The following is a 288358-nucleotide window of genomic DNA, read 5'->3' as shown; positions in this document are numbered from 1 at the left end:
GGTGCCCCTTCCTCCCAACTTCTAAACACTACCTAATTAATAGTATCCTTTTTTTTAAGACTTTATTTATTTATTTATTTATTTATTTATTTATTTATTTATTTATTCATGAATGAGAGACACAGAGAGAGAGAGAGGCAGAGACACAGGCAGAGGGAGAAACAGGCTCCATGCAGGGAGCCTGGCATGGGACTCGATCCTGGGTCCCCAGGATCACGCCTGGGACTGAAGATGGCGCTAAACCACTGAGCCACCCAGGCTGCCCTAATAGTATCCTTCTGAGAGTCTTACTGCCAGGCGCCCCCACCAGATTAGAAGTCCCCAGAAGTGGGCAAAGACAAACACCCCCCTTCGGGCTGACCACTCTCCAACAGTTCTGTGTTCAGCTAGGTAAGTTTCCTGACTCCATTATTTCTTCATTCCATCATTTTCCTTCATAGCAATTATCTCCAACTAGTGAATTTTTAGTTAGTCATGTACTTGTATGGGTTTTGTGGTTGTTTTGTATTATTTTTATTTTGTCCTTGCCCTTAGTCTATCAACCAGAATGAAAGCTCTGTGAGGTCAGGGACTATCCGCCTTGGTTGCTCCTGTAGCCCCAGTGCTAACAGAGCACCTGACAACAGCAAATCCAGCAGATATAAGTGGAGTGTCTGGACCAGCCTGCCAGGGTTTGAATTCCAGTACCGGTACTCTCTAGCTGCATAGCTTTGGACAACAGAGTATCTCAGTCTTTCCCTCTGTAAAGTGGGGTCAGGAATAGTACCTATCTCATTTGGAAGATTAAATGATAGTATACATCAAGCACTCAAGAACAGTGCTGGAACATAGGAAGTACAATACCATACAATACAATACTGCTTGAGATACAGACCTAGGTAGGTGTAGACATAGAGCGATATAGGTATAATAGTAGATGCTCAATAAATATGTGATGCGTTAACAATGTGCTGAGCTTAAGAAAGGGACGAAGTCTTAATTGGGGCAGAGCCTGAGACAGCATTGAAGACTCTCACAAGGGCAAGTTCCTTGAGCTGAACAAAGAAATCTTGAACTGGGAGTCCTTAGAAGTTGTTGGCAGTGGGGGAAGGGCAGCTGCAAGCACAGGCCTGGCAGGATGGGGCAGGGGCCAGAATAGACCCTCTACAGGCCCCCCACCTGGGATTGCCAGCCAGAATACAGCTAAATCATACATTATTGATTTGTCAAACGTATTTGCATATAAATAAGCATGATCATTCATGGAGGCCTGAACGGTGCCGCCTCCCCTCAGTGCTATGATTACAGATGGATGGCCCTAGTTAGACACGAGCCAGGGACGCGCTACCCCTGCCGCAAAGTCAGCGGCTGATTTAAAACTACATTTATTGGAGCATGTAAGTGTGACAGCCTAGTGGTGAGTTTGGGATAATTAGTCTAAAAGACAAGATAAACGAGCCCTAAAACTGGTATTGTGACGAAGACACCACCCCCCAGCCACCCCCCCACAACCAGCTCAGCCCTGATGCCAAAAATACAGCCGATGATAATTAACTGGGAAATGTTAACAGGCAGGATTATGTTCCAATTGCATTTTTCAAAGGACTTTAGAATTTTACACCCAAGTTGATTGTGTTCCCCTCCCCCTGGTGATTAGGCTAAAGAGGGGGATTCTCAGCTAAAAGCAGAAGTTGGGGGTGGGGTCAGACAGGCCCAGACAAGGCCTCCAAGGCCAGGCGAGCAGGTGGCTTGCATGCAGACAGATCTGCAGGGTGAAGCACGTTGACCCAAGGAAATTATATCTGCCATGTTAATTCATTCCGCGTGGGAGATCGGCCGTGAGGTTGGCGGCTGGCATCGGCGGCCGCTGATGGATCAAGGGACCCAGCTGCTCAGCTCCACACCATGCTAGAGACTCATCATTGCAGGGAAACACAGTGCTTGCTAACACTTCATTCTAATGGTCCCAAATTATACTAGAAGACGTAGAGGCCAGCCAGCAAATATCAGACACACCCTTGAAGATCAGCTGGGCCTAGTGAGGAGCCTGTGGCCCCAGGGCCAGGCCTCAGCACTATGCTGATGCAGAGGAGGGGCTCACTGCCTTCTGGTTCCTGTCACTGACTCTGGGCTCCCAAGGAAGGGGTATAGGCTGCCCTGTGACTTCTGACCCACCTTGTCAGCTTGTTCGAGGACTTTGGTTCTAAGATTTAAGCCCTAGGGACCCAGACACAGAGAGGGAGGGCCCTTCGGGGTTTGTGTGAGGCCCTGAAAGAAGACTCCAAAAGGGAGGCAACATAGCAGTCTGTGGTCAGCAGACTCACAGGTTCCCAAAGATGTCCACATCCTAATCCCCAAAACTTTATACAACAGGAGGGACTTTGCAGATATAATTAAGGATCTTGAGGTGGAGAGATGGTCGTGGATTTTACACATTGGCCCACAGGGATCACAATGTCCTTATGAGAAGGAGGCAAGAGTGTCAGAGAGAGAAAGGGATTGGAAGATGTTATACCCCTGGCTTTGAAGATGGAAGAAGGGTCACAAGTCAGGAAGACAGATGGCCTCTAAGAGCTGGACAAAGGTGACTCAATCGGTTGAGTATCTGCCTTGAGTTCAGGCTGTGATCCCGGGGTCCTGGGATTGAGCCCCGTGTTGGGCTTCCTTGCTCAGCGGGGAGTCTGCTTCTCCCTCTTCTTCTGCCCCTCCCCCCTGCTTGTGCACTGTTTCAATCTCTCTCTCTCTCTCTCTCATGAATAAATAAAATCTTAATTAATTACTTAATTTAATTCAAATAAAATAAAAGCTGGAAAAGGGAATGGATTCTCCCCTAGAACCTTCAAAAGGTAATAACTATGTTGATGCCTAATACTGGCTCAGTAAGACCCATTTCAGATTTTGACCTCCAGAGCTGTAAAATAATAAATCTGTGCTGCTTTAAGCCACTAAGTAATTCGTTGCAGCTGTAGTAGGAAACTAATACAGAGTCCCCTAGTGTTCTCAGCCAGGCCTCACCACATCCCACTGCATGACTTTGGATAAGTCACTGAACTTATCAATTCAATTTCTTCACCTGTGAAATAGGCATAACAGAACTTACTTTCTGGGGCCATTGTGAATATTAATTAAGCAAATGCCTGGAAGGGGCTTAGCTCAGTGCTCAATGCTTTGTAAGAGCTCAATAAACAGCACTAGTGTTCTGGCTGTGGTTGTCATTACTGTCCCCCGATGCTCATCCTGAGACCTTGCCAGTGAGAATAAAATTGATAAGAAGGTACATATAGCCAGACTACAGATTGGTCTAATCATCAAGTATTTATTAATCACTTTCTGTATACAAACTACCATAACAGGTACAGAGAATAAAATAGCAAGCAAAAAAGGAACCTAACACCTACCTTCACGGAGTTTATAATATGGCAGGGGAGATGGAACAGATTATATAGTTATATTCTATTATAAATTATAATATTATAATTATATTTAATTATATTCTGTGTAATTTTAACATTAAAATTACATTTTATATTGGTATTAAATAATCTCCCAAACAAGTGCTACGATTGAGAGGTATGAGAAGTGCAAAATAGAGAGATGTATCCCACCAGGGATGTCAAGGAAGGCTTCCTGGAAGAAGCTGACCTCAAAAATTTGAGCATATTTGGTCCTCTCGGACCATAAGAGCATGGAATCTTCTAGGTTTGGGAGGGAAAACTCTGCCTATACCTCTGGGGTTATAGTCAGGTCTCTGAGGCATCTAAGAGGAGCTCAGTCCAGGTAGAAGACCTACTGACAAGGGTACCTGGGTGATACAGTCAGTTAAGCATCCGACTCTTGGTTTTGTCTCAGGTCCTGACCTCAGGATCATGAGATTGAGCCCTGTATCGGGCTCCACAATCAGCATAGAGTCTTCTTGAGATTCTCTCTCTCCCTCTGCCCCTCCCACTCATGCACACTCTTTCTAAAATAAATAAATCTAAAGAAGAAGAAGGAGGAGAAGGAGAAAGAAATGGAGAAGGAGGAGAAGGAGAAGAAGACAGCCTACAAATGCCCACCATGGTGGATCCTGGGAAGGTAGAAAGTCCCTGGCCACAGGTAGCCCAAATAGGAAGTGATATGATCAAGTGTGGCCTTGATTTGTTTAAGGATGAATCTATCTCTTGGATGTTGGATCCCTATTTGACTCCAAATATCAGGCCAGACTTTGTCCTTGGGTCCCAACCCTGAATGCACAGGTTCTGGCTGGGGGAGTAGAGCCCACACACTGAACCACAAACATCTGGGCCTATTGTGGTCATCTTGGGTAGAGGTGACCTCCAGCCCATCTGTGGGCTCAGCTTGCCTTCATGGAGGTCATGTCAGGGAACTTGCCTAGTTTTGGAAGTATCCTCAGTCTTCTAACATGATTGGAACTCTCAGAAACTTAAAATCCTACCTATTCCTTTCATAATACAAACTATAGGAAGTAAAGCTTAATTAAAACATCCTGGCCAGTGAAGTTGACCAGAAGACAGTAATGACCATAGGGAGGAAGAGAACACAGTTCCTTGAGGATGTGTTATCACCTCTGACTTTGGGTTGGAGGTGTAAGAGATTTGAGTATTTGTCAAAGAGGCCTGGATTTAAAACTGATGTGTGGCCTTTGAGTATAGTCTTCAAGGAACCTTGTATGTCTTCAAGGATTCTTACATCAGCCAGCTACTGCTGTGTAACAAGCAACTTCAAAATCTCAGTATATACAATAATAATCACTTATTTTTCAATTGTGGGTCTGCAGATCATCTAAGATTTAACTACTCTAGGTTGCAATTGCTGGGCTAGGCTCCAGGCCAGAGATTGGTTTCTGCTGACATTCCATTGACCAAAGCAAGCCACACAACCAAGCCCAAAGTCAGGAGATAAAGAAGTGTGTTCCACCCCTCATGAATCTGAAACAAGGCATATGGCAAAATCCAATTCAATAGAGCAGGTAAGTATACTCCTTCCATGGACATGGGAAGGAGAGTAGGAGGGAGGGAGGGAAGGAGGAAATACTTGTATGACCACCAGGTGATTCATTACATTCCTTAAAACCCTATCTGGGTATAGTAGAGTGTTCCTCTCTTCTTGAGATAGAGAAGATGATCTAGGGACCTCCCCCCATTCTATGAACAACTCTAGGCCTCAGACCTCCATTCTGTATACACACTAAACTTTCTGCACACCACCTGACTCCCATGATGACTCAGGTTGGCTATGTCCCAAAGTCTCTTATCAGTTCTTGTTTCCAGGCTTAGATAGTAACTATATAAAATCCTGGGCCTGATCTGGGCTTCTAGGCACATAGTAGATATACAAGAATCATTTATTGAGTGAATGAAAGCATGAATCCTCTGCCTGTCCCTTAGACACCATCCACTGGCCTATTGGATGCCCTCTACCAAAGCTCCATCCCACCTCTATTCCTGCTGTATGCGCAGCTTGGCCAGGGATATCACAGCAGACTCCAGAACCCCTCACCCAAACAATGACTATGACAAACTGCAGACCTTCTCTCTCTCTCGGCTTTCACAACACTGCCCATGCCATTGGCAGAAATTCCAAAACAGCCTACAAAATGTGGATGTGGGAGACCACGTCCCTGGAATGTTTTGGCAAAAAGCAAATATTGTGACAAACAATTGGAAACATGGTGCATTTATCTGCACTTTCAGTAGCTGCTCATATGTTCACATTAAAACAGTTGAAGATGTATAATTAAAAATCTGTTTCAAAATGCAGAGAACATGTAAAAATAATTTATCCATTCACAGATGAAAAACAAAAACAAATAAGTGTGAGCCGTGGGGAAAAGAAAAGAAAAGAAAAGAAAGCAAACTCTATCAGGATGGAGGCCCTAGGTAGATGAGGACTAGGGCATGTGTCAGCACAGAATGGCCTGCATCCCCCAATGTGGGATCCGAAGGGTCTGGGCAAAGCCTGCAGCATTTTCAATCTGCCCAATCTGATGCTTCAGATGCAATGTGTGGGAGGCATGCTGGGACAAACACTGAGTATTTGCTGGAAAGCCCTCTGCATGGGGCTCAAGACCCAAATGACTGTAGTGCAGATGCAGACTCGAAGTCTAGCAGGAAAGACAGACAAGCACCAGGGTGAAAAGACATATTAAAATACAAGTGTTTGCAACCTCCCCACCTCCTAGACTGCTAAAAAGATGTCTATCTTTGGCCATTCTGACCCTCTTCCTCTCTGGCTCTCTCAGGGGAGGATTCATAGTCTGCCAATAATCTCCCTGGGATTTTTGTTAAACTTCTATTTGGAAAACTGTGAAGTAAAACCACCTAGTAGAAAAGGAGGACTTGAAAGAGAAAGAGGAGTAACCAGGAAATCAAGAGCAATGAGTGGCTTGGCTTAGAATTTGAGTTGGGAGTTGATTATAAAGGCATCTGTGGAAGAAGGGAGCCATAAAAAGTCAGAGGAAGGAGGAAAGAGAATTTTAAGTGCTGCTGTGATTTATGATTTGGATCCTCTGTGACACACTGAAAGATACCAATAAAACACTTAAGTGGCTTTAAAGTCTTTTGTTATACATGATTCTTTGAATGCAACTCCATGCTGAGACTGGACCACATGGGCCCTTGGTTTTATTTGGGTTACATGAGTCCATATGATTTAGTATACCCTGGGAAGCATACTCCAATAGAGGTGTGAACACAGTACCTTAAGAATATAAAGAACAGGGCATTCCAGAAGAGGAAAGAAGGCTTCCCAGAGGAGGTAATGTTTGAGTTGGATCCAAAAGGATATGATCACCTTACAAGCATGAGCATTTCTGGTAGAAGAAATAATATCTACAAAGATGTAGGGTATTCAGGGAAATGTGAAAGTTCTGGTGAGGGAAAGGAGCAGCCAAAAAGGTCAAAGGATAGATAGGAGCCACCTGCAGAAAAGCCTCATGTGCCATTAGGAGATGCTCAGCCTTTATCCTGTGGTCAACAGAGAGCCTTAAGAGCATAAGAGTGATACCTGTGGTGTCTCATTCACTCAACCCTCTGGCCAGGGAGCCTCCCCTAATGCAATCTGCCCTCTTCTGGGTTCCATTCCCAGGAAAGTGATCAGGTATCACTCCTTGAGCAGACTCAATCAGGTATCAATCCTCGAGCAGACTCAGAGGTCACAAAGGCACTTGCAAGAAGTTTTCAGTGACCAGTGGAGAAAAAGATGCACTCCAGAAAATTTTAAAAGCCATTTTTCATCACCTGAATTCATATGCAGGGAACACATTTGTCTCCAGTGAACCTGTTTCACAAACGTGCTTGAATGGACTTGATTTGAACAGCAATGCAGTCCCAGTGGCAATCTGATGTTTCATTTTATTGTTTGCAATTAGTGACAAGTAAGGAAAATACTTAGATCATGCCATATCACAGAGTGAGTATTATCCAAGTACTTAGCGCTGATGGGAGGTTGGGGGCTGGGGACACAGCCGTGAAGCACCTGGATCCCCCGAAATCAGACCGAGAGACATGGCATCTTCAAGCTCCTAACAAAAGTAGAGGCATTGTTTAAAGTCAAAAAGTGTAGCTGACTACTGGGATGGAGAGGACATCACTGAGGAAATTCTCTCCAAGGATAGGACAAGCTGGGTGTCCAGGGAGTGCAAGCCAGTCGCTGAGCAGAACCTTCTGTGGCTGGCAAAAGAGAAGTCTCCGACTTCCCTACTCACCACCTGTGAGTGGTACAAGAGCCAGTGGTCACTGTCCAGTATCACCCAAGGTAGAGTTTCTCAACCTCGACACTACTGACATTTTGAGTTGGACAATCCTTGGGTCGGATAATGCACAGTTCAGCACTGAAGGATGTTTAGCAACATCCTTGATCTCTACCCGCTAGATGCCTGTGGCACCCTTTCCAGTTATGACAATCGAAAAATAGCTCCAGACATTACCAAATGTTCCCATGGGGACAAATTGGACCCATCTGGCCTAGACTTCGATCATCAGTTCCAAATCTTGGTTAAGATGGAGGAGTCCAGGATTTGTCGGCTGAGCAATGTTCCATTTTGAAGAATCTAAAGATCCTCAGTTTACCTCAACAAAGCCACCACTGCCTTCCCGTGAACATGGAGGGCAACGGGCACAGAGTCCCTTACCTTTGATCTGTCTGGGGCTTCAAAAGAGACTGAAGAACTGACCAGATCGCATGGAGTAACAGCATGAACATGGATTTAGAGCTCTATGGACCTGGGTTTGAGCCCAGGCTCCTCACTTTGTCAGGTGTGTTCTGTTCTTCACCAACCTAGATGCTCCTTTTCTTACTGTGTCGAGCCACACTGGTCTGCTGGCAGCTTTTCATACGTCCTACATTTAACCTCAGGGCCCTTGCACATGATGTTACTGCTGCCTAGAACACTCTCATCACCCATATACATATATATATATATACCCATAAACACAGACCCACATACACACAGGGCTAGCTCATTTGCCCTGCTCACTCCCCAGGTCTTAGATTAAATGTTGCCTCCTCACAAATGTTCTCCGTGATGCCTGGACCTTCAGCATCCCATGATGTTCATTTTATGGAATCCTGTGCTATTCATAATTAAATAAGTATTATTAAATAAGAAAAGAACTGAGGGAAAGGTGGAGAAAGAAAAAATTAAATAAGTCTGAGAGGGATCCCTGGGTGGCGCAGCGGTTTGGCGCCTGCCTTTGGCCCAGGGCGCGATCCTGGAGACCCGGGATCGAATCCCACGTCAGGCTCCCGGTGCATGGAGCCTGCTTCTCCCTCTGCTTGTGTCTCTGCCTCTCTTTCTCTCTCTCTGTGACTATCATAAATAAATAAAAAATAAAAATAAAATAAAAATAAAAATTAAATAAGTCTGAGAGAGCATGCCCAAGAAAGAGAGAGGGACAAGGAGACAGAGAAGGAGGGAGAGAAAGAATACCATGGTGAAATTTTTTTCAATGTAGAGATTAAAAGATAATGCCATGATAAGTCAGGTTTTTCTCATCTCCTGATATCTGTGTATGTTCCTGACTGCTTTCCTTCTAGTATGAAACTAAACTTGCAGAACCTTCTACATATAACGAAGGGGTAGCATCTACATAATCATATTCTTCGTTAGTATCAACCCCAACTGACAGGAGCCATCATATTCCTGTATTATGGGTGGGGAAACTGAGGCTGAGAAAATGTGGGTAACTTGTCCTGAGCTATAGCACTAGTGGGTGGTGGCATCAAAATTTGGATCCAGGAACATGAGCTTCCAGAGCCCGATCTCCTGGCCACATATGATGTGAGCTGAATGAGCTCCGCAACCAGGAGGGAACTGGTCCAATCCTGGGCTGGGACACAAAGTGGACGTTCAGTAAATATTTACTGAATGAGTGGGACCAGCAGTGGGATGTGGGATGCACTTCAGGGAAATTTCAATCCAGTCCTGCTCCGTCCCGTCCCCGCCCCTGCTCACTTATCACCATGTAATTGAAATAATGCCTATCGACAGAGACTCACAAACAACTGCTCAATTTTCCTCAAAATTCAATTAAACTTCGTTTATTCTGGGGATCGATCCAATTAAAAGAAGGAAAATTTCAGATGGTCTGAGCAACACCATCCATCTTCAAACATAGTGTCTACCCCAGTGATGTAATAATTCGCCCAATCAATGCTTTAAAAGCATTTAGCAGTCTTGATAATGAACTTTTGTCAAAACAGCCTTGCAGAGCAATAAGTGCCTGCAGATTAATATGAAGTCATAAAGGGCTAATGCTTGGAGGGGGTGGGGGGGGCAGCAACATGAATCAGTGGGAGCCATGGCCTGGAGCTTCCACACCTTCTCAGAACTAGTCATGGGCAGCGTTTCTCAAGACCCAGAAAATGCTGAACGCACTTCCCCATTTTTGTTATCTATAGGTGCCTCTCCCTTCCACCATCTCAGTTTGCCCACCTGCACCAGCCAGGGACTTGGGATGCCCCAGATCCAGATGATCCCATTCAGGGATGATCCCAACTCACCATATTGGAGAAAATGTCCAAAGGAAGAAGGCTTTGCTAAGAAAGGCTTCCACCTAACCATCTCTGAAAGGTCTTGTTTTCAAATGGTCTTTGAGCTACAAGAAACCCCTTTTCTACTATGGACCTCCTCTTTTTCCTGGGGGTATATTATTAGCTTATTATATCTATTATATAGCTCCCCCAGGGTTATCAACTCATTGGCTGTATGACATTAAGCAAGTTACTTAAAGTCTCTGAGCTTTGGCTCCGCCATGTGTAAAATGGAGATGATAGCATTTACTGGTACTCGGGGGAAGGAGGTTGGTTTGGATCTCGAGGTGATAAGGATGCAAAGAGTAATAAGACTCAGCCTCTGTCTTGAGAGAACTCAGAGGTATGGGGAAAAGCAGGTGAAACAGCTACGATGCAAGATGCTGGCGCTGTTAGAGATGGCTGAACCCAGCGCTGGCAGCAGTGCCCAGGGATGAGAGGGGGGCTTCACCAAGGCAGCCCCCCTTGAGCTGGGTCTTGACCAGACAGCAAGTATTTGCCAGGTGAGGAAGAGAGGAGAGGATGTCCGGGCTGAGGGGACTGCAAAGGCAGAGCCACGGAGGACAACAAGGAAGGGCACACGCAGGGTGCACAGCATGCCTGAAACGGAGTGGGGAAATGGAACCAGGCAACTGGGCTCAGCCACATCTTCAAAGGTCTCATTTGCCAGGCAAGGAGACTGTCCTTTTTCTAAGAGAAATGGGGAGATTTGGAAGGTCTTAGGCAGGGGATTGATATGAGGAAAATTGCACCCGGGAAATATGGGTTAGTGGGGATGGGACAGTTTGAAATGACTTAGGTGAGATATGATGGTGGCCAAGGTGTTCTCACCACAGAGTCCTGCTTCCCCTGGAGCCCCAACTCCCCTCTACCCATGCTGAACACATCCCCCAACCTCCTTATTCTCACCAACAGAGTCTGCCTGCCCCCAGGGGTCCTTCCTCACACTTTCCTTTACCATTCGTCAGGATCCCTAGGATTCCATCATTAACCTTCCACCTGGACCCCGCGTGGAAGGACATCATGTCCCATCCCCAAAAAGTTAAGCTTGTGTTAGTCCAACAAGACCCCCTTACCACTCTGAGCCGGCGGCCAGAATGCAAAGCATCCCCTGCAACCAGACCTGGACACGCCTAGAGCTGGTCCTGGTCCTGGCTGCTTTGGTCCAGAGAAGAGGGAGGGAAAGATACTCCCCAAGGTCAAGGGTTCCCCTCCAGAATCAGGGCGTGACAAGTCACTTCCTGTGGGCTGGGCTGACCTAGGTGGGGAGCCCCTGAGCCTTGGGGTTGGTCCAGGACCCACAGAGGGCTGGGCCTTCATCACCCACCATGGGCCACCTCAGGAAGTTGGCGTTCTCACCACGGGGAACCAGTCTGTGGCTCCAGCTTCCAGCACTAACCTTTCATCAGCTCCTCTCCAGGCCTAAACTATCCCTTTAAAAGCCAGCAGAAAGTCTCGGGGGTTGGCTAGTCCCTTAAAAACTGGAGGATCTGGGTAGCGAAAGGAATGAAACTCTTGCTCCATTTACCTAAAGTCCCTGTACCCCTAGGGAATGCCGGGCCCTGACCTACCATCACAGAGGCCCAGGATTTGGAAAGAAGTGGATTAAGAATTAAAGAGGAGGAGAAAAGAAAGAGGAAGGGGGTGGGGGAAGGCTTGTGCTGCTAGATCAGGGGCAGTATTAAATGGTCCCAAGTCTAGAAATGTCTTTTCAAAGACTTCTGCCATTAGGACTTAATATTAAATTTACTCCTTCTGTGCCTTAAAAAATAGCTAATTTTTTTTTTCAAAAGGTGCTTTTGATGCCAAAGGTATGGCTTAAGCTGAAAGGCGCCGGCACATCAAACATCATTTGGGGGATTTCAAAGGGCCGTTTCAGCAGGATCCTGTTCTCCTGATCCCCCTTCTCGGCTGATGAAGTTTCTGAGCTCCCTGAAGTCAGATCTTGTGTTCTTGGCTATCAAAGGCCCCAGCAACACGGAGTCTGTCTGTCCGTCCCAGTAAAACTTTCTCGCTTAGAAAGCCTCCCTTTTGCGCAGAGATCTGAGGGGGGAATAAAAAGGATGCTGATTTGCCAGGAAACAGGAGGGAAGCCCTGCTGAGCTGATAGGAATCTTCTGACCAGATTTGAATACATTTGGCCCAGACAAGGGGGTGGGGGGAAAAATCCATTACTTTGGAGAAAAGCTTCACAGGGTTTCAAAAGGAAATATGTTAATGCTGGGAGCAATCATTTGTGCGGGTTTGTGTGTGAGTGTTTCAGCCGCCCCCAAGTTTAACATCGTGGTCCAGGAGTAAGAAAAGCAAAAGCAGTGGAATTAAGCTGCCTGTTCAGGGGAGGCCGAGGGGGAGCTGGGGGCTGGAGGGAGGCCGTAACCACCCCGGCCTTGCCCCGTGGTCTCAGACAGCAACGGAACCACCCACCCACCCGGCCAGAGGCCACAGACAGTATTCGAAGGACCTTCCTTTCCTCCCTTAAGGCACCCCCCACCCCCGGAGCCTGCAGCTTGATGCTCACAGAGGTCCCCCAAATAGTTCCCAGTGTCCAGATGGGAGGACTGAGGCCTGCAAGGGGAAGGGGGCACTGTCAAAGGGACAATGCTGGTCAGGCCTCTTGATGCACTTGCACCCCCTGTTCTCCTCCAGATCCTGGATGGGTCCTGCCCGCTGGCCTTCTCCCCACTGCCCCTGCCCACCTAGACACCTGCTCTGCCCTCTGAAGACTGCACCCATAGCTCCTGGAGACACCGTGAAAGTGAGGTGCCTGTCGTACCCAGCTTGAGGACAGGCATCTGTATGACCCGGCACTGTCCCAGGTCCCCCGGGAACTGAACAGTTGTGTCCAGGGAATTATAGGACATCTTCCCCCATGGCTTCCAGAGGCAGTCGGCCTGGACTCAGGAGTCCCCAAGGCCTGGGCTCGGCTTGGTCTTTCTCTGGGGCCTCACTTCCTTCCTCCATAAAATGAGGGCCATTCCATCATCCCTGTCTCTGCCTCCCAGGCCTGCTGTAAAATTTCAGTCAGGTCAGGAAGAAAAGCCAGGGCAGAAAGTCTGAGGAACAGGGGAACGGGAGGCCTCCTCGCCCTGCCAGCAATTTCAGGCACAAGCAGGAAGATGAGGGGAGGTTGTTTGAAGGCTGTACCGTGTGGTTGTTGCAAACGTACCCGAGAACCTCAGAGGCCCTGCTTCCCCCTGCCATGCACACTCGTTAGCCCTGGACTCTTCACAACAGTCTGGGGGCTCTTTTCTTCATTAGGAAAATAGTTGGTCGAATTTAGAGAAGAAAAGGACCTAAGGATTGTTTTTTTGGGGTTAAGATGGGGGACCAGGTGGGAGTCAGCACTGGAGCCCCCCGATTTGTACTCCTAGCCTCAGCTTACTTAACACAAGGAACTGAGGGCCAGCAAAGCTCGGCACTTGAATCCGGGCACTGTCATTCCACTAGGAGAGGAGAGGAGAGAGAAAAGAGAGACAATAGCTCATCATTAATGGTCTTGAATTAATATAAATTAGTTGAGCACGTCTCGGCCGCTCCCAGTCAGGCAGAGCAGGGGGCTGCTGGGGACCAGCATGGAGGCTTCTTTCACCTCACATTCACACAGCCATCCATAAAGCTGCTGCTGACCATGCACTCTTCCCTCCCTCCTCCTCTCCCCTCCCCTCTCCCTGCCTGCCCCCACCACCAGCTCCAGGCTCCGGAGGCTTAAAATGGGCTGGGGATGGTACCCCTGGGACCAGGGGCAGCCCCCCAGAGCCTGTGACCTTTGGAATGACCTTTGGAACATTGCAGCCCAGAGAATCGCTGCCATTTAGGAGCAGGGGGTGTCCTGAGCTCAGCCACAGGCCAGACCACCACCTCCCCCATCTCACGCACTTGCCCTCCTAGGTCACAGAGGCAGCAGCCTTGCAGGCCTGTGCCTAGAGCCAAGGCCACAAACAGAACAATGCCTGGCAACACGGTGCCCAGAACCACCAGAATGTTGTTTGGGACCACAGGTTGTCCAGAATGCTGGCATGTTGGTTTGAACACATGAGGTTATGAATTCTCTCGCTACAAGGCGTCTGAGTCAGGCTGACCCTTCCTCCACCACAGCAGTTTGCTTATAATTCAAGGAATGCCACCTGCCCATCAGGCAGCACAGAGTGGTTTGGTACCAACAAATGGCCTGGGATGAGACTGTGGGTGACCAGAGGTCTCCTAACTCAAGATGACTCGCTTAGGCGCACTGGGACCACTTGACCCAGCCTGACCCACTGGGACATGCTAGGACCACCTGACCCAGGCCTGGTCCAAAGGCATGCTGGGACATTCCCAGGACCAAGCCAAACATTTGCAGCTTAGGCCAAGGTTTAGAGGCCAGAGGGCACTCCCAGTATCCCTGATAGAATTTTTAATTCCACTTACAGAGAGGGAAACTGACACTCAGAGAGGTCAAGTCACTTGCCAAGGTCACACAGCCAATGAATAACAAAGCTGGGTTTCTAGCAGAGACAAGAGCCAACTTTATCAATGTGGCGACTAAAGCTTTATAAAGGATTCCTCCTACAATTCTCACAACTTCCGTGAGACAGAACTAATAGCATCCCCACTGTATACACACAGCAACTGAAGCTCAGAGAGGCTGAGCCATGGTGCCATGGTCACACAGCCGGTCAGTGATGGAGCTGGGATCCCAACCCACAGCTGTCTGGCTCCAGAGCCCCCGCAGCACGGCACGGACTGGGGAGCCAGCCTGCCTGGCTTCAAATCCTGCCTTTTCCATTTACCAGTGCTGGGACTTTGGACGAGTTGTTCAGCCTCAGTTTGCCTGCCTATAAACTGGGAATGATAATCATAATGTAGCAGCACCGAGGACTGGATACTTGGTACCCATGGAACATGCACAACATGGCCTGGCCCGTACCGAGGGTTGTGTGTTAGAAGAATCTTTGTTCATATGACCACCATCCCACAGATTCTCTAACCACTAGAGTTAAAACTGGCAGCCCGCAGGCCCCTCTCCCCCAGCCTGTCCCCGTGGTCCGAGGCTCGAGGGAAGCACATGCCCGAATGTGACACGGACCCAGCGTCCGTAATGCTCCTGTCAGAGCAAACGAGGCCATTAACTGACGAGCTCTGTGATGGAATTGTCCCGCGCAGTATTTATTATAGGGTCCTTTCCCTGACACCTCCCAGGGAGAGAATATTAAATATTTAATGCTCGCAAGGCTGCTCGTTTTTCATCCCCACTTCAGCACTCACGCTGGCTCTGGGCTGGGGGAGAGCCCAAGTCTGCCAGCCTGACACCCTAATGCCCTCCCTCCACATCCCCACTCCCAGGGCACAGGGTGGGACAAGGCAGGGGTTGGGAAACTGAGAAGGAGCCGCATCAGCCGTGTCGTCAGAGGCCTGGGGACAGTCAGGTGGTATCAGTGCCCCTCACCCAAGCTCTTGTGAGTCACTGGCCACCTGAGCCAGGGAACCCCAGGGAGCCTTCATAGCACCCAGCCCATCCCTCCTGCACACATGCCTCTGCTCCCCTACCCACCTGCCCCTGCTTCCCACACCACCTGCCTCTCCGTAGAGGCTCCTGCTCCACCCATGCATGGTGAGCTGGAAGTGCCAGGGGGCAAGTGCCCTGGAAGCAAACCTCTCTCAACAAAGGACTGAGGGTAGCCCCAGCTTCCATGCCCCTGGTGTTGGGTGACACAGGAGTGCATGTCCTCCAGGGGCTCCCAGAGGTCCCCAGTGGGACTGGGCTCCTGCTGCCCACAGCCTGTAGGGCCTTCCTTTCCCTCTTTGTTCTCATGCCCCCTCTCCCCTGCTAGCCCACCCTGGGGTCATCTTCCAATCCTGCAGAAGCAGCCTTGAGACCATGACCTGAATGCAGGGAGAGAAACTAAGGCAATGCCATGGCCAAGTTGGGGATTAACAGAGAAGACAAGACAAAAATCTTGTCTTCCATTGAACACCGACCTGTTCAGCATCAAGCCCTGTGCTAGGGCCCAGAGACTCAGCAGAGATCCCGCCCCCCAAGATCTAACTCCTGGACCCCTAAGAGCTCCCAGGCTACATGGGGCATGGTCATGAGACAATAACCACAATGCATTGTGACCAGCTCCCACTTCCATCACCCCCAGCCACAAACTGGCCCGAGTGGTGCCCTCCTGAAGTCAGAGTCTCCCTCTGGCCTCAGCTCCCTCCTTGGTGGAAGCAAACATCAGGCCCCGCAGCAAACGTGGGCCAAACACTAAAAGACATCTGGTCAGTCACATCCATGCTGATTTTACAGCTTTCCTTCCTCTCTTTCTTTCCCTGGTGACTTCTAGCCATCTGGGTAGCCCTTGAGTGTTGGCAGGTGGAACAGTGTAAGCCCAGGGGAGAGGAGAGGCTGCGAGAGAAGCAAGAGGCATTTGACAAACATCGGGTTATAAGTGGGGGGGGCTGGCGCCCTGACTCTCCATCCCCAGAGCACCAACCAAAGATGCACTTCCAGGTGTCAGGCCTTCTGCTTTGGGCTGCCATGCCCATACAGAGCAGAGTGGCTTTTGGGTCCCAGAATCTAGACGGGGAGAGGAGACCTGTTGATCAGGAGAAGGATAGGAAGTCAACCTGATTGAGGGCTTGCTGAATGCCAGGCTTGGGCCTCCACCTCCATGACCTCCTTTACTCCTCACGACAATCATGAGCAGGCACTTTGGTGTGGATCCAGGGGCCAAGGCCTAGAGCACTTGGATCACAGCCCTGATCCCCTCTTCACATGGCAGGGATGGGCTCCTGCAGGGCCTCCAGCCTGAGTTCTTCTCTGCCTCCACACTTGGCCTCCTTTTTCTGCAGCCAGCCCATTCTCCAGGCTCAGCATCAGCTTGCCTCCCCCAGAAAGTGCTTTCCTGACCCCCTATTCTGGGTTGAATTGTATCCCCGCCCACAAAAGACAGGTTCAAGTCCTAACCCTCCACACCTATGAATGTGGCCTTCATTATAAATGGGGACTTTGCAGATGCAACCATGTTAAGAGAGATCATGATGGATTAGGGTGGGTCCCCACCCAATGACTTCTCCTTCATAGAGACAAGAGGGATATTTGGACTCAGAGAGGAGAATCCCATGTGAAAAAGGAGTCAGAGACTGGAGTTTGGGGCCACATGCCAAGGAATGCCTAGGGCCAGCAAAATCTGTAAGAAACAAGGAAGTTTCTTCCCTAGAGCCTTTGCAGAGAGCGCGCAATACCTTGACTTCAGATCGCTAGCTTCTAGAACTGTTGCTTTAAGTCATGTAGTCTCCGGTACAGTTAGAGCAGCTCTCAGAGGTTAATAAACTCTTTACCAAGGTGAAAGTCCTTTGCATTCTCTATCAAACGTCCCCCTTTCTTCCTCCTTCATACCAGTAATAACAAAAGTATAGTTATCCTTACGTGTCCCGTTCATTTACCCTCTCAATCGCTAGTCTAGGAGCACTGTGAAGGCAGAGGCTTTGCCTGCCTCCACGTCCCCACCCTCAGGGCACAGGGCCTGACAAGGCAGGGGTTGGGAAAGTGAGAAGGAGCCGCATCAGCCATGTCGTCAGAGACCTGGGGACAGTCAGGTGGAATCAGTGCCCCTCACCCAAGCTCTTTTTGTTCTCTGCTGTTTTTCTAGTATCTAGCCCAGTGCCTATGGTGCCTGGTACATATAGTAGGTGCTAAATAAATGTTTATTTACTGACGAAGATTTAATGACCACCTGCGATAGGTGCTGATGCTACTCTAAGTGAACAAAATAAAGGGTCTTCTCTTTATGGAGCTCATATTCTACATAACAAGGACCCTAACAAATAAGTAAACAGATAAGATGTTAGAAGATGACAAAGTGTGGGTGTACAGGGGCAGGATAGGATAAGGGAGATTGAGCCCTTGTGCAGAATAGCACCACCTGAAAACTTAAATGAGGTGGTCAGGAAGGCCTTGTTGACAGGTGCCATTTAAGTAAGGTTTCAAGAAAGTGGTCAGAAGGAGTCAACCATATGAGATTCTGGGGGGAGAAGATTCCAGGCAGAGGGCCTAGCCAATGCAAAGCCCCTAAGGCAGGAAGATGCTTGGTAGTTCAAGGAACAGAAAAGAGATCAGTAGAGACAGACTGGAGTGAGGAGAGGGGAGAGTTGCAGGAAAGGATAACAAATATTTGTTGGATGGATGGGTAGATGGATAAACTGTTGGGTGGGTGGATGGCTATGGATGGATGGATAGATATGGATGGATGGATGGATATGGATGGATAGATAGGGGAAAGGAGAGAGAGAGAAAAGAAGGGAGAAATGGTCCATGTCTAGGAATCAAAGGCACACACTAATTGTCCTCTAACCATATGTTAGGTCAATAATTGAGAATAAAAAGGGGCCTGCCACTCAAGAAATGTGGCCAATCTCAGACCAAATGAAGTCAGCCCTCCACACCCTTCTCTGCCATAACACAGTATCCTGGAAAAGGGATGAGGTTGCCTAAGAAAGTAGGTTCAACCGTCTTAGGGACCCAGGATCCCAAAGTGAGGGCTCATCCAGGGCCTGGGATCCTGCCCATGCAGCTGGCCAGAGTCCCCACAAACCATGAGACTGAGCTACAAACCATGACACTGAGCTGCTCCAGGCTCCTGATAGGTAACAGAGGAATTGCTAGTGAAGAATCTCCGGATTCTGAGTCTCTGAATGACATCCATAAAACTCCTTTAAAATAACAGAGAGGGATCCCTGGGTGGCGCAGTGGTTTAGCGCCTGACTTTGGCCCAGGGCGCGATCCTGGAGACCTGGGATCGAATCCCACGTCGGCTCTTGGTGCACGGAGCTTGCTTCTCCCTCTCTGCCTGTGTCTCTGCCTCTCTCTCTCTCTCTGTGACTATCATAAATAAATAAAATTTAAAAAATAAATAAATAAATAAAATAAAATAAAATAACAGAGATTTGGGATCCTTGGGTGGCTCAGCAGTTAAAGCGTCTGCCTTCAGCCCAGGGCGTGATCCTGGAGTCCCAGGATCGAGTCCCATGTCGGGCTCCGTGCATGGAGTCTGTTTCTCCCTCTGCCTGTGTATCCGCCTCTCTCTCTCTTTCTCTCTCTCTTTCTGTCTCTCAAGAATAAATGAATGAATGAATAAATAAATAAATGAAATAACTGAGATTTGAAATGAAGTCATGTTGGTTCATTAACATTAGGAATTTCCTCTTCCTTCCTCATCCCTAGTTTCAGCATCCCCAAGGGGCCAGCAGAAGAGGATCCCCATCCCTGGGGAACTCCTGGGTGAGGGTGTGACCCAACGCCAGAGTCAGGGGGAGCCCTTGTCCCCAGAACCTGCTCCTGATCTTCCCTCATCTCTCCCATCTCTCCTGCCCTGGGAAACATTTCCAGCCTTCCAGACCAGACACATTGCACATGTACAGACTTGACCACTGGTGGTGGCTGTTTCCCCACATGCCTCATCTGTCCCCACCATGGGACACACTCAGCTCTTGTGTGCCCTCTGCCACATTTTGCCCAGCTGGCCAGTTCACCTTGCAGAGTCTTCTTTTCTCAATTTCCATGACATCACCTTCCCCTCATTCTCCTCCTGACTCTCTGGCTGCTCTTTCTCTGCCTCTGCAGGACCCCTGTCACACCACAACTTTGAAGTATCAGAGCACCCCAGGGCTGCATATTGGGCTCACTCTTGGCTCCCCTCTCCGCCCCCCTCCTCCTGTAGTTCTCTCCTTACATCACCTCATCCATTCCCAGGGTTCAAATATCATCTATCTACTGGCAACTTCTAATATTTTCATGCCCAATCCTGGCCTCCCCAGTGACTCCGGACTCCATCCTTACGTGGACTTCCACAAGGCATCTTAAACTCACCATGGACAATAGAGCCAATCTTCTCCATGCTTCCTCTCTCAGGAAGTAGCACCCCCCCCCCCCAGCTGCTGGAACCAAACACCAAGGAGTCCTCCCTGACCCCTCCCTCTGTGACCCTGCCCCCTCACATCTGCAGGTCCCCTCTGTGCTTGCTCCAGGACCTGCCTCGAATCCAGCTTCTCTCTCTCTCTCTTTCTCTCTCTCTCTCCCTGCCTCCCTCCCTCCCTCTTCGGCCAGGCCTCCATCCTCATTCATCATCCTCCTTCTTCTCCAGCCAGAGCAGTCATCCAAAACTGTGGGCTCTGCTTCAGGGAGAAGAACCAGCAACAGCTGTGCAGCACGTAGCGGCCGGTGCCCTGCAGATGGAGGCGAGCTGCAGACCTCCTAGGAGAGAGCCATGCAGCACTGCTGGGGGGACAGCCCTGGTCTCTATGCCTCCTGCACTCCCCGTGAGAGCTGCGAGCACAGCAAAAGAAGCCAGTGCCCCCACAATCCCTGTGTGTGAAGCCCAGCACATCCGAGCCACAAGTTATTTTCATTTCAATCATAACAAAGACAGTATCACTTTCTGCCTTTGTGGCTCCCTTTACAGAGAGCTTCCAGGAGCATTACTGTCACGATTCCTTCACCAACCCTGTGGGATTGGGGTGATAACCCTCAGCCACAGGTGGGGACCCCATAGTAGCAGGACAAGGACTCCATTCCAGGCCACCAAACACAAACCTACAGGTCCTGATTCCTCCCACCTCCATCCACGGTTCCCTACTTGAAATAAGCATTTCCATGCTCTCCATAAATAAATCAGAAATCTCCCCATCCCAGTTAACTCTGGGAACATAGGCAGAAATCCTTTTTTTGGCCACTGATCCCCAGTGTGGGTTTGGAGCAGTCCTTAGCACCTGTCAGGTGCCCAGCAGCCCTGCACCTGGTCACCGTGTTCTGGAAAAGCCACATCTAGACCAAATCTTAAGTTCAATGGGGCACCTCCTTCACTTGCTCATTCTCATCATGCTCAACCCTGGCTACACCTGAGGACCTCCTGGAGCACCAGCACCCAGGAACTGTGATTCCCTGGGCTTCTACTAGGGCTGTGCTTTGATAGTTGTGCATTTTTTTTAAACAGGTGATTCTTTTTTTTTTTTTACTTAAAATTAATTATCCAACATCATTAGTTTCAGATGTAGTCACAACAGGTGATTCTAAAAAAACAAAAAAAACAGGTGATTCTAAAAGGCAGCCATTGTTGAGAACCACTGATATTTGATTCACAAACACATGTGGAATATTGGTTGAGGACCAGGGATGTGCCTTCTGGAAACTCCTACCTAATATGGGAAATAGGAAGATAGGAAGGTAAACAGATTATTAAAAGGGACTACTTAAAAAATAATAATAAATAAATAAATAAATAAATAAATAAATAAATAAATAAATAAATAAAACCACTTTCCAAGTGTTGGTTTTTATAATTTTTTTTAATTTAACAAACATTTCTATAATTTACCAGTTGCTAGGCAACATTCTAAATACTATACAAATTTAATTTATTTAGAACTTGGAACAGTGAGAAAAGAAACTTTACTAGCCCCATTTTCCAGATGAAGCTACAGAGAGCTTAAGTAACTTGTGTAAAGTTACATCTAACAAGCGGCTAAGCTCGAATTCAGAGCCAGAGAATGGGATTCATCTTTCTAACCCCTGTTCTCCATAGGCAATGCCTCCCAAATCTTAGGGGGATTTGCACAGGAACACAGATTCTCGGCCTCATTCACCTCACTCCAGTCCCTACCGGCCTCACGTTCCAGTTCAATCAACTAAGGTGGGACCAGGGAAGCTACATTTTTTTTCTTGTCCCAGACATTTCAAATGCAGGTGTCCTGAAGATGACTCTGATAAAACAAATTTTGGTGACTTTAAAATGTGTCCATATCAGTTGCATATAAACCCAGTGCTCGTTACATCATGTGCTCTCCTAATGCCTATCACCCAGTCACCCCAGCACTTCCCTCTCCTCCAGCAACCCTCAGTTTGTTTCCTATGCTTAAGACTCTTTCTTCTTAAAAAATAAAAATAAAAAAAAAATAAAAATAAAAAAAAAGACTCTTTCTTCTTATGGTTTGTCTCCCTGAACTCTGCCTCTGAAATTAATAATACACTATAAGTTAATTAATTGAATTAAAATGAAATTTTAAAAGAAAAAGAAAAAAATGTGTCTACAAATTCCACAATATGCCTTCCTTTAAAAAGTGGAAGGTGGGGATGCCTGGGTGGCTGGGTCGGTTAAGCATCTGCCATTGGCTCAGGTCATGATCCCAGGGTGCTGGGATCAAGCCCTACATCAGGCTCCCTGCTCAGCAGAGTCTGCTACTCTCTCCCTCTGCCTCCCCTCATTCTCTCTCTCTCTCTTTCTCAAATAAATAAATAAAATCTTTAAAAATAAAATGTAGAGGCTAACCCCGCTCTCCTTGAGAAGGGGCTGCATTCAGTGATGTGCTTCTAACAAACAGAATGAAGCAGAAGTGGTGGGATGTGATATGTGGCTTCTGTGAGGGCTAGACAGTTAGCCAGGTGGGATACAAGGAGCCAAGAAGCACCATGCAGGCCCTGAGAGCACTACAGCTTCCTCCATTGTGCTATCTTAGGTCACTCATTGCGGGAGAAGCCAGCGGCTGTGCCATGAGGCCTCAGGCAACCCTGTAGAAGGAACTGGGGCCTCCTGACAACAGCCAGCACCTCCACGCAGGTCAGACATCTTGAAACTGGACACTCTATCCTCCACCAACATCTTGACACAACCCCCTAAGAGATCCTGAGCAACAATCACCCAGTTAAGTTGCTCCCTAATACTACAAAACTGTTAGATAATAAGTGTTTGTGGCTTTAAGCCACTATGTTTTGGGGTATTCATTATGCAGCGGCAATAGATCACTAATGTGAAGAAACAGCTTTCACCATTGATGAGAGTCAGGAAAAAGCTGCAGACATGACATGGGAGCCAGGGCTGGAAGAACACAAGCCACGAAGGGGAAAGAGAGTGTTCATCCCAGGTAGAGGGAACAGCATGTGCTAAGGCATGGGTGAGTACATTGAGCTAGTATTTTCCAGCTTTGCTGGAAACACAAGAGGCACCATATTGAGTGGCTAGAGATGTGTCAGGGCCAAGTCAGGATGGACAGAGTGACTATGCATCCCAGTTTGTCCAGGACAGTCCTTTGTAAAAAATACTTTATTTGTTTATTTGTTTGTTTGTTTAGAGATAATGCAAGCAGGGGGAGGGGCAGAGAAAGAGGGAAAGAGAGTCTCAAGCAGACTCCACACTGACCATGGAGCCAGATGTGGGGCTCGATCTCATGACCCTTGAGATCATGACCTAAGCCAAAACCAAGAGTCAGATGCCTAACTGACTGAGCTTCCCAGGCACCCCTGCCCAAGATAGTCTTGATTTATACCTCTTATCCACACATCCCATGCAATTTACTATTTGTCCTAGATTAAACTGTCTCTGATGATTTTTTTAAGATTTTTTTATTTATTTATTCATGAGAGACATAGAGAGCAAGAGAGAGGCAGAGACACAGAGAGAGAAGCAGGCTCCATGCAGGGAGCCCGATGTAGGACTTGATCCCAGGACTAGGATCATGCCCTGGGCCGAAGGCAGGGTCTAAACCACTGAGCCACCCGGGCGTTCCTCAGATGATTGAGTTAGACATGATCACCCTGCTGATGTGTGTAGGCCAAGGCATGTGGGCTTCATCTTGAAGGCAATGGAAGCCATGGAAGCGTTTTAAGCTTGGGAATGACCCCATCCCAACTATGTTTCAGAAAGATCCATTTGCAGAGAACGCACGGGTGTGCAGGGTGAACTGCTCTGGAAGGTGGACTAGTTTAGAGGGAATGTAGAGGTTAGACTGGGATGGAACAAGATGAGAGGCCAGGGAGAACCTGGGGACAGTCCCCTGATCAGGCGATCAGTGACCATGACAGCCTTGTGTGGACACCACAACAGCGAGAATTGGGTCCAGGGAAGTTTAGGAAAATTTGGGAGATATTGAACAGACTCCGTTGCAGTAAGAGATGAAGGAGAAGAAGCTGGAGGGTGAGCCGAGATGCTGAGGCTGTCAGGGAGCGTGGCCCCCACATTTCAGGGACCAGAGCTCCATCAAAAAATAGCTCTCAGTTGAGTCACCACCATCAGAGCCAACACGGATTTGGCTGGTTTGTTTCTGAACTGCGGGGGGTTTGGCCAAAGAAACTGAAGCCGCATGTAGCCTTGGCTCGAGTGGGTCTCGGTGGACCCAGTCTCCTGCAAAGGGCAGTGCCACCGCCCTGATGCCGATGAGCTCCTCTCCCATGCACGAGACCACAACGACGCAAGAATTATTTTGTTTCGTGTTGCAGTTAAGGCCTCTGGCCTGGGAGAAGCGGCCAGAGGTTGCCAGGGTATAGGCTGCAGGCAGCGCAGCAGGGACGCAGACCCAGACCTCCCCAGATGCTCAGCATCAGCCAGAGAGAGGTTTTTGGGTGAAATCCCTAGAAACACACTCTTGCTCCTCCCAGCTGGGATACCTTGGCTGAACTTGAGTCATCCTCCTAATAAAAATTCCGTGTTCCATCAGCAGAATGCTTCCAGCCCAATTAGATCAATTTTCTCTAAGTAGCAATAAATGTGTTTTCCTTTCAGAGGCCAGCCTGACACATTAAGCAGGCTCGGGGCAGCCAGTCCCCCCGGCCGCCGGCTCCAGAGTGCGCAGGGGCAGGGGTCACCGTGCCGCCGCCTCCAGCTCATTAGTGGGGCCCATTCATCTTTGCTGGGGACACCAGCACTCAACATGGTGGCAGGGCTCAGGGGGGGGGTGTGGGCAATTCATCAGGGACTCAGGTTCGCCGGAGACAAGAGCAGAAAAGCAGACCTGCTCACAGGCCGGCAGGAGCCCCAGGCCCAGCAGCTGAGGCCCCGGAGCTGCTGGGTTAAAGGTTAACCTGGTCCAGGACGTCTGTCTGTGGGGGCTGCAGCCACCATGCAGGGAACAACGAAGGGCCCCCAGGGTCCCTGGGCAAGCCCCTTTGAAATGCACCTGGCTCCTGTCTGCTAGCGAGGTTCCCTTCCGGCCACCTTCCTGACCCCCAGAATCCATCCAAGCAAGGCCTACAAGGGCCTGGAGAGTGACACTGTCTCTGGGGCCCCTGTGGCTCTGGGACTTGCCCGGAACAGACCCTTTGATTTGCACATCCAGATGCTACGAATGAGAGGGTACCACCGGCCTGGGGGAAACTTGGTGGAAGTCATGAGATCTTTCCACCTCCCCAGGGCTGGGGCTCAGCCTCCCTCAGGCATACAGCCCCTGCCACCTGAGCTAGCAGAGGCCACAGCCCAGACACAGGATTGCCAGAGGGCCAGGGTGTTGTAGGAGTTTGCCAGGGCTGCCCTAAAGAAGAACCACAGACTAGTGGCTTAAACAACAAATATTCATTGTCTCACAGTTCTGGAGGCTAGAAGTCCATGGTCAAGGGGTCAGCAAGGCCAAGGTCCCTCTGAAGATCTCGAGAAGGGTCTGTCCCAGGCCTCTATCCCAGCATCCGGGGGCTCCCTGGCTTGTAGCAGCAAAATCCCAGCCTTTACATGGCATTGTGTTTGTGTGTGTGTGTGTGTGTGTGTGTGTGTGTGTGTGTTCAAATCTCCCCTTTTTATAAGGACACAAGCCATATTGGATTAGGTCTCACCGTCATGACCTCATTTTTACCGATTCACCTGTTCGAAGACATGATCCAGGCCCAGTCTGAGTTACTAGAGGGTTAGGACTTCAACATATGAATAAGGGGGTACCCAATTCAGCCCACGGTAGCCTCCCATTGGGCCACAGGAGAGGTGAGCCCCAGTGATCCCGGCTCACTTGGGGATGCGGGTGTGTACAGAGTGCCCACCAGGCCTGGCACAAGTGAAGATCCGGAGTCGGCCCACAGTTGGCAGGGAGGCAGGCACTCATCAATCATGCAAGTACATGTACAGTTACAATCACCACAGGTCTCGAAGCACAGGGGTGGGCAGCTAGAAACTCAGGTCACCAGGTCACACGGCAGGTAGAGAGTAGAGCTGGGGCTGGCACGACATAGCAAGATCCTGCCTGGCTTCCCTGGGCTCTGCCTCCGACCCCCACCCTCCCACACCCCACCCCCACCCCCAACCCCCTCCCAGCCCTGATGCCTTTCCTGGAAGCCGGATTAATAGCGTCTGAGCAAGCCTGGCCAGGAAGCACAGCTCGGGGTAACCTTTCCACAGGGCTCAGGGGGGCTGGCAGAGGTCTTCCTGATTTATACCGACCCGGCCAGGCTGCCCTCCTCAGCAGAGAGCCCCTCCTTCAGCCCTCTGGGGCTCGCAGCTCAACCTGCTTCCGTCCAGACAACGACCAGCCCAAACGTCATCTCCTAGGGGAAACTCTGCTGACCAGGCTCCCACAGCACCCCCACCCACAAACCTCTCCTTGGCACCCTAAGTATAATTGAAACTAAATAATGGATTGCAAAACTAGCTCTCCCTGGTGTCTGTCTCCCCTGGAGGCTGCAAGCTTTCTAACAACTGTGACCATGTCTTCCTGCCCTTCCACGCGCCCCAAATCCCACCCCAAGCCTGTGACACAGCAGTGCTCCGTAAACACTGGCTGAATCGATAAACAAAATAATTGATTATTTAATCAACCTCCTACTTCTCCCAAAACCACAAGCTGACCCATAGGCCCGATGCCAAATCTGTGCCACTCCCGAAGGCACCACGGGGATAAGGATGAGGAACAAACAAGAGGGATGGTATTCCAGGTTGGGGTGGGGAGAGAGGGCTTGGGAAAAGGCAAGAGAGCAAGGACCATATGCACAGTGGGTCTGGAGAAAAGCGAGCATCCCAGTTTGGCCAGAGCAGGGCCTGAAAGCTTGGCTTAGGTGGCAGCAGGTGCCACTGAAGGTTTTTGAGTGGTGTCCATCCCGACACGCAGAGCAGGTAAGTCCACAGGTCAGGGCAAAATGCGAGACCAGAGGTGGGAAAAGAGGAGTTTGCTGTAGCAAAGGCTCGAGCGCTACCACACAGGGAAGGCAGTCAAGGTCACTGCGTGAAAGCAGAAAAGGAGGAAATGACACCAAATCTGGGAAGAAGGGTTCAGTGGAGTGGCATGGTCAGGAAAGCAGAGAAGAAGCACCTGGAGGAGGAGGAGGAGGGCAGCCAGGTGGCCCAGCTGGGAGGGAGGCACTCAGGTAGGTCATTCTTCCACCTGCCACCCCCGGGATGGGTCAGGGGAGCTGGCTTCAGAGTCCGACCCCATTGAGGACTGGCTGTGAAAGCTGGGCAAGCGGCTGCACCTCCACCGCTGTTTTCTTATCTGCAAATTAGAGCTGAGTGAGCCCAATGAACACAGCATGTGGCGCACTGAGATCCCTAGCACAGGTCTCAGCCCACAGATCCTTCCAGGGCTTTCCAGCCTCACAGTCCTGGGTGCAGATCAGGATTTCCAATCTCAGCCCTCTAGATTTTGGGAGCTGGCAAGTCCTTAAGGCCCACATGCCCTGTAGGATGTTTAGTACCATCCCTGGGAACCAGAACTGTCTCCAGACATTGGCAGGTGTCCTCTGCAGGGTGCAACTGCCACGTAAGCCATGCGGGTCTGTAACAAACCCTCTCAGGAAAGCTGTGTGCCCATAGGAGGACTGCCTCTTGTCGCCCGGAGGAGACCCTGTGTGTCCCGTGCATCTGATCCACAAACATCCTCTGAACATGTAACTCTGAGCAGAACAGTGATTCTGCTCTCAGGAATTGTACAGTTAGTGGGAGAAACCATTTTGACATATGGGATCATATGGCAGGCTGAGCAGGGTAATGGCCCCCAAAGATGTCCACAGGCTAATCCCTGGAACCTGTGGAGATGGTACATTACAAGGCAAAGGGGACTTTGTAAATGTGATTCAACTAAGGATCCTGAGATTATCTGAGTGAACCCAACGTAATCACAAGGCTCCTTGTAAGTGAAAGAGGAAAGCAGGTGAGTCAGAGTCTGAAAAGGAGGTGTGGTGACAGAGTCAGGGAGAGACGAAGACCTACACCGCTGGTGGAGGAAGGGGCTCAAAGCCAAGGAATATAGGTGGCCTCTAGAAGCAGGAAGAGGTGAGGAAACAGAATTTCCCCCTAGACACTCCAGAGGGAACACATCCCTGCAAAAACCTTACTTTTAGCCCAGTAAGACCCATTTCAAACTTCTGACCTCCAGAATGTAAGAGAACAAACTTGTGTTATTTTAAGCCCCTCCGTTTGTGGTAGGTTTGTTACAGCAGCGACAGGAAACTAATACACCCAGCCACACAATTATGCAGAGGGGCATGTAGAATCTCAGAGGACGGAGCAAGGCTGCCACGTGTGGTTGTCCAGGTGATGCACTACTCAAAAATAGTCAGCTAAGAAGGTTACTGGGGCTGAAATTGAGCCCACAGTTCTCTTATCTAACCATGAGCCCTGTGGCAACCATGGCCAAGGAGGAAGAGAAGACACGAGCACTTTCCATTTTGCCAAGAGATGTGGGGAAGTGGAGTGGGGGTCCTTAATGTGCAGCTAACTGTGGCCCTGGAAGGAGACCTCGACTCTTCCTGAGGTAGTCAGGAAGGCCTTCACAGAGGTGGTGACCCCTGAGCTAGCTCTTAAACAACAAACAGGGAAGGAAAGGGGAGCCGTTCCTAGGAAAAGAGGATGGCACAGAAGTCTGAAAGAGCCTGATGCCCTTGAAGGAAGGGCCAGAAGCTCCACCTGGCTGGAGCATCAGGTACATGTATGAGGGGAGGTGACCCAGGGATGCAGGATTCAGTTTGGGACCTGCAGAGTCTGAGGCCTGTTGATATTCATGGGAAAGTGACTCAGGAGTTCTGGCAAGAGGTCTGGGCTGTTCCATACCGGCCTCCACATGCCACTCCAACGACCCAGCGTGGACCGGACTCTGGCTCCCCTCCCACTTGCCCAGCCCCGGAGACTTTCGCCCCATGGCTCTGAAGCGGGCCTGGCTGCTGGACAACTTGCTTTTAGGGTCTAGTAGTCAGTCCCTGCAGTGCCCTCCCCTTCCCAGCACTTAACTCCAAGACAAGTATTGATGGTGCCTTGACCTTCCCTAATATATTGCCACAAGGTGACGTGGGCCAGTCCTGCCATCCCGACAGGCCACGGCCCCTCCCTGGCCCTGAGCAACAAACAAGGAAAAACCATCAAGCTGGGCACAAGGTTTGCGATACAAATGGCAGTAAGTAAGTTGTTTTCAGGAGGCAAATGGGCCCCCACAGACTAATGGCCGTCCCTGGCTTCCCCCCCATTCCCCTCCCCATTCCCCAAGCTTCCCCCCTCCAGAACTGGCCCAGCTGGAAAGCTGCAGTGGCTCCAGCTCCCCCCAGCTCCCCACCCCCAAGCCCTTTTGCTGACAGTATAACCTTCAGGAACCTGAAATTCCTGAGTGGTCCCCAGAGCTCAATGCATCTTGAAAGAAAATTTGTGTAATGTCATTTCAGGCTGTCCCTAATCCAGAATTATTGGGGGGGGGCTGGGACCTGGGAATTGCCTCTGACACTTGACAAATACTTGGCTTTGTGTAAATGGACAGGCTCCTGAAATAACTGCCTTTGGATGTCACATGAAGAGAAATTAATTCTTTATTAACTTCCGCAATGATAATCTAATAAACCCATCGGGCCTCCGGGCCCCAGCATTTAAAGAGCTTGGTGGTTTGGATGCAAATGTCTCCCGACCCCATTTTGTCGGGAATGTGCTCGTGGAGCAGAGAAATAATCAGCTCTGGAGGTCAGATGTCAGATGAGGGTCAAAATGGGTGACTTTCACGGCTCCACACAGATCTGAGATTCAGGAGACTCGGCCCACTCTGTGACAGCCAGCTGTTCTGGATTTTCTGGGATGGACCTCAATTTCAGAGATGCTGTCCCTTTGTCCCCAAAAGAGCATTTGTTCTGGTCAGATGACAGTCTCTCATTTTTGCTTAGATTACGAAGTCACCATAGCCATCACCCTCCAGTTCCAAAGGACAGTCATCTATTTTTTCAACTCCTAGGTACCCGCCATGCGTCGGACATGGGAACACAAGACCTCTGTCTTTGGGGGCTTACAGTCCAGTGGAGAAGCAAACAACAAAATCAGCTGTGATTGTAAATTGGGGGAAATGCTATGAGGACAAAAATATCTGGGCAAACAGACAAAGACCACTTCTCCTCAGAGATGAGTCCAGACCATGCAGGTTGGCAGTGTGAGCAGTAGGCAACCAGCTGAGAGAGGCCATCACATCCAGCCTACCTGGCAAGATCCTGGCTGCACATACCCTGCCATGAGCCCTGACAGAAACAGAAGTCTGAAGGTCCGTCCTGGAAGCAGGAAGAACAGGAGGAGGAGGAGGAGAAGGAAGGAGGATTATCATTGCCTCCCAGACCTGCTGGGGGCACACAGGCCTTCCAAGACAGGGAAATCAGAAACCTCCAGACCACCAAAGACAGAAGATCCCAACCTAATGTGGTGCTTTACTTACTTGCACACCTCCCGTCACAGGCCACTCACCACCACTCAAGGCCCCAGAGAACTCATGATTGCACAAGTCCTCCACAGACTAATGTGTTTGTGTGTAAATGAATTTAGAGCATGATAAAGGCATATTACAAGCTCATGAAGAAATGAAGAGTGAAGGATTATTCAATCCATGGTACTAGATCAATAATCTAACTATATGAGATCTCAAATGGACTTAAAAACACAGTAAAAATCAAACAAGAAAAAAAATGTAGGCAAATGGAATTTGGAGTACAATAAGGATTTTCTAAGCATGAAAGTAATAGAAGAACCACAAAGGAAAAGATAATGAATGTGGCTGCATAAAAATTTTAAACTTCTCTATATTATAGACTCAAGCATGATAATCAATACCACTTTTTAAAGGGGGCAAAGGTCAAAGGAGATAATTCACCAAGGAAGAAATACAAACAGCTAATATGCATATGGGGAAAAAAATGTTCGATCATGTTCATAATCACAGAAATGCAAGTTAAAGCAGCCATAAGATGTCAGCTCTCACCTATCAAATTGATTTTTAAAAAGTGTAATGACTTTCAATGCTACAGATGAGATGCGTGCTCCCTCACACTGTTGGCAGAGGTGCAAATTGTTATAACCCTCCTGGAAATCAGTTTTCTAATATGTATTGAGAACTGTAAAATTTTGTCTTATACCAGATTCTTCAATGCATAAAGGGCATGGTTTCAAAAGGAGGGAGAGGTAGTATGAAGAGATATTTATAAGACTTATCAACGAATGCAAAACGTGGACTTTTGTTTGGATCCTGTTTCAAACAAGTTGTCTGTGGGAAGATATTTTTTAATTAATTAGAGAAAATTTGACCTAGCCAGATATTAGATAATATTTAGGAATTGTTGTTAGTTTTTTTAAGTGTGCAAATGGTATCCTGCTTATGCTATAAGAAGTCATTGTATCTGTTTGAGAAGAAAAACTTAACTTTTACAGGGGAAATAATACAACATCAGGACTTGCTTTAAAACATTCCAATAAAAAAAAAATAGGGGATCCCTGGGTGGCTCAGCAGTTTAGCGCCTGCCTTTGGCCTAGGGCACGATCCTGGAGTCCTGGGATCAAGTCCCACATCGGGCTCCCGGCATGGAGCCTGCTTGTACCTCTGCTTGTGTCTGCCTCTCTCTCTCTCTCTACGTCTATCATTAAAAAAAAAAAAAAAATCTTAAAAAAAAATGAGGATGGGATAGATAAAACTGTCAGAATTTCAGTAATCGTCAAAGCTGAATGATAACACAGGGTGTCCAGCTCACAACTCTCTCCGACGTATATTTGAAATTTTTCCATAATAAAAGGTGTTTTTAATATATCACTTGAACCAGTCATCCTGCTTTGAGGTTCTAGTCTAAGGAAATTTTCAAAGATATGCACAAAGATTTATGTAAAAAAGATATCAACAAGAAAACTAGTCATGAAAGAAAAAAAAATCCATTAAAGCAAAATATCACATAATAGGTTGTGACATAGCTAAAGAACTCTATACTGGGCCACTGTTGGAAAAAGATATTTTTAAAAACACATATTGGCCTTTGGAAAATGTTCGTGTATTAAGCGATGGGGGAAGGGGAAGCAAGATACAAAATTATAATATTCACTATGATCCAAATTATCTTAAAAATGAATACATTTGCAGAGGGAAAAAAGGCCAAAAGGTTAAGAGTGGTCATCTTTGGAAGGTATAATTACAAATGATTTCTATTTGCTTCTTTAAACTTTTCTATATGCAACAAGGTGGAAAAAATGTAATTATCTTAAGAACTGGTGCCAAAACTCCTCTCGGAAAGAATCTGGCTTTGGGCAAACAGCTTGATTTGTACATGGGCTAGAAGCTGAATCCTTGAGGGCCTGGCCCAAAGGGAAGCCAATATCAGGCCCAGCTCCATCTCAGGGCAATATAGCGGGGGTCAAAAGAGCAGGGGAGGCTTGGAGAATGTAAACCAGAGGGGAATGCAAAGAACTCCCGGTGAGGAAAAAAAAAAAAAAAAAAAAAAAAACTCCTGGTGAGGGCTTTGAGTGTCCTCTGCTTTGGGGATAGAGGGGCCAGATCATTTCACCTGGAACTCTGAGAAATCATGTCTCCCCTGCGCCCCAGCCGACATCTCAGCAACTTGTATGTTCCAAGGATTCTGCAAAAACAGATATTGCTTCTAAAATCAGAAAGAAAATTAAGGAAAATAAAGTCTCCTTTTTTAATTAATTAATTTATTTATTTATTTATTGACACACACAGAGAGAGAGAAAGTACACAAACAGGGGGAGCAGCAGAGGGAGAAGCAGGCTCTCTGGGGAGCAGGAAGTCCGATGTAGGACTCGATCCCAGCACTCTGGGATCATGATGTGAGCTGAAGGCAGCTGCTTGACTGATTGGGCCACCCAGATGCCCCTAAGTCTTCTTTATCTCAACCTGGAAACTGCCTTTCTGGAGCCATCCCCGATCACTCCCCATCTGAATCCATCCAGAACGAGTTGGCTCTGTCCCTCCCCTGCAGCCTGAAGGGAGTAAAGATGGTGCTCACTTCCCTGGTCGACCTTAATTCCTATCTGGTAGCATCTGGGTTTTCAGCTAATTTCAGCCCACTTAGAAAAACCCTATCCAGTTTGTGGGGTTTTCCCACACTTACAGAACCAGTCTCCTCGTGTCACCCTCACAGCCCTCACCAGCTGGCGTTTTCTCCTGAAAGATCTGAGCCCCAGCTCCTTGGGGCTCCTCCTCCCAGCTTCTAACTTCTGGAGCACACCCCCCCCCCATGATGCCTCGGTGTTCAGTTTTGATCTTTCCAGTTTTCTGATGACCACCTGTCCTTTATATGAAACACTTGCTATTAAAGTAGCTGCTGTGGTTTCTGCCTCCTGATTGGCCCTGACGGAGAGACTGCTGCGGAGTATCATCTTCCCCCAGTGAGTTCCTAATGGATGATTTTACAGATGCACCTAGCTCCCACCTGTCTAGAGGTTGCTGGGTCCTGTCTTCCACCCCATTGACTATCCCCCCCAATCTCACTCCATCTACCTGTGTGCTTAACTAACCTAGGGTCCTCATCTAAGTCCCTAATTAAAACACAACCCAGGACAGAGACCTCGGTATGCCACTGAGGACCTCCCTCCCTTTCCCCCAAAGCACCTGCCAAGAGGCCTTGCTCTCACCTGGGTACTTGAGAATCACACCGGAGCTGAGACACGTGGAAAGCCATCTATGAGTCATCCCGAAACTGCAATCCAGCACAAGTGGGGCATGGCTGGCGTCAGCTGGCATTGCCGGGGCTGCCTGTGGAGGGAATGGGCCTCCACAGTGAGAACCTGGCATCTCCATCACCCCAGAGTGCCATGCCTCACATCAGGAGCCCCTGGGCCTCTTTCCCTTGGAGCACATTCACCCAGGTCCAGTGTTTACGCGGTTTACTAACTCCACAGCAAAGTAGCAGCACAAATAATATCAAAGGCCTATTTTGTAAATTGCATGTAAATTATATAATTTTCCCAGGAATGATTTTTACATCTAATTAGCACAAATTGTCCTACCCAAAAAAAAAAAAAAAGTTGCATCCAAAAATAGCACGTGAGTTTTGGTACCTTTATTAGAAATGCTTCCTTAAAAATGGAAATAAGCAATCTCGCAAATCAAAGGGATTCCAAGGTCAGGCTTAGGGACCCCAGCTTCTCTTGGGGAATCCAGGAGGTGCTTGGAGGAGAGATCTCATTGAGAAGAGATTTCTTAGTCGAGAAAGAGAGGCCCACCAAAGGTGGTCTCATCTCTGGGGTTGGGGAGTTGAACCCCAGAAGAGAAAGAGACATAAATACTAATCAGGTATATCCTTTATGTCAGGGATCAGGCCCTGGGCTAAACACCCCCCCAATAGGTAACGTCCTCTTTGAGGCTTCAACCAGAGCAGTTGTCCCCACACAAGGACTTCTGGGCCCAGACTCCTTTTTTTTTTTTTTTTTTTTAGATTTTATTTTATTTTATTTTATTTTTTTATGAGAGACACAGAGTGAGAGAGAGAGGGGGGCAGAGACACAGGCAGAGGGAGAAGCAGGCTCCACGCAGGGAGCCCAATGTGGGACTTGATCCTGGGCCTCCAGGACCACAACCTGGGCTGAAGGTAGCGCTAAACCGCTGAGCCACCCAGGCTGCCCCCTAGATTCCTTTTTATGTCAAGGCTCCCTCCTGAGTCCCCTCATGCCAGCAGCAGACAGGAAAGGGAAGGAGAAGATGTGTGCAGAATGCCCACTCTCTCTTAACCACCTCAACTCAGAGGTGTTATCACTTCTATATTCCACTGGTAACAAACTAGTCAGAACCAATGGGCAGAGGGAACAGAGCTAGAACAGTGAGCCTTGGAAATTCCTGACAAGCACAAGACATGGGCACTGCTGACTCTGCCCCAACACTCAGCACAGGACCAGGTCCTATAGCCTTCTCCCCATAGACAGGGGTTGGCTCCATCTGTTGGTTGGATTCCTGGTCCAGACTCTGCTGAGAACTCCTCAGCTGACCATCCGCCTAGAAAGGCATGTCATTTCTGTTTAGGGACTCTGGCTGCACAGGATCACATTCACCCATCTACAAAGATGGCTGTCAGATGGGCTCAGGCCAGGCCTGCCTCATCCCTGGGACACCTGTCAGGGTGAGGCTCCTGGTTGCCACCCACGGCTCTTCATTCCTCCACCTTGCTTGCACCCCACCACTGAGTCCTGTTTTCATTACTTAGGACTGTTACAAATGGAGGGGCTTAAAGAAACTTATTGTTTCACTGTTCTAGAGTCCATGATCAAGACAAAGCTGGTGCCTCTTGAGGGCTGTGAGGGGGAATGCAGCCCAGGCACCTCTCTGCCTCAGCTTCTGGCCCTCTACTAGCAATCTTTGGTGTTCCTTGGCTTGATGCCAAGCCTTCAGCTTCCCTTGGCATCCTTCCTCATACCATCCTCCCTCTGTGCCTGTCTCCATGCCCAAATTCCCTTTTTATAGGGACAGTCATACTGGATTGACCTTGTTTTAACTTGATTATCTGCAAAGACCCTATGTCGGAATAAGGTCACTGTCATGGGTATTAGAGAGGGACTTCAACACTGGCAGGGAGGATAGTGGGGAGAGGGCACAATTCAACCCACAACAAGGTCCCAGCATGCTTTGAATTCTTAGCTGAAAATACCTTGACACCCCTGGGCAACCCCACCTTCCCAATAGTTAGAAGGGAGAGGGCTCTTCTGATGAGAACACCCCCACCTCCCATCCTCAGGCCCAGAATGAGTGGCTACAGGAGGCAGGTGTAAGAGAGGAGGAATTCAAGCAGCCAAACTCAGAGTCCTGCAAAATCAGTAGCCTCATGATGACTAATAATTATTAAGTTATTAATAAGGATTAATCTGGATCCCTCCAAAGATTACAGAGGAGGCTAGCTCCTAGCATGAAACAGATGGATAAAAACAACTCAGAAGAAAGCTGCTCACTAGCCTGGGGACCAAGTGGCCCAGTGTCAACTTCTGGGGCATATGGCCTCAGAAACAGACCTGGGTGTGAATCCCAACCTGCCACTTTTGGGCTAAGACACCTCGAGCAAGCCCATCCCTTCCTCCCAGGATTGAGCGAGCGTTGCATAAGAGGCATTTGCCAAGTGCCCACGCAGAGGGTTGCTCTCTAAGTGTTTGCTGAGGCTCACAGGGAAAGCTGGAGGCTGGAGCCTTGCTGAAGCCTGAGCACAGAGTCAGGGCCACACGAGCTACAGAATGGTAGAGTCATTGTACATAATCTGCATAGGACTTCTTGCTGCTCATTGATGGCTGCCAACCCTGAGCCAGTAACACCTAAAATAGACACGGCGTGGTGGTAGAGTTGACAACTCTACCAGATACACACACAGACACACAGACACAGACAGACAGACAGACCAACACACACACACACACACACACACACACACACATTGCTGCCTGGGTTTCAGAGCCCTGAGCCCATTCCAGGCCTAGGGCCATCGTTTCCCTTCTACCCTATTTCACTTTTCTTCTGAGGCTCTCAGAACCTCCCCTTTGGAGGTCCTCAGCAAGTTTATATTTGGGAATAATTGTAACGTAATTTGATACATAATTAGGGCAGGATAGAAGACTGCGCTTTTAACTACCCATACATCCCCATCTCATTTAAATAATTCCTAATATATCCAAGCAGGCTGCCTTGCACGGCACTGATGTGTATTGAGCTGAGGATAATGAAATAAGGGATGGGCGAGGGGAAATGCTATTTCAGAGTCTGAAGATCACCAATTAATGACATGAAAAACCGAGAGGGACTCTGTTCGCTTAATGTCCCCCCGGGCAAGGCACAAATGCAGACCCCTCCCAGCCTCCCCATTCAGCATCCCCAAGGCAATTAAGAGAAGCCAGAGGGACAAGGTGGGCGGGGAGAACGAGTACAGAGGGGACAGGGCTGGTGCAAGGATGGCCCCTACCACCACCGCCAAGATAACCATTTCCACTTCCCAAAGAGCCTCCACCCTGACCCGGCTCCCCCTGCTGCCTCCCCTCATTATCCACCTCATATTGATCGGGCACCTACTGTTTTATGCCAGCACTGAGGTCTAGCCATAGATTCGTGGGCCCTGTTCTAACGGAACAATCCACCCACTCAGCCACTGGCTCATCACAGCCCTTGATCCTGAAGGACCCTCAGTCCCTCTGCACTTCCATCCCAGGCCACCGGCCACTCACTGTGCTCTAACCTCATAAGATCAGGGGCTTTGCACATGCTGTCCCTCTGCCTGCAGACCACCCTCACTCCTCCCTGGCTGGTTTCTGTCCATCCTCAGGCTTCTCTTACATGCTCCTTCTTGGAGAGGCCTTCCCAGACCCCCTGTCATTCACCCCAGCATCCCATGTATCTACCTCATGGCACAAACCACAATATATAACTTACATATTATATTCCAAAGCTCCAAGCAGCAGGGACCATGTCATATTTTCTCCTATGTAGCCTAAGCCTAACACAGAACAAGCGCAGAGTAGGTATCAGTGCAAACGGTTCATGGGTGTTGAATGGATGATTCTATGAAAGAGAGAGAGGTAGTAAGCAGCACTGGCCTCGCGCTCCTGCTTAATGCACCCCCTCCAACCTCCTCCATCACATGTTTCTCTGAATACCCCACCACCTGGCTCCTCGGGGAGGCTCATACCTCCTACTGGTGGCTTTTCTCTCAGTTACCCAAGACCTCTGCATTCCCGTCACCTGTACCCCATCAGCCAACTCTGGGACATTACAGTGTGGCTTCTCCAAGTGTGATTACTAAACAGCAAGGCGCCACCATCATGTGGAGAGACAAGGGGTCTGAGTTGGGGCTGGAATGGGTCAATGAGCATACTTCTGGCAGGAGCTGAGATATGGTCACACGAGACAGAAGTCACATCTTGGGGTGGAAGCCCAGGCCGGCTAGGCCTCAGCAGCTGGGCTTTGGGGATGGGCCAAGAGAGAGCAGCTAATGGTCCTACACTCTGAGCTGTGCTAGTCTCTTAACAGAAACAAGAGATCCTCCAGCATCCTTATGCCTCTCCACCCCTACCACACACACACACACACACACACACACACACACGTTTTCCCAGGAATAAGGCCTCAGCCCACAGCGCTAGGTGTGAACTTGACATCCAGAAAATACTTGCTCCATCAACACAGCCCACAGGACTCCCAAGGGGAGAATTGGGGGATTTCATTTTTCTTCCAAAAGGCCTCTTAGCAGATTTGTTTGACTCATGGGATCTGGATTCACATCCTCTCTCTGCAAGGAGCCTGGCACGGGGGTGACTGAGCTATCCCACAACCCAAGATGGAATATAGGCCAAAGTGGTTCCTGCCCGGGAACACAGCCTTATCCCCCTGTCCTCACTCATCTGCCATCACCCCGGTGCCTGCTCGTGGCCGGGGCATGGGACCGCTTGGCAAAGCATCCTGGGATGCAAGATCCAACATGTCTATCCTCCCTGACCTCTTGCTCTGTCCTCACTAGCCTGGGAATCTTGGCAAGCACCTCCAAGGTCATTAGCTACATTCCTAGATAAACACCAGGGCCCCACACACTGGAAGCACTGCGTACCTTTAGGACAGACTTGTTCCCCATTGCCAGCCTCTCTGTGGACCAGACAGACCACAAAGTCCAGGACAGGCCCCATCTTAAACACAGGACCCTAAAGACCACCACAATGAACAGTCAACACATCAGACCTCCTCCTCCTGGCTTTTCAGTTCAGAAAAGGTGCTCAGCACACAAGGGTTCCCTCCAGGCCTGGGCAGCACGGTGGAGGGCTGGGAGCTCCAACTTGGAAACCAGACTGCTTCACTCCAGACCCAAGCTCTCTTGCTCCCTGGCTTTGTAGCCTTGGCTCATCACTTCCCTCTCACCGCCTGGCTCTTCACTCATAAGTGGAGGTAAATGCGATGCCTGTTTCCAAGAACTGCTGTGAGATCAAATGAACACAAGTTTGAATTAGTCCTCAGGTTAATACCTCAAGTTAATGTCCTGTTTTGCCTAAAACCATCCCAGATTTAGCTCTGAAAGTCCTGCACCCCAAGAACACCTCACTCTGCCAACAACAAACAGGGGTTATCCCCCTAACAAAATATATGTGTATATTTATATATGAGATGCCTGATGTGTAGCAAGTACTAAATAATATTTTTTTAAAAAAGGAGGGAGGACATCTGGGTGGCTCACGTTGAGCGTCTCTGCCTTTGGCTCAGGTGGTGATCCCCGGATCCTGGGATGAGTTCCACATCGGGCTCCCCGCAGGGAGCCTGCTTCTCCCTCTGCCTATGTCTCTGCCTCCTTCTGTGTGTCTCTCATGAATAAATAAATAAATAATTTTTTAAAAAATTAAATAAATAAAAACCCCTGAGCTGGGCATCAGTGACATCACCTGCCAAAATGTGCTCCTGCCCCTTGCCCAGCCCACCACCCCCCCACTTCCATGGCAGGCTCACAGATTGATGTGGGGCCAGGCTCCCCATTCAATGCCTGGAGCAGGACTTTCCAGACCCCCGTGTGAGGCAGACCCCTTCCCCTGCTGGCCTGGGACGCCTGGAGGGGTCCCCGCACCCGGAAACATCCTGTCCGGTGGCCCCTCCTCTGGCGTCAGAGTCTTTCTGCTCCAAACAGATGGGCCCCCGGGGGCCACCCCCGCAGCCTAGGGAAGCCCCAGCCCCTTTCACACTCAGGTAAAACTTTAACCAGAGGCCTTTGGCGGCGCACTGGGCCCTGCACTCCCATTCAGGGTATGATAAATGGCTGCTGTCACAGCGACATGAATGCCAATATTGAAGAGCCCCGCTCTCTGTCTCCCTCCCTTTCAGGCTGCCAACTTCTTCTCTCTTAAGCCACCGGGCGTCATTCACGTGTCACCTTCTACTGAATGCCCCCCCCGTCAGAGACCCTTGCTCCCGCTGCCCCCGCCTCCCACCTGCCCACCCCACCCCCTTCTCCTGCTCCCCAAATCCTCTCCTTTCCCATCCCTCCTCCAGCCCCAACTGGCCCCCATCCCAGGCCAGGAAGCTCACACTCATGCCCCTATCATCCAGGCTGTCGCCACCAGGACAACTGAGCCCAGGCACAGGAACTCACAGTTCTGTCCCCACAGCTCTGGCACCATGTCACCATTCCTAAAGGGAAGGAAGGCAAAAATCAAACAGGAGCCCCAAAACGTAAATGAGAAGAGGACAGAGTCATAGTGCCCTAATACAATGGTTTTTACCCCAAATGCCAGACTATTATAATGGGCTGAGTCCAGGTTGTGTTTCTCTGGGGAGAGGAACCAAAGATTCCATCAGATTCTCCAAAATGGATCAAGGATTGCTGCTCAGAGGCTCTGCTCATCCCAAGAGGGGGCCTGGCAGCACTGGAAATCGCATAGCTACTCCACGTTACGGTATCAAAGCCACACTGTTGAAGTAGACAACCCCACTCCTGAGGCCTCCTCCATCCAAGTGGCTCTCAACCCTCCCCGATGGTGTAAGAGGGAGCCACACACTGGACAGCCAAGGACAAAGGGGCCCAGAACCCACCACAGAAAGGAACACGGTGGTGGGTTCTGGGCATTTCTGTAGCGGGGAGAAATGCTATTTTCTTTGAGGACAGGAAATAGCTGCGTGCTGGCCTATCTTTGTCAGAACCCTTGTCAGCCCTGAGACTCGTCGGTCCAGTAGCCGAGGAAGCCAAAGATATGTTCCATACATCAGGGGCTGCTAAGTAAGCTACCTCGTCGGCATGTTAAACAGAAAGGTGTCATTCATTCAGAAAAGTGCTGCTCATTTCATCACTGAGACGACTTTCAAGAGGCTTTCATTTTGGTGACAAATGGAGCTGCATGGCAAGGGATATGGGAAGAGTATGGTGACCTCACAAGAGCCAGGGCCCATCAAGACTACCTTCCAGTGTGTCTGCACCCACCCTGGGGACCAGAATGCCAGGGGCTGTCTTGAGACTATTTTTGCATGTTATAAACCTCTGTACATTGTGAGAAATACCTGAGGGCACACACGTGAGACATTGCTAAGTCCACTGCTCCCCAGAATTCACACAATGCAGAAGGAAAGGAGGGCCTTCCCTCACTTTCCACTGGGTCTTCCCTCCACCTCAAATGGGGGAGCCGCCCCTGAGGTAAAAGAAATACCACATAAAGGGATTCCTGGGTGGCCTCGTTAACCTTCCAACCCTTGATTCCAGCTCAAGTCATGATATCAGGGTCATGAGATTGAGCTCTGTGTCTGGCTTCACGGTCAGCACGAAGTCTGCTTGAAATTCTCTCCCTCCCTCTGTCCCTTCCGCAGCTCACACTGTAAATAAATAAATAAATAAATAAATAAATAAATAAATAAATAAAATCTTTATTTAAAAAAGTGCCATACATGGGCCTACCATAGGATATGGCTGGCCCCTGGTGGTTTCCCAAATACAGGGCTGAGGCAATGGACATGGCCCATGTAATGCCCTCCAGAATAGAATTCTATGGTCAAATACATTAAGAAAACACAGCTTGTTAAAACATCTTTCTTAGAGAGCCATGATGAAGATTAGCTGATTCAGGGCTCTACAGAATCCTACAGTAAATAGACTTGATTAACTCAGGGCTTCCCAAACTCACTTGACAAATGCTGAGCCCTTTCTTATGCAGAATGACCATCAACATTCCAACAAATACACAAGGCACATCACCTACAGGAGCTCACCCTGTATCAATAATAACTCCAGCTAAGTGTAATTATTATACCATTAGACAGATCAAGGTCATGAGGCTCTAGAAAGTTGAGTGGGTCGTCTTAAGTCTCCACAGATAGCACCCAGCAGAGCTGGGATTTGTCTGACTGCTAAACCAGTTACATGACCCTCTGACTTCTGAGCCATTGTGAGAATGAATTTATGAAACAGAGACACCATCCCCATCAGAAGCAAGGAAAGACAGTAGCATTTTAGACAGACATAGAGCCTGCTCTGTGTCAGGAAAGGAAAAAGGATGGAAGAAGGTAAGATGCAAGAGTGGATTCTGAATGCTACCATAATCTTCCCCAAGGGGTCTTGCTTGTGAACAGTCTCATCAACAGTAGCTTCTTCCAAGCATCTTTCCAGTTGCCGCAATCTGGAGGTTTGCCCGAATTGTGATATATTTCCTGCAATGGTTTATTTCACCTCCTGATCAGGCCTGAGGGCTGCCAAACATAGACCAGCCTCTCCAACCCACTTCAAAAGAAGCAGACAGGGATCCCTGGGTGGCGCAGCGGTTTGGCGCCTGCCTTTGGCCCAGGGCGCGATCCTGGAGACCCGGGATCGAATCCCACGTCGGGCTCCCGGTGCATGGAGCCTGCTTCTCCCTCTGCCTGTGTCTCTGCCTCTCTCTCTCTCTGTGACTATCATAAATAAAGAAAAAAAAATTATAAAAAAAAAAAAAAAGAAGCAGACAGGTTGTGAGGAGGTCACACTCAGAAATCAGAAAGAGGGGACAAAGAGAAACGAGGCCGGAGCTGTGGGAGCTTTTTCTGCCCGCGGTGTCTCAGATTCATTCTTAAGGAACTGAGAACTTAATCTTCCAAAATGTCAAAAAGACCATCTTAATGCCGCACTTCCCACCCCAGCTCCTGCAACACAAATGCCCAGCACACCAGGGTTTGTGGGATACAATCCATACAGTCGTCTCGCCTACAACAACTACAGGCTGGGAGGGAACCCGGGCACCAACAGCCGGGTCATGGCATCCTCTGGTATTACGATTCCAAAACCCCCAAAGCCACCAGATAAGCCACTGATGCCCTACATGAGGTACAGCAGAAAGGTCTGGGACCAAGTAAAAGCTTCCAACCCTGACCTAAAGTTGCGGGAGATTGGCAAGATTATTGGTGGCATGTGGCGAGATCTCACTGATGAAGAAAAACAAGAATATTTAAACGAATACGAAGCAGAAAAGATAGAGTACAATGAATCTATGAAGGCCTATCATAATTCCCTCGCATACCTTGCTTACATAAATGTGAAAAGTCGTGCAGAAGTTGCTTTAGAGGAAGAAAGTCGACAGAGAGAGTCTCGCATGGAGAAAGGAGAACCTTACATGAGCATTCAGCCTGCTGAAGATCCAGATGATTACGATGATGGCTTTCCAATGAAGCATACAGCCACTGCCCATTTCCAGAGAAACCACCACCTCATCAGTGAAATCCTTAGTGAGAGTGTGGTGCCAGACGTTCGGTCAGTTGTCACAACAGCTAGAATGCAGGTCCTCAAATGACAGGTCCAGTCCTTAATGGTTCATCAGCGAAAACTAGAAGCTGAACTTCTTCAGATAGAGGAGCGACACCAGGAAAAGAAGAGGAAGTTCCTAGAAAGCACGGATTCATTTAACAATGAACTTAAAAGTTTGTGCGGTTTGAAAGTAGAAGTGGATATGGAAAAGGTTGCCGCTGAAATTGCACAGGCAGAAGAACAGGCTCGCAAAAGGCAAGAGGAGAGGGAGAAAGAAGCAGCAGAGCAAGCTGAACGTAGTCAGAGCAGCATGGTTCCCGAGGAAGAGCCAGCTGCTAGTAAGACGCAGGAGAAGAAGGATGACGAAAGCATCCCTATGGAGACAGAGGAGACACACCTTGAAGAAGCAACGGAAAGCTAACAGAACGGTGAAGAAGGCACATCTACTCCTGAGGACAAGGAGAGCGGGCAGGAGGGGGTGGACAGTATGGCCGAGGAAGGGACCAGTGATAGTAACACTGGCTCAGAGAGCAACAGTGCAACAGTGGAGGAGCCACCAACAGACCCCACACCAGAAGATGAGAAGAAAGAATAAATGTTGCCTCGTTTTATGTGTTCTAAATATTTTTTAAATGAAAAAAAAATGTATTTTGAGTAAAAAAAAGGAAAGAAGAAAGAAAGAAAGAAAGAAAGAAAGAAAGAAAGAAAGAAAGAAAGAAAGAAAGAAAGAAAGAAAGAAAGAAAGAAAGAGCTAGAGGTGAAATATCAAGGGGCAGGAGGCCTGGCCTGAGCCTAGTCTCTGAGGTCCTGCAGCAAACAACTTTCAAGGTTTCCACCCATTGTAGGCTCCAGAAAGAGATGTTGAGTAGCCTAACCCAGTCAACATGTGGCATTCTCTTGCCAATGATTATGGGTCCAGTGATGATGGGCACATGACCAAGGTTGGGCCAATCCCTTTTTTCCCTCTGTATTAGCTATCTAATGCTGTATAACAAATTATCCCAAAACTTAGTGGTTTAAAGGAGCAATAACCATATATCATATCTCAAGATTTCTCCAGGTCAGAAATTCACAAGTGGCCTGATTAGAACATTCCAGCTCAGGGTGTCTCTTGAGGTTGAAGCCTAATTTCAGCTGAGGCTGTCATCTGAAGGCTTGACTGAAGCTGGAGGATCTGCTTCCAAGGAGGCTCACTCATGTGACAGGGCAGTACAGGCTGTTGGTGGGAGGCTTCAATTCCTTTCCTTGTGGGCCCTTCCACAGAGCTGAGAGTCCTCACAACATGGCTGCTGGCTTCCCAATTAAGCAATCCAAGAAACTGTGGACAGTTGTAATGACCTTTACGACCCAGCTGCAGAAGTCCCACTACCACTTCCACTGTGTTCCAGTTGTTACGAACAAGTCACTAAGCCCAACATTCATTCAAGGATAGGAGGATTAGACCCCACTGGTTTTTTGTTGTTGTTGTTGTTATTATTATTATTATTATTATTATTATTATTATTATTCAAGAGAGAGAACACGAGCAGGGGCAGAGGGGTAAGTGGACTCCCCTGCTGAGTAGGGAGCCAGATGCGGGGCTCTATCCCAGGACCCTGGGATCATGACCCAAGCTGAAGGCACATGCTGCACTGACTGAGCCACCCAGGTGCTCCAAGATCTCACCTTTTAAAGAGAGGAAAGCTAATATCTTTCCACTCACAGTTCTTCTCTTTCCCTTGATGCATCACTCATCCTCAGCGGGAGTCCAGCACCTGTAGTCTTTTTGACATAATTAATTCCTCCATTGACTAAGCCAGTTTGAATTTGATTATGTGTTACTTGCAGCCAAAGGCACTCTGACAGACACAGGTTTTGAAGCAATTATGATGCAATGTGGTGAGCCCATAATCAAAGTATTCACAGTTCTTCACTGAGACAGCAAAAAAAAAAAAAAAAAATCTACTAACTCAGCTTGGTGAGGACCAGGAGAGGTGATCCCTGAACTGCAGTCATGATTGGAGCGCTAGTATTGCTGATTTGGGGTTTTTGGTATTTTGTGTGTGTGTGTGTGTTTTTTTTTAATTTTGGTTTTATTTTACAACAAGAATTGACTTCTATTTCTAGGCTACAGCCTTAAGATGAAGCATTCAGGTGTCTCTCTTGATGAGTAATTCTAGATTTCTGTTACAAAAAGAAATCTTCCATTATTTTAAAAAAAAATGTCTTGACAATTCTGTGATGTCAATATGTGATTTTAATATCACATTTCTATACACTAGAGACCTCAACCCTTATGAAAATCAAATGCAAAAAGAGGAAAATTTAGCAAATTGAACCTAAATCAAGACTTGCCTCATTATTATTAAAGAATAATCACCCTCACATTAGTGAGTTAACTTTAAAATATCAAGCTTAAGTACTAATTAACCTTCAGTTGACGCTTTACATAAATTTTATTATGGTTACTTTACAAAGTAAAAATATCATTAATAATGTAACATGTTCAATGCTATAATCTTTCAGATACTGTGATTAATAGAAACCATTTCTTTAATTTTCCAAAATTGCCATTTTTAAATGATATTAAGCCTGGGGAGGGTGAGGGAGAGCAGAAGTCAGTTCATGGACATCCAACCAGGTCACACTGACACTGGGCAAATATCCTGAGGGCTGGGTCTAGTGACCACACAGTAGCTACATTGTCCATCAGAAAAGCATTTGGTTAGGGCATGTTAGGTTTGGGGCTCAAATAAGCATCCCTGAGTTTTTCTTGATACCTTCCCTAGCTGGTGACATGGAAAGAACCCCAAATCCAGATCAAATGGAACCAGGCACTCAGCACATGTCCTAGTTACCAAGAGACATGAGCAACCCAGTTCACTCTTCTCAAGAGAGGGGACAGGGGTCCTTCCCACAAAATCCTGTATCCCAGCTACTTAGTATATTCCTGAGAACTGAGGAGCTATGGTTGTCATCATGGAAGAGTTCCCATGTGCCAGAATTTCTAAGAAATATTCCCTAGGCATTATTTTATTATATCTTCATAATGACCCTGAGAGGTAGATATGGTGGGGACTGTCACCGAGTGTCAATGCCCATGTGTTCCTCTAGACTTTTTCCACCATGGCTGCTAGTTTGGTGTCATTAGGCAGAGCTGTAGCTAGTGGACCATAGGTAGACGTGATGGATAACACTCCCAGACCTAAGCCCCAAAACCAAGGTCTGCAAACACTTTCTGTGAAGGGCCAGGTAGTAAATAAGCGAGGCTTTGCAGGCCCTGTGGTCTGTCAAAAATACTCAGCTCTGCCACCGTAGAGCAAAAGCAGTCATTGACAACAAGTAACCTAATGAGGGTGTCTGTTCCAATAAAACTTTATTTACAAAACCAACCAGAGCCTACATTTGACTTATGGATATAGTTTGCCAATCTCTGTCCTAAAACTAAATTCTCATTCTTGAATGGCTTAATACAAAGGATCCAGCAGAGAGCCTTGAGGAGGCCTTAGGGGATGACAGAGCCACACAATGGAAGAGCCTACGCCCCTGAGTCACTGCTGTAAGGGGGCCACCTAACCTTAATTGTACTATAACCAAAGCAAGAAATAACTTGCACTGTGTTTGAGCCACAGAGATTTGGGGATTGTTTGCCATGCCCTCTTGCATTAATTAACCTGATTAACAAAGTAGATTTAATTGTCTACCTTCTTCTAGCCCAGATAACTGTCTCTGTCAAGTTTTGGAAGAAGCCGATTCAGTGACAGCCTACTAAGTATAGACCTAACTATGTATTATCCCTGAACTGGACAACAGCCTTGCATACACACAATACTACATCTTCTTTCATACCACTGGCCTTGGATAATAATTGTTCCTTTGTGGCAGCTAAGAAAGATGAGACTCCAAGAGGGAAGTGGTCCTCCCAAGTTTATAGAGCAAAGAAATACTAGAGTCGGGTCTAGGATGACCAACTCATCATGTTGGGACTTTCCTGCGTTTAGCACCCAAAGTCCCGCACCCATCCTGGGCAACAAGGCTGGTTGCTCAACACCCAGAACTCCAGCACAGGTCTGACTCCAAAGCCCATCCTCATGGCCTCTCAGAAAGGGGGATGAGGAAGGCCCAACTCATCTTGGCCTGATCTTCACAGGAGGCCTCACATACCAGCACCCATACCAGGTGCGCTAGACCTGGGAGGTCAGCAGGGAGCCATGTCATCTCCTCCTCCCTCCAGGCCTCAGGTCTCTTCCCTGAAGCAGTGAATCGGGCATGCATTTTAAATATACACTAGCTTGAGTGTGGAAGTCAGCCCTGACATCTATAAAATGGCACTAAATTCTGCTTTTATGAGCTCTTGCTACATTCTGCGGAGTGTTTTATCACACTCACTGGAAGTTTACTGAGGAGAGTTAATAACCCAAAAATACTGTGGCCTGCCCAGCTCTGGATTGAGGAGCAGTGGATCCCCCAGCCCATCATATCAGGGGAGCTATTCAAACTGATGCCATAGGCACCTCCGCATCCACCTGTGCTGTCTTACCCAGGCCCCGCCCACTGCTTCCTTCTTCCATCCATCCGTCCATCCATCTGTCCATCCATCCATCCTGCCAGCTGCTCAGGGCCCAATCCCAGGATGGGTGCTCAGGTGGTCAGGGAAGGACTCTCTGCAAGGGTGGAATCTGAAGGTTGAGAAGAAGCTGCTCATGCCAGAAACAAAGGGAAGAGTATCCCAGGGAGAGGGAAGAGCATAGGCCAAGGCCCTGAATCCTGTGACACTTAACCCAGGCAGAGAAAGGCTTCCCGGAGAGGAGAGGAGAGGAGAGGAGAGGAGAGGAGAGGAGAGGAGAGGAGAGGAGAGGGCCAGGACAAATCTGTGAACAGTCTGGAAGAGACAGGCAGAGAAGGGAACATCCAGAAAGGAAACAATAGAACAGAGAGCTGGGAGAGAGAACCAGGCTGGAGGGAACCAGGCCTGGGCAGGGAGGGGGCATCTCAAGAAGAGAGAGCCCAGTGGTGTTGCATAGTACAGAAAAGCTGAGTAAGAAAACAAACAAAGGGGTCCCTTGGCTTTGACAATGTCAAAGTCACAGATATGTGCTGAGTGCCTACTGTGTGCAAGGTTCTGTGCCAAGTTCCAGAGAAGCAGATAAAATAAAACACAGTGGGGGTGCTTGGGTGGCTCAGTTGGCTAAGCAGCTGCCTTCAGCTCATGATCTCAGGGTCCTAGGGTCGAGTCCCACATCAGCAGGGGGCGGGGAAGGGTCCCTGCCCAGCGGGGAGTCTGCTTCTCCCTTTCCCTCTGCCCCTCCCCACCCCTGCTAATGCACACTCTCTCTCTCTCCCTCTTTCCCAATCTAATAAAGAAATAAAATCTTTTTTAAATTAAAAAAAAAACACAGAGGTTTAAGGAAGGAGAGGGGGGAACAGAGAAATATTCAAATAATTAGTGACCTGTGTTTGATGCTGTGGGATCCCAGAAGAAGGGGGCAGAAGTAACACTAGCTGGGGAGTTGGTGGTTCTTGTGAGAAGACAGCACAGCTGATTTGGGCTGTGAGGAGTGAACAGGAATTTACTAGATCAGTAGAGAGAGGAAACACCATGGGCCAAGCAGCAGAGGCCTATGTTCAGGAAGGCAGAAGTTTCCTTACCCTGGGAGATCAGGGGAGGTGAGGCTGGGGTGGAGGGAGGTGGGGAAGGACCTCCCCAGCCCTGCCAAGGAGTCCACATTTATTCTCCAGCAACAGGGCAGCATGGAGAGAGACAGCATCCAATTTGCACTTTAGAAAATAATCTCAGGGGCAGCCCGGGTGCCTCAGCGGTTTAGCGCTGCCTTCAGCCCTAGGCCTGATCCTGGAGACCCCAGATTGAGTCCCACATTGGGTTTCCTGCATGGAGCCTGCTTCTCCCTCTGCCTGTCTCTGCCTCTCTCTGTTTCTCTCATGAATAAATAAATAAAATCTTTAAAAAAAAAAAAAAAAAGAAAAGAAAAGAATCTCGGGGCACCTGGGTGGCTCTGTCAGTTAAGCATTGACTCTTGATTTTGGCTCAGGTCACAATCTCAGGGTCGTGGCATCGAGCCCCATGTGGGACTCCGTACAGAGTCTGCTTGAGATCCTCTCTCTCCCTCTCCCTCTGCCCATAGCCATATCCCTATTTACACTCTTGCTCTCTCTCTAAAATAAATAAAATATTTTTTTAAAAAAAGAAAAGACAGAAGAAAATTATCTCTGGCTGTGGGTCCCAGCCCAAGCCCTGACACTAACCTGAGTGACCTTCAGCAACTCCCTTCTATGATCTGGGCCTCAGTTTCACCCCTCGGACAGGGGAAATGAGACTATCCTCTCCCACTCTTACAATCTGAGGGCTCTGTGATTATTACAAGAGTCAGCTGTTCTGAGAGTACCTTTTGTTTATATACAGCCAGTACAAATAAATTCATCACATAGATTCAGATTTTCATAATCATCACTTGCCCTGAGTTTTTGAGAAGTTTCAGGGATCCCTGGGTGGCACAGCGGTTTAGCGCCTGCCTTCAGCCCTGGGCCTGATCCTGGAGACCCCGGATCGGGGTCCCACATCGGGTTTCCTGCATGGAGCCTGCTTCTCCCTCTGCCTATGTCTCTGCCTCTCTCTCTCTCTCTCTCTCTCTCTCTCTCTATCATAAATAAATAATAAAAAATAAAAATAAAAAAAGAAGTTTCAGCCCAAAAGACTGTTGGGTTCAAGCACAGCACCAGCACATCTAAGAGACTTTTTCCCAGGTCCCTCGTGAGGATGAGAAGCGAAAATTCCGTTGTAGCCCAGGGGAAGGGCTGACATTTGGTGAGATGTCTGTGTTTAAATCCCACCACTTGACATCTGTTTCCAATTAATCTGCCCGTGTTAAGAGGGATGCTGCCCGGAGCACACGACTCACGCTCCATTCCAGACAGGCAGAGGGAGGCAGCCATAAAGGGTTAGTGCAAACCCAGTCCACCCACTCCCTCCTGCTCACACCCCAGGGGCTCCCACCTACCCCCAGGACCACCGAGGCCTGCACGGTGCCTGAGGATGCGCCCTATGCCCCTCTCTGCAACTTACACTACAGCAATACCAGGCAGGATGAGTTTGAAGAACTAAAAAAAAAAAAAGCCAAGATCACCAGATAAACTGAGTGGAGAGCAGCATGAGGTGGGTGGGCAAGTAGGCAGGGGCCAGACCTCACAAGGCCCAGCAGGCTGGAGGAAGGAGTCTTGTTTTTCTTCTAGGTCTGGTGGGAAATGACATGGTCCAGTTTGATCTCTCCAGCCACTCCATGGAGAATAAGTTGTACAGAGGTGAGAGTAGGAGGAGACATCATTTCAAGCTGCACTGGAAAAGGTGAAACTATGGAGACAGTAAAGAAACCAGTGGTTAGGGATCCCTGGGTGGCGCAGCGGTTTGGCGCCTGCCTTTGGCCCAGGGCGCGATCCTGGAGACCCGGGATCGAATCCCACGTCGGGCTCCCGGTGCATGGAGCCTGCTTCTCCCTCTGCCTGTGTCTCTGCCTCTCTCTCTCTCTCTCTCTGTATGACTATCATAAATAAATAATAAAAAAAAAATTTTTATTAAAAAGAAACCAGTGGTTGCCAGAGGCCAGGGCAGAGGAAGAAAAGAATAGGCGGTCATGGAGGGTGTTTGGGGCCATCTAACTACTCTGTATGATACTATAAGGATGGACGTGTGTCATCATGTTTGTCCAAACCCACAGAACGTACATCATCAAGAGTGAGCCCTAATGTAAACTACAGACTTTGGATAATGATGTGTCAGTACAGGTCCATCAAGTGTAACAAATGTCACGTTGGTGAGGGATGGCACTGATGTGGGAGGTCCTGCATGCTTAGGGTGGGGATATGTGGGGAAATCTCTTCACTTTGCATTCACTATTTTTTTAAAAGATTTTATTTATCTATTTGACGGAGAAAGAGAGAGCACAAGCAGGGGGAGCAGCAGGCCGAGGGAGAGGGAGAAGCAAGCTCCCCGCCAGGACCCGGGGATCATGACCAGAGCCGGAGGCAGATGCTTCACCGACTGAGCCACCCAGGCACCCCTGCATTCACTACTTTTTGTGAACTTAAAACTGTTCTAAAAAATAAAATTCATTAGTCTAAAAAAAAGTTGTTTTTTAATCAAATTACCTGTTTCTGTTCACTTGTTTTAACGTGGCAAACAAGAAAACGTGAACTCTCACGTGTGGCTCTCACTATGTCTCTACAGGCTGGCAGTGAGTTAGAAGGGGTGGTGGTTATTGGGACAGACGAGGGTGGTGGTGGTGAACGCAGAAGGAGGAGCCGCACCTGACGTGTGTGTCGGAAGTAGCATTGGTAGATCTTGCTGATAAAATTGGATGTCGGGAAGGAGCGAGGGAAAGGGGAATATCGGGGATGACGGCTGTGGTTCTGCCTGATCACGTGGGTGGATGGCGGGGTCACTTCCTTGAATGGGAAGACTTAGCAGAGGGAAGACAACAGGAGGAGAACAGTGAGTTCCTTCGGGACAAAGTGAGTTTGCGATGCCTCTAAGATGCCCAGTGAAGCTGTCAAGCAGGCAGTTGGACACTTCGGCCAAGTCTTCAGAAGCAAAGTCTGGGGAGAAGACCTAAATTTGGAAGCAACCACTTGGAAAAACTAGGTCCCGCCTCTAGATGTGAATCTCACAGCAGACAGACAGACAGATGGACACATGGACAGAGATGTTAAGGCACTCCCCCGCTCTCTCCATTAGAGCAAAGCCTTCTGAATATGCAAATGTTCGCTCTGGCTTTGAATCTTCTCTGTATGTCACCAGCTTTCTCCTCTTCACCACCCCCACCTCTCCATAAACCCCCTTTCTTGGCTCGCCCACCCCTCAAACTTGCCGGGCAAAAACTCCAGCGGAGGCACCCATGGCAGACAGTCCTCGTCAGAGTGCTGTGGGTCAGGATGTTTGCACAAATGCCTCACAGCATCATTTATCTTGAGGGATGTCAACTCGAAAAATGTTAGTTCATGTCACTGTCGGTGTAAATGCCAAAAATTAGCTTTCTTTCATCAGAAAAAGGAATAATTAACTTTGCAACTGTTTCCAAAACTGCTAATTAATGGGTTTTACCCACTTGATTTGTCAGGCTACGTTGCGAGCCGAGCAGCGCCTGAGCCCCTGGAGGATTCCCATCCTCCCCTTGTCTCTGGCCCCCACAGCCAGAGTGGGAAGAAGTTTCAGGTAAACAAGCGAAGAAAAGCAAGACCAGAGGAAAATGCTGCTATTTTGGAGCTGAGCATTTTTCTTTTCCTTTCCAAATCGGCCTCCCCTGACTTTGCTCTCCCACATGACCGTCCCCAGTTGATCTCATGGTGCCTTAGTTGATGGGGTCTCCACCCACCTGTCACCCAAACCTGGAGATCAAATCGCATGCCTCGCTCCCTCAACCAAGGTGGCAGGCATGGTGGTTACAGACTCGCGCCCTGGAGGCAGGCAGATGTGGGTTTGAAGGCCAGGTTGAGTTCCTGCCAGCCATGCATCCTTAAGCAGGACACTTCCCCTCCTGCTACCTCCGTTTCCCCATCTGTAAAATGGGATTCATAGCAGACCTACGTCTGGGCTTGTCAAAAGCTAAAGCGAGATGACAAATGCACAGTCTTGGCCACATTTGTTTGTTGATATAGGAAGTCATCAATAGGGCTCTTAGCACATCTACCCCATTTACATCTACAGGGCTCCCCACTCCGGCACCCCCCTCCCTGCCCTCACCTGGACTGTTGTCTCTTGGCTGAGGGCCAGCCTATCCTCCACTGGGATTGCCAGAGAAGTGCCCATCATGCAAATCTAGCATGTAGTGAAGTAGATCATTGGTCCCTATTCTTACTCCACTACATGAGGATTATACAGCCATACCCTTTACCCTGTAACTTTGCAGAGCCTCCCACTGTAGATGGAGTGTACTTCCCCACCCCACTGATTTTTTTTTTTTAGTTTTTTCTTTTAATTGTAGTTAGAGACACATAAAACTAACCATCTTCTGCTTTAGCAGGCTGCTAGCAATACTGGCTGCAGGTAACTTTAACCTGTACCCTTCTCTGGAGAATTGCCACGGGCTAAACTGGATCTGTCAGCTTCTAGCCAGTGATTAATTGACAAGGGAGGGGTGTGTCAAAGGGGCTTAAAGTGGAATCAAGGTGGAGATGCACTTTTTTGCTCCAAAACTCTCCACTGGACCAGACTGAAGCCTATCTCTAGCTAACATCACATCCTGACTAACCTTTCTTCCTCTGTTTTATCATGTTTCCTTAGCTTCCCTTCTCCTGAAAGTGGTCTCCCAATAAAACATGTTCACAATAATCCTCAAGAGTGTAACAAATGGTAGTTGTCTTAAGGCACTGAGTTTTGAGGTGTTTTGTTACATGGCAAAATGTAAACTGATACAATTCGAGCACACAACAGATGGAATACCATCCAGCCATTAAAAATGATGATGGGACCCTGCATCGACTCCAGAACAATGACTTGTTCAAAGCAATGTTGCTTGAGAAGAATCCATCACAATAGGGTATGTACAGCAGCCTTCTTTTTGTTAAAAAAAAAAAATTAGTGCATGTTTCCACGGGATAGTCAGGTACAGAGAAATGTCCAGCAGGGACTTCAGCGGTCAACGGTGTCTATCCTTGTGTGGTGGGATTATGGACAATATACTACTTTTGTCTTTGCACTTATTTTATACCATCTGGTATTTAAATTGAATTTTCTTTTTTATTGGAATTGAAGTTCTTTAAATAACAACAGCAAAATTACCAACTTAACCATTTCTAACTGTACAGTTCATTAGTGTTAAGTACATTCACACTGTCATGCAACAAATCTCCAGAATTCTTTCCTCTTGTAAAACTGAAACTCTACATCAATCAAGCAATCATTCCCCTTTCCCCCGGCCCCCAGCCCCTAGCAACCACCATTCTACTCTCTGTCTCTATAAATTTGTCTATTCTAGGTACTTCATATAATTGGAATAATATCTATTTATCCTTTTGTGACTGGCTCATTTCATTCAGCATCATGTCCTCAAGGTTCATCCACATTGGAGCCTGGGTCAGAATTTCCTTCCTCTGTAAGGTTGAATAATATTCCTGTTGGTGTTGGACTTAGCCATGTGACTTGATCTGGCCAATTAAATGTTGGCAGAAGGGTAGGATGCATGGAGGATCTTTAAATGTGCTTGCATAGCTTGACTTGGCTTCCTACCCTCCAGACCCACACTGCTGAGGTAGGGCCTCTGCCGATTACTCGCCTACAATCCCATCCCTGCCCAGGGCCCTCTCTGGATGCATTAAATGTGTACTTCCCAAATAGAGATGGGGGCTCTTAGCTTAAGAGACCTCTTGATAACGCATCCTCTCCCAGCCAAAGATATGCCTTCTCCCATCACAAAAATACCACCACACAACTAACTCTAAGGCCACAGAACAAGAAGGCTCACAGGCAAAATGGAGATGTTCAAATCATGCCATTCACTGAACCAAATAAGACACACACATATGCAAATCAATAATAAAACACATGAGGTTGGTTGACACATTTGAGATGGGGTTTAAGTGAGTAGAATGGCCAAATGACCCTAGAATCCTGGGATATGTATGATTAATATGTCCTGGCTCTTTCCCCCATCACGTCAGCCTACCCTGCTGATGTGTGTGGTTCAGAGGTCCAGAGGAGGTTTGAGCAAGTGCATCCAACAGATGGACAATGCTTGGGTTAATAACACATATACTCTGTTGAAGAGACAAGGCAAGTATGTGTGCCTGACTACCGTTACTGCTTCACCACTCACCTCTGAACAGTACTGGCTTTTATCTGCATTCCTTGAACAGAGCACATGTGGGGGGAGAACAAGACCAGGATTGGTAACACCCGTGGGTAGCCAATTTAAGGATGACCTGTTGGAAGTGGTACAATTGTGACTTGATCTTTCCACCCATTTCTATTTATAGTACTCTCGTTTGTTTTACCATATAAGCCATTCAATCTAGCTATGATTAGCAGGTTGCTAACATTCTTACCATCTACATTTAACACATCTTATGAATTCTGCGTGAGTCTCAGAAGCTTACTCATTGTGTGTACTTAACACATCCTCTAAGTTTTGCCTCTGTTGCATAAGCGACTAGCTTATATACTATCTATGCCAAACATTTTGTAGAAGATCCATCCCATCCTATTTGTTTTTCTTGTCCTTTATAGCAGAATTACGTATTCTCAAGCAATACAGTAAACACACGTTACACTTTCCAAACCACCCACGTTCCTGCAACTCCACCACTCCAACCCAGTCCAAGCTACCACTATCTTTCACCCAGTCAGCTTCTAACTGGTCTCCCTGCTGCCAGCCTGACCACCCACACAACAGCCAGAGGATGCCCTCTAAAAGGGAAACTCTCTTCTGGCTCCATCTGGCCACTAAGTCTGAACTCCTAAGTGGCATTAAGGCCTATCGTGATATGGACACAATACCTCTCCTTTCTTCATTTCCCACTGTTACCATCCCCATACCCTGCACTCAACACCAGCCCCACCTAGAAGGAGCTCCTTCCCAGGTGCCTGCTCACCCCTGTTCATCTCCTACACTCCAAGTCAGAGCCAGCTCAGTGGTGATGTGATGGCTAGTTTTATGTGTCAACTTGACTGGGCTAAGGGAATTCTCAGAGAGCTAGTAAACAATATTTCTAGGTGTATCTATCAGGGTGTTTCTGAAAGACATTGGTATTTGATTCAGTAGACTAAAGAGATCTGTCCCCACCAATGTGGGCAGGCCTCAACTAATCCACTAGGGACACAAATGAAACAAAAGGCGAAGGGTGAACTCTCTCTTTCTTCTTGATCTGGGTTGTCCATCTTTTCCTACCTCAGACATCAGAGCTTCCGGTTCTCAGGCTTCAGGACTCTAACACTTACGCCAACAGCCCCTCGCTCTTCAGGCCTTCAGCCCTAAGCCTGAATTATACTCCTAGATCCCCTGGTTCTTCAGCTTGCAGATGCACATAGAGGCACTTTTCAGCCTCCGTAACCACATGAGGCAATTCCTTTAATAAATCTCTCATATCTATCTATAGATCGATCCTATTAGTTCTGTTTCTCGGAAAACTCTAACTAACAACATCTCCCCTGGAAATCATTTTTGGATTCTCTCCCCGGTAAATATTTAAGGAGAAAAGGAAGGAAGGAGAACAGAAAAGGGAAGGGAAGATGGAGAAAGAGGAGGATGAAGGGAGAAGAACTAGAACTATTGTACCATAGAAGGAACTAACTCAAGAGGTAATAATTATCCTGCTCCTCTAGGTATTTAAGCAAAAAACTGAAAGATGTCTGCAAAGGGAAAAAAAAAAACACAGAAATTATTTACACACAGAATGTGCATGATCTTTCCTTGGACTCTGGATCTTCCAATTAACTCTTGATGCTAAACAAACTACCCCTATACTTAGTGGCTTAAAACAACATGCATTTTGTTATGTCCCATGATTTTGTGGCAAGGTTCACCTGGACCGTTTTCTGCTTCATGTGGCTCTGACTATGGTCACTTGGTGGGACTCAGCCATCTGAGCTAGGCCGGCAGGTCCAAGATGGTGTCACTCACAGGTCTGGACGTTGGCAAGGACTAGAAGGTTGGACTCAGCTGGGCACCTCCCCTTCTCTGTGTAGACTCAAAGTCTGACCACCAAGCATGTCCAGAAGTGGGGCCAGACTTCTTAGATGGCAGCTCAGGCTCCAGAAGACCAAGGTGGAAAGTTCCCAGGCTTTTTAAAAACTAGACCCCTGGGCAGCCTGGGTGGCTCAGTGGTTTGGAGCTGTCTTCAGCCCAGAGTGTGATCCTGGGGACCCGGGATCGAGTCCCATGCCGAGCTCCCTGCGTGGAGTCTGTCTCTCCCTCTGCCTGTGTCTCTGTCTCTCTCATGAATAAATAAATAAAATCTTAAAAAAAAAAAAAAAACTAGACCCACAACTGGCATAGCAGCACTTCTTCCATGCTCATTTTTGGCCAAATCAGTTACAAGCCAGCCCAGATTCAAGGGGAGAAGAGATAGACCCCATCTCTTGATGAGGGGAATGTCAAAAATTTTGCAGCCATCCATAAATTCCCAGTGCAGAACTGATGACCACACCTCCAGAAAGCCTTGCCAGGACTGGGAACAGGGCAGGGAAATCAGCTCCTGAATCCCTGACCCACGGCAACTGTGAGAGATAAGATGTTTATTGTTGTTTAAAGCCACTTCATTTGGGGGTAATTTGTTACATAGCAACAGATTCTAAATCTGTACGCCTTCTCCAAACTGCCCTGTCCAAAACTGGGTCCTGAGTGGAAGGACACCAGAGACTGAACGTGTTATGTACTTTAGGATAAGAAACTAAAGAATTTAAGGAAATTATCAGACCAGGTCTTCAAAATCTGCTTTCTCAGGGACAATTCACATTCATGTATTCATTTAACAAATATTTATGAGTACTCACCATGTGCCATGCACAAAGCAAAGTAGTAGAGACAGAAGGATGAGTAAAAACAGACATGCTCGGGAAACTACAGGCTTCTATAAGACTCTCCCACTGTGGGTCCTGTCCTGCTCCGTAACCTGGAAGGTTCACCTGCAAGGCAGGTCCTGCCGGATGAAGATGGGCACCAGGCACCTTTGAGCATTCACAGCCCCTCTAAGCCCACTTGCTCTCTGCTCTGGCCAATGCATGTTAAGGGCCTTCCGTCCCATTGCTGGGACCTAGTGCTCTGGCTTCTGGCTTCCCTGGGAAGCTCCAGCCCCAAACCAGAGCCACGAATGGCAAGGACAGCCTGGGCATCAGCCTTGTGAGCTGGCCCCGCTAAGTCCAGCCCACCAGTCCCGAAGTCACCCGGCCCGTGCCTCCTTGTGCCTGCACGGGCTGCGGGCTGCCCCAGCTGAGCTGAGACACTCATCCCTGGGCTGGGCTGGCTCTTCGCTTCCCTTCGGGCCCATGAGCCATTGTCCCCGGCCAGCGAGGCGCATCTCGGAAGCACCATCTCCTCGGGCTCTTTTTCTTGCTCTGCCTGGATTGGGCTCATTTACTAAAAATTAGTTGGGAATGAAAAAAGCCCCTAGTTTATTAGCGTGCTATTATTCCCCTCCCGCCGTCCCCCTGCCGCATGATGGATTGCCTGGTGAGGGGACGCAGCCCCAGCCGGGGAGCGAGCAAGCTCCGCGCGGTCCCCGGCGCAGACAGATGGGGAGGCCGAGTCCTGACCATGATTGATTAGCTCCGCAAAGCCTGTTGAGCGGAGTTCCATCAAGATTGATGCTTTCTCCTCATAACAGCATTTCCAAAAAGTTTCTATTACATTTTGATTATGTTTATAGAATCTCGCTGGTCCGGGGGAAGATGCAATCTCTTCCCAGTGTGTGTGCCTCTGCGTGGGCCGTGATAGGGCCCCGCTCGCCCTGGCTGCCCAGGGCCCCTCACTTTCTGGGCAGTGGGAAGGCCCTTCCTTGCCTCCCAACATCGAGTTGGAGGAAGCCAATGTCCACTCCCCCAGCACCTGAAGTCCAGTCTCAGGGCAACTCTGGTTTTGGAGGGCAAGTGCCGCAGGTGTTCTAAGGCCCTGGCCTGAGACCTGCAGGATTCTGGAAGGAACTGGACAGCCCCCATCTGTCTACCTGGTCCCCATGGGCACAGTATGGGGCCTTGTCAAATGTCTGGTAAGCTCCATGTTTAAATGTTTATATGAATGTGTCTATTTGTGCGCGTGTGCGTGTGTGTCACACTTTACCCCACAAGGGATTTGAGTGATTTACAGGAAACAGTGAAAAATAAATTAGAGAACAAAAAATAGGACCAGGGAAATGCAAATCAGCCCAGAATAGCAAGTCCAAAATGTGGAAGTAAAATATGTATGCAGTCAAGTAAGATCCTACATGGTCTTTCTGTGTGGGCCTTAAATCTGGTCTGAGTTTCCTGAGAGCCCAAGAGAAAAGGGAAATAAAATTAGTTACTCAGGTCTTACCGTCATTAGTAAAAGAATGAAAAAAGCCAGCTCCTCAGGAGACTCAATTCTTCAATTGAGGGTTTCTTCCACTTTAATTCTAAAGAAAACTTCATGCTAGAGAGTTCTGCATGAAAAACTGTGAGAAATGTGTAAGACCAGTTAATACGTTTCTCAGCCTTGACATCTTGGGCTGGGTAATTTTTGTTTGAGCGGGGGAGGTTCTATCCCATATACTGTAGGATATTTAACAGCATCCCTGGCCTCTACCCACTAGGGGTCCATAGCAACCCCTCCTCATTTGAGACACCAAACATATTTCCAGATATTGTCAAATGTCCCCTGGGGTAGGGTTGCTAGATTTAGTAAATAGAAATAAATTCAGGATGCCTAGTAAAATTTGAGAAATGAATAATATCACAATGAATAAATACTGAATAATATTTAAGTGTAAGTATACCCCCATGCAACATTTGGGACATACTTATACTAAAAAGTATTCTCTTTTTAAAGATTTTATTTATTTATTCATAAGAGATATAAAGAGGCAGAGACACAGGCAGAGGGAGAAGCAAACTCCATGCAGGGAGCCCGATACGGAACTCAATCCCAGGACCCCAGGATCACAAACTGAGCCAAAGGCAGATGCTCAACCACTGAGCCACCGAGGTGCCCTTCTTTTTTTTCTTTTTTCTTTTTTTTTTATTTCTTTTTTTTTTAATCTGAAATTCAAATAAACTGAGAATCCCATATTTTATAAAGTAACCCCTCCCAATGAACAACATCGTCTGGTGGGAACAAGAACCTCAGGAATTCTTCAAACCTGATACACTGCAAGGTGCCCACTCCCTACACCAGATGTTTTAAAGTGTTGTAATGGTGAAAATGTGTTTTTCATCAGTGCTTCTATTTATTTATATGTCGCCAACAGTTTGTTTTCTGTTTCCTATCTTTTTTAGAATAAGAAATACCCTAAATATTGTGAAATAACTTGTGAATAATTTAGGCCAATTTTTTCACCAAAACAAACAAACCTTCTGATTGAGAACCACTGTGTTAATGGCCTCAACATAGCCCTTCAGGTAATGCAGCCGACTGTTCCAGAAGGCTCTTGCAGCATCCACAAAAAGAGCCAAGAACATAACTCTACAATATGACTTTTAAAAAGCAAATCTTCAGAATTCTAAACAATATCATCTTTCCACACTGTTTTCTGCTTGAAATAATACACTTCGCAGCAACCTGCCCATAGCCTACAAGCCCAGAATCCCTCTGCAAAAAGGCAACAGGTGAGTTTCACCGTCTGGCCCTGAATGACCTTATGTCGGCTTCCTGTGGCCACTGGGATTACGAAATAGACTCAGGCCATCTTTAGAAATAATCCATTCTTGGATTACTCAATTGTAAAAACTGGCTAGCGTTCTGGAAAAATAACAAGCTGGATGCCTTCCTCACTCTTCATTGCAAAATAAATTCCATGTGTATAAAAACTCTAAACCCTAAAAATGAAATTGGAATAATGCTAGAAAAAATACAGGATCATTTTTGGAATTTCAGAATGGGAAAAGGCTTTTTGTGTCACCTTCTGGACACAAAATCTAGGACCCATTAAATAAAAGATTGAGAGGTACAACTACATTTTGAAAAACTTAACTCTCCACATGGCAGAAAGAAAAAAGAAGAATGATGAGCTCAGAGGAAAACATAAGCAGCATAAAATAAGAACTAATTTCTCTATTACAGAAAGAGGTTCTCACAAATCAATTAAGGGAGAAAAAAAAAACACAGAAAACTGGTTTTAAAAAGAATAGGAACACAGAGTTCCTAGAAAAAAAAAACACAAATGGCTTTTAAATACATGCAAGAGTGGTGAACCTCACTCTGATAGAAATTAAAACCGCAATTTTAAACCTCCATCAGATGGGCAAATATCAAAATGTTTAATGACATACTGTTGATAAGAACTGGAGGAAACAGACACAGTGTTGCTGGAAACAGGTGCACTGGGCTCACCCTTGGAAGATATTTTGGCAGTAGGCATTCAGATTTTAAATATATAAATCCACTTTGGGTATTTATTCCACAGATATTCTCAGATATATGAGCACAAAGATACATGAACAAGGTTATTCATGAAAACATTCTGTTTATGGTAAAAGTTTGTGAATAAGCTAACTGTCCACCACTACAAACTTCTTAAATGGATTATGCTACATCCATGAAAAAACATACTAGACAGCAGTTAAGAAATATGGGATAGCTGTAGAATATGCAACAAGAAGGAGTGATCTCTAAGATATATGTTAAGTAAAAAAAAAAAACAAAGATATATAGAGGATAGTAAGGAAATGGAGATGTACAAATACACCTTCTGTGTCCATATCCTATTCTTACAGCTATGCACAAGAACCTGCTCATGTGGATTTTCTCTATGAAGGGAATAGAGAAACCAGGAACGAAAGATGAAAACTTACTTTTTTAGTGAATACTCTTTTGAACTGTTTGGGTATTTTTTTTATCATGTGTGTGTAACTTTTCAAAATGAAATATTTAAAAATGTTTAATAAAAAACGCCAGGGTGCCTAGGTGGCTCAGTCAGTTAAGCCTCCAACTTCAGCTCAGGTCAGAATCCCAGGATCCTGGGATGGAGCCCTGCATCAGGTTCTCTGCTCTGTGGGGAGCCTGCTTCTCCCTCTCCCTCTGCCTGCTGTTCTCCCTGTTTGTGTTCTCGCTTGCTCTCTCTCTGTCAAATAAATAAAATCTTAAAATAAATAAAATAAATAAAATAAAAATAAATTTTAAAAAATGCCCAATTGCACTTAAGGAAATTTATTCTATGGAATGAACCAGAAATGGGTGCTAAAATTCATGCTCTGAAATATTTGTTATAAAGCTATTTATAATAGTGAAAAATTGGAAACATCTAACAATAGAAGTTTGGTTTAAATAAATTATGGTATATCCATACACTAGACTACTTTCAACCATTAAAAATCACATTCATAAAGAATGACTTAGGACATGAGAAAATTATCATGAGAGGTTATCAAGTGAAAAAAAAAACAGGTACAAAATAGTATGTGCAGTAGGATCCTGACTTCTCTCTCTCTCTGTCTCGCACACACACACACACACACACACACACACACACACACAGAAATGTTTATAAGCTAGATAGGGTATTTCTCACATGTTAGCCACCATGCAGATACACGAGTTACTTATATCCTTTTCTTCATACTTTCTATATATTCTACATTTCCTATTAAGAAATAATAATTTTATAATAAAATGGCATTAAATGTTCCATGGAAAAAAAAATAAATTTCCACTAGCCCACTAACATTGTATGAAAAAGAAATCATTTTCCACTCAAATGGATATCAAGTTCCCTAGACCCTCTATGGGGCTTAGAGTCTATCTTTATTAAGTGAAAAGGCCGAGGGATGCCTGGGTGGCTCAGTGGTTAAGCGTCTGTCTTTGGCTCTGGTCCTGATCCTGAGGTCCTGGGATCAAGTCCTGCATCGGGCTCCCCGCAAGGAACCTGCTTCTCCCTCTGCCTATGTTTCTGCGTGTCTCTCATAAATAAATAAATAAATAAATAAATAAATAAATAAATAAATAAAGTCTTTATTTTTTTAATAGTTATATGACGTTAATTTTTATTTATTTATGATAGTCACACAGAGAGAGAGAGGCAGAGACACAGGCAGAGGGAGAAGGGAGAAGCAGGCTCCATGCACCGGGAGCCTGATGTGGGATTCGATCCCGGGTCTCCAGGATCGGGCCCTGGGCCAAAGGCAGGCGCCAAACCACTGCGCCACCCAGGGATCCCCTAAAGTCTTTAAAAAAAAAAAAAAACGAAAAGACTGAGTTCTAGTGGAGAATTGTTTGTGGGCTAGCCTAATTTTGGGTGACTCAGTTAACCCAATTAGAGGTCACAGCTCAGTCCCATGGAATTCATGTGAGGCTGGGGAAGAGGAGGACAAAGGTACTGCTCCTTGATATCATCCAGAACTCCTCCCCGCATGTTTTTGGCTAAAACCACTACCTTTATTTCCAGAAGAAAGCTATAGCAGCTTCTCCATGTCCATTAAACTTTCAAAGCCCACCACATCCAGGCAGCTCTCTCTGATACCACCTCCTCTGCTTTCTTAGGACATGGTGCAGGCACCTCGCCCTAGTACCCAGTGAGCTACTGTACTGTAGAAGCATTTTAAATTTATTAATAATAACATCTGCCATTTATTTGGCTCTTCAACTTTTCCCACACTCTCTGCTAAGCCCAATACATCCATTCATTCATTCAACCTTCACAACAACCCTATGACAAAGCCTCTATAAATCATACATTTCAGCAAATTGAGGCACAGAGGGAATCCAGTTACTCACTCAAGATCTTGCAAACAATAATGGTAGCACCAGGACTCAGATTTAGTTCAGTGATTTCAAAGGCCATAATCTAAGCTACCATGAAATGCTGAACTCTTTCAAGATGTGTGCCCCACATCGAAGAGTCTTTCTACTGGGCAGATCCAGCCAAGTATTCATTTCTTCCCCTTGACAGCAGCAACCAAATGTTGATTTGGGAAACACACAGCCCTCATTGCATGCAGCATTTCTGGGATGGTCATTCAAGGTGTCCTACCTTTCCTGGCCATGTGACCTTAGCCATGTCATGCTCATTTCCAGAATTCAGAGTCTCAAATGGGTGATGCAAGGACAGAAAGGATAGAGGCCCCTTGATCCAACTGGTCTTTGATTCCTGATAACTAGACTCTATCCTCAGGGCTGAACCTACTGATTTCACCTGCACCATAAAATTCCTAGTTTTTGCTTGGGTTAGCAAGAACTCCCAAAATTCAAGAGTAAGACACCAAAATTCTCCAAAAAAATAAATAAATAAAACTTTAGCAAGCCAAATCCAGCAACATGTGACCAAGTGGTATTTATCCCAGAGTGCAAGGTTGGCTGAACATACAAAACTCAGTCAGTGCAATACCACATTTATAGAATAAAAGACAACAAAAACCATATGATCATCTCAAAAGAGGCATAAAAAGCTTTTGAAAAATCCAGTACCCTTTTATTAACAAACTAAAAATATACTTAACAAACAAGAAATAAAACTGAACTTTCTCGACCTGATAATGGCCACCTGCAAGAGAAAAAAAAAAACTCACATCATAATCAATGGTGACAAATTGGGTGTTTTCCTCCTGAGATCAGGAACAAGACAAGTATGTCTGCTCTTGCCATTTCTCTTCAGCATTGTACTGTAAGTTCTAGCCAGGATCACTAAACAAGAAAAAGACACAAAAGGTGGACAGAATAAAAGACATATTTTCCAGACTGGAAAACAAGAAGTAAAATTATCTCTGTTTACAGATAACATGATCTTATATGTAGAAAATCCTAAGTAATCTACTAAAAATTTGGTAGAAAAAGTTCAGTAATCTTATAGGATACAAGATCAATATACAAAAAGATTGCATTTCTTTACACTTTCAATGAACAATCCAAAAATGAAATTAAGAAAAGAATCCTATTTACAATAGCATCAAAAAGAATAAAATACTTAGGAATAAATCTAGCAGAAGTGCAATATTCATACAATGAAAACTGTTAAGAATATCATTGAGGGTGCTTGGGTGGCTCAGCAGTTGAGCGTCTGCCTTTAGCTCAGGGTGTAACCCCAGGGTCCTGGGATGGAGTCCCACATCAGGCCCCTTGCAGGGGGGGACCTTCTCCTTCTGCCTATATCTCTGCCTCTCTCTCTGTCTCTCTCATGAACAAATAAATAAAATATTTAAAAGAAAAGAATATCTTTGAAAAACATTAAAGACCTAAATAAATAGAAAGATAGCTGATGTTCATGTATTGTAAGGCTTAATATTAAGATGGTAGTACTCTTCAAATTGCTCGAAAGGAACCCTACCAAAACTTTCAGTTACCTTTTTTGTAGAAATTGATAAGCTGATCCTAAAAATACTATGGAAATGCAAGAAGAGATAAAAACAATAGAATAAACAAAATCATCTTAGAAGAGAATAAGAGTGAAGGACTCACACTTCCCAATTTCAAAACTTAATGTATAGCTACAGGAATCAGGACATTGTGGTACTGGCATAAGGATAGAAGTATAGATCAATGAACTAGAATCCAAAATCCAAAAATAAATCCTTACTTTAAAAAAAATCTTTACATTTATGGTCAATTTATTTTCAAGAATGGTGCTGAGACATTTCAGTAGAGAAAGAATGGCCTTTTCAGAAAGTGGTGCTGGGACAACTGAGTATCCACATGCAAAAGAATGAAGTTGGGCCCCTACCACACATTATATGAAAATTAACTCAAAATTTGATCAGTAATCTAAATATAAAAACTAAATCCACAACAGTCTTGGAAGAAGACATAGTAGTAAATCTGCATGTCCTTGGGTTAGGCAATGGTTTCTTAGATATGACAACCAAAAGTACAACCAAAGAAAAAATAGATAAATTGTATTTCATCAAAATTTAAAACTTTTGTACACCAGAAGGCATTATCAAAAAAGTTCCATGGAATGGGAGAAAATATTTGCAAATCATATATCCAACAAGAGATTTGTGTTCAGAATACATAAAGAACTCTTACAACCCAACAACAACAAAAAAGACAACCGAGATTGAAAATGGGCAAGATTTGGAATAAACATTTCTCCAAATAATATATACAGATTGCCAGTTAGCAGATAAAAGATGCTCAACATAATTTGTTATTGGAGAAATGGAAATCAAAACTACAAGGAGATACCATTTCATGCCCACAAGGATGCCTATAGTCAACAAGGTGGAATAACAAATATTTGCAAGGATGTGGAGGTATTGAGCCCTCAGACTTTGCTAGTGGGAATATAAAATGATGCATCAATTCTGGGAAACAGTTTGGCATTTCCTCAAAACATAGAGTTTCCAGGGGTGTCTGGGTGTCTCAGATGGTTAAGCATCTGTCTTCAGGTCATGCTCTCCCAGCCCTGGGATCAGGCTCCCAGCTCAGTGGGGAATCTGCTTCTTCTCACTCTTCCTCTCCCCCTGCCCATGTTTTCTCTCTCTCTCTCTCTCTCTCTCTCTGTTCCCCCACCCTGTCTCAAATGAATACATAAAACCTTAAAAAAAAAACAGAGTTTCCATAAGACCTAGCAATTCCATTCCTACATATATACACAAGAGAATTGAAAACATGTTGATACAAAAATTTGCACACAGTGTTCATACCAGCATTAGTCACCACAGTCCAAAAATGCAAACAACACAAATGTCTATCCATGGATAGACGTGGATAAACAAAATGTGGAATGGATAAACAAAATGTGATAGATCCACGTAGTAGAATATTATCCACCCAAAGAAAAGGATGAAATTCTACAATAGGGATGAAACTTGAAAACATTATGATAAATGAAAGAAGTCAGACACCAAAAGTTATAAATTGTATAATTCCATTCATATGACTATCCAAAACAGGCACATGTACAGAGACAGAAAATAAAAAAAAGAAAAAAGAAAATAGATTCCTGTTTGCCAGGGGCTGGGGGAAGGGAACTAGGAAGTGACTGTGAATAGGCACAGGGTTTCATTCTGAGTTCTTGAAATGTTCTGAAATTAGAGAGTGATTATCAATGTATGCTTTGTTAATATACTAAAAACCACTCCAGTGTACTCTTCAAGAAAGTCAATTTTATGATATGTGATTTATATTTCAATAAAGCAGTGATTTTTAAAAAGAGAGCTCCCAAAAAAAACCCAGTAAAAAAGCAAACAATCCAATTGGAAAATGGGCAAAAGATACAAAGAGACATTTCACAGAAGGCGATATATAGGCGGCAAATGAGCACATTAAAAAGTGTTCAACATCATTAGCCATTAGGAAAATGCAAATTGAAACCACAATGGAACATATAAGAATCACAAAAAGAAAAAATAGTAACACCACCAAATGCTGGCAAGGATGCAGAGAAACTGGAACACTTACACATTGCTGGTGGGACTGTAGAATGATACAGCCATCCTGGAAAACAATTTGGCAGTTTGTTATAAAAATTAAGCATACAATTATCATGTGACCCAGCAATTGTACTCTTGGGTAATTACCCCAGAGAAAGGAAAAGTTATGTTCACACATAGGTGAAACTGTATGAAAACCTACACCTGAATTCTCATGACAGCTTTATTAGTGATAGTGCAAACCTGGAAACAACCCAGATGTCCTTCAATGAATGAATAAACTCTGGTATATCCATAGCATGGAATACTACATAGCAATAAAAAGGAATTAATTTTAGGGGCACCTGACTGGCTCGGTTGAAGGCATTTGACTCTTGATCTTGGGGTCATGAGTTCAAGCACCACATGGGGTGTAGAGATTACTTAAACAAATAAAACTTTTTTTAAAAGGAATGAATTATTGATAGACAACCTGGATGAATCTTCAGGGAATTATGCTGAATTTTTAAAAAACCAATCCCAAAAGATTACACATTGTATGATTCCATTTAGGTAAGATTTGGGGGAAGGGGTTTGAAATCAAGGATGGATCCGTGATTGCTAGGAGTTGTAAACTGAGGCCTCGGGGGTGGGAGAGAGGTGGGTGTGGTTATTTAGGGGCAACATAAGAGATCCTTGTGGTAATTGATCTATCTTGACTGCGGTGGTGAAGACCTTAATCTACGCATGTGTTAACACCGAACAGAACTAAATACATACACACTCATAAGTATAAATAAAAGTGGGAAAATATTAGTAAGATCCATAAACTGTATCAGTGTCAATATCCTGGTTGTGACATTGCACTGCAGTTTTAGGAGGTGTTACCACTGCAGGAATATGGGGAAAGGATACAGGAAATTTCTGTGTTGTTTCTTACAGCTGCATATGAATCAACAATTATCTCAGTACAAAAAGCTTAGTTTTCAAACCCCCTACCTGCTTAAAAAAAAAAAAAAAAACCCTACCTGATATGATGGAAGGAAAGGAAAGAGGGAGGGAGAGAAGGAGAGAGAGGTGGGAAGGGAAGAAAAGTCACATCTGCTGTGGATTTGCCTTATTAACAGAATCCAGGCTCTTTAATACCTGGTTGGAGATACACATTATTCTTATCCCCATTTTATAGATGAAGAAACTGAGTCTCAAAGAATAACTATCCCGTACTCAGAGACACACTTTGAAAAGTCAGGATTCAAGCCCTGCTCTCTGACTCTCATGCCTGCCTTCACCCTTCAGGCAAACACAGCCATCAATCAAATGTAGGCAATGACTGCATTACTCAAGAGGAAATTGAAGCCAGATTGTAAGACGCAGTCCACAAAATTCATGATTTCTTCCCCCACCCCCGCTCCTTCTACTTGGTCCCTTTTTCATATGGATTGGGTTTTTATTTCTGCATTTATTGCACACGCAAATTACAGATGAGAGCATCGACTACACAAGTCATTACTCAGAGTAGCATCTCCCCAACTGCCACCGGACGAGGACCGAACAGCTTGTGGTTAATTTGCTATATAATCACTGCCTGTGACAGGGGGGCAGGGCTGTGCCTGTGCTAATATTTGGAAAGGGGAAGCTGAGCAGAGAGGACTCCTGGGGCATGGGGAGGGAGAATGGGATTGGTTGGACCAAGGAGAAAAGAAGAGAGCTGGTGGGGAGCAGAGGGAGGGGTCTCTGCCCCAGTCACAGGCTTCTGGGAGGGTCTGCTCCTCTGCCAAGAAGTACAATTGCTCCATCCCATTAGTCACATCTCCATGGAGGAACTAACCAGAATCCCGACTCTCCCAGCCTCCGCCATTCCTGGCCACCACCACTACTGCCTCAGCTCAGAGGAGGGATATTTGTACGCACAGGCATAACGGCAGGGATGGCTGATGGGCTGGAGGAAACTTACCAACAGGCAAGAGTTACACCACTCTACCAGTGTGCTAACAATCCAACAAGAAAAAAGGCCAACAATCCGATAAAAAAATGGGCAAAGGATGTGAACAAGCAGTTCTCAGATTAGGAAGCTTAAATCGCCTCTAAACGTACAAAAAGATGCTTAACCTTAGGCTTTGGAAAAAAGAAATAAACAAACAAAAATCACAATGCAATACCATTTTTTATTTATTGAATTAACAAAGATTAAAATGTTTGATCACACACTGAACTGGCCCGAGTGCAGAGAAACCACCAGCCTTTGAGAGCAATGGATGGCAATTCAGCATTCTCTGTCAAAATGTTTGATGCACGTACCCATTGACCCATAAATTCTACAGCTCTAGAATGTATTCCAAAGTCATACTTGCATATATGTATGCAGAGTTGGATGTACAAGGCTATTCACTGCAGCACGGTTTATAATAACAGAAGATTGGAGACAGCCCGAATGTCCATCAACAGGGGACTGCTTAAATAAATTGCCATACATCCATACAATGGAAATCTTTACGGCTGTTAAAAAAGAATGAGGCAGCTCTTTATGTACGGATATGAAACAATCTCCAAGATATATTGTTAAGTGAGAAAAGCAAAGTGCTGAACACTGTGATTAGAATGTTGCTCTTTGTGAGGGTTTTTTAAGGATATAGACATATACGTCTACAGTTATATATGCAGAGCATCCTTCTGGAAGGATGACAGTCTTTGCAATGTTTGGTTCTGTAGAGGGGAAAAAAACGTTCTGCAGGCTGGGAACAAAGGAGGGGGAGGTGCATTGTTCACTTTACCATATGCAAGTGTAACACATTCTAGTGGATTAGTAATAATTTTTAAAGCTTCTGTTGGTTCCTCTTGCCCAAGAATCAAATCTCTTGCCCTAACACCCAGAGCCCTTTTGGTTTTGATGTGAGTCTATTCTCCTTGGTCTCCTGACACACCACCCCTAGAACACTCCTCTCTGAGGACATTGAATTTCTCATTTCTCCTAAATGCACTGTGCTTTTTCATACCTCATTTACTGTTTTCTGCGTCTGGTATGCCCCCTTCACTTTCATTTGCCCTATGCAGGGTTACACATCATTCAAGACCCAGAAGTGGATATCTCAATGCACATTAACACATTAAAAGTTCTGAGGAGTCCTGCAAAGAAAAAAAATATGAAGTCTATTTAGCCAGTGCATCCCTCACTTTGTAACCCCAGAATTTCCTTCCCTCAAACACCGAGAGAGATGTAGTGGCAGTGGAAGTGGAGTGTGTGTGGTTAGGGTGAATTGTCAGACAGAGGCTGCGTCAGAGGTGAAAACATAGTGAGTGATACCTGCAAAGCACCAAAGGTCCATGTTCTCTGCACAATGGGGAAACCTTTTCCCTTGGTGACAGCTCAGCAGGCAGACACATGAAACAGATAAGAGGGAAGGAGGGAGAGAACCCTCATTGTTGAAGTAACTGGAGGCAGGTTCTATTCACCATCGATGGAAGAAAAGTTTCCTCTTGATTCTTTTACTATTGAGAGTCAAAATAACTGGAGCCACAGAGATAGTGTTGGAGATTCTCTAAGAGCGGGAATAATAAGCAATTGCATCAGAGCCTGAGAATTTTCTGCATGTGGAGTTAAAATCCCTGATATGATGTAGAGAAGTAAGAGACATAGGGACTGTTCCATGCAACAGCTGGGCTGGGACGCCCACCAAAGAATACAAGATCCCATCATGGCACCCATGATAGATAGCAGACAAGAGCTATCCTGGTCATGGTCTCATCACACTCCTTAGAGCTAATGCTCAGCCTTCCTTTCCAACTCCCTCAACCGAACTGCATTTTTAAGATCTCTAGGGAATGCCCCACCTGGCCCAGCCATTCAGAAACCCTGCTCCTCAGTGCAGACTCCCCAGGCCATTTGCCCCAGCCCCGCAAGCGTGACTCAGACATGTGGAGCATCAAAATCTTCTCCGCTTCTTCACAGCCACAGCCTAGTCTAAGACCTCGTGCTGCACCTGGCAACATTCTCCTAATTTCCTTCCCGATTCCATCCTGTCCCTAGTCCACACAGCTGTCAGAGCGCTTAAAAAAAAAATCAGATCATGTCATTCCTCCATTTAAAGCCATTAAGTGGGGTTTTCCTTTACTGTTTTAGTTTGCTTTGTTTTTAACAGCTTTATAGAGATACAATTCAAATACCATACTATTCAACCATTTCATGGTTTTTAGAATATTCGCAATTGTGCAACCATGACCACAATCAATGTTAGAATATTTTAATCACGCCCAAAAGAAACCCCTCACCCCTTAGCTGTCACTCCCCAAGCACCTCACACACACAGCCTGAAAACCACTGATCTATTTTCCACCTCTATGGATTTGCCCATTATTGACATTTCATATAAATGGAAACATATAGTAACTGGTCTTCTGTCACTGGTTCTTTCAGTTACCATAATGTTTTCAAAGCCCATCCATGTTGTAGTATGTATCATCTTTTTTATGGCTAAATAATATTCCACTGTAAGGATATGCCACATTTTGTCTGTTCATCAGTTGATGGACTTTTGAATAATTTCCAATTTTGACCATTCTAAATAATGCTGATGCAAATATGTATATACAAGTTTATGTAAAAATACAATTTCTCTTGGGTAGATACCTAGGAGTAGGATTGCCAAATTATATAGAAACTCTGTTGGGATCCCTGGGTGGCGCAGTGGTTTGGCGCCTGCCTTTGGCCCAGGGCGTGATCCTGAAGACCCGGGATCGAATCCCATGTCGAGCTCCCGGTGCATGGAGCCTGCTTCTCTCTCTGCCTGTGTCTCTGCCTCTCTCTCTCTCTCTCTCTCTCTCTCTCTGTGACTATCATAAATAAATTTAAAAAGTTAAAAAAAAAAAAAGAAGAAACTCTGTTTCACCACTTGAGGAACTGCCAACTATTTTCCAAAGTGGGTTACCATTTTACATTCCCACTAGCAGTATGTGAGACCCTCTACTGTATGATAAAGACAAACCTCCTTACCCTGGCCTTCAAGGCCCTCTCTAGTCTGGCTCATACAGCCTCAACCATCTGACCTTCCCTCACTCTGCTCCTTGTCCTTCATTCTCCAGCCACACTGGCCTCTTGCTTCCACCATCTCATGTTCTCTCCACCTTCCAAGCCATTACTAAGACTGTTCCCTCTCTGATCACTTAACCAGAATAACCCCTGACCCACCTGAGTTTCTGCTTTGTAGCACACACCACAATTTCAATTCAACATGTAATTATACTAAAAATTGAAGAATTGACAATACTAAGTGTTGACAAGGATGTGAACAACTGGAACCATACACATGGCTGTGGAGAGTGTCAAGTGGACCATATAGTCTAGCAAATCTAATCCTCGTCACTTATCCGTGAGCAGTTAGTGCATATATCCATAAAGATAGGAACCAAAATGTTCATAATGGCTTCATTCATAATAGCCAAACACTGGAGATAATCCAAACATTCATCAGTAAGAGAATGGAAGAACAAATTGTGGTATATCCATACAAAGAAATATTACACAGCAATAAAAGAAAGAAAAACTATTAATTTTCTTAGGTGGATCTTAAGACCACTACACTGAAGAAAAGAAGTCAGACATATTATATGATCGAATCACATGCAATTCAAGAACAGGCAAACTAATCTGTGGTGGTAGAAATCTGAATGAATGGTCTGGGAGTGAGTATTGTCTAGAAAAGGACATAAGAGAACTTCCTGAGGTGATGGAAGTATTCTGTATGTTGATCAGAGACACACATATGTAAAAAAAATCCATCAGTCCACAAATATATTATAAAGCAAATAGACAAAATGTTAATTGTAGAGTCTACATTGTGTGTATATGATGTCCACTGTACCCTTCTTCCCTCCATGTTTTAGTAATTTAACACAATAATCCCACTCATGCAATAGTCCAGTGCAGGTCTCACTGGTCAATGGGCAGCTTTCCTTCTTATGATGAGCCGCAGACCCTAATTCCTTCCTCCTTACGGCCCCACCATCCTCTAGTACAGCAGTTTTCAATTTGAAGTGATTTTGTCCCCTTAGCTCCACGTCCAGACACATTTTCAATGCCTAGGAAGACATTCAGTTGTCCTGACTGGGGAAGAGGGTGCTACCAGTATCTAGTAGGCAGAGGCCAGAGATGTTGCTAAATACCCTACAGCGCACAGGACAGCCCCACAGCAAAAACATGTCCAGTGCAAAGTGTCAGTATTGATACCACAGAGAAACCCTGCTTTAGCAAACGTAACCTGGGTCCACTAACCCCAAGGATTACTTGGAGAGAACTCTATTTCAATATAATTGGTTTCCTCTACAATCCTATGATTTTACTTTGTGCAATGAAAATCATTATGCTGAGTGAGGGTCCATAAGCATCACTAGTCTACCAGGTGGTCCACGGCACACAGAAAAGTCCTCTGCTTCTAGCAGGAGCTGGAGAAAGAGATTGGAGAAAGCACTTCTTAACCCCAGGAGGCCTAAAACTGACATAAAGTATTTCTGCTTGCAACCCACTGATGAGAACTAGTCAAATAGTCACACCTAGATGCAAAGGAGTCTGGGAAATGTAGCCCCTCTGTGGACAGCTGCTCCTAAGCACCAACTCTATTCTGTGAAAGAGGAAGCACACATTGTTGGTGGCCAGCTAGCCATCTCTACTTCGCCTTGCCACCCTAATAATGATGAAGATAGTAACAACAAGAATACTAACCAGTGCTAAAGATAATAAAATGTAAATAGCTAGCATTCATCAAGCAACTCCTCTGACCCAGTCATGGTGCCAAGAGCTTCCCCAAGCATCATTCTATTTCTTCAGCGCTCCGTCTCCCTATGAGGTTAGGAGACTTCTACCCTGTGGTCAGATCCCATTCCACTCCTCCGCACTGTAGACATCCTCACTGCCACGGTCAACTCTCACATATATGCGGCACAGGCTGCCATGGTACCTGCCAGTGAGACCCTGGGGAAGGAACAAGAGGCCAGCTAAAGGGGGCTTGAGCTCTCTGTAACCATATGTCCTGGAGCCTTAGACTCCACCATGCTGACACGCTGACCCTGGATTCTGGATCTTCCCAAAGCCCCCATTTCAAAAAGAGTACTCACTCTTAAGCTCACCCACTAGGTGCACATCTGCAACTGAGCCCTCCTTCAAGACCCCTGATCCAGACAGAGGAGATCCAGCCAAGAAAAGTGATCACAATTTTCACTGTCTGTGAAAGCATAGTGGTGACAGTATATCTCCTCCCTCTGTCGCTTGCATTAGGGGAATGAATGATGGACTCATGTTGTTCAGAGACCTGAAGGCAGGTGGAGGCTTTCCTTTATAATCAAAAGCAATATCTGGTCCCTGCATGTGAGTTCTCTCTGCCCATGGTACGTACAAATATTATACCATTTTACAGATGGAAGAACAATGACTTGACTACATCAAGTCAAGAGCATGCAATTATGGAGCTGCAAGGTGAGCTGGGCTCAGGGTGGGGGGTTCTTGAAGCACTTTGCATGGGTGCCTCAGGCTTCCTGCTCAGAAGTGTTGGGTCCAGTCCAACACACCAGTCTTGGGCCTGGAGTCCTCCCCAAGCTAATCAGGGGAAGGGGGAGGGGGAGTCTGCAATTGAAAAGCAGCTGCACATGCAGCAGATGGTAGCGGCTGCCTCTCAGATGTTTTTTTTTTTTTTTATCACGTAGCTTTTTTCTTTCACATTAGGATTTTTTTTAATCCTCTAAAAACATGAGTTTTACAGCAACAGAGGTGGCTGAGTGCTTCTGAGAGATCCAGAGCCCAGACTCAGTGTGTTGGCCCACTGGGGTCTTGACCTCAGTGACATATGAATAAAGTAAGTTCGAGCTCACTGCCTAGACACAGTCCCTGGAGGTGGGTTTCCTCCTCTTCTCCTGAAGCTAGTGGAGCCCTGGGATTCTGGAAAACCATGCCATGGGGCCATCCTATCCCAAGCCTTGCAGTTAGTGGCAGCAAGCCTAGAGCAGCAAGGATGCAGTGGAAACAGGCCCTGGTGTGCTGAGAGTTCCAGTCCCTAAAGACGTAAGTCTCCAAGGCAAGGAACAGAGAACAGCATCACCTCAAATAAGCCACTTCGACCTCAGTCTCCTCATCTGTAAAGTGCAGATAATGCTGTCGATCTCCTGAGGTTGTTGGGAGGATTGAATGAGGCTTGTCAAAGGCCCAGCCCAGGGCCAGGATCCAAAAACAATGCCAATGAAAGTTAGTTTCAAGGATGATTTTCAAACCACAGGAAAGAGAAAAGGTCATCAGTGATGTAAAGGCCAGAGATAAGACTCTGCCCCCCAGGTGGAAGGGTGATGGGTAGGCTGGCTAGTTCAGAGAGGCCCTTGTTTTACCCAGCAGGAAGGTGCCTTAGCCAGCCACTTCCAGAGGTGGGGAAGGGCTTGAGCAAGTAAGCCCCCAGCCCAGCATGGCTCCCACCGCAGCTCTCATCCTTGCTATAGAGAAGTCTTCTTGTGCAGCCCACTAGGATATACTGGGGAAAATATTGGAAGACATCCTTACAGGTGTGATATGTCCTTTAAAGATGCCCTCTGCTCGGACAAATGCAGATGATACTTAGAAGAAGCACCTTTGCACCCCCACCCAGCAGATCTGAAGAGGGAGCAGGGTGGGGTCCACTGAGATGTAGTTATTGGCCACAAGAGTAGATGCTCCTTATGGGGGTCAAGGCATCAGTTTTGCAGGGGGCACTGGGAGCACTTAGACTGGGGGTGCTGACTTCCAGGATGCAGTTCGCTGGCCTACAGAAGGAGCACAAGGTGTGCTTCCTGGTGAAGGGGATAGAGGATGTGCTGGGCCCTTAGACAGTAAAGTTCCATGCATCAGGATAGGACCTGCAGCTTGGGCTGGAAATCCTAAGGGCCTTTCAAATAACAAAGCTTCACTTAAATGGAATCCTCTCAGCAACTCAGTGAACTAAAGATTATAATCCCCATTTTACAGATAAGGAAAAAAGTCTAAGAGAAATGAAGTTACTTCATTCATTCATTCATTCATTCATGCACTCAACCAATCACATCCATATTGATTGTCTAATGTGTGCCAGGTATAGCACTAAACACTAAGAAATACAATTGTAAATGGGCCAGGCATACCCTGCCCACATGAAGCATACTGTTCAGGGGGAGACAAACAACTAACAAATAATCAAGTAAAGAGATAAATCACTAAAAAAAAGGAAAGAAAGAAAGAAAGAAAGAAAGAAAGAAAGAAAGAAAGAAAGAAAGAAGAAAGAAAGAAAGAAAGAAAGAAAGAAAGAAAGAAAGAAAGAAAGAAAGAAAGAAAGAAAGAAGAAAGAAAGAAAAAAGAAATCATCAAGCATTCAATGTGGTCAAGTGAAGGATGTGGGGTAGGTTGAATGATTGGCTCCAAGTCCCCACCCTTCTTTAATTTTTTTTAAAGATTTTATTTATTTATTCACAAGAGACACAGAGAGAGGGAAGCAGAGACATAGAGGGAGAAGTGGGCTCCATGCAGGAAGCCCAATGTGGGACTCAATCCTGGGACTCCAGGATCACGCCCTGAGCCAAAGGCAGACGCTCAACCGCTGAGCCACCCAGGTGTCCCCCCACCCTTCTTTATGTCAAGATTTTACCAGAGTCCCTACCATTCATGGATTTGGGGCAAAATTTTGACCAGTGGAGTGTAAGCAATCATGACTTAAGTAGGAATGTACTTGCACAATGATGTTTGTCCTCTTACACTGCAGTCATAGCCATGAGAACATACCCTAGCTAGCCTGCTGGTCCCAGGAGATGAATGAAGGCAGAGCCACCAGCTCATGAATGAGATAAATATTTACTATTAAATACCACTGAGATTCTATGCTCTTTTCCTGTTGTTACACAGCTATAGCTGACCAATATAGAATGTGATAATAGGTAATAAGATAGAAAGTAGGCTATAAAAAAGACTGAATACATATAAGAGAGGGTAAAAGAATAGAACTCTCAGAAAAGAAACATAAACAGAAAAATTACTAACTTCGAGACACACAAGAGTGCAAAAGTGGGGAGGAGAGCCTTAAAGCCAGAAGGAAAGACACGCAAAGTCCCTGTGGCGAAAAGGAGCAGAACACACTCCAGGAAATCCAAAAAGGCCAGAAAGCAAGGGCAGGATAAGATCAGAAAGGAAGTTGAGAAAAAGAACAGATAAAGAGCATGCAGACCTGTGGGCCATGGTAAAAAGTTTTATACTTTTAGGCTTCATATTTAGTTCTGTGATTTTTACGGAAATAAAATTCACACACAATACAACTTGCCCATTTTAATTGTTCAGCAATTTAGTGGTTTTTAATAAATTCAGGGTTGTGTAATCACTACCATTCTCTAATTCCAGAACATTCCATTACCCCAAAAGAAACCTCATACACATTGCAGTCCCCTCCCATTCCCCTCTTCCTAGTCCCTGGAAACCACTGATCCATTTTTCTGTCTCTATGGATTTGCCTCTTCCAGACACTTCATATAAATGGAGGCATAGAATATGTGGTCTGTTCTGTCTGGCTTCTTTCAATTAGCATCATGCTTTCAAGTTCCATTCATGTTGTAGCATGCATTAGTACTTCATTCTTTTTTGTGGCTGAATAATATTCCATTATATGGAAATAGTACATTTTGTTTATCTACTCCTCAGTTGATAGACATTTGGGTTGATTCTATGTTTTGGCTATTATGAACAGTGCTGCTGTGAGCATTTGCATCCAAGTTTTATGGCAGGTACTGTGTCGTTTCCATTCATTCATTTTATTTAAGGACAGTGACAAGCTATCAAAGACTGTTGAACATGGCAGTGACCTGATAAAAATTCCTCCTGGATGTTAAATGGGTAATGGATTACAAGGCTGACAACAAACTCTCATACAATACTGGTAAGACTGTAAACTGGTACCACCATTTTGGAAAAAGTTCAGCAGTTTTCTTAAAAAGTTAAACATATACCAATAAGCAATCCAGACATTTCACTCCTACGTATTTACCCAAAAGAAGTGAAAGCATATGCCCATGCAAACACTTGTACAGGAATGTACATGGCAGCATTAGTTGTACAAGCCAAAAACTGGAAATAATCCAAATGTCCATCAACAGGTGAATGGATAAACAGATTGCAACATATTTATACAACAGAATACTATTCAAAAATAAGAAGGAATGAACTATGGATACACACAACCACATGGACGAGTCTCAAAATAATTGTGCTGAGAGAAAGAAGAAAAAAAGAATGCATACTGTACATTTCCATTTATATAAAATTCTAGAAAAAGCAAACTAATATACAGTGACAGAAAGCAGATCAGTGGTTGACAAGGGATGGGTATGTTCATGATCTTGAATGTGGTGATGGTTTCCAGGTGTATAAATATGTGAAAACTTTTCAAATTGTACACTTTAAATACATTCAGTTTATTGTATGTCAATCATACCTCAGTAAAGCTATAAAAAATTAACAGGACCTATTGATGGATTGGATGTGGCAGGTGAGGGGAAGAGAAATGTCGTGTGACCCCCAAGTCACTGGCTTTAGCCACTGGTGGGTGGAGTTGCCATGTCCTGACATGGGAATACTCAAGAAAGAAAAGGATTGGGGGAGGGGGAGGGAGTCACAATGGGCAGGTGGGAGAGAGAGAGGTCAAGAACTAGGGTTTTGCCATGTTAAAGTTGACGTCCCAGTGGAAATGTAAAAAAGTTGGCTGTGTATATAAGTCCATAATTGAAAAGAGAGGTCACAGTTCAAGAGCAGGGACAAGCTACTCCCCTCTCACGCAGAGAAACAGCGACCCAAGGTGTGGAAAATGGGAGTAGGGAGGAGAGAAGAGCCTGAGACAGGAATCCATGGTGGGAGAGGATGGGCGTGGGCAGGGTGGAAATGGGTAGACGGGATGGAGTGGAGAAGTTAGGCAGATATCACCTTAGGGAGGAACTTAATACAGGTCTACTGGGTGAGTGAGCTGAGTGGCCTCTGTGGGACCTGCTAAAATTCACAGCCAAGCAGAGAAGATGATAGAAATCAGAAGCCCTAGAAAGGAAACCTATTTGTGGTATTAAGACAAAAGGAGGAGTCAGCTTTGGGGTTATGGCATTGGGTAGAGACATTCCACAGGCAGCTGGATCCTTGGATCTAGAAGAGTGAGGAAGGGTCTGGGCTGAAGAGAGGCAATCAAGGCTTTCCTGGGAGTGAAGGGATTGGAGGGAGAAGCAGAAGGCCTCAGAGATGCCCTAGAGTGCAAGAGAAGATGGAGATGCGGTCAGAATGGGAGGAAGCAGGGGCAAGAACCAGACCCAGTCCCCAGAGGCCTTACAGGAGCACCTTGGGCCAGAGCAGCAGCTCCCAGGGCTGGTCACCAGGCCTGAAAAAAGGAGTCACCCTTGAAAGACACTGGAAGGAAGGAAATATCCTAATCCCCAAGGACCCGGGACATTTACCTCCAGCCCCTTCATGAGATCAGTGCAATTATCCCCATTGGACAGACGACAAAACTGAGGTTCAGAGAAGTCAGAAGACATCTTCCAAGGTCACAGAGCTTGTACTTTACCCATGTCTAGGGGATCAAACACTCCTTTTGAGCATCAAGATGCCCAGAATAAGGTGCACCAGGGCCAGGTTTGAACCAAGTCCCCACTAACGCCCCCCCGAGGGCACAAGCACATCTGAAGCAGTTAGCATGAAGGAGGGAGCACAGCTAATTGCCTGTACAAATTAACTCTAATGCGATCAGCATCGATGTACTGATCTTTCTTTAATTACATTAATCAATTAATGAAGAAGATGGTTTCCTCTTATTATGATTTCCAAGGCCCATATGTTCCCAAGAGTCCAGCTGGAGCTTGGGTTTCTCTTCTGCCCCTGGCTTCGGTGGACAAGGGAGCAGGCACCAATAGGAGAGACTGCCCCCAAACTTTCTCTACCCTGAAGCTAAGCTCCAAGAGGGAAGAGGTGAGAAAATAGGAATAACGACCCCAGAAAAGGTAACCAGAGGAAGAACCCAAACTCCCTAACCTGGCATTAAAGGCCCTGTCTCCAGCATTGTTCGTTGCTCCATGCACCTGTGTTTATCAGCCTGGACTGATGGATTTTCTATGAACATGCTTCAGCCTCCCCTGCCCCCCATAAGTGCCTTTTCCACCACCAGGGAGGCCAGCTCCTCAGTCAGGGGTCCAGGGCAGGCCAGCAGGTTCCAGTCACCTCCCTGCACCACCCTCCCTCCAACACCCTCTATAAGGCCTAGCTTCTAGTCAATCATTTCGGATATAACAAATATTTACAGGCCCTGCCTGGAAGTGTAGCTTCTAGTCCTTTGGGACAGACAGAGGTTAAACAGATCCATGATTCATAAACCGGTGATTCTCGGTCCAATAGAATCACCAGCTGATACTAATGTGCAGATGGAGCTGAAACCATGTCTGCAAAGCTGCCACCAGGGGTTCCTTTCCCCAGAGGGGTTCCTTTCCCCAGTAGTATGATCAACCCATGATACTCGGTTTAAATGAGATGAGCCGACATCAGAGACTCTGTCTTCTGTGTATAAAGAAGTGACACACCATTGAGAGTCTCTCAGTGTTTCTCAAACTGGGTGCGCACCAGCATCAGAAACCAGAGGGCTCATGAAGACATGAGCTGGGCCCCATAAATTTTAGTTTCTCATGAGGTGATGCTGCTGCTGCTGGCCTAGGAGCCCCATTATGAGAACCGCTGAATTGGAGCAAGGTTTAAGAAAAAATTCAAGTGGTTGCATACTTCCCTCCCTCATTAAACCCCTGCTGTTCAGGGACACCTGGGTGGCTAAGTGGATGAGTGTCTGCCTTGGGCTCAGGTCATGATCCCAGGGTCCAGGGATCAAATCTCACATTGGGCTCCCCACAGGGAGCCTGCTTCTCCCTCTGCCTAGGTCTCTGCCTCTCTCTGTGTATGTCTTTCATGAATAAATAAGTAAAATTAAGAAAAAAAGAAGAAAACCTCTGTCATTCACAAATTGTGTTTTAATCAAAGTCATCTTCTTCCAGGTCAAAGAAGAAAGCAGCCTCCGGTTGCCCCTTCTTATTTTTTTATGATAGTCACAGAGAGAGGCAGGCTCCATGCACTGGGAGCCCGACGTGGGATTTGATCCCGGGTCTCCAGGATTGCGCCCTGGGTCAAAGGCAGGCGCCAAACCGCTGTGCCACCCAGGGATCCCCCAGTTGCCCCTTTTTAGAGGCAGAAGTGTTTGAAAGCTCATACCTCCCCATCCCACAAGTTCCTGTTTTACTTGGCAGGTGTTTGGTGACCACCGTGCTTCAGGCAACTCCTCTCCCTTCTTTAACTACCAATTTTGTAACAGAGCAGTGGCTCTCAGCATGCACCTCACCTGGGAACTTGGTAGAGGTGCAGATTTCTCAGGCCTCCCAAATCAGCATACTCTGGGGTTGGAACTCAGGCATCTGTGTACAAACAGGCTGCTTGGGTGATGCTAGCCAACTCTGAGATTTCCAAACTGGCTCAGAGAAAATGTGTCAGTTGACACATTTGAACTATTCAGGACCCTACTTTGATCATTTGTATTGTTTTTTTTTTTTTATTTTCATTAACAGAATGCAATTCGATCTCAGGGTCATGAGTTCAAGCCCCAGGTTGAGCATAGAGTTTACTTTAAAAATAAAGAAATAGGGGGATCCCTGGGTAGTTCAGCAGTTGAGCGTCTGCCTTTGGCCCAGGGTGTGATCCTGGAGTCCCAGGATCGAGTCCCACAGTGGGCTGCCTGCATGGAGCGTGCTTCTCTCTCTGCCTATGTCTCTGCCTCTCTACCCCTCCATGTCTCTCATGAATAAATCAAATATTAAAAAAAAAAGAAAAATAAAGAAATAAATAAAATTAGCTTCCATTGGTCAAGCCTTCCTAGGTCCTGGGAACTGTCCATTACTGATCTTGTTAGATCCTCAGAACAACCCAATACTTGTTAAATCTATTTTATAGATGATGAAGCCAAGACGCAAACAGGCTAAGGATTTTGTCCACCTGTTAAGTGGCAGACTCAGGTGGGTAGAGCTCTCTGCCCCACCTAACCCAACCATTTCCAAACAATAACACTGCAGGTGCCTCTCACACTTGTGAGATACCTGCATTATATTGTTCTCCTTTGATCATAGCATTTTAACATCTCAGGGGACACTTGAGTAGCTCAGTCAGTTAAGTACCTGCCTTTTTTAAATATTTTATTTATTTATTCATGAGAGACACACAGAGAGAGAGAGAGAGAGAGAGAGAGAGAGAGAGAGAGGCAGAGACACAGGCAGAGGGAGAAGCAGGCTCCATGCAGGGAGCCCGACATGGGACTTGATCCCGGGTCTCCGGGATCACGCCCTGGACTGAAGGCAGCGCTAAACCGCTGAGCCACCTGGGCTGCCCAAGTATCTGCCTTTGGTTGAGGTCATGATCTCAGGGTCCTGGGATGGGGCCCCATGTCATGCTTCTCCCTCTGCCTTTGCCCCTCCCACCTGCTCGCATAGACACACACACTCTCTCTCATAATATATAAAATATTTTTAATGTTAATACTTTCATCCCTTTTCCCTAACGAGATATTTGCTGTCTAAAGCTAGCATTCATTAAAAAAATATATATTTTTTAAATTTTCAGTTTTTGAACTGCTTAACATCACATAACTGAAGATGTCTACCCTAATATGTCATGTGTTTTTCTTTTGTGAAAATTGTGGAACTCAGTTCATTTGGAAGCCTGTGACTCATATCTAAAGGTGTTTTAATCAGCCAATCAATGCATCCATCCCAAGTGTCTGAACCAGTCAATTCGGCTCCCCGGAAATGTGCTACAGAATGATTATTCAAAGACAAGGCAATAACCAGCTGGTGTCTTTAGCAGGAAAAATTTTTTTATTTTTTTTTTTTTTTAATTTTTTTTTTTTTTTTTTTTTTTTTTTTTATGATAGTCACAGAGAGAGAGAGAGAGAGGCAGAGACACAGGCGGAGGGAGAAGCAGGCTCCATGCACCGGGAGCCCGATGTGGGATTCGATCCCGGGTCTCCAGGATCGCGCCCTGGGCCAAAGGCAGGCGCCAAACCGCTGCGCCACCCAGGGATCCCTTTAGCAGGAAAAATTATCAATGTGGCTGTGTTCCAATCCCAGGGTGACAAGCCACCCCAGTTTGCCCAGGACTGTCCTGAAGTCCTATGTCCGAGGAAGTGGCTGCCTTCATGACAACATGCTTGGCTTGTCTCACTGTGCTGCTTCTCTTCAGCCAGCTATGGAGCTGACTCTGAGGCTCTGAGAGATGGCCCATGGCTCCCCATGAGGCAGGATATCCTGGCCAGGACCAGTGTTGAACAGCTGCCTCAAGAAAGGGGTATGTATTAGCTCAGCCTGCTACAACATAATACCACAAATGGGATGGCTGAAAATTCTCATGGTGATGGAGGTTGAAGTCTGAGATCATGATGCCAGCATGGTCTGGTTCTTAGTGAGGGCTCTCGTCCCAGTTCACAGATGGCCATCTTCTCGTCATTGCCCCATGGACAACAGCAAGAGAGCTCTGGTCTCTTCATTACTTTATCATGGCAGTGATCCCATTTAAAGGGCTCAACTCTTAGGACCAAATTTCCTCCCAGAAGCCTCACCTCCAAATACCATCACACTGGGGATTTAGGTGTCAACAAATGACGGGGTAGGGGGTAAGCCTTCAGCCTGTTGCAGGATACTTGAGACAGAAAGATAACTGTTCTGAACAGTGACCGTGGCTCCAGCTGACCACCCTCCTCTCCCCCAGATAGACTCCAGAGAGATTTTGCTGGGATGATTCTAGAGCAGGAACTCCACATCAGGCACCTACTTCTTCCTCAGATAGAAATAAAACCCAGGCTGGTCCCAGAGGAGTGGGGGACAGCAAGACAGGACCCAGACAGCCGGACACTGAGATTCCAATCCCTGGCTTACTCTGTTGCTCCTGGGCCGAGGAGGCTGGGAGGTATTAGGGGAGGGTCCTGGGCCTCCTGTGCTGGCAGGGCCACCCCACAACACCTAAGGCTACCCACCTGACCTAGGCCTGACCTCACCATAAGAGCAGGGACACAGAAGCCCAAACAATGAGCTGATGAGATCATCCTGGAAATGCTTAGGGAGGTCTCTAGCCATTTTCAGAGAGCTCCTGCCTGCCATGACCCAGGCCTGCTCAGAACTGGTTCATCTTCCCTCCTCCCCACCTCTTCTGTCCCCATTGCAGCCCTCTTCACCCTCATTGTTGTATGGCCTTGGTTTTCTCATCTGCCAAACGGGAAGAACATTCATCTCAACCTCAAGGACCTATAGTGAGCAGTAAAGGGAATAAAGCACATAAAATGCTTAGGACATAGTAGGTGCTCAACAGGGATGCTGGGTGGCTCAGCGGTTGAGCATCTGCCTTTGGCTCAGGGCGTGATCCTGGAGTCTAAGGATCAAGTCCCACATAGAGCTCTCTATAGGGAGCCTACTTCTCCCTCTACCTATGTCTCTGCTTGTCTGTCTCTGTCTCTCATGAATAAATAAATAAAATCTTAAAAAAAATAATAAGTGCTCAACAAGTGGTCATCATTGTCATTAGTATATCCTCCAGGGCACCAGGTAGTGGGGAGGGGCTGAAGGAAGAAGGAGAGAAGCAGGTTTTTACACTCTCCCTTCCCCAGGAAGCACAAGATCTGTTCTTCCTCAAAACCAACACCAACTTCTCCATTAGGCTCAGGAGCATCAATATTTTAGGGACCAAAAAATATTTTAATTTCTTTTCATCTTATTTTTCTGTAGTAATAACACTAACATGAGATCTACCTTCCACAAATTTTTAAGCTTACAATCCATTATTGGCAACAGGTACAATGTTACACAGTGGATCTCTAGAGCCTATTCCTCTCAACTGAAACTTTTTATTGAAAAAAAAATAATTTTACACAATGTAACATTGTGTAAATTTAAGGTGTGCTTAATGGAAACTTTATGCCCATTGAATAGTAATTCCTTGTTTCTCCTTCCCCCAGCCCCTGGCAACCAGCATTCCATTCTTTGATTCTATGAATTTGACTATTTTAGAGATCTCTTATGAGTAAAAGCATGCAATATTTGTCTTCCTGTGACTGGCCTATGTCACTTAGCATAATGCCCCCAAGTGTCATCATGTCGTCATATGACAGGATTTCCTTCTAAGGCTGAGTAGTATTCCTTTTGTTTGTTTGTTTTACAGATTTTATTCATTCATGAGAGACACAGAGAGAGAGGCAGATACATAGGCAGTGAGAGAAGCAGGCTCCCCACAGGGAGCCCAATGTGGGACTCGATCCCGGGACCCTGGGATAACGCCCTGAGCCAAAAGCAGACGCTCCACCCCTGAGCCACCCAGGGGTCCCTTTAAAAAAAGAAAAAAAAGATTTTAAAAATTAACTTTAAGAGGAGATAAAAATGTTTCATTTTTTTCTCTCATCAGAAATAAGATTTTTAGGACCCATGAAAATCTATTATTGGGGGAGGGGGCCACAGAGACAGAAGCGTCTAGGGTCCACAGAAGTCATGAGGCAGCCCTGCTCCCTGCTCGAAGCTACACCCATGCCTGCCTTTCTGCATGCCTCTGGCCCTGTCCTCACGCATGCCATGCTTGCCTCTCTCCTGAATCGTGGGGAGAGCCTCCCAGCATGTCTCCCAGCCTGTTCTCTCAAATCCTCAGATATATCCACCACAGAGCAGCCTCACCAACACCACCCCCTCCAGGAGAAGCCATAGGCCAACAAGGATTTTCTTGCCACCCCCAAGAAAATCCCAGGGGCCATATTCAGATACCTGGCCAGGGAGCAAGAGACCTGGTTCAGCCTTGGTCTGCATGTGACTGTGTACCCCTCTGTGACTCAGTCTCCCCATCTGTTAAGAGTGGGTTAGGCTAAAGCCTCTCAAGAAAGGGTTCTTGTGACTCCAGCTGCGAAAGCTCTTCCAGGGCCTTCCAGCCCTGCCAAGTTGCCAACGCAGAGGGAAGAGTGCCACCTACTGACTCGCAGGCTCCCTCCGGGAACACTGAACAACCAAAGGAATCCTCAAAACGGGTACCCTTCAACATGAGCACTTGTCTGTGTTGTCCCTCTGTATAGCCACGGCCCCCTCCCCGTACATGGGGCCAGGGGGCACCCTCCCCCAGCCTGCCCAAGGGGCTTTAGCTGCACTGACCCCACACCGTCCCCGGCCCCCAAACCTCAGGAAAGCCAGGAGCCCTTGTGCCCTCCTGCCCCCCACGTCAGGCCCAGCGTCAGGGCAGCCCCCCAGCTGCCAGCCCCCCTCACACTGGGCCGGCGGCTGGAGGTGGAGAACAATGATCTCTATTGTGACTAAATTTCCCCCTGAAGATCTCATTCAAGATGTTAGAGTGAGCGATCATAAAAGGAATTAATAGTTGATTCGCTGTATAATTTCCTAGTTCAATATACTTTAGTGCGGCGACTAAATGAGCCGTCCCGGCCGTTCGGTGGGGCCAGATAGCGACTTTATCACTGGGATCTCAGGCTGAGGAATAAAAGCAATTCTTCTGAAGTAATTGCGTCTAATTAAAAGAAACATTTAAAAAGTGTAACCAAAAGGAATTCATTTCAAATGGAAAATTAATGCTGAAAAATAGCCCTGAGCTCTCTTGTCGCAGCTAATAGCCAGGCAGCCGCAGAATAATTAAACTGTTTTGAAATGTCGATACCATCCTCCCCGGGAGAGGATGGGCACGGCTGAGCACAGCTCGGGCACCAGCAAAGGGGGCAGCTTCCAGCGCGGTGGCCAGCGCGGGGCCTCGGGCTCAGCCACCCGCTTCCCTGCAGGGTAAGAGCTGGGCCGCCTCCGCCAAGGCTGGAAGAGGTGGGTGCTATGACACTGAATGAGAAGAGCATGGGCCCTCAGGCATCTTGAGTGCCTCAGTATCCCAGCGGGTCCTTGGGACAACCCTGCAAGTCAAGTCTTATCATTAATTATTATTGTCATGAATTTTACCATCACTGGTTCAAAAAGAGGTTCCCAGTGACAAGACACCTTGTCTGCCAATATCACCACTAATATGTACAGTGCCAAGATTCCACCCCAGGTCCACCTGGCCGGGCCTCCGTGTCGGTTTCCCCTATATGGATGTCAGGACCCAGCATTGGAAAATAGGCCCTGAATTCTCTGATGGCTGTGGCTTTGAAAACTCTGACCCAGGGGGCTCCTGGGTGGCTCAGTGGTTGAGCATCTGTCTTTGGCTCAGGGTGAGATCCTGGGGTCCTGGGATCAAGTCACACATCTGCTCACCACAGGGAGCCTGCTTCTCCCTCTGCCTATGTCTCTGCCTCTCTCTGTGTCTCTAATAAATAAATAAATAAATAATCTAGAAAGAAAGAAAGAAAGAAAGAAAGAAAGAAAGAAAGAAAGAAAGAAAGAAAGAGAGAGAAAGAAAGAAAGAAAGAAAAAGAAAGAAAGAAAGAAAGAAAGAGAGAGAGAGAGAGAGAGAAAGAAAGAAAGAAAGAAAGAAAGAAAGAAAGAAAGAAAGAAAGAAAGAAAAAGAAAGAAAGAAAGAGAGAAAGAAAGTCCTGACCTAGGCTCCACTTCCAAACATGCTGACTTCATTGGTCTGGGGAGAGCATAGGCATCAGTTTTGTGTGTGTGTGTGTGTGTGTGTGTGTGTGTGTGTGTGTGTGTGTGTTTTAAAGACATCCAGGTGTCTCTACTGTACATCCAGAGTTGAGGACCAGTGGGCTGACACCAAACATCTAGCACACATACCCCGTGGTCATGCCCTGAAACCTTCGCATCCATATCCCGGGGGCAGGGGGAGCTCATTGCAAAATAGCAGCGCAAATACCACCCTTGCAAGGTTGCAGCCAGGATGAAATGCGCTAGGAGAGACAAATTGAGAACTGGGCACTTAATAGATGCTAAATAAGTGCTCTATTTTCAAATAGAGGAGAGCAGAAAGTAAAAGTCCAAGATGAAATGTCTAGAGAGTCTTAACTATAGCTTCTGACTCCATTAAAACTTGGGAAGAAAACGAAATCTGAACAATTTAACAGGCAAGAAGATCTGGTCAAAAGGGCTGTGCTCCAACTTGAATTCAGAATGCAGAGGTCATGCTGGCTTTAGAACCAAATCTGCATTATTGAATATACACAAAAACTCACATTTTTTTCAACTGCTTGCAGTTACTCAAACGAAGCTAAGGGTTGCTGATCAGTGATTAGGGGGCATGCTTTAGTGAAATAGAAGACTAATTTGTAATCCACGAGTTGTTTATATGCTGACAAGCATTTCTAAAGACCTTGGGAATGCTCACAAAGTAGGTTTAAAGATGCACCTAAACCTTATTTACACCATTAAGATTCTTAAAAAACACCTCCCTTATACATATGCAAAGATCCCTAGCCCCCCTCTTTCTGAATTGCAAATAGATTCCAATTTCCAAAGATCACCAGCAAAGCACCCATCTGCTTTGTTAATGGCTAAACTCCTTAAAAGGCAAGTCTGTTTCCTAAAGGTAATAGAGACCTTGGATCCAGGAGAAGCACCACCTAACCTGATGAACTGGGGCTGCTGAGACACAGGGACCCCAGGATCTTTGCAAGTGTAATGGACTTCCATGATATTCTGTGTTCACTGCCAACTGCCTGAGGACTTTCTCTGCCCATTGGTTCCACTTTGTCCACCTGCGCGGCAAGACAGAGGTGCCACCCACACAACCCCAGGGCAACCAAGGAGCAGTGAGACTAGGTTGATAAATACCCCAGCTCCCTCCTCCTTTGAGGAGACAAGCTTGTGATATGCTCTGCAGCTTCCTACAGTTTCAGCCGCTGGGAACTAGCATGATCCTGCACCCTTTATTGACTGCCTTCCCTTGTCTATCCCACTTCCTCACTCCCTGTACTTTCTTCACCTCCTGAGTTCATCTATTTGCATTTAAACCCCCATCTACTGGGCAGCCCAGGTGGCTCGGCGGTTTAGCGCGGCCTACAGCGCAGGGCGTGATCCTGAAGACCCGGGATCGAGTCCCACATCAGGCTCCCTGCATGGAGCCTGCTTCTGTCTCTACCTCTATCTCTGTCTCTCTCTCTCTCTCTCTCTCTCTCTCTCTCGATTAAATAAATAAAACGTTTTTTAATGTTTTTAAAAATAAACCCCCATCTACTAAGACAAAGGGTGAGAACAGCATCTCTGGGGGCATCAGGTGAGCAGTAATAATGGAGATCCACTCCAAACCGGCCTCTGAACATGCTGCACAGGAAAAAGTATGGACTTTTGGAACAGAGATACCTGGGCTTCAAAGCTGGCCTAGACACTTACCAGCTGTGTGACTTAGGAGACATCAGTTAGCCTTATAGAGCCTGTCTTTTCTTTACCATACAAGGGGACTAATGGTGGACCCACCACACAGGGTTATTGAGAAGACTCATGAAATCGCCTGGGTTAAGCCCTTGACACAAGCAGATGTTTGTCCCACAACTTTTGGTGGAAGATGTATTTGCTGACAAGCTCAGAGCATGACAATGGGAAGCAGAGTTGCTCTTGGGGAGATAAGATGTAAGAAGTCAACCCAGTCATGCTGTTGCCATTCACCAGGCTGGTAGACCAGTGGGCTGGGAGCAGCTGAGGGGCCGCAGCAAGGTCTCAAAGGGTCTGGAGCTGTGCTGTCCAGGAGCATAGCCGGTAATCGCCTGTGCCTATTTAAATGTTAATTAATTAAAACTAAATCCAATTAAAATTCAGCCCCTTAGGGGATCCCTGGGTGGCGCAGCGGTTTGGCGCCTGCCTTTGGCTCAGGGCGCGATCCTGGAGACCCGGGATCGAATCCCACGTCGGGCTCCCAGTGCATAGAGCCTGCTTCTCCCTCTGCCTGTGTCTCTGCCTCTCTCTCTCTCTCTCTCTGTGACTATCGTAAATTAAAAAAAAAAAATCAGTCCCTTGGTCACACTAGCCACAGTTCAAGTGCTTGGTAGCCACACGGGGCTAGTGACTAGACTGCGTCCCCCAAAAACAATTCAGAGGTGGAAACCTATTCCCAATGTGGTGGTATTTGGAGTGGGGAGTTTTGGAGGTGACTGGGTCATAAAGATGGAGCCTCGAATAGAATTAGCAGTTTTATTAAATAGCCCTCAGTGAGGTGCCTGGCTGGCTCAGTTGGTTAAGCATCTGCCTTTGGCTCAGGTCATGATCCCAGGGTCCTGGGATTGAGCCCCTCATCAGGCTCCCGGCTCAGTGGGGACTCTGCTTCTGCCTCTCCCTCTGCTTGTGCACTCTCTCTCTCAAATAAATAAATAAAAATTTTAAAATAAGTGAATAAATACAGAGCCCTCACTAAGCCCTCTATCCATTCTGGCACTTGAGGACACAGGGAAAGGACAGCCATCTATGAACCAAGAAGCAGACCCACATCACACAAAGACAGCACCTCGATCTTAGGCCTTCCAGGCTCCAGGACTGTGAGAAAGATAGATAGCAGCACAGATAGAGAACATCCCCATCATCACAGCAAGTTCTGCACTGGCCTAGGTTCAGACAAAGCCGGGCTCAGACCTGTTGGGGCACCCGACCTCTTGGAGCTTCATTTTCTTCTTCTTCTGTAAAATGGGCTGCATTACTCATCTCACCCTGGGCAGAAGGGGTATCCCAAAGGCCAACCTACAAGTGATCTACAAAATCACCTAGACCAGCCCCTTGTCTGCCAGACTACCTCAGCATTCAGATTTGCATTTCTCCCCCTTGCATCTTTGGGTCCTAGCTACACCTTCTCCCCAGTCCATCCCTGCCCTGCCCCCCTCACGACCTCTGTCTCTTTCTCTCACCAAAGACTCAGACACATGGCAGGTGGCGTGTCAGGGACAATGGTCTCCTGGGCTCTGGGATAAGCCTGGAAAAGGAGTGCCTTAAATGCATAATCACTAAATGAAAGAAACACATCTCAAAGGACTACATACTGTACGATTCCAACTACATGACATTCTGGAAAAGGCAAAACATGGAGACAGTAAAAAGATCAGTGGTTGTCACAGGATGCTCAGGGGAGGGGGGAGGCATAGCAGGAGCACAAGAGATTTTTCAGGCAGTGAAACTATTCTGTATGATACTACATGATGACACAATGATGGACACATGCATGACACATTTGTCCAAACCCTTAGAATGTACAACATGAGAGTGATGCCCAACATCAACCATGGTAGGCAGGTTCACCAGTTTTAACAAACATACCACTCTGGGGAAGGATGTTGATATTGAGAGAGCCTTCCTTTGAACAGGGAATGTGGGAAGTCTGTACGTCCCGCTCAGTTTTTCTGTGAGCCTAAAACTATTCTAAAAATTTATTTTAAAAGAAAAAAAGGGGGGATCCCTGGGTGGCTCAGCGGTTTTGCGCCTCCCTTTGGCCCAGGGCGCGATCCTGGAGTCCCGGAATCAAGTCCCGCGTCGGGCTCCTGGCATGGAGCCTGCTTCTCTCTCTCCTCTGCCTGTGTCTCTGCCTCTCTCTCTCTCTATGTCTATCATAAATAAATAAAAATAAGTTTTTAAAAAAAAAAGAAAAAAAAAGTTTTTCAGTACCTTGGTACAGAGCACATGCCAGCAAGAGTAAGCGGGTTAGAAGGAAGAGCAGGACAGGGAAGGGGGGGACAACCTCAAATGAAAAAGATACATTCTGACTCATAATTGCAAAAATAAGAATGCAGAGTAAAAGGTCCAACCAGAAGGTGAAGGGAATGGCACTTGGCACAGATCCGCAGGCCCCAGCCAGCCCGGGGCACCTTTTATCTTTAGCCCCAGCCAGCCAGCCCTGCTTCAACGAAACCAAACCCTTCAGGATGGAACATTCCCAATCTTCTTGCTCTCAGCCCCTGCTGGACACCTTCACCTCTCTTTATCCGCTCCTTTTCCTTCCACCACAATATGCTCAAATCATCCAAAACTTTCCCTTTATCACTGAGCCTCCCTAATTAAGCTAACATTATTAGAAGGTTGAGAGGGAAGAAAAAAAAACCTCCCAAATTCTCTTTGCGTTTCAGTAGCTCTTTAATATGCGAGGCAACGAGAGATGAGCTGCTCCTAATTGCCAGTCCCTGGAGTAGCCAGTCAGAAAATGAATTGATGCGTTTTTTCCTTATGAACAATGCATGTAGCACAAATTGCGGTGGCCGTCACCAGAGATTTAATTACAAAATATCATTACTTTCACACATCATTTCAGATTTGGCCTGATCAAATCAAAGTTAGGGCAAAAGGGAGAGAAAAGTGCACTCTTAGCAGGGTCGTCCATCCAGGGATGGCTGGAAAGCCAGTGGGAATTGGCACAGTGGAAATGTCCTCAGGGCCACCGCAGAAAAGGCAGCTGCCAGAGACACACGTGGAAAAGGAGATTCCTGGGGTCCAGGGGTTCTGCAAAGTGGAGGCTGCGGGTTGTGGGAGGGTCCCCGGGGCATGGAAAAGGATCCCTCAAGGGGCAGATCGGTTGCAGAAAGTATCACAACCCTGCCACTCAGGGGTGCACACAAGCTCCGCTCATCCATGGCTTTAAGCAGCTAAGGTCTCCGGTTCTTTCTGTCCACAGACATTTCTTGAGCATCTTATGTGTGCCAGACACTGTGTTAGCCCCTGATGGTGCACAATAGTGAGCAGACAAATGTGGTCTCTGCCTTCATGGGATTCACGCTGTGTTTAGAGAAGCAGATTCACCTCCAGACAGTCACAGAATAGTGAGGGAGGCAGGTAGGGTAGTGGAGCCAGACTTCCTGAGTCCATCCCTGCTTCATCACATCATAGCTGTGTGACCACAACCAAGTCACTCAACCTCTCGGTGCCAGAGCTTCCTCATCTGTAAAATGGAGTTAATAAACCAGTACTTACCTTATAGTGGCATTCAGGGTGTGATGATTTAATATTTATAACACACCCGGAGCAGTGCCTGCTAAGCTCCATTTAAGTGTCTGTTAAATAAATACAAACTAAAAATTGCAACACTCAGATGCAGAACAGAGTATCCTGAAAGCCTAGGAATAGGACAATTCGACCTTGTCAGGAAAGACAAGAGGAGGTTGAGTTGAAATGTGAAGAAGGGAAAGACATTAGTTAACAGGAACACTAAAGAAGAGTGGTCTTAGCATAGGAAAGCAGCACATGAAAAAAACATGTTTTTAAATTAAAAATTAAAATAAAATTTAAAAAGGAAAGCAGCATGTGCAAAGGCCCTGTGGCTGGAAGAAGCATTTTAAAGGCAAGGTACTGTACAAAAGGCCGGTGTGGTTGAAACATGTTGCAAACTAAAGATAAAGAAGCTGTTAAGAACCATCCATGTAGAGCCTTGCAGGCCTTGGTCAAGAGTGTGGACTATAAAAATGACCCATGTGCGCTAGAATCTTAAATGCATTATTTCTCATTTGTTGCAAATGCAGCCCTAGTGTTGTTGTTGTTGTTGTTCATGTTTATATAAAAGATAAATACTCCAATTATTACAGTGCAGACGCGAGTGTATAATAATGATACACACTGTGAATTTCATACAGTGATGCTGCTTCTCTGTATCATGTAGGGATCGTTTTAGTGCTGGGGACAAACACTGTATGGATAACCAAAGTTGTGATAGATTTATTGCAAATGTGGTCCCAATTTCCCCCTCCTTATCTCCACATCCCTCACAATGTGACTTTATACCTACTCTAGCTACTTCCAACAAGGGTTGAAGTCGATGTCTCCATTCTTTGAATCCAGGCTGGCCTTGTGACATACTTGCCCAGTAAAGTATGTTAGAAGTGACATTGTACCAGTTCGAAGACAGACCTCAGGTAGCCTTGCATGCTTCTAGCGATTCTCTGAGAACACAGCTCGGCCCACCACTAAAACAAGTTCAGTGCCGTCTGCTGGAGGACGAGAGACTGCAGAGAACAAAAATGAGTCATCTCAGCCAAGGCCATTCTAGAAGAGCCAACAATTAGCTGATCGTTGGGAAAGGGGCCCCAGTGGGAAGGAGTACAACAGGGGTGCCTCGGTGGCTCGGTGGTTGAGCATCTGCCTTCAGCTCAGGTCATGGATGGAGCCCCATATCAGGGTCCCTGCTCAGTGGAGAGCCTGCTTCTCCCTCTGCCTCTGCCACTCCCCCTGCTTGTGCTCAATCTCTCTCTGTGTCACATGAATAAAATATTTAAAAATAAATAAAAAGAAAAAGAAAGGAGTACTAATCAGCCAAACACAGCCAGAATCCACAGACCATCAGTTGATCCACAGAATTATTTGTTAAATAGTTGTTATTTTAAGCCACTACGTTTTAGAATGGTTTGTTACACAGCAGGAGCTAACTGACATATATGCCCTTGGTAGGCAAGGGAGTTGGGCATCATGGGGGGGGGTGCTGTTGTAACATGGTACAGTGCTGACACACCCAAGACATGCACAGAGCGATGGGAGCACTTAGGAGGGCGTAGTTCTGCAGGAAAATGGAAAATAAAAAGAGGTGCTGTCAGAGGAGACTTTCTGGAAGAGAAAAAAATGAGCACGTTTTTCCAGGGATAACGGGGGAGAAGCCCACCAGATGGAAGAAAACATGGGAAAAAGCATGAAGTCATGAAAAGGGATGGAGTTTGGTCAAAAGCAGGGAGCTTCAGGCCCCTCCAGGACATGTAAGGGGGCAGAGCTAAAGGTAGAGCACCGGGATCCCTGGGTGGCGCAGCGGTTTGGCGCCTGCCTTTGGCCCAGGGCGCGATCCTGGAGACCCGGGATTGAGTCCCGCGTCAGGCTCCCGGTGCATGGAGCCAGCTTCTCCCTCTGCCTGTGTCTCTGCCCCTCTCTCTCTGTGTGTGTGGCTATCATAAGTAAATAAAGAAAAAAACATTTTAAAAAAATAAATAAATAAAGGTGGAGCACCCAGCTCAGGAGGACCCAGCTGGAAGGAGGAGCACCTGCTGTGGCTGCAGGAGATGATGTGAGGGCCTTGAACGGGGGCTTCAGGACCAGTTATAGACAGGGCTGTAGCACAGCTCCCCCATCAGACCCACACAACTCCTGGAATCGATATAGGTCACAAGGATATCCTGATCCAACCACAAGACAAGACCACTTGCCCCACTGTGTGGCCTTAGGCAGACCTGTCCTGTCTGAGCCCAGCTCCTCCATAGCCTGGCTTCCCAGAGGTCCTACCAAGGAGCTCATGAAATGACATCTGGGGAGGTGCTTTGTAAACTAGAAAGCCCATGTGCTTGGATGGGGTGGGATTATTCTCTTCCTTTTTCTGTGCATTTTCTTCAGTTTTATCCAGAAAAGGGAGTTTTCTCAGAAAACCGTGCATCGGTTGGTATCCCACAGGAGATAGATGGTAATTGAGGGGAATCTAATTTTTTAAGTGAGCAAGATACAGGAAAACCAACCAGGATGGTCCCATACCCCAAGGATGGCAGCAGCGGAGAGAGCTGAGGGACAAGAGAAGGGGAACAGTTACCAGGATAGGAAGGAAAGAAGGGAAAACTGACCACCGCCATGACTCCTCTCACCACCCCCTGGTAGGGAAGACGTTGGAGAAATAAATGCCCCAGCTTCCTGTTCTTCCCACCCTCCAGTCTCCAGCCAGAACTTCTCATTGGTTGAACCCACCCAGAAAGCAGAGGGCAAGGAAGTCCATGATCCAGTCCCTAATGGGTCACCCACCCAAGGGTGAGAGCAGGGGAGAAAATGGACAGTGACCCTGGGAGGCTCATGGAAGAGGTCCAGCACCACGTCCACAGAGGATCAGTGGGGCTTTGGGAGAGGGAAGCAGACTCTCCAAGATCTGCCATGACATTGGTCAGGGACAGGACTACCACCCCTACGTCCATCCCCTTCTCCACCTGTCTACATCCCAGTGGCTCTCAAAGTGTGATCTGGGGACCCCTAGGGGTTCCTGGGATCCTTTCAGGGGGTCTACAAGGTCAAGTCTATTTTCCCCAAAAACACTGAGATGTTATTTGTCTTTTTACTTTCCCTACTCACAAGTGTTCAGTGGGGGCTTCCAGCGGCTACTTATTGGGAGGAAGCCATAATCCCCTGAAAAGGTTACCAAAATACCCCTCCCTTTTCCAACTGCATATTTGAACCAAAATAACTTACCACAACAGATCGAACGCAGAGGCACATATGAGAATCTAGCGGTCTCCTGGTAAGCCAGAAATTTTTTAAATTTGCAAAAATGTAAAAATAAATGCCACTTTTCTCACATTTTCCTTGTTTGGGAAAATAGAGATATTTTCTGTTGAGAATGTGATTTACACTGACATGTGACAGGTTGATCATTGTCATTATAAATGAACATTTTTTTAAACTCTCCGTTTTAATTTCTAATACAGTGGATACTAACGGACAAAGGCCACATAAACAAAAGCCCTTGGGGGTCCTCAACAATTTTTAAATGCATAAAGAAGTCAGAAGACCATGAAGGAAGACCCACTGCTCTTTCAGATTCCCAGAACAACTGATACCAACCACACTGACTACAGCTATTGCTGCCCACCCCCTGTTAGGAAGGAGGATGCTGGAGCTCAGAGACAGGGCAACAGCCACCTGGGCTCACACAGCTGGTGAGTGGCGCAGCTGGAATTTGAATCCAGGCTGTCTGGCACCAAAGCACAAGCCCCCCACCCACCCCCATCGCCTGTGCAGCAGGAATCCAGGGGAACAGTGAATGATGGCACAGCATCTGGCTTCTGTCACCTTCGAGGAGGAGGGAAGATGACAGGGATTGATTGATCTCAATGATCAGCTATAAATGGTCCCTACATGTGGCCATGTTAATCAGCTTCTACCAGCCAGGATCTGACCAGTTTGAAAGGTTTATAGCAACAATGTGGTGCTGATTTATTTCTCCTTAATAAAAAAGTGATCAAGTGAAACCTGCATCTATCATTCTATTTATCACCCAGGGTGATTTATTAACTAATTACACTTGCAGTGGCCGCTGGCTCTAAGTATGGGTGGTATGGGGAGGTGGGGTCAGTGTGGCCATTGGTGCTGCCCCAGACATGCCCACCGCCCTCTGCTTCCGGCCTTGCCACTCACACACAAGCAAGACGCACCTCACGAACGCGGGTGTCGAGGCTCCGAGAGGAGGAGGGGGAGAAAGGGAGAGGGGAGAAATGAAGGGGCTGCCTGGTCCCAGCCATTTACTCCTTGTCCCTGGAGAAGACAGTGCAGCAAGCAGATCTGCTTCCCCATCTTCCTCCTGGCTCTCTGGCAGGAATGGGAGCCTTCGGGCAAGATTCGGAGGGTACTGATGGTTTGGGGAGAGGAAAGATGAAAAGCCAACAGCTCAAAGAGGAGATCTCAGGCTAGTGGGAAGCTGCCAGAGGGCCCACCCCTGCTCCTCGCTTGCTGCCATGGGTGGGGTTGCAGGTAAATCATAAGTCTGAATGAATGTCCCAAAAAGTGGGGCACCTGGGTGGCTCAGTGGTTGGGCATCTGCCTTTGGCTCAGGTTGTGATCCCGGGGTCCTGGGATCGAGTCCCACATCAGGCTTCCCACAGGGAGCCTGCTTCTCCCTCTGCCTATGTTTCTGCCTCTCTCTGTGTGTCTCTCATGAATAAATAAAATCTTTAAAAAAAAAAAAAAAAAAAAAGAATGTCCCAAAAACTGCATGGATGTTCTGCAAAATCTGGCAGGCCCATCCCCAGGGCTTTGAGGGAGCCAGTAGGCTGTGTAGCTGACTAGACCTGCAAGAAATCCCAGGGTCAAGGGGTACCTTGATGGCTCAATCAGCTGAGTATCAACTCTTGGTTTCAACTCAGGTCATGACAGGGTTTTAGGATCGGGCCCTGTGTCAGGCTCTGCCCTCAGAGGGGAATCTGCTTGTCCCTCTCCCTCTGCTCCTCCCCCAGCTCTCTCTCTCTCTCTCTCTCTCTCTCTCTCTCTTTCTCTCTCTCTCTCTAATAGATAAATAAAGTCTTTAAAAAAAAAAAATCCAAGTGCCCAGAACCATGGCCAGCCTCATTCTGCCTACCTGTTCTCTGCTTGCATGTGTCCCTGGAGCCTGAGGGCCTTCCCCTGGGATCTCCAGAAGGCCATGACTTCCCAGAGCCAGTGGGCAAACCGTTCAAGCTTGCCAAGCCTTCTCTCTAAAATGGGGTCCCCCATCCAGCCCCGTCCTTCCCCAGGGGCTACACAGAGCTGGTGGGGCAGATGAGTCTGAACAGCTATGCTACGAGGGTCCATGACAGTGGTGGGGCTGTCATGGGGCTGTCATGGGTAGGCTCCCACCCACTCTGAAAGGGACAAGTTCCTTTTAGTCCCCTTGGAGAAATAACAGCTATAACTCCAAACTGTTTCATCTTTTTTAAGATTTTTTAAAATTTATTTGAGAGAGAATGAGAGCAGGGGGAGGGGGAGGGACAGAGGGAGAAGCAGACTCTCCACTGAGCAGGGAGCCGGATGCGGGACTCAGTCCCAGGACCCCGGGATCATAACCTGAGCCAAAGGCAGATGCTTCACCAACTGAGCCACTCAGGGGCCCTCAAACTTTTCTTTTTCTTATCTTACCTGAAACTTTGGGTTTGTAGTGGGAAAAGTCAGAAGCTAAGTTGGCACAGCCTTTGTGGAAGAACATGGTGTAGTATTAAAACTGAAAATAAAATTAAAATTGAAGTGTAAGCCATGCGTAAAATACTGCCCAGCACAGAAGTCTCCGGTGACTACTTGGAAGTCTATCAACCAACAACCAGCACTTTGGCTAAGCCATCACCCTCCCAGCTTCCAAAAAAAAGGAATCATTCCACTCACACATGCTCTATGAACAAGGGTGTTCCATTAATCAAAAAAAAAAAAAAGAAAGAAAGAAAGAAAGAAAAAAGAAATTCAGAAGCTCTCTAAAAGCTGTCAAGATAGAATTGGGGAAGTGGACAGTGAGGTCATCAGACTTTGCTGAAGTAAAAAGAGAAAGAAAGACTCTACTAACCTGCCAAGATGCACACAATACATTGTTTTTAGAAGAAAAGTACGTTGAGGAACATTCTAGAGCAAGGATTCTCAACCTCACCACTACTGACATTTGGGGCCAGATAATTCCCTGGTGTGGGGCCAGTCTGCGTGCTGCAGGATGTGAGGTGGCATCCTTGGTCTCCATCACATGGATGCCAGTAGCAGCTGCCCTGTATGTCATGATGACAAAAATGTCTCCAGATGCTGCCAAAGGTCCCCCGGGAGGCAAAGTCACCCCCTAGTGAGAACCACTGGTCTAGACAGCATCAGGAATGTTTCTGTGAACAAAAGCAAACACCTAAACTAGTATCTCTACAGGAATTTAGGTAAGTTTCTGAGAATATACAGGAAGTCTGGATGGCAAGTTTCTGGACAGGGAGCTGGGGTTGCCTCTAGGGACTGGGGAAGGGGAGATCAAGGAGGATGTCACCTGATGTGTTTTATCTGCACATTTGCCCATCACAGGAGAGGAGAGAAGGAGGAAAGGGAAAGTGAAGGGGGGGGAAGAGAAGATGGGAAAGGAAGGGAGGCGAGGGAGGGAGGGAACCCCAGAAGCCAGGTCTGGCCGGGGGGCTGTGCGACACCCTGTACTGCTTGTCCTCTCTGAGGTCCTCCGTGTCCTCAAAGTGAAATGAGGAGCTGCAAAAACCCCCTGGCCCTCTTCAGCCAGCAAGCCCCAAGGTGACCCGGGCCCCTCCCTCCCGCACCCCCAGCAGTTTTCACAAAAGAAGCCTGAGGTCTGGCTCCCTCTCAGCAGCTCTAACTGATTGCACCTCCTGGGGGAGGCGGGGAGGACGGGGTCTGGTCAGCCACCCAGCTCCATGCTGAGGACTTGATCGGGCTTGATTAAATAATTATACAGAGCCCACTGAGTAATCACGCCGTCTCAAGAAGCGAGGAGCACCTTCGGAGGGAGGCCCCATTAGTGATGTGGGGGCGTGTGAGTTAGCATGTCTGTCTCTTGCCTATGATAAAATTATCATCATAAGACCTCATTTGCAAAATGCATCCATCTCCCCCATCTCATCGATTGCCTCCCAAACCCAGGGGTACGGTGTAATCCCCATTTGACACACAGCTAAGGAAACCGAGGCTCAGAGGGGTTTGGGGCTGGCCGAAGAGCCCAAGGAGGGGTGGGACGGGGGGGGGGGGCGAGGTCAGCTCCCGTGACCCAGGGGCTGTGCCAAAGGCGATCATACTCCAGGAAGTCCGTGCAGAGCCAGCCTAGAACTCAGGACTGGAAGATCCTAAGAGAGGTTTGGGTTTTGTTTGTCACTGTTTTTGTTTTGGTTTGTTTTGTTTCCCCACTAGGATTATTTCTCTCCTCTCAATTTTGGAAAACAAATCCCAAACCATGTGAGCCATGTGAACCTTCCTAAAATCTGTTGCTGCCAAGAAAACCGCCCAGAGTCGTGGGGTGAGAGGAGGAACCCCACTGCAGTTGCCCACACGCCCCCACCCGGGGGCTGAGAGGGGGACTGCTGGATGGTGGGGGAGTCCAGGCCAGTCTGGGGGCTCTGCTCTCAGGCTGGGATCTCCGGGTCTCTGGGAGCCACTCCTTCTCTGGTATGGAGGCCACCAGCAGGCGTGGGCGGGGGAGACAGCCATTAGGACTCCAGCACCCTTTCCAGTCAAGGGTCTGGTTTAACTAGGAAGAGAAGCAAAGACCTAAAGAGAGGTTACTTTCTTGGGTTCTCTGGGCCAAAGGGAGATGCCCACCGCCTACCCCTTGCTCCTCCGGCTACGGCTACGTACCACCAGCCCCATTGGCTCATTTACACTGGAGCAGCCCAAATTCATTAATAATGATTACTCTCTCCTTGCAAAAGAAGTGTGCAATCAAAGGGCCATTAAAATTAAGTGCTGGAGGAGCAGGGCGGGGGCAGGGGACCGGGAGGGGGAAGGGGGTAAAGGAGGGGGGATGGGTAGGTGGAGTTGGGCAGGAATCTCCACTGGACTCGGGCATCTCCTTGCTGCAAGACCTTGGTTGGGTCATGTCTCACCTTACTGCTGAGACTCAGTTTCCCTATCTCTGAAATGGAGGGGCAGTTGTGACTCTGATGTCAGTGATAATGAGCATGGAGGCACCGGGTAGAGAGGCATAAACGTTGGCTGACATGAGGCTCAGGGCACTATGACCTTGTTGGGGAGTTAGTGGAAGGAGAAGGATGACGTCACCTGTGAGGCCAGAGCCCTGAGCCGCCCCTTCTCACTGTCCAGCTGCCCTCACTCTTGTCCTGGGCACCACACACTGCCCACCTCACCCAGTCCCAACAGCCCAGGGCCTGGTCCCAGCTCTGTCCCTTCTTCTGGTCTCTGGATAAGCAGCAGAGGCATCCAGGGCAGCAGGAGAGAGGAGGGGAGAGGAGGGGAGACAGGGGGAGTCAGGACATCCCTCCCCAGCCTTTGGCAGCCAGTCGGCCCTTCGCTCCCCACCAGCCCTCTGGTTTCTGGGGAGGCCTCAGGTGCAGAGAGGAAGCCCAGGCACCCCTCACCTCCCAAACGACTCTCAGAGTGTTCTGGGTGACCAGAGAGCAGACACAGCCCTTGGAGGGACACCAGGGCATCCAACAAAGAGCCCCCCACAGGGCAGCTGGGAACACCCCTCTTTCTCAAGGAACAAAGAAAGGAAGCAAAAGAAGTAGCCTCGGGTCCACGCCTTCCTTGGGAGAAGGCAAGATGCCAAAACTCCAGATGTGCTGATCCCTGGGTTTGTGTGGACTTCTGATTCCTCTTGAGGACAGGAAATGAGATTTTACAAAGACCCCTCTCATGTGCCAAGCACTCAACCTTGTTACTTCACATCACAACCACAAGGACACCGCAAGGATGGTATTAGTCATTCCTGTTTTACAAAGGAAAAACTCAGAAAGGCGTGCCTGAGCCCCTGCGTCTGGGACAGCTACGGTGCCAAAGCCGAGATTCAAGGCCGGCAGCATCACGGCATCTGAATTGCTTCTTCTTCCCCTCTGCCCTAGACAGCCAGGCACCCCGCTCCAGGGGTCAGGGTGGCATGGGTTGGAGGTAGCTTCACATGGGGACACTACCCCCCCCTTCCCCGAGCGCCAGGCCATGGTTCTCATAGGCTCGAGTCACACCATCCTCCCCAAAATCCCCAGGAAGCCAGGGCTCTCATACCCATACTCCAAGGTCTAGGGTGTCCTAGGGATACGGGACTGAACTTGACAGCCTGCAAACTTCACAGGGGCAGGGCGGGGTCTGGCCTTGCCACCCCACCAGGCCCCACTGGCACAGAGCTGGGACAGAGAGACCAATCAATAAATATATGATGGACGGAAAGGGGACTCGGTCACAGGAGGAAGGGATGACAGGTTACATAGCAGCGGAGGCTTGTCAAGAGGCTGCATCCACAGCCAAACTGCCAGGACTCAGATCCCAGCTTTGCCACTTTCTATGGACAAGTTATATGTGTCCCTGTGTCGATTTTCTTACCTGAAAATGACAATAATCATAGTTCTTATCAGCTAAGGCTCTTCAGAGCAGCAAGTGAGTCACTTACAGCCTGGCACCTTGCGAGCGCTCTATACCACCGTGGATGAGCGGAGGGCAGGCCGCACCAAGGCTCCGGAAGGGCCCACAGCACAGCCCCCAGGCGACCTCATGAGGCCACCAGCAGTGGTGAGACTCCACACATGCACAAGCCCAAGAGTGAGCCCCTCCTTCAACTTTGCACCCCGGGCATCTGATCTGTCTCACCCTAGTCCCCACCCGCATCTGTCCACCATGCATCTGAGCTCCCCAGTCCCCTCAGGTCTAGCGGTCCGCGCCCAGAGGACAGGGTCTTTCAGAGAGTCCCCCTGCAAGGGTCTCCAGCCTGGGGATAGTGAGCTCCTCATCACTGAGAGGGGACAGCAAAGGCCACCTGGAAACCTACAATCAGAATTCCCCCTGGAAAGCACGTTGCATCTTTGCGAATGATCGCAGCTCCACCTGGTGGTGATACGGGGGATGGCCCAGCAGGCCCCGAGGGCAGAGAGCCCTAGGGGCAGGGGAGGACCCACCCCCATCCACCCCAACCCCCACACTTTGATGAGTTCTTTTCATATCCTCAACTTCTCATAACACTCCAGAGAAGGGATTGTTATCCTTTTGACAGATGAAGACACTGAGGCCCAGAGACACAGAGTTACTTGCCCAAAGTCACACAGCTCGCAAGTGACAGAGCCAGGATTTGAGCTTTACATGCCACAGCCTTCCCTCAGGGGATTCAGTGAGAAAGAAAACAGATACATACAAACCCACCCCCAGATGTCGTGAAGCTTACAGCCTCACTGGGGAAGAGAAGTCACAAATTCATTTCTTAGGTGCCCTGTAGGTACTTGGTGCTGCACTAGGTGCTGAGGATGCCACGGTGAAGAAGGTGGCCAGGGTCCCTGCCACCATGAACTTTGTGGGGCAGATGAATGCTAATCAGATGATCACACAAATAAATACACACCAGTGACAAAAGATGTGAAGGAATAGGTATAGGTTCTGACACCAGATACCGGGTGCCTACCTGGTTTGGGGGAGTCTTCCCTGGAAAAGTGAGGTGTTGAGCTGAGATCTGAAAGATGGCCAGGCCTTAGCCAGGCAAAGAAGCAGTCTTTTTTTTTTTTTTTTTTTTTTTGCAAAGGAATGTGTTGTTTTCACTTTTTGCTACGCATGTATCAACCCATGACTAATATACCGAGTATATGCTTTTTTTTTTTTTTGCATTCTTTTTTTTTTTAATTTTTTATTTATTTATGATAGTCACAGAGAGAGAGAGAGAGAGAGAGAGGCAGAGACACAGGCAGAGGGAGAAGCAGGCTCCATGCACCGGGAGTCCGATGTGGGATTCGATCCCGGGTCTCCAGGATCGTGCCCCGGGCCAAAGGCAGGCGCCAAACCGCTGCGCCACCCAGGGATCCCCCGAGTATATGCTTTTGCAACTTTCTAACTCCTTATTCCTCTTCAGATGTGTGCCTAACAAAACATAGAACCATTTGCTTTAACTAAGAAGGTGGTCATACCATTGACATCGGCCACACGCACCACAATTTATTTACCCATGTGCTGCTGATGACACCTGAGTGGTTTCCAAATTTTCACTCCTACAAACAGCCAACATGCTCCGAGCGCGTGCGTCTCAAAGTGCATGCATGTTTGAGCTCCCCTGCGGTATGTGACCGTATCTTTTTCAAAGACATTTCAACACCATTTTGATAGGATTGAGGAGAAGACAAGTTTCTATTAATGAAAAACGTATACACAAATTCATTTACTACTTCATTTAGCCTGACTAAAGCCAAGTTAAGGTTCTGGAAAACATTGGCCAAAACATTTCTCATGTTTCTGTAGACCTCATTCTTTCTTCCGTTTCTTTCTATAATTTGTCCAAAACAGATAACTGCTTGGAGACATACTTATGGGTTTCAAATAATTTTTTAAGTCATTTGTTTCATAAACAGGATAACCTTTGTAAGCCTGAGTTCAAGATTTCAGCTGAGTACTGTGGCTTTCAGGTTGGCTGGTCTCAGGGTTGGTAGCACCTTCCTCTCCTACCCGCCCCTGCCCCCCCCCACCTCCCCACCCCCTGCCATGGCTGTACCACACGGCCTGCCCTCGGTGTAATACCTAGAGATAGGCAGTGCCTGGGAGGAGGGGCTAATGCTTCCATTCCAGCATCTGCATGTTGGACCAGTTTGCACAGTGCCCAGTCTGTAAGCAGGTACAGGAGAAAACCTGAGTTAACCGGCACCATACTTCCCCTTGATCCCCATCATGTGTTATGTCCCTTATGCGTGGCTCCAGATGCATGCATAAACTCCATATTGGAGGCTTCTAGAGTGTCAGGTGGGAGGGAGACCCTGAGACCATGGTGGTGAGGAGCGGGGTGGGGCTGGGGGGCGAAAGGGGGCGGGTAAGGGATGAGAGAGGACAGCCCCTTTTCTGCAACTGCCCCTGATTCTCAGAGCTGTGGTGCATCTGGGACAATATCAGACTATAGTGAAGGGTGGAGGAGATTCTGTGGTTAGGCCTTGCCACCTCCCCTGCCACATTCATTCTCTGGGCACTGGACTGTCTATTCTGTCAAGAGCTCAGCTCAGCTCCGCTGGGCAGGGCTGAACAGAAAGTCACACCCCAGGAGACAGGACTTCTGATCCAGAAGCAGTTTCAAAACCTGCCACCAGGTGGAAGCACAGTTCCTGGTCCCAGACCTCTCACTGGCTGGGGGTCCACTGGGACTCTCAAATCTGCACCCAGACCCTGCTTTGTGGTTCCACTGCCTGTCTCAGCTGTGTCATTCATTCTGGATCCCCCTGGCTCCATCACAAAAACCCTTCAGCTGAATAAGATACTACAGTCAGTTGAAGCACAGAGTCTCCTGTGTCCCTGAGAACCTGCTCCAAAGGAGCCTGTTCTGATCCATCCCTTTGGAAGCATTGGGCGGGGCTCCCAGACAGCCCAGGAAAACCCAAGAGGCAACATGAGGAGGCTCACACCAGTGTGAAGCAGAGAGAGGACTTCCAGAGCCCAATAAAGTATCCCCTCTCCCTGCCCCAGGTTCTGTCCCTTAACCTGTGTCCATAAGGACTTAAATCTGGCTTGACTTCACTTTCACAAACAGTGGTGGTCTTCCCTGTGGCCCAGCCCAGGACCTGGCAGCCCAGCCTCGGGAGGTAGACAGAAGCCTAGAGGTCAGTTGTCTGTAAGCAGGTACAGGAGAAAACCTGAGTTAACCACATTCTGAGGCCTGCCTTCTTCTCTGCCCCTATTCCAGGCAGCTCTGATCTCACTGGCCTTAGACCCCTCCACCCAATGCACCAGCACAGAAGGGCCCATGAGAGGCTGTCTAGATTTCTGAATCAGCACAGATTCATCTGATGGCCACTGGGATCCTGTCTCTGGCTTCGCTTCCAGCCCTTGGCACCCCATTCCCCAGTCAGGCAGACTAGCCTGTATGGAAAGGTGAACAAGGGCTAGCCACAACCTGGAGAGGCTGGCCCAAAACCTGACGTTGGGCAGGTTCGCAGCTGCCTGCATAATCCCTTCCTCATGTGCATGGTGATTATAATTCCATGACATGTATGCTTGTGTGATCTTTTACTGTCCTGTACCCTCCTAACCCGTAAACTCCATTAAAAAAAGAAAAAAAGGACCATGTTCACCTCTATAAGCCCTGCGCTGAGCACAGTGCGTGGAACATAGCAGGTGCTCAGAAACTGTGGAATAAGTAAAAGAATAGATAGATGGGCACCCGGGTGGCTCAGTCAGTTAAACGTCTTCCTTCAGTTCAGGTCATGATCAAACCCCACAAATCCCTGCTCAGTGGGGAGTCAGCTTCTCCCTCTCCCTCAGCCCCTTCCCCCGCTCATGCTCTATCTCTCTCAAGTAAATAAATAAAATCTTTTAAAAAATAATAATAAATGGATATCTTCCCAAAAGGTAGCCCATATTTCCCACAGTGATCTCATCTCATTCTCCCCACCAACCTACTATGTAGGTGCTGTAACCACCCCCATGTTACAGTATATTCATTCTCTATGGCTGCAAGGACAAATTATCACAAACTTAGTGGCTAAAACAACACAACTTTATAGTCTTACAGCTCTGGAGGTCAGGAGCCCAACACGGGTCCCAAGGGCTGATACCGAGGTGTCAGCAGGGCTGTGTTCCTTCTGGAAGCTCCAGGGGAGAAGCCACTTGCTTGCCTCTTCCAGTTTCTAGGGGCTGTCCACATGCCTTGACTCCTGGCCCCTTTCTTCCATCTTCACACCCAGCAACGTCCGGATTCCCTGACTGAAGCCAGGAAAGATTCTCTGCTTTTAATGACTCATGGGATTAGATCAGGCCCACCAGGATAATTTAGGATCGTCTCCCAATCTCAGCACATCTGCAAAGTTATTTTTTTTTCCACGTGAGATAACATATTCACAGGTCCCAGGGATTAGGACACGGACATCAATTTGGGGGGCGGGGGTGCAGAGGGCGTTATCACTCCTAGCACACACAGGCTCAAAACCACAGGTGAATGAACTTGTCCACCCCCTCCAGCTCGTGACTGGTGAAGTAGGGTTCAAATCCAAGTCTTTCGGACTGCAGAATCTGAGCTCCTTCTCCCCTTGTTGACTTTCTATGAAACCACCCAGTGTCTCTGAACCCCTTTTCAGGAGCCAAAAGTGCAGGACACATCAGCCCAGCCCCTTGGAATAAATATGCATTTTTATTTATGGGTTGTTGTTGTTTAAGTCATGTTTGTCTAGGCATTGGGAGCATGTGTAAAAACTTTCATTTTATTTCCCTTTATTGTCATTGTGTTAATATAAATATTTATTTTTCATCTAGGGGAAGAAAGGATTGACCTACCTTATTGGCTGGGGTTGGGGGTTGGGCATGACCCTCCCACCACTGAATTTAAAGCGGCTTTGCAATTAAACAAATGGCCAGCAGATGGCGAGGAAGGCCCACAGCTGACTTAGTGGCCAGGACCATTCCTTTTATGGGGTGCGGTGGGGGGGGGGGTGGCAGGACAGCGGGAGAGGGGCAGCTAGTTTACAGGACATTTAAGATAGCCAGGTACCCTACATACTTACGTACACATTTATTATTTCATGTCATCTTCCCTGTGGCCCAGCTTAGAACCTGGCATTAAAAATAGTGGACTGGCTGGGGAGATAGTAGCAATGCCAGCATCATTTTTCAATCTTTCCAAATTCCCATGTAAAAATAAGCAGGGCAGGGGTGCCCGGCTGGCTCAGTCAGTGGAGCATGTGATTCTTGGTCTCAGTGCTGTGAGTTCAAGCCCCACATTGGGCGTGGAGCCTACTTAAAAAAAAAAAAAAAGTAGAGCAAATTAGGAAAAGCAAAACCCACAAACATTGACTCCAAAATTAGGTGGCAAAAGTGTCCCCATGAACACCAGAAGATGAGTGGGGGAGCACAACCCCCCAGTAGCTGCCCTCATGTTATCAAGTTCCTCCGGGGTGGGGGTGGGGGGTGGGGGGGTCGTTCCAGGTTTGGCCTCCGGCCCTTAGCTCTCCATCTGCTGGCCAGGGAGTATTTGATAGACCCAAGAAGAGAATGAAAGGATGGCCTGAGAGCAACCAGGATTGCCAGGGGTTTTGCCCCGTCCCGCAGTAGGTGAGGTCAAGAGTCCTCCAAAAGAAAAGAAAAAAAAAAGTTAAATTAAAATTAAAATTAAAAAAATTAAAAAAGAGTCCTCCAAAAGGACTAAGGGGCTGGAGCTCTTCAGCCCCATAAGCTGACCCACTTAGGGTCCCTTCCAGGACAGGGTCCCATACTGAGGGCAAATTGCGTGGAGAAGGATCAAAATGGAGGGGGATCAATCAACACAATCAAGAGAAAGGAAGGAGAAGATCTAGTTAAAAGTGGCAGAAGGAGATTGAGCTGGAAATTTCAGAATGCCAGCCACCATATGTTGCACATCACATAAAAATGAGGGAGCTCATGAGGTTAGAAGTGCCAACCTGCGGAGCACTAGGTGACTCAGTGGTTGAGTATCTGCCTTTGGCTCAGGGCGTGATCCTGGGGTCCTGGGATTAAGTCCCACGTCAGGTTCCCTGCAGGGAGCCTGCTTCTCCCTCTGCCTATGTCTCTGCCTCCCTCTTTTTTTTTTTTTTTTTTTTTTTCTGCCTCTCTCTCTATGTCTCTCATGAATAAATAAATAAAAATCTTAAAAAAAAAAAAAAAAGAAAAGAAAAGATGTCAACCTGAACATCTTCAAGTTTGGGAAGACTAATTTCACACAAGAGTAAACAACAGAGAAGTCTGTGGTCAGATCCCATACAAACTAAGTTTAAGCAAAAGAAGAATCATGAGCAAGATGGCATCTCTACAAAGAATAAATGCATTCCAGTCAGACATTGCTTGGGAACAGATCAAAACCATAACCTTCCATTTCAAAATGACCTAAAAGGCCCTTTTTAATTATGCAAGAGATGAAAGGACAACATAAAACGGAATTAGAAAAATCTTATAAAGTGGCAAAAGTCAAGGAAGGAGCAGCCCTGGTGGCTCAGCGGTTTGGCGTCTGCCCTCGGCCCAGGGTGTGATCCTGGAGACCCGGGATCAAGTCCCACGTCAGGCTCCTGCATGGAGCCTGCTTCTCCCTCTGCCTGTGTCTCTGCCTCTCTCTCTGTGTCTCTCATGAATAAATAAATAAATTTTTTTTAAAAGTCAAGGAATAATTAGAAATACAAGGAAATATACCTTTTAGAAACAAAGTCTAAAATAGAAAGACACAAGAGCAAATTAACTCACCCTTAAGATAATGACATTTACAAAGGTGAAACAGGAATATTTTGAATCAACAAGAAATAAAGAGATACTCTTAAATGTTTGAGAGAAAGGGACAAATATTGAAGAAGTTCCAACAAATAAGGAGTCTCTGAAGAGAAAATCAAAGCAAGAGAACAAAACAATTACTAAAAACTATAATTCAAGAAAACTTACCAAAAACTTACCAAAACTTACCAAATTTTCAAAAATTGAAATTACACTTTGGAAGAACTTACCAAAAACTTACCAAAACTTACCAAACTTTCAAAAATTGAAATTACACTTTGGAAGAACATACTGCATCCCTGAAAATACCAACCCAAAATAATCAGACATATTCAAGACATTTTAATAAAATTACTGTACTCTGAGGAAAGAGATTAAAAAAAAATCCTTCAGTCATCTAGGCAAAAATACTACTACTACTACAAACTGATAAGGAAAATAAATTAGACTGTTATCAAGTTTTTCAAGAGTGACGCTTTATACCAAGAGAAAATGAAGTAATGTACTTAAGATATTCAAAACAGGAAAATGTATGCTAATCATTTTATGTCCATCAAAACTGACTTGTCAGTATAATAGACAAATTGTTAGACTCAGGGAATATTGTTTCCATGAGGCTTTAAAAAAAAAGATTTTATTAATTTGAAAGAGAGCATAAGCCGGGGGCAAAGGGAGCAGGAAAAGCAGACTCCCCACTGAGTGTGGAGCTCAATGTGGGGCTTGATCTCACAACCCTGATATCATGACCCAAGCCGAAATCAAGAGTTGGCTGCTAATTGAATGAACCCAGGTGCTCCTCTCATGAGCCTTTCCTGAAGAATATACTGGAGAACAAGCTTCAGACAGCCTAATGACTAGCAAGACAAAGAGGGGGTGCACTGAATGTGAAATATAGTTACTGGCAAAACTAAAGCTAAACTGGGATAGAAAGAAGGTAATGGTTAGGTGCTCTAAGATGTAGCTACAAGACTACTATTAAAATACAGAGAGCAGGAATACCTGGGTGGTTCAGTGGTTGAGCGTCTGCCTTCGGCTCAGGGTGTGATCCTGGGGTCCCGGGATTGATTCCCACATCGGGCTTCCTGAATGGAACCTGCTTCTTCTCCCTCTGCCTGTGTCTCTACCTTTCTCTCTGTCTCTCATGAATGAATAAAATATTTAAAAAATAAAAATATTATTTTTAAAATATTTATTTTTATTAATAATAAAATCTTTAAAAAATAATAATAAAATAAAATACAGAGAGCAGGGGTGCCTGGGTGGGTCAGATCATGATTCCGGGGCCCTGGAACCAGCCCCACATTGATCCCAGGACCTGTGTCAATCCCAGGATCCCCACGTTGATCCCTGGGAGCCTGCTTCTCCTTCTCCCTCTGTCACCCCCCATGCTTGCATGCGTGCTCTCGCTCTCTCTCTCTCTCTCAAATAAATAAATAAAATCTTTTTTAAAAAATAGAGAACATGGAGCACCTGGGTGGCTCATTCAGTTGAATGTCTGACCCTTGATTTTGGCTCAGGTTATGATCTCAAGGTCCTGGGATCAGGCTCCATGCTCAGCAGGGCATCTGCTTGACAATTCTCTCCCTCTCCTTCTCCCTCTCCCTCTGCTTCTCCCCCTGCTTTCTCTCTCTCTCTCTCTCAAATAAATACATAAATAAATAATAAATCTTTTTAAAAAAATACAGAGAGCATAGACCAAGAAAAAAACGTTTTTAACTGCTCCCAGTAATTAGGTTGGTGGTGGTATTACTTTTGTAGTTTTGAGACTATTGTGTGTGTAATATAGGATAAAGCAAATAAGCAATTATGAGATATTCTAATTCTATTATCCCTAATACCCAAGAGCCCAATTCTCAGGATGGAAGAAAGGAGAGATGTAATACAAAAGACATTAAGTAAAACTCCTAAATCTGAACTGGAATTATCAGTATGAACACAGGGTCCTGTCCTCTGGGTTTCTGGCTGAAAGGTATGTGTGGTAAAATATATTTCTTCATAACCAAATTATTAACAATATACATCTCTGGCACCAGGAGAGTGGTTGTGACATATCATTTTCCATTTCAAAAGTAACAATAAACAACCTTCTTGGAGAAAAAACTGATTCCAGGTCTGGAGCAGAAAATGTCCAACATAAGTCTGGTACATCCTTTGGTATAGAAAGCAAGGCAGCTCTCAGAGACAATAGGGTTATTTTCAAAGTACTCAAGAGCCACCTCGAAGAGGCTCTGCTGGCACAGTACAATGGAACGGGAACATTTGAGCTTCAAAAAGAATAATACTTGTAGTTGATTACAACCATCAAGTGTGTGTAAGTCCTAGAATTCATAATGATATTGAAAAGAAATCAATTGGTCTCCTTTGGAGGATGATAAAGAACTAATTTGTTCTCTTGAAAACTGATAAATAAAGGGAAGAAAGAAGCACGTGCCCTGCCTCGCATGCCCTCTAAACTATACCATGGAGTAACAAAGAGTAAATGAGGGGAAGCATCTCTTTTCCAACAATCCCTTTCCAACAGATAAATGAAAAAGAAAGGATAAGACTGGAATGTTGCCACTTGCAACCCTCGATGAATTAATGGGCTAACTGATAATGAGCATCAACACCTGCCAAAACAGAAAGAGAACCACCCAACATTCTGTGCCATCAGATGAAAGAACACAAGGCCACTGAGAATCTAGCCAAAGGGATTGAACATGAGTCTGCTGAAGCCTCTGGGTCCAGCCGCCAACTTGCAGGAAGCACAGAGGATGGAGGAACATATTGAACTGCATGGTGAGGACCAAGTCAATAAAATCCAGACTGTGGGAAACTCTACAAGTCAGATAGAAGTCCTTCAACAAATAGCCTATAACGGAAAAATAAAATCAAAAGGAGTGGCCTGTGGATTAAAAGGCCTTAAAGATATATTGTTTTCTTTTCCTTTTTTTTGAGATTTATTTATTTATTTGAGAGGGAGAGCACAAGTATGAATGTGCATGTGAGTGGGAGGAGGGAGAGATTCTCAAGCAGACCCTCCTCCCACTGAGCACAGAGCCCAATGAGGGGCCAATCCCACGACCCTGAGATCATGACCTGATCTGAAACCAAGAATCAGATGCTCAACTGATTGAGCCACTCAGGTGCCCCTAGTTTTCTTTTTTCTTTTTTCTAATATTTTATTTATTCATGAGAGACAGAGAGAGACAGAGACATAGGCAGAGGGAGAAGCAAGCTCCAGGCAGAGCCCGATGTGGGACTCGATCCCAGGAATCCGGGATCCTGCCCTGAGCCAAAGGCAGATGCTCAACTGCTGAGCCACCCAGGGGTCCCTAGTTTTCTTTTTTTTAATGGGCAAGTTTAAACAATAGTATCTAGGGATACGCACTTAGGTGATGAAACAAAGTACTGCAAGAAAATCAGTACAAAGTCAGGCTACTAGTTAATTGGGGGTGGAGGGATGATAAAAGAGCTCCAATGGGGAAGAGGTATCTTGAGGGAGTGCTTGCAAAGTTCTATTTAGTAACTTGGGTCACAGTTACGAAGATGTTTGCTGGGAGATTATCTCATTAAGCCATATGTTTGTTCTATGTGATTTCCCGCGCCCATGTTTACTTTACAATAAAGAATTAAAGCAAAAACAAAAAGACCTAAATGACTGACTGAACAATTCTGGAAGGTCTCACTGTTCTCTTTTGATGGATGACAAAGGGAAAACTCACAAGGGAAAGAGGTTTGCCAAAAGCCACACAGCAGCCAAGCTGCGCAGCTGGGCTCCAAACCCCAGATAGTTTCACCTGTGCATTGACAGTTACAGACATTTGCTGAGTTGACTGCAAACAGCTGAGTAAAACAGCCGGCCTTGAGGTTCATCCCTTCTGCAAGGGAGCCAGCGAGGGTGGGGGTAGGTGTAGGGAATGCTGCTGGTCCTGGCACCTCGCTGGGTACAGTGGCAGCAGGCCCCAGGCCCCTCCCCTGTGCAGGGCCCACCTTCTCTCCCTCCAGTCTCTGAACAGGGAAATGGACATCGAATGTACCATCTGATGAAGTTTCACTTCTATTTCTCAACCCCTCCAAGGTAGGTCTGTCCCCTGAAGAGGAAGGTGGGTCTGGGAAAGATCCTGGCCTGAAACTAAGAGGTCAGCTTGACCTCTCCTTGATATCTCCTCTGGGGAGAGGGCCCCCAATGAGGTGGAGCCAAGGGGGAGAAGAAGAAGCTATGCTTTCAGCTCTGCAAACTGGATCTCCTCTCTTATCTCCCAGGCATTTAGCACTTGGTGTCAGAGAATGCAGGAGCACAGGGTTGCCTGGGTGGCTCAGTCGTTTAAGCATCCAACTCAACTTCAGCTCAGGTCATGATCTCAGGGTTGAGAGGGTGGGCTCCGCGCTGAATATGGGGTCTGCTTGAGATTCTCTCTCTCTCCTGCCCATCCCCCCTCAAATTAAAAAAAAAAGCACAATACATGTTTGTTGAATGAGTGAATGAAAGAATAAATTTGATAAATCACTTTTTATTTATTGCACACAGAATCCAATGTTCAACTACTACTTTTAAAATATATCATCTTTCACTGTAAAATGGGAGTTATGCTAAGGCCTACCCCAAGGGTCTTTGGGAAGATTGAATCAGTTAAGGAATGTAAAACCCTTAGACTAGTAGCTGAGTCTTCAAGACAAGTATCTGGTTTTCAATAACTTATTGAAAATGTAAAATGAGAGAAGTTTAAGGATAGGATACAGCCAATATGGGAATAGCCATCAGTATGGGACCAGGGTCAGAGGCCAGAAGGTGGAGAGAGCTAGTTTAGTATGAGGTTAGGATTAAAGGACCAGTGTATGGCCAGTAGGTGGTCAGATTTTTAAGTTAGCCATCTATTTGTTTATTTATCCCCACATTGTTCCAGAAGGACTTGCGACAATGTAAGGAACATGGACTAACAAATAAGGAGAGAGAGAGAAAGAAGTAATGATCCTGACCTGGGGTGTTCATGCTGGCACCCAGGGCCCTTTCAGCAGTGACCCACGACCAAGTGACTAAATTCCAGGATCCTCTGGCCACTCTGAGGTCCACATGGACAGCCTGGGGTTGAGCAGAGCCAGCCTTTCAGAGATCTGGTGAGAATCCCCTGAGTTAACCCATGCAATGTACTGGCACATAGGAAGTTCTACATAAATGTTTGCTATTATGGTCAGACCCAGAGGACCTATTTTGAGTGTGTAGTGAGCAGTGCGGAAGGCCACCCCAGCACACAGTTTCCCATGAAAAGCCCCCACCCACCAGCTCAGAGCCAGAAGAAGATGTTCAAAGGCACCAGGCTGAGCTGGCCCATCCACTGCATCAGAGCTGCCCTGAATAGCAGAGCCAGGGATGACAGAAACCCGTCGGCTCTGACCCCCTCTCCCTAGAATGTAGCCATATGGGCTCTGCCAGAGAAACCCCAGCCCCCAGAGCACCTCTTTTCTGCATACTGCTGAATATGCTCGACCAGATGAGAACTCCAAGGGACATACTTAGTTTTTAAGATTTTGTTTATTCAGGGGAGACACAGAGGGGCAGAGATACAGGCAGAGGGAGAACCAGGTTCCTCATGGGAGCCTGTTGTGGGATTTGATCCCAGGACCCTGGGATCAGGATGTGAGCCGAAAGCAGATGCTCAACCACTGAGCCACCCAGGCATCCCCACGAGACATATTTGAAATGTTGAATGTCTGTGTTCCTGTGCACACACAGGGACCCATGCACATACACAAGCAAACCTGGGTGTGTTTGGGGTCATATTAGTTTTCTGTGTCTATCATAACAATTTCATCACTTAAACAACACATAGTATCCTATAGTCTGCAAGTCAGGCCTAACCTAAAATCAAGGTGTCAGCAGAACTGTGTTCCTTTTGGAGGCTGAAGGGGAGAATCTCTTCCTTGCTTCTAGCAGCTGCCTGCACTCCGTGGCTCATGGTTCTCATCAGTCTTTAAGCCTGCAATCACAACACGTGATTCTGATTCCTGTTTTCACATCCTCTTCTCTGACTTTGACCCTGTCTCCCTCTTATCAGAACCTTGCGATTATACTGGGCCCACCTGGATAATGCAGGCGACTCTTCCCATCTCAAAATCCTTAATTTAGGGGCAGCCCCAGTGGCATAGCGGTTTGGCGCCGCCTGCAGCCCAGGGCATGATCCTGGAGACCCTGGATCAAGTCCCACATTGGGCTCCTTGCATGGAGTCAGCTTCTCCCTCTGCCTGTGTCTCTGCCTCCCTCTCTCTCTCTCTCTCTCTCTCTCTCTGCCTCTAAAAAATCCTTAATTTAATCACAAAAGTTCCATTTGCATGTGAGGTAACATCCACAGGTTCTGAAGATTAGGATGGGGACATCTTGGGAGGGGGGACACTTTATGCGCCTAGCACAGAAGCCTAGTGTTATAAACTACTAGGACGCTGTGAAGCCCCTACTCTCTGCTCTATAGAGAGGGGGACTTTGGAACCAGGAGAGAAAAAAAGCCCTGCTTCTCAGTTCAAAGAAATGTTGGTAAAATGTCCCATCAGAAGATTTATTTTTTTAAAGATTTTGTTTATTCATGAGACACACACACACACACACACACACACACACACAGAGGCAGAGACATAGAGGGAGAAGCAGGCTCCTTGGAGGGAGCCTGATAAGGGACTCGATCTCTGGACCCAAGATCCCACCCTGAGCCAAAGGCAGACGCTCAACCACTGAGCCACCCAGGCGTCCCCCATAAAAAGATTTAAAAGGGGAGGGTATGAATCCTCTATTTGGATCCTTCTAGAGTTTGGACAAAACATTATCCTCACTCCTGTGGTCCCAACATTCACTTGTGACACCAGTCAAGAGGCAAGAGTAAAGAACAGCAACCCAATGTCAGTTTCCACCTGCTAGGGAAAGTCCAGGCTATGAAAGACTTCCCTGCACTTGTTGGCTCACTTACAGTTAGAAACATCAGTTCTTTACCAACTGACATGGCTCAAAGAAGCAATGGCCCAGGAACCATTCTGAGGCTACTTTCCAGCTCTGCAGAAAATGTAAACAAGGGACACCTGGGTGGCTCAGTGGCTGAGCATCTGCCTTTGGCTCAGGGTGTGATCCTGGGGTCCTGGGACAGAGTCCTACATCAGGGTCCCCCATCCTGCTTGTCCCTCTGCCTCTGTCTCTGCCTCTTCTCTGTGTCTCTCATGAATAAATAAATAAAATCTTTTAAAGAAAGAAAATATAAACCAGACCCAAACAAAGAAAGTGCTGGCGTGCCTGGGGTCCCTGATCCGTGTCCCATGTCATCTGACTTGCTGGCTCTGACTCTGATCTCCAAGTCACAGAGACAGTGAAGGACTGATGAGGCAGAGATGCTCAGGAGACCCTCCAGCCCCTAGGCTGTGAAAGCCACCACAGCTGGGAACAAATCAAGTATCCCTCTTGCAAAAATGGTCCTTTTAGTCGCAAGTCATACATCTCCTCTTGTTAAAATGACAGGTTGATTGTTGCCTTTGCTTGCAGGGCACACATACATAGGAAGGTCAACCTTCACAGTCTGAAGGGGATAGTTGATCAAGTACCAAGATCAGAACCAAGTCTATTAATCACTGGTCAGGAGTGGGGAGAGAAGGCCATGCTGAGGAATGGAGACTCCCCCCACACCCCAGGACTCAGACCCAGGTTACAATCAAGTGTCATGCCTTGAAACAGTCCTGTCTCTACCTGGAAGGCTTGTACTCTGCTCCAAACAGATGGGGTTGACCCCTGCATGCAACTCTCAAGGGAAATCTCATTATTCTCACTTTGGTGTTCATAAGGTGGCCACTTCACTGTATCCCTCAAGAACTGACAATTCAAGAGTAAAAGTTAAAAAAGAAAAAAAAGGGAAGGTGAAGAAGTAGGAACAAAAGGGAAATAGGAAAAAGAAAATGAAGAGCAACTGGGGTGAGGTTAGTGCAGACAACACAGCTTAGAGTCCTAGGCACTTAGAAGGCGTGGGCCACAAATGTGACTCTGAGCTTCCTAGCAATCATTGTGAAAAGAGAAATAAGATCCATCATATGATTCATTAGGCCTGTCAGCTAAAAGCAAAATTGTTCCCTCTTCCCCAAGGAAAATCTCTATTCCTATTATTAAAATAGAGAAGAAATTTATTCTGGAGTTCTCATGGAGAGGCCACTGTGGACAAAGTGAACACTGTCCTCAGCAAGATCCTCACAGTAAATCCAACAACCGTTTTCCTAGAGCTGTTTCTTATAACTCTCCTTGATGAAGGTTTACAGCATAAAGCTGAAGCCCCATTTAGCAAAAACAGTACTTCCTGGTCCATCCTCTAAGGTAAAGGGCTACAGAAAACCTGTTCAGCTAAGGGTTGCTAAGAACGAGCAGTTAAGTGATGGAAGTGGCCCATTATAAGTTTACAAGTTTGGGAAATGTATAAATTTTTGCCTCCATGTTTTCTGCACGTTGACAACTGGAACCAGAGGCTTGATCAGACTTAGGTTCAATCCCCTTGACTACATTCTCAGTGGGCTTGCAAAACACTAGACACAGAGGTCTATTAACTATCAACAACCACCCATGGAAATATGAATAAATTTCACCAACTAATGTTGAGCAAAAGAAACCAGACACCAAAAGTATATGATATCAAGTACCTAGAAGTGCAAAAGCTGACAAAGCTAAAATACACTGCTAGAAGTCAGGAGAGCAGGTAACCTTGGGAAGTAGTGACAGGAAGAGTATGTGAGAGCCTCAGGGAAACTGATAGTGTTTGATATTTAAAGATGCTTAGTTTGTGAAAATTCTTATGATATGGGCACTTTTCTCAACGTATGTTACAACTTCATAAGTTTTTGAAAGTGGTATCAGGTCATTACAGCACAAATTTAAAATCAGGGGTGCTGTTTTGGGGGGAACAGGGCCTCAGTCTGTGCCCAAGGTTTAGAGCTCATTCTAGGGCTGAAATCTAGGCTCAGCTGTGGTCAGGTTTAGCGTGGATCCAGGATCAAGACCCATCGACGACGACGGCTGGCTCAGGCGTCACATCCTAACCCAACTCTTCACTCCGTCTTTAACTTGACCACTGCCATTCCAGGGTCTGACCACTGGATGTCTCCACTTGACAGATTGCTAAATGAGGAGAAGGGGCAGGACCGAGCTGCCTCGACTCATAATGACCCTGAGTTGGGAGAGGTTGGAGGCCCAAGCGCAGAGAATGCCTGGGAAACAACGGGAAATGCATCCAAGTCGAGCAGAGCTAGCCAGTCTGGGCCTGGGGTCCAGGTCCCATGGAACAGTGGGCAGCAATAGAGGCGACCACAGAGGCAACGCCAGCTCAGCAGGTCCCAGCTTTGTCCCCTACCTCAGTCAACATTATCTCATTCATTCATTCGTTCATTCATTCATTTACCATTATTAAGCTCCTGCTCTGGGCCAGGCATGAGGATTCAAGGAGACCAAATGTGCCATAGTCCCTGTCATCACAGAGCTCACAGGATACTCACACCTCCTCTCTCCAGGTCTCTCTGAGCGCGGCTCCCTGCCGAGAACCCACAGTACCCTCCAAGTCCAGAAGAACTCCTAATATTAGCATCCACCTGCCAACCAGCTTCTCAGCTCCAACTACCCTCTTCTCTTCCTGTTTGTTGTGGGTCTTTCCTATTGGGATACATGTCCAAAGGGCCGCGGCCTCATCTGTCTTATAGACAGACCCCCGTGTTCTCAGAGCCTGGCCAGGAGTAGATGATCGATAGATACTTGTTGAATGGAAATGATTTGGATGGTTTCCTGTGGAACCAAGCAGAACAGAGCAGGGGGGCCTCCTCTGGTCTTGGGCACCAAGTTCCCCCAGCCTGTGATTCTGGAGGAAGTCTCTGATAGGACTGTTTGTGGGGTGAGTACGAGCACCTGAACAGAAACTAGAGCTGGAGGTTTTAGGGCTGGGAGGGCCACAGGAGAATAGTGCTGTCAGCCTAGCTCACAGACCCCTAGGGCAGTTCCACTTCCCCTTTTTCAAAAGTAAACATGGTGGGGGAGGGAAGGGACAGGCTTCCGTACCTCCTCTTGATAGGCCCAGAGACCAGGCTACAGGAACAGGAAATATGAGCTAGCAGAGATTAAGTAGGAGCCAGCTGGGGGTGCTCTGCCTCCCTCCACCTCTCGGGCAGCCTCCCAGACACTTGAATGCAGCCTCGGCAGATGATAAAGGGCAAATTGACCAGCTGGACTGGCGCCTGCGAGGATCCTGGAGAATGAGGCAGGGCATGACTTCAGGGGAAACAGGCCAGCGGGAAGGGGATGAAGAGCTGGAGCTATAGGCAGATGCTCCCTGAAAGAGGGGGGAGGAAATGAGGGCCTGAGACACAACCTTGGATGGCCGCATGGAAGCGGGCAGCTACCCTGCACCTCCAGATGGCCAGTTTGTACCTGTTTCCCTGGGCATCGGAGATGGGGGCACAAGCATGGGGCCTCTAGCACCAGGGTCTTTATTCTACTGCCCCACACCCATCTAATCACATTTGCACATGGTGCTCCATGGGGGCTAGAGTCGGCCAGCACCACCCAATGATGAGCTTTTTGCAGTGATGGAAATGTTCTATAGCTAAGCTCTCCCGGCATGATAGCCTCTAGCTGCACGGACCAGGAGCTACTGCACTGGCCAGCATCACTCTACGCTGCGTGTAAGATAAGCAAAGCTATCTTTCTTCCTTCCCCCTGATTTCACTCTCACATTCGACTCTTTCTCTTGTGCCTCAAGCTCTTAATAACTATGTTATAATGGGTTTGAATTTCACAGGCCATGAGCAAAAACAAACATATGAAATAGTTTTCAATAATTGAACATAAAGCCTATCCACTATCCATTCAGGCTAAATGCACTCAAGTGAGGGCTTCCTCCCTCTTTTCTCTGAGAGTACATCTCAGTGTCAGGGCAGGACAGAGCATATAGGTGGCACTCAAACCCCAGGAGGTGGGGAGGGGCGCACTTGGAGCCTGCAAGGCCCCTATCCATGCTGGCATCCACCTTCTAGTCCATGTCTCATTCATTCAATCTGTTCTTTAATCTCCAGACTTCATCTCTGGGTTCTACTATCCCTACCACTGCTGCAGGGGCATGAGAGGCAGGTAGATGCATCCCAGCACCTAACCCAACTGTTCCTACCTGCCTGCACACTCTGGTACTTCCTATCCCTTGTTAAGGGTGATTGAACACCTCCTATATACCAGGCACATTCTAAGTACATCAAAGTATTTTCCCAGCAACTCTGGAAGGTAAATACTGTTATCATTCCCATTTTGCAGGTGAGAAACTGAGGCACAGACAGGTAGTATGGAAGAGCTCACGCAGAAAGTATTCTCGGGCTAGGACTTCAAAACCAATATCCCAGATACACTTACCCAAAGACACTACTTCTAGGAATTGATCCCAAAAATACACTGGCAAAAACTTGAGAGTAGCTAGGCATGCGACAGTTTGTTATAGCACTCTTTGTAATAGCAAATGTTTAGGAACTACCCACATGTTCATCAACAGAAGTGTAGGCAAATAAATCATGGTGCATTTACACAAGAAATACTTTGTGGCTGTAAAAAGAAATGAGAGTTATCTCTATATACTGTTATAGAGTGAAATTCAGAATGCATTGTAATTAAATAAAAGAAGTGTATATGATATGCTACAAGTTATGTAAGAAGGGGAGATATAAATATATATATATATATTTTTTTAATTAAAGAAAAAAAAACTTTGGGCAGCCCTGGTGGCTTAGTGGTTTAGCGCCTCCTTTAGCCCAGGGCCTGATCCTGGAGACCCGAGATCAAGTCCCACATCGGGCTCCCTGCATGGGGCCTGCTTCTCCCTCTGCCTGTGTCTCTGCTTCTCTGTCTCTAATAAATAAATAAAATCTTGTTTAAAAAAAAAAAAAGAAAAAAAACTTTAAAAAAGTGATTACCAGGAGAGCCTGGGTGGTGTAGTAAGTTAAGTGTCCGTCTCTTGGTTTTGGCTCAGGTCATGATCTCGGGGTCTTGGGATCAAGCCCCAGGATGGGCTCCCTGCTAGCTTGGAATCGGCTTGAGATTCTCCCTCCCCATCCCTCCCTCCCCTGCTCCAGTTTCCACACTTACTCTCTCTTTCAATATAAACAAATCTTTTCAAAAAATAACTACCAGTAGGAGAGGAAGAGACTAGAGGGAAGGGAACAGGTATAGAAGTTACACTTACTTGAATATACTTTATTTTGAAGACTTGGCTGTGGAATGGTAAAAATGTTCTACATAATTTTTTTTTAAGATTTTATTTATTTATTCATGAGAGACAGAGAGAGAGAGAGAGAGAGAGAGGCAGAGACACAGGTAGAGGGAGAAGCAGACTCCATGCAGGAAGCCTGACGTGGGACTCAATCCCAGGACCCCAGGATCACGCCCTGGGCCCAAGGCAGGCACTAAACCACTGAGCCACCCGGGGATCCCCTACATAATTATTGAAGCCAAATAGAATTTTATTTTTTAAGATTTTATTTATTTATTCATGAGAGACACACAGAGAGAGGCAGAGACAGGCAGAGGGAAAGGGAGAGGCAGGCTCCTCACAGGGAGCCCAATGTGGGACTTCATCCAGGACTCCTGGATCATGCCCTGAGGCAAAAGCAGACATTCAACTGCTGAGCCACCCAAGGATCCTGAGGCCAAATAGAATTTTAAATAAAGGAACCCCTAAAACTTAAAAACAAAATGAAACAGATGTACCAAACTATGGATTAAATTCATAGTATAAACACTTAGAGAAGAATTATTTCAAATAACTTTAGACACAGTAATTTGTTGTCTATTCCCATCAGGATATACTCAAAGGACACAAATAATAGCAAAAAAAGGGGGGGGTATTTATTCTTCAAATGTTTTCAGTTATCATATTGTTAATAAAAATTGTTATTTTATACATCAGAGGATAAACCAAATAAATCTTTTTTTTTTAATTTATTCATGAGAGGCACAGAGAGAGAGAGAGAGAGAGAGAGGGGCACAGACACAGGTAGAGGGAGAAGCAGGCTCCATGCAGGGAGCCCGACGCGGGACTTGATCCCGGGTCTCCAGGATCACGCCCCCCGCTGAAGGCAGTGCTAAACCGCTGAGCCATCCGGGCTGCCCTAAAGCAAATAAATCTAATGTTATTGCCATTAGAAACCAAATTCTCTGGGCCTAGGAAAAAAGAAATACAAATATCAAATGGAGGTGGTAAAAAAAAACAAAAAACAAAACTTTAATCTAAATTGAAAAAAGAAATAGTGTGAATTTAAGATCTCTTTTAAAAAATGTCTGTAGTCACTGAAAAGGCCTAGAAATAATTACCAATACAGTAGCTATGAGCAACCCTAGAGAAAAGAGTGAGTATGCAGGATCAAAATACTGTTTCCCATAAAAGAACCAGAGCTCCTTAGAGGAATGACTGACCAAAGTCTGGGGCAAAGAAATGTACAAGATAAACCTAGAACATCTTGTCATTGCAGAAAGCAAAGAAGCTATAAGGCCATGTCATAGGGCTCAGAAACCAATCGGAAAAGACTGTCACTGGCCAAAGATGAGACAATTTGAGCAACAATGTGGTTTAAAATCAAACAGATTTAAAATCCATAAATTCGGGATCCCTGGGTGGTGCAGCGGTTCGGCGCCTGCCTTTGGCCCAGGGCGCGATCCTGGAGACCCGGGATCGAATCCCACATCGGGCTCCCGGTGCATGGAGCCTGCTTCTCCCTCTGCCTGTGTCTCTGCCTCATTCTCTCTCTCTGTGACTATCATAAATAAAAAATAAAAAAAAAAAATTAAAAAAAAAATAAAAATTAAAAAAAATAAAATAAAATCCATAAATTCATTCTGATACTCCCTGCCCCCCAAAAAAGAAGAAAGAAAACCTCATTGGATTTCTTTTGAACATGTTAACATGTCAAACTCATCATTTGAAAATTGGTAAAAGGAAAGAATCAAGCATTTTTCCTACTTTTCCTATGTGCACTGAATCTCATTGCAACCAAATAATTGATTAAAGAAAATTTCTCTAATCAAGGTGTTTCTGCTACTAAATGAAAACAAGATTTTAGGAATTAGAATTTTGTATTTTGCAACATTTAGCAAAACAATGGACTTGGGCCATGCTCATCAATCAGTAGGAATTTCAGCGAAAGACAAATATGTATTGTGTCTCCTGATAGAGGTATAAAATGTCACCTGTGACGAATTTTTGCTAAAATAAAAAAAAAAATTAATCTGACCCTATCAAGAGGCTGGTCACATGAAATAAAGAGGTTAGGGAGTATGTTAAATGATACCACAGGGATGCAATTAGCAAAATCCAGAACTTGGGAAATACCAAAAGACAAATACCTGATTTATTCAATAAGTAACTGAAGACAAAAGGAGACTCTCTCAGGGTCCTGTCTATTTCATTCCCACATATTCCACTTTAAAAAGAGAGAGAGGGAAGGAAAACCTATAGATTGAAAAGAGACTTAAGAGATATCAAGCAATGTAATGTATGTTGCAATGCATCATGTTTTAAACTTAGGCAACAATTGGGTATATTTCGACACTGAGTGGATGTTTGATAATATGAAGAATTTGCTGTTGATTTTTTAAGTGATAATGGTGTTGTGGTTACATGTTCAAAGTTCTTCTCTTTTAGACATAGGAAATGTTTACAGATGATATGATGTCTGATACTTGCATCCAAATAACCCAAGACAGGAGAAGAATAGATGTGCATATAAGTTTCTCTCTGGGTTGTTAACTGTTGAAGCTGGGTAATGAGTCCATGGAGGTTCATCACCTTCTTTTCCCTATTGTTGTATATACTTAAAATTTTCTGTAATAAAATGTTTGTTTGTTTGTTTGTTTGTTTGTTTGAGAGAGAGAGAGAGAGAGAGAGCACACTCAAGCAGGGGGAGAGGCAGAGGGACAAGCAGATTCCCTGCTGAGTAGAGAGCCTGAGTGGGGCTTGATCCCAGGACCATGAGATCATGACCTGAGCCAAAGGCAGGTCATCAAGAGTCAAGATGCTCAACAGACTGAGCCACCAGGTGCCCCTAAAATAAAAAGTTTTAAGGAAAAAAAGTAACATTAATTTAAGTTTATTCTCTCTGGATTTCTTCTGTCAAAACTACATCCAAGGCCAAAGGCACTAGTCTGAACCTGAGAAAAGTAAAGAAATAAGAAACTTTATACAAAAAAAAAAAAAAAAGAAAGAAAGAAAAGAAAAAGAAAGACACTGGTTAAGGCTCCAAACTATTTTTTAAATTGAGGTGGAGTTCACTCAAGATACAATGAACCAGGGCCCGGGTGGCTCAGTGGTTTAGCACCTCCTTCAGCCCAGGGCATGATCCTGGAGACCCGGGATCGAGTCCCGTGTCAGGCTCCCTGCATGGAGCCTGCTTCTCCCTCTGCCTGTGTCTCTGCCTCTCTCTCTCTCTCTCTCTCTGTGTGTGTGTGTGTGTGTCTCATGAATGAATAAATAAAAATTTAAAAAAATACAATGAACCATTTAAAAATATGCAGTTCAGGGGCACCTGAGTGGCTCAGTTGGTTAAGCATCTTGACTCTTGATTTCCACTCAGGTCAAGATCTCAGAGTCTTGAAACTGACCCCCACACTCTGCACTCAGCAGGGAGTCTGCTTGAGATTCTCTCTCCCTCTTCTCCTCCCACCACTGGCACATTCTATAAATAAATACATACATATATACAAACTACATACATAAATCTATCTTAAAATATATATATATATATATATATATATATATATATAATTCAGCAGCATTTAGTATATTCACAATCTCATACAACCATCATATCAATTTCCAAAATATTTCATCCCCAAAAGGACACATTCACTAGGCAGTCCCTCATTTCCTCCCTCCCCTCAGCCATTGGCAACAAACTGTTTTCTGTCTCTGTGGATTTATCTATTCTGGGTATTTCATATACATGGAAATATATATGACCTTTTTATTTGAAACTGTGTCCAGCCACACATTTCCTGAGCTCTATTATGGACCAGGCACTAGCCCAGCACTAAAAATAAGAGGGTGGTGAAGACAGACATGACCTCTGCCTTCGTGGGGCTTACCAGACAGCCATTACTCAAGTAAATACAGTTAACTGTCTCACTAAAAATGTGCAAATGCTGCAGAGTTGAAAAACAGAATCTATGGAGCTGGTAAAATGACAGGGACTGATCTACTTTGAGGGATGAGAGAAAGCTTCTCAGAAGTGGCATTTACACTGTGCTCCAAAGAGTAGCAGGGAATAAGCCAGGGGGAAAGAGGACCAAACCTTTGTAGGCCAGATTGGAAGGGAAAATCTAAACACAGGAGTCATGGGGGCACCTCGTTGGTGCAGTGGCTGAGCATCTGCCTTTGGCTCAGGGCATGATCCCAGGGTCAGGGATCGAATCCTGCATCAGGCTCCTTGCAGGGAACCTGCTTCTCCCTCTGCCTATATCTCTGTCTCTCTCTGTGTGTCTCTCATGAATAAATAAATAAAAGCTAAAATAAAATAAACAGAAGAGACATAAAACTTGATGTGTCTGTTTTTGTGGGGGTTTTTATGGGCTAAAGTTCATGCCTTACATTCAGGTCCACTCTGCATTATATAGTTTGTTGAGTTTTGACAAATGTATAACAATACAGGTTCAGCATTACAATATCATTCAAAACAGTTTTACTGCCCTAAAAATACTCTGTGCTTGACCTATCCATCCCTCTCCTGGCCCTCCCCCCACATCCTCCCTCTCACTGCTCCCACAGTCTAGCCTTTTCCAGAATGTCATATAATTAGAATCAGATAGTATGTAACCTATTGAGACTGGTTTCTTACACTTAGCAATATGCATTTAAGGTTCCTACATGTTTTTCCATGGTTTGGAAATTTATTCTTTTGTGTGTGAGGGGAGGTGTAAAATATACATAACAAAGTTTATCATTTCTACATGTACAATTCAGTGGAATTAAGTATATCGACATTGTTGTGCGACCATCACCATCATCTATCTCCAGAACTTAACTGACTCTTCTTTTTTAAAGTAGGATCCAATGCAGGGTTCGAACTCATGACTCTGAGATCAAGACCTGAGCTGAGATCAAGAATTGGACACTTAACTAACTGAGCCACCCAGGTGCCCCATAACTCACTCCTTTTTATAGCTGGACGATATTTCATCGTATGGTTGTGCCACAGTTTGTTTAATCTTTCACTTATTAGAGAGATATTTTGTTTTTAAATAAGACCACTGACTGCCATGTGGATGACTGGCTGGAGGAGGCTAAGAATGGAGACAGCATTGGTCCATTACCCAGAGCTCCACTAACCAGAAATGGTTAATGCTGTCGTCCAAGCGAGAGATGGTAGTGGTTTCCACTGGGATAATCTCCATGGAAGTGGAAAGAAGTGGACAGATCTGAGAGAGTGAGCAGGGTAGAAGTGGAAATACTTGAGGATGGATTGTGGGGGTTTAGGGAGAGGGAGGAGTTAGGGATGAGGTCCAGCCTACCAGTTTGGGTGACTGGGTAGGAGGGGGATTGAGATAGGGAAATGAAAAAGAAAAGGATGGGTTCAGGAGAAGATCAGGAGTTCAGCTTTGGGGCTGATATTTTGAGTTCCAAGTGTCTGCTAGATTCCAAGTAGAAATGTGAAGTTCCCCATTGAACATGTGAGTCTAGAGCTCAGACCTCTTTCCTCTCTCTTACCAAACAATCCAGCCAACTGGCCTTAATTCTATTGTTGAAGAGGCCAAGATTCCTCCAGCCTCAGGACCATGGTGTTGCTGCTATTCCCTCTGCCTAGAACACTTCCCCCGAAATGGCCCTACAACTAGCTCCTTCTCAACATTCCCATCTCAGGTCAAGTATTACCCAGTCAGAGAATCCTTCCTCGGATCCAAGCTAAAGTCAGAGTGAGGAGTGAGCTAGGTATCCACATCGGCCAGGTTTGGGTGCAACAATGCTCCACAAAAAAACAGCTTCCAGAAACTCAATGAACTCTGAGAAACATTCTTCTCTCACCCAGGGGTCTGCAGGTCAGCCGGGGTTCATGAGGGCTCCCTTGGCTGAGTTGAGCTGGGCTCTAGGCTGCTTCACGTGTCTTCTCATTCTGAATCCAGGCTGGAGTAGCTGCCAGTACCTGGGACTCACAGTTCTCATGGCCGAGGGCAGTTGCTCAAGATGGGCAAATGGAAATACTCGGTGTCTTGGGGCTGGCCTCTTCTACACATACTCTTTTAGCCAAAATAAGTCACGTGGCCAAGTCCAACATCAACAGAGTGCGGAAGTATAATCTTCCCACTCTGAGGACGGCTGGAGGAAGTAAATATTTGCTGAACAGTAACACAATCTACGTAGGACCCAACTCTTTTTCCCCCTAGATGGCCATGTTTACTGAGTAATCCCCTCACACTCTTAGAAAATAAGAGGGTGTATAAATGAATGAACCATTGAATGAATGGATGAAGAAAGTACCTTTCAAGGCAGGAAGAGTCTCCTTATTCGGTGAGGAACCTGAGGTGCAGAGAAGGGAAGTAATTTGCCCAAGGTCACAGAAACTGCCTGTGGTAAGACCAGCCCCCCTGGCTCCTTAGGCTCAGTTCCCCAAACAGAGGGAGTATGGTCTTCTCAGGGGCAGGGGTGGTATTACCCATTCTGCCCTCTTGCCAAGTCTTGCCCGACAGGAACAGAATCAGGGGGCGGATACGCCAGAGGGTCTTGCAGATTCAATCTCAGTTCTCTCTCTGAAGCCAACTAGGACCTTGATTCGTCATTTCCGGGTCTCAGAGCACCGAATGGTAAATGCGTGCTAAGAGAATGAGTCATGGGTACAATGGTGGCTTTAATTGCTGATTAAGTGTTCCATGAAATTCTGTGGCCCGCCCCAACTGTGCCCGCCCCTAAGGTACAGACAATCATCTCCATTCTGCGGGGGCCCTGCAGTGTCTAACACGGAATAGAGTGGGCCCCACAGCAGAGCTCAAAAACTAGGCGTAGGCATAGGAAAAGTCTGGAAGGACATGCCTCAGATAAACACTAGGCACCCCTTTTGAAGCAGGATTCCTTAGGACTTTTAACCCTTCTGCCTTATATCTTTATGTAACATTTGAAGAGGCCACAGTGAGAAGAAGTTTCTTCTACAATGAGAGAGAGAAAAAAAAGAGTCTGGAAATATTTAAAGTGTGCACTAGCGTGCAAAAAGCCATCACTTGCCGGTTGGTTGGGAAACTCCTGAAAATCATCTTCCTTCGGAATCCTATTCCCACACGTTGTCAGAAGCCTGTTTTCAGAAACACTGAGTCAATTCCCAAGCACTCCTCCTGTCGGCATGCCAGTAAGCGCCTACCACACGTGGAGGGCTGAGCGAGCCCCCAGGGCGACTGGTGGGTGACAGGCTGGGGAACAGGTGGCAGCCAGAGTCAACGAGCTCTGTGTCCATGCCTCCCGTAGCTGACATGGATGGAGCTGGCCCATGGGCCAAGCACTGTGCTAAGTGTTCCACATGGATTATCACGTTTAATCCGCACAACAAGTCGATGTGGTAGAAGCTATTATTAACCTGTTTTACAGCTGTGGAAAGTAAAGTGCAGAGAGGCGAAGAAACTCACCCAAGGTCATATAACAAGCAGATGGAGGAACTGACATTTAATTCCAGAGCCTGTGCTCTGAACCACTACCCCACCCGGCCTCTCACTAGGAACCTGCCCAAATTCCACAGGCAGCAAGTGGCAGAGTCAGAATCCAAACCAATTGAGTTCAGTCAGCCTCCAAAAGATACGCTCTTTTTTATTTTTTAAAGTTTATTTATTTACGTAATCTCTACAGCCAATGTAGGACTTGAACCCATGATCCCGAGATCAAGAAACTACCCTCCTCCAATAGAGCCAGCCAGGTGCCCCAAAAGATATGCTCTTTATTGTTAGGATGTCCTTTCTTTCCTCCATCTTTCCCCATTTCTGGATCCAACGCCAATACGTTGAGTGACTTGGGTCACCGCCCTGAGCCTCAGTTTCCACAGCTGGAAACGGGAAGAACATTGCTTACCCTGGGGGGATGGAGAGTCTTGTGTGACAGGACAGTTTTTTCTGGGGAACATTGTGGTAGGCACTTAGTAAAGATATATCTGTGCTTGTCCTGCTTTCCAGGAGTTTGATGCAGTTGGCCAAGAGGGCACAGGAGCAAGCCCGTCCCATGAGCTTCATGACCAAAGGGTGCATTTGGTGCTGTGGGGCCAGAGGCTGGGCACTGGATGAAAAGTCAAGGGTTACTGTGTGTTCAGAAAACTCAGCTGAGGAAAAACTGGAATAAACAAGCCCCAGAAGGAGGGGGGTTTAGTTCGTCATCCTTCCTGTTTTCCCAGCCTGGCCCAGTCCCAAAGCCTCTTCTTAATCTTGTCAGGATTTTGGCCCTTTGCCCCAGGAAGGAGCCGCCAGGAGGCCCACAGTGAGCCAAATCTTCAAGGAAGTGATGTCTTCTGTGGGTCAAGAGAAGGAAAGAGGCTTTCTGGGAGCAAGAAGGCAGATACAGAACCAGAGGAGGGGCCAGCTGATAGGCTTCTCCTTGAACCCATAAAGAAACTGGAACTTAGCATACAGCAAGGCTTATTGGTTTGCTGGGCAGGGTGGGGGCCAGAAGCCAGTACAGAGTCTTCATTTCACACCACTGACTGCTCAGTCCCTTACAACTCTAGGGCTACCCAGGGAGGGCAAGCTACCTTCACTCCCTTGTCCCCAACTTTTTCCAGCAACTTTTTCTATCACTAGCATTGGAAACTTCAAAAACACAGGTGCAGGCCCGCGGGTACTGGAGAGCCAAACGATAGCTACAAAGTCTTGATGGGCTGAATCCTGTAGGAAATGGGGATGATAGACCATCTGAAACAAAGAGCCAATATTCTCTAAACACTTCCTGTGAGCCTGTGCAGTACCAGGCACATTCAACACACTACATCATCTGCTCATCACACTATGAGAAGTGGATCACATCCCCAGTTTGCAGATAAGGAACCTGAGGCTCATAGAGGAGGTGTTTCTTGTCACCCGCCTTCACCATGAAACTGTCTTCTGAGCTCAGACCTGGAAATCCACTTTGCCTTGAGCATGCCCATCTGTATACCCCATATGCTTCCCAAACCCAATGGAATGATCCTAAACTCACCACCCTCCCTTCCCACAGACTTCTGTGCCCCATCACAGCCTTACTACTCAGAAACTAGAATATCATCCTTGACTCCACCCTCTCCCCTGGTCCCATCAAGTAGCAGCCTGGACCATGGTCCCAACTCTGACCCTCCCTCCCAGACACTGGGTTTCCGTAATTCCAGGATTTGTAGCATTGTCCAGACCTTTATTGTGTCCTTCCTAGATAACTCCAATAACTTCAGAATCAGCCATTCTGCCTCCAGTTCTATCTCTATACCCCTCTATGTCCCATCCTAACATCAGGGGGATCGTTCTGAAATGCAAATCTGCCTAGCATCACCCAACCGAAAATCCTCAGTGGCTTCTCAGTATCCTCAAGAGAAACCTCTTACTTCAGCTTCCCAGCCACCCACCCCCTAACAAATCTTGGCCCTCGCTGCCCTCTCTGGTCTCATATTGGGTCAGTCCCTACCCTCTGCCCCAGATGTCCTGGAATACCCACAGTTCTTCTTTCACTTCAAGGTCTTGGCACATGCTATTTTTGCTGCCTTCCCCAGGCTAACTCCTTCTCATCTTTCAGGTCTCAGCTTAGTCACCACTTCCTGACCACCCCCCTTAGGCTTCATGAGCTGCCCCTTCAATGAATTCCCACAGTTCCCCTGTACTTCCTCCATGACGCCACCAGCCCCTCCCCTGCATGTGCCCCCGTGTAGGCCAAGTTAACCTTAATGACAGGCAGAGAAGGCTGGGGCAACATTCTCCAATGGAAATATAATGCATGCTGCATGGATAACTACACATTTTCTAGTAATCCCATTTTCAAAAGGAAAAAGAAACAGATGAAATTAATTTTAATAATACATTTCAACCTGGTATTTAAAAAATACTCTTGGGGCAGCCCAGGTGGCTCAGCAGTTTAGCGCTGCCTTCAGTCCAGGGTGTGATCCTGGAGACCCAGGATCGAATCCCACATCAGGCTCCCTGCATGGTGCCTGCTTCTCCCTCTGCTTGTGTCTCTGCCCTCTTTCTCTCTGTGTATCTCATGAATAAATAAATACAATCTTTAAAAAAAAAAAAAAGAAGCCCATTTCTTTAAAAAAAATTAAATTAAAAATAAATAAATAAAAGTCTTTAAAAAATAAAATAAAAAATAAAAATAGTCTTATTCCCCCATATAATCAATTTAAAGTTATGGATGTTTAATTTTCTTTTTGTACTAAGACTTCAAAATCTGTATATTTTACATTCACAGCACGTCTCTGTTTGGACTAGCCACATTTCAAGTGTTTGATATCCCCACGTGCTGGTGGCTGCCAGATTGGACAGTGCAGTTTTTGGAGGATGCCTAAAGCTAATTGGCCTGTGTCCTGTTCTATGGGACACTAATCCTGAGAAATATTCATAGGCATTCTATAGAAAAAGGATCCTAAGTCAAATAAGTCTTGAAAACATTGACAAAGTGAAATAGGATTTCTATGCTTCAGAACCTCCCAGAGTCTTATCCGAGCTAAAGTAAGATGTGATACGAGAAACAGACCAGAGTATATAGAATTTACCCAACTCATTTGAGCTCAGAGGTCTATTTTCATAAAGTATTTCTGGGGATTAGCATCCACTAGAATGTTCCTTGGTAAATGTTAGTTTAGCCACCTCCCTGACTCAATAAATCCCAGGGTCCCTACAGAAAGAATTCAGGATGCTGGAAGCCCACCTCATGCGTCTCTGAGCCTGGCACAGAGAAAGCACCCAAAGCCTGATTATTGAATTAACTAACTGTGGGAGGCTACAGAAGACAGGGCTAGAATCCATGATCAAAAATTTATAGCATATTTGAGCTCAAACAAGAAAGTTTTCCAGGTGTGTGTGTGTGTGTGTGTGTGTGTGTGTGTGTGTGTGTGTGTTTAAATAGTTTAAAAACTAATTTGTCCGGGGGCACCTGAGTAGCTCAGTGAGTTGGGTGTCTGCCTTTGGCTCAGGTCATGATCCTAGGGTTCTGGGATCGAGTACCACATTGGGCTTCCCTCGAGGAGTCTGCTTCTCCCTCTGCCTATGTCTCTGCCTCTCTCTCTGTGTCTCTCATGAATAAATAAATAAATAAAATCTAAAAAACAAAACCTAATTTGTCTGATCTGCCTGGAAAATGCAATAAATAGTTTTAGGAGATCATGATTTCTCCACCACTAGGAGTGATCAAGGCTGGAGTTCTGGAGCACAGAGTGTTTTCTAGAGTCTCTAATTTCACTCCTTCAGAACTAAACAGAAAAAAAGAAAAAGAATAGCAGTGGGCATGAGAATTTGAACTATAGAGAAAGTGATCAGATGCACATGCAGACATGTGTTGGGCCCTTTATTAAGAACATACTTTGAGATTCCAGAGCCCCAATAGAAGGTCAGTTTATAGCTAAAGGCCTTTAAAGGCTACAGGCCCTTGGTTCAATTCAGAAGATTCTTTTTTTTTTAAGATTGATTGATTGATTGATTGATTGATTTATAGGGGATGGGAGAGGCAGAGAGAGAGGGAGAGAGAGAATCCCAAGCAGACTCTCTGCTAAGTGTGAAGTACAATGCAGGGCTTCATTGCACAACTCTGAAATCATGAACTGAGCTGGAATCAAGAATCAGATGCTTACCTGACTGAGCCACCCAGGTGCCCCTCAATTCAGAAGATTCTTGATCCATTTGGCATATAGTTGACATCTGGTCAGTGACTAACTGAATTGATCAATCCTCAATCAATCAAAATATGTGCCGCAGGGTAAACAAGAAGATGGTCCGCTTCTTTTAAAATTGCTTTTGGGGAAAAAAATTAAAAAATAAAATAAAATAAAATAAAATAAAATTGCTTTTGGGGGATCCCTGGGTGGCTCAGTGATTTACTGCCCGCCTTTGGCCCAGGGTGGTCCTGGAGTCCCTGGATTGTGTCCCTCATTGGGCTCCCTGCATGGAGCCTGCTTCTGCCTCTGCCTGTGTCTCTGCCTCTCTCTCTCTCTCTCTGTCTCTATGTGTCTCTCATGAATAAATAAATAAAATCTTTAAAAATAAATAAATAAAATTGCTTTTGTGTGGGGCTCCTGGGTGGCTCAGTTAGTTAAGTATCTGACTCTTGATTACAGCTCAGGTCACAATCTCAGGGTTGTGAGATCAAGCCTTGCATCGGGCTCTGCACTCAGTGTGGTGTCTGCTTGAGATTCTCTCCTTCTCCTGCCTATCCCTACCCCCTGCCCCCGTCCACGCTCTCACTCTCTCTCTCTCTCAAATAAATAAACAAAATCTTAAAAATACGATTGCTCTTGTAGACAAAACCAGGCAAGACCAATGTGTCCTATTAGAAGTCATCAGGACAGTGGTTACCTTAGGGTAATGATAGGAAGGAAGCACTAAGGGAGTGTGGGGTGCTAGCAAATTGTTTCTTGATTAGGTGGAGGTTACACAGATGTTCAGTCAGTGAAAATTCGGCCAAGCTGCATAGTTTTGATATGTGCACTTATTTGTATGTAGACTGCATTTTGATAAACAGTTTTAGAAATTGCTTTTGTGATGATATACTACTTTATCACACTAAGAACAAAAGTGTGACTATGATTAACACAACTAAAATTATCCAGCTGTTCTAAGATTTGAGCTGAGGAGGAAGATGTTAATCAACAGCCAGGTGTTTCTCGGGTAGGGTCTGAACAACATTTTTGCTGGCTCAGCTGGCAGCTGGATGCTAGCCATGCTGGAGACTCTTAGCCATCCATAGACAGGTGGCAGATGGATTCAGATCAATCATCTTAAAGTCTCCAGGTTGCCATCAATAGGATACCTGGAAGAACCTGGAAGCTAGGGCCTTTATAGGTTGGGTTCAGTGTCCCCATGCCAAGCACGGGCCTGGTACAAAGTTGGTGATCAACTACATATGCCCTCCTTTCCTCTTACCTGGATTTTGGGTGTGGCAGTCCCAGAAGTGCCAAGGCCTTCTGTCAGAAGTGGCTGTAGTGTCCCATTTAGGGCCAGCAAAGATCACAGAGACTGGCACAGCTGGGCTGAGAGTGGGAGGGGAAATGAAACTTTTTTCATGGCTCACATGTGCTCAAACAACTGCAAAAAAGCCACCTGTGGTCAGTTGAAGCCCGTGGATGGATAGAGGAGAGAGAGGGAGTTTCAGAGGATTGGGGGAAGTGATAAAAAAAAAAAAAAAAAAAGTGCATTTCAGGTGGTAAAGATGTGGAGGTAAAAAACCAGAAACCAAAACTAACCATGCAGCAGTTAACAAAAACATGCAACACATCATGGGGTGGGGGGTGGAGGTAGGCTTCATATGGTGGAGATAGGGGAGGTCAGAGTAAAGAGCAGTTTATAACAAATAGGAAACACATCATGGGGCAGAGGAAAGAAACCATAGACTTAGAGCTCAGTGGGGTGGGGGTGGGGAGATTGGCAAACCATATGACCAAGCAATTCTCTCATCTGGAAAGGTAGGACAATAATAGTTCCTTCCCCTTGGGGTTGTTGAGAGGGTGAAATTGGGTGATGCATGAAAAATGTTCAAATCTTGTAGCTGCTGTTAATAACAATAATGGTATTGATAATAATATGGTAGGGAGAAGTTTCTGCTTCTGAAAGGAGACTGGGTAGATTGATATGGAAGCCAACGACAACCAGAAATCTAGAGGGGAGGGGAGAAGGAAAAAGAGATCATCTAGAGGAGGAGTTCTTAATTGGGATGTACTTGAACACCCATACAAAATGCTGCATTTAGGAATATATGTGTTTTTTTGGAAGGAGAGAGCCTATAGCCTACATCAGTTTCTTTTTTTTTAAAGATTTTATTTATTTATTCATGAGAGACACAGAGTATGAAGCAGAGACATAGACAGAGGGAAAAGCGGGCTCCATGCAGGAAGCCTGATGTGGGACTCAATCCTGGGACTCCAGGATCACACCCTGAGCCAAAGGCAGATGCTCAACTGCTGAGCTACCCAGGCATCCCCCACATCAGTTTCTGAAAAGCGTCTATGACACCTCCCCCACAGTTGTTTAAGAATTAGTGATCTTCCACGTTGAAGCAAATGGTGGGTATTTGTCGTAACTGGAGGGTATTATGCTGAGTGAAGTAAGTCAATCGGAGAAGGACAAATAGTGTATGTTCTCATTCATTTGGGGAATATAAATAATAGTGAAAGGGAATATAAAGGAAGGGAAAAGTAATGTTTGGGAAATATCAGGAAGGGAGACAGAACATAAAGACTCCTAACTCTGGGAAACGAACTAGGGGTGGTGGAAGGGGAGGAGGGTGGGGGGTGGGGGGGAATGGGTGACGGGCACTGAGGGGGACACTTGACGGGATGAGCACTGGGTGTTTTTCTGTATGTTGGTAAATTGAACACCAATAAAAATTAATTTATAAAAAAATAAAAAAAAAAAAAAAAATAAAAAGGTAATCTAGGAGCACAAAAAAAAAAAAAAAAAAAAAGAATTAGTGATCTTAGGGCAGCCCCGATGGCGCAGCGGTTTAGGGCCGCCTGCAGCCCAGGGCATGATCCTGGAGACCCTGGATCGAGTCCCGCATCAGGCTCTCTGCATGGAGCCTGCTTCTCCCTCTGCCTGTGTCTCTGCCTCTCTGTGTGTGTGTGTCTCTAGGAATAAATAAAATGTTTAAAAAAAAAAAAAAAAGAACTAGCGATCTTAGGGACACCTGGGTGGCTCAGTGGTTTGGCGCCTGCCTTCGGCCCAGGGCGTAATTCTGGAGACCCGGGATGAAGTCCCACGTCGGGCTCCCTGCATGGAGTCTGCTTCTCTCTCTCTGCCTGTGTCTCTGCCTCTCTCTCTGTATCTCTCATGAATAAATAAAATCTTTAAAATATATATATCTTCTTTTAAAAAAAGAATTACTGATCTTAGAGAATGGGAAGCAGGTGGGAGAGGAGGCCCACAATCATCCACGGATGGAACGAGCCATCTCCATGAAGCTAAGACATGGGTTTGGGGGATGCAGGAGAGTCTAGAAGGAAGAGGCAAAGGAGAGACTCAGAGAAAACCTACTGAACTCACAGTGAGGTGGGGGTAGGGTAGGTAGTTGGCTCAGTTACCCCTGTGGCCTGGAGAAGGTTTGCAGAGGCTGTTGGCTGAAGGCTGGGTGAGTGGATGGATGGGCAGGCAGCCCAACCCAGCAGCTGAAGTTGGGGAAAATTGTGTGGCAGACTGCAGATGTAGAGGGTAGGAGGTGGAACAAAGAGAGCTTGACCATGTGTCTAGGGAACTTCAGAGGGATTGAGTGGAGAAATACTTTCCATTTGCCTGGTGTGATGGGGAAAAACTGTCAGCTAGTATACAGTGTTCTCCATCTGAAATACTTCTGGTTCTGTGGTTAAAGATGTGCAAGACAGGCACTCTTCCATGGAAAGGGAACTTAGCTGTTCTGTAGCTGTCTTAGGGATATCCCAGGGTAGAGTGGGGTGAGTAGAGACCTTGCAATCTGACAGTTGAGGGTTTGTGTCCTGATTTCATTCATTCATTCATTCATGCAACAAATATTTCTTAAGCATCTACTATGTGCCCAGCGCTCTACTAGGTGCTAGAGATGCAAAAATGATTAAGAGATGGTCCTTGACCTCCAATGCCTTACATCTGTCCAAGGAAATGGTCCATGACAGTGCAGAATGATAGGTACTGGGGACATGCACAGGTTGCTATGGGAACAGGGAGGAAGGACACTCATACTTCTCCAAGCTTCTGTCTCCTTATCTGCAAAATGATAATCATGTTTCTCACTACAAGGAGTTTCCTGGCACATTCCAGGCCCCTGTTTGACACGTGCCAGGAGCTCATTGCAGCCCAGGATTAATTAATTTATTCAACAAATATTAATTGAGTACCCTATGTGTGCCAGGCACTGCTGTAGATGCTAGACATTCAGTACTAAATTACACAAACAAAAAATCCCTGCCTTTGTCAAGATTATATTCTAGGAGGAAAAAACAATAAGCAAATGAGTAAAATATTTGGTAGTTTAAATGGTGACAAGTGCCTTGGTAACAGAGAAAGTAGAGATTAAAAGTAAGGAAGTGATGAGAGGAGGGGGTTGTGATTTTAAACAGAGTGGTCAGAAAAAGTGCCACTGAAAAGGAAATTCTTTACTAAGGATCTGAAAGAGGTGGGCAGTAGGCCGTGGAGATTTCTGGGGGAAGGATGTTGAGAGCAGAAAGATCCTCAACTGCACAGGTGCTGAGGTGGGAGGGTGAGTAGTATGTGATACGTGTTGCAAGCAGGTCAATGTGCCTGGAGAGGGATGGTCAAGGTGAAGGGCACTAGCGGATGTGGTCAGGGGGCTATGGAGGGGGGCAGGCGGGGTAGGGCATTGGGGGCCAATGTAAGGTTTTTGGCTTCTATCCAGAGTGAGATGGGAGCCACTGGAGAGGTTTGAGCTTTGCAATGACAGGCTCTCACATTTTAAGAGAATCCTTGATCTGAGGATGTTCCACGGAAAGACAATGTGGAGGCCGGGAAACCAGTTTGGAGGCTCTGGCACTAAGCCAGGTGGTGATGACGAAGGTTCAGCTAAAGTGGAAGCAGAGGGAATGGGGAGAGATGTGTAGCATCTGGATATTTGAAGGGAGTGTCCACTCGATTTGCTGACAGATCAGAGATGGGAGTAGGTGGGTAAGAGAAAGTCAAGGGTGACTCCGAAGGCTTGGTCTGAACCATTAACTGTGATGAGGGAGACCCAGGGTGGGACAAATGTGGGAAGAAAGATAGGAGTTGGATTTGAGGTGTGTGTTTAAGAAGCCCATTGGAAATCCAAACAGCGATGCTGGGTATGCTGCTGGATAGGCAAGTCCAAGGTGGGGTGGGGCGCAAGGTCCTGATTACAGGTATGAACTTAGGACTTCTCTGTAGGTAATTGCTATTTAAAGCCAAAGGAATGGGTGAGATAGTGAGAGAAGGAAGGGAAGAGGTGTGAGGATCAAGTTCAGGGGTCTTTCAACATTCAGCAAGGAAGGGAAGAGGTGTGAGGATCAAGTTCAGGGGTCTTTCAACATTCAGCAAGGGTGGCCTCTCTCGCTTTTAAGGTGAGGGTTCCAAGGCTAGACTTGGACATTCTGTAAGGTTTTGTGCAAATATTTTCCTGACATTCTGCCTCTCAGTTCTGAAGACACATGCTCCCCAGAAATGGAAAAGTCTGAAGAGGAAAAAAAAAATCAGTTTGAAATAGATTGTGTTGCCATTTCCCCCCAGGCTCAGGGTTGGTAGAGACAGTTAGAGCTTTCTGCCAGTTTCTGCCAATCAAACCTTTGAGGTGGGGCTCCCATGGAAGAGTCTACCTGGCTTCCCAGCACCAAGGACCACCTTATAAAGCTCCCAGAACATTGTCTTGTGATTGATGCTTTATTTACACATCTCCTCTTGACTGTGGTTCCTGTAGGCCATCACAGAACTACCAGAGCCTAGCACCAAACAGGTACCTGGAAAACTTAGTAGAACTTAATGGCATCATCATAGAAACAGAGAAGCAACAGTCCATCCCCTGAGCTGTGGGTATCTTTCTCTAGCTCTATCACCAGAGCTGGTATCCAGCAGACCACTTCCTCAGTACCTGCAACAGAGTCCTGGAAAGGTAGAGATAGATCATGCACGACTGGACCTTGCCCGTTGGGAGGAGAATATCCCCAGGGACTTGGATGAGCCATCCTGAAAAACGGGTTCTCTGAGTCAATCCTCCAGTGAGTTCTGGTGGGAATGGCTCCAGAATATTGAAGGTGAGGTTTGAAGCAGCCTATAGCTTCTGAGAGGCAAAAAAGAGGTGTCTCCTCCAAAGGGACCTGCCTCCTTATCTCACCCAGAAAGATAAGGAGGCATATCAGTTTCACTTGTGCTAGCACTTTGTCAAAGGGGTTGGGAATGATTCAAAAGACCCTGAACTGGAAACCAACAGACTCTTTTATTAGTTATGAGTATGTAGTGCGCATCATAAAACAGACTAACAGGGGCATCTGTGTGGCTCAGTTGGTTAAGGGTTCAACTCTTGGTTTCTGCTCAGGTCATGATCTCAGGGTCCTGAGACTGAGCCCCGTGTTGGGCTCAGCACAGTCATCTTGAGTTTCTTTCCTCTTCCTGCTCCCTCCCTCTTTGCTCCTCCCCCTGTGCTCTCTCAAACAATCAAATAAACAAAAAAACAAACAAAACCCCTCTTAACCTCAGGTTATTCTAATTACTGCATTAGGTTCCTTCTCCTGTTTATAGCTAAACCTCTTGAACAACTTGTCTAAACTTGCCGTGCTCTACTTCCTCATCTTCTATTCACTTCCTAACTCAGGCACATCCCTAAAATAAGGCTTTTCTTCTAGGCTCTTCCTGGCCCTCCCAGATGATCTCATCTAGTCTAATGACCTCAGGTATCATCTCTATGCTGACACTCTTCTGAATTCCAAACCCATATATTCAAACGCCTACTAGACATCTTGACTTGGCTAACCTTAGAGTGAATGTACAAAGCTGAACTCATCATCTTTCTCCCAAACCATTTCACCCCCTAGTGTTCCCTGCCTTTGTGAATGACATCTCCATCCATATCCTTGATATACCCCTCTGCCTTTCTTTTACATATAGTCAATTGTTGATACAACAATCCTCTGTCATGAATATCCCTCAAATACATACACTTCTCTTTGTCCTCATGGCCTTTTGGATGGGAACCATCATCAACATCATTTTTGCCTAGATGACAATATCAACCTTTTTACTATGGTTTTAAAAGCCTCCAATCTTGACTACTTCAAATCCATTTAAAAATTTTTATTTATTTATTCATGAGAGACAGAGAGAGAGACAGAGAGAGAGACAGAGAGAGGCAGACATAGGCAGAGGGAGAAGTAGGCTCCCTGCAGGGAGGCTGATGTGGGATTCAATCCAGGGACTCCAGGATCACACCCTGAGCCAAAGGCAAGTGCTCAACTGCTAAGCACCCAGGCATCCCTCAAATCCATTTTTTATATTGTAGGTAATATTTCCTAAAATGCACATTGTCTATGTCCCTCTGTTGCTTAAAACTCATCAGTGATTCCCCATAGCTCTCGGGATAAATTCCAAACTCCTTAACCAACACAAAACCCCCTGCATGAGTTGGGCCTTGCTTACACCTCCAGTCTCATCTCTCATCACTCTACCAGACTCTGTTCCTCAGCCACCCTGAATCATCAAAAGCTCCTCCAGTGAACCATACTCTGCCTAATTTCCAAGTCTTTGCCCACCTGTTCCTCAGTCTCTAGTGCTTATCTCCACATGCCTTTTTTTATCCTCCCTAACCTTCACTTGATCAACTTCTGTTCCCACCTTCAGGCCTCAGTTTAAATGTTTCCACTGAGAAGCCTTGCCTGTCTCCTCAATACTGGGATGACAGCTCCTCTAAAGGGCTCCTAGAGCAAACATACTATACTTTAACCCCAAAGCACTTATTGTAGTAGATGGCAATTACTTGGCCTCTTGTCTGTCCCACTTACCAGGCCCTGAGGGCAGGGACTACATTGTCTAGTTCATGGCTAAATCTCTAGCAGTAGGCAAAGGAATTGACTTGTAGTTGGAGTGTGTGTGTGTGTGTGTGTGTGTGTGTGTGTGACAGAGAGAGAGACAGAGACAGAGATGCAGTGAAGGGGCAGGTGACATGAGGATCGTGGGGAATGAGAGACAAATAATTATAGGTCTTGGCCAATTCTCAGAGGTTGTAGTCATTAATGGGATGTGGAGGACAGGATCAATTCAAGAGGCTCCCAGGCTTTGAGAGCCTGGGAGCAGGTGGAACTATTTCACCAAGCAGTGACCATAGAAGGGAAAGGTAGGTTCAGGGAAAAGTTGAACTCAGGAGCAGGGGACTGTGAGGGCTATCCAGCATGCAATAGGCAGATGGGCAGATTTTTCTGTAGCTCCAAAAAGAAGTCAAGATTAGAGATACCCACTTGAGAGGCTATCTACAGAAGTCAATATGGAATCTGTAAAGCTTCTAGGAGGAGGGTGTAGGAGAGAGAAGTTTGATAGCAGAAGCCTTGGGGATGTTTACAATGCACTGGGTGATGAGGAAGAGGTCAGAAAGTGGCATTTGCAGAGGTAGGAGGACAACCAAGAGAATTCGTGGTTACTGGAGCCAGAGGGAATGGGCCCAGAGAATGTGCCCATCCATTTCACTGAGTGCTGCAAGGAAGTAGATGAAAATAAGGCTATACTTTTTTTTTTTTTTAAATAAGGCTCTACTATTTAGAAAGTAGGAATTCTCGGATTAGGATGGAAGTCAGATCCACAGCGTTGAAGGGATGGGAAACAAGGCAGGAACGGATTTCCAGCTTGATTTTTGGGGCACCTGGATGGCTCAGTCAGTTAAATGTCCCACTCTTGATTTCAGCTCAGGTCATGATCTCATGGTAACGGGATCTCCCCCTGAGTCAGGCTCCATGCTCAGTGGGGAGTCTGCTCAAGATTATCTCTCTCTGCCTCTCCCTCTACCCCTCCCCCCACTCACATGCTCACTCTCTCTCTCTCTAATAAACAAATAAATCTTAAAAAAACCTTGACTTGGGCTAAGCTGTCACCTATTGGTTTTTTTTTTTAAGGATTTTTAAAATTAACCTATTTATTTATTTATTATGCAGAGAGAGAGGCAGAGAGAGAAGCAGGCTCCCTGCAGGGAGCCTGATGCAGGACTTGATCCCAGGACCCCAGGATCATGACCTAAGCCAAAGGCAGGAACTCAACCACTGAGCCACCCAGGTACCCCTCACCTGCTGGTTATTAAGTGAGGCTGCTACTTTTGTTCCTTTTCTCAGAGAGTCATGCCAAGTCAGCCTGAGGTTTCTCTCACTCCCAGAATTTTCCAATAACTCCCAGAGCCTGGGTTTCTGCCTCTTTGCTTCTTCACACCTGCCATTCCTGGGTTGGAGGCAGCTGGCGCTGAGCAGCCACAGGACGTCCCAGCAGGCACACCCTGTGAGAGGGAACATCGGAGAGAGTCACCATCACAACTTCTTCTTGGGCTATCCCCTTGTGTCAGTCTGCATCTTCACAGTCCTTCCAAGTGATCTGCCATGATTTTTTAAAATATATTACTTTTTAAAAAAATTTTATTTATGATAGTCAGAGAGAGAGAGAGAGAGAGAGAGAGACAGACTCCATGCACCGGGAGCCCGATGTGGGACTCAATCCCAGGTCTCCAGGATCACGCCCTGGGCCAAAGGCAGGCGCCAAACCGCTGCGCCACCCAGGGATCCCTGATCTGCCATGATTAATGAAGCTTCTGAAGCACCTGCAACGGGCTCACCTGGCCTCCCGACTTGACTGTCTCCAGGGCCAGCTCTGCCAGACTGTCCCCACTCTGCTGCCCCTGGTTGTTCTCATGCCTGCTCATTCTGAAGTGGCTCTGCAGTCCCTGGGAGAGGCCTCTCCACCTTCCCAGCCTCCTCCCCTGGTGCACCCTTTGCTTCATTCTGACCACAGCTACTTTCAGGCCTATGACTCTCTACCTCTGCATAGCTTGCTTTTCTGGCTGCAATACCTTCCCTTCTATTGCACAGGCCAGCCCCTCCTTCCCCTTCCCCTCATCTTTCAGGAATGGCATCCAACTGGAAGCCTTTCATAACATTACCCCTACCACCACCCTGGTGAAGTGGATGTGCTTCCCCCACCCCAGCATCCCCATAGCAACTGGTGGCTGGCCCCCCTCTTCCCTGTTCTTCCCTGTACCTTATGGTAACAGTTGGGGAATATGTCTGTCTCATTATCAGACTAGGATCTCCTCCAAAATGAGGATTAGGTCTTATTAATATCTTTATTCCCATGGTATAGTGAATTCCTATCTACTACGAAGTCCCTACTCCTACATTCTTCATGGCATAGTGGTTGAATGCATAAATGTCCTCATCACAGAATGGATGTCTTCTAGAGGAAGATAAAGGGAGTACGTGAAAGCGGACTCTCCTCTTCATCCCGAGCCACATGGCCAGGCTCCTACATTCTTATTGCTGTCCTATCATTCTGTGGCTCAAGGGTTGCCAGTTTTCCTGTTAGTTCTTTTATTTTTATTCCACAAATCTCGACCTTTGCTGAGCCTCTACCAGCAGGCAGAGGTGTTTCTGGTTGGTACTGGGACTGCTAGCCTAAGTCTCCTTTCTGGGAGATTGTCAAGCAGACTCTTTTTTGAGGGTGTCCAAATTCCAAAAGGGTAGCAGGGCCTTAGACAAGGTGCCACAGGCAGGGAGGACTTCCAGAAGATACTGTTGCCTAAGAATTGGTGGAGTTGAGACTGTGCCAACTTCCAGGGTCAAAATGCTGGGAAGGGTGTCCAGGTGCCATAACATCAGGGATCCAGAGCTGGGGCCAAAGGATGACAGAAGCCTTGACAGTGCCCAGAAGTTGAATGTAGGTTAGGACTGAGTATTACTCAGGGTTCTTGGTCTTAAGTGACTTATTGGAGCCTAACTGAGCAAAAGGGGGGAATTTATTCAAAAGTGCAGGTATGGAAAAAAAAAAAAAGTACGGGTATGGGAGTAAAATGAGGCCTGAGGAGATAGGAGGAACCAGAGTCCTGAACTCCATCAGGGTCTTCTCTTCTCCTCCTCCTTTTCTTCCCCTTCCTGGGGTTTCTCTGGCCCTCTTGATAGAAAATACCACCAGGACACCTCCCCAATGTATATACTATAGATCCATCCATAAGAACAGAGACCAAACCATTCTTTTCCTCCCAGTTCCAAAGTCCCAAGGAAGTTTATCAGAGTGACTCATCTTGAGTCAGCTGGGTCAAACAATTGTAGCCAGAGGGACAGCAGCATATTTATACATATGTGTACAATGTGCAGAAGGATGGTTCCCTGAAAAGCAGAGGTTGTTCAGACAATCCTATGGGTGTTCAGTTCTGGAAGCCAAGAGTTGGGGCCGAGGTGATAAGAACAATCCCAAGAGACTCAGAAGCAAATGAATGCAGGCTGGATCTTGGGTGACAACCTAGATCAGGTGGCCTGAGGTCTGGTCATTCCAAAGAGCCATGTCTCAAAATGTAGTGTGGAAGAAAGGGTTTCTGAGCCTACATACATTTTGGAAATGTTGCATGCCATGTCCTTCTCTTTAAGATTCACATATATATTGCACATATTGAACAAATCTGAGAAGTCATATGGGAAAAGGCCCGTTTCACTTTAAATCATAACGATTTATGTATTTGTGTATAGAGCCTTTCTTTTATTGGAATATCTATAAATCATCCACCTTTCACAGTGCATACTTTGGAAACAGGCCTACAACATCAGCTGTCATCTGATAGTTATTTTTATAGGGGTTGGGGTGGTCCGTGAGCGAGCAGTCTTGATCTAAAAGAGTGTTTCCCAAGCCTCATTTATTTGCGTATGACCTTCCTGGAGTTTGTCTTATATGTTCCCTCTGTGCTGTTGATATTTTTATTTAAATCAGATGACCAACTTTTTTTTTTTATTGGTGTTCAATTTGCCAACATATAGAATAACACCCAGTGCTCATCCCTTCAAGTGCCCCCCTCAGTGCCCATCACCCAGTCACCCCCACCCTCCGCCCACCTCCCTTTCTACCACCCCTTGTTCGTTTCCCATAGTTAGGAGTCTCTCATGTTCTGTCTCCCTTTCTGGTATTTCCCACTCATTTTTTCTCCTTTCCCCTTTATTCCCTTTCACTATTTTTTATATTCCCCAAATGAATGAGACCATATAATGTTTGTCCTTCTCCAATTGATTGACTTATTTCACTCAGCATAATACCCTCCAGTTCCATGCAGGAATTGACCAACTTTTTAAAAGCCTCATCTTAAATAGTTATATCCTTAAAATCATGGATTTGATGTGGTGATTAAATATTTTTTTCCTCATATACATGGAAATATATATGCAACGATCAAAGTAAAAGTGTTTGTTCATGTACTACCTATAGTCTTCTCAAGTACTAGGGGTAGATGGACCACATTTCTAGGACACTGGTTTGAGACATTCAGAGTCAGTGGCCATGTGGGCTTGGGTAAGTCAACCAACCTCTGTGCACTGCCAGCCACACATGCTGGCAGAGAAATTCAGCCTGTGATAAGATGCCTGCACACCTACAGGTTTGAGTAGGTTTTGAGACCACACTTGCTATGCCATTTTGGTCTGTGACCTGTTTTTATTCCTACTCAGATTCATCCTTGGTGGGACCTGGAAATTAAATGCAGATTCTCTCTGGGCTTTGGGGGCTGGCAGTAGAGTAGTGCTAGGAGTCCCTGTTATTCCTTAAGGCAGTCCTTGAATTCTCTTGGCCTAACTGCAACAAACAGATAGGATCAAAATGCCTCACTTGGTAGCCTGGGACTGATTCTGAGATGGGAAATCTATCAAAAGACAACATTATTAGCAAGGTGGAACTGGTTCTGGCAGATTGCTTCAGAGAAAGAACATAGCTTTGGAGTCAGGGAGACCCGAGTTTAAATCCAGAATTCTGTACTTACTGGCTGTGTGTTCTCAAAGACACACATGGCTCTGTGTGTGTTTTTTTTTTTTTTGATAGTCTAATAACATTACACCATTATCATCATTGTCCAGAGGAGGAACCAGGCTCAGAGAAGTTAAGCAACTTGCCTGAGATTACACAGCTAATAAATAGCTGAGCAGAATTCACACGTAGGTTATTTTGACTTCATATGTGAGCTAACCACTGTATTACCCTGCTTTCATTGATTGATTGATTGATTGCATGCCTCTTCTGTAACAATCTGTTGCTGGGTGCTGGAGGTGAAGCATCAACGGAGATAGGCCTTGGGTTCAACAGAGGAGACAGACATAAAATCACTGACCACTTCCCTTAGAACTGGGTGAGGAAAGAAGGAGTCAGAGAATGTGGGGGTGGGGGTCACTTTGAGAAAGCAATATTAAGATTGAACTTTGAAGGATTCACAAGAAGTAACGCCAAAATGTTTACAACTAGATATGACAAGAGACAGTTTCAATGGTCCATGGGTGGACACTTTCCATATTTATTTGTAAATGATTTCACAGACATGGTTATTTTATAGATATTATTACTTAGGAGGAAGCTAAATAAAGTAGGGGATTCGTTAAAATACTAAGTAAAGGGCAGCCCCAGTGGCCCAGCGGTTTAGCGCCGCCTTCAGCCTGGGGTATGATCCTGGAGACCAGGGATTGAGTCCCACGTCGGGCTCCGTGCATGGAGCCTGCTTCTCTCTCTGTCTCTCATGAATAAATAAAATCTTAAAATATTAAGTAAAGTAGTGGAAGTGGTAATAGATATGACAAAATTCACAAAGAGCACACTTGAATGATGCAGGTTATGTAGCAGGGCTCCCGTAGCACTTTATACCGAGAGTGAAAGCACGTATTGTGGGAAGGGGATGTTAGATGGCGTGTTGAAAGGGCACTCGGGCTACTTTCGGCTAGCAGCTCGTGAGAGGGCCAGAATGGAAGCAGGGGCCGTTGTTAGGAGTGCATTGTGATAATCCACGCAAGAGATAATGCAGACTTGGACAGATGCGTGGGCAGAGGAGGTAGATGGGTTGAACAGACGCAATCAACTGGACTAATTAGAAAGGAAGGAAGATGTCCAGGGTGGAGCTTTTCTAGCTGGGTGGAGGTGTTCTCTGAATCCACACGACAGCTCCGTGGAGGCTATTTTATCAAACTGTGTCAGGGTAAGTGACCTACAACCTCCTGCCTGACATCTACATTCGAAGAACTAAAAATCTTAGAGATCGGAGCACACAACACAGTCGGCGCCCCATTAACGGCAGTTCTTTTGCCCTGTTTATCCCCAAGGTCCCATTTCCTTTGGCCCTTTGCCACCACCGTTTTTCTCAGCGTGATTCCTGGTTTACGGGAGATGCTCAATGTTAGGTTCATCGAACGAACGAATGAAATTAGGGCTCTTGTGACCGGGACTACACGTACCCGGCAGAAAACTGGAGCTAAACCAGACCTTTGGTTGGTTTAAAAAAATTTTTTTTTTTTTTTTTTTTTTAAGAAGCGGAGTGAAATAATCCAGCACGTTGGAAGGCCTAGACAAAGGCTAGGGCGGGAGCTCCTGCCTGCAAGGCGGCATCGGGGTCCGCTTCACGAGCGACAAAGCGCCGGTGAAAGGTCTGGGGCCCCGAGCGCCCCCGGTATTTGCAGCGGCGAGCGGGCGGCAGCAGGGCGGCAGCTCGGCCCGGGGCTCCCGCGGTCCCGCCGCGGTCCCGCCGCGGCCTTTAAAGGCCCACCACGTGGCCCGCGCCGCCGGCCGGGGTCCGGGGGCGGCGTCCGGGCTGCGCCTGCGCACTGCCTCGCAGAGGCGTACGGGGTTCCGAGAAACCGCGCGGGGACAGCAAGGCAAGATTGCCCCGGGGGGCGGCCGTGGGAGGAGTCGGCTGCTTATGCAAATCACGGCGGCGCGCAGGGGCTTGGGGGCGGGGCTTGCGATGCAAAGCCGGGGCCGCCTTGGGAAGCGCAGGAAGGCGGGGGGGGCGGGCCGCGCAACCCTCGGCCTCTTTCCGCGAGTCTCTGACGTCGCCGACGTCTCGTTTAAAAGCGGCCGCGCAGGCGCAGTGAGGCGAAATGCGAACTTAGGCTGTTACACAACTGCTGGGGTCCGCTCTCGCCGCCCGCCCGGCAGTCAGTCCGCGTCGCCGCCGCTGTCGCCGCCTCAGCCGTTCGGGGAGCGTCAGGCCCGCAGCCGCCGCCGCTTCTCCGCGCCTCCGGGAGCCTCCGGGGGCCCCCGTCCGCCCGCACAGGCCGGCCCCGACCGTCTGCGTCTCCTCGGCGCCCCTCGCCGCCCGCCGCGCTCGCCGCTCCGGCCGACATGAGTGGGGACCATCTGCACAACGATTCCCAGGTACGGCTCGGCCGGGTCCTCCGGGCGCCCCGGCCCCGCCCCGCGCCCCCCCGTGCCCCCCGCGGCCCCCGCGCCCCCCGGCCGCTTTGACAGGCCGGAGCCCCCGGCCAGGGCGGGCGGCCGGCGGGGCTGGGCGCGCTAGGCCGCGGGCGGAAGCCGCGAAGTTAGGGACGGCGGGGGGCTGCCCCTTACGGCCGACCCCGGGGCCCCTCCCTCCTCATCCCCGGGCGCGGGCTGGGCTAGGCCCCCGGCCCCGCGCGCTCGCCGCCCGCGGGCCGGGGGGAGCCTGTTTGTTCATACTGCCTCCTTTTCTCCCTCCAGATTGAAGCGGATTTCCGACTGAATGGTGAGTGTGCCCCCCGCCCCGACCCCGGGGGCCCCCGCCGCCGGCCGCCCAGCCCGCGCCGGGCCGGAGCCGGGCAGAGGACAGACATGGCGTCCCAGAGACTAAGTCCCGGCTCCTCGCTCACCGGCCCCATTGTTCCCATCGGGCCGCCTCTGGACCCCCTTTCCGGGGACCCCAGCCCCCCCAGATCGCGGCCTTCCCAAGAGGGGGCAGCGGAGACCCGGGGTCGCCCGCCGCCGGGCTTCGGGCAGCCTTTGTCGGCCCGGATTCCTCCCGGGAAAGTCGCCTTGTCGACAGTCGGGACTTAGTCTCTGCGCCATTTTCTTTTTCTCCTCTCCTTTCTGTGCCTGTGTGTGTCTTTCTCTCCCTCCCTCGGCTCCTTCCTTGAGCTGCCCAGAAAGAGCTTTCTGCAGAGCAGAGCCGTGGAAATCACAGACCTCACCGGGGAGGGGAGGGTGGGAGACTGAATGGTTACTGTTTTTTTTCCCCAAGGAGAACTTTATTTTGGGGGGTTATTGCCTTTCTGCTTCTCGTTTGTTTCCTTTTCTGTTTCCAGAATGAAAGATACCCTTCGGCAACTGTTGATTTGGGGGGCGGAGGTGGTGGTGGTGGCGGTGGTGGTGGTGGGGGGGGGAGAAGGTGAAGGGTGGGGGTGTAAGAATTTTATGATGGGAATTACGGTCCTAAAACTAAAGCCACCCTTTGTGGAGTTTTTCATATTTTGAGGTTGTTTTTCCCCCAAGTTGTGTTCTTTGCAAAGGTAGTACTAGTACCTCCCTTCACAAAGTTTGCAAGTTCTCCATGGGCCCCTCCAATGTAAACGTTGGACTCGGGCATATAGATTTAAAAAAAAATTTTTTTTTTAAGTATTTCTGGCTGGAACTTTTCGTGATGGCTGAGGTTCCTAATGCAGTGTTTTGTTTCTGTTTTCTTGGCTTTTGTTGTTGGGGTTTTTTTGTTTTTTGTTTTTTGTTTTTTGCTTTTTTTTTTTTTTTACTTTATTTACTTATTTATTTATTTTTAAGAACCTCAGTTTAGTGTACTTGTCAGGAGAAAAGGTTGTGGAGCATCTCATCTGGACCTGGTGTGTTGGCCTTTTCTTTCGGGCCATGGGAAAGAAAAAAAGATTTTATTTATTGAAACAAAGAGTAGTCCGCATCCACCCTTGTTTCCTGTCCTTTTTTCAGGAGCCGCTGTTTTTCAGGAACCAAGAGCTAGCTTGCTTTTCCTAGATCTTTATGTTTTTGACCCCTTTTCAGCCATATCAAGGCATTTATTCTTTGAGTATTTCCACTTCAGTTATTCAGTGAAGATTCCCCCCAATAAAAAAGCTCACCCTGCGGGCTTTTCAACAATCTTATTGAAGGAGAAGGTACCCTCTGTTGTGTGCTGGGAATTCCCACTGATTCTGATGGTACATAATCCTGCTCAATTGAGTTCGGTTCCGGGAACCTCTCCAATGGGAGAAGCTGATGAGTAGATTTTCTGATGTTGTAATCAGCAGTCCATCGTGTTAGCCTGCTCTATTGAGAGCAGCCTTATGTTCAGATTTGTAGTGGGGCATCTAGCAAGAGATGTGATTCTGCAAGGAAGGGTTGTAGGTTAAATTAAAGTAGCATTTCTTGAGCACCTAATATGTGCCTAACACTGTAATGCTAGAGCTGAACCTTGGGTCACAATGCTTCTCTCGCCCTCAATCCCGTCTGCTGGGAGAGACATAATTAGTTAATTATAAGGTAGGTGCTGAGGTATATGTATACTCAAAATGCTTTGAGAAACTAGGAGAATTAATTTTGTCTGGGGGTGGGGAAATTTCTTAGAGGAGGTGACTTCTGAGCTGAGTGTTGTGCAAGACTAGGTGCTGAGTGTCAGGGGTTGGAGTATTTCTTAACTAGTGTTTAGCTAACCTATCAGGATTTTGAAGGGGCGATGAGTCCTCTGCAGTTCAGAAAACCGCAGAGGTATAAATGTTTCCTTGGGATGTGGAAGCAAAGAAAGGATGTGGCAGATGGGGATGTAAGGAGTCCTTTTGACCTCTCATGGAGGAAGGTAGGAGCTTAACACAGAAAAAGTGTTCTTTTGACTTTAAGATTGGGCTGAGTAGGTTGTGTATTTAGCAATGAAGCAAAGTTTAGTCCTTTCTCCTCAGAAAGTTAATCTCCATGGATCACACTTAGATTATGCAAAGGAACGATTGAATATGTGATGATTGTGGGCTGGGTAAATTATTGATCTTTAATGCCATTTTTATAGAGACCAAAGGAAACTGAGTATATTGACTTTTAGAATGTGATCACTTGTGATTGCAGTAATTGTTCATATTTATTGAATGCCTACTGTTTGCCTGGCATGACGAATCTCAGCTCTTTTCATGGATCATCTAATTTAATTCTTGGAAGAACCCTATGAGTTAAGGTACTATTTATCTCCATTTTATAGATGAGGAAACTGAGGCTTAGGTATGTTTACTAGCTTGCCCACAGGCAGTGAGTCTAGCATTCCAAAGCTTCCAAGCTTAAGTATGCTATATATATAATTGCAGTATGACAAAATTAAAAACTGCACATCTCTACTTTCTTACCGAGATGAAAAATGTGGGAGGGAAGGATTTGATAGTTTGTCATTTGCTTACTTTTTAACTAAACCTACTCCTTCAAGAGAAAAAGCACTTTAACTGCCTCCTCACCATCCTAAGTGTCTGACACTGCAGTAATTATCTTTGTAAATATTGTCTAGAAGAAAGATGTAGCGTTAGTAACTGTGTGCTTGTTCTTATTAAGTAATAGCCTGGTAACTAGTGATTGATTTATTTAACTATGAAAGACAGGTTTTAAAAAACAAAAATCAGTGTTTAATTATACTTGGACATATTGTTATTGATCTTTGTATTAAGAAGAGTTTGCTTAAGTGTGATCTTAAGTGGACTTAACCCGACTTACAGATTAACTGTACAACTTCATATATATAAACCTCCCTCATTCTACCTGCCTTCATTCCTTAAGATCTAAAAGATTTTTTGCCCTTTGAAGCTCTTTCTTTACAATAGTTAAAACTGTTGGTGTTCATTGGGAATTTAAAATGTTCTGGCCCATATGCAACTGCTGGGGAAATCTTATTTGTGAAGTGCATTTATACTTGAAATACTGGTGATGAGCTGAAAGTTTCAGGAGCAGAAACCATAACCTTTTACCTAATGTTTTACTTACCTCTTTCCTTTCTAAGTGTTGGTAGCACTAACTATAGTGGGGCTGAGTCATTTTTACAGTACTGTGCAGACTGCCAAGCTATCTGTAGAGTTGATAATGGTAACGTCACTTTGGGGGTTAGTGATCTTCTTCTGCTGTTTCAAGGACTTGAAGTTTTTGCCTATCTACTTTGGATTTCTGGGGTTCCTCCCTCCCTGGGATGAGCAGAGTATAATGCTTGATCCTATCAGTGACTGATTAGTCTTAAGTAATGTTGTATGGGGTCATAGTTTTTTTTTTTTTAATTTTATTTATTTATTTATGATAGTCACAGAGAGAGAGAGAGGCAGAGACACAGACGGAGGGAGAAGCAGGCTCCATTCACTGGGAGCCTGACATAGGACTCCCATCCCAGGTCTCCAGGATCACGCCCCCCGCCAAAGGCAGGCGCTAAACTGCTGCGCCACCCAGGGATCCCCTATGGGGTCATAGTTTGACATCTTGTCCTGTTGATTGATTTAGCTTAATGGATACAGATTGTATGGGGGATTTATTTATTTAAAATTTTTTATTTATGTATTCATGAGAGACAGAAAGAGGCAGAGACACAGGCAGAGGGAGGAGGAGGCTCCATGCAGGGAGCCTGATGTGGGACTGGATCCCAGGACTCCAGGATCACGTCCTGGGCCGAAGGAAGGAAGGCAGGCTGCTGAGCCACCCAGGGATCCCCTGTATGGGGGAATTAAATATAAATTGTTTCTGATGCTAACAGAGTTGTATTTCTATGCTTTAGTTGCAGGTTGAGGTGGGTGGTGCTAAGACTGATGGTATGGCTATCTGGAAACCCTCACGTTTAAAACTGGAAACTGATGGCATCTTCAAATAAAATCTGGTGCATATACCTGCTTAATCCAGAAACACTTAAGCATTGGACTCTGGTGTTTTCTTTCCTTCTCCTACAACCAAACTCCTTGAGGCACCTTTTCAGAATTAGTGACTACTGTGGAATCTTTATATTACTAAGTGATATATATATATCACTTAGACACAAAACAAAGTTGCTTTTTAGGCTACTAGCATATCAGAACTCCCAAACAAATTTTAGATTCTACTGTTTCTGATAAAACTAGAAAATCCAGGAGTTATTAAAGGAATCAGAAATACTAAATAGTTTGAAAGGTGAAAACTAGGTAATATTGACTATCTCTAGCTCATAATTTTCTTTGGTAAGTAGATAAAATGGAAAACAAACCCAGAGTCAGTCCCCAAATCTCACTTTAGCCAATAGTAGCAAAAAAAAAAAAAAAAGAGAGAGAGAGAAAGATTGTCTTGCTTTTTTCCTTTAACATCAGCATAAAAATGAGGAATTGTGAGAGCTTGAAAGAGTGATTCATTAATTTGTTCTGGGTCTTAGTGAATTTGTATCAATATACAGAGCCAAGAATTCTTAACATGTGTTAAATCTTATATTCCAAAATTAGGCCATTGGGGTTTCTGCCTGATTTCAGTATGGGAGGGAGTGAAAAAACTGAGCCTTTTAAATCTGTAGATATGTTTGGGAAAGCTTTGTGTGGTATCTTAATTATAGTAACAGTTATCCTCTGCTGCTAACAGTATGAGAAATGATTCTATTGTACTTTATGGATAGATTTCATTTTAGAGGCCTTTGGATTATAATGAAATTGTGCATGTTATTTCATATTAGTTGGGTATGAATGCATATGTATGTTATAGATCTTTAACAATATTTGCCATAGTTTAAGTGCGAAATAAAGCTAATTTTCTTCAAACCCAAAGTCCTTTCCCCAGAGGTGTATTTTTGTGAGGGATTTCATACTTCTCATATGAAACTCTGTTGAACTCCAGTGAAGTTCTAGCTTTCTTTGGAAAAAATGGATTCAAATATAATTGTTTATTTTTAAATGAGGCTATGGAAATGCTTTAAATGCGTATTTGATGTGGGACCTGGAGGGTTAAAAAAAAATAAAAAGGCCCTCTTTAAATAGTAAAATGCAGTCAGTTCATTGCATTTGTCTGTGGGAGAGTGACTTGAGTGACTTTTCTGTGTCCTATGGTTTAGATAATCTCCTTAATTATTTTGAACCATTAACTTTGCATAATGGCTTTTGGGCAAACTGTTGAGAATTTGGCTTCTAAAAAAAAGATGGGAATGGGAGAAGTTCCTGACTGGCCCTTAAAAGGTGAATGGAGGTATTGTGTTTAAAGGAGATTGTGTTTAGAGTAGTAATCCTTGGAACAAGTCTTTTCTCTGTATTTCCATGACTTGTAAATGAAGTTTGAGATGCAGCTTTCCATCCCTATGGCTGCAGTCCAGTCGCTGATGTGGGAAATCTACCAGCCCCCGCCCTTGCCCCACAACCTGCCTATCTAGGTGTGTGTTGTATGCTCTGTGTTGATAGCACCAGTGCCTGGGTACTGTAGAGGGGGATAAAGAAGGAGGTGGGTATCATGGTAGTGTAGACTTTATTATTAAGTGGGAAAAAGTTTATAGAATATGCTAGATATTATTGGTATTTTCAGTGGGGCTATAGGAAATGACAGTATGCTGAAATAAGAGCAAATAGATATTTATTTATTTATTTATTTATTTATTTATTTATTTATTTATTTATGATAGTCACAGAGAGAGAGAGAGAGAGAGAGGCAGAGACATAGGCAGAGGGAGAAGCAGGTTCCATGCACCGGGAGCCCGATGTGGGATTCGATCCTGGGTCTCCAGGATCGCGCGCCCTGGGCCAAAGGCAGGCGCCAAACCGCTGCGCCACCCAGGGATCCCTAGATATTGTTTAACATGATTTTTATTCTGTATATTCAGAAAAGACTTAAGCATTTTTCATATTAGAAGAGAAAGGGCAGCCCAGTTGGCTCAGTGGTTTAGCGCTGCCTTCAGCCCAGGGCCTGATCCTGGAGCCCAAGCAGGCTCCCTGCATGGAGCCTGCTTCTCCCTCTGCCTATGTCTCTGCCTCTCTCTCTTTCTCTCTCTCTCACATGAATGAATGAATGAATGAATAAATAAATAATCTTTGGGGAAAAAAAGAGAAGTGATCTTGCTAATTATCTCAAGTATATTTTAGGGTATATAATTTGTAATATAATCAAGCTAGAACCGTATTGTCTTTATCTGTCATCTCTAGATTTTAGTAGAAACTAAGGGAGAGAGGCAACTTTTTAAAAAATTTCTCTTTTGGACGATACTCATTTTCAATTTGTTGGCTTAAGTTTTTATATCCGCTCAGTTATCTCCCTGCCACCTTTACCTTTGTGTACTGCTCTTGAGAATTTTTCTGAGATTTATAGTAGATATTTTTGTTTATATCTCCCTCTTGCTCTCTCCATTAGATTTAGGGTAGAGGTAATCTCTACCGGGCTGTAATTCCTCTCTAAGCCTTTGAAGTTAATTTTGTTTTTGTGGATTTAAGGAACCCAAAACTCCTTCATTAGCATTCCTGTGATACACCTAGATAGGCTCCAACCAAAGTTGTTAAAGCAATCAGCATTATTGGGGACTTTAATTTTCTTGTCTTTGTTGTTCATGTTGTTGAGAACAAGTTTCATAGATCACAGGGTATTTTGACTTTTTTTTATGTTTTAAGAACAAAAGTCTGCCAACTTTTGGTCTCAGTATTCTTTGTATTTTTCTTAGCACAGCCTAGCAAAAATAGAAGTCTGGGATCTTTCTTGGAGGAGATATTCTTGGCTATTTGGAGTTTACCTGCCCCCTAAAAAAGTTTTAGGTTGAAGGTTAGTCCTTCACTAGAGTACACTAGAAATGCACCCTTTTGCCTCTTCTTAAAAGCCCAGATTTTAATCTTGTTGCTATATATGAATGCCCAGATTTATAAAGGTTTCTGAGCAGAATACTGGTTGGGCAGAAGACTTATTAAACCTAACAGGTTTCTGAATCAGTGGATTAGGGGATCTCATTTGCTAAGACTTCTTTCTTTACCAAACCAACTCTGGTAAAGTAGCCTCTTCATTTGAAGTCCATTATCTGAGCTTTTACTAGGCAGTAGAAGGGGAAGTGGGAGGAAAGGAACAAATGTTGTAGGCTTAGTAAACATCACATTTTTATATTCATGAAATCTGAATTTAATGGAATAGTACAGATTGCGTAGGTTTATAAGGGAGAACCTGAGACCAAGAACCTGAAAACTTGGCCTTTTACATCTTCTCAACTCTCCTATTTAGTAGCTTACTACTGCCTGGTCTAGATTCCAGAAATCCCAGACTTTAATTGGTAAGTTTCTAATACAGATGTTACAGCCTGCCCCCCCCCCTTTTTTTAAAGATTTTTTTAAAAATTTATTCATGAGAGACACAACACAGAGAGGCAGGCTCCCTGTGGGGAGCCTGATGCACACAGCCTGCCTATAATTATGTGTTGGTAGAGATAGCTTAGACCTCTTAAGCATCTGGAGGGGTAGGTCTTAAAGAGATGCTTTGGTTTAAGGCTGGAACCAGGTTGATACTAAAGGATATACATGAAAGGGAGGCTGTGGGGATATAACATTCTTGAACATCTGTGGTAAAGTAGAAAATTGGAGTAGAAAAATCTAAGTCCCTATTCTTAGTATGAAACTTAACCCTGGCTGCGAAACCTTGTTTTGTCATCTATAGATGGAGTTGATATATCTATGCTTTACAAGCTATTGAGGATTAAATAAATATACAGAGTCCCTCTTTGCCTACATTTTAAAGTTTAAACTTTGGTCAGGGGCAGCCCGGGTGGCTCAGCGGTTTAGCGCCAACCTTCGGCCCAGGGAGTGATCCTGGAGACCCGGGATCGAGTCTCACATCGGGCTCCCTGCGTGGAGCCTGCTTCTCCCTCTGCCTGTGTCTCTGCCTCTCTCTGTGGGTCTCTCATGAATAAATAAATAAATAACATCTTAAGCTGTCTGACCAAAGTTTTTTTTTTTTTTTTTTAAATTTATTTATTCATGAGAGACCCACAGAGAGAGGCAGAGACACAGGCAGAGGGAGAAGCGGGCTCCTGGTGCATGGAGCCCGCTTCTCCCTCTGCCTATGTCTCTGCTTCTCTCTCTCTGTGACTATCATAAATAAATTTAAAAAATTAAAAATAAAATAGATCCTTATTTTAAATATTAGGTTTCAGGTACTGATGTTGGTGATTCCTTCCTTTGCTGGTATTCCCTGATAACCTTTTAAATCTTCTGACATTTACACAGTGAACGGTAGCATATAACTAGAGTTGGTTAAGTCTTTACCTCACTGAATTTCACAGCCTATACTGATCTCTTCTTTCTATTAAGAAACCACTGGAAAATGAAAGGTAGTGTATCTGTATCTAGGTTTGGGCTAAGTAAGAGCCAAATGTGTATCTGGTTCCTGCTTTTCCAAGAATAAAGCAAGATTGTCATTTCTGAAAGAACTTTTTCAGGAGAAGGTGGGCTTAGAAATGAAGAAAATATATTGCTGTGACTAATTTCTCAGCCCTTTAATAGAACTGTGGGTTTTCTATTAAAGATACCCAGAACTTAAATGTCAGTTATATCTCAATTTTTAGAAAAGGTACCCAGAGCTTTGTCTTTATTAGATGCATTTAGTAAGTGAAATGCCAAGGTCATTATTGGTGTGTGTGTGTGTGTGTGTTTTAAACAACAAAACTCAGTATGTCTTGTGTCAGCATTTTTTTTTTTTTAAAGATTTTATTTATTCATGAGAGACAGAGCGAGAAGGAGGCAGAGACACAGGCAGAGGGAGAAGCAGGCTCCATGCAGGGAGCCTGATGTGTGGGACTCGATCCCGGGACTCCAGGATCACACCCTGGGCCAAAGGCAGGTGCCAAACTGCTGAGCCACCCAGGGATCCCTCCAAAACATTTTTATTTATTTATTTTATTTATTTATTTTTTAAATTTTTATTTATTTATGATAGTCACAGAGAGAGAGAGAGAGAGAGAGAGAGAGGGGCAGAGACATAGGCAGAGGGAGAAGCAGGCTCCATGCACCAGGAGCCCGACATGGGATTCGATCCTGGGTCTCCAGGATCACGCCCTGGGCCAAAGGCAGGCGCTAAACTGCTGCGCCACCCAGGGATCCCTCTCCAAAACATTTTTAAACTGAGAAGACGCAAAGCATCGGAGAGTTAACTTTAATTTTTCATTTATTCATATATTGCTTAAAGGGACCAATTCAACTTCATGTGAACTAGGAATTCTTGGCAACAAGAATGCCTTAAATAATAAAGCTTAGGATTGAGAATTTAAGTAGGAAACTCCATATTAAAAGATATGCATGAGTATAGGCATTTGGGAGATTTCAGGAAAAAATTTAGTAAGCAGAAATTTCAATAAAGGCTCATAAGTCTAGCTAAGGCTGATTATTGAATTGCCTTGAATTTGTTATTTGGAAAGTGCAACTCAAACCAAAATCAGTTGCGGATATGTTTACTAATACCATTAGGTTAAGCCCGGTGGATCTTAGTAGATATACCACTGATCAAAAGGATTATCACAGAAGCATCACAACAAGAGCAAACTTCAAACATCTATTCATTTAAAGATGGGCTAGAGAAAATAATTTTATAGGAGAGGAATTACAAAATTGGGTCTAATTTTAAAGAGTCTTCGAAGATAAAGTTTTCAAAAGATAAATGTCTCAGGAACATATGGTTTGTAAAGTATATGAAAAAAAATCCTGTGGGAAAGTGAATATTTATGAATACTGTGTGGCTAATTGCCCTCAGTGAGAATGTCCAAAATTGGACTTAAAATCTTGAAAGCTTAGAAAAATAAATAAAAATCTTCAAAGCTTGCATCTCTTTCTCTTACCTTTTTTCTCTGATTCAGAGTGTGAATAGTTGTGTGTGTGTGTGTGTGTCCTGGCCAAATCAACCATGATAGAGTAGAAAGGACAGATTGAGTCAAGGGGATTTGAATTTGAGTTCTTATGCTTCTGCTCAATAGCAAGGTCTTTGAACAAGTTAATCTCTAAGCCTTAGTTCTTTACCTGTAAACTAGACCTAATACTTTACTCACAAGATTGAGGATTAAAGAGCATGTGAGCATCACTCTAGGAAAGGTGAAGCTTAGTACAGAATTTTTAGTTCCTTGCCAATTCTTAAAAAAAAAAAAAAAAAAAAAAACCTTTTTCTGAGATTGCTTTTTTAGTGTTTTGTATAAAGGAAACATCTTTAAGGGCAGCCTGGGTGGCTCAGCAGTTTAGCACCGCCTTCGGCCAAGGGCGTGATCCTGAAGACCTGGGATCGAGCGCCACGTTGGGCTCCCTGCATGGAGCCTGCTTCTCCCTTTGCCTGTGTCTCTGCCTCTCTCTCTCTCTGTTTCTCATGAATAAATAAATAAAATCTTTTTATTTTTTAAAAAGAAACATCTTTAAGTTTTAAATTTGGGTATTGTGAGATTTTACCCAAGGGGGAGGGTCACTAGGGAGCCTTGAATATGATACTGTTGCTGTGGGTCCAGATAGGCGAGACCCAGGATGGGTAAGACTTTGTGACTGTACAAACCACTCTGTTTCTCATAGTTAAATTATAGTTTAAGAATCTTTGGCAGGCAGTAACTTTTCCCCCTTTGCATTTGGGATGGTGCAATATTTATAGATCCACTCAGGAAATTAAAAGTTTCATGTTTAATTGCAAATGGAAAATTTAAGCTGTCATATTCATTCAAACATTGAGAAAGTAAATACCAGTAACGACTAGACACAGATGAACAAGACAAATCCATATGGTTCTCAGAACGAACATTTTGAAGTTAGTACTTGTAGGTCTGTACACTCACTTCCTCTGTTAAGATTCCATATTTTTCATTGGGCTTCAGTACAGAGGCTCCTGACATAACCAGGTTGAATGGGGATGGAAGGTACTTTTTGGCAGTTAATACTTTACTGTCAGTGAAAGAGTGATGTTGCCATTTATTTCTGACCTGAAAGGGTTTTTTTTTTTTCCTCCTTGCAAAAATTGGAAACCTAGGACCTTATTACAACTCCAAAGATGTCCAAACTCCTAACTGTTCTAGAAAAAAGATTTTTTTTTAGGATACCTGTAAGCTTATTAAATCATCTCACATGGAATAGAAAAAGTTTCAAGTTCTGTATATTTCTGATGATCTTTCTGTATCAGACAACAATATTGTGTGTGAGTTTTAGAAAAGTAATTTTCAGGTTTCCCTGAATAGGTAGATTTGTCAGTGACTAGCAATGTTCACAATCTGTGTGAGAGATCATGTGACAATAGCCAGTTCGAGTGTTGGCTTGAAATAGTTTAAGTCCTTGAGCTGAATTGCCTGAAATAAGGAGTGTAAGATCACCATCTTCATAAATTTGAAGAACTAAAATCTTAGAGATTAGATTCAGTACTTACAGTCCTGGGAAACTAATTTTGTGAAGCAGTTTAACTATATTACTCCAATCCATGAAGTGTCTTGGTATGAAAACTGCTAAAGTTAGAGGAAGGCTCAGAGTAGGTAGTGATATTCCAGTGATTTGAATATGGAAGAGTAATTGAAACAAAATGTTAGAATGAACATACCTTACTCTTTATTAAAGATTCATTCATTCATTCATTCATTCATTCATTCATTCATTCATTCATGAGAGACACGGAGAGAGAGAGAGGCAGAGATACAGGCAGAGGGAGAAGCAGGCTCCTTGCAGGGAACCCGATATGGGACTTGATCCTGGGTCTCCAGGATCGCACCCTTGGCCGCAGGCAGGCACCAAACCGCTGAGCCACCCAAGCGTCCCAGAACATGGTTTATTCTTATAATCAGTGGTTTTTCACAAGAATAAATGCAATGTCTCTAGTTCTTGCTTTAACATCAGAAAGGAAGAAACAAGAGTCTCTCAGGGAATTGATCATCCCTCAGGATCTATTTCTTAATTTTTCATGGTTTCAGTTAACCAGGAAACAAGCAGTGAGGAGGAACATAAGTTGTCTAGTCTTTGTAACTACTGGCTTGTTACAGTTCCAAGCAGAAAGCTCACCAAGGCCAGACCCCCCAGCTCTGAGAGGTCTCCCAGTTAGTGCCCTCTGTGCATGCATGTTCAGCTGGTGGTTGTTTGACAATATTTACTACTTTTTTCCTCTTAAAAATCAAATCACCTCCTTTCTTCCTTGAATGCAGTGTGATATAAAAATAGGCACTTCAGCAGAACTTTATAGTCCTTTACAGGTGTTGAACACCTTCCTAATCTCAGAGTGTCAGGAAAATTGTCTTTTAGCAGGAGTATGCTTGTTTTTGCTCAGTAGAAAAACGGATTCTCGCACACAAGAAGCCAAGAATTTTCCTTTTAAAGTCCTGAAAAAACTATAGAAATTCTTTAGGATTGGAACTAATCTGTGGAATTTAGGTAGCATACAGTGTTTGTATTGAGCTCAAGTTTTTAGGGCAATAAAGTTACAGTACATTATGATTCAATTGGGTCCATAAATGACTGAAAACAACCGAAGTGTTGTTATAAGACTACCAGAATCCATACTGATGGCACATAGGCAAATATGCATACCAGTAGGTGCTAAAAAATTATTTTGTTAAGTGCACTTACCAAACTTGATTTAAAAAAGAAGGTCCAGGGGTGCATGGTTGGCTCAGTTGGTTAAGCATCTGCCTTTAGCTCAGGTCTTGATCCCAGGGTCCTGGGATTTAGCCCCAGATTGGGCTCCCTGCTCAGTGGGAAGCCTGCTTCTCCTGCCTCTGACCCTCGCTCTACTCCTGCTCTCTCTCAAATAAAATCTTTTTTTTAAAGGTCCTTCTGCAGTAACTCTATTTCCAAGAAGTAAAGTTGGTGTATCTCTTCTTCTCCCACAAGTCTGTAGTCATGTTTTTTCTTTTTGTATTGCTTTTTACCCTGGAATACCGCTTAGTCTTTAGAATTTGGTACAGTTGGGGTAACTATACTCAGTACTTCTCCATTTAACTATCTATTTAGAAAATACTAAGTATTGTAAACTCCTTGGGAGTTAAGCAACATCTCAGAGCCTATTTCAGTACTGAAGGCATAGTTACGAATATCCCCCTTCCATTTTCACGTATTCTGTCTGCAATCACCACTTAATCACAAGTCAGAAGCAACCTCTTTTCTCTGGCTTTGAGTTTCTCTTGTCCTCTTCTTCTAATTTTTCATTCTGGACTGGAGAAATTTAAATGTTTTGCTTACTAGGAAGTGTGCAAGAGCAATATCTCATCCTGTATGGATACTACAGATGCATTCAACAAATGTTTAAATTGTGAAATGGGAACCCCTCTGTCTTCTAGCTCATTAGCTGGTTGAAAATCAAGTGAGAAAAAATGAGAGCTTTATACTAAGTTTTCCTTTTCTTTTTTTTAAGATTTTATTTTTAAGCAATTGCCATATCCAACATGGGAGCTTAAGAATCACCTGGGAGTAGTATTAGGTCTACACCTTAAGTTGATTCTGTAGTGGCAAAGGCCGAGAAATCTGCACTTTTTTTTTTTTTTTTAATTTTTTTAAAGAGAGCAAGAGGGGCACCTGGGTGGCTTAATTGGTTAAGTGTCTGCTCAGGTCATGATCCTGGGGTCCTGAGATTGAGCCTTGTATTGGGCTCTAGCTCAGTGGAGAGCCTGCTTCTCCCTCTCCCTCCCGTTCTGCCTACTTGGGTGTGCTCTCTCTCTCTTTCTGTCAAATAAGTAAATTAAAAAAAAAAAAAAAATGTATGGAGGCAGGGGAGGGGAAAAGGGCAGAAGGGGAGAGAAAGAATTTTAAGCAGGTTCCTTGCCCAGCTCAGAGCCAGAAGGGCTTGATCTGATACCATGACCCACGCTGAAATCAAGAGTGGGACATTAAACCAACTGAGCCACCCAGGTGCTCCAGAAATCTGCGTTTTAAATATATATTTAACAATCCTGGATGATCTGATTAATATAGCTGACCACAGATCAGCTTTGGAGAAACTGATATATCTGGACTTTACTATTTTACTTGACTAAGATGTGTGTTTTGCTTTGTGTAAGGTACTCCATTGGTTAAGCTATTAAGTTTATGGTTTTTGTTGTTTTGGTTTTTTTTTAAGGACCAAAACGGTATTTTTCAGTATATGTTAAAAGAAGCTTGGGCAGCCCAGGTGGCTCAGCGGTTTAGTGCTGCCTTCAGCCCAGGGCGTGATCCTGGAGGCCCAGGGTCAAGTCCCATGTTGGGCTCCCTGCATGGAGCCTGTTTCTCCCTCTGCCTGAGTCTCTGCCTCTCTCTCTCTCTCTGTCTCATGAATAAATAAATAAAATCTTTAATAAATAAATAAATAAATAAATAAAGCATGATGTTTATCCTCAATGTCTACCTTTCAATGAGCATTTACCTAAATAGTAGAGATAGTTAACCGCCTTTGCAACTATTTTACCATGTATCTCATCAGATTTCTATTCTAATCCTTTCTCCTTCTTCCATGTTTAACAAGCCATTATTTGATCCTGATGTCATCTTTTAGGATTGGATAACTAAGCAGAGCACAAAAAGCAAGTGGTTGTTTTCATTCTGATATCCCTAGAATGGTTAAGGCAGGGTATTAGAAGGTATGTGGAGGTATTGGCACAGTTTAGTGGTATGCTAAAGATCTTCTCTATGAAGGTCCCTACCTTGAGATTAAATTAGGGGTCTTTAGTTACTGATGGCACTGATTGACATGGGAGGATTTGAATGGAGCAGTGTTTTTTTTTTTTGTTTTTTTTTTTAAGATTTTATTTATTTATTCATGAGAGAGACAGAGAGAAAGAGAGTGCCAGAGACATAGAGGGAGAAGTAGGCTCTGTGCCGGGAGCCCGATGCGGGACTTGATCCCGGGACTCCAGGATCACGTCCTGGGCCAAAGGCAGGCGCTAAACCGCTGAGCCACCCAGGGATCCCCTAGAACTAGTTCTGTAGTAATTCAGCCTCTTAAGCAATATTCCTTGTTTTTGTTTTGTTTTACAAGGTCCATGACTAGGCCTCAGTACTTGTTCAGTTAACTTATATACTTCCTTATAGTTTTGAAGTTGGAGTAATTCATAATTGGAGCATAAAAAGGAACCTGTAAAAAAAAAAAAAAAGGAACCTGTTAAATGATCAGCACCAAAAAGGCTTCTGAAGAACATATACATGTTCGGGCTTACTCTTGCTCCTGCTAGTTGCCCAGAGAATGGCCCATGCATTTCAAGCACTGTCAGTAGTGATAACTCTAGATGAAGAGGGCCCCTTAGTTGAATTAGTAATAGGATGCATGAAACAGTGCATCAACACGTTTGACTCCTATATGGCCAGACAAGGTGTAGACTTTGGGGACATTTGAGGCCCATGCTTTGTTGAAAACAAGGACAGCTTAGGCTGAGCTGTGGGTTTCTATGTAGCATAGACAAGAGATTTGTAGTCACTTTCACTATTTCCCAGGGATTAAGGGCTCACTTAATAGAAGCAAAGGAGGACAGGCTGGCAGGAATGGGCCTGTCCTAATTGAGCTGGCCTGAGAAGGTACATTTTCAGGTTAGACCAGTCCTTTTTCCCTTTTAAGTTCTGTCTCCTGGGAAAGAAGCGTTTTCAGTGCAGGGATGTCCTTGTGAACATGAGTCACTGCAGAAGAGTATATGAAATATAAATGTCCATTTTAAGGTCTTGTAACTGGCTAATTACTACAAGAGGCAGGAGTAAAACATTCTAACTTTGTCTTCTATTTAGGAACAAAGGTGAGTTGGTTAAATGGGATTTGTTTGCCGTACTCATGACGCTTACGGTAATTGCTCTATCTAGGTTTGACTTATACCTCAGTGGACTAATATCTTGGCTGCAGTGTTCTCTGGAAAGTACTCCTTGAGGCTCTGATTCTCTAGGGACTGCAGAAGTGGTCTGCTTTTGAGATGGCCATTTTAGCCCGGAACTAAAGGCCTTTGGCTGGCCTTAAGGAACTACACAATATAGTGCCTTGCCATGTAGGGAAAAGGCCCCTGACTGGCCTCCAGCAGGGAATTGATGGTGAGGTGGAGAATCAGGACAAGAGGAGTCTTAATCTTGGCTTTGCCAGTTATGGCCAGAGTGAATCATACAACATGATGCCTTATGTTCTCCCTACCAGTAAAAAGAAGATGTTGACCTGGTTCCAAACTTTTCAATCAGCACTGTCTTGGTAGAACTTTCTATCATGATGGAAATGTTCTGTATCTGTGTTGTCCAGTGTGGTAGCTGCTAGCCAAATGAGGCTATTGAGCTCTTGAAATGTGGCTAGTGTGACCAAAGAACTTATTTTTTATTTTACTTAAAGTAGCTATGTGTAGCTACTGACTACCGTAATTGGACAATACAGCTCTAGATAAAATTTAGGGAATCCCTGGGTCTCAGCGGTTTAGCGTAGCCTTCAGCCCAGGGCGTGGTCCTGGAGACCCGGGATCCAGTCCTGCATCGGGCTCCCTGTAGGGAGCCTGCTTCTCCCTCTACCTGTGTCTCTGCCTCTCTCTCTCTCTCTCTCTCTCTCTGTCTCTCATGAATAAACAAAATCTTAAAAAAAAAAAGTAGATAAGAGCAAAGAGATTTAGGTTTAGATCTTGCTTGGAATATGGGCGGTTGGGGCACTTGGAACTTTAAAATCCAGAAGAGGTGTGTGAATTTAGTGAGTTTGAGTAACAGTCATCTTCTGTGTATCCACGTCGCCTTATCCTGGATGACTGCTGGGAGGACTTACAACTGGAACATACAGTTGTGATTTTAAGAGTAGATGGAAGTTTAGACAGTTTCTCCATTTTACGTGACCCTTTAGTGATGCACAAAGGTGAACATTTAAGGTCCTTTGGATTGAATACTCATTTTATCTCAGCAGCCCTAGGAGAAAAATCATATCTATTTTGTAATTGACAAAACAAATTTACTTACATTTATGTACATACCTTTATGGATCATTATCCTTTAAAATGGTTTGGATTCATCTTCATTTGAAGTTGCAAGTTTTTAGCGTATTGCTATAATGAGAGGTTAATTCGTATTCATCAAATTACAGTCAATAATAAGTCTGATTATATGTGGTAGAAATGTCTGATTATAAGTGGTAGAAAATCTAAAATTGTATTAGGCAGGTGTGCCTGGCTGGTTCAGTGGGTAGAGCCTGTGACTTGATAATGGTGTTGTAAGTTTGAGCCCCGTGTTGAGGGTAGAGTTTACTCAAAAAAACAAAAAGAAAAAAAATTATATAGGCACACAAACAGCACCCAAGAGGTTAACTCATCCAAATGTTGCTTACAGTAAAAGCAGATCAGAACTGAGTTTCTACAACTTATCTGGGGTCATCCTCTCATTTGCCTGCTCATGGTGAATGTAGACTGCATCTCACTTGTTAAGTACTCTGGTCCACACTTAGCCAGATAGTATTAGTCTGGTGGCCTGAAATGGGACTGTAGCCTTGGCTGCTATGAGGACAACTGTCACAGTGGATATGTGTGAAGTCTCAGAGAACAACTTGGGTGAATTGCTTAAAGACCAGGAACAGATCCATTTTCCTCCAGCTTTAAATTATGGTCATTTATTTTAGGAGTAGGAAGAGGAAATGGACTAAGGATGAAAAAATAGCAGATAATATGAACATTTACTATTTCCAGTTTACTTTTGAAGAAACTGAGACTCCAGGCTTTGTAGTTTGTATGAAAACCACAGAGCTGGGAGACTAATCTAATCTAGGCCTATCATGCCATATCCTGAGTTCTTAAAGGTAACCTAAAACAAGGTAAAGGGAAACCTGGATGACTCAATGGTATCCTAGGAATTCTGGGCTATAGAAGAGCTACCCCTATAGTATCAGACTAAGGGCTCTCAGAGCACTCACCTTCGTTTACAGTGGATCTTTACCAGACTAGTATTATTGATTAGTAGGCTCTGCTGAAACTTAAAGTAATGTGTAATCCTTTCCCTATTAAGGAAAGTCTGCCTGTCTTTGTAAAAAAAGACCCCAGAGTAATTTATTTATTTTTATTTTTATTTTTTAAAGATTATTGATTTCACAGAGAGAGAGAGAGAAAGATTGAGTATGCAGGAGTGTGGTGGAGGGAGGAGCAGAGCGAGAGAGAGCAGCAGACTCCCTCCTGAGCCAGGTGCCCCATGGCGACTCAACCCCAGGAGCTAGGATCATGACCTGAGCCTGAAGGCTGACGATTAACCTACTGAGCCACCCCAGCGCACCAGGAGTAATTTATTTTTCAGCAATTCAGCTTGTACTTGGAGCCAGTTATTCCAGAAATCAGTAAAACCTCTTTTTATCTGAGTACTCAAGAAAAAGGATCTTCTGGTTAACTAAGGATTAACTAGACCCTCCCACCTCCTTATTTTAAAAGGATCTCTGAAGTCTGCTTATTTACAAAGGAAATTTCATCATAGTTGGTTAGCGGTATGTGAACAAGTAAGATGTTGTTCCCACCTCAAGGGGATAAATAACAATTTTAGCTTGCTGCTTAAGAAGCAGAATTAGCAGTGGGCTCAGCATTGGCCTCCACTTCAGAGTTCTCATTCATGCGATTTACTTTATCTAGTTAAGCAGAGCAGAAGTAGATTTTAACTACTTTTAAATTATGTTGATTAATGACCATTCACGGCTTCTTTGAAGGAAGGAGAATGGTGGGAGCTGGTCTTAGTGTGAATATCATTTAGGAGAAAAGCTTAGGAATTAGGAATCATAGGTAAAGGTAAAGCAGGGAGGATATTCTTCACTTACACACTACACTGACCTTGAGAAAGCTACCTATCTTCACAGAGTATATTGGGTATAGTTTCAAAAAGAATGTTACTAAATACAGCAGAAACTACTGTTACATGTCAGTTAAAGGTTATTTTTTGACACAGGAAAATTATCTGAAATTCAAATTTCAGTATCCATAACTAAAATTTTATTGCAGTGTGGCTATGCTCATGGCTGCTTTTGTGCTACAGTGGCAGTTGAGTACCTGCTACCATTCAAATTATGAATGGGCTGTAAAAACTAAACTACCTACTACCTATCCCTTTACAGAAAAATGTTGCGGACCCTTGGATTGGTGAGTAGTGCCAGTTGCTTACCTGACTGAGTGGTATTTGTATGTATCACAGGAAGCTCACAAGACTCTTTATATTCCTTGGTAGCCTCTAGCTCCCAAAGGAATCTGTATAAGCCAAGTGTCAAAAGTTTACTGTGAGCTTGCAGTTTCATTGAGTCTTAATCTATTTTTTTCTTACTCATTTTCCCAACAGAATCCTACTGGCCAGACTCAAATTACCTGTCTCTCTTAAGTATGGCTCTACCCACTGATGTCCAAACAACAAAGAAAATTTATATTCTAAAGAACTTGACTACCCTGCTCCTTATCTAAGCTGTGTTACCCCTCGTGTAGCTCATTATTCTTTCTCTCAAATAGGGGCTGGGTGAGTAGCAGATGAAAACAACCTCTTTACTTCCTCAATTGTAGAGACTCAGCATTCTCAGCTCTTTAAAAAAAAAAAGTCCCCAGGGACTGACTCAGCACCAAGTGCCTGCCTTTTAAAGGAACAGAGACCCAGTTGAAATAGAAACTGGAAATAAAATCAGTAGCCTGTCCATTTTTGGAGGTGGCTGGTATTTGGTATTAATTTTTTTTAGAGATTTTATTTATTTATTTATTCATGAGAGACCCCGAGAGAGGGGCAGATATATAGGCAGAGGAGAAACAGGCTCCCTGTGGGGAGCCGGTTGCGAGACTCGATCCCAGGACCTTGGGATCACAACCTGAGCCAAAAGCAGACGCTCAACCATTGAACCGCCCAGGTGCCCCTATTTGGTTATTATTGCTTAAAGGACCAAGAAACAACAAGATAGAGTTTTTCAAAAGACGATTCTGGACAGTGTAGTTTATGGTCACCTGGAAAGTTTGTGTTAAAATACAGATATCTGGGGATGATCTAAGTCCCATGTGTCAGGAAAGCTTGAGAACCACTGGTCTCAGGAATTTAATTTTTTTCTTTTTACTTTAACCATTTTAACTTTGACCTAGAAAAATTTTTTTTTCTAAAGATTTTATTTATTTGAGAAGGGGTGGTGCAGAGGGAGAGAATTCTCAAGCAGATCCTCGATGAGCCCAGAACCCATTATGGGCAAAGATTGATTTTATTTTTGTTTGTTTAATTTATGGAGCGGGAGCAGGGGGAGGAGCAAAGGGGGGAATGAAAGGGAGTGAAAATCTGAAGCTGACTCCACACTGAGGGTGGAGCCTGATGTAGGGCTCCATTTTGCCATCTGAAGATCATGACTTGAGCTGAAACGAAGAGCCAGATGCTTAACTGACTGAGCCACTCAGGCACCCCTGAGTAAAACAATTTATAAAGGTGAATTCTTTTGACTAGAAGTGTATGTGTCCATAGAGGTCATTTTATGGATTGGGAAACAGACCAGAGCAGAGAAATAAATTAACTAAGGACCCCATCAGATCATTGCATAAAAGACTCAGAGTTGCTCTAAGGAATTGACTTTTAAAATATGTCGTTTAGTTCTGGCATAATAATATAACAGTGAGCAGCCTGTGCTGAGCCCTAATTGTGTGTACAAACTATAGCTCAGATGACCTTATATTTAATAAACTAACATTTTTTTGAAGACAATTTGGTGGTCTCATCCCTGAAATCTGAGTTCTTTAAAAATTTTTAATGTAATTAGTCCCTGGGAATGAGAACCAGAGGAAGAGAGGAAGATGAACTTGAATTTAAGAGCATAATGGAGTAGGATGGGAGAGAAGATTGTAAAATAAGTTAAAATAGGGTGCGTAGACAGGAAGAGGCTGAAAAGACAGATTAAGGTAATTGTAGTGTTGTAAAAGCATAAAAGGAGTCCAAGAAATTTAAATGCGGAAGTAGACTGACTGGAAGAGAAAACATCTCTGACCATTAACCCGTTTTTTCTGTGTGTGGGCCTGAGACCTAAAGTAAACTGGTTGGCTGCTTCATTTATGTCTTTTCATCACAAGCTCCTTAAAGACCACTATCCCAGAATTGCTGATGCTTAAGAACCATGGTAGGTTCTCTTAAGGGTTTTAATGCCAGTTTGTAGCATTTTTTTTTTTTTTAAAAGATTGATTGATTGATTGATTAGAGAGAGAGAGAGGCAGAGACACAGGCAGAGGAAGAAGGAGGCTCCATGCAGGGAGCCCGACGTGGGACTCGATCCCAGGACTCCAGGATCGCGCCCTGGGCCAAAGGCAGACGCCAAACCGCTGAGCCACCCAGGGATCCCCTAGTTGGTAGCATTTTTTCTGAACACGTAGACACTTGGACAATGTGACAGGTTTAGAGATTTGAAGTTGTGTTGTAGAGCTGATAAAAAAAAAAATTGAAAATGCTGGGCTTCTATTTTTGAGCAACTTTGAGGTTTTTTTTTTAATGTAGTGTACCTACAAGTTTCTGATGATGAAGTCTTTATGAAGTTTTGAATATTGAGAAAGACTCAAGCAATTTGCAAAATAATTGTCAAGTTTCATTCGATTAAGTTTGACCCTTTCTTTTCACTTGGCCTCCATAACTTCTTATGAAGGTCTTCTCTGGAACTTCACAGAGCCAAGTACAGGGAAACCTGGGCTGTGAGGGAGACCCTTTTACCTCCTCTCTTTCCACAGTGACTCATTTAACAGCTGTTGCTGTTGGGAAGGGTTAAAGTGTTTATTATATTCTTCATGGAACTTTATGAGGGCAGAGACTTGGTATTGTTCACTGTTGTATTCCCATACCTAGAACAATGCCTGACACAGAGTTGATAATAAATATTCAAATGAATGAAAATTGTAAGCCCCAACTTCCTTAAGGAGTGAAGAAGAAATACACTTCCAGCTGTCATCTTCTCAGCTGGAATTGGGTTTTATCAGCTTGAGAGTACTAGGTCTAGGTCCCTAAGGGGGGAGCCCTATTATTTTCGATATTAAATGAGTCTGTTGGTGACAAGAGGTCTTGTTTATATACGGTACACATTTGGAGAGAACAAACGATAATTTTGTCTTTAAAAATTGGAAATGTTACTAGTCCCTTCCCTCATTCTTGATTTTCTTTAGAACTGAATCCTCCCAACATTTTTCTTTTAAATTCCAGAGCTCTTTGAGCTTTTAGCCAGAACACCATCTGTCCTGCTTACTTTGAAAGGCTCTTAACTATGACCTGGAATTTTGGAAATGTGCTCATTGAGAATTGCTGTAAAATAGTGATAAGGACTCTTCTGTGGGCTACAGATTGAAATCGGCCACCATTAGTATGGATCATGGTTTCCTAGATTGAAACCGATCACCATTGGTAAAGTCCGAATTTAGACAGCTGTGGTGGGAGAGAAGGAAGGGTAGAAGTCCTGTACCCTTCAATCAATTTCCCTTCCAGTATTGGGCTTTCAGGCTTCTAATTGCTTTTAGTTTGGCATTGAGTTCCTGGGGAGATTCACACACCCCTGGTACTGACCACATTCCCGGATGCTAGTCTTTTATCACCAAAACCAGCTTGTATCTGTCCTAGACAAAAACAGCCTTCTTTAAAGTGTTAGAGCATACCGAGGGGGCTCCTGAGTGGCTCAGTCAGTTAAGCATCTGCCTTTGGCTCAGGTCATGGTCTCCGGGTCCTGAGATGGAGCCCCATGTTGGGCTCCCTGCTGAGCGTGGAGTTGGCTTCTTTCTCTGCCCATCCCCCACCCGTTTGTGCTCTCTAATAAATAATCTTTAAAAAAAAAAAAAACTTGGTATACAGTGTTAAGTAGAAGTGTTGATTTTGTTCAAACTCCAGCTTCTGGGAATCTGGTATTCATGGGTTTGAAAGTCAGGGAGCAACGGGAAGACACAAGAATTTATCCCAGTAAATATGTTTTAATAAATGAGCAGCAGGTGATGAATATCTTTTTTTAGAAAATTAATTTCTTCACCTAGCGCTTTCACCCGAATGGTACCTGTGCCCACCTTACTAATGTAGTAGTTGTGTATTTATGTGTCAGAAATGAGCAGAAGTTACCTTTGACAAAGTTGCCTCCTTGGGGAAGGCGGCTTTTGATGGATAACTATTCCTTATCCCCATCCTTCATATACTTGATGACTGTCTTTGAAGAGGAGCCTATCATATACAGCTGTTTTAAGTCTCCAAACTTGTCATCACAGGTCACTGTAAGTGAGGTCTGGCTCAAAACATGGCAAATAGCTCTTTTATATCAGAAAAGTCTCTGCATTTGTTTACAAAGAAGCAGGGGGTTCTTCTCTCATGCTCTGATCTGATTACCCTAATAGTTTGGGAGAGTGGTGGAGTGGCAGAAGATCATGGAATAGGTGATAAAATGGTCAGTAATCTTGGCCAATTCCATAGCCTATCCTCAAAGTGTAAATGTTTATGCTTGGATTGAATAGCAATTGCATTAGAGACCCTGAGTAGAATAAGCTTGGCAATACTGTTAACCATTTACTGATTGCTGCTAAACTAATGCAAATGTTTCTTGGGGCAGGGTGCTGACTGTTACCAGTGCATCCCTTGAAACTAGTTTTTTAAGGCTTCTGAGTATAAAGATCATTAGAAGCAAGCCAGTTCCACTTATAAGTGCTTTTTCTTCTGTATCTGCAAACAGGTAAGAATATCAGATAGGCTTTTATTCGTCATTGGCTTGTTGGGCGAAGTGAATTGGCATGGTTGCTGCCTTAAATGCGTGTGTGGAACCTGAACCTGGAGTTATTTAGAATGATTGGGTAGGGTTGATCTTTTTTGTATGTAAATTAAACATGAAGAGAGTTCAGTAATAGTTGTACTTTATTGACAGTTTGTAATTTTGTGAAGGTTAGCTGGGAATTCCAATACAACCACACACAAGGAATTTGACTTTTGAAATAAAATTCTTTACGATCACTTAAATATTCTCTTTTCCTTTTAAAAAAGATTTTATTTATTCATGAGAGACACGCAGAGAGAGGCAGAGACACAGGAAGAGGGAGAAGCAGGCTCCCTGTGAGGAGCCTGATGTGAGACTCCATTCCTGGATCCCAGGATCACGACCTGAGCCAAAGGCAGATGCACATGCCCAGCCACTGAGACGCCTGGGTGGCTCAGTGGTTGACCGCCTCTGTCTTCCGCCCAGGGCATGATCTGGAGTCCCAGGATTGAGTCCCACATCGGGCTCCCTGCATAGAGCCTGCTTCTCTCTCTGCCTGTGTCTCTGCCTCTCTCTTTCTCTTTGTGTCTCTCATGAATAAATACATAAAATCTTAAAATATATATATATATTCTGAGCCCTAGTTTCTTCATCTATAAGAGAGGTGAGTTTACTGAGGTCACAAATAAATTAATGAACATAGATTGAAGCTCTTAATTACTGATCTCTGCCTTCTTATAGACCCAGTAGTTAAGTGACTTTTACCCAAGGTCATACAGTAAGTGAACAAGAATTTGAATCAGGTATTTTTCACTCTCTTGAAGCAGTCTGCTTCCACCAGCTTCCTTCAGAAGCCTTTCCAGCATTCTTTGCTAATCTGTGATGTCTGTAATCAGTCATAGGATTTAGCCATGATCTTTTGTGCTAACTGCATCATTCTTGAACATATTTAACAAAGTGTTTGGTTTCTTTTTTTATATAATATGTGTGTGTGTCTGGTGTCCCTAATGGGAAATGAATTCTTCATCTTATGCCTGGTTTGACACTGATTTGGCTACTTGGAGGACTCTAGACCTGGTTTCCAAACCTGCAGCTTCATTGTGAGCCTGGGATTAAGCCAGGTTTCAGGGACTTCATAACAATTGGATTGAGTTTTGCTGGATTTATTTGATAGTTTTTTATTCTTTGGAGTTTTGTTTCTCTTCTAAGTAGAGAATTACAACTCTAAAGCTTCAAGGAGTGGATCTATATCTTTTTTTTTAAGAATCTGCTTTTGGGATACATGGCTTTAGAAAGTCTAATTATAACTCTGGGATCTTATTTTTTTAATGTATCCCTTACAAGAATTAACACTACCATTTCCTAGCTGGCAGAAAGTATATATCACTTAATTTTACTCAATTGTGAGAAGATGAATTTTTCAGCAAAAAAAATCAGTAATAATTGACGGTTTACTTTAATTGCTCATCTGCCAAGAATGCCCTCTCTTCTACTTTGCTAACTCCTTTGCTTTTGATAAGACTTAGTTTAAACACTACTTCCTTCAGGGAGCCTGTGTTCACTCCTCACTGACCTCTTGGATCTAGGCTTTTAATTTCTTGTTTTCTGGTGGAATCAGTCTGTTTCCCCTCATCATTTTACTTTTTACTTGGAAACAAAGGAAGCATTAAGCTTAAATTATTTTTAGTCTTCTCATAATGTCCATAAATTAAGTAATTATACTGTTTTACTACCCTTACAGAAAAATAGCAGATGGACAGAAAAGTAGAAAATTCTGCTATCATGTAAGAGATGGAGGTCATGACACACATATGTTACATGTTTCATGTGTAGACACCTGGGGGAAAATATTACCTTTATAAAAAGTTTGCGTAGTTTCTGAATATAAGAGCATCATGATGCAATAAAAACATTGTTACTTTAATGTTAATCATTTGACATTTGAGATTTTGGGGCTAGGAAAGGAATATTAATCCATTTCAGCAAGTCCAAACTTAAAAAGATTTCTTCTCGGGATGCCTGGGTGGCTCAGTGGTTGAATGTCTGCCTTCAGCTCTGGGCATGATCGAGTCCTGTATCAGACTCCTTGCTGGGAGCCTGCTTCTCCCTCTGCCTATGTCTCTCTGTGTGTCTCATGAATAAATAGATAAAATCTTAAAAAAAAAAGATTTCTTCTCTGTTGACTTAATTTTTCTCTACCTTCACATATACATACATGGAGCAGCATAAATTTTCTGCCTTGGAAGTATATCTTCAGGCTGAGTTCCTACGTGTGGATTGCTGGGTCAAAAGAGATTGTGTTTGTTAGTTTTGCTAGACATTGCCCAATTCCCTCTCCACAGGGGTTGTATGAACTATATGAACTTTGTCAAGATATATTAAAAGAGGCAAAAATGTGTCTTGGATTTGATGAAATTGGCACCACCCAGAGTTGTGGAAACCAGATACCCATTGACACATACTACATTGTGCAAAGTATGCACTATTAGTAGGAGATAGCTGTTACTATTGTCTTTTTGTGAAATAGTGATATTTCTTTATCATATGAGTGGTAAGAAAATTAAATAAGACAGCATTTTTAAGTACTCCAGCATGGTTCTAGCACATACATTAGTGCCCCTTTTCTCTTGAGCACCTTGGGGCATGGCTGTTTGGTTTCATAGCTTAATTACTTTTCTGGATTGTAAACTCTGAGGGCTGAGTTCACGTCTGATGAGTCTTTAGCAGGGCACTCTAGATTTAAGAAGCTGTTAAAAATGATTGTAAACTGAGTCAACCCTAAGCATATAATTCTGAATCCAAGTAGTAAAAGATTTCCTTTTCTTTCGTACATTAACCATCAAGTCCTTATGTTATGCTAGCCAGCATCTTTTCCTCAGAATATATCCTCAGGAAATACAGATACTTTCCTCTCTTGTCATTTGGAAGTTTATTATTTTTTAAAAGATTATTTATTTATGAGAGACACAAAGAGAGAAGCAGAGACATAGGGAGAGGGAGAGGCAAGCTCCCTGCAGGGAGCCTGATGTGGGACTTGATCCCAGGATCATGACCTGAGCCGAAGGCAAACCCTCAACCACTGAGGCACCCAGGTGTCCCTGGAAGTTTCTTTTCTTAAAGTTTTTATCAACTTCAAGGAACACTTTAGATGATAGTAACAAAACATGTTGAAATCCTATTCAAGCTATTTATCTACTTAACCTGTCCTTATGGAGTAACTTCAGTTAGAGTCAAAGAAATTAGTTGTTACATGTCTTCTGTTTTCTCAGGGCTGCCTTATTTCAGGGGTCTTCCTCCCATGTCTTCATCTCAGATATTTTAATGCATGCATTTGGAACAGTTGTTGTCAGGTTATTAGGTGACCTGAATTCACAATGAATGAGGTTTTCTGATGATTTTATATGCAGTGGTTTGCATCTTTCATTTCTAATCTATCAGTTAAGTTCAACACAGTTCTTTTTGAATTAATAGATGCTTGAAGTAGCAAGATCCTTTCTTCAAAAACATTTTAACAGTCTATTTTTAGATAAATTCCAGTTAAGAGGAAAGGGTACATACTTACTTGAAGTAATCTTTTAAGGCCATTAGTCTTCTGTCTATAAATATTTTTACCATAAGAGTTATAGATCAGTTTGCTCTTACTGGCTTCACTTTCTCACTTACTGGCTTCTCTTCTGACCATCTTTATTAGATATTCTGCTGTTCCTTTAAGTATAATATATGACTTCAGTTAGTTTCGTCATTTCTCCAGCCCCCCCCCCCCCCCCGCGTACAATCTTTGCTTTGCTCAGATTTCCTGAGTCTGTGAAAGAACCTTGTTCTGCTAATCACTTGGACCCAAAGGCTTTGAGTTGTCTCTGATTCTTCCTCTCTATTTATTATACACAGCCAGTTTATGAAATTTCCTGGAAGACTGCTTAAAAAACCACTAGCTAGTTACTTTGCTTTTACTTTTTTACTCCTATTGTCCTTCCATTAATCTTAAGTATGGCTTTTACTTTGTTCCTTTTCTGTTTGCTGTGGCTCCCTGTCATCCTTAGAATTGGCTCTTGGATTATTGTTATCTATCAAATTTTTTCTCTCCCTTACTGCTCCTTTTTTTTTTTTTTTTCCTTTTTAAAGATTTTACTTATTTATTCGTGAGAGGCACAGAGAGAAAGGCAGAGGGAGCAGCAGGCTCCCTGTAGGGAGCCCAATGTGGGACTTGATCCCAGAAACCCGGGATCATGACCCGAGCCAAAGGCAGACGCTCAACCACTGCACCACCCAGGCGTCTCATCTCTTACTGCTCCTTAACACAAATCCTCTCTTGGACTAAGCTGTATCCTTATGTAGTAAGGAAAAATAGAAATTGGAAGGGAAGAAGCTTAAAGATAGTGTTTAACTTTTGTTATTAAAAGTTTCAAATATGAACAAGAGCAGAGAGAGTAGTATAATGAACTCCCCTTATATCTTATACCCCCATTTCTGTAACTGTCAACTTTTTGTCAATCTTGTTTTATCTTTCCCCTTATTCCCTGGATTTTTTTTTGGGGGGGGGGGTGCTGAGGTTATTTTAAAAGCAAATTCCAGACATCATTCATCTGGAGGTACTTTTGTATGCATCTGTAGAGGTTATTTATCTATCAGTTTACCTAGTGTAGATCATTTCTACATTTCTCTATCAGGTGATAATTTCATTTGTTTATACAATGTTGGTGTTCTGTAGGCATCCATTTTGTTTTACCTGTCATTTTTTCTTAGAGAGCCCAGTGTGCTGTGTGGAGCTACACTACGGGCATTCAAGTATTTGGAGTTGTCATATATTAAACTTTTGGGGGCCTGTCACACCACACATAGCACAATTTGAGCATATGATAGACACGTATTAATTTCTTTTGAAATTAAGGGCACCTGGGATTCAGATTTTTGACCTAGGTCTTATTAGTATTACTGGAATTACTTAGCTCTCCAGCCATAAGTTTGTTACCAGATGTTTTGGTTTGAGGTTTTAGATTCACAATTGCTTTAAAAGACTTGGGGATCTCTCTCTCTCTGTCTCTCATGAATAAATAAATAAAATATTAAACAAAAAGAAAGACTTGGAGGCCTGGCTCTAAAATCAGTTTTGAAGTTTTGTGTCCTTAAAAAGATAATGTTAAGAAAAATAATAGGGATGCCTGGGTGGCTTATTTAAACACCTACCTTCATCTCAGGTTATGATCTTAGTGTACTAATGTACTAAGATCGAGCCCCACGTCAGGTTCCTGTTTCTCCCTTTCCCTTTCCCTCTCCCTCTTCCTGCCACTCCCTCTGCTTGTGCGGGTGTGCACACTCTCTCTCTCTGTCAAATAAATAAATGAAATCTTTTTTTAAAAACTAAAAAAAAAAAGATGTTCTTGGCATACTAGTTATCCGAAACCTAGAATTACTCTTAATTCATCACTTAATTTCCCTTTTCTTTAAATTTAGTGCTTTTTAGTGAATTAAATCACCTTTTCCTTGTGTACACAAGTGTTTGCAAACATTTGTCAAATTTTGGTAATTTTTAAATTTTTTTAAAAATATTTTATTTATTAATTAATAGAGAGAGAGGCGCAGAGACACAGGCAGAGGGAGAAGCAGGCTCCATGCAGGGAGCCTGATGTGGGACTCGATCCTGGGACTCCAGGATCAGGCCCTGGGCTGAAGGCAGTGCTAAACCCCTGAGCCACCAGGGCTGCCCTTAAATATTGTTTGTTTGTTTGTTTTAAAGATTTTATTTATTTATTTGAGAGAGAGCACCAGAGCTCGAACAGGGGGCAGAGGGAGAGGGAGAAGCAAATATCTCAGGTTGTTCATAAATTTACCACTCACAGATAACTACTTTTAACACTTGGATATTTATCTTCTAGTCTTTTTCAGTTGTTCATGTGTTTGCTGAATTATGCACAGAGCAATTAAAAAAAAAAATACTATGTCCCTGCCATACTCTTGGGTCATAATAGCACATCCTAATGTTATGTTTCTTATTTGTTAAATATGACCTATAAACAAATTCAAATAACATGGACTTCATTCCAGGTTATGGTGCTGGTGGCATGTGTTTTGTTATTATTATGGTTTTGATCTAAGCCCTTAGTTTGGAGCAGATGTAATGTGGGTATTTGTTACTGTTGAGTGAATAGGGGCCACCACTTTTGTGTATTAGATTGACTTAGCATTTTATAATTCTAGACTTGAGACTTTCATAGAGGTTTTTATATGCTACATGGAAGATTGGGTGTAAGTCTACTTTTTTTTTTTTTTACACCATATGATTTTATTTTTCCCATCTCTGTGGGATGAGAATTTCTTATGGCTAGGGACATGGTCATCAAGTTTTTGTTTCTCTGGGGTCTGTCTGGCACAGAATAATAGATGTTGAGTGGATTATGTCAAATGTGGCTTTTTTTTTTTTCCTTGTGAGTCAGGAATGGGATGAGCACATACATTACCTAAACATTTTTTTAATTAGTTCTCTGTTGCACAGAATGTGTTACTCCAAAGTTTACAGCTTGAAAAAACAAACATTTGTTTTCTCATATAGTTTCTGTGAGCCAGGAATTCAGGAGCAGCTTCAACTTCGTAGGGTGGTTTTGGCTCAGGATTTGTCATGAGGTTACAGTTGTCTAAAGACTTACCTAAAACTGGAGGACCTACTTCCTAAATCATTTAACCACGTGACAGTTTCTTACCACATGGGCCTCTCTAGTAGGGCAGCTTGAATATCCTAACATTATGATACCTGTCTTCCCCTAGAGCAAGGAGAAGAATGCAGCCCCTTTTATGACATGGTGGCAGAAGTCACATACTGACATTTCCATCTTAATCCTGTTTTTTTTTAAGGAATGAGTTACTAAATCTAGTATGTACTCATGGAGAAGAAAATTAGGCCACACCTCTTAAACAGGAATATCAAAGAATCTGTTGGATGGATTTTAAAACCACCACACATATGTTGGGTACTTCGAGTTGATTTGTATTTAACACTGAGGAACCCGACCTCAGTGAGCCACATTTTTAATAGGCTCTTGGGATAATTGTGATACACCAAGAAATTTAAGAGTCATTAACATAAATATGTGGAGAGAGATACCATGTTCATAGATCAGAAGACACAACATGTTTTGATGTCCTTTTTCTCCAAATTGTCCTATGAATACAAACTTCCCAGCTGGCTTTTTTTTTTTTTTCTTCTTTTTGGAAATTGGCAAACTGAACCTAAAACTTCTATGAAATGCAGAAAACATAGAATGATCAAAACAGTTTTGAAAAAGAACAAAACTGGGCAGCCCAGGCATCTCAGCGGTTTAGCGCCACCTTCGGCCCAGGGCGTGATCCTGGAGATCCAGGATCCAGTCCCACATCGGCTCCCTGCAGGGAGCCTGCTTCTCCCTCACCTGTGTCTCTGCCTCTCTCTCTCTCTATCTCCCTCTCCCTCTGCCGCTCATGAATAAATAAGTAAATAAAATCTTTTTTTTAAAAAAAGAACAAAGCTAAAGAACTTTTATAACCTGTTTTCAAAACTTACTATGGAAAAAAATTACCATAAAGCTATAGTAATCATAATAGTATATGTTTGTGTAAGAATAAACTCCAGAAATTGAATTATACGGCCACTTCATTTTCAGTAAATAGGCCAAAGCAATTCAGTGGGGGAAAAGGTCTGTCTTTTCAAAAAATGTGTGCTACAACAACTAGACAGCTTTATAATTTTAAAAATGTGCTCTATCATTTACTTCTGTAAAACTCCTAGAAAAAAAAAATCACAATATATATATCAAAAAAAAATTGTAATCTTAAGTATATAAAGAACTCTTACAAAACTCAGTAATAGGATATTTTTAAAATGAGTGAGAGATTCGAAAATACTAAAGAAGATACATGAGTGGTCAATAAGCAAATGAAAAGATGCCCATTATTTAATTAGAAAACTGAATTAAAACAATGAGATACCACTGCATACCTGCTAGAATGGCTAGAATTAAAGATCGATAATACTAGGTATTAGAGAATCCGTAGCAGTTGGAACTCTAATGCATATTGGTGGGAATGTGTAATAGTACAACCACTTTGGAAAAGTTTGGCAGTTTATTAAAGTTAAATTTGGGGATCCCTGGGTGGCTCAGCGGTTTAGCGCCTGCCTTTGGCCCAGGTCGTGATCCTGGAGTCCCGGGATCGAGTCCCACGTTGGGCTCCCAGCATGGAGCCTGCTTCTCCTTCCTCCTGTGTCTCTGCCTCTCTCTCTCTCTCTCTGTCTATCATAAATCAAACAATCAATCAATCTTTAAAAAATATAAAGTTAAATTTATACTTTCATATGATCCAGTGATTTCACTGTTAAGTATGTACCCAAAAGAAATGAAAAAATGTCTATACAAATACTTGTATGTGAATGTTCATAGCAGATTTATTCCTAGTAACCAATGCCTAGAAATGACTCAAATGTACATCAGCAAGTGAATGGATAAGTAAATTAGAGTGTATCCATGACTGTGGGATTCCACTCAGCAGTAGAACCTTAACTACTGATAACATCCAGCAGCATGGATGAATGTCAAAAATAACATGAAGTTAAGAAGTCAAACAAAAGAGTAAGTCCTGTATGATTTCTTTAAGTAGAACTTTAGATATACCTAATAATTGCTGGCAAATTATCGGTTGCTTTGGGTGGGGGTAAAAGATGGAGATGGACTGGGAATGTGCATAGGGCAAACTTTTTTGGGTGATGGAATTGATCTAAATCTGGACTGTGGTGGGGATTATACCTGTATATATGCTTGTTAGACTTACCACACTATATCTTTGAATTGTGTATATTTTACTACATAGAAATTATACTTTATTAAAGTCGATTTAAAAACATATCTCTTGGGGGGATCCCTGGGTGGCGCAGCGGTTTGGCGCCTGCCTTTGGCCCAGGGCGCGATCCTGGAGACCCGGGATCGAATCCCACGTCGGGCTCCTGGTGCATGGAGCCTGCTTCTCCCTCTGCCTGTGTCTCTGCCTCTCTCTCTCTCTGTGTGACTATCATAAATAAAAAAAAAAAAATTAAAAAAAAAACATATCTCTTATTAAAGATCTCTCAAGGTTTGGATTTTCCAGAACTTACATAGATAACCATCTGATTTTGATGGTGTTCAAGATTTATCCTTTTGTATCATTTATGATTTAGTCTCAATAGTACCAGACCTAAGGAGAAGAATGCCTAACTGTTGCTTCCGTTTACAGTAGAACTTATTTCCCTTCTGCCTTCATGTTTGTAACACTTGTCTTGGTTTTAGAGGCAAGGTAATGGGATGCTTTGTCTGAGTGCCTTTGTGAAATCTTTCCTTCCAGTGGAATGTGCTGTTATGGCTACCTTGCCATTTGAATCCTGTCATTGTGCTTCTTGACCAGCCTGTCAAGGTAGGTGAGCAGGAGCTAGCTTATGACTCCTCCTAATTGACTCATCTCTTACGGTTGCAGATTCTCATAAACACAAAGATAAACACAAAGATCGAGAACACCGGCACAAAGAGCACAAGAAAGACAAGGAGAAGGACCGAGAAAAGTCCAAACATAGCAACAGGTAAGGGTTAAACCAGCAAGTCCCTCATCATTTGGCAGTGGGTTGGCTGGCTTGGCTTGCCTGGAATGTACCTTAAACTTGAGCCGCAGGTAAACAGCATGGATAGCAGAGTAAGCAGAGACTGTATTTGATTCCAGAGTTGCTAAGAGTATAACCTTGATCATTCAGGCCTTAAGGGCGATGGTCTTGTTCAGATCAAGATGTACAAAGCAAGTATGGCGAATTTTCTTTCAGTACATAGCTGACTAAGGATACAATTTTAGGGGAGGTTGCACCTGGGTGGCTCAGTCAGTTAAGTGTCTGCCTTTAGCTCAGATCACAATTTTGGGGTCCTGGGATAAAGCTCTGTGTCAGGCTCCTTGCTCAGTGGGGAGTCAGCTTCTCCCTCTCCCTTTGCTCCTCCCTCTGCTCATGCTTGCGTAAGTGCTCTCTCTCAAATAAAAAAAATAAAGTTTAAAAAATTGGAGAGAGGGGCACCTGCTTGGCTCAAATGGTTGAGCGTCTGACACTTTGGCTCAGGTTATGATCTCATGATTGTGAGATCAAGCCCTGTGTTTCTGCACTGGGCGTGTAGCCTGCTTAAGATTCTCTGCTCCTCTTCCTCAAAAATTTTTTTTATTTATAATTTTTAGCTAAGTCAGCTATGGATTCATTATAACAATCCAGAGACTTGCCTTGATAAAAGGCAACTGGATTGGTGACTGTATATATGTATACACAAACACACAGTATTTGTGTGTTTGTGTGTGTGTGTGTGTGTATACATATGAAGCTTCATATCTTTCTGTACTTCAGTGGGTATAAATTAAAAACTCTTACCCTGTGCTTCCATGGTCTGTGGGCCCCTAGAGTCATATGTAAAAGGTTAGGTGATGAGATTTTCCTAGAGAGAGCATTCCTAGTTTCATCAAATTATCAGAAGAGTTCAGCTCTCACAGAAGCCAGTGACCACCAATATCCATGAAATTCAGTAGTGCTGCTCTCAGGGATTTAAGCTTTGGAAAGATGTTTTCTTTTTTGTTTTGCTCCCATTTTTTGGTGTAGGAAGCACAAGTTGTTAAGCCCAAAGACTGACCATATCTTTGGATATGAGACCCCTTGTTAAAAATAAGGACTTAGCTTCCATTTTGAGTTAAAGGCATATGTTGGGGAGAATGCTATCTGACATTCCCAGAGTGGCCTAAGTTTTGTTAAAAGGGAATATAAAGATTAGTCGTGCATTGGAACGAGTGCCTCCAGCCTAGAGTCTCTTAGAACTGCTTCATTAGTTTGGCTTATTGTCTGCAGACAAGTTAAAAGTGAGAATTGCTTTCTAAGACTGTTCTTATGAACCATTAAAAATTTTAAGATATAGCTAATGAACTCATGAATAAGTCTTTGTGAATCATTAGAATAACCAGATTTTCTCTAGTGGGGACGTTACTTTATGTATATCTACCACTTCTGTGGTGCCCCCCTCCTTCCAATTAACTCATTTCTTACTACTTGATCATCTAGTTTCCATTTTCATTACTCTAGTGAATTTAATGTCAGTAGTTGAATCCAGTCTCAATTCATATGTATCTTTTTTTTCTCCAGTTTATAGTTGTTCAGTCTACATTAATATCTACCAAAGTATTTTTGAGAGCAAAGATTATTGCCAAGAATAAAGTTCATTTCATAAAGATAAAAAGGAACCAATTAGGAGGGCATAAAAACTATAAATGTTTATATACTAATAGCAGAGCCTTAAAGTATATGAAGTAAAAATTGATAGAACTACAAAGAGAAATAGACAATTTATAGTCAGATTTTACTACCTCTATCTCAATTGATAGCATAAGCAGAGAGAGAATCATTATGATGTAGAAGACTTGAACATAGCTAACTAACTTGATTTGAGTGAAATTTATCAAATACTCCACTCAACAACAGCAGAATAGAGATTTTTGGCACATGGAACATTTGCCAAGATACACCATATTCGACCCAGTCCTCCTTAAGACCAGCTTCCCTTGCCTTTCATGCCTCTGTCCTTTTCCACCTTTCTTTCTTTTTCTTCTTTTTCTATTTTTTTAAAGAGTTCATTCATGAGAGTCACACAGAGAGGCAGAGACACAGGCAGAAGGAGAAGCAGGCTCCCCACTGAGCAGAGAAGCCTATGCGGGACTGGATCCCAGGACCCCAGGATTACGACCCAAGCCAAAGGCAGACATTCAACTACTGAGCCACCTAGGTGCCCTCTGGCCACCTTTCTTATTTCCTCCTTCCAGTGCACATGGCAGTTCTGTTTTTTTGGCTCTCTTCTGCTAACTCTCTTGCCATTTACCCTTCTCTCACATTCCATATCCAGTCTCCTGGAACTTCTTATTTCCTCTAACACATGTTTTCTGATACTTCTAGGCCTTAAAGCATGCTGTTACTGGTTCCGGAGTACTCTGTTGCCCTCTTAATATCATTTTTTTAGTTGCAGCTTAGACCTGACTTCTTACAGGTATCTTTTCTGCCCACCCTCCCCATATTGAGTGCCACTTCTGTGTGCTCTCTGGCACCTTGAATATGTTCCTTTCGTAGTAATTGCCGTGCTGCATTGGTGTTATAATTGTGTGTTTATTTCTCTGTATTCCCCAACAGACTCTTAAGGTCTCTGAGAGCAGAGTTGAAGTCTTTCTTACTCCTTTTATATTCTCAAGGCTTAGTATAGTGTCTGGCAGATTACTTAACTAATCTATATTTATTGAATCAGTGAGTACCTATGGGTATACCATTTACCATCTTCTCTTTTCATATAGTCTTACTCTTCTACAGGATAGTTCCCTCTGGTCTTCCCATTTTTCAAACAAGTTTTTTGTGGGTTTTTGGTAAAATATCAATAACATGTTTTGCTGGGGTTTTTTGTTGTTTTGTTTTGCCTTTTTGAAGTGGCATGAAGTGTATTCACAGTATTGTACAGCCATCATCAGAACTTTTTCATCATCCCAAATAGTCTCTGAACCCATCAAATAATGCGTTCCCATTGTCTTCCCACCTCCCATCCCTTGGCAACTTCTATTCTACTTTCTGTCTCTATGAACTTGCCTGTTCTAGTATCTCATATAAGTAAAATCACAAAATATCCTTAATTGTGTCTGGCTTATTTCCCTTAATGTTTTTAAGGTTTATCCATGTCACATATCAGCATTCCATTTCTCTTTTATGGCTGAATAATAACTCCCATTGTGTGTCTACACCACATTAAAAAAAAATCTCTTCCCATGTTGATGGATGCTTGGGTTGTTTTCATCTTTTGGCTATCATAATAACACATATTGGTTTGGTTATGATAATAACACAGTGAACATGGGTGTACAAGTACTTGTTTGAGTCCCTGCTCTCAGTTCTTTGGGTAAATACTTAAGAGTAGAATTGCTGGATCACGTCAAACAAGTCTTTTTATTCTGCCTGCCATGTGCATCCTGTGTTAGTTGATGTGAAGTACCAAAAAAATGAGGTAGTCATTGACCACAAAGAACTTCATCACCTGAGGAAAATGCTTATAAAGAAATGCTAATTTGGGGGCACCCCTAATGGCTCCGTTAAGCATCCAACTCTTGGTTTCAGCTCAGGTCATTTCTTGTGGTAGTGTGATCAAGCTCTGGGTGGGGCTGTGCTCCGGGCAGAGCCTGCTTCAGATTCTCTCTCCCTCTACCTCTCATTCTCTCTCTCTTTTTCAAATAAATACATAAGATCTTCAAACAAACAAAAAAGAAATGCTAATTTCTTTGTTGCCATGAATCCAAAAAAATTTTTTTAAATAAAGGTTAATATTTAAAACAAACTTTTTTAAAAGATTTTTATTTATTTATTCATGACAGACATATATATATAGAGAGAGAGGCAGAGACACAGGCAGAGGGAGAAGCAGGCTCCATGCAGGGATCCTGATGTGGAACTGGATGCCAGGTCTCCAGGATCATACCCCGGGCTGAAGGCAGCGCCAAACCGCTAGGCCATCGAGGCTGCCATAAAACAAACTTTTAAAGATTGATCCCTTTTTCTCTGGAACACCTGATTTCACCAATCAAAATTTATCATCATTTGTGGGGAAAAAGATTAGGTGAAAGTGGCATAAAAGACTTTGGGGCATCAGTTTGGCCTTGCTCTTTTACCAAGATCTCTTTTTCAAGAATAAAGGAAATGGTTTTGGTGTCATTTTTCTTGGAAAGTCCATTGTAGCTTAATCGCTTTTGTCTAGAAGGCAGCCTCCTCCTGGTCCGCTTAGGTGTCACATGACTTTGGTTGGGTTACCTAACCTTTCTCAACTCCTCTTTTCAGTTCTCGCATATTAATACACACTTTAGAGGGAACCTAGGGAGTCAGTAAGTATAAAAAGCTCTTTTAACTGTTTCACAAATATGAGGAGGTGGTATTTTGTACCTCTGTCAAGCATACTTTCCTGAGATTATACATAGGCAAATTCAGGAATTTGTTTTAACATAATTTTGTGCCTTTTAATATTTTCATTTCTAATCAAAATACTTAAGAAATAATAGCCTGTTTGTCAAGAGGCATTGGAAAAACCTGGCCTGAGTTGCTGTTTACACATGACTAAGTCTAGCTCCAGATTTCTAATTCACATGTAAGTTTAAGACAGTTTAACCAGTTGATGTGCTGTAAGCTGACTTTTAAATACTTCCTGTTTTGACCTCTGCTGACATACTACCTCTTTGCAGCAAAGCAAGTATATTGGTCATATATCTATATTTCAGTACAATCCTATACACTGTGTTCCTTTTTAAGTGACTTCTGATCTTTCTAGTAGTTTTGGGCTTCTTCACTTTCCTTCTGTAGTAGGTTAAAGAAACTTTGAAAATTGTTCAAGCACCTCTGGAGCCCAGGATAATTAAGGTTAAACATGTTCTCTTCAAAAATGCTTAATCTTAGGGGTGCCTGGGTAGCTTGGTTTTAAGTGTATACCATCGGTTCATGTCACGATCCCGGAATACTGGGATGGAGCTCTGTGTCAGGCTTCTTGCTCGGGGGGAGGGAGAGGAGGGCACATCTATTTCTCCCCTGGCATCACCACCCCCATGTTCACGCGCTCTCTTTTGCTTACTCTCAAAGAAATAAAATTTTTAAGAAAAATGCTTAATTTTATTCCAGTATTTGCTAATCAATTTGGCATGATTTTGTTGGTATTACGAGGAAACAAGTTGTATACTAATGTGTTTCTAGGTCTTTCCTCCTCTGTTAGATATTAGCAGCAGTCATTTCTCAATTAGGCTACACTTAGGACCCAAATCCAGGAGGCATCTTTCTCCCATCTAGTAACATATGCTGCATACTTGGAATGTCAGAGAATGGGAAACCAGAGTTTTTGCTGAGACAGAATGGGATATGGACCCATCCAAAGAGATTCCATCTTATTCATATACTTTCTCCTGTATTGTTCTTTCTTAAGGTACAAAATAAGGGAGAGGGTATTAAAGATCACTCCATCTTATCTTTTTGTGTGGTCAGTTGTCAGAAGTGACATGCCCAAAGTCACATGGTGGTGTGTTAGCAGAGCAAGGAGGAGAGACCAGGGCTTCTGAGTTATTGTCTGTTTTTCTCCACTACATTATTGCTTTCAGTAAAAAAATCTTCCCTAAGGAAGGTTAGTTGTGTAGCTAAATTGTGTACATACAAGTGCCTCTTTCTCATATGCACGTGGTTGGCAGCTCAGATCCTTTCAGGCACTGCCTCTTTCTCTTCAGACCCCAAATCACTGAAGATTTCAGCAAGAGAAGTATTAATCTCATTAAATTCTGACCCTGTGAAAACCCCATCTCCAACTAATAGATTTTGGGCCTATAATATTGTAGGAAGAGTTTATACCAAAGTCAAAAATAATTTCTTTGATTATTTGTCTCTGAACATAACATTCTATTAATGTTAATATTTAGCACTTCAGATCCTTTTAAAATATATATATATATATATATATATATATATATATATATATATATATATAAATCCTCACGAAAGAACAGGAATATTCTTTCTAGATACTAAGGAATCACTCGGCGTGGCTTATAGGATCTCACCAGGTACTTTTCTTGAAAAGTTGCCTTCTTAGCCACAAATTATCTTTAATACTAGACCTCTTATATAAACATTATTAAAAGCAATTTGGGGGGGATTAGAGATAAAGGATTGTCATTTGTGGAGAAAAAAAAAACAAAATTCTTCCTGCCATGCACCCCCCCCGCCCCCACCCCACTAGTTTTTGACTGTGTGTCTCTTGCCAATTGTAGGCCTGGCACTGAGGCTGGAGTGACAAATGTGTAGAAAGCCAGGGAAGACAGAAAGCACTGCTGTGAAATAGTAAGGGAAGTGCTTTTCCAGCCATGTTGGTGGTGCTGATCTGTACAGTCAATGTGAGAAACATCTGAGGATAAGGATGCTTTTGGTTTCTGCTTTCCCTTCAGTTCTAAATTCTACCTGAATTAAAATTGAGAGAATGTAGGATCCTAGGAAAATGCACTGGAACTAAGCAACCAGTTCTCAGGGGAAGTTTTTAACAGAATCAAATTTAAAACATTTATGAGCTGCTTGCCAAAACCTGTCATTTATCTGCACATCCCTGTATCAACGTGTCTGGGGGAAATGGACGGTTAACCTAAGGAGGTAGAGAAGTTGGGTAGTTAGCAAGGAGGAAACTGCAGTGCCACCACCATTCACATGGGAGTCAATGTGATATAGTGAAAAGCACACAAAAATAGAAGTCAAGAGTCTAGGCTCTGTTATTTGCTAAATAAATGTGTCCTACATTTACTAGTTGTGTGTCCTAATTCAAGTTGTTTAACTTCTGGGTCTTGTTGTCCATTTTGGTCAAGTGTTGATAACAGTACTGGTCTGGGCAAGTTTTTAAGTTTGTTGGGGCAGAATTAAGTGGAATTCTGCAGATGAACGCTCTTTGGAAACGAACATGTTAAATAATTGAGGTGGTGGTGATTACCATACATACTAGTAGAGTATCATTCAGATAAATTAGAGCTGTCAATTTTGGTAGTCTTTGGATCTAATTTTTTAGTAGTTCCTTATTGATAACATCAATTTGGAGCCCTGGTTTTCAATTATATCTAGCTATATTATGATGATGAACTATAATCTTTTTTTTCCTTTTCTTTCTTTTTTTTTTTAAGAATTCATGGTAGAAAGGGTATTTGAACTAGCCACTGAAAGATGGTTAAGATCTTGACAAGGGAAGATAATGGCTGGAAAGATGGCATTCCAGACAATGAGAAAAGAATTAAAAAGACATGGACATTCTGTAATGTACTTTGCTCTGGGAAGAATCCAGTTACGTGGACCCTTGATTAACAGAAGGTGGGATAGAAAATGGGGTCCAAAAAAGCAGCTTGAGGCAGAACTATGAAATGTAATTTCAGAAAGCTGGGACGTGAATCTGAAGGTAGCAAGAAGCCATTGAAAATAATTGAAAAAGGTACACAGAGGACCTAGCCACCATTTGATAAGGGGCCTATAATTTGTAAAATTCCATTCCACTCAAAGTTTTGATAGTTCTTGTGATTTTGTTTAGTAACTATAATGGTCATGTGTATTAGGAAATCTTTGTTTCTTAGAGCCTTCCAGAAACTGCTATGTTCTTTTCACAGAGATAGCTTTTGAATTTACCTAGAATTTTTTTTTTAGCAAATGTTATTTAAACCATAATTGCTTCCTTTCCTTGAAGGGGCCATGAATCTCCTCCCTTCACAACTTTGAAACTCTCTAGGCTCTCCGATAGGAATCCCCTATGATTCCATTGGTTTGTACTCTGCCTGGCTCTGCTGCCCTGAAGAGTGGGCGTCGGTAGCCAGAATGAGTTTATTCTCTTAGCCATTAGTAATTAAGTCCTATTCTCAGAAGATAGCTTCCTTCTCTCTCTGGCAGGGTTTCTTTGTTTTGTTGAAAAGTCATGTAACAGAGTGGTTGAGTCCATGACTCTGGAGCTAGGATGCCTGATTTAAATTCTTATTATCTCTTATTAGAGGTGTTTCCTTAGATGAGTTACTTAACTTTTCTGTGTCTCAGTGTCCACATCTAGAAAATGGAGATACTGATACTTCCTCAGAGTTTTGTTATGAGAATTTAAACTGCATAGAAGAGTCTATGGCTCTTAAGGCTATTCAGGTATCTGTTAAATATTTTTATTGGTGATAGAGGACAGATCGTTTTTGTTTTCTTTTATCTTTTTTTTTTTTTTCTTCAAATTTATGATAGTCACAGAGAGAGAGAGAGAGAGAGAGAGATGCAGAGACACAGGCAGAGGGAGAAGCAGGCTCCATGCACCGGGAGCCCGACGTGGGATTCGATCCCGGGTCTCCAGGATCGCGCCCTGGGCCAAAGGCAGGCGCCAAACCGCTGCGCCACCCAGGGATCCCTCGTTTTTGTTTTCTTTAACAGATTTAAACAATTTCCCACAATCCGCATCCTAGCTTCCCAGAATATCAGACACAGGTTTGAGGTTGTTGCTTCTCCTAAAGGGGTAGCAAATGCCCTCCCAGGCAAAAAAAATCCTTTTCCTCCTAGTTTTCTACTACCCTCTCCCTATGTCCACACTTCTGCCTCAGTGCCTTACAGGTCAACCTTTGTTGTCTGTTCAGCTCTAACAGAACAGACCAAAGGTTTCACTGTCACTTTTTCCTTAGTGCAATTTAGCTAATTGAAGCATAAGACAGGCATGAACATTCTGGAGATGTGGCTTTGACTCTTTTGTTCTCTTTGGCATTGACTTTTGCTTGTCCAGGCTTTGCTAGTGTGGTGGATCTTATCCCCAGACAAACACGAGCCCTGAGCCAAGGAGTCAGCTTCTGAACCTGGCCAGTAATTGGTGTTTTCTCTCCCAGAGTTCTAAGGATGAAATTCATACTTCATCCAAAAATGTGACCATTACAGAGGCTCTAGGAATGCTAGCTACTATCTGTATTTGGCCTTCAGTGTATCCTCAGATTACACTCATTCTTAAAATGTGTATTTTCTTCAGATGTTTAGGTTTCTTTTTTTTTTTTTTTTTTTAATATTTTATTTATTTATTCATGAGAGATACAGAGAGAGAGAGAAGCAGAGACACAGGCAGAGGGAGAAGCAGGCTCTATGCAGGGAGCCTGATGTGGAACTCGATCCCGGGTCTCCAGGATCATGCCCTGGGCCGAAGGCGGCGCCAAACCACTGAGCCACCCAGGGATCCAGATGTTTAGGTTTCTTACTGTGGTCAGTAGTAAGCCTTTTTTCTGGTTTGTTCTCTTGGAGCCTCACTGAAGCTTTTCTAGTGCTTCCAATCATCTGTGCGCTGCCTCTGAACTGGCCAGTGTTGTAGCTTCCCGTTGTCCTGAAGCTTATTTTGTGACTTTGACATATTGTGTCGATTATGTATGGAAAAGTGGCAGGATCAGTAGAAAAAAAGGGTAACATCTCTTGAAACAAGCAGTCAACATACGAATTCTTCTACATTGGTCAGAATTTCTGTCAGCTCACTATAAGTGGAAAAGATGCTGCTCTTTAAGTCACGATGAAAGCCAAACTAGTTTTAAGCCTTTTGGAAAAAGATTTCCTAACCTCCAAGTTAGGAAATCCTGAATGATGATGAGTCAGTCTAAGTGGTCCCAGATTGGCTCCATTTTCTACTACTGGCCAACTCCTGCATCAGACTACCATGGCACAGCTTTTTTTACATGCTTCTGTATCATCAGACTTTGTCCCCCAAATGCATTTGCCACTTACTTCAGGTAGATTTCTTAGGAAAGACTGACACTGGGTCTTAGCAAGCTTTCTGCCAGTATGGGAGTTATGGATGAGGGGGTAGGACTCCCAGCACTCTGTTCTCTATTTCTGGAGGCAGGGACAGGAACGCACTTGACAGTAGACTTGTTAGCATCATGTTCAGAGCTCCATTAACCCAAATTTTTAACAGTGTACAATGGGATACCTTCTACCACAAGGTGTTCTCAATCCTGAATCCTGGTCACTTAGTATATAAAAATTCATACCTATCCTCTTATATCTAAACAGTTGGGAATAGAGGAGACTATGTTTCCTTTAGAAAGTCACTTCAGTAGTTCGTCTCATTCTGGTCTTTGATTAATTATGACCTATAAAAGGGTTACTACTCTAGCAGGAACTTTGAATTTCCTGAGTAGATTTCTCTCTGGTTAGTAAGCAGAGGAAGTATCATTGACTTTTTTCACTTTCCTGGGGGTGGCCTAAGTACTATCTCATTGCTTTGTCATTTGTTGACGTCTTCTCTGATCTCTGTTTGGTGTGATAATGAATGGCAAAGCTGAAAACTGGAGTGTGTATATACTTAGAGATACGTGCCCCAGAAGACCAGAGAGCCAGTTGCTAGTGAAGCAGACTAATGTCCTTTCTAGGAATTGCTTTCATTGAGAAAAAGAATGGAGGAATGTTAGAACAGAGAGGAAGACTGAGCATTCCTAAACTTCTGTTCCTGAATCAATCATTTATAGTTTCATGGGAAAAGCAGCTATCCCAAAGGTTTTATCATTTCAGATACCCAAGGCCTCTCTTCTAGGAAGTTACTACTTAATGGTAAAATAAAGTTTTGACCTTCTATATCAAATCTCAGACTGGCCATGCATTTATTTGTCTCTAACATCTGTCTGCTTTAAGGGGTAAGGTATCAATTTCATGGACATGTGATGGTACTGATTTCCTGGAAAGTGCTCTGAACTTGGAGATGGAAATACTGAGTTAAATCCAAATTCCAACTTCCTTTCTTTCTAACATTGTAACTTTGAATTAGACTTTGAAAAACTGGCTCCTCTCCTAAATCAGTTTAAAGGGACAATAAAATCTATCTCACAGGAGTGTTGTGAGGATTGAATGAAATAATGTATATGAAAATACCAAGCACAGTGCTTGCTTAGAGTGGGAGTTTTTCTTACTGTGTCTGTGGGGAGATATTCATCCCTAAGTATTGTCAATGTAATTATTCCAGGTTTTTGCTCTTGGACAAACACTTGTGTAGATGACCAGTAATTCCTCTTACAGTTAATGTTTAAAAAGCATTAAAACTACAATGCTTGTATAATGAAATACTAAGCTCACATGCTTTGCTGGTAGTAGGATTTCATGGGTGTAAACCATGATCTCATACGTGTAAACTTCTGAAGAATCTGTTGCAGTCTCTGCAACCTTACTGTTTCACCAGTCATTCTAAAGCTGGAGAGCTTAATGAGAACTGGAAGTAAGAGTGCTAATGAAGTTGGGAGCCATCTTTGTAGTAAAGGACAATTTTTTGATAAAACACTGCATTTAGGTAAAAACTATTAGGAGAACACACCGAGTGAAGAGTGACATAACTGTGTGCTGAGAGCAAGGAGCATGGTGGGAAACTTGGTGACCATGTACCTCTATGTATGCTGAAACTAGGTGCAGCCCTAATGAGTTAAAAGGAAATGTTCACTCATGGAGAAACTTGTTGCTTCATTTTGTGGCACATCTAAATAACCTAATGAGAGCAACATGGAGGAGTATATAAATAAGAAAAAGTGGGCATTGTTATCTTTCCATTTGACAGTTCCTGGATCTTCCCAACCCTGTAGTCCTGTCTCTGCTGGTCCCTCGGTCCTCCTGCTTCTGCTTATTTATTACCCGAATGCCGGTCTTGAGTTGAGGCTCTCTTCATGCACCGAGATGTGTGTGACAGCAGATGCGTTTCTGACCGAGGTTCTACGCTCTCCCCTACCTGGTTGCCATCATTGGTTGCTCCCTCTCTGGCCTTTGATGTGCTCAGGTGTGCTGGCAGAATCTTTAGAACAAACTCCTTGGGATGGACACAGCCTAACGTAATGAGCTCATTGCTGGTAAAATCTACTTTTTCTGGACTGAAGGCTAAATGTGGCAGATGGGAAATGCAGTCTGGTGGTGGGGAAGGCCGGAACCACTGTAGGCCTGTCAGCTGAGGTTGCTGCCAGCTGTCTTGTGTCTGGGGTGGGCTCCCCAATTCATAGCCCTTGAATTCAAGTCCTTTTGTTAACTTGTGGAATATAGTGGTTGGTGCAGTGAACAAGGTTCCTAAGCTACCTGCCCAGTGCACTGAAGAAAACGGTCTTTCCGTGTTTTGCTACCCTAAACCGTAGCTTGTAATTTTTGCTTATTGCCTCTTCAGTCCCCGTGCATGTTTTTATATAGTTGCGGTGACTATATATTCCTGTTTCTTCTTATGTGGCCATAAACACTGTTCATGTGTATTCATAGGGCTCACAAACTATAGCATAAGGGCTGTGTAATTTGATACATCACAGGTTCCTTCTTTGTTCTTTACTAAGGTTTTATCTTTTTTGTGTGTGTGTGTGGTTTTTGTTTGTTTCTTTGTTCTTGTTTTTTTGTTATGGAAAACATCAAAATAGAATATCATTTGTGATGTTATTTTCCAAAGAGAAACTTCTAGGAGCTAGATCCTAGGGTATGAACATTTTAATGGCACTTGCTTTGTAATGTCATATTTAGTTTTCCGGAGGAGCAGTGCTTACCAGTATATCCACAAACCCTTTTAAAAGCAAGACTTTTAAACGTTGAGGGCTGGATATGTCTTTACTTTTAGCTGGATCTTTTCTTACTGTAAAGGAAGGACCAAGCAGGGTTTATCAGCCCCATATAGAAGTGACTAGCTTTTCCTAGTTAAAGCTAGCAGGAAACATTTACTGTATTTTTGGGCTGTTAACTGCGCAAAGCCACGAGATGCATATTTTGTGAATTTTTACCTTCTCACGTCAGATGTGAATGCTCAATTTGGAGCTTTCATCCATCATAGTTTTTGCTGGTAGAATGTTGTAGAAATGGTGGGCTTACTGTATGTTCTTAGTCACTTAAAAAAAAGTCCTGGTATGTTTAGAATAACTACATTTCTCTATTTGGTTTCTTTGCCCCTTCAAAAAAATAAAAACATCAAACAAGATAAAGTCCAGTAGCCAAGCGCCTCTACTTGAACCCTCTGTCAGGACTGTTTATTTAAAGCATTGTAAGTTTCCATGGTTTCATGTTATCTTAGGGTTATCTTGTGAGTTGATCTTGTGAAATGAACCCTTGTGGTCCCTGCTCTGGGCTAACTCTGTGGTTTATTTATTTTTTCTCTACAGTGAACATAAAGATTCTGAAAAGAAACACAAAGAGAAGGAGAAAACCAAACACAAAGATGGAAGTTCAGAAAAGCATAAAGACAAACACAAAGACAGAGACAAGGAAAAACGAAAGGAGGAAAAGGTACAGAACTTTCAGTGGGGAAGGAAGAGCAATGGGATGTACTTTTCATTTTCTTTATCTTTAAAAGCAGGTCCTGAAAGTACCCTTATTGCACAGCAAGATTCCTTAGCCTTTGAGTAAAAAGGTCTCTGTCAGGAGACTTCAGTGTCAGTCACAGTCTTAAACTATGAAAACCAAAGCCCTTTACCACTGAATTTCATAGGACCAAATCTACCCATGTCATTATCTTACTTTAAATGGCAAATGGATAAATTAAGAATGTAGGGTTTCTGGAAATGCCAGTTTTCCTTTTATGGGGAAAATTAATTCTGGTCTTGGGAGAAGGCCTAGTGCCATGTTGGCCTTCTCTTGAATAAAGGGTCCTTCCTGAGTGAAAACTTAGTGATGTTGGTGCTTTTGTGGCTTTCGGTTCCAGCATAACCATTATAAGCCTTCTCAAAATCTCTAGGCTCATCTGGCTGCAAATGAGAAGTACTATGTATAGGGATGCCTGGGTAGCTCAGCGATTGAGCATCTGCCTTTGGCTCAGGGTGTGATCCCAGAGTCCCGGATCAAGTGCTGCATTGGGCTTCCTGCATGGAGCCTGCTTCTCCCTCTGCCTGTGTGTCTCTGCCTCTCTATGTCTCTCATGAATAAATAAGTTCTTTTTTTTTTTTTTTTTAAAGTAGTACTATGTATAGATTTTTTTTTTTTATTGTTTTGGGGTGCCTGGCTGGCTCAGTCAGAAGAGTCTATGTGACTCTTGATCTCAGGGCTGTGAGTTCAAGCCCTATGTTGGGTGTGGAGATTACTTAAAAAACCTAAAAAATTTTTTATTTTAAGTAAAAAAAAATAGTTTCTGAGAAAGTAATTTTGGTACTCAGTAAATTCAGGAAATCTAAAATAGAGAATATAATGAAAAGTATATGTTTCTTGGGGTACCTGTGTGGCTCAGTCAGTTAAGCATCTAACTGTTGATCTCAGCTCAGGTCTTGATCTCAGGGTCGTGAGTTCAACTCCCACATTGAGTTCCATGCATAGCATTGGAACCCACTTAAGAGAGAAAAGAAAATCACACCTTCTGGGGCACCTGGATGGCTCAGTTGTTGAGTGTCTGCCTTTGGCTCAGGTCGGGGTCCTGGGGTCCTGGGATCAAGTCCTGTATCAGGCTCCCCACAGGGACCCTGCTGCCTCTGCCTGTGTCTCTGCCTCTTTCTGTCTCTCATGAATAAATAAATAAAACTTTGAAAGAAAAGAAAATGAAAATTACACCTTCCTTTTCACCCTTTGCTCATTGTTCTTTTTCTCTTTCGGGGGGGCAACCACTATACCAACCATTTTTCTGTGTTCTTCCAGAGATACCGTATATATGTGTGTGCACATATATGCACACATATGTATATGTATCCTTTTGTATGTGTAAAGATTTTTGAAAGACCGAGAATGTCTGGGAAGGGAGGGGTGTGTGTGTGAACATACTCTGCCTAAATCAGAGAAGGCAGGAAACGGACTATTTCGTTTTGTTATTTTTTCTGCGCACTGCCAAGGGCAAATCCTTGAGAGAGTATATTTATTGAGGGAGGGGGACTTGCTATCATTTAAAGGTAAAAAGCTGCCATTTTGAGGGGAAACATTTCTTAGTAAATTGGATAATTCGCCCTGAAGAACTGTAAAAAATGAGTCTTAGGAAAATGTCAAGACCTTTAGTTCACCTGTTCAGTTTTGCTAATAATAAGAGTCTGTGATCAAGATGCTCCAAGAATTGAGGCCGAATGTTCTCAAATAAGAGAGAGGTTTTTTTCAAATTTAGTCCTTTCAAGGTACTAATCAGTTACTATTATTTTCAGGTTAGAGCCTCTGGGGATGCAAAAATTAAAAAGGAGAAGGAAAATGGCTTCTCTAGGTAAGACTCTTCTGCTACCTTGGCTGCTCTTTCTCTTGGCCAGCTGTGTATGTTGTAGTGTTGTCTGAACTTACCTAAATTGTACTGACCAGGCCACCTGTTGGTTTCCAAGGAGGTTGGCAGTGAGGGGACATGATCTAAGCTAATTTGAGCATTTCTAAAGTGTCATTTAGTGAAACTGACCAGCACATTTTCCAGAAGGCTATTTTGAGTTGAGAAGATAAGACAGGAAGAAATTTCTATAAAAATTGAGATATAATTTAAATACCGTAAAATTCACCCTTTGAAAGCATACAGTTTATGGGTTTTTGGTGTATTCACAAGGTTGTACAACCTCCCCCTACCCCACTATCTTAATAACAGAACATTTTCATCTCCCCCAAAAGAAACTTCATAGTCCGTTAGTAATTATGGAGTTTCCTGAAACACCCCTATTCTGAATTCCTCCTTAGTAGTACAGTAGTCTCCCACCCTTATCCACAGTTTTGCTTTCTGTGGTTTCATTTAGCCATGGTCAACCACCGTCAGGAAGTAGGTGGTGATCTCGTGAAAAAGAGACATGGTCTCATAAATTTTATTACAGGGTATTATAATTACTCTTTTTATTATTCTCTTGTTGTGTCTAATTGACAGATTAAACTTTACCATAAGTATGTATGTATAGGAATTATCATGGTATATGTAGGATTCAGTACTTCTCATAGTTTCAGCCATCTACTGGAGGTCTTGAAGTATATGCCCTGTGGATAAGAAGGAACTACTGTATTGTAAGGGTCATCTGTAGAAACTTACTTGGTCTGCATTTTAGGAACAGGTGTAGAGTTGAGTAGAAATACTTTATCTGGGGCACCTGGGTGGCTCAGTCAGGTAAGTGTCTGCTTTCGGCTCAGATCATAATCTTAGGGTCCTGAGATTGAGACCCACATTGGGCTCCCCACTCAGTAGGAAGTCTGCTTCTTCCTCTTCCCCTCCCTCATACACTCTCAGATCTTAAACAAACAAACAAACACATTATCTTTTCAAGAAGAGGAAAATGCATACAATCTAGAGATTGGTTTTCCTGTACTAGTTTTGTCATTTTGGTTCTCTTTTCCTCATCAGCCTCAGGTCCCTAAAAAAAAGCCTTAAGGTCCCCTCTAGTTTGAAATAAATAAGAGTTTTTGATCATATAGTCTCACTCCATTGAGTGACAGAATGGATTTCCTAGGAGTTGTTGGAAGGGTTTGCATATTGACTGGAACAAAGTGTTGGGGAGTGTCACTTCCTTGAAACTTTGAACTTTCAGTTTCGTTTGGGAATATTTTTGAAAATTCTGCCATGAACTCTGAGTCCCTAGGCTAGGAGAAGCAGGTGCCCTCTTCAGGCATGTTTTGTAACTGTTCTAGGAATGCAGAATAATAAATGGAAGAAGTGTTAGAGCTGAAAACTACCCTAGGTGTAAAGTGAGGATAAGATGGCTATTTTCTGCCAGGAGACCATCTAGGACTTTTATAAATTAACACCAACATATGAATAGACTCTGGTTGTGGTGTGTAGTCCAGGATTCAGTTTCAGACTTTCCATGTTAGAAGATTAGGAATGCAGGCTTCCAGGCAGTGGTCTCTATATCCACCTTCTTGGACGACCTGCTAGCCTGCGTATTTGTCTTTGTAGACAATCGAGATGCTTTACTGGGTGGAACACAGTTTTCTGATAAATTGTTTTAGAAGTTCTTCCTTCAGGCCTAGTAATCCTTCCCACATGTTGTAAACTTCACCTATGACAATATTAGGATCTAGCATTTACTTAACTGGTTGGGTCAGTGGCGAGGTTTCTTTCCTTCTGGTGCAAAGTATTTGGAGATACTGGACTCTTGATGCTATGTTAGTGATTTCCATGGTGAAGGGAAGCAGCTGTAGAAATTGGCATTTGAGAAATGTGCAGAAGTAAGAAAAAGCTAATCTCTTTTTAAAAAAAATTCAGATTCTGTTACAAGCAAAGGGATCAAGTATGCTTGGGGAGTGGGGGGGGTGGTAGCATGGAGACCCCATGAATATCTTGACTGTCCTTGGCAGCTGAGTCTGGATGCTTATCCCTTGAACCCCTTAGAGACAGATGGTTTCATGTTGGGAGGTTTTTTTGTAGTGAGTTAGCTTTGTAGGTGCATCTGGCTGTGAACAGTGAGGTTCTGCTGAGATGTGTCAGGCCAGGGAACATCCCAAGGCTGTGGTGATTGCTGGTTCCATGGTTTTTTTTTTGTGTGTGTGTTTTACTTCTATATATTTTATTTCATTTTCTATTTTTATTTTTATTTTTTTACTTCATTTTTTAATTTAAATTCTATTAGCCAACATATAGTACATCATTAGTTTCAGATGTAGTGTAGTGTTCAGTAATTTATCAGTTGCATATAACACCCAGTGGTGGTTTTTTTTTTTTAATTGTTCCTTCCTCTTTCTGATTCAAATAGTTGCCTAATAGAGTCATCATTTTATTCAGAAGGCAAAAAGTCTTAACAAAAATAGGGCAAGGCACTCTTCTGTGTATAGAGTAAGTAAACCAGCGGAGGAAGTTGAACAATGAATAGATTTTGTTTGGAGCCTCTTCTCTCATTTAGCACATGCCCTTCTTTTGTTGTAATGTCAGCTTAGTTATTTTCCCATGTAACTAAGGGTAGTTTCCATTACAACTTTAAGGTATAAATTTGGAAAATAAATTTTTACTCCCTTCCTTGCAAAAACTATACTTCACTTTTGGAATACTTAATCAGCTTGGATCATTCAAGGGTTTAAATATATAGTAGATTCCTTGTGCCAGGTGAGGAAACAATTTAGGTTTGTTCCTGTTGTGGTTTGGGTCATGCTGGCAAAGGCAGCTAAGCTGCAGTAGAAAAGAATATTGACTTAGATTAAGGAGTCCTGATCTGAGGTCTTGATATTACCTGTTCATCTATAAAATAAGGATAGTACTATCTACTTCATGGGGGAGATAATGAGTGAAAAGAAGTGGCTACAGAAAATTTTTACAATATGTACAAATGCATGTTGTTATCCTTATTAGCTACTTCTCAGTGAGATGATTTATCCCTATTTTAGATTATTTAACATAATGTAGATGTTCTCAAACTTACTAGTCTTTTTTTTTATTTAGTCCACCACGAATTAAAGATGAACCTGAAGATGATGGGTATTTTGCTCCTCCTAAAGAGGATATAAAGCCATTAAAGAGACCTCGAGAAGAGGATGAGTGAGTATTTTTTTAATCCTTTGAATTTGAAAACCAAAAGGATTTTTTTTAAAGAATAAATGTGATGTAGATCTCCCCAGTACACAGAAAAACTGCATTAATTGACTTTAGTCATTTGGAATTTGTGATTAATGGACTGGGCAACTTATTTATATTTGAATTATGAGTTGCAGTAAGTAATATATCTGAGGCTTAGAGAGTATATATTTATATTTTTATTTTCGTATTAAAAAGATAATACCTATTATAAGAATTTCAAATAATACAGAATTCATAAAGAATATTTAAATTATTTGTTATTTTAAATTTATCATCACCTACCACAGATAATTTTTTACTGTTAAAGCAATTTTTCCTAGGATCTGTGCCTGTCAATCTATTCTAAGTGAAGTTTCAGTGTATAGAGATAATAAAATTGCTCTTAAAATGGTTGAGACTTATGTGTACCTCTTTCTCAGATTCTATGAGGTTAAGTTCTATTCCTTATGTTCAGTCTTGTATAGCTTATTATGCTTTAGGAATCTACAGAGGATTTATGGTAGAAAAGAGAGGAGATTTATGGTATGGAAAGAGAGGAGAGAAACACTTGGTGAACTCCCTTGTCTTCATTTAGAATGTATATGGTATTTATTTCTTCCCCTTTCCAGCTGGATATTGCCTTGTGGTAGCCATTGCGGCACTGTTCATTTGGTTCCCAGACTTTGATCTTCTAGTGGTGTCTGTTTCAATAGATAGCCAGCCCTCCACTCCCCTTCTCTTCCAAGCTTATGTCTAGTATAAATTATTTTGTTCTGTGTAGGACTGTAACTGTTGGTCCTTGGTCAGGCCTTCTTTACTTTTTCCATTCCTGTTCTGACTGTAGAATGTCCAGCCAAGAATAATAGTCATGGCTGCATTGGAAGCCTCCAAGAGGAGTTTGGAGGTCCTGACCCTGTTGGTGAGAACTATTGTGTCAAAGTTGTTAATTGCTTATTCATGTTCCCCTTTGTAGTGCTGATTATAAACCTAATAAGAAAATTAAAGCAGAAGATATCAAGAAAGAGAAGAAACGAAAACTGGAGGAAGAAGAGGTTAGTAAAGAGACGGTGGCCCTGGGAGGCATGGGTTTGGAGTAAGGAGTTGTCCATAAAACAAGTTTTGAAGGCAGATGAGTTTTAGGGAGTATATTTATCTGTGGTAGAGGAAACGCTGAGAAAAACTCATACATGTGTAACAGTGGCCATGGCACCGTGAGTTTTAAGATCTCTTAGCCTTCGCAGGTGTCTACCCGTAGTTGTGCTGCCAGCTGACATTTTTGGAGAAACTACACCATCTTCACGCATGTGGAAGAAGTGTTAACAAATCATACTTTGGATTACAACCGGGAAGAGTTTTCCTTAAGAATGTTTTTTAGTGCTCTCTTATATCTTAGGAAGCTTTCTCATCACTCACTTTGGGTAACTCTCTTGTGTTTAAAGGCCTTTGATTAAGTGCCCCTTGGACATATGATGAAAAACCCAAGCTCTTTACCACTACTCTTCCCAGTCTGACCCCTGCATCTGGTGCCTCCCTTCATCTTGCGCTTCTTCTCTAATTTTGCTTATTCCAGCCACACTGGCCTCCCTTGTTTCCTTTCCACACTGGATTCTTTTGTGCTTCAGAGCTTTATGTAGCACATGCCGTTTCTTCTGTTGGGAACACACTTGCTCTTCCTCCCTTCTTTTGCTCATCACCTTCCTTAAAATCTCAGCTCAACTCAAGTATTTTTCTGGGAGCTCTACTTTATGCTTGTGGTAGATTTAAAAATACAATAATATGGTTCCTTTTGACATTTCCTATTTCTTGTACTGAAGAGGTGTTAGCAAGTAATTCAAGAGAAGGATGCCAGAAATTCACAGGAGTCTTAATCTTGCACTCTCTTAAGAGAAAGGGTTGAGTGAGTTCTTAGCCCTTATGTTGCATTTGTGGTTAGCCATGGTCATGGGCAAAATGAATTCATAAGTATTAAGTCAGTAGCTCATCAAAGGATGAGCAGTAAAGATAGCAATAGTAGGGAACAGTGAGTTTTAAGAATGTAATCTATTGTAGTAGTAGTAAGAATGATAATCATAATTAAAATTAAATGTAATAGGTGCTTACTGTGTGCCAGACACTATTAATGCTTTATATGAGTCATTTCATTTAATCCTTACAACAGCCCTTAAGAGGTAAATATAGCCACTATTATCTACATTTTGCAGATGCAGAAACTGAGGTATAGAGAGAGGCTGAGATCATTTGCCTGATGTCATACAACTACGGAGTAGTAAAGCCATCATTTGATCCCATGCAGTCTGATTCCAGAACGAGTACCACTAGCTACTATGTTATCCTGTCTCCTGTGTGACTTTGCTGATGCTTTAGCTCCGCAGAAAGGGAGAAGGGTCTTTAATGAAATCACATTAAAAATAGTAATGAGTAGGTGCCCACAGAGAGATGATGGGGTCCTAGATTTAAGAGAAATGGGCTTTTCTGACTGGTCTGTTTTTGGCAGTTCAAGTTTATGAGTACCAACTGAAGGAATTAAGAGTAAAATGTTGAGTGATTATGTAGTGACTCCACTTTTATATAGATGATCAGTACAGATTAATTGGTTAAAAAATGTAAAACTTTGGCTTTCTGTATTGCCTTTATCCCTTTGTTGAATTAATGTAAAATAATACCTTTCTCTGAGTTTGGAAGGAGCTAGTAATAACTGTTTTAAACAATTTGGAAAAAAGGACACTTGACTTTATTTTTTTTATTCTTTTCAGCAGCCCTCTCCCTATAAGGGGAGAAAAAAAATGCGGCTGAAAGACCTAGAATTAATACTCAGTCTTACTATGCTTGGGACCCCAGATGGCAGGAGCAGTCCTGAAACCTCATTCACTGGCTGTGGTTTTTTTCATTTCTGGGAATTGTTCTAAAGTTTCTCAGTGACTGATTATCCCATTTTGAGGCTTGAAAACATACAGTATAGCCAGTAGTTTCCTGATGGGACCATCTGTATGCCTGCTCAGAAGCTGTTCAGAGAATGTCTTAACTGAAAAACATTTCCCTTTCCTGTGGTGTGTTTCAGGCTAAAATGATAAACATTATCTGAATTAATATGATCCTCTAATACTTTCTTCTCCTGAACATATCCTCCATTCCTGTATTAAAATATGTCTGGTGTTATAGTCTTTCCCTTCCTCCTACGGTAAAGATCATTTGCTTTAAAATCCTGAGTTTATCTTGATTGCTGTCCTATCATGTAGTGCTAGGATGTTTATATATTCCAGTCATTCCCATGAGTCACACTATGATTTTTCTGGTAAACTTGGGCTCTCATCATGGTCAGTAGCAGCTAAATGACCTTGAACAAGTGAACAAACTTCCATTTCAGAGTTTTCCTTAATTATAACTGGAATATGTCAAACCAAACTGTCTTTTTAAAAGGTCTTTCAAGCTCTACCATTCTATAAATGATTTTAAGATGACTCAAAACCACTTTTCATAGCTATACAGAACTTGTTGAATAAAAAATGATCTTGGTGGGATGCCTGGGTGGCTCAGCGGTTGAGTGTCTGCCTTTGGCTCAGGGCATGATCCTGGAGTCCTGGGATTGAGTCCCACATTGGGCAACCTGCATGGAGCCTGCTTCTCCCTCTGCCTGTGTCTCTGCCTCTGTCTATGTCTCTCATGAATAAATAAATAAAATCTTTATTTAAAAAATGCTCTTGGATAGTTAGGAAAAGGAAAATATTCTTTAAAAGAGTTCAGTTCCTGTGAAGTAGGACCCGCACTTTTTGAATAGCACATTTTGTGTGTGTGTGTGTGTTTGAGACTTTTCTTCCGTATTACTGAATTTTATTTGTTTGTATTTGTGCCACAATGACAGTTCATCTGGGGTCACAGTTCAAAGAAGAGCCATAAAGAAATACAATATAGGAATTGATAATCCTTTTAGGACCTCCTTGACATTTGTTTACTGCTTCCTGACTTTGTGTATGTAGGCAACAGTGATAGGAAGTATTTCCCCACAGCCCCTCTCAGACTCAATCAAGAATTTCCTTTCAAATTATATATTAAGTATCTAAATACAAAGTCTCCTATAGCTATTATTTGATAGTGTTGGAAGAGGTTTAAAGATGAGCAGATTTAAAACAAGTGAGCATAATACATTGGGACTATTTTCCATAGCAGTGCTTTCCCAAACATTCCTCTGAGGCTAAAAAATATACAATATCCTAGGCTCTCTTCCCATGCAAAATGAATGTTTTTAACTACTTTCTCAGGTAATCATTTGTCAGGAAGTAATCATTTGGGAAACATTACCCTAGAGAAAAAGACCAATAAATTTTCATTCATTTGTCAAATTTAGCTTTAAAAACCTCTCCAGTTTTGATATTCTGTGATTCCTGTTTTTCTTCCTAAGGGCCCCTCACAACTACTGCTTAATAACTGTGATTGGTACTTAAGTGCTTTCTCACCATGTTTCTTTGTAGGACGGTAAATTGAAAAAACCCAAGAATAAAGAGAAAGAGAAAGATAAAAAAGTTCCCGAGCCAGATAGCAAGAAAAAGAAGCCGAAGAAAGAAGAGGAGCAGAAGTGGAAATGGTAACATTGCAGCACTGGGTTACAATGTCACCTCTCGGGTTCCACAACCTAATTAAGCAAGAGTGTTATTGAAATTTAATAGCCTGATGTTTGGAGGAGGAGGGAAGTACTTAGAAAAATCTCTCTAGAATGACATTCTGGAATACATTTTCCAGGTTCTAGTGAGAGAGAGTGTTAACTAGCTCTCAGCCTTTTAGATCTAAAAACTAGGTCCCATTCTGTTGAACAGATTGAACTAGGAAGGTGTGTGTGTGTGTGTATAGGAATTTGGCATGTGAAGAATGTTGCTTTTAAAATGATAGGGAAAAAGTAAAAAATAAAATGATAGGGGAAAGATAGATTATTTTATAAACCATGTTCAGGAAACTGTCTATTTGCTTAAAAAAATCCGCAAGGAAATCTGGATGACTATTTTATAATTGTAGAACAATGAAGACCTTTTGAAGCAGGAAGTATAATAAGAGCCGTAAGGAAAAGCTTTGTAAAATTGATACGTCAAAATTAAAGTTTTGTATGTGGCAAACAAACTCATGCCATTAAAAAAAAAATAGGGGAAAATATTTGCAGTACAGAGGGCTTAAAATTCTTAATGTGAAAAAAAGTCTTTTAAAAATGAAAAGAACAGGGACACCTGTGTGTGGCTCAGCGGTTGGGCGGCTGCCTTTAGCTCAGGTCCTGATCTGGGATCAAGTCCCTTGGCCTCCTATGAAGAGCCTGCTTCTCCCTCTACCTAGGTCTCTGCCTCTCTCTCTCTCTCTCTCTCTCTCTCTCATAAATAAATAAAAATCTTTTTTTAAAAATGAAAGAAACAGTCTTAGAGAAGTGATTAGTAAACATCTTAAAACATAGGCAAAGAAAAATGCCAAGAAAATAATGATACGTCTTTTTGTATAATGTCTCTTAGGTTAGGAAACATTAATGAGTATCAGAATATCTAGGGTTGCGACTGAGAGAACAGGCTTCGTCCTCACTGGGAGTGAAGAAGAGTCCGTCTTTATGGAGGAGAATAGCAATAGCAGGTTACTTTTGAGACGTGTGTTTAAGTGGGAAATTTTAATTTTTATTTGATAAGTTTTAGTGTTTAGAATTTTGAATACTGATACTTCTTAAAACTTTGTACGATTTATCTGCTGTACCTATTATACATGATTTGTATTTGTGTTGAAAAAGAGTCCAATGATGCGGGAGGTGTACAAGTTAGGAAAAAATGACTTCTTTGTCTGATTTTCGGTTCTCCTTTTCAGCTTTGAGGTAACCACTGTTCATAATTTGATATGTAGAGTTCCAGACCTATTTGTATGCATTTACTCTATGGCTTTTATAATTTAGAACTGTAAACTCCTCAGCACAGCATGCCTGAGGGGAAGGGACAGATCAATGACCAGGGAGATAGATGCCTTGAGAAGAGCAGAGCTGCAGTGGCAGAAATGCTCAACACAACTATGCAATTGGCATTGTTGGTGTGACCACATATGGGGTTAAAAGGAAAGTTTGGAAAAAAGAAAATTGTAGAGCAAAGGAATCCTGGGCCTTTCAAAGGTCAGTCAGGAAACCAAAGGATATGTGTTTTTATTTTCTTCTTTTTTTTTCCTTTGGAACTAATCAGAGTTTTTCAGAGTTTGAATATTCACCTTTAATAAAAACAGTTTTAAGAGATTTATTTATTTTTAGAGAGAGAACAGAGGAAGGGGCAGAGGGAGAATCTTAGGCAGATTTTACACCTATCAGGGAGCCTGTCATGGAGCTCCATCTCTTGACCCTGAGATCATGACCTGAGCCGAAATCAGAGTCACATGCTTAACTGACTGAGCCACCCAGGTGCCCCAAGATAAAATGAAATGATTATGTATATTAGGGGCTATTAGGAATCATGAGAATGGTGGGTTAGTAATTCATCAGCCCTTTGTGTCTGTCAGGGTTCTCTGGTGGGTCTCAGTAAGTGTTGAATGAACAAGTTCATTTCCTTGTCTTCACCAGCTCCCTCCTGTCTTCCCCCTTCCTGTGGAGCTTTGGCTCTTGTTGGACCTCAAAGCAGATGTACTCTTATCCTGGTCCAACCTTGTGTGTGTGGAAATTTGATGCCTCAGAAGGATCTAATAACCTAATTTTGCTTTAGATTGAAATCCTTTTCAGTGTTGCCACGTGTTAATTCCGAGTGATTGTGACTTTTGATTTTTATTCTTAATTTTGATTTAAGTGGGATTGGTTAGTCTTCAACTGAAGATGGTTGGTTTGCGGGTAAGCAGTTTTTTCTACAGCCTCCAGTGCGTGCTGTCCTCAAGTTAAATTTTGTGCTTTATTAATAAGCACATTGCCTAATGTCACACTGTGTTTTTAGAAGTAGAGAACAAGAATGATTGACCTCTTAGCTGATAGTTTGCCCTTTCTTCTGTCATGGTAAGCTGCCTACTGTACTCTGAAGTCAGTGGTCCAGTTCTCAGTGGCCACCACTGACAGCCTAGTCAGGGGTTAAATGGCGGATATTGTCATTTTTTTTTTTATTATTTCTCTTGCTCTCCCACTAAAAGAGGCACACTTCATCAGTTTGGCAAACGTGGAGACCTTTTGCTTCCCCCTAAAGTCTTAGATTTTGTTAATGTTGCCAAAAAGAAACCAGCAAAACTTTGATCTTTATCTTCTCTTTGGTGATTAGAGAGAAGGGGAAGGTTCAGATCCTCTCTGAGTTTCTTTATTTTTATCATATTTTCCCCCATAGAAACAGTGTTCCAAGTGGTGTTAAGTGGTATGTTCAGGTTTGTGGGAAAACTTACTTAACTGAGATCCCCCTGTTTTTAAGGGTGACTCATTGTGTAAACATTTGTGGAGTTTCAGTTATGCTTTGAGTTAAATACGCTTTTGTGTCAGGGCTGAGCTGACCTGGAACAGAAGTTGCATATTTATTCTAAACAGACAATTCTTCACAGAAAGACCTAGAAATTAGAATGTTACATTGCTGTGTTAGGTGACTTTAAATGAAGATTTCAGTCTCTTTTAGCAAAAGTAAAATGAGTTAGGGTTATATGTAGAGAACAATGTTGAAAGACCAGACTCACAATCAGTAATAGTGATAAGAAATGTATGGCATATGGATTGATATTCTCCTCAAACCAGAGAAACTGCCTTTGATTCTAAAGATTATCTTTAAGAAAGCTTTAGTATGTGTGCTTTACTTCTGAATTTTAAAAATTAAATATTCATTTTACAATGTACTGTGAGGTTCTTGTTAACTGCAAAGGAGTTTGATTTCAAACAGCATTATGGGTGATTAACTCACACATTTCTAGCACTTTCCCACCTTCCCCTTTTCAAGCATATTCTATTGTCAAATTGATAACTGCCTTGAATTTATAAGTCAGGCCTCCAGAAGTCATTTTGGTGTCTAAATATGTGTTTTTCTTAATTTTGTTGGTGAGTGCTAGAAGGGCAGCACTACTGTTTTTATTTGTATAGTAATGGTTGTCGATCCATTATCAGCCTCTTAAAGGATATGTTCCCTTTCTGTGAGGTTTAGTATTGAGTAATTGACTGAATCTCTTATTTAGCTTAAATGGTATGAAAGTTACTGTGAGTACTCAGGATGAACATGTTGGAATAAGAATTTTAAAAATGGTTTGGAGTCTTAATTAAGAATCACTGACGTTGATGAGAGGAATGGAACCAAGTCCCAGTATAGGAGAAGACAGGGTACTCTCAATCTCCTCAGTTACTGTGACTGCTTCAACATAGACTTCTTGTAGCTACTCTCATATACATGCCAACACACCTCATACATACATACATGCATGCATGCATACATACATGTGAGTTTTCTCTGATTTGGAGAGTAGTAGACTCTGGGATTTGGATGGGTCTCTGCATCCAGGCCTTTCCATGCCAGTGTCTAGTTGGGAGATCCTGCCCATTTCATATGTAGAGTGATAGATTGGTTATGGAGCATCTTTAATGCTCCTTCTAGGTTTAAGATTTTGTTAAATCTTGACTTTCAGGTTTGTTTGTTTTTTATTTTATGTTGTAAACATAAAAACAAAATTTACCGTATTAGGGGATCCCTGGGTGGCTCAGCAGTTTGGCACCTGCCTTTGGCCCAGGGCGCGATCCTGGCGTCCCGGGATTGAGTCCTGCGTTGGGGTTCCAGTGTGGAGCCTGCTTCTCCCTCTGCCTGTGTCTCTGCCCCCCCCCCCTCTCTATCATAAATAAATAAATAAAAATATTTTAAAAAATTTACCATATTAATCGTTTTTAAATATGCAGTTAAGTGTATTAAGTACATTCGTATTGTTGTATAACCCTTACTACTACCATCCATCTCCAGAACTCTTTTCATCTTATAAAACTGAAACTCTTAAGTAATTCTCCCTCATTCTCCGCTTTCCCCCTTTCCCCCAGACCTTGGTAACTATCCTTCTGCCTTTTGTCTATGAATTTGATTACTTGACGTACCTCATCTCATGTAAGTGGAAATACATAGCATGTGGCTTTTGTGACTCGCTTATTTCACTTAAGAACATGTTCTCAGGGTACATCCATGTTGTGGCATGTGTCAGAATTTCCTTCTTTTCTAAGGCTGAATAACACTTCATTGTATGGAGAGACCACATTTTATTTATCCATTCATCTATTGATAGATACTTACGTTTCAACCTTTTGGCAATTGTGAATAGTGTTGCTGTGAATATTGGAGAACAAGTATTTGTTTAAATACCTACTTTCAGTTGTTACAGTATATTCCTAGGAGTAAAATTGCTGGATCATATGGTAGGTAGTTCTGTGTTTCACTTTCGAGCTGTATTGATTTTCACAGTGGCTGTACAGTTTACATTCTCACCAGCAGTGTATAAGCGTTCTAATTCCTCCACATTGTTATCAGCACTTGTTACTTCCTGGTTTGTTTTTGTTTTTATAATAGAACATCCTAATAGGATGTGAGCAGTGTTTCATAGTTTTGATTTATATTTCCTAATGATTGGTGATGTTGAGGTTTTGTTTTTGGTTTTTGGTTTTTGGTTTTTTTTAAGATTTTATTTGTCAGAGCACACAAGCAGGGGGAGTATCAGACAGGGAGAAGCAGGCTCCCTGCTAAGTAAGGAGCCCCATGGGATGGGATGGGGTGCGGTACGGTGCAGTGTGATGCAATGTGATGTACGCGATGCGCCACAATGCGCCCTCCAAGAACCCTGGGATCATGACCTGAGCCAAAGGCGGATGCTTAACCTTAACCCAAGCACCTCCAGGCATCCTGAGTATTTTTTCAGATGCTAACTATCCATTTGTATATCTTTGGAGGAATGTGTACTCGAGTCCTTTGCTGTTTTTTTTAATTGGGTTGCTCTTTGGTAGTTGAGTTGTAGTTCTTTATTCTAGATCTTAATCCTTTATCAGATATATGTTTTGCAAACATTTTCTCTCATTCGTGGGTTGCCTCCTTACTCTGTTATGTCCTTTGATGTACAGTTGTTGTGGTTTTTTTTATGTACAGTTTTTAACTTTGTAGTGCAGTTGATCTTTTTCTTTTGTTGCCTGTGCTTTTTGGTGTCTTATCTAAGAAATCATTGCTACATGCAAAGTCACAAAGCTTTTGCTCTGTGTCTTTTTTTGAAGAGTTTTATACTTTTTGCTTTTACATTTGGGTCTCTGACCCATTTTGAGTTTAATTTTTTTATATAGTATAAGGTAAGGGCCCAACTTCATTCTTTTGCATGTGATTATCTAGTTTTCCCAACTCCATTTGTTGAAGAGATTTCTTTGCTCCATTGAATGGTCTTGGGACTCCTGTCAGAAACCATTTCACCATCTGTGTTTACTTTGGTTTTATAGTGATGCTTTTATTACAGCGTTTGATATGTGTACTTTTTATTTAATATTTCTGAACTTTATTTTAAACATTGGAGTTAGAAAAAAGATACTGGAGTTAGAAGATGGTAGGAAGTAATAGAGTATGCATAATTAGCTTTCAGAAGGATTCTGTAGAACTTTAGGGCTTTTAATTTTAAGGTAGAAATGGTGGAGATTAAAATCTATGAAGTTTTAAAATATTTTGTATGTAAAAGACAACTGACTCAAGAAAGAAAATCATGCTGATGGTGAGAAGGTCTAATTCCAGAAAAAGAGACTTAGCCACCTATCAACCAATTGTAGCACATGATCCTTAATTGGATCCTTACCTATAAAATACATTTTAAATTTAATTGGGAAGTTTTTAATAAGATCTAGGTATTACAATGATGCTAATTTTGTTAGATGTGATAGTATTTTAGTTATGTGAGGATATCCTTATTTCTATAGAGATGTTTATTGAACTATTTAGAGATGTATCATGTCTGCAATGTACATTGCTGAAATGGTTCAGCAAAAAATTAGGAAACTTAGCATAGTATTAATTGTTGAATGTTAAGTGATGGTTATATAATGTCCCTTTTAAAGTACTTATCTAACATTCGCTTATCAGTGTCTGTTAGATGGCTCTAGGTAACCCTTAAAGTTTAAGTACCTTAAACTCAGTATACCCCCACTGAATTATTATTTTCCAGTTTTCTGTGTTCCATCATGTACTTTCTTACAGGATTGTTTTTCCTTGTACCTTCATCTGGCATCTCCACTCCCAGGTAGTCTTTTTCAGTGTTATCAATAGTATAATAATACCTCTGCCATGTATACCATTTTAAAGGTTTTATTTATTTATTCATGAGAGAACACAGAGGCAGAGATATAGGCGGAGGAAGGAGCAGGCTCCTTGCAGGGAGCCCAGTGTGGGAGTCAGTCCCAGTATTGGAATCATACCCTGAGCCGAAGGCAGACACTCAACTGCTGAGCCACCCAGGCGTCCCTCCCTTGTATCCAGTCTTAGAACTGCACCACGGAACTGTATTTTCCTGTGTTCATATGAGTATTCCATTTTATTTGTTGTGAGTGTTGGCTTTTTCAAAGTGAAGAATACTGGTTATTTTGGTCCAGGCCTTGAATCTGGGGCCCAGAGTTATTCTAGCACACCAGTCAATTGAGCAGGTTAATTATTTGGGCATTTATTAGGTGATCACTAAATGAGGCTCTACTTTTTTAAAGGTGGGAAGAAGAGCGCTATCCTGAAGGCATCAAGTGGAAATTCTTAGAACATAAAGGCCCTGTATTTGCTCCACCATATGAGCCTCTTCCAGAGAGTGTCAAGTTTTACTATGATGGTGAGTTGTTCCAAGGTTGTCTAATTCTTGGCCAAGAAAAGAGTTTGCTTCTATTTAGAAGAATAGAAAATGAGAAAGGATCTTGTGCTATATAATCCTTTTTGTTTATTTCATTTTGTTGTATTGTCCTTGTGTGATTTGGGGGAGGGTTATCCAGTGTTTATTTCGCTCTTAAAGGCCCATTTGGTGATGATGGTGCCTTGACAAAGAGACTGTTAACATTTTAACTACATGGTCCCAAAAATGTCCATCTACATAGCTCATAGCACTTGGTCCCCACGTTAAATGTTATTATCTGAACTTCATTTCTGAGGAGCTACTTTGGCAAGATTTATTAGAAAAGCCTTACTCAAATGATAGTATTTTAGCAATATAATGCAAACTGACAAGCCACTCATGATGAGAAGAAGTAGTACTAGTATTTGATTGAAGATTAATTAGTCAGCTATCAGCCTCTAGGTAGGGCTGATAAGTGTCTGTCACTTAACTCTATGCAGCACAGCACTATGCCTTTACTCTGTGTGCAGTCAGATTTCGTGGCCTGCTGTGAAGAAGTGCCCTGTCTGGTTCTCTGAGAACACTCAGAATTGTCCATTAACTACCATCAGTATTTTCTGTCCTTGGGTAGAAGAATTTAAGCATCTGTGTCTTTGACATTCTTTCTTTGCAATGTAGCACTATGTAGATGGGAATATTTAGCTGATCTCCCTCATTCCAAGAGTTCTATCCAGAAAGAGCTGGAGCATTTTCCCCCAAATCCTATGTGCTTAAGATTTACCAGGTGGGTCTGGGCTCATTTAATAGATGTGGAATAATATTGGGGGTGCTTCTAAACCAAGTGGTCTGCTGACCAAACAGTGAGAAATACTAAATACTGGGCAGGAAGGCTGCTGAAAGGCACCAGTGGTAAATGCTTAAGAGAATTCTAGTGCATCTCTTTGTCCACCAGCGGTGGTTAGGGCCACAGATACTTTAAAGGTAGTAGTTTATACTGAAAGGCTGGGTCTCGCAAGTGGGAGGCATGTCAAACTTGGCAAGCTGGAATTCATTTTTTTACAACACTGTTTACTCAGTGTGTCTGTGTTGGACACCAAGACCCAGCAGGGAACTATATTGGCTAATCCCTGTTTGCATGGCCTTAATGACAAATGCTTGCATCAAATATTCTGATTGGTGTTGACTAGAGCACACAGGACAGAGTTCTACTATTAGCACTCAGAGTTGGTCATTCCTGGAGATGTTTGAATATGACTCCAAAGCCAAACTCCAATGAGGAGAAAGAGCCCAGAACTTCGAAGAAAGACCATCCTGAAAGTCTATGTATTCTGTAGCTCAAGTCTGGACTTAGCAAAAGGTTTAGGAAGCAGAATGAGTAAAGCCCCCCACTTTGAGGCTCAAAATGATTTGAAGGAAAGCTAGATTCTCTAGTCTTTGGATTTCTCTTTTCTTCTTCTTTTCTTCTTCTTTCTTCTTTCTTCTTCTTTCTTTTTCCTTCCTTCCTTCCTTCCATCCATCCATCCATCCATCCATTCATCCATCCATTTCGGGGAGGAGGGCAAGGGAGTAGGAGAGACAGTCCTTAGCAGACTCCATGCTCAGTGTGGAGCCTGACACAGGGCTTGATCTCCCAGCTCTGAGACCATGACCTGGGCCAAAATTAAGAGTTGGATACCTAATCAACTGAGCCACCCAGGTGCCCCTGGGTTTCTCTTTTTAAGATGGGAAGCCAAGCCCTGAATCAGTCATCACTGGTTACTATGGTCTCTTCTTCCATTTTGCCCAGCCCTCCTATTATAGGAACTCCAGCTATATCATTTTCTCAGTTGGGTTTCTCACTGGGTTTTCTTCCCTTTGATTGTGTAAACTCCCACTCTGTAGTAAGTCAGGATGTTGTATTTGAATTATTAGTCCAAATTGATACTGTAAGTCCTGCCTACTCTCTAGGGAAGGAGTTCTCGGACTCCTTTGAACCTACCAGGGAGGTGGGGCACAGGCTGGCTGAAGCAGTGACTTGTCTCTGCTGAGAACCTCCAGTTTACAGCTCTGACTCAGCAGTTTCTTCTTCCTGGATCTCAGCCTTTTCCACAAAGTGCTCCCTTTGCCAGGAACCTTCTAGTCATCCTCCTACCACTCTGCTGCTGGAGAGCTGTCATTTCCTCTTTTGACAGCTCATCTAAAACAGGAGGCATCAGAATTGTTTCCTCTATTGGTACAGAAGAATTCAGTAAAATTGGCCAAAGAGTCTCCATTTTTTGATTTTCAAATATTTATTGATATCAGTTTATGCCAAACAGACCCAAGAACATTTTACATTCTTTCTTGCCATGTATTTTCTTTCATTTTATTTTTAATGACTTAAATTTTTCCAGAAGCATGTTACAACTTTAGTGGTAACTATAGTTCAGACCTGAGTTGAGGCGATCTGAAGAAGTGCAGGAATCTCTTGAGAGCTAATAACCCTGTCTCCCCAAAGTGTCTTCTTGCAAAGGCAGAAGCTTAGAGGGGATTGAAAGGGGAAAGTGGTGCCACCTGTTGGCCTTTAGAGTTAGGATTCCAAACAGGTTCTTTCTGTCTACCCTATAACATTTTCAATTTTGTGCCACAGTTCCCTTCATCCCTGCAGTTAGGGATGATAACTTCCCAACTATCATGAAATGAGATGTCTTCTGAGTTTTGAAATGAATGGATTTCTGGTTAAGTTTTAGTTTTCTATAATTAAAGTGAAAATCCTTGGTGAATTATTAATGCCTATGTAATAGTAAGGCAGTGGAATGGTACTTAACCTCATTTTAGGAATAGTCAAGTTATTATGCCATGGATTAGTTCCAGATGGTGCTGTGTATAGTTGCATATTCAAGAAAAAAAATGGAAATTGGCCCTGAGAGTACTATTAAAAATACTCTATCTGAAAAGTAGATTAAACTCTCAAGTACTTTCCTTTATTGCTTTATTACTAATTAAGGTATACACAGAACCCCTAGGGCTCATTCACATTTACTTTACAAGTTAGCAGTTTCCGTTGTGTAACATCAGGATTCTTTTAGAACAGCTTTTACTAACATGTGCACACTACCAAGAACCCCAGTCATCCCTTGTGCTCTGGATAAGTCTTATTTCCCTGAAAGAGGCAACCTCATAGTGCTTGTGTTCAGAGCAGTCATCTCTCAAACTCTAGTATATACATAAGCCACCTGGAGGCCTCTTAAAATGCATTTTCTGAATCTATAGATCAGAGGTTGGGCCTTAGATTCTGCATTTCTTTTTTTTTTTCTTTTTTTAAAAATTTATTTATTTGAGAGCATGGGTGGGGAGGGACAGAGGCAGAGAAAGAGGGAGAGAGAATCTTAAGCAGACTCCTCGTTGAGTGTGGACCCCAAGTTGGGGCTTGATCTCATGACCCTGAGATCATGTGACCTGAGCCAAAGTGGACAGTCGGATGCCCAACTGACACCACCATCCAGGTACCCCAGAGATACTGCATTTCTAACAACTCCCACGTGATGCCAAAACTGCTGGTCTGTGAACCACATTTTTTAGTACAAAAGTTCTAGAAGAAGGTCTTATTTAGATTTTTCATGTGGGATATCTGGGCTTGCCTGCTATGGATATATATTATTTTATTCATATTCCACCCACCTAACTTTAAAGAAGAAAGATGCCTATTTCTTTTCCCCACAATTCCTTTCTTCCACTCCCTGCCCTATCCCTTCCTCCCCTTCTTGAACAGAGGCTGCTTAGCTTAGCAGTGGCAGGAGTCCCTCTGAGGATTTGATTTTTAAAAACCATTGAAGAGGTGTAAAGGACCCTGCTTGCTGAAAGGAAAAGGAAGAGTGGCTGGGCCTCCCCCAGCTCAACCCTGTCCTGAGCAGGCACCTGGGAACAGTTTACTGGCATAGTCTCCAGAGAATGACCCAGGTAAATATCTGCTAAAGAGAAGGAGAATTTATACAACTAGATATAAATCAGTGTATTGTCTTTGTTGTTATTGTTACCATATGTCACCAGACCTTTGTGTACCTTGGGAAGGTAAACCATTAGTTAGAAGACTTCTCCAGAGCTCAGTATTTATATTCAAAACATAAACTATACAGCTCAATTTTTGGAACTGCTTTTTCCTCTAGGTAAAGTCATGAAGCTGAGCCCCAAAGCAGAAGAAGTAGCTACCTTCTTTGCAAAAATGCTCGACCATGAATATACTACTAAGGAAATATTTAGGAAAAATTTCTTTAAAGACTGGAGAAAGGTATTGTTGCCCATGTATTAATATCCTAGCACCTTGCAGAAATATTAATCAAGTACTCAGTTAATAAACTGTTACTTTACAAAAAGTTCTGTAATGTAAAATTTGAGCTTTATGAATTTTATTATATGCAAAGTTTTTCTTTTTTCCCTATTCATTCAGTATATTATGTAAGGTTTCTATCCAACAAGAATACTTCTATGTCTTTCCTTCCACACACTTAATGGCTGCAGGAGGGAGTTTATCAGGCTAAACAATAAACCTCAGCTCTGCCTGAGCAGAGGAAAGTTTGTCTCTGCAGGACTGCCTGTCCTCTGCTATTGCAAAGAGAGATATTATATTAATGTGATGTCCCATTCCCTTTGATTCTTGCTTATTTACTTTTGGTACTTTCTGCTCTTGAAATCGCATTTCCTATATCTGTCTAGGTGATTTTAAACAATCTTATTTTCAATTTGGATTGTGTGGACAGAAGTGAGCTGAAGTTTACCTTCTGAATAGTTCTGGAAATAATATTTAATAAGTGAATAGGTCAGGGATAATGTTTCTTTTCTTTTTCTTTTCTTTTTTTTAAGATTTTATTTATTCGAGAGAGGCAGAGATACAGGCAGAGAGAGAAGCAGGCTCCATGCAGGGAGCCCAGTGTGGGACTCGATCCCGGAACCCAGGGATCACGCCCTGAGCCAAAGGCAGGCGCTAAACCGCTGAGCCACCCAGGCATCCCAAGGGATAATGTTTCTCAGAGAGAATGAATATAGAAATGTTTCTCTCATTACTAAAGCAAATGATATATATTCATGTTTTTCCAACTGTGGGATGATACATATGCTTGCGGATGTGGCAGTGTGTAAGGAGCCCAAGAAATTACATAAGAGTTCTATAACCTTTTTTAAAGGATACATCATGTAAAGCATTTTTTATTTTATTAAGTATTTTATAATAGAACAAAGTAATAAAATTATGTTTCTTTTTTTTTTTTTCAAAGCTCATGAATTTAGATTGCCTACCTCTCTAGACACCTTTGGCTGAAAAAAAAATACTTTGCTGTAATCACAAAGAAACCTGTGGGATAAACCGCATATTTACCTTTTTCTTCTGTCTTCACCCTTTTCTTAACTAGGAAATGACTAATGAAGAGAAGAATATTATCACCAACCTAAGCAAATGTGATTTTACCCAGATGAGCCAGTATTTCAAAGCCCAGTCAGAAGCTCGGAAACAGATGAGCAAGGAGGAGAAACTGGTACTACAGAATTTCTTAAATCCCTGGAGGATTTTGGAAGTGTTTAATTCATCTAATTTTCTTCTTGGTTCTTAACAATATAGATTTCACTTTAGTAATTTCACATGGTTCTATACTAAAGATATAGGATTCTTGGGATAGTAAAGTTTAAGTTTTCTTAGTTTTTACACAGACCAAAAATTTTGAATAATAGGCATTTTATTTAATGGCTCAGTATAAGAACCTAGTGCTCTTGGAACCGAACCAGTCAGTAACTCCAGTAATACAGTATTTAAGTGTGGGCAGACCTATACAGTGGCTCTTGGATATTAGGGTTTTAAGACAGATACTATGATACTGCCCTTGTACCTCCCTGTTCTTGATTTATTTTACCCTGGGATCTAGCCATGCTCATCCATCTTCATCTTTACTCCAGAGGAATCTTTCTAGTATCCAGTGGGATGTCATTTTCTTCTAGATTACCAGTAGGCAAACTGTAGCCTGCATATTTCTATTAAAAAGTTCTTTGGAACACAACCGTATCTACTTGTTTACATATCATTTGTGGCTACTTTCATTTGACAGTGGCAGGGTTGAGTAGTTCCAAAAGAGACTGTATAGCCTGCAAGCCTAAAATACTTTCTGTCTAGAAAAGATTTGCCAACCCCAATCTAGAGAAGTCCAGGCTAGAGTTTGTCTTGTCTGCCTGCCTGCCTGCTTGCCTTCCATCCATCCTAATTGGAGGTCCAGAAGTTAAGGATTTTAAGGAATTTTGAAACTGTTAGTTTCAGTATTTTAAAGGACTTGTATGTTTATAAGATTTAGGCCATTGTATTTATTATATAATTCATTGTCTGATGGTGCCTATTTGACTTGTAGTTTAAAAATTATGACTTACTATAAAAACGATAATTGTATCAGACTTTTCAGTCTCAGTTTAGTCTTCTAAATGTTCCAAATTAGTGAAACTTGGTTTATTCTTTGAGTGGTGTTTTAAAACTTAAAAACCACTTTTGAGCTTTGTTCTTGCAAGTAGTGATCCAAAGATTAAGGAGGTTTCAGAAGTATCATCTTGTCAGAGCCCTGGCCAAAGACACCTGCTGTCAGGTTCTGAATCTCTTCTCACCCACAAGGCAACAGGACTTAGTTAAGTTGAATTTCTAAGTATAATATGAAGATAGAGTCAACAGGGGGTAAAGGAGGCTCCCAAGTTCCACTCCCACACTTTTGGATCAAGGATCACAAAGTATATAATGTATGTGTACCTATATACCTAGGAAAGAATCTATGACAGGTATGTTTAAGCTTGAAAACCCATCTGAAATGACGTTTAACTAAATGTGCCTGGAACCTATTAGAGAACATGGAGATGTTCTTTATGAGGCCTATCATAGACTCTTCCCTGTCTACCATTTTGACACTACTCAACAAAATGTTAATTTTTAAAGTTACTTTTAAAAATACCTAGGTAACATGTTCACACATAAGTTCTTGAAGATTAAAAAACATATCAACTTTGGATCTGTAGTTGGGGTCAGTCCTCAAAGGTAGATATTTTGGGGAATTTTATTATATTTAGTTTATTTATTATTATTATTTTTTAATTTATTTATGATAGTCATACAGAGAGAGAGAGAGAGAGGCAGAGACACAGGCAGAGGGAGAAGCAGGCTCCATGCACCAGGAGCCCGACGTGGGACTCGATCCCGGGTCTCCAGGATCCTGCCCTGGGCCAAAGGCAGGCGCCAAACCGCTGCGTCACCCAGGGATCCCTATATTTAGTTTAAAAACACTTTTAGAAGTTATCCTTATTTGCATTTCTTTCTCTTTAAAAATAATTTATTTATTATTATTATTATTTTTTAAAGTTTTACTTATTTATCTCTGCACCTAGTGTGGGGCTCAAACTGATGACCCTGGGATCAGGAGTTGTATATGCTCTTCTGACTGAGCCAGCCAGGTTTCTGCATTTGCATTTATTTCTTAATGATTTTTCGACTTTTCTGTACCTCGAACTGTTATCGAGTAAGAGGTAAAATATGAGTGGAAAACAGCAATTTGAGCCCATTTTGAGTACTTCCTTTCTGTGTTCCAGAAAATCAAAGAAGAGAATGAAAAATTACTGAAAGAATATGGCTTCTGTGTTATGGATAACCACAGAGAGAGGATTGCCAACTTCAAGATAGAACCTCCTGGGCTTTTCCGTGGCCGTGGCAACCACCCCAAGATGGGCATGCTGAAGAGACGGATCATGCCTGAGGATATCATCATCAACTGTAGCAAGTGAGCACAATTCATTGTTTGGGCCAGAAATCAAGTCAGGGGCTTCCTTTGTTCTTGGGAGTATGTTGCTGGAGGTGTTTCCCCACACTACACAGGACTGTTGGGAACAACATGGTATTTCCATGTACAGATCAAGTATTTTTCAGTTACTGACTGGTCATGAGGAGGAAACATGAAAATACATACTTAGAAGATTTATCCACGTTAGGTCATGAAAGGTGAAAATGTCCCTCACTTCTCATTCCACTGCCCTCCTGCTTTGTTATTTCCACAGAGATGCCAAGGTTCCTTCTCCTCCCACGGGACATAAATGGAAAGAGGTCCGACATGATAATAAGGTTACTTGGCTGGTCTCCTGGACAGAGAACATCCAAGGTTCCATTAAATATATCATGCTGAACCCCAGTTCACGAATCAAGGTAAGGAGTAGCACCACTTAGTGGGGCTGATCTCTTTTTATTGAAGTGTAGTATTTTTGGTCTCTAGAATCACTATAACAAATTACAAACTCTCCACATAATAAGGCAAATATTTTCATGCTTAGTATTATCTGGTGACCTTCCTAAGATGTAGCCATTTTCTGCATCACATTATAATCTGATTCATTAATTAATTCACAAATATTTACTGAGATTCCACGATGTGCCTGGCACAGTGTGTATGCATGATGCTAATTAGGAATTGTGTTGGTAAACAAAACTGATAACAGTCCCTGTTGCTTACTGTCCAGTGATTAGAATGTGATAAAGAATTAAATAAATGTGCGTTAAAATGTGATAAAGAAATAAATGTGTGGTGCCTGGATGGCACAGTCAGTTGAACATCCAACTCTTGGTTTTGGCTCAGGCCGTGGTCTCGGGGTCCTGGGGTTAAGGCTCAAGTCCAGTTTTGTGCTCAGCTCAGAGTCGGCTTGGGACTCTCTCCTTCTTTTTAATCTTTTATAAAAAATTTTAGAAAATGCAATAAATGTAAATTGGCTTTTACAGCTTTCTTCCACACTTTCTTGGTTCTGAAGAAGGGAATGTAATTGCTTTAAATCCAGAAAGTTATAAAAATACAGTCTTAAATGCTTCTGGCTTCCTAAGGTTTCTTCTGGGTAGTTTATACCAGGACTGAATGGGATGATGTATGCAAAAGCACATCATAAACTGTTATATACCTATGTGTTATTTGTTAATGCTCTTATTGAAAGGGAAAAGCTGTCTTGGAAGGGCAGTCAAGTTCTTTAGCCTGCTAGGTATTCCTGCTTGGGAGAGTCCTATGAACTTCTACCTCAGACGTACTATGGGAATGTACATAGCAACCCTAAAGAGAAATGAGCTCAAAAGAAAACAGCCAAGGAATTAGTTCTTTGTAGACTATGTCTGTTAAAAATGCAGGACACTGGGACTAAAGACTTTTTAAATCTTGGTTTATAGGTTATTAAACATCTGTTAAGACATGGAGGCCACACCTTGGAAGGCCTTGTCTTGTCGACACTAAATCACATGTCCTTCTAACTTAGTTCTTTGTTCTAATATGAAAAAGACCATCTCTGTATTTTTTTGACAGTTAGAAATGTCACTTTTTCTAGTTTATAGAGTAAGTATAGAATCAAAACCCTTATGAGAAGTCCAGTCATCTAAAGAAATGTTAATTCTTCAGAAATAAATGTAGATAAACAGTGGTCTTAGCTCTCAAAGAACTTCTAGGCTAAGTGGGCAAATTGGGTAGGAATTCAATTGTATTTGAAGAAAGTAAGCATTAAGTGTTTTAGATAAATGTAGCAGTTATTTCCAGCGCTTAGAGATCAGAAACTTTATGAAGGAAATTAGATTTAATAAGATTATAGTTCAGTCTTAAAAGGGAGTTATTCCAAACAGTGTTGTGTTATTATGAACAGAATGGGAGAAATGTAAAAGGGAGTAACAAAAAGAATTAGCAATTTACATAGCATTGTGAATGTGCTAAAATGTTACTAATGGTAAATTTTATGTGTATTTTACACAAATCAGTGATATTAGGTTACTTTTCACATAAGTGTTTTCACATAAGTTGACATTCAGTTATCTTAGCAACCATAGCAGATGTACGAATGCCACTGTTTTATAGATAAATTTGGTCTCTGGGAAGCCAGGAAACTTGCCCACAGTCCAATAGTTAGTAACTGTGACTTAGATCTTTAGCCTTTTGGTGCCTTCTTGTGATATCCTACTGCCAATTTGTGGACAGCCTTAAGCATCTTGCTAAAGAGACTGGTCCAAGTTCTGTATCTGGAGAGCTATTGAAGGGCTTTGAACAGAGGAGGGTCTTGAACATATAACCCCAACTTCAGTAAGATTTACAGGCTTTGTACGCAGTCACACCAATAAACAAATTCTTGTAAAAGATGCGAAGATGGGGATCCCTGGATGGCTCAGTGATTTAATGCCTGCCTTCAGCCCAGGGCATGTCCTGGAGTCCTGGGATCAAGTCCCACATCAGGCTCCCTGCATGGAGTCTGCTTCTCTCTCTGCCTATGTCTCTATTTCTCTCTCTCCGTGTCTCTCATGAATATATACATAAAATCTTTAAAAATAAATAAATAGAAGATGGAAAGAAAAAGTGCAGGGGTACCATGTGAGAGTATACCAGGGCATTTGATTTTGGCCTCAGGTTCAGGGAAGGCTTTCTGAGGAAATGACATTTACAATAAGACAAGACTGAATAGGATTTATCCATGGAAAAGATAGGGGAATGGGTCTTCCACAGAAAATAGCCTTTTGAAATCCTTGAAGAGAGAAAGTGTTTGGTGGTCTTGAGGCCTGAAAGAAGGGCAGTGCAGTTGAGGTACAATGTGAGCAAGAGAGGGGCATGAGGAGGAAGCTAGAGGGGATGCAGGCCAAATCTTCAGGCTCTTCCTTAAAGTTGTTTATATTATCCTAAATCCAGTGGGAAGTTACTGGGTTCTAACAAGGGAAATACCAGATTCGTGTTTTAGAAACCTATGACCTAACTGATCATTCTGAGTGGTAAATTCTGTGGAGGTTGGATTGGATACACACTAGAAGTAGGGATACCAATAGGATGCTGTTGTAGTCCTCCAAGCAACAGATGGTGATGGCTTGGACAAGATGATGCCGGTGTGGGTGGACTAGAGGTGAACAGATCCAAATACATGTATACTGCAATCTCTTACACCTGGCATTCAAGCAGATTGTAGGAAAGCCTCCAAGGCTTGAGATCTTTATTGTTGACAGACCAGGGGGAGGACCTCCAGGGCTAGGAGCCACTAATTTATTCCTGACAATATCCATATAACCCCCATACACTGTAGGAATTTGTGCAGGTTTCTAAATGATGGTTATGATAGTGAATATAGAAGTCACCCACATGTAGGCCCTGCCTAGAATCTTATACACAGGACAGAGAATCTACTCAGCTGGGTTGGGATCCAGAATCAGGCAGATGGTTAAGGGCTTAGGAAGTCATACTTACTGTAAGTTAAGAGAAAAATCTGATTTCTTCAGCTCTCTGCCGATACTTAACTGTTTCCCCTCAGAACAGTAAGGACTCACTATTTCTACTACTTGTACCTTGTATTACTACTACAACTACTTTTTTTTTTTTTTTTTTATAAGAGTAAGAGGGAGATTGGTGGGGCTGGAGAGGTAAAGGGAGAGGGAGAAAGAAAAGATTTCAAGCAGACTCCTCACTGAGTGAAAAGCATGACAGAGGGCTCAATCCCACGACCCTGAGATCATGACCTGAGCTGAAATCAAGAGTTGGATGCTCAACCAACTGAGCCACCCAGGCATTCCTACCTCATACCTCTTTTGCTTTAAAGTTTTACTTTTTATTTTCAAAGAATCCATCCATAAAATCCTTAATCCTCTCTTTTTTTTTTTTTTTTAAAGATTTTATTTATTCATGAGAGACACAGAGAGAGAGGCAGAGACACAGGCAGAGGGAGAAGCAGGCTCCCTGCAGGGAACCTGACGTGGGACTCGATCTCAGGACCCCAGGATCATGACCTGAGCCAAAGGCAGACACTCAACCACTGAGCCATCCAGGCACCCCCTTAATCCTCTCTTTAGTCAGCAGTTGTCACAATGAGATATTTGATTAATTTCTGTACTCAATACCTTCCCTCTAGGTTTACTTTTCTTGTTAAAACACACCCATTACTATATGTTTAGTGAGGATTTATAGTTGGGAAATTCTCATTTTGTTTCACTGAAAATTTCATTTTCATCCTCATAATCTATCTTTTCTCCAGGAAAGAATATATGTTTATGTTTTCTGAAATAGCAGGAAAATGGCGGTTAGCCTTTGGGAACCAGTAGCTTTAGTGAAGCTCTCTGATCCCAAGTAAACCATAGATCCAGAGGTTACAAAAGGACTGTTTGTTACGGTACTCACTCCTAAGTTCAACCCACTGTCAAGGTTGGAAACATTATCTAGTCTCATAACCTGTAAAGTAGCCCTTGATAAAAGTGAGGTTCTTCAATCATCTTAACTTTATGAACAAAATTTTTCATTTTGTCTTTAAATGTAAAGTACAACAGACTTTGTAATCCATTGTTTACATTACATTGTATTCAATCCTATTAAAATATTCTTAGGGCGAAATCCCCATTTCTTGCCATTTCTGTCTTTAGAGCTTATAATTCTGTGAGGTTTCAGAGATGTATGTACCTACAACCTTTTAAATGTAACCATCTAGATGTTAAAGGGCTGAATTGAAGGAAAATGTCCTAATAAAACTTTATATTCTTAGGAAGCTCTGATTTTGGTGAGTTTTATTAGAAAGCAAAAGTAAGACACATTTATTTTATTTTTTTTTAATTTTTATTTATTTATGATAGTCACAGAGAGAGAGAGAGAGGCAGAGACACAGGCAGAGGGAAAAGCAGGCTCCATGCACCGAGAGCCCAACGTGGGATTCGATCCCGGGTCTCCAGGATCGCGCCCTGGGCCAAAGGCAGGCGCCAAACCGCTGCGCCACCCAGGGATCCCCACATTTATTTTTTAAAAATTCTGAGCCTGACGTCTTTTGTAAATTCTAAAGGACAAGAAATAAAATGCTAAAACTTCTAGATGATATCATGGTAAAAACACTTTCATGACCTTGGTTATAGGTTCCCTAGGACAAAAAATAAACACTAATGATAAAACAATCGACAGTGGACTTCATTAAAATTGAAAACCTAAGTTTGGGATCCCTGGATGGCTCAGCGGTTTGGCACCTGCCTTTGACCCAGGGCGTGATCCTAGAGTCCCGGGATCGAGTCCTGCGTCGGGCTCCCAGCATGGAGCCTGCTTCTCCCTCCTCCTGTGTCTCTGCGCCTCTCTCTCTCTATCATAAATCAATTGTTTAAAAAAACTTGAGTTCAACATAGGATACTGTTACTAAATACATGTTACTGGGAGAGAATATTGGCAGCATGTATATCTGATGGAAAACTTGTATTCAGAATACACAAAGAATTCTATAACTCAATAATAAAAGAAAGCAAGACTCAAACGGATGCTTTATAAGATAGAGAAATGGCCAATAAATAAGCACAAGAAAGAGTTCTTGACCTCGCTAATTATCAATGGAATGCAGATTTAAACCACAATGAGGTGACTAATTCCAGTTCTAAGTATTTTTACCCCAAATAAATTGAAAACCTGTGTCCATAAAAAGATCTGTACAAGAATGTTTATTGCAGCATTATATTAATGCAGGTCTCAAATTGGAAACATTCTAGGGGGTCCATCAACAGAATAAATACATGGTCTGGTCAGACACATCAGGGATAGTCATAGATTATACCGTATATACCAGCAGCTGGATGAAGTGAACTAATAAGTGCAGCAACACGGATGAATCTTTTTTTTTTTTAAGATTTTATTTAAGAAAAAAAAATTTATTTAAGAGAACGAGCATGGGGGAGGGGCGGAGAGAGGGATAGAGAATCTCAAGCTCAGTGCAGAGCCTAATGGGCTCAATCTCACAACCCTGAGATCGTGACCTTGAGCCAAAATCAAGAGTCAGACACTCAAACCAACTGAGCCACCTAGGCACCCCAACGTGGATGAATCTTAAAATACATGTTGAAAAGCCTAGACACACAAGCCTACACTGTATGATTCTGTTTATATAATACTTTAAATTAGGCAAAATCTAATCTATGATGATAGAAATTAAAGAACAGTGGTTGCTTAGTTGGTGATTAACCAGAAAGGGGCATGAGAGAACTTTCTCTAATGATAGAGAATACTCTCTTCCTCTCTCTTTTTTCTTTCTTTTTTTTTTTTTAAGATTTTATTTTTTTAATTCATGAGAGACATGCAGAGGGAGCAGGAGGCTCCCTACAAGGAGCCCGATGTGGGACTTGATCCCAGGACCCCTGGATCCCGACCTGAGCCAAAGGGAGATGCTCAACCACTGAGCCACCCAGGTGCCCTGAGAATAGTCTGTGTCTTAATGGGATGTAGGTTACATGGGTTATGAATTGTCAAAACTGATCAAACTATATAACATAAAATCTTTTCTAAAAATTCAGAATAGGGACACCTGAGTCCTGTATAATCAAGTTAGATTTTTATCCATACAAAAGTTTGGGTAGGGGAAAATGGAAAGGGTTAAAGGCAAGCTTCCTATAGTGGATACCTTGTTTTACTGAGACAGTTTTGATGATGACCTTATCTGGAAGACCAAAATGGGTATTTTATTTTCTAGTAGTCTGAGAAAGCTTGTTCAAGTGTAATTTACTGTCTGCTTAGAGAAACTTCGAAGACAGCAGGGATAAGCATACTTCCTGGAGCCAGCCTTCCCTTAGACCTAGACAAGGTGGCATCTGCCGCCACCCTCCCAACTTTGTATCCTTATTTGAGAGACTCCTGGATCCTTGCATCAAGAGCCCAACCATCCTGTGAAGAAAAGTTGATCTTGTGGTATCCTCTGTGAATAACTTATTTGTTGCGTTTTTCTAAACCTTGTTTCAGTGGCATGACTAAGGAATTGGGCAAATGTAACCCTATGGGACTTTGAAGACTTGGAGTAAGGCTTTGGTAGGCCTGTGTGCATTAGAGTGATGGCCAAGAGCCCGCTCCTTAACTGGCGACTATACTATTAAAGATGAGTCTTTGATGTCGTGTGTGTGTGTGTGTGTGTGTGTGTGTGTGTGTGTGTAAGTGTATAAGGGAGAGAGAGAGAGAAAGACATGATTGTCATGGAAATTTATTACTCGTACATGAAGACAGCTGGTATCATACCTTTTTCTTCACCCTTTTAAATGTCAATATGTACTAAGAAAAATCTGAGAAATTTTAAGCTTCCCATTGTCAGGAAATAGAGCTTAGATATTTCTTCTTAGATATTGTATCACCAACTGCTTAATTGCCCACCCACAACAACAAGTAGTTACTGAACATCTTATTTTATAGCCAAACAAGTACATACAACTTGGCCACACACAGTTGTGGGAGAGTGCTGATGAATCCTTAGCATACCCAGGTGAGCTTGCATTTCTGAGTGTTGTTAGAGCTAGACGTAGAAGATATTTCTCACTTACACATAGCTCACTTTCCTGCATGCTTGAAGGCTAGTTACCATGACCATGGTTATTATACTTCAAGGACCAATGTCCCATGTCAGATGGGATCTAGGCATATGTGGGTAGAAATCACTATCCCTCTCTCTTGTGGTTGGGAGAATTAAGAGCAGAGATTCTTGGGTTCTTAAAATCCATCCTTGTGGGGGATCCCTGGGTGGCTCAGCAGTTTAACGCCTGCCTTTGGCCCAGGGTGCGATCCTGGAGTCTCAGGATGGAGTCCCACGTCGGGCTCCCGGCATGGAGCCTGCTTCTCCTTCCTCCTGTGTCTCTGCCTCTCTCTGTGAAAGGAAGAAAGGAAAGGAAAAAGAAAAGAAAGAAATAAGCAAACTAGCTAGCTTTAAAAAAAAAAAAAATCCATCCTTGTAGTCATGTCATATAATTTGCTTTAGGCCTTAGAATACTCCCTGACCTTCTTGGGATTTCATGGATGTTTCTCCCCCCTTTCTTACCTTTCTCACTTGACATTAGTATCAGTCCTTGCTTGTGAATCTTGTTTCCATTCAATATGGTAGCAGAAATAAATTTCTGTCACTGTTGATTAGATTCAGTCTTTTCATACCCTTTTAAAAACACTTCATTGGCTTTAGAATAAATTTTTAGAACTTGTACCAAAAACTAATGTTTTGAGAAGAAAAAGTCTTCTCAGTAACATTGTTTCCCCTCAGTCCAATCAAAAATACTCTTAAATGCAGAAGTTAGAAAATGGTGAATAATTACCACTGTTCCTGGAAGTCTTTGTGTTCCTTAGTAATTAATGTGTTGTGTCATCTTTGGTTCTGCTTCTTGACAGTCCATCAAACTGAATGGTTGTCTTGGATTTGTATTTAATGAAATTCAGTCCTAGCAGAAAACTGTTGGGTCACAGACTCTACAGCAGAGCATTGATGCTGATGTGGGGATGGGGATATTTATACCCTTTGTATTGATAATTGATAGAAGTCCATTTTGGGGACGTGCCATTTGGGCTTTTCCCAAGAACATAACCACTTTACAGAATGAAAGCCAGAGGCTGGCTTAGTAACTAGATAGGGACCAGTTGTGCTTGACAGTGAAACGAGACTAACGTGAGTTCTCACCAGGTTAGATACTCTAAAATTTCTCTTCAGTACTCTTATTTTTCTACCTTGCTTATGCTCAGGTTCCTTTGGTTCAGAGCTCTGAGCTTGAATATTCAAAGTCTATTTTTACTCTACCATCCCTACACAATCTACATAGACCTTTGGGTTTGGGTCTTTGCAGGGTGAGAAAGACTGGCAGAAATATGAGACTGCTCGGCGACTGAAGAAGTGTGTGGATAAGATCCGGAACCAATATAGAGAAGACTGGAAGTCCAAAGAGATGAAAGTCCGGCAGAGAGCTGTAGCCCTATACTTCATCGACAAGGTGAGCATCTTCTATCACATTGCCTAATACGTTGAGCTTACCAAATATGGGATTGTTTACATTTCCAGGCCTTGTGCTAAGTACTGGAGCAGTACCCATCTCTGGTCCAATAAGGAGGGTAGAAGTGGAGAGAGAGGCATTTGGAGTCTGCTGGTCTCTAAATCTGAATCTTCTGCAAATACTATGACATTTTCAAACTGACTATAAGCCACCAAAAAAATTTTTATTTTACATCATGACCCAACACACATAAATATATTTGTAGTTGTGTGTAACTGAAAAGTTGCACAAAACAATGTTTAGCCTTTCTACAAGCAATGAATTCTGACATTTTAATTTTTTTCTTGTTTTTAAAAAGAATGGTTATAACCCTTAAAATTGGTTAAACAATCCATGAATGTTTCACAACTATACTTTGAAGGACCATGCTCTAGAGGAGATGAGTTTGTCACTACCTTTTTGAAGATTTTGGTTTCTTTCCCAATTTTGCACTGCTTAGCACAAAATCTAAATTATCTCAAAAATTAAGCAAAATTAGGAGACTACTGAGTCTATCACCCAGAATAGGAATACTCTCGTTTGCTGCTTTGTTGTTGTTGTTGTTGTTGTTGTTTTTAATTTCTTCCTGTCCTCCATTCTTATTTGAGAGAACAGAGTAAAGAGAAGCTTGGTTTTATGAGAAAGGGTAATATCACTATGATTCTTTGTACTTCATTTTATAGAGGAAGGAGCATATAGAATCCAGAATTCCCAAGTCTTGCAGACTGATACTCTATCCCCAGAGTTAGGAGACTTCTGATTTGGGTTTCCTAGAGATCGTAGAAAATTGAAGTTTTTTCATTTGTTCTCATTTCTCCCTACTTCCTGGACAGCTTGCTCTGAGAGCAGGCAATGAGAAGGAGGAAGGAGAAACAGCGGACACTGTGGGTTGCTGCTCGCTTCGTGTGGAGCATATCAATCTGCACCCAGAGTTGGATGGTCAGGAATACGTGGTAGAGTTTGACTTCCTTGGAAAAGATTCGATCAGATACTATAATAAAGTCCCTGTTGAGAAACGAGTAAGTTACTTTGGCCTGTGCACCCTGGCCTGTTTTTCCTTTATTTCATTCGTTTGTTCGTTCGTTCATTCATTCATTCAGCAAGCATATATTGAGTGCTTTTTGTATGCTCTTCACTTGCTGGACACTAGGGAAATAGTTTGAAAGAGAGAGGAGAGGTATTGGTTGTCCTGTGTACCTCCTTTTAGTCCCTGTCCCTCACCTTCCTGGGAATGAAGGCACCATGTCCTAAAGTAACAGTCAACAGTGCATGCTATAGAGAGTTGGCCCTAGTGGCAAACTTTAGCATAAGATTTAACTCACCTTACTGTAATGATTCAACCACATTTCCGTACCCCTGGTCTTGTTGCATATTTGTCATTTTTGTAGCTTTGCTCAACCTCTCTGAACTCCTGACTGAGCCAAGCAATAGCCCTTTAGTCCTCAAATCTCTGAGCCCATACCCAAAGAGGGCACTGCAGCTCCATGTCCATCCGTTCCCCCCCCCCCCCCCCCCACAACTATTGGGCTTGAACCTGTAATCTAGCCCTTTAAAAGTCTGATATTTAATCAGTCATTAGGCTTTGTTGGCTGTGGCAGTGGTCCATACTAAAGAAGTGCTAAAGAGACATGACAACTAAATGTAATACCTTAGATTGGATTCCATCCTGGAGAAGTAGAGGACATCATTAGGTCAGCTGACCAAATTGGAATATGAACAGTAGATTGAAGCATATATACATGCAAATTTATGAAGCTGATAAGTACTGTGTGAATGCAAGGGAGTATCTCTATCCTTAGGAAGTTCTTAGGAAATACACGGAGATATTTAAGGATAAAGGGCTCATAAATGATTCAGGACAAACAGTTGTGTGTCTACACATATGTATGTAGAGATGGAAGTGAGGCAGACATGTATTGTGCAATGGTGAATGTTGTATAAAACGTTAATGGTCAGTGAATCGGTAAAAGGATGTGGGTATGGGTATGCCTTATGCTTTTTTATTTTCAAGGTTTTTTAAGTTGATAATTATTTCTAAAGTAAAGGCTTTTTAAATAATAGGTTCTACTTAATTTCCTTTAGGTTTTTAAGAACTTACAGCTATTTATGGAGAACAAACAGCCTGAGGATGATCTTTTTGATAGACTCAATGTGAGTGGACAGATTGCACGGGTTGAAGGAGGGGCCTAGCCGGAGCCTCCTCACAAGCTCCTAAAGGAGAGGTTTGCCTGGGGGTGACTTGGACTACTATCCCTTCAGTTTGTCCTGTGGCATCCTATACACTGTTCCTTCTGCAGGCACACAGTGAATCCATGACCAAAGCCCTCAGACAGGTGGACAGACCCTACCTTTTATTCTCTTCTGGCTCTTGCAGAGTCTTCTTTTGGCTGGATACCCAGCCATCTCTGAGACTGAAGGCCTCTCCCTATATCTTATCAGGGAAGATCTTAATGGGGGAAGGACAAATTTGCTTTATTGGCCTGCTTAAGATTAACGTACTTCATAGGGAGATACCATGCACCCTCTGTTTTGGAATTTTTTTTCTAACTTCCCACTGGCAGGGCAATAAACTTGGCAAACTTGAGATTACACTGGTATAAATGTCCTAGGGCTTGCCAGAAGGGGCAGAGTGGTTTGGCTTTTGCATAAATCCCAATATCCTCTCTGTGCTTTTGTCTCCTCCAGACTGGTATTCTAAATAAGCATCTTCAGGATCTTATGGAGGGCCTGACAGCCAAGGTGTTCCGTACATACAATGCCTCCATCACGCTACAGCAACAGCTAAAAGAACTCACAGCCCGTAAGTACTGGTTGGCCAGACAGGCTTGCACACTTCGTGGTATGTCCATTGCCCTTGCTGAGCTAAGTCCTAGATCTGTTCTGCTATTCTCCTTAATTTTATCACTGGAAACTTTTCCTTCTATACCTCTAATAGAGAGCCAAGGCCTAGTTGTATAAACATAAAATCAGTGTAGTTTCCCCCTTCCTACCCCAAGTTCAAGATTTATTTTCGTGGAATGCTGACAGGAGCTTTCTGAAGGTACCTACATTTGATGCTTTATATGTATGTTTTTTGAAAACTCACAGAGTGAAGACATAGTGCTATGATGCTTGGTTAAATTGGAGAGAATAAGGTTTTCATGGTTATTTTTTAAACCAGGAGCACATCCTTCCCCTGAGGTTTCTGTCACCCCCCCCCCTTAAAATAGTAGGTAGTATTTTCCTAAAAATTAGGTGCAGAAAGTACAACCAAGATACACAAGCTTTTTTTCCCTAGAGCCCAGTCACTGCTAAATTCTCCCTATCCTCTAAAAGTACATCAAATAGCTTTAGAATATAAGACTAAAAATCCAAAGAGGATGTTTTGAGGGCCAGTATTTTAGGGTGGGATAAAGGGTGCTATGTGACATAAGTAAAATATTCCTCATGCTTTTAATCTTTCTGTGTAAAACACATACTGCCTTGTGGTTTTAAAATATAAAGCTTGTGATCCTTTTGTCTTACCCTCCTCTACAGACCTTTTCTGTCCCAATTCCACATTTTCTTCAGGCTACATTGAGTGGGGGAAACAGCCTTTGAGACAAGCAGATGACTCTTGACTCTCAGGTTTTGACCTTGTGTCTTGGGAGAACTTGATTATTTGAGTGAGTTGAGGACCAGCAAAGTCATGAAGCAGCACTGGGGAAGGCATGTTGTGTATTCTTCTTGTGTATACATACTGTTTTACCCTTATGTTTCTTTCTTCACAGCGGATGAGAACATCCCAGCAAAGATCCTATCTTATAACCGTGCCAACCGAGCTGTTGCAATCCTTTGTAACCATCAGAGGGCACCACCCAAAACTTTTGAGAAGTCTATGATGAACTTGCAGTCTAAGGTATTGCAGATCTAGATGGTGGGGTAGCAAAATTAAGGGAGCCCCATCTGCTATGGATAATCTGCAAGTGAGATGCCTTCTGGGCTGGGATATGAGGAGGCCAGTTCCAGTTCTAGGTCTTTCTGGGAGATACATCCATGCTAGAGATAAACATGGTAATATAATAGGAGTTATCCCTGATCAAGGTACTGAGTATCAAGTATCCATTGTTTAGGAAGTTTCCATTCTGTGAACAGAAGTCCTGCACTGGTTGCTTCTTGTTTTGAAAAACTAAGTTTGATGTACCCTCTTTGAAATATTGCTAATTATTGTCCTTATTATAAATGAGTATAATAGATACAAAGAGAGTCTTCACAGTTTCTTGCCTTAGCCCAGAAATACAACTATTTCTAAATTAGATTGTTTCAAATTGAAAAGATGATGAAACAATGATATTTAATTGCCCCCTAATCCTAACACAACTATTTTTATTTTTACACATTCCACATGAATCATATTTTTATGTAGCTCATCATCAAACATCTGTTGAATACTGGCTTTATGCCACAGTTGCCCTAGAGGGAGAGACTGACATGCAAACAAGTAGATGCTGTTCCTCCTCCATGTGCCTCTCCTCCCTACAAATCTGCCTGGTACTGAGCTTGTAAGTCACAAGGCACTAAACATTTGGGCAGTTGGCATTTCTGTGTTAGCAATGGCTTCATAAACCCATTTCAATGCGCGGAGTATAGAATTTTTAACATTTCACTTGAGAGCAGACACACAGGGTCACAAAGGACCAATTATCTTGAAACATACTTACCAAATAAATTTTAAAGTCTTTGATGTGCTTCCTTAATTATAAAATCTTAAGGCAGGTCAATAATTAAATTTCAAGCGTAGTAATGAATGTGGAAGTTCTACTTCAAGGTTTCTGCCACAGTGATAGGGAAATATCTGTACATATATTGGTGAAGTCCTAGGTACTACTAGTGTTACTATGGTTTGTTGCCCACACTCATAATTAATTGAAGAAGAAATGGTGAATTTCAAACAGAGGTTAGTGAACTTACAGATGTAATTCTTTTCCATCCACATCCACAGAATTCTGTATTAGAACAAGTGAAGTTTAAAAATGACTACTATAGATTGAGGCTACATACGCATTTCCAGGTCCACCATGTTTTCCTTCTGTTGAAATTTCTTCAAGATAAGTACCTAGTAGTAGAAGTACATCTGGGTCAAAAGATATCCACAACCTACAGTTCATGCTACAGGAGTCATCTGGTTTTCCTGAAGGGATGCACTTGTGCACAGTAAATGAATATACATCCCTAGACCTCTTCAGATCTTTAGACCATATGGTTGGCAGGCAAAGAACCCTACAGACCACTCTTCGTAGCAGCTCCTATTTGCTCCCTTGCTCCCACTCTATTAAATGATGGTCATCTGGTATTATTTACTCTCCCCATGTTATTATGCTAAGCCAGAAATAAAAGCATGAATATTCAGGTGCTGTTGATCCAATTCAGACCCCACCCAAGAGCATGAGGAGGTATTTTGTTGATCTTACTCTGGAACCACTGTTTGGGCAGCCCAGGCTGTCAGCCAGGCGAGCCCTCCAAGCTGAGGAACCCTCTCCTGTGTGCCCACAAAGCAAACACACGCCCCTGTTTGCCAAGTGAATCAATGGAGTCTTTGATGCTTTGAGAGAATTTGAAACAGCCTGCCAATTTAGCATCCACAGAAATGGTTAAAAGATTGTGGTTTGTTACATTTCTAGCCTAAGAAGAATCTGGCTAGTGGTGTCTGTGACGCTTTTGTGTATAGAATCAGTTCCTTCAGCTTGACTTTGGACAACATAGATGTTGGACATAAGCCATTCATAGTAAAATGCATTTAATGATTCTCTCACAATGGTGGCCTCTGTTTCCAATCTTGGGCTGCATGTGTATACCTAACAGACAATTCTGGGCTGAGAATAACAGCCCAATGTGTGTTAAATCAGGCAAGTATTTATTTACTCTGCAGAGGTTCCCTTGACCTTGCAGGTTAGCAAGGTAATAGCACATCTGAGGTTCTGCCCCCAGCAGCATGAGCTGATGGCTCGAACTCTAGTTTCATGATGTTGCCTGCTGTTGTCCTTAAGCAGGAACTAAGAACTTAGGCTTTCTGGAGGTATTGGCAAGGGTTTATAAGCAAGAAAGGCTGGAATTGCCATTATTTTCTTCCTTTATGGAAAGTGCTCTATAGCTAAAAATGTTTTCAGACCTTTGTTTTTGAGTGATAACTACTTGAATTTTCATGGTGTCGTAGCTCTCTCTTCTTGAAAAATAGAATGCCAGAGCCAGGCCATGCCATGCCATGTATAGGTTTGAACAGACGGGCTGAGCTGTTTGCTTCCTGGGTACTTCAGTTGCCATCTTTAAGTCTCTTAGGTATTCTCTTCAGTGTATCCTTTTTTCTTGAGAAGCTGGCACTCCTTCCCAGAGTACTGACAGAATCTGAGGATAAGCTGGGTTCAGTAGATGGAAGGATCCTGTCTCAGCTTTATAAGGAGTTCTCTCCTTCTGTACTCTTAGATTGAAGGCTACACCCTGGCACAGTATCCATTTGACAAACAGCTTTCATCTCTAGTCCTCCTCTCACGTATTTAAGCCAGAGTGTCGTATGACTGAAAGATCAGCACATTCTCAGTTCTTGCGGGTTCTTTAACCTGAGCTTCTGGATTAAGGGGGCCCTGGGTCACTACCTATAGAAGGATCACTTCTTGAAGGATCAGTGAAGAACATAAATGACCAAATAGCAGTTGAATTCAGTAGTCACTGTACATCTACTCTGTGCCTTCATGAAGCTATGCAGCTGGGGGTTTTTACCTGGCACACCACTGACTGCCTGCCTAGTGGAGACAACGTCTAGGTTTTATCTCTGGTGGTGCCCATGGTTTTCTTTTTTTTCCCTCTCTAGGCTGATTTTCTTAAAGCTTACTGTTCTTCCCCCCTTAGATTGATGCCAAGAAGGAACAGTTAGCAGATGCCCGGAGAGATCTGAAAAGTGCTAAAGCTGATGCCAAGGTCCTGAAGGATGCAAAGACCAAGAAGTATGTACCTGGTGTTATGCAAAGCTGGGGACTGGTTGAGAGAAAACTGGGGACAGTATCAGAGGCCCTGGGACCCCAGCTTTTCTAAGGTTTAAGTGGTATCTTTTGAAAATCTCTGTATTTAGGGCTTTCTTGCTTTTGCTGCTCCTGCATGGCAGGATGGGTTTGCAACGTTCTTGTCCAGAGGCTAGGCCTGGTTCTTGATGCCTTCCATTCTTCCAGGGTGGTAGAGTCAAAGAAGAAGGCTGTGCAGAGGCTGGAGGAGCAGTTAATGAAGCTTGAGGTTCAGGCCACAGACCGAGAAGAGAATAAACAAATTGCTTTGGGAACCTCCAAACTCAATTATCTGGACCCAAGGATCACAGTGGCTTGGTAAGCATTAAGCTCTTCTTGAGTTCCTGTTGCTAACTTGAGAAGGGTAGTGGCAGGGAGGGGGGTGGGTTTAAGAGCATTGTTGGCCTTCACATACCATTCCTGCACTTCACACTTTAAATCCTTTAGGGGAACCCCTGCTTTTCTGTTATGCATACTACAAATGCCCTAGAACATCCTGAATGACCCTAAATGGTCAATAATATTATGCTGCCTTGGGTCAGGGGTTCCATCCAGCCCTTGCACCCTTTTTGCTCTTTTTGCCCTGGTGGGTACTAGAGGTTGGGTTAGCTTGAGGAGGGGCAGTATGTGCAGTGGTTAAGAACATGGACTTGAGCCAGACAGCTTGGATTCGGTGTTCAGCTCCATGCTCTCTAGCTGCATGAGAATATAAGCAAATTACCCAACTCTCTGCCTTAGTTTTTAATGTGTATCTTTTTCATTAGTATATCTGTAGTAGCATCAATTTAGAGGTCACTCTAATGATTTAAATAAGCACATGATGCTCTTAGACTATGCCTGGCCACTCTTAAAACTCATTCTCACCAGATGGACATTCAAGCCTGCTGCCCTAGGTCTGGGCTATTGCTCCCTGAGACACTAATCCTTACCCTCTTTCTCCTTTGTGTGCAGGTGCAAGAAGTGGGGGGTCCCAATTGAGAAAATTTACAACAAAACCCAGCGGGAGAAGTTTGCCTGGGCCATCGACATGGCTGATGAGGACTACGAGTTCTAACCAGTCTTGAGGGGCAGGGTTCTGTGAAAAGGAACAGTGTGGTTTGGGGAAGATGGATAAACTGTGAGCCTTGCTTACCCTCACACCTGAGGGAGAGAGGCGGCAAGTCTTAACAAACCAACATCTTTGAGAAAAGATAAACCTGGAGATATTATAAGAAAGAGCTGAGCCAGTTGTCCTATGGACAACTTATTTAAAAATATTTCAGATATCAAAATTCTAGCTGTATGATTTGTTTTGAATTTTGTTTTTATTTTCAAGAGAGCAAGTGGATGGGAATTTGTCAGAGTTCTGCCAGGCAAATTCACTGTTTCACTGAAGCATTTGGATTCTCTTAGCTACTGTATACGAAGTCCGATTATATTGGTGCGTTTTTACAGTTAGGGTTTTGCAATAACTTCTATATTTTAATAGAAATGAATTCCTAAACTCCCTCCCCTCTCCCCCATTTCAGGAATTTAAAATTAAGTAGAACAAAAACCCAGCGCACCTGTTAGTGAGAGTTGTCACTATCTATTGTCATGGGAATCAATTTTCATTAAACTTGAAGCAGTCGTGACATCGGCAGTGTTTTGGTTCAGACACCTGTTCACAGAAAAGCATGATGGGAAAATATTTCCTGACTTGAGTGTTCCTTTTTAAATGTGAATTTTTATTTCTTTTTAATTATTTTAAAATATTTAAACCTTTTTCTTGATCTTAAAGATCGTGTAGATTGGGGTTGGGGAGGGATGAGGGGTGAGTGAGTCTAAGGATAATGAAATAATCAGTGACTGAAACCATTTTCCCATCATCCTTTGTTCTGAGCATTCTCTGTACCCTTCAGATATCCATCTTTTTCATTTTAAACCCAGTCTTTCACTTGAAAGATTTTATTGTGTAAAAAGTTCCACAAGTCAATAATTTAGAGGAAAATGAGTATTTGGTCCAAAAAAGGAAAAATAATCAAGAATTTAGGGCTTTTATTTTTTCTTTTGTAATTGTGTAAAAAATGGAAAAAAAAACATAAAAAGCAGAATTTTAATGTGAAGACATTTTTTGCTATAATCATTAGTTTTAGAGGCATTGTTAGTTTAGCGTGTGTGCAGAGTCCATTTCCCACATCTTTCCTCAAGTATCTTCTATTTTTATCATGAATTCCCTTTTAATCAACTGTAGGTTATTTAAAATAAATTCCTACAACTTAACGGAAACCTAGTGTCTGCCTTTTTGTTACCCAGGGTCCCTGGCTTAATTGGGGCCACAGGGCTGGGTTTCTGTGTGTGATGGGGGTCTCACTGCTCAGCTCAACAGCAGTGGCTCCCTCTCTATAGGAAGGAGCTGGGGCTGGGCTGGGTGTGGAAGGGGCTGCACCTGTCCTGCTGCCAAGGGATAGATCAGAGGGGAGCCAGAGTCCACATCTCTTGCTAAAAGCAGACCCAGGAAGTGAGGTAGTGTATAGAAAATCTGTAAGAATAAGTTGGGTACAACAACTGTATTTGGAGCCTAGGGTAGGTAATGTTTATTGAGCAAGATGGAGTGAACATAGTATTTGGGAGGAGATTTTCCACTTTCCATGTGTGCTGGCCAGAAGCAATGGGGAGCTTACTTTGGGTTTGCCTGTGTGGCTAAGCTTACAGTCAGGATGACAGGAATTAAGGGTACTAAACCAATATCTAATCCAGTACCCACGGGATCCCAGAGGCCCAAATGCAGACTTCTCCTCGCATTGATTGGTTAATTAAAAAAGAAGGGAGTGGTATTAGACCACTCCCAGTGCTCCTGTACCCAAGTTGGTAGGGTCCCTACAAAAATTGTTCCTTTCCTCATCCTAGGTTACTGCTAAGTCTGGAATTCAGGGTGGAGCGTGAGCTTTCCTGTCCAAACAGCAGGGAGCTGAAAGGCCAGTGGTTAGAATTGGTCACTTAGCCCTCGGCCCCCTAAGCTCACTAGTGTGCACAGGTATATTCTGGGAGGAGAGCCATCTCCTTGATGGTCTCTTAACTCACTGGGGGCTGGGCTGGTGTTGACTTACTGCAGAGAACCCTTGGAAGGTCCTTCTTGGCAGCCTGCATTTATTTCATTGGCCAGTGAGGGAAGTACCAGGGAATAAAGGAAGTTGCGTAGCCATCAGTGCTTTGGAGGAGATTACATCGAAGTTTTGTAAATTCTGTGATGGTTAGGTAGGTAAATCACTGGAAGTTCAGAATGGCAGTATAGGAGGCTCTTGGCAATAATTGATACATTTCATGGCTGGGGGAGGTTGGTGATGAGAACTTGAACCAGAAGTTTGGGACTTGAGCAGGACTGTCCACAAGCAAGTGACAAACCTTGATCCAGAACTAGAAATTAGAGACAGGAGGCCTTGCAGGCATAAGATTTTACTGATGAGCAAGAACTCGTGCCTACCATTCCCGACAGGAACCTTTCTACAAGTTTTCTGAGGGTAGGTGCATGCCAACTAGATCCTGGTCAAGAAGGATTGTGAAGGGCACCCTTGGTGATGGCAGGCCTGGGAGAACAGACCAGAGGATGGGAAGCTGACCTGGCCAGTGGGGATGAAGGAAGAGGATGGATAGGTAGGTGAGGGCCAGAAGTGACAGGCTCTGAAAAATGCTTGAGCATGGAGTTGGGAGAGGACCCACTCCCCCACCTCCCCCTTATTCCTCCAAGGTTGGTTCCCTCCTTACGCTTCCAGCCTTATCCAGCAAGTCTGACGTGTAGGGTCTGAAAAACTCCCTCCTATCAGGCTCTTCTGTGATGCTCAAGTCCAGCTGTGGGCAAAGCTGGTTGGCTTACATGTGCTATGCAAGCCAGGTATCTGGATGCTTGCTTGGCTCCTCTCTTCCTTAACCCCCACATCTGCTCAGCAGCTCTTGTCCATTCTCTGTCAAATCCATATTAGGCCTACGTCACATTTGAAAAATGAAAAAAATCTCACAACTCCTAGCTGTTTCCAACCACCACCCCCTCCCTCTCCCATTTCACATACAAATGCCTGGGGTGAGTCATCCATCATTCCTCCACCCACTGCAACCAGCTTCTGTCCCACCTTGTCCCCTGAATCCCTCCTGAATTCTGACCACAATGGCCAACAAATGAGTGGCCAAACCAATAAATGGGCTCTGCATTGTGTATTTTAAGCACTTTGTGGCACTGGACACTTAACCACTCTTCCATTTAATAGCTCTATTGAAATATATATCATAAAATCCACCCATTTCAAGTATATTTTTAGTAGCTACGGAGGGTAGGGCTATGGCCATCCCCATAAATCGGTTTTAGAAGATCATCCTCCCGAGTAAGATCCCCTGTGCCCACTTAAAGTTAATCCCCACTCCTACTTCCAGCCTCCACTCCTCTCTTCTGTAAATCTGTCTTTTCTGGGACATCACACATAAATGGAATGGTGAACACTCCCCTCCAAGCACTTCTTCCTAGCTTCCATGATGGCACCTCCTGGTTTTACTCCAAATCAGGTATTTGCTCTGCCAGAAACTTTATTAAAAAAATTTTTTTTCTCTGAGAAAAGATTACTTATACTTCAGTCTTTAACAAAATCCTTCATAATGGGATGCTCTCTCAACTTGTTTTGAACCAAAAAGCACTTTTTGGCGAAAAGACATTACCCTGAAATGACCTCAGTCAAGCTAGTTTTGGACGATTATAAGTAGTCCCCTGACAAAATCAGTAAACAAGGAGGCAAAGAAATTTACCACAGACTTAGTAATTATTTCTCACAATCCCAACTATTACATACAAACAAGCCTCTTAAAGGTCATTTTCATAGCAAGGCAGCATTAAATTTTTTAGGTTTGGTAATGGTATATTATATACACACACACACACACACACACACATTTAGCAGTCTTTCAGAGAAACAAATATAAAATTATAGACAAGATTTGTGTCAAAATAATATGGAAGGGGTTAGTGTGTGGAGTTTACATAAAACGAAGTGGCCAACAGTTCATAATTGAAGCTCACTGATGAGTACAAGGAAATTCACTATACTATCCTGTCTATAATTAGATACATTTGAAATTTTCCATAAAATTTTTAATGCAATACAGTAATAGTTATTATGCAGATAATTAATATATACCTATGGGAGGGATGCCTGGGTGGCTCAGTCATTGAGCATCTACCTTTGGCTCAGGTCATGATCCCGGGGTCCTGAGATTGAGGCATTAGGCTCCCCACACGGAGCCTGCTTCTTCCTCTATGTCTCTTCCTCTCTCTGTGTGTCTCTCATAAAATAAGTAAAATCCTTAAAAATTGTTTTTTAAAAATAGGGATGCCTGGGTCGTTCAGTGGTTTAGTGTCTGCCTTCGGCTCAGGGCATAATCCTGGAGTACCGAGATTGAGTCCCACATCAGGCTCCCTGAATGGAGCATGCTTCTCCCTCTGCCTATGTCTCTGCCCTTCTATCTCTGTGCCTCTCATGAGTAAATAAATAAAATCTTAAAATATATATATAAATATATATAGGAGAAATGAAAAGAAAGCTGTTTTAATGTTACACAAAAGGTAATTACGCTTAAATGAAAATTTCTAGTAATGGCATCATATACTGATTTAAAAAGTATTCTCTCTTCAACAACACGAATGCGTCTCAGAAACATGCTGAACATAGACCATGGGTACATACTCCTTAGTTCCATTTATGTGAAATTCTAGAAAAGGTAAAAACTACTCTGGTGATGGAAAGCACATTTAATGATTGCCGGATAGGGGGCAGGGGAAACGGACTACAAAGGGGTACCAAGAAACTTCATGGAAATGTTCTCTATCTTGCTTGGGTAGAGGTTACATGAAGGCATACCTTCATCAAAGCTCACCAAACTTTACACTTAAAAATGTGTCTGTTTTTTTTTTAAATATGTTATTCCTCAAACGGATTTTTCAAATGTACTCTCAAACAACTTAGCAGTGAAGGTGATGTGCTTCCAGAAATTAGATGACTCAAAGTATCTCTAATGGTGACAACTATATAGAAATAAAAAATTCATAGAGAGTTTGAACACAAGTTTATTACTGCAATGGTGAGAGTGGGAAAAATTCATAAATTAATATACTGTTTCAAATAATATGTGATTTAAGGGCAGCCCGTGTGGCTCAACGGTTTAATGCCGTCTTCAACCCAGGGTGTGATCCTGGAGACCTGGGATCGAGTCCCACGTGGGGCTCCCTGCGTGGAGCCTGCTTCTCCTTCTACCTGTGTCTCTGCCTCTCTCTCTCTCTCTCTGTGTGTCTCTCATGAATAAATAAATAAAATATTTTTTTAAAAATAATATGTGATTTAAAACGTTGATATAACTAAATAAACTTATATTGGCCATTTCCATCATGTGTCTCTAAAGAGGCTTATAATTTAGTTGCAAAGATGCCATAAAACATCTGGAATGCTCCTACTGCAAAAACAAACACCTATCTGGAGTCTCCATTCTTCAGGCATATACATTTTCTCTCACTGAGCTGTACTCCACAGCTACCAACAGGTGTCTGTTGGCATTTCTTTTCTTTTCTTTTTTTTTTTTTATTGAGAGACAGAGACCTAGGCAGTGGGAGAAGCCGGCCTCCATGCAGGGAGCCCAATGCAGGACTGGATCCCAGAACTCCAGGATCTTGCCCTGAGCCAAAGGCAGATGCTCAACCGCTGAGCCACCCAGGCATCCCTCTGTTGGCATTTCTTTAACCACAGCTGGAGTGGGAACTTGATCTGATTAATCTCTGCTGTCTTACTCCTATAGAGGAACATCAGGAGAGTTTGTTGGGAGAAAGGAAGAGAAAGAAAAACAGGTCAGCCTGGGCTAGCAAGGGCTCTTCCTTTCTTTTTTTTTTTTTTTTTTTTTAATTTTTATTTATTTATGATAGGCACACAGGGAGAGAGAGAGAGGCAGAGACACAGGCAGAGGGAGAAGCAGGCTCCATGCACCGGGAGCCCGACGTGGGATCCGATCCCGGGTCTCCAGGATCGCGCCCTGGGCCAAAGGCAGGCGCCAAACCGCTGCGCCACCCAGGGATCCCTTCCTTTCTCTTTCTTCAGCGAAGCAATTACTGTATCCCTGCCACCTCCCTGAACAAAGTACACCTGGGGCCCACTCTATGAGCCCACCAGCAAAGGGGAAGCAGAGTCTGCAGAGAGTGGAGTCTTGGCAGTGGCTGAACAAGGACTGGTTTTGCCTTGGGTGATAGAAAACACAAGGCTCTGGAGGGGCTGAGAGTCCATCCTAGGTATGGAGGGAAGTAGAAAAAACATGACCTAAGAAGTATGAGCTCTGGGGCACCTGGGTGGCTCAGTCGGTTAAGTATCTGCCTTCAGCTCAGGTTATGATCTCAGAGTCCTCAGATGGAGCCCCCTATGGGGCTCTGTCCCTCCCCACTGCTCATGCCTGCATGCTCTCACGGGCCTGCACTCTCTCTCAAATAAACTTAGGTCTTTAAAAAGAAAAGAAGAGCAGCCCGGGTGGCTCAGTGGTTTAGTGCCGCCTTCAGCCCAGGGTGTGATCCTGGACACCCGGGATCGAGTCCCACATCAGGCTCCCTGCATGGAGATGGAGCCTGCTTCTCCCTCTGCCTGTGTCTCCGCCCCTCTGTGTGTGTCTCTTATGAATAAATAAATAAAATCTTAAAAAAAAAAAAAGAAAAGAAAAGGAAAGAAGCCTGAGATCCAACAACTAAGTTGGAACCATAATATATATTGGGGCCAGAGGTCAAGAGCCTGAACTGCAGGTTGTAGGTGGAGCTCAAGGTACACTGAGGTGAGTATTAAGTACCAGTTGTACACGGAGGTACAGGTTAGCCAGCTCAGACTCAGAGATGGGCTGGTCAGACACCTAACATAAACTACCAAGCAAAAAATTTTAAGAACTGTTTTAAAGAAAAGGGATAATGTTTTATGCAACGAAACAAATCAGACTGTAAGGTCATTATAAGGAACAAATGAAAACTGTATCAGCATTTGCTGTTAATCTGTTGGGAACATTCTCCACTATTTCAGTCAAATAAGTGTCCATATGAGAAACTTCTTTTATAATTTAACCCCAGGAAAATTTTTCTCCCCCAAGGAATCAGTTACCAAAATAGAATTTTTGCTTTGGCTACCAGGAAGCTCAGCCACACATGATTCTCAATAACAGCAGTCATGTTATCTACACTCGCCATATTTTATTCCTCCTTATAGTAGCATATTCCAATTCTACAGTGCGGTATTTTTGCCCTTTGTTTTAAATAACCTTTTCAAAGGACTGGAAAGGAATACATCTGAGGTGGGCACAGCGATGTGCCACTCAGATTCTCCTTCAAGGAAGCACTTGTTGCCCCAACTGCTAGGAGACCTGCCAGTCCTCAAAGAGCACCTCAGTTGCAGAGAGCCATGTGACTGAGGCTGTGTGTGCTCTTCCCAGGGCAGAGTGAAGTGGAACCACGAAGGCCCAGCCATTTCAAGCCAGCACCAGTCAACAGAGCTCTCTGGGGGCTGGCTGAGGCTATCACCAGGCCTCCATCACAGCTAAATTTCTCCCTGTGCCCCTTCCTATTTCCTTCTCTCTCTTCCACAGTGTTGATCCCAAAGGCACTCCCTAACAAACATTCTGCACACTAACCTCTGCCACAGAGTCTGCTTCCAAAAGAACCCAATCTGTGACAACATTTAACCAAATACAGATGGTCCTCGATTTAGGATAGCTTGACTCATGATTTTTCAGCTTACAATGGTGCAAAAATGATATGCATTCAGTAGAAACTGTACTTTGGATTTTGATCTTTTCTCGGCTAGCCATATGCAGTGCGATCGATCCTCTCTTGCGATGCTGGGCATCGGCCATGACTTGCAGTCAACCATGTAATCAAGAAAGTAAATAACCCATGCACTTATAACCACTCTGCACCCATACAACCATTCTGCTTTTTGCTTTCACTACAGTATTCAGTAAATCACATGAGACATTCAACACTTTATTATGGAATAGGCTTTGTGTTTGATGATTTTGCCCACTGTAGGCAAATGTTAGTGTTTTGAGTACATTTAAGGTCAGGCTAGGCTAAGCTATGATGTTCAGTAGGTTACACACAGCAAATGCATTTTCAACTTACTATATTTTCAACTTAGGATGGGTTTACTGATATGCAACCCCATCATAAAGCAAAAAAGATCTATAACTAAAAATAGAAAACACATCAGGTAGGTAGGGGTATTATGGAAAGGAATGAAAATACACAACAAAATATTTCATACCTACATGAGAGGCCAACATAGCATTGACTCTGGAGCCAGGCTGCGTGGGTTTGAATCCCATCTCTGCCATCTCTCAGCTCTGTGTCCATAAATAAGCACCTCTCAATCTCTCTGTACGTCAGTTTTTTTATCTGTAGATTGGAAACAGTAAAAGTACTTATCTCATAATGCTGTAATAAGTAACCGAGCCAATGTGGGTAAAACAGTTATATAGGACTTAGTATAAGCCAAGTGCTGTTCTAAGTGTTTGGTAAATAAAGACCTATGAGGTCAGGCACACAGGGCCAAACGGGCATCTGAGCTGAGACCCTTACCCAGAATCGAGGCACACCTAGGTACGGTGTAGGCCGGGGCATGTTGAAGCAAGAGTGATGACAGAAATAGGCCCAAGCAGGGCTAGCCTGGGTGATGTCAGGGCGTGTGCCTTGTGTGGGTTCTGGGCTGCTCCCTCCAAGCCAGCGCAGCTGCACTCATTGCCAGTAACACCCACGTACCCATATATATGCTGAGCTGGGGGAAGCCCAAACCAGCCACACCCTCTGCATGCCCTGCTTTTCCTGAATCTCTTTTGGTGGAGGGAGGCACCTGAGGTCTGAGATGCTAGCTCAGAAGTCCCAGGAGGAAATGGGGCCTTGTTTTCTGATTAAGGGCCTGGCAGCAGACTGAAAACATGAGCTCCTGTTGACAGAGATTTCTGGAGCCCCTGGGGGCCTGGCCCTGGAGGCAAAAGCAAAAGCAAGGAAGCATGGTCTGCATGCTAGGAAGCTCTCAGAAGACGGAGAAACAGAGTTTTAAAAAGTTTATCACAGCCTGCAGGCTGCCCAAGTCAGCACAAGAAGCTCCAAGAGCACTGCAGCACTAGGAGGGGGCATCCTGGACAAATGGACAAGATCAAATGAGCAGGGGGAGGCCCCACTCATTTCCCACCTACTGTCCTGGCTTCATCACCTGCCCTGCTTCCCCTTGCCCAGTAAACTCGAGCCTTTTTCCTATTCTTACACTCATTAAGCTCTTTCTGTCCTCAGGGCCTTTGTACATGTTGTTACCTCTGCCTGGAAAGTACTTTCCTCCAACCCACCTCTAATAATTCACCTGGCCATCTATTCACATCCAGTAGTAGACCTCTGCTGAGTCCTAGAGCCCTTCCTTTTCAACTAAGAGATCTAAAATAGGTGTCCCTCATGTTTTATGTTTTATCTCATAGGCCTCTGAGCTTTTCCTCCTTACCTACCATCACAACTGTCCATACATAACACTGTTTACTGGCTTAATGTCTGAATGCCTGGAGGGTTGGTTGGTTCTGGATTTCTTTTTTTTTCTCCCAAACCATGGCGTTAAAGCCCAGCACGGGAGCACCACCACCTTAAGCCCAAGGCAGTCCAAGCCCTACTCTAAGAGCACGAACACTCTGTGAAGCTCCCAGTCATGCTAGCCTCCGTGCCCACTGACTGCTGGCTGCCAGGATCTACTTAAGGCTCTCCTGTGAAGCAAAAAAACGTGTGGCGTCAAGACAGACCTGGTTTCAAATTCCCACTTGTTACTTATGTGGCCTTGGGGCAAGATGCAGGACTTACCTGGATCTCAGGCTCTTCATCAGTATATCTGGGACAATAACGCCTGATTAGAGGGTAATTATGAGGATCAGGTGTGATCACACTTGTGGGCCCTGTAGCGCTAGGCCAGGCGTTGGGTCAACTTTAGTGCCCTCCCTCCCACTTTAAAGGGTGGGCACTAGATGGCAGTCCATCTCAGCCACTCCACCTCCCCTCAGGTGGGTGAAACCTACAAATTTTCCGTTTTGTGAGGGGTTTCTCAGCTTCTTAGGAGACACCCTTGAGGGCATCAAAACACAAACCCACACAAGTTACCGCTGCCGCAAGACCCAGTCAGAGGCAGCCCCAGACACCAGTCACCCCCCAGCTGGGTGGGCTGGCTGAGCACACACTCACATACTCACGAATTCCAGAAACCCGGCTCCTTCCCTGGCATCTGCTGGGCGCTCTGCTGGGCCTCCAGCCTCTGAAGTTGTCCCGCTCTGCCTGATTCAACGTCGGTCAGACCACAGGTGTCTTCAGTTGGTCTGTGACAGGGGCCGCTACCTCACCGGGGCAAGCCGAGGGAATGGCTTGGGGAAGGCAGAGTGTGAATTGTTCAAATCACCACTAAAAGGCCTTGTGGCTGGTGCATGGAGAGTGAAGGGGAGGTGCTGAGGGGCGGCGTGGGAGAGAGACAAAGGGGGCCAGACCACACGGGGCCGGCTGGGACACGAGGGAGCCTGGGTTTTGAGGGCAAAGGGAAGTCATGGAGGGTTTGGGGCCGGGGGTGGCCGATCGGGATTTAATTTCTTTTTAAACAATTAAGGCATGGATGATAGACGCAGGTAAGACCAGGGGGAGTAGAGAGTCTGGATGAGGAGACGGAAGTCAGGCGAGGCGGGTGGGGTGGCGAGGGCCAACGGCAGCGCACACAGGCCTGCGAGGCGGCGAGGAGGCCTCGAGGATACCTCAAGGGTTTTGGGCCAAGCACGTTAGCAGGCCGAGCGCCAGGCGCCAGGCTCGGGGAGAAAGTGCAGGGAGTGGGCGCGCAGTCTGAGGAGGGTGAGTGGGGCCGGCGCAGCCCTGGGGGGGGGGGGTGAAGCCCTGGGAGAGGTCGGGTCGCCTCAGTGACTGGCTCAGGACCAGGCCAGCCGAAGCGGGGGAAGAGGGGCTTCCGGGGCCCGCGGGCAGCGGCCTGGGAGGCGGGAGGAAAGCACGCGGGGTTAGGCCGCGGAAGCCCAAGCCCTGGGGAGAGCCTCTGCCGAGGGGCGCGAGGAGGCGGAGCGTGAGGTGGGGCGGGCGGCGGGCAGGAGCCGCGCGGAGGGAGGCCGCCGGGGGCCGCGGGGCTCAAGGCGCGACGGGGCACGCTCAGGCCCGGGCCGCTCCGGAGGACGGGGCCGTCGAGCGCCAGCCACGCTCGCCGCAGGGGCGGGACGGACGAGGGTCCGGCGGTCGCAGGAGCGGCCTGCGGGGCAGCCCGGAGCGGCCCAAGGGGCGGGGCGGGGCAGGCCGGGCCTGCTGTCCGTCAAAGCCCGCCAGCCAATCCGCAGGCTGCTCCGCCCCCGCCCCTCCCCGGAGAGGGTGCGCGGAGGGCCCGCCTCCGCCGCCGCCGCCGCCGCCGCTGCCGCCGCCGCCGCGGGTGTGAGGCGGCCCGGCCTGGCCTGGCTGGCTCCCTCCGCCGGGCAGCCGCCCAGGTAACCGGGCTCGGCCGGCGGGCCGGGGGCGCTCTGCACCCTCCCCTTTCCTCCCGGCCGCCGCGCGGGGAGCGGGGCCGACGGAGCGGCCGCGGCTGGGCCTGTGCGGGACCGCGGGCTGGCGACCGCCCGTGCGTGTGCGACTGACTGACGGGCCGGCCGGGGCGGCGTGAGGAGGGGCGGCGGACGGGGCGGCGGGCCGCGGGGCGGCGAGCGGCGGGCGCGCCCCCGCCGCCATTGCGCCCCGCGTCCCTGCCTGGGCCTGTCCGGGGGTCGCGGGGCGCAGGCGCGGCGGGAGGCGGGCGGGGGTCCTTTCCACGGGCGCGCGGGCGCCTTTGTTCCCGGCGCGCGGGCCGGGGCGGGGCCTGAGGAGCCGCCCCGCCCCCCGCCTCAGGCCCCGCCCCGTCTCCGCCCGCAGGAGCAGCCGCCGGGCCCGCTCGCGGGCCGCCTCAGCCGCCGCCGCCGCCTCAGCCGCCGCCGCCGCCGCCTGCTCCCGCCGGCCGGGCCCCCGCCCCCAGCGCCGGAGCCATGGCGGGCGCCGCTTCCCCCTGCGCCAACGGCTGCGGGCCCGGCGCGCCCTCGGACGCCGAGGTGCTGCACCTCTGCCGCAGCCTCGAGGTGGGCACCGTCATGACTTTGTTCTACTCCAAGAAGTCGCAGCGGCCGGAGCGGAAGACCTTCCAGGTCAAGCTGGAGACGCGGCAGATCACGTGGAGCCGTGGCGCCGACAAGATCGAGGGGGCCAGTAAGTGCGCCCGCCCCCTGGGGCCCGCGCGAGTCCGCGCTCCGCTCCCGCGCGCCCCGGCCGCCTCTGGAGTGACTTGGGTGAACTTTGGGGCCCTCCCCCGCAGCCTCCGGGCCCCGCCCCCGCCTCGGCCCCGGCCCGGGCCCCGGTGGTCCCCGCGGGCGGGGGGCATCCGGGTCCTCAGTCACCTGACAGGACACCCCCTCCCCCAGCCCGGGGGGTGCTCCAGGCGCTGTGCCCGGAGGCCTAGAAGTCCTAGCGGGTTGGGGGCCGGCGGGGCAGCCGTCGGGGGTGCCCCCCACCCCGGCAGTGCTGGTGACTGGGGCGAGGGAAGCCCAGGCGGCGGCAGCCCCCCCGGCCCCAGAATCGGGGGCCAGGCCGGACGGTCATCGCCCACCACCTTTTTTCCCCAGAAGAGTAGTCATGGTGAAACTTTCTGGGCCCCCCGGGCTGGGCTCCATTTGCAAAGGAACCTTTGGGTTCCCTGAGTAGAATTGAGGCAGATGTTGGGGTAGGGCTGGCTTTGGGTCAGAGCCGGGCCTACCCCCCCCCCCCCACCAGAGGGTGCAAGGTGGTCTTGTTTGGTTTGGAAAAGCCTGAGGGAAGGCAGCGGCTGCTTTTTCCCGCTGCTGCTTTTGTCTCGAAGCTGAATTTTAGAGGTCTGCGTGGGTGGGCCGACACTCAAAGCCAGGACCGGGACTCTTGGTAAAGAGGCCAGGCTTCTCTTACCCTTGGAAGCACATCCTCAAGAGCGTGGCCCAGAAAGGCCACCCTCCGTGCCTTAGAGTCAGGTACTTTCGAGAGTGTGCAGGCAATTTTGGGTCTAGCCCTTTGTGTCCTGCGTCCTGTGCTGCGTGGCCTCGGGGAGCTGGGAGCGGCTACCTTTGGTTTCCTGCTGCTTGGCCTTCTCAGGCCTGAACTTGGCTGCTTTGGGACGGGTCTCAGGAGGAGGGAATTGGGGATTTTGAAAAAGCCCAGATCTTTTCAGTGTTACTACACTTAATGCATGCCTGTGTTGTGGCCAGGTGGGCACCCAGCTCTGCCCTCCATTCCCCCACCTTCAAGTGTGAGAGGTAGTGTGTCTGCAACCCTAGGTTGTGGGTTGCTTCCTGCAAGGACTACCCCCAGAGACTCAGAACTAGGTCCGTGTGGAGGAGGGGCGTCAGGAAGTGACACCCCCATGGGTAGGTCCTACAGACCTTGGGTATCGTGTACATGTGTGTAGATGGGTGAGGAGATTGGGAGGAAGGAAAGTCTTGTGGTGAAGCAGCCACCCTCAACTACAAACTCCAGATCTGATACAGCTGCTGAACTCAGAAATGGCAGCTGCCTTCCGCTGTGCCTCCATCAGCCCTGCCAGCTATGGAGAGAAGATTTTAGTGATTCGAGAGACTGGATTCCAAAATTGTGGAATGATAGACACTGCAGAGAGCCAGATAGATAGTCCTGGGGACATCACCCAGGCATCAAGACTTCCAGGCACAGCCTCTTCCTTGCTTTTATAGTGCTCCCTATGCTCTGCTCAGTTGGTGGCACTGACCAGAGGTTCCCCAGTAGAGATTTCCTGGGTAACAGACTGCACTTCAAACCATGCATGTGATCAGCAGGCAGTACGTGCAGCTCTGTGGTTGAAGACAAGGCTGGGATTTGAAGCCCATTGATTAGTTGTGGGCCACTTGCTTATCTAGCTAGTTACTTATTTTCTCTGAGCTTAGTTTCCTTATCTATAGAGTGGGAATGGTAAAATATATGCTGTATATGGTTGCTCTGGAGATTAAATGAGAATTGGTGTAAAACATGTAGCACAGTGCTTGATACATTGTAAAGGTTTAATAAGTGTGAGCTGTTTTTAATAATAACAATAGAAGTAAAAGAGTGTGACTGCCCTCCTCCATCCTGGACTATGAATGTTGAAGGAGGTGGACTATGGCTGTAGGAGAGGGGTATAGGGAGGGAGGAGGATGGGAACCAAGTTCACATTTCACTTAAAGGGAGGAAATGGTTTTGTTTTGCTTCAACTCCTCTCCTCACCCACCCACCTATCATACATAGAATAGTACATGACAGTAAAATCATGGAGTAAACCTAGAGAGATTTGCACATCTGACTCTCGGGTGTGACTTGACTTATTTGTAAGTTGGGGCCTGAACAGAGGGATGTGGGGAAGAGTGAGTCTAGTCCATGGTGTCTCAGGTCTTTGGGGGTTGGTGACAGGAATGCAGGGGATCCGATGGCCCCCAGCTCCCAGGTTAGGTCAGCTAGAGAAATACAGATTCAGTAATCTCATTAGCTGCAAGTGTAGGCAAAGAATATAGGAGCCTTGGCCCTTTGATTTTGGAGGCCCAGATTGAAGGAGTCTGAGTAAAAATGCTAGTAGATGCTTGTGTAGGGTTCACACGTTGTAAATGGAGCTTCTCACTGAAGCTCCCCCACTTCTACCCATTCGTGGTATACTTCGTTGGTGACTTCTGATCCTTGCACCCCCCCACCCTACCCCACCACAGGCTCTGAGGAAGGTTGGGCTGCCAGCTGTGTCCCCAACCATCTGGCCTTTTCCTGCTGACTCTGCCAGGGTTCCACGTAGTGCTTGTAGTCTGGCCAAGGAGAGAGAGGCACTGTGGACCTGCAGGAGGGATGCTGTGGTTCAAGGAAATGCACAGCACTCAACGTGTCAGACCTCATTCTGACCTAACCCCATCCCTTCTCACTTTATCGCTTGTGAAGTGGGGCTGGCACTTGCTGATTTCTAGGATGGTAGTTTGGCTTAAAAGAGGGGTGGGGAAGTGCTTTGGTACCAGTTGTCCTGGTGATGTGACAGGAACCAGGTTGATGTTTGGCTTTTTATGTTGCAGATACTGACTTAAGTGAATACAAAGCAATTACTTCCTGTTCATTGCTACAGAGACTTTTCGGCATATTTTCTTGGCTAATCTTCACAAGGGTCCTGGAGGTAGGGGCCTGTGTCTGCCATGGGATCATAGTACCAGTATGTGACAGCCTCAGCTGGACCCAGCTCCCCAGTCATTGACTGGCCATCCCAAGAGGACTCTCAGCTCCAGGGTTGTGCTGCCCTTGGGCCTCAGGCCACATGCCTAGTTGTCTCTGTTGCTCCTCTAAGGAGAAATTTTTGTGCCTGGACCTGCATTATAGACCCTTAGCCTCTCTAGGTTCTGGCTCTACACTTTTCCTTCTGATGCCTTTTTGGGGTGAGTAGATTCAGTCAAAAGTAATTGTGGGCATCATGGCCTGGGTGGAGGCTCCATGGAGGGCTCTGAGTGACAGCCATGCTCATCACTGAGGACTTTTGGAGGCTCACGCTTTCCTCTTTTGGAGGCTCACGCTTTCCTCTTTGATCCTTCCCTACTCTTCTAGATGCTGGGCCCCCTTAGGTGGTGAATGAAAACCAGGTCCTTCCCCTCAGGGAAACTAAAACAGACAATAATTCCTAGTCGTACCTTTGATGGGGTGGGGAGGTACCGGTGGCAGAAGAGCGCAAACTGCCCAGACAAGGCAGTTAGGCTCAGAAGGTGATGTTGGGGCCAGTTGTCTGGGGCTTGACCTCTGTGGCTGTCAGGCTGGTGAGGAGACAGACTGTGAAGCCTGCTCTGCCGCCTAGGCCTTAGGTCCCTGAGGCAGGCAGGCGGGTGTCGCAGGGGTTTTCTTTGTACTGGCTGATTGCTCCCAGTGGGAGAGGGGCAAAAACACGTGTCCGGATCTGCAAAGCTAGCCATCCCTGCCTGTGTGTTTCCTGTCTGACTATAGTTTTTCCAGGGGAAGTCAGACCTCCTAGTGTTTCCTCAACACCCAAGCCTTGCTCCAGTGTGTGGGTTTCCAGACCAGCTCTGCCAGCGCCCCCCCTCCAGCTAGGGCACTCTCTTTCCTGTGAACCTGCGAAAGGAGCCTGTTGCACAGATGACCGGAGAAGCTGAGCACACCCAGTGTTGCCCCCCTCACCACACACCTCCAGCTAAGGAGAGTCCTAGAGAAGTGGGGGTGCATTGGAGGAGGGGAATGTTCTTCCATACCTTGTGGAGTGCTTTGTTCAGGGAAGCATGGTGCCCATGCTTTCCTCTGCAGGGGGTGGGGTGGGGTGGTGTCCTTGAGAACAGTATAGTAACAGGTGACCAGACTCTAGGCAGAGCCAAGGATAAAGAATGGCTGTGAGCGGTGTTGGTAATTGACCCACAGTAACTGGAGATTTGTGCCTAGAGTCAGTCTGACTGGGGTTCAAGACAGTGGTGTGTGTATGTCTGTGTACGTGTGTATACTGGCCAGAGATCTTGGCCACTAACCTTGTTTTGTGTAGTCTCTTGAAATGAGGGCCATTTATTTGTTCCATAAATACTGTTTGAACACCCCTATTTGCCCAGTGCTAGGCACTAAAGGTGAATAAGACATGGACTGTGCCCTTGAAGAACTCCCACATTCTTGGAAGAGACAGAATTGGGAACATATAATTATAACCATGTGTGTGGTATGTACCATAATAAAGGTCTATACCAAGAGCCCTGTGAGTGCATAGTAGTGAGCTGTCTTAGTGAGCTGTGGTTGAGAGGAGAGAGCCAGGTCAGGCTTCAGAGCTGCTGGGGGAGCGTGGGGGGAATTGGAGGGTGATTTGTGAGCTGTTCCTTGACTGATTGAGGAACTTGCCTGTGCCCAGGTTGAACACGGGGGATCCCTGTGCAGGATCAGGTATGTATTTAGTGCGGTAGAGGTAAGGCTGGGGCTCGTTGGGAGCAGTTTAGGGAGGGCCACAGGGTGCCATGCTCCTGGGTTATACTCTATTCTGTCAGCAGAGGCTCAAGGAGGGCTGTCTTGCATTTTATCTGGGAGATGGTGAGGGAAACCAGTAAAGCCACTGCAGTTTGCAGGAGAGAGCTGATGAGCAGGGGCAAGACTTCCTCTCGAGGCAGGGCAGGGATGCAGCAGAGGTGGAGGGTGGGTCCTGAGAGATGAGCCAGTGGAGCACAGTAGTTTAGCATTTGGGTTCTGAACTCAGATTGAGTAGGTTGTGCCACTTAACTTGCTTTGTGACCTTGAGTGTGTGATTTTCTCTCTGAGCTCTTTGTCTACAAAAGGGGGGTATAGTAACAGTTTGTCTCATAAGGGTTTTTTGAAGATTGAGGAAAGTCTTCATAGAGTGCTTCACATGGAGTATGGTGTGTTGGGAGCTCTGACAGAGGAGGATGAAGATTAAGTTCCCCAGGAGGACCCAGTAGTGAAGGGAGCCCATGTACCTGTCACATTGAGGGGCTGGAGCCTGGCCACCAAGCCTTTGATTGGGAGATGAAGAGGCCCACCCATTTTCTCACTCCAAGCTCTCAGCAGCCCCGCTGTTGTCGGGGCTCGGCTCGTTCCAGCTGCTGACTTTTCAAGGTGACACAGCAGCTGGCTGAAAGCAGCCGCTATGGTATCATATTGGCCTATTTCCCCGTGTCTTGCCCTGATAAATGCTATCTGAGCACATTGATTAAAGACCCCTCTCTTCTAGGACGTGCTTTAATGCCATCACCTCAGTATGATAAGACCGGTCTCTGCCTCTCCTGTCACTGTTCGTATCACTCTTCATTAACTCATGGCACCTCTTCCCATTCTGTAATCTTTCCTCTGATGTGGTTTCAAAGAGGTCAGAGATGGATAAGTTGGAGGAAGTGAGACCTACCTAATGTTGCAAACGCCTGATAGGAGGGGATGGGAGACTTTTCCTCCCCGTCTCTACTCCCTTAGAACTGGAGAAGTCAGTGGGGACTCGGAGGAGAGTCTGGGGAGAAATGAGGATGAGAGAGGAGGAGGGGAATGTGCTGGTGCTCCGTGCAGAATGCTTTGTTCAGAGAAGCATGGTCCCCGTGCTTTCCTGGAGGGAACTCAGAGCAATATGGTAACAGATGATAAGACTAGGCAGAGCCAAGGTGATGAGTGGCCTCAAGCAGCTGTTGGTAATTGGGCTCCATATGACTGAAAATTTGTGGCGAGGGTCAGATTTGGGTTCGAGTCTCAGCTCTTCTTGGGACATTGGATGAGTAACTTTAACCTCTCTGGAACTGATTTTCAGCTGTAAAAGTAATTTCTTCCTCACAGAGCTGTATATTAAAATAGTGAAATGAGGTCGTATAGGAGAGTAAGAGATTTCATATGAAAGTGCTGTCTGCACAGCATTTCGCACTCATGGGCAGTTAATAAGTGTTCACTTTGCTTTCACCTTAGCTAACTACAGAGCTCCAGTTCTTTTTTTTTTTTTCTTTCTTTCTTTTTTTAAAAGATTTTATTTATTTATTCATGAGATACAGAGAGAGAGAGAGGCAGAGACACAGGCAGAGGGAGAAGCAGGCTCCCCGTGGGGAGCCCGGTGCAGGACTCCATCCCAGGACCCCAGATCATGACCCAGGCCAAAGGCAGATGCTCAATCACTGAGCCACCCAGGCGTCCCCAGAACTCCAGTTCTTTGCACCACCAGATGTGGCCACTGGTGGCTCTTCTGACAGTCTGGGCTAGAAGTCTGTTTCCTGCTTGTTTTCTTTGTTCTCTCTGTGCACAGAGGGCTGGGGCATGAGGAAAATCCGATATTTCTCCTAGTGTAGTAGAGTTCATGGAACATATTCTCATCTGTGGTGTTGAGTGCTGCCACAGCTCCATGAATCAAGGGAGGACAAAAATGGTTAGCCGTCTCTTACAGATGAGAAACCAAGGCTCCCCCGGGTAAGGTCAAACAAGTTCATGGCAATGCTGGGATCAGAGCCTAGGATCTCTGATTCCCACTACAATATTTGGGTTATTTTTCTACTCTTGAGAAAATGACAAGAAGATAGGACCAGCATGTTTTTTTTATGTGGACAGAGTGATCTGATCTCCACTCTGCCTTCTGGCCCAGTGTGCTGTTTGACTAGCCCAGGCTTCTGTCTGTGGACAAACTGGACCTAGACACTGCCTCTAGGTTATCTGCTGCCTTCATCTTACCTGACACTCCCATCAAGAAGCTTTCCCACACTCTTGCTGGGGATGAAGGCAGCAGGTGATCTGAGGTAGGGGGACAGAAGAGCCCTGCTCTGACTTGTTACTGCTCATGATGATGACTGCACCTGAGCCTCTGCAGGGACCTGGAGACCTGGGGCGCCATGCTCATGGTACTCTGAGAAGGGCCTCTCCAGGATCCTTGATGACAAGTTCAAGTGCATACATTCATCTATCGTGTTGTTTCATTTGCCTGTATTTACTGTGGGTGTGCTTCTGTGTGTTGGGCTTGGTAAGCTGGACATGAGAACTGCAACCTCTGGCTTGTTCAAGTGGTAGTAGGCCTGTGCCCCGGTGTGCTTTATCACTGTAACTACTCTTTCCTTGAAACAATAAAGAACTCCCAAACCCCAACCTTCTTGGGTCTTTTGTGGCACACTAAACAGACTAGACACCGCTGTGCTTCCCTGGCTTTGGACTCTGGCATTTGTTGACATGCCAGGCACCACAGAGTCCAGTAATAAATATAAAGATTAAGATAGGTATAGCCAGAAAAGACAGCAGCAGCCAGACAGAAAAAATATTTACAGGGCCTGGAGAGTGCCATGGAGAAAACCAACCAGAAGCTGTTCTGTCAGGAGAGGTGAGGATGTGCTCTGATAATGAGCAACCCCAGATCTCTCAGTTGCAGACAACAGCTGAGGCTCATTTTTCACTTATACTACATGTGTGTGACCATGACAAGCCACTCCACTTATTCCTAGAGAATGGCCTTAGTGGCTCTGAGTCAGACTCCTGGTGCAGGGCCTAAACACTCGACAAAGTAGGCTGGAGAGGGCTTCGGACAACAGAGGCTGGGGAGACCTTCATTTCCATGGCTTGGTGTGGGCAGTGGCGTGGGTGGCTATGCTATTGTGGCAGATAGACTGCTGCCTTCGTGTCTGGGCTCTCTGCAATAGGTACCTTTGTGTTTAGGCTTGACGTATGCTAGCTGTGCCTCTGCCTAATTGTCATCTCCCTGCTGTGCCCCTCCTTGAGCTGCTCCTGAGCCTAGTTTGTGACAGTCACAGCTCTCTTGCTGTCACCCCTGAGGTAGAGCCTCTCATTGCCTCCTCACAGCATTCTTAGAGCTCTTTGGCTAGATAATGCTGCTGTCTTCACAGGGAGAAGACCTCTCTCTCAGGAGAGGTAGAGAACTATGGGAGAGGGGCCTTGTGTGGATACTCTGGAGTTGAGGGAAGAGGCATTGGGGACGTGGTTGCTTTGGGGAGTCTGTGGTCCCAGGAGATGGGGCTCTGAGAGTCTCTGCTTGCTATCCTCACTTAGTTCTTAACATTCTCCCTCCTCTCCTTGTAACACTAGTTCCTTTCGAGGTGGTGCTTGGCTAGCCTTTAAGAGGCTGCAGTGGCTGTATGCCCAGGCACAAGTACTAGCTCTCTCCCCCACTCATCACCTCCTAGGAACCGGGCCCATCCTGGGGGAAGCAGGGAGGGCTCCTTTTTATAGCCACATGTAGGCTTTGTGTATAGGCTCTGCTGCTTCCTTCCGGGCCCTTCCCGGTGTTGGCGGGTGGCCCTGGCTTCAGCAGGACTCAGGATGCAGAATAAATGGGCGGGGCTTTCTCTTGCAGAAGACTGGCATCTCCCTTTCTGAGCCCCTGCCTGGCACAGAGGAGCCTGGGGTTAGCAAGGTAGAAAAGGAGGTGGCTTGATCTTTGATCCTGGGAGGCTTGCAATCTAGAACATGCAGAAAACCATGAAAGCCGGGAGCCAGCAGGAGACAGCTGTGCTTGAAGTACTATAGAACCTAAGGGTCCAGACACAATCGGCTTCCTCTCTGTCGCAGCCCATCCTGCCCTTGTGGCGTCCCTCCTCCTGCTGCCTGGCAAGCCAGCATTGGTTAGAGAATCTGTACAAAGGCTGTGAGGTGCCTGGGAGCAAGGCGTGGGCATGGTGAAGAGTGGGTGGTCTGACGGAAGCTCCAAGCCCTGGCAGTGAACACTGATGAGATTGGTGAGGGGCTGGGCCACAGCAAGTTTGACCACTTGTTTGTGTGAGATCTAATTCTAACTCAGTAGGGGTGGGCCGTTCACTTTGGGGTTAGCTTCCTGTTTTCTTGGACACCTGGGGATATGGCTGAGCTGAAATGTCCTGAGGGAAGTAGTCGTTTAAGGGATCCCTCCAGGTCACAGTGTCCTTGGCTTAGCCTTGTCCATGGGGGGAGTAGGGCATTGACCACACTGGGCCTTTGGCTGTGAAGCTATGGGTGTGTGGTGGGTGAATTCTAACCCCATGGGACTGAGTGACTTCAGCCTCAAGGCCCCAGGAATGCGGGCCGAGTTCATAGAGTGACTAACCCTGGGAAGGAGAAGAGGAGGTGGCCACAGGTCCCAAAGGCTTTTCAGCCTGCTGGGGGCAGGAAGTCAGCTGGGGTGCAGGGGCTCTGGAGACCTCTTACCCCCATTCCACCTGATGGCCCTCCCCTGTTAGGAGGCAGCTCTTCTCTTCCTACCCTAGTCACTCTACCCAAAGCAGCCTTAGAAACACTGAGCACATCTACCAAGGAGGTTAGAAAGGGAAATGTAGGGACGCCTGGGTGGCTTAGTGGTTGGGTGTCTGCCTTTGGCTCAGGGCGTGATCCTGGGAGCTGGGATCAAGTCCCACATCAGGCTCCTCCTGGGGGGCCTGCTTCTCCCTCTGCCTGTGTCTCCGCCTCTGTCTCTCTCACGAATAAATAAAATCTTTAAAAAAAAAAAAAAGGTAATGTATATCACTTTGTCAAGGATTTTACTCGGGGCCTCTTGAGGCTGACAGTGAAATACAGAGAACATCCCCTCTAATGACAATGGAACACCTGGTGCCTGTACCATTTCCATAAGGATGTCCTGGTCCCTGGCCTGAGAATTGGCCCATACTGGAAGGGTGAAGCTCTGCAGGCTAGAGTGGGAGGCAGCGAGGAGCTTATTGGGGGAGGTGAGGCCAGAAACTGTCTTAAGAGGGTAGAATGGAAATTTACCCTCTAAATTTAATTTTAGGAAATTAAAATCAGGAAGGAGAAGTCCCAAGGTAGCCATTCCTCTTGACAGGGGAGGCAGCTTCGAAGAATCCTAGCTGGGCTTCCTGGGGAGGCAGTGAGTTCCCAATCACCTTGGAGTGAGGTCATCAAGCATGAGAGCCTTGCCTCCCCAGGAAGCAAAAGGAGGACAAGTAAAGTGCCTTGGCTTGGGCTGGCATGGCCCCCAGGGAGTGTGGCCAGATGCTGAAGGGTGGTTGGGCCCAGCAGCTCTATAATGGGAAAGGCCTAGTGGGGTGTGCAGAAGAGGGTGTCTGGGTGACCATACCTTGCCCTCATGACTTCCTTCATTGCTTAGCAGGTCTCCAACCTCCTGGTCAAAGTTGACTCTGCTGGGAGGTTAAGGGCTGGTGCCACCCCCATGCACCCCCACCATCTCCCTCCTACCTCTAAGATGGAGCAGGGTTTGTGGTGGTGGTAACTCAGAAACTGAAGAGGCAGGGAGCCAGGGCTGGCCTGGGGCTTCCCAAAGAGCTCTGCAGAGGAGGCCTCTGCTGTCCCCTCCCTGTTCTCCCACTTTAGCCCCTGTCCCATAGATCTTCAGTCAGAGGCCCCTATTGTTTCCTTGGGGGAGGGAGACCCCATATTTTTCTATCTTCTAATGTATTCCATTTCCTGCTAGGCCCTGAGTGGGGCCTTAAAGCTGACCAGGCGTGGCCCTTGCCCTCAAGGAGCTCACACTCCTTTGGAGAAGATTGTCATTCAGACAGCCTTAAAATACACACAGGGTTCCTACTCATTTAAATGCTTAGTAAACATGGTCGTGACAAAGTCAGTAGTAGAGGGCTCGTCCAAGGATTAGATTGGAGATGGTGAGAGAAAAGGGGATGCTAAAGGATCGTTCTTAAGTTTCCTGTTTATAACTTGGGGGTGATGCTGTTAGCTGACCCAAGAAGTATGGCAGGAGGCCTGGGTTTTGGTGAGAGAGTATTAAAGAGTGTGTTTGAGGGAATCTGTTTGTTTGGTTTAAGGGATTGACTTTGAGGTGTTGTTGAGGCGAGCAGGTGGAGGTGTCAAGTAGGCAGTTGGACTGAAGGAGCTGAAGCTTAGAGGTGAGTACTGGTTGTTAAGAGGAAGCACTGAAATCTGTTGGTGTTGTCGACTGGGAGGAGGTAGAGCTTTGGGAAAGGAGGGCACCTTGGCCTTGGCCTTGACAAAGGCCAGCATGTAGTACAGATAGGCCTGAAGCCCAAGAAGAAGAGGGAAACCAGAAGAAGTCATGAGAGAAGCCAAGAGCAGAGCTTCAAGGAGGAGGGAGGGTATAGTCGACCATGTGGATTGCTCTCAGGGTCAGGAAAGAGGATGGAAAAGTGACTTCCACTCAGTGTTCTTATTCCCCACCTGCCGTAAATATACTGTGTGGGTGTCGGTGGTGGGGAGACACACATTTTATTAGACTTTTGAGGTCCTGGACACTTCTAGGAACTGGCCCTCTACCTGTCCTTAGCTGGGGCCCTGGTACACACAAGATATCTAGAAAATACTTGGGCAACAGCAGCCTTTGGTGGAGGCAGAGGTCAGGGTGCACAGGATCCCTGCCCTGGGGGGCTGACCCACGATGTAACTGCCTGGGGAGTTACATAGGCCTGTGCAGCAAAGCTGGGGCCAGCCCCTGTCCGTACTCCAGCTTTCCCCTGCTGTGGCGTCAAAGGCCGGGGTGGGCTCACTGTCTCTCTCCCTCTTCCATGAAGCTGAATACCCTCCCCTCACCCCCAGCCCAACCACTCCAGTGATGCCTTGGCTTCCATGATCCCCTCTGCCTGACATGTGGATCAGCCCTCCAGACCAGCCTTCTGCAAAGCAATCTGAGAAATCCCAAGGAGCGCAGTTCACTTTCTCTGTGCTCCAGCACCACAGACATCTCCCTGTTGTTCCATCTTTGCACGACCTCATAGTTATCTACTTCCCCATCTGTTTCCTCCACCAGCCGGGGGCTTTTCTGAAGGGCAGGAACTCAAGTGCCTTATTGATCTCTGTTTACCCAGGACCCAACCCAGGGCCTGACATCAAGGAGATAGGTGCCTGGTATGTGTTTGAGTAGATGATGGAATGAATGAACAAGCATAATAGGCAACTGCTCAACTCTCTTCCGGTTTTGCATTCTCTGGGTGGGGCCTCCTTTCCCTTCCTTCCTTTGGGACCTGGGCATGCTGTTCCCACCTCTGAAATGGGTGGGATTAGTCTAGTATCATAGGCAAGACTGCCTGGGTAGTGTGAAGGCTCTGGGGCCATGCAGAGGGTCCCAGTTCTGCCATGAATCACCATGTGACTGGGTCAAGACCCTTTGGAGCCTCCATTTTCTCATTGCTCCAAAGAGGAGATTCATCTAGAATCTAGACTCTAGATGAGTCATGTGCTGGCAAGGATCCTTTACAGCTGTAACCTGAAGCAGTTAGTATATACAGGTTCAAGGTCCCATGTAGGAGGACCCTGCAGACCTCCATCCAGCTGTCTGAATGACTTTTTCCTGTTTATCAAGGTGGGAGAAGGCCCAGATGCTGGGTCAGGCCTGGCTGTTCTTCTCAGTCAGGTGCCGAGGGAGAAGTGACTGAGGAAACCCCAGCCAGAGAGGCAGATGCTGAGCTCTGCCCTGGTACACCCTGGACTCCCAGGGTTTAGCCAGATTTTCCTTGTGTACACCCTGGGAAGGGGCTGTGGCCTCTCTCCTCTGCTGCTACACAGGAATAGGAAGGAGATAAGTCCCATCCTCACCTTTTCTTTGTTTCATGACCCTCTGACCCCAAGTCTCTCCGCCAGGAACCTTGTCTGTAAAATGGAGATAGGTAGCTACCCACCCTCCACTTTTGACTTTCTCTGGTGAGATCTGGGAGCTGCTTCTGTTTCTGTTGGAAGGGAAGGTCATAGTCTCAGAACAGAGAGGGAAATGGACGGTGGGGAGTGTGTGCGTGGGGTTGGGGGAGTCTCTTACTCCTTCCAGAGGCCTTGGGTAGCATAGGAACCACTGGCGCATCCGATGCCACTGCTTCCAGCTGTGCTAGGTTCTTTTCCCACCTGTGTCTAGGTTCTGTCCTTGCTTCTCCTTGGGTTACTGCCATCCTTTCCCTTCACAGGTCTGAGGGCTCTATAAAAGCTGTATCTTCTAGTTGGTACAGCTACTCTGGGGGCAGAGCCCCTTTGTTTTTGGCTCCCTCTGAAGGGGGCTCTGGGGTGCAGTGTCTGCCCTACCCTTGGGGCACCGTGCAGGAACCTGTTTGTAGGGGTGGCAGGGGTAGGGGGCCAGGAATTGGCCACAGAATATCACTTCCCCATGTGGCTTCCTTTCTCCAGTTGGCATCCTCTCAGTGAGAAGGCTCAGCTCCATTTGTGCTCCCTCACCCTGGGTGTGTAGTCTTTGGATGATGAAAGGTAGCTGACTTGAGGGGTGGGGCAGCTGGGAATGGTGCATCTGTTTACCCCAGGCTGTTTGGAGAGGGTAATGATGAGAGAGCATTTTGGGGGAAGACTTTTTAAGATTTTATTTTTAAGTAATCTATATACAACTCCAAGATCAGGAGTCACATGCTCTACTCACTGAACCAAGTGCCCCATTTGGGGGAAGATTGCACACCTCTCCTGACCCCTGGGACTTGCTCTCCTAAATCTCCTGGTGGCCTTGCCTTAGAGCCAAACAGAGCAAGGGTGCTCAGGGAGCAGTGCCTTTTCTGCTCCTCAAAGCTCCATTAACTTCCCATGGTTCCCACTAGCTGCAGAAACATATGTGTGGGGACTTCCCAATGTTTCCAGATTGTCCTGGCTCTCAGAGGCCATACCCCCTGCCCCCAACTACGACTGGTCCTTCTTTTTGCTGTCTCCATAGTAGACCTCACCAGCTCCTGCATTTGTATATTTGTTGTAGCTCCTCTGCCTTTGTTGCCCCCACTGTACCACCTCTTCCAGGAAGCCATCCCTGATACCATCTTTGAGAATTTGTGGCCTTTGCTGCCTTTGTTAGATAATGAACTCTGCAATCTTAACTCATGTGTTCATTCCTATTCCTTAGCACTCTGTATACATTTTGGGAATGAAGAGAAGAGTCAAATGTAGTTTCTTCCTTTAGGAGCTAGCTCACAGGCCAATGACCTAGATATCTGGCAGCACTAGACAATGGGACAAGAATGGTGGAGCACCAGGTATACCACTGGCCTGGGCCTGACAGAGACTTACATGAGAAGATGGGCCTGGCAGGTGTAGAGGCTTGGAGGGAGTAGGGTAGGCTGAGAGCTGAGGGGCTGGGGTCCTTGCAGCTCGTTGCCTTGATTGGACCTGGCCCCTTTTGAGGAGGAATAGGTTTTCCCTACCTTCTCCCAATGCGCTCTGCGGGGCTGGGCACACAGACCTGGAGAGGACATCAATTAGTTTACATACTTTGTAAAAGGAAGATGCTCTCTTAAAAATATTTCAATGAAACTATGTTTCGTGTCCAGAAATTTGTGATATGTGCCACTTCCTTCTGGTTTTTTGCTGTGCTGGTGGTGGTATTTTTGGCTCTATGTTCGTTTGCGGGGGACGGGCGGGGGCAGGGGGCTAATTTTCAGTATGTCCTCTTGTCTCTTTCTGGTGATACTGCCTTATTGTCTCTTCCTGATATCTCACAGTTGTCCAGGGAAGAAGGGGCTGGTGAAGAGTGGTGATGTAGTTTTGCAGATGAGGGAAATGAGGCTCAGAAGTGGAGCTGTGCCTCCCACCTGTCTTGCCAGTGCTCTGTGCTCATGGTTCTCTGTACCTTCTCCTTGTCTGAGAGGTGGTTAATTGGCCAGGTTTGGAGGACCTCTATCTGTGTAGGGCTGTTTGGAAGGTGCCTTCACTGGGGGCAGGGGATGCTGGGATACTGGTTCCTGACCAAGAAATGTGGGTCTAATTTAGAATCTTGGATTTGATACTGGGCTCCCTTCTAACCCTTCCAGGGCCTGCCATGGTCAGAGTCTGATATGGGACAGGATTGGCTGGCTCTCACGAACCATAGTCTTTAAGATACCCTGGAAAAGACTTGGTGCCCCACTCTTGCTACCCCCTGTCTCTTCTTCCCTGGGGTTCCCGTTGTCCCAGGACTTCCCCTGGTCTATAGGAATGCTGCTTCTGTGCATCTCCCTGCCATGGCTATCCTGATGCATTGGGCAAGAGGATGACTAGTGGGCACTTGTGGCTCAGCCTGATACCTGGGAGGGGTTGAGAAACAGGATTCTAAAACCAGAAGAGCCCTACCCTCAGAAGAACCTAGCATAGGTCATTGTCTTCAGTCCCTTCACAGACTGCAGACTGGTTGCCTGCCATTGAGCTCGTCCCCTTCCTGGCACCCTGTCCTCTCCTTACCTAGTAGAGTGGGTGCTGTCCCAGGCTTGGGGACCTACTTTTTCCTTTGAAAGAGAAGTCCTGAGAGCAGCAACAGTACTCTTTGCTGGGTGGGAGCCCACCTCCCAAAGTGCTTGGGATCATTTGTGTGGCTCAGATGAGGAAACTGAGGCTCTTAAAGGGAAAGCATCTGCCGTTACTAGTCCATCCTGAAGGCAGTCTCTCCAGGCCTGACTGACCTGGGCACTCTGCTTTGAGTAACTGCTGATCTCTAGTCTCCATGGTCTCCGACAAGATGCCTGTCCCTGGGTCAAGAGAGGAGACAAGGGAGGATTTCCTTGCCTGGTCATGCAAACTTTCGTTTTGCAAATACAGTCTTGTGGCATTCTGCCTCTGTGCTTAGAGCTGGCCCCTGCCACTAGACTACAGGAGGCATGTTTCCTTCTGCCTAAAAATCAAAACAGAAACCAATCCAAGGTTGGGGTGGTCAAGGCAAGACAGGCTTGACCCTTCCATGTGACTATCTTTATGTAGTTGTATGTAAATGGTTAATGGCTGTCCCACCCCTAACAAAAACCTTCACTTTTTATCCATGACCTGCCGGAGAGGCCCAGCTATATGTTTGGAAACAGGATTTGAAAATTTATCTTTGTGATTTCATTTTTTTTTTTAAGATTTTATTTTTATTCTTGATAGAAAGAGAGAGAGAGAGAGAGAGGCAGAAGCAAGCTCCATGCGGGGAGCCCAACGCGGGACCCGATCCTGGGACTCCAGGATCACGCCCTGGGCCAAAGGCAGACGCCAAACCGCTGAGCCACCCAGGGATCCCCAATCTTTATGATTTCAAATCTGTTAGTCCCGTTCTAATACTCCATCATATGTGAGGTGGTAGGGTGCTGTGGCTACAGCTGACTGGGTGCTGCAGGCTCAGGACGTGGCCTCTGGCTTAGAGCATGTCTGCATGCACTGATCTGAACTCTGGCTTCTGGAGCCTCACCCCTTCATGGTGCCCCATCCCTGCAAGACCCCCGTTGAGCTAGGGAAATCGTTGCTTGGATTCCTTCCCTTGGGCTGAGGCAACCTCTCCTCGGTTCAGGTGCACCTCCAGCAAAGCCCTGGCATGTGGCTGCAATTATCCCCCTGTTGCTGGCTTGTCTAGGCTTCATGTTGATGCACTAGATGCACAGGGGTCACACTCCTTCAGACATCACTGGGATCATTGATTCCTGCAAGGCCCTTACTGCAACCCTGTGAGGCAAGAGGAATTCCAAGTTTGCTGTTGGGGAAATGGAGGCCAAACGAGTGAAGGCTTGTTTAGGTCTGCACAGCCAGGATTGAAGACCTGCATGGTTCTCCTCTGCTAGGTGTGAGCAGCCTTCAGAAAGGGGACAGTTAGAGCAGGCTTCCTGAAGGAGCAAGAGGAAGCAGCTTGTCACCAGGACCCTCAGGCTTCTGCCCAGAACACCAGGCAGCCTGGCCATCAGAAGGTCCTCAGCTCTCAGAGCTGGCATGGGATGCCATTCCTGGCCCAGCCTGAGTCATCCCTCATTACCCCAAAGCCTCTTGAGGAGGACTGGTCTCTGTATCTTCATGAGATTGTGTGGGTGATTAAGTCTTTTTTTTTTTTTTTTGGTGATTAAGTCTTGTGTCTACCATGGCCATGCTTGGTATGGTGATACTCATGCTATTCCTGAAGCATGGCCCTCAGGGACCCAGTCCTTAGAGGAATGAACACACCATGCCTCTGGATGGGCTGAGCTGGCCAGATGGTGCTGATGGGATCCTAGGCCCTCTCAGATTGGGGTGAGCTTGAAGATGGCCCTTTGACATTGGTCAAGCCCTACACTCTCTTCTGCTACGCAGGAGGCTAGCCTGGCTCCCTGGTTGTGGGAATCTGCCCTTGTCCCTCAAAGAGTTCCCCTGTCTCACTTCCCTGTCTCCAGCCTAGCAAGGACCTCTCAGTACCCTGGCTTTTCTTTTCCCCAGTGTTCCTTGAACGTTGTTTTCCCATGGTTCTGAGTGGGGAACGAGTGCTGGGTCACAGGTCTCTGGGAACAGGGTGCTACTCTCTTGTTCTTCTAAGCAGTTCTCTCCTCCTGAAGCTCCCAGATCCTGGGAGGGTCTCTGTCTCACTGCAGTTCTTTTTTTTTTTTTTTTTTAATTAATTTTTATTGGTGTTCAATTTACCAACATACAGAGAAACACCCAGTGCTCATCCCGTCAAGTGTCCGCCTCAGTGCCCGTCACCCATTCCCCTTCACTGCAGTTCTGATTGAGATAGCTAGGGTAGCTTGGCTTCCCACCCCCCACCCCCAACCTATTCCCAACTAGGGCAGAGGCCATGCCTGTCCCAGGGAGTGTCCTCCCCTGATGGCAGTCCCTGGGGGACCAGCCCTGGCTCTCTCAGGAAAGGGGACCCTTCTGTGTTTGTCTGGGAGGCAATAGGATGGAAAGTGGGGTTGGGAGGTGGCACAGGAAATGGCTTTTAAGAGCGTAGTAGAGCATCTCACCCTGATGTCACATCCTTTCAGCTTGCCATTGGCTTGATGCGCTTCGATGGCATTAGGACCAGGCTGGCACTTCATTATGGGGGTCAGGGGTACAAGGGACCAGATATGGCCAAGCAGGACCTTGGGAAGCTTGGACTCCTGGCCTGGACCTGCTCTGGACCTGTTTGGTTCCTGTCTTGAGCAGGAGCCTGATCTGCCTCCAGCCTGGTGTCATAGGAATGTGCCCAGAAGCACAGGGCAGGCCAGAGGTTCTCCTGGGACCTGCTGGCAATGAGTGTGTGTGTGTGTGTGTGTGTGTGTGTGTGTGTGCGCGCGTGCGCAAGTGTGCATGCATGCCTGTGCAGCTACATGTGTCCTAACCTCAGGCTTTGAACTGACCTCTAGCTACCTGCCAAGCAGTAGCCATGTCATGGGTTACTTCTAATGATGGACAGGGAACTGAGAGGAGGGGCCCAGGCTGTGGAGCACTCAGACCCCGGCCTACATGCATTTGCGTTTGTGAGGTTGTGTGCCTGTGTGAGAGGTGTGGGAGGGGATGACAGCAGCTCTGCACCGGAAAAGCATACTGGTTTCTGTTTCAAAGGGCAGGGTTTGTGGTTATTCTGCAGTTTCTGATCTGGGCATTTCCCCTGTTCGGCTCCTCCTTCCATCCTTGGAAACTATCTTCTCGGGCTGCGTTTTTGTGACTCAGTTCCCCCCACTCTCCCTGTTTCTACCTGAGTGTAACTTATTTTTAAAACTTGACTCCCATTTTGTAGCCCCTCTTCTCACCTGTGTGCCTACTTTTTTCATTTGCTTATTCAGTCCTTCAGCCAGTAATGCACGGGCCCTGCCTGGCCTGGGAGAGATGAGGAATGTTCACACATGTGGTGTCATGAGGAGTCAAGGGCATGATTACTGCAGGAGGGTGCTTCTGAGTTGGGTCTTCGGTGGTAGAGAATGGAGCCTGAGAGGTAGACAGTCCACCCTTGGGACCAGGATGAAGTGGGGGACACGAAGCACTGGCTGTTCTTGCCCTTGGTCCAACTTAGTTTAGATGGAGGAGAGAAGATGAGAGGGAAGAACTGGGAATGAAAATCACTGATCCTCACCAGGAAGGCTTTGAAGGCCTTAGAAGGAACGTATTCTCCTTAGTAAGCAATCACAAGAGGGTCAGAACAGTGTGACAAAATTTTCAGAAAACTTAAGAAGGGTGGCTCATTGGTGAAGAGGACTGGGCAGGGGCAGGGCTGCTGGCAGGGAAGGTAGGGCTTTCAGTGGGAAGACCAGGCCTGAGGGGTTGATGAAGGCAAGGGAGCAAGGAGAGCAGGGTCCAGTGAGAACCAGTAATGTTGTGGTGGGGAGCTGGGGTTGGAGCTAGACACAGTGCCTCTGAGGTGGGCTAGTTGGAGCACAGCTGTGGCTAGAAGGAGTAGGAAGAGAGCTTGGAGATTTGGGCCCTTTGGGACATTCTAGCCAGGGTCATACACAATTTGGGCTAGGAGGGCTCTGCGGTGGACGCTAGCCAGGCAATGTGCTGGCACTGCTCCTGGCTCCAGATCTTCCGGGCCAGTCTGGTTTGAGAGCATTAGAAGGGGCTCTGGTGCCAAGGGAGTACTCAGGAAGAGTCCTCTCTGGTGGCTCATCCAGGTTTCTTCTGTTTGAACAGCTTCTCCCTAAATCTGTCTTGTCTCTATCTGGCTTGGAAAATCTTCCCCCTGTCCAGGATCTCAGCCAGCACTGGGGGATCCTGTGGGTGATACCTAGCTCCTGCACTGAGCTCCTATGTGCCATATACCGAGCTGGACACTTTGTTGATCTTACCAGCACCCTCACTGTTATTTGTTACCTGTGTTAACAGATGAAGGTGCGGGATCAGAGCAGTTATCACTGTGTTATCACACAGCTAATGGTAGGTAGACCTGGGAGTCTGGTCCCAGAGTCCATGCATATTTTTTCTACCACCCTGCCTTCTAGAAAAATTCAGTTGACTTTATATATGGTAAAACTGAGACTAGGAGAAGTTAAGCAAGTCACTTAGCATCATTTCCCTTGTTAGTGGACATGGCAGGTTGTCTGCCATTCAGCCCTGTGTGCTTTCCCGATCTGTGCTGTGTGAGGGCAGAGGAGCACATGCAGGCCCTTTGACAGCCAGGATCAGGAAACTTACCTTTGGATAGCCACTGCCTTGGGGGACCAGGCCTCTTGCTGAGACTTGCTCAATATTTTTTGGGGTGGTGGGCCATTTCAGGGGGGTATCAGTTCTCTGGGCTTATCCCTCATTCCTCCCATGGATCCTGAGACATCCTTGGATCTGCCTTGCCCTACCTTTGGACTTTACAATTTGGTTTGTGTACTTTGTGTCAGGAAGTAGTCCTCACAGAACAGCTTTATGCCCTCCCCAGTTCTCTTTCTCGAGTCTAGCCTTTATTCAGGTCAGAGAGATCTGCCTCCATTCTCAGCAAGGGAAGGTACACAGGATAGGGGTCCCTGCTCTCCCCAGACAGCTCAACTTCTAGCAGAGGTCTGTCTTCAGACTCAGCCTAGCTCTCTTTTATCACCAATGGGATGGTGAGTACTCTTGGCTCTGCTCCTTGATGAGGTGTCTCCCTTTGTGGTCCTTCCCTAAGGGAGAGCCTGGGAATGAGTGAGGAAACCAGGCTGCCCTCATTTCAGCACTGACTCAGAGACCCCAGCCTGACCCTGGCTTCTCCTCTACCTTCCTAAGTTGACATTCGAGAAATCAAGGAGATCCGCCCAGGGAAGACCTCACGGGATTTTGATCGCTACCAAGAGGACCCTGCTTTCCGACCAGACCAGTCACACTGCTTCGTCATCCTGTATGGGATGGAATTCCGCCTGAAGACTCTGAGCCTGCAAGGTAGGAGTCAAGGTGCTGGAGGAGGCTTTACTGGCTCTACTGGCTCCTGGCTCAGCAGGAAGCGTGTGTCCTCAGCTCTGTTCTTTACCCCTTGATCACAGCTACATCTGAGGATGAAGTGAACATGTGGATCAAGGGTTTAACTTGGCTGATGGAGGATACTTTGCAGGCAGCCACACCTCTGCAGATTGAGAGGTAAGAACTGCTTCTGACATGGTTAGGGTTAGGGGCATTAGGTTCTAGGGAGCAGAGCCAAGGACACGGGTCTTTGTGCCCAGGCACTGCCTACTGACCTCCCCAGACCTAGTCTAGCTGGAGAATCAGTTCTCACCTCAGGCCTCTCTCCCACCAGGTGGCTGCGGAAGCAGTTCTACTCAGTGGATCGGAATCGTGAGGATCGGTAGGTTTGGGGCTGTGGCTCTAACCCAGTTGGTGGGTTGGGGCAGCCAAAACAGTAGCTGTGCCCTGAGCAGCTGCCTGGAGAGCCAGAGGACCTAGGGGGCCTACCTCTAGTAGGGCTGGTGGGGGTAGGCAAGTGATTCTGGCACAGATAACTTCCTGCAGAAAGGCCCCTGTGATGGCCTTAGCACACATTAGTGAGGGAGGCCAAGGAGAGAGACAGGAAATGCAGAGTGGCTCTGGGTGTCCTGCAGAGAGGGTTAGCCTGGCTTTAGTGTGGGAGAGAGTGCCTGGAAGCTCACAGCTTTGAGGCTACTGTGTGACAGCCAGAGGGGCCAAGAAGAGATAAGGGACAAAGATCAGTTCATGGTGAGGGCTTCTGACTGTTGCCGTGAAAGAGCTGGAAAACCACGGAGGGTTTTGAAAGGAAGTGTCCCGTGACCGGACTTTGGTTGTACAGGACTGCCAACTGTTGCTGGGGAGTCCAGGGCTTGGCAGATCTGGTGAGCTCGGGCAGGCAGCTGCTTCAGCATTTTGGGTGGAAGATGAGAGGGTTTGGGTCAGGGTGGAGGGTGATAGCCAGTGGTCAGATTTGGTCTGTACCGTATTTTGAAGGTAAGAGTCCAATAGAATTTCTTAACATTGATTTTGGTGTGCAAGAGAAAGAGAGCAGTCCCAGGGTAACAGTAAACTTTTTGGCTGGAGCATCTGGAAAGGTGGAGCTCCATTGACTAAGATGGGCAAGGCCATGGGAATAGCACATCTGGGGGAGTTTAGGGGTGGGATACATTTGAGTGTTAGGTTTTATGATGCCCTTAGACATCCAGGTAGACACGTTGCCTTGGCTGGTGGGTAGTGTGTGTTTAAGGGAGAAGTTGGGGCAGGAGATGTTGCCTTGGGAGCATAGAAATTATCCTTATATATAGGCCATGAGGTTGGGGATCACCCCATACTGGTAGCAAGAAAAAAAAGAGGGACAGTAGCTGATCCCAGGTCACTTGGACATTGGGGATCAGGGAGGTAAAGAGGAGCTGGCCAAAGGAAGTAGCAGCTTGTGAGGTAAGAGAAAAGCCTGGAAGGTAGAGTTTGGAAGTTCCAGGAGGGAGGGAGTGGTCAGCTGTGCCAGGCATTGTCAGGTGTATTGAAGACAGGTACCCCTTGGACTTGACAGCGCAGAGGTTGTTGGTAACCTTGAGGAGAGGGGAAGGCAGTTCAGGGAAGGAAAGGGAACATGGATGGCTCCCTCAAGGTGCTGCTGTGAAAGAGAGCAGAGAAGGGAGGGGTAGTTGAAGTGATTGTCAGCAGAGTCAAGACAGGTGTTTTGGTGGAACAGATAATAGCTTGCTTGAAATGCTGATGGCATAGAGTCCACAAAGAAAGCATTTGGTGATGCAGCAAGTTTCCTAACCTGCAAAGGAAGGACCTGACAGCCTCCCTCCTGGGTGCCTGCACAGAGCAAGCACTTGCTGAACCACAGTTGCCAATAGCAGCCAGGAGCATACAGTGTAGTACTGAGTTCTGGAGGGGAGTTTTGATACTGCCTGCCAGGCTCTTGGGCACGACAGTGGGGGGCACCCTCTAGGAGAGAAGGCCTCCCTTTCCCCCATCTGTTCCATCCTTTTGCCAGGCCCAGCAGTATGCTGTGGTCCCACATCCTGGGCAGGGCACTCTGGAGGGCAGGGACACTTCCTTGTCAGACCCCAGGAGAGTGTCTAGTCACCGGCAGGAAATACCCCTCTGCTACCCCCATGCCTCCAATGCCAGGTGCTGAGGCACAAATTCCCAGCATTTTCAGGGTCGCTAGTCAGGAATGTGTGAGTGAGCTGTGCGGGGCCTGGAGGCTCAGCAGGGGAGGCTGTCTCCTGTGTCCTGGGTGAGCCATCAGCCCCTAGGATTGTTGCAGGGGCTAGAGGGTACAGGCTTGAGTGATGAGACCTAAAGATTGGCTCCCCTGACCCACCCCACTGAGCCTGTTCACTCCTTTCTTGCCAGAATCATGACCTTTTTCTTTGCTCAGATGAGGAGACTGAGCCCCAGAGAAAGGAGGGGGGACTTCCCTTGATCGCCCAAAGGGTTCTGGTTTAGCCTCAGCCTCAGGACTCCAGGTGCCAGGGGAGTATTTACCTGTCCAGCCCCAGGTGGGCTCAGCCCACAAGTCAGAGGTCCTGAGATGTTGGGCCAGGCCCCTGGGGATGTCCCTGTTTCCTCAGTATATCAGCCAAGGACTTGAAGAACATGCTGTCCCAGGTCAACTACCGGGTTCCCAACATGCGCTTCCTCCGAGAGCGTCTGACGGTGAGGACCCCTGTGCTATCTGCAGGCAGTGGGGGCGGCCTGGGAGCTCCTGGCTGTGGGCCTGACCGGAGTCCTGCCCTATCCATGTAGGACCTGGAGCAGCGCAGCAGTGACATCACCTACGGGCAGTTTGCTCAACTGTACCGCAGCCTCATGTACAGCGCCCAGAAGACGGTGCATGAGCCACCTGCCCTCCCTTGGCCCTTGCCCCCAACCTCCTGCCCCAGCCCCTGCCCCACCCACATCAGCCCCGCTGCCCTGCTTGAGGGCGTTTGGGTGCTATCTCTCCAGCTGTTCTCCTCTGGAGGCCTCCCCCTGTCTGTTGCCCTGGCCTTTCTTCTTGAAAGCCCTTTCCCCATGTGGCCTCCCAGGGGCTCTGGCTCTGACCAGCTTCTGTCTCCTGCAGATGGACCTCCCCTTCTTGGAAGCCAGTGCCCTGAGGTTTGCTTTGAAGCGGGGCGGCAGGGTTCTCCCCTGGGCCTCCTCCATCTCTCCCTTGGTGATGCTTGGTCCAGGTGGGAGGCATTGGGAGGGGATGAGTCATGCTGGACCCTTTGGGACAACTCTGCTGGGTGGGAGCTGGACTCGGCCTTCCATGGGGCCCTTCGTCATCTGTGGGCTATGCTAGCCACCTGGCTGCCAGGTACTTCCCTTCTTTTCCACAGGGCAGGGGAGCGCCCGGAGCTCTGTCGTGTGTCCCTTCCTGAGTTCCAGCAGTTCCTCCTCGAGTACCAGGGGGTATGGTTGGTCAGACAGGGCCATGGTACCTGGATAAGGGGGGCTGGGCTCATCACTGACAGCCTTTCACGTACCCCTCCCCAACCCATCCCCACCAGGAGCTGTGGGCTGTTGACCGGCTTCAGGTGCAGGAGTTCATGCTCAGCTTCCTTCGAGATCCTTTGCGAGAAATTGAAGAGCCTTACTTCTTCCTGGACGAGGTGAACCCTACTTTCACCTTTCCCTCAGAGTAGGAGGGCACTCACCAGAACCCCACCTGGGTCTCAGGAACCAGATTCTCCTTAGGGCTTCCACCTTGTTCCTCCCTACTGTCCACTTTGCCCACCATGATAGACACTGATGAGCATTGTCTCCTTCCCACCATGGCCATGCCAGTGGGCTGGTAAGGGGCTTGTTCACTCTGTCTTTCCTTTCTTTCCTCTTCCTGGACAGTTTGTCACCTTCTTGTTCTCCAAAGAGAACAGCGTGTGGAATTCACAGCTGGATGCAGTGTGCCCAGACACCATGAACAACCCTCTGTCCCACTACTGGATCTCCTCCTCCCACAACACGTGAGTGGCTCACTCGGCCTCACCCGGCCCACCCCTGGGAGGGAGGCACTCACCCAACCACCCTTACCTCTCCTTCCCTGTCCAGGTACCTGACTGGGGACCAGTTCTCCAGTGAGTCCTCCCTGGAAGCCTATGCTCGCTGCCTGCGGATGGGCTGTCGCTGCATTGAGTGTGCGTGGTGGCCGGGGCTGGGGGAGTAGGTAGGTTGGGAGGCCTGCCCTCTTGACTGTGGTCATGTTCCTCCCCAGTGGACTGCTGGGATGGCCCAGATGGGATGCCAGTCATTTACCATGGGCACACCCTTACCACCAAGATCAAGTTCTCAGATGTTCTACATACCATCAAGGAGCATGCCTTCGTGGCTTCAGAGTGAGTTGAGGGGAGGGGCAGGGGGCAGTTTGGCTCTAGGTCTCTCCTGGGAGAGAGGGTCCCCTCCAATGCCCTGTCCCTACTCCCTTTTTATCTTTGTCCTTCTTGGCCTCCCTTCCTTTCTTGCTGCTTTCTGGAGCCCTTCTTCCTAAGCCCCACCCTGTTTCCTACATCCTCAGCCTGCCCCCTTTATGGGTTCTTCTCTAGTCTGTGGAGCAAACTGAAGTCCTACCCTCCTCAGAAAATACTTCCATCCAGCGGCCAGGGCCAGCATCCTCTCTGGGCAGCTTCCCTAGAGACAGGGCCTCCAGGATCTTGATTCCTAACACCTTTCCTGAGGGGCCATTTGGACTGAGCATTGACCCCTTAAAATTGTAAGGTGTTTGTCACTGCACTGGTCCACTGCCCTGCAGGTATCCGGTCATCCTGTCCATCGAGGACCACTGCAGCATCGCCCAGCAGAGAAACATGGCACAGTACTTCAAGAAGGTGCTTGGGGACACACTCCTCACCAAGCCTGTGGACATCGCTGCTGACGGGCTCCCCTCACCCAACCAGCTCAAGAGGAAGATCCTCATCAAGGTAACAGTGGGAGGCCCAGCACTTGCCAGCACCTCGCCCAGGCCATGGCTCTAACTGGCAGGCTCAGCCTTGGTGAGGAGGTGGGGAGACTCTGGGACTGGGCTGGCACTGTCATGTCCTGGCCTGCCTCCATAGCACAAGAAGCTGGCAGAGGGCAGTGCCTACGAAGAGGTGCCTACGTCAGTGATGTACTCTGAGAACGATATCAGCAACTCCATCAAGAATGGCATCCTCTACCTGGAGGACCCGGTGAACCATGTGAGGGCCAGGCCTGGCTGAGGCTGGAGGGGCACGGTGGGAGGAGGCCTCCATTCACGGGCCCCACTTCGGTCTCTCCCAGGAGTGGTACCCCCACTACTTCGTTCTGACCAGCAGCAAGATCTACTACTCTGAGGAGACCAGCAGTGACCAGGGCAATGAGGATGAGGAGGAACCCAAGGAGGTGAGGGGCCAGCCCAGGGCTGGGGGCTGGGCTGGGGTCAGAGTCACTGAGTGTCTTTGCTGTTGCCCTCCCCTCACAGGCCAGTGGCAGCACAGAGCTGCACTCCAGTGAGAAGTGGTTCCACGGGAAGCTTGGGGCAGGACGGGATGGACGGCACATCGCCGAGCGCCTGCTCACCGAGTATTGCATTGAGACCGGGGCCCCTGATGGCTCCTTCCTCGTGCGGGAGAGCGAGACCTTCGTGGGCGACTATACCCTCTCTTTCTGGTAACCCACTTACCACAGTCTGTAGTTGGTTCCTGTTGCAGGCTTTCACATGGAACATGATCTACTCACAGGCATGCACACGCACATACAGTTTTCTGGGTGATCTGAAGCCCTCCCGCAGGGCTGCCTGGCACCCAAACCCCTTGGGCATCTCCCTGGGGCTGGAGCGCCATGTTCCAGGCCAAGCTTGCTTCTCACTGCCTCCCCATCTTCCCACAGGAGGAACGGGAAAGTCCAGCACTGTCGGATCCATTCCCGGCAGGATGCTGGGGCCCCCAAGTTCTTCTTGACAGACAACCTGGTCTTTGATTCGCTCTATGACCTCATCACGCACTACCAGCAAGTGCCCCTGCGCTGCAACGAATTTGAGATGCGCCTTTCAGAGCCGGTCCCGCAGACCAATGCCCACGAGAGCAAAGAGTGAGGGAGGGTCTGGGGGCTGGGTGGGGACCTGAGCAGTGATGGCCAGGGCTTGACTTGGGCCTGTCCTCAGGTGGTACCACGCCAGCCTGACCAGAGCTCAGGCCGAGCACATGCTGATGCGTGTTCCCCGGGATGGGGCCTTCCTGGTGAGGAAACGGAATGAGCCCAACTCCTATGCCATCTCTTTCCGGTGAGGGGTGTGGCCTTGGGGTGCTCTGGGTGGTGTGGGGCTACGCCTTGGTCTGGGATGCCCTGACCCTGTGTGACTGTTCTGTTAAGGGCCGAGGGCAAGATCAAACATTGCCGCGTCCAGCAGGAGGGCCAGACTGTGATGCTGGGCAACTCTGAGTTTGACAGCCTCGTGGACCTCATCAGCTACTATGAGAAGCACCCGCTATACCGCAAAATGAAGCTGCGCTATCCCATCAATGAGGAAGCGCTGGAGAAGATAGGCACAGCTGTGAGAGCCCAGTGGTTGAGGGGGCATGGCAGGCAGTGCAGCCCTGGGGCTAGTTGCTGGGGGTAGTCATGGGACAGTCTGGCTGTGTGGGACACAGAAGCCAGGGAGTTGGAGGAGCTCCAGGGTGGGTTACTCTGCCGGGCTGGGGAACATGGTGTAGGTGCCAGGACAGTGTCCTAGAGGGAATGTCATCTAAGAGGACATGTCTCTAAGAATGGGAATGCATTAGGTGAAGAGGTTAGAGGTGGGCATCTAAGCCCCCGCAAGCTGGGTGTGTGGTGAGGAAGTCCTGGAGCTCACACAGGGAACGGTAGTCCCAAGGCCAGAGGCTTACCCAGCTGGATGTAAACTCGACTGTCACTAGTACAGGGGAGAGCTGGCTACAAGAAGTGTGGCTGTAGAGGAGAGAGGCACCAGGTTAAGACAAGTGAGACGGAAGGCTGCACAGATGATCTTGGGGGCGGGGAGGGCTCAGAGCTGGAACCAAAGGACAGAAGGAAGGCGTCTAGGAGGGGAGGTCCACTTGAGACTTGCCATTGGCGGGCATGGGTGTCCAGGGATAGAACTACACATACTGGGGCCCGGTTGGTGGATTGGTGTGTGGGGCTGGGGTGCACAGGGAGGAGTAGATGAGCCACTGAGCTAGAACACTGAGTGTGGGGAGTGCAAGACTCCACTGCAAACAGCTCAGCAGCAGTTTGGGCCTTCAGGAACAGAGAGGTTTCAGAATCACAAGGTGGGTTTCAAGGGTAAGAATGTGGAGGGGGAGAGGGCCAGGCCGTGCCCACTGAGGTCCAAGATGCTGGTGGACCTGACCCCAGAGAAGGGGGCAGACCTGGCCTAGTGAGGTGGGACACATGGTGATTGTTATGCTGATTGAAGGGGCACAGGCAAGGCGGCAGCCATTGTCCTCCTTCGGTGTGAACATCTCACATTTGGTCTTGTTTTCAGGAGCCTGACTATGGAGCCCTGTATGAGGGACGCAACCCTGGCTTCTATGTGGAGGCAAATCCTATGCCAACTTTTAAGGTACAGCCTCAGGCCTTTGGACCCAGGAAGCTGGGGAGGGTCCCCAGCTGCTTAGGGTTTGCATTTCTCTGTTCAGAGGCCCATCTGTGGTCGTTGTGGAGAAGTGGTGCTTGTGGTTTTCCGAGGCCTTAGAGGTTGTGAGAGAGATGTGGTTTGTGTACGACCACAGCTCTCCTGGGGCTGACCCCCTCCCTGAACTTGTCCCTGGGGGGTCCGCAGTGACCCTTCCAGGTTGTTCCCCAGGGTAACTCCTGCTTCCTCCGTGGGTGGCAACAGGGCAGCAGGGCAGGGGCAGGCCACACTGGCCAGAAAACTTTGTTCTTTGCTTCTCAGTCCCTCACCTCGTGAAGGTCTGACAGAGAGGATCTTCCTCTTTTTGCTTTTTTCTCTAAGGGGTAAAGAAGCTGTGCCCTATTCCTCATTCCCTTCCCTCAGTGGCCAGGGAACCTGGGAAGAAAGTTATTTTCTCCCACTTTCCAGATGAGGAATGATAGGGTCCCATCCATGCCCATAGGCTTTCAGGTCCCAGGAGAGGCGCTAAGGGTACCTCCAGCCCTGACTCCTGGGGGCAGATTCAAAGTTCTCCCCAGGGCCCAGGCTGGGGGGCTTGCAGGGTTTCATCTGGACCCCATGGAGTCTCCGTGATAGAAGCCCTGGGCCTGTTCTCAGTCACATCTGACCTGGAGCTGCCTGTAGGGCCATTATTAAGGATCATAGCAAGGTGGGCCGCCCCAGGTCAGGAGAGTGGCAAGGAGGGACCGCCTGCCCTGACCAATGCTTCCCTCCCCTGCAGTGTGCCGTCAAAGCCCTCTTTGACTACAAGGCTCAGAGGGATGACGAGCTGACATTCACGAAGAGTGCCATCATTCAGAATGTGGAGAAGCAAGAAGGCGGCTGGTAAGCCGGGTCCTTGGAGCCAGGGCCTGCGGTGTGTGGGGCAGGCTGGGAGGTGGGGGGCCCTCTGTGCACCTCTGCCACCGTATGGTTGTAGTCCACCCTGCATGTGCGTCAGCACTGCTGGCTGCAGCCTGGTGTAGGTGTGGGGCCTTGACGATGGGTTTCCCACCCCTTGGGAATCTGGGTGGCTGTTGGGGTCAGCACCATGTGGCTTCCACAGGTGGCGGGGGGACTACGGGGGGAAAAAGCAGCTCTGGTTCCCGTCAAACTACGTAGAAGAGATGGTCAGCCCTGCAGCCCTGGAGCCTGAGAGGGAGGTGAGAACAGAGCCATGTTGCTGGAACAGGGTCCCCGTCCCCAGACTCTTCTCGTGCACACACCAGTCACATGGTGTGCATACACAGCCACCAGTCACCCACAGTCCAGTCACACCCCGCTATGGGGTCCGTGCATTCATGTCGTGTGTCTGCTTGTAAGACGTGTGTGTTGCCTGCACACAGCCCTCCCTCACACGCACATACACAGCAGACATGCTGATGGCCCCATGGGCTTTGTTCTCCACAGCACTTGGATGAGAACAGCCCCCTGGGGGACTTGCTCCGTGGGGTCTTGGATGTGCCAGCCTGTCAGATTGGTGAGCCCCCATCTGATTTTCCAGCCCACTGTTCCTCATGGTCAGGCTCTCCTTGGTGGCTCTCTAGGTGTTCTGAGGGAAGAAGCCAATGCCTGCCCATCATAGAGGCTGCTCTCGCAGTCTGGATTCCCTGTGCCTGGATTCCTGCTTGACACCCTAGACTCCTCTCTTCACCTCTGGCTTTGAGCCCTACACACTCACCCTGTGCTGGGCACTGGGGGCGTAATGCAGAGGGCTAGCTAACCTCTGCAGTCTTCAGAGCTGGGGTCATAGGGTGTGCTGGGCATGGAGATGGGGTGGGGCAGGGCACGTGACCCAGGCAAGACAGCCCTGGCCCGCCTTTTCTGGCAGCGACTTCTCTTTGAGCTGTGGCGTCCTCAGCTGGAAAATGGGCCTAGCCCAGCAGCCTTGTTTCCCTCAGGATGGGTGGTGAGGGGACTCTGAGCCAGCACCTGGGCTGTGGTGTGCGGAACACAGAAACACCTTCCCAGCTCTCTTCTCTCGCTCTCCCAGCCATCCGTCCTGAGGGCAAGAACAACCGGCTCTTCGTCTTCTCCATCAGCATGGCTTCAGTGGCACACTGGTCCTTGGATGTCGCTGCTGATTCACAGGAAGAGCTGCAGGACTGGGTGAAGAAGATCCGAGAAGTGGCCCAGACGGCAGACGCCAGGGTGAGAGGCGTCTGTGGGGGCGCAGGGGCTCATGCTGGCAGCATGTGAGCTTGTTGAGGGTGAGGCCTACAGCACCAGACCCACTTCTAGGCTGGGATCTGCAGAAAACACACATTGCCAGTCCTGTGGCTCCTTCAGGGCTGGGTTTGAGATAGCCATAGGACACCCCTATGGGTCTAACACACACCAGGATAAACGCAGGGCCAGAGAAGTCCTGGGCTGGAGGCAGGAACCAGGTACCTGGAGGCTCAGGAGGGATGAGTGGAGTGGAGTGGGAAGAGGGCTTTAATGTTGAGGTGTGGATAGCAGGAGGAGGAGGAGCCAGGAAGGTGGGCCAGAGAAGCTAGAAGTGGCTGAGGGGGGTGGATGGGGTCTGATGTGTCGGGCAGTGGAGGTACTGACAGGCACAGTAAGAACATGAAAGTGCCCATTGGTTTTGGCAGCAGTTAAGAGTCCTGGTGCCACTACCAGGAACCATGGCAGTGTGGTGGCCAGGGTTGCATGGCTGCGGGTGTCGGGGAGTGTGGAATGGCACGGACAGTGCGCCTCCTCCAGGGCCGGGGGAGCCAGCCGGGAGGAGGGTAGAGGGAGGACTCTTCCACTGAACCTGGGGAATGGAGAGAGGAAAGCACTATAAGAGGTGAGGGAATTCTATGTGATGGCCGTTTCCTCTGGCTGTCGGGGTAGAGGGCTACAGGTCTGTAGCTCTTCTGGAGAACAGGCACCCAGGAGCCATACAAAATGGAAGGTGCTGAGGATTATACTGGCAGACCTGCTGGTTTAGGAGATGGACTCTGGGGACTGGGCTGAAAGAGGAGGGAGTAAGAGTGTGGGTGTAGGAGACCCTGATGGAAGAGAGATGGCCTCTGGGGGCATGAGGACAGGATGGGGCGAGCTTTTGAGTGGCTGTGGTGGGTAGGTGGCTGCACTGGGGTTGGGGGAGGGGAGGTGGTAAGGTTCTTAGACCTGGGAGGTGGGCGGAGCACACCAAAGACTGAGCCAGAGGCCTGCGTCCCCACCAAGGTCACAGGAGGGAGGCTGGGTACCCAGTGATCACAAAGCATCACTGGAGAGCGTAGCCAAGCCCAGGGCCCTGAGCTGTGGCTAAGGCATGGGTGGTGGTGAGGATCCCACCCTCTAAGAGTCTTAGAGGCAAGTGTGGCCTTCAGGACAGGGAAGAGGAAGGATGATTCTGGGGTGGGACTTGAGGACAGAGGCCAGTGGGGTCTGGGAGATGTAGGGGACAGGGAAGGGCCTGGAGAGCACCTGCAGTGTGGGTGGGGCTCCAGCCTGGGGCTACAGGCTCTGTGTGTGTCACCAGCTCACGGAGGGGAAGATGATGGAGCGCAGGAAGAAGATCGCCCTGGAGCTCTCCGAGCTGGTTGTCTACTGCAGGCCGGTTCCCTTCGATGAAGACAGTAAGGGCTGAGGCCTGGGCGGGGTGGGTTTGGGTGCCCGCCCCCTGCCTCCTGGCAGGTGGAAGAGAAGCATTTCGTCCCTTATGTTGAGGTTGGGGGAGCTGCCTGGGTGGGTGGGCTCTGTAAGCATTCTCCCTGTTTGGCCCAGAGATTGGCACAGAACGTGCGTGCTACCGGGACATGTCATCCTTTCCGGAAACCAAGGCTGAGAAATATGTGAACAAGGCCAAAGGCAAGAAGTTCCTCCAGTACAACCGGCTGCAGCTCTCGCGCATCTACCCCAAGGGCCAGCGGCTGGACTCCTCCAATTATGACCCCCTGCCCATGTGGATCTGTGGCAGTCAGCTCGTAGCCCTCAACTTCCAGACCCCAGGTGAGGAACTGCCCACTGGGGCGGGGAGGGGCTCCGCTGGACTGTGGGGCTGGAGTCCACTGTAACCCGGTTCTTCCAGACAAGCCCATGCAGATGAACCAGGCCCTCTTCATGGCTGGCGGCCACTGCGGCTACGTGCTGCAGCCGAGCACCATGCGGGACGAGGCCTTTGATCCCTTTGACAAGAGCAGCCTCCGAGGCCTGGAACCATATGCCATCTGCATTGAGGTGGGTGGTGCTCACTGAACTGTGGGCTTCAGGGTGGGTTGGGGTTGCTCTGCTGGGGTTCGTTTCCTGAGTCAAGGATGGGGTGTCAGTGTGACTGGGGAGGGGGCAGTGGACTGTTTTCTGAGCTCAAGGAAGGAGTGACCATCCTCTGAGGCAGAAAGGCAGGTGCCAGCCTCCTCTGTGGGGCTAGGCCCAGAGTGGCAAAGGCCCAAGGCAGGTGGGCCAAATGTGGCCAGTTCTTAGCACTAAAGAGTCAGGCTGTCCAATGAGGCCAAGCTACGGGTAGCCACTGCCTGGCTGAACAGGAAGCTAATGCTAGCGATCAGCCACCCGCTGTGGCTAGTGAGGACTGGGCTTGAGTGACAATGACGCCTGCCCCCAGTTCTGTTTTAGAACAGTCCCTGAGCACCAGCCGGGCAGCCTGTGCTGTGGACTTCAGGGTCTGGGGGCTGAGCAATCTGGAAGGAGGGCTGAGGATAGCACAGGGTGAGCATGTGCTCCTTCCCTGAGAAGACATTTCTGTTTTCTTTCCCTGTGGGGACATCGATTAAAAGATGTCCATGTTAAAACAGACATGAATTTAATGAGGTAGGTTTCCAAGGCCACTGCTCTCAGTGAGCCACGTATTAGGCCGCCTCTGTGGGGCCCAGCAGAGGGCGCACTGCCTCCACTGCATGGTGAGGACCCGGAGGGAGCGGGAAGGGGAGTCCCAGGCCCATCTTGGCCTGCCTTCCAGGTGCTGGGGGCTCGGCACCTGCCAAAGAACGGCCGAGGCATCGTGTGCCCTTTCGTGGAGATTGAAGTGGCCGGAGCAGAGTACGACAGCATCAAGCAGAAGACAGAGTTCGTGGGTAGGTCTGCCTTCCCCACTCACCCTACCCTGAAGGCCCCTCCACGCCAGCAAGCCTGTCCTCTCACGGCGATGGCCTGAGGCCTTTTACCCTGACTTTCACAGTGGACAATGGACTGAACCCTGTGTGGCCTGCCAAGCCCTTCCACTTCCAGATCAGTAACCCGGAATTCGCCTTTTTGCGCTTTGTGGTGTATGAGGAAGACATGTTTAGTGACCAGAACTTCCTGGCTCAGGCTACATTCCCGGTGAAAGGCCTGAAGACAGGTGAGGCCTTTCCTAGGGACAGGGCCTGGGCTCTAGCCCGAGGGCTGGGGCAGGTGGGGGCCTCCCCCTGCCCAGCTACCTCCTGGGCTGAGGGCCAGGCCTTCCTCCTTCCAGGATACAGAGCTGTGCCTTTGAAGAACAACTACAGTGAGGACCTAGAGCTGGCCTCCCTGCTCGTCAAGATCGATGTGTTCCCTGCCAAGGTAAGGGGGTGGGGGTGGCGGGGAGCCTCTCCAGGCCCCGGGAGGTGCTGACCCCTCGTGCACTGCTGTTGTTGAAGCAGGAGAATGGGGACCTCAGTCCCTTCGGGATGTCTCTTCGGGAGCGGGGCTCTGATGCCTCAGGCCAGCTGTTCCATGGCCGGGCCCGTGAAGGTTCCTTTGAGGCCCGCTACCAGCAGCCATTTGAGGACTTTCGTATCTCCCAGGAGCACCTGGCAGACCATTTTGACAGTCGGGAACGGAGGTGAGGGGATAGAGGATGGGGGGCATACTGGAATGATGGGAAGGAGCGCCTGCTGCCCCTTCTGGGTCCTTCTCTTGCTTCTGTGTAGAAGTTACCCTTGTCTGGCTTTGGGCTGTCCCAGTGGACTGGAGGCCCCACTGCCGATGAGGACACTCCCTCCTTCTGTCCAGGGCCCCACGGAGGACACGGGTCAACGGAGACAACCGCCTCTAGTTGTGCGCCAGCCTCGTTGAGAGCAGCAGGTGCCGCGTGCCTCCTGGAGTGCCGTGAGCTGGGTTCTTGGGAAGTGGCCTGTCGTGGCAGCCTTCCTGGCCCTGAGGCCTGGAACCTGGATTCCAGCAGTGACTGCTAGACAAAGCCAAGCCATGAATGAGATATATTACTGCTTGGGGCCTCCCTGCCGCAGCTCTGGGTGAAGGCAAAAACTGTACTGTGTCTCAAATTAATTAAGCACACATATCTGGTCCTGACTTCTGGAGATGGAGCCTTCCATCCGTGGGGCCGGGACCATGGCTGCAGCCCCTTGAAGAGAGAGGCTGCCTCAGCCCGCAGCTCGGGAGGCTCTGAGGAATGGCTGACCTTTCTAAGAGAGGAGCCACAGCCGCCTCACTGGGCCAGGGAAACAAACCCAAGTTTACATTGTCCTGTAGCTTTAAATCTCCAGCCGGGCAGGGGTGGGGGCACATTCCCCCCCGCAGTTTGGCCCCCGGAACTGGGGCAGAGGAGCACAGGACCTGCCTGCAGAGGGGCTCCGCCTGCTCGAGGAAGACGACACAGCACAAGGGCGCGCTGCCCGGGGCCGGGGACTGCCCAGCCTGCAAGATACAGGGGATCATGTTAGAAATAGCAGCAGTGGGCAGCCCAGGCTGCCACTCGGGCCACTGGGTGAGGGCCCTGAGGAGCCGAGCCCCAGGGAGCTGCCTGGAGGAGGGACAGCAGCACCTCAGGACTATGGGAGGAGGAGGAGCAGGACCTAGACGCCCCGTACTGCCATGGGCTATACCACCTGCCTGCTGCCCGAAGCCAGGGGCTGGCCCCAAGGTTGATGCTCTGGGTGCGAACCTGGAGTCCAGAACTGCTCACCAGGATGCCAGAGTTTGGGGATGTGCTGGCCCAGCTGCACGGCAAGTCCTGCCACACAGCAAGGGAGCCGCCCGAAGGCAGAAGGTCTAAGAGCGCCATCGACAGCCTGGAGGCCTTTGTCAGAGACGGTGCCGGTGGGGCCAGGATGGCCGGGATGGAGCAGGTCATGGGCCACAGCAGGGATGTTCCCCAGTGCATTCAGGAAGCACCTGCACACACAGACATGCCTCCTTCCAGGCGCCCTCCAGCAGGCCGGCTAGGGGACCCCCACCCCCACCCCCCATCCCAGTTCAGACTGAAGACCACTCTCCCTGTTGCAGCAGAAGACCTGGGATCAAAGTCTGCAGACAGCACTGCAGGAGGATGCGGAGATGATCCTGAGTGTTCGTTAAATCAGTTGAAAGTCCTGTTACTGGGCATCTGTGATGTTGGAGATGGAATTTTAAAGGTTATTTTTTGCACACCCCATTTCTCACTATCTTCATTATTTCATGTAGGTGTATGATTTTCTAGGTCTTCCACTTCTAACCGGAAAGCTGCTTGGTTGGGGTGGGGAGCAAAAATGAATGAACTTGTCTGTGCACTGTGGCAGAACTGTTATTTTTATGGATTTTACAGCTCAACTAACAGTGTTACTTTTCAAGATTTATATATTTATATACTCTTAAGAAAAACCACTGAGCCGTTAAAGCCTTGTTATTATTCGATCCTAATAGTGATTCCGTTTTCTATAGCTTACTTTTAGGGTAGAAGGTAAATTATTTAACGTTCTATTAAACTTTCCATATCATGGATTGTAAACCGAAGGAAATTATACAATTTCTGAGAAAATGTATTGGTTTATTTAAACCTAATTCCAAAGTTGTCTTTGCAAGTATGACCTCCCAGTCTTGTCCATAGCAAACACATATCTATATGGTTGCCAGTGTTTGGCTTATAATTTAAATATTAACAAAAATCTTAAACTTTATGGGAAAAGCTTTACTTCTGAAAAGGACTTTAAATGATGGCAGTACTATTTTCCTTCTCAGTAGTATCATACGTAACTAAGTTACTTCCTCCTGCTCTTCACCATGGGAGGGAAGTCTTGAGGCAGAGCCCAGGGGAGGGGAGGGTGGGAGAGGGGGAGGCTGTGACCTGTCCTGTGGACACACCTGTCCTGTGCTGTGGGGCCACTGGGACTGCGGATGGTAAGGCTGTCAGGGATGGGGTAGGGACGGGAGGAGAAGAAAGAGTAAAGCCTATTCTGACAGGTGGTTTTCTGTATGCTTTCCCTTAGGAATGAAAGGGGGTTAAGGAATTGCCTGCTTTGTGGGGAGGTGTGGGGACAGCTGCTGTGCAGCCAGCCGCTTCTGTCTAGCTGGGGGAAGGTGTGGGAAGGCAGCCCCACTGGAGGACAGGGGGGCCAGGCCCATGGGCACAATGGTGTCCCACAGCACGGCCAGTGCTCGGCCATTCATGCCAGCTTCTTAGGGTCTGACTGTCAAATAAGCCAGCTCCCCATCCCTTTGGGTGCCCTCATGGTGGGGAGGGCGGCTCGGGAGAGCAGGTTGTCTGGAGACTTGGTGACTCTGGACAAGTTGCCAGGTGGTTATTCTGCAGAGCAGGCAGGTTGAGAGTTTTTTGGCAACTTCCAGGTCAAGCAGATCCTCCCCTCTGGGCTCTGAGGTGCGGTGGGGCCACACTCTGCTCTGACTCTGACTCCTCTGCAGAGGGCCTATGGGGGTAGTGTAGCCACTGGCCTCCCTGCGTGCAAGCCCGAGTTTCTGTTGGCCTGTCCGTTCTGGAGGTGAACAAGAAGCAACCAGAGTCCCTTCCCAGTTCCATAGACGCCTCTCCTTCCAAAAAAACCTACAGCTTCCAGAAGTAGTTTGAAAATCCTCAAGAGCTTGCAACCAAATCTCTGTGCCCAGACCTGATTGAAAAGGCCCCGCCCTTACCGTCCCCTGGCTCTGTGCTGGTGTGGATCAGAAATGTGCACACACAGCTGGTGTGCACCCCGCCTGGTGGGTGGGTGGGGCAGGCAGAAGAAGCCAGCCCGGGGAGCCTGAAAAGATTGGTCACTGAAAAGATGCAGACACATGTAATCAGTTGGTTCTTAAAATAGTAATTACTACACCCCTGGTGTGATAATGCATATACCAAACGAAGCATGGAGAGACCAAGATTTTTTAAGTCCAGTCCAATGGTGATTAGGAGTTCTAGGTTCCAATCATCCCTTTCTTGTTTGATAAGTCAGACCACAAAGACCTAACACTTCCCAGGTTACAGATACAGACCGTAGGCCCCCCCTGAGCACCCCCACCCCAGAGAACTGGATCAGTTGGGAGCATTTCTGCTTGCCAGCATCGGAGCGCCTACTGCTCAGGCTCTTGCTGGCCCCTTGGCTTTCTTCCTTGAGCTCCTCTGACCTACTCAGAAGGATGGTCCTTCTCCCACAGACAAGGTAGGTGGGGGGAGTTAACCTGGACTTCCCTGGACCAAGTTTTCTCACTCCAGATTCTTGTGGCCAGGGGAGCGCTTTTCTGTGAAGGAAGCGGTTCTGTGCCAGCCCTTTAGTTAGGGGCCGCCTGTCATTACAGGACGTGCTTGGCTTACTGGTGTTGATCACTTTTATTTTAATCAGGACATATGCTCACTTACTGAACAGGTGTCTTTCTGGAGTATGACATTGGGAGGAAAGCTCTTGCTGCCCCTGTGGTGGCTTCAGACCTGAAGCATGCCTGTCTCCTGCCTGCCCCCCACCACCACCCCCAGCTCCCCTGGGACACTGCCCTTGCTTTTCTTCGATGCCAGTGCCCTGATCCTTCCTCCTAGCGGCAAACATGACAACCCCCAGTTATGCAGATATACTGATCACATTCACCCCACTTCCTCCAGCCAGCCCTGACCTCATCGATTGCTGCGTGAGGCCCCACAAGCAGGTGGGGAGGCAGCTTGAGGTGGCACTGCCTCCCACTCACTGGGTCAGGCATCACCTGGGAAGCTCCTGAAAAACACCAGTACCCAGAGCCCTGCAGGTATTTTTCAAAAGCTGCTCAGATGAACCGAATGAGACCCCGGTTTGGGCAGAGTCCCCTGTTGTCTCCGATAGGAACTACCCCCGGCTGGCTGGCAGACCAGGGACAAGCAGGCTGCGTTCCAAAGGGCAGGCCTGGACTTATCCAGTGGACACGTGCACACAGCACTACCTGCAAGATCGGGCTTTCTAGAGCTTCTGCAAAGAGCAGGCAGGCCAAGAATGCCTCTCAAAAGGCTGCCCTGTAACGAGCAGGCAGGAGTGGTTTCGGACCCCAGGTGAGGACAGTGCCATTAACAAGGATCTGTAGCCCTGAGCAGAGAACACAAGGCCCCCCTCCTTGTGAGTCAAGGAGGTTCAGGATGACCACATCCTGAACAACACCTGAAGGCTGGGGCTGGTTAGGAACTCTGCCGTCGTTTGATTTGAGCCCCTATCCTCCCACCATGGCTGTTCTTTGGAAGGGAGAGACCACTACAAACAGCGGCAGCCTATCCCACCAAATTAGAACAAAGTAAGGTCCTGCCTTCCCTCAAGGGGTCCAGCCCTGCGTCAGGCTGCCACCCCTCACTGGGGCCTCTTTAGTCCCCCCCACCTCGGGGGACTATCCCTGGGGACTATCCTATCCCTGGGGTCCCCTATCCCTGGGGACTTGGGATCAGGGGTCAGGCAGGGCTTGTTTCCTGCCTATGGGCCATGCAGCAGCCCCACGGAAGCTCCCGGCAACACCCCGTGGGCTTCTGCTGCCAACTCTCCACCGGTGTGGCCTGGAAGCCACTGCCTGAGTCTGCACCCACCCTGGGGGCCCGGCTGATTGGCTTCAGGGTCCCGCACTAGGTGGGGCTAGCTCCCAAGCACTTGCCTTACATTTGACACAAAGCTGCTTTCCCAAGGCCTAAGCCAGCCTCCAGGAGGGCCCAGTCAGGAACAGGCCCTGGGGTCCACCAGTGGCAAGAGCCGCTGGCCTACCCTGGTATGTCTCTGCCCCCAGCGGACCACCCCAAGGCCCTCGACCACCCCAAGGTTCAGGTGCTCTGAATCTTAGAAATGGGGCTTTTAGCATTCCTCCAAGGCCCCTCCTGAGCACACAGGGCTCTTCTCCGGGGAAAAGACAGGAAAGAAGGACTTGCCAGCGTCCTTTCACCAGACACCTGACGACTGCCCGTCTGACTCCTCTGCCTTT

General features: G+C 45.6%; 2 protein-coding genes, 2 long non-coding RNA genes and 1 pseudogene across 7 annotated transcripts; 3 read left to right on the top strand and 2 right to left on the bottom strand.

Moving 5' to 3' along the window:
- Positions 1-32722: 32722 nt before the first annotated feature.
- Positions 32723-37476, bottom strand: LOC121477788. The gene is made up of 3 exons (XR_005984376.1): positions 37348-37476; positions 33585-33705; positions 32723-32930 (listed from the first exon to the last, which is right to left on the bottom strand). It is a non-coding gene; the product is annotated as an uncharacterized LOC121477788 (long non-coding RNA).
- Positions 37477-42424: 4948 nt separating this feature from the next.
- On the top strand, positions 42425-43739 carry LOC121478284 (annotated as a pseudogene).
- A 104242-nt stretch (positions 43740-147981) lies between these two features.
- TOP1 (DNA topoisomerase I) lies at positions 147982-238037 on the top strand. The gene is made up of 21 exons (XM_041732620.1): positions 147982-148287; positions 148609-148633; positions 181840-181942; positions 195046-195169; positions 196996-197051; positions 200181-200276; positions 201268-201346; positions 204761-204873; positions 211933-212048; positions 216170-216291; positions 217409-217531; positions 219606-219793; positions 220068-220212; positions 228598-228741; positions 229614-229799; positions 230863-230931; positions 231466-231580; positions 232530-232657; positions 235642-235736; positions 235959-236108; positions 236742-238037. Exons 1-21 carry the CDS (start codon positions 148255-148257, stop codon positions 236842-236844), a joined length of 2313 nt encoding a protein of 770 aa, XP_041588554.1. The 5' UTR covers positions 147982-148254; the 3' UTR covers positions 236845-238037.
- On the bottom strand, positions 225018-248141 carry LOC121477979. 3 transcript variants are annotated; one of them, XR_005984394.1, is made up of 4 exons: positions 247020-248141; positions 245063-245193; positions 233800-233854; positions 225018-227636 (listed from the first exon to the last, which is right to left on the bottom strand). It is a non-coding gene; the product is annotated as an uncharacterized LOC121477979 (long non-coding RNA). The 3 variants fall into 3 exon arrangements; XR_005984395.1 differs by lacking the exon at positions 233800-233854 and having other exon boundaries at positions 247020-248139; XR_005984396.1 differs by lacking the exons at positions 225018-227636; positions 233800-233854 and adding an exon at positions 242043-242059 and having other exon boundaries at positions 247020-248139.
- Positions 248142-248718: 577 nt separating this feature from the next.
- PLCG1 (phospholipase C gamma 1) lies at positions 248719-284957 on the top strand. 2 transcript variants are annotated; one of them, XM_041732412.1, is made up of 32 exons: positions 248719-249036; positions 269563-269715; positions 269817-269910; positions 270068-270115; positions 272325-272409; positions 272500-272583; positions 272816-272850; positions 273075-273147; positions 273246-273347; positions 273580-273698; positions 273784-273869; positions 273947-274067; positions 274481-274649; positions 274785-274907; positions 274990-275091; positions 275171-275358; positions 275578-275778; positions 275852-275971; positions 276061-276241; positions 277193-277270; positions 278064-278167; positions 278388-278484; positions 278732-278801; positions 279315-279472; positions 280794-280890; positions 281039-281263; positions 281343-281491; positions 282228-282342; positions 282447-282608; positions 282723-282811; positions 282892-283073; positions 283244-284957. In XM_041732412.1, exons 1-32 carry the CDS (start codon positions 248820-248822, stop codon positions 283284-283286), a joined length of 3870 nt encoding a protein of 1289 aa, XP_041588346.1. In that variant the 5' UTR covers positions 248719-248819; the 3' UTR covers positions 283287-284957. The 2 variants fall into 2 exon arrangements, with proteins under 2 accessions (XP_041588346.1, XP_041588345.1); XM_041732411.1 differs by having other exon boundaries at positions 282889-283073.
- The last annotated feature ends 3401 nt before the right edge of the window (positions 284958-288358 follow it).

Source organism: Vulpes lagopus, chromosome 18, assembly GCF_018345385.1.
Source record: "Vulpes lagopus strain Blue_001 chromosome 18, ASM1834538v1, whole genome shotgun sequence".
Classification (NCBI taxonomy): Eukaryota; Metazoa; Chordata; class Mammalia; order Carnivora; family Canidae; genus Vulpes; species Vulpes lagopus.
Note: the sequence above shows the minus strand (reverse complement) of the source record. Positions and strands in the feature narration are given on the sequence as shown.

What these genes read in the sequence shown, in the direction of transcription:
- TOP1 (XM_041732620.1), top strand. Translation starts at nt 148,255, where the DNA reads ATGAGTGGGGACCATCTGCACAACGATTCCCAG. An exon ending in AAGTCCAAACATAGCAACAG is followed by an intron (nt 181,943 to 195,045) that starts GTAAGGGTTAAA and finishes TTTTCTCTACAG; the next exon opens with TGAACATAAAGATTCTGAAA. An exon ending in CCCTATACTTCATCGACAAG is followed by an intron (nt 228,742 to 229,613) that starts GTGAGCATCTTC and finishes CTTCCTGGACAG; the next exon opens with CTTGCTCTGAGAGCAGGCAA.
- PLCG1 (XM_041732411.1), top strand. Translation starts at nt 248,820, where the DNA reads ATGGCGGGCGCCGCTTCCCCCTGCGCCAACGGCTGCGGGCCCGGCGCG. An exon ending in TTGGAAGCCAGTGCCCTGAG is followed by an intron (nt 272,851 to 273,074) that starts GTTTGCTTTGAA and finishes TCTTTTCCACAG; the next exon opens with GGCAGGGGAGCGCCCGGAGC. An exon ending in ATGAGGAGGAACCCAAGGAG is followed by an intron (nt 275,092 to 275,170) that starts GTGAGGGGCCAG and finishes CTCCCCTCACAG; the next exon opens with GCCAGTGGCAGCACAGAGCT.